The sequence below is a fragment of the Poecilia mexicana genome, unplaced genomic scaffold (genome assembly GCF_051168715.1).
Source record: "Poecilia mexicana isolate PSO_F unplaced genomic scaffold, ASM5116871v1 scaffold_4, whole genome shotgun sequence".
Lineage (NCBI taxonomy): Eukaryota > Metazoa > Chordata > Actinopteri > Cyprinodontiformes > Poeciliidae > Poecilia > Poecilia mexicana.
Genome location: NW_028263373.1, coordinates 1,705,231 through 1,924,954, shown reverse-complemented (window position 1 = coordinate 1,924,954; position 219,724 = coordinate 1,705,231). Strand labels below are relative to the sequence as shown.

Here is a 219,724-nt window from a genome sequence, read left to right as displayed (position 1 = left end):
AGAACAAAAATATGAACTAAAAAAGGTGATTTACCAGCAGAGGGCGCCAAACTCCAGAAAAAAACATGAAGTTAATACAGAAACTGCAAGGAAAAAATTAAGATGGACGTAAAAGTTAGAAACTTTTAAAGCGTACTCATGAGTAAGCTTATTCTGTTTTGGAACATAAACTTGTTTTTGTGCCTTAAATGTTTTTGTTTTCCCATCAAACTGAAATATTTGAATAAAAATAAAATAAGTTTCTCATGTGATACGTGGTTAAAATAACAAAATAATTAGAAAAACGTGAAACTTTGCCAATTAAAACTGACTAAAGTCTTGTTTTATGGTGTTCATCATTGTTCTGGTTTCAACTAAAAAAGAAAACTTGGGGGGAAAAAAAGTTTAAAAGAATCCAGAAGTGACCAGATGATCTGCAGGAAACATAAAATGTTTACAGACATAAAGCTTCCCACTAACCACAGTCGATTCAAACCGGTTTAGTTTCATCAGCGGTTAGTCCTTTAGAAAAACAGATCGTACAGGAACACAGTTTGTTCAAACCAATATAGACAGATTAGTGATAGTTTCAAGTATGTGCAGATGATTAAATAAATTAGATTATTTAAAAAGTCCATCTACTTCATCTACTAAATTTTATATTTTTAAAATTTACATATATTTTTAAGTTTGAAAGCATTTATTTGTTATAATTTTCCTAATTACAGTTAAAACATTTAAAATGAGAATATAGCAGAATGATAAAAGAAACATTTTAATGCAGAAATGTGATCTGAATGAAAAGCTTAAAGGATTTCCATTTTCACAAACTACTTTTATTCTGACAAATGATCTTTATTCCAATTGGACTTAGTTCACAACAAAACAATTTAGTTCATTAATTAAATTAGTTTAAAAAGTTTCCAAAGATTGGATGGAGTTACTGACTTAAAGCATTCACTCCTCCAACTACTTCCTGTCTTCTTCTTTGTCATTTCCTACCGTAGTAACTTCCTGTTGCTGATCATGTGACTTGTGTGATGCAGAAAGAGAATTTCTATCAGAGTTTTGCAAAATACGATATAAATAAAAACCCACCTCGTCCTACCACACAAACCTTTTATCAAAGAACATGAGCTTTTGAAATTGGAGCATTTCCATCATGTAAATTTTTTTTCATAATTCCAAATTGTGAGATTTAAAGGTCAATGGAAATACAGTTTTCATTCCAAATGTGAAATACATGAATCTATACAGCCAAAAAACACACCTCATCCTGGCATAAAAACTTCGAAAAATTAGTTTTTTTTCAAAATTGCTGTTTCCATTAAACAAACTTATTTTTGGAATTCCAATTTGTGCAATTTAAAGGTCAGTGGCAATGCACAGAGTACCTATGTTTCTATTGCAAATGTGTGCAAAACTTTATCAATATTCCACTAATATCATCTTGTTGTCTTCTTTGTGGTTTTCACCAGTAGAAACTTCCTGTTGTTGATCTTGTGACTTGAGCTTTTCCATTGCAGTTTTGCGAAATATGTTAATTTTGATACAACTAAAAAAATAATCTTGTGTAAAAACTTATCAAAAAACCTGTTTTTTCCTAAGTTGGTGTTTCCAGTAAGCAAATTTCTTATCATAATTATAATTTGCACAATTTTTAGGTAAATGGAAATGCAGTGACTGATTTTAACGTGTTCTAATTGTCGTCTGACCTGATTTTCTGTCAGTTTGGAAACCAAAACGGATTTTTTCTAAACGTTCTGTAATGTTCTTCATGCTAAAATTAAAAAACAGAAATTTGTCCGTTTGCAAGCAGTTTTCAGAGCAGCTATCTGCAGATGCTTTGTGAGCTGAAGATGAGATTTATCCAAGAGAACGATCAAAGCTTCTTTTCTTTTCTGAGAAAGAAGGAGTGAGCGGCAGAGATATTAAAACCAAAGAAGAAGAGAAGTGAAGCGTTCACTTTCACAGTCAGTCCTGTGGAAACAACCAGAGGAGATCTGAGGCTTTACAGACTGGAGGAAGTTCATATCCGTGTCTTCTTATTCTCACCAGCGACACGTCGGGCCGCTGACTCGCAGCCGAACAAAGAGCGGTTTGAGAGGAGGAGGAGGGAAACCAAATGCCGGCACGCCAGCTTGCTCTCACACGGCTGTCAAACAGGAATCCCTCCAGTCCGAGCTGAGTTAGCATAATCCCCCAAAATGCTCCTGGACCCGAGGAAGAGGAGGAGCCTGGCGAAGGCTCTGCTGAGGTCAAACCGGCTGGAAAATAAAACCTGCAGCTCCTGCTTACTGGTCTGACTGGGACCATCACAAACAGAAACCCATCGCAGGAAACAACATTCACACATGAAATACTAAAACAAAGTTATACATGCTGACACGGCAAAAAATTTAATATTTGTAAAACTGATGTCAAAGTATAACTTCACAAAATACTCAACAGTCCTAATTCAATTTTTTATCTTTTCATGAAGGTGTTCTTTTGTAAAATTATTTTATTTTTCTAAAATTCCAACTTCATTCTCGTAATAATGGCTTTATTATAACAGCATTACGACAATTCTCATAATAACAGCATTACTCTGTTGTAATTTAAAAAAATATTCTGATTTTACTCTTGTATTATTACAACTTTTTCTAGTAATTTGTGACTTTATTATCGTGTTAATTTATTCTTATTATTATGACTTTATTCTTGTATTATGACTTTTTCTAGAAATATTACAATTTTATTCTAGGAATAGTGTAACTTTATTCTCATACTATTACCATTTTAATCCAGCCATTTTCTTGTCCCTAGAGGGTTTTGGAGGCCTGCTGGTGCCTCCCCAGAGGCGGGGTCGCCCTGGACAGGTCGCCAGTCTGTCGCAGGGCAACACAATTTTACTGTGCAACTTTTTTCTCGCGTTATGTCTTTTCTACTGATATTAGAACTTTATTCTAGAAATATTTTTGATTTGATTCTTGTATTACTACAATTTTATTGCCGTACAATCTTATTCTCATGTTATTATAACTTTTTCTAGTAATTTATGACTTTATATCATGAACATGAAAAGCTATGGAACTGTTAATCTTTCACTTATGAACCATTTTGAATTAAATGGCTGTTGGGAGTCATAGCTTCTGCTGCTGCTCATTTATGCCCTAAATTTGACAAACTTGTTTTTACAGGGTATCTCATGTCAAAACAAAGACAGAAAACGGCCATAAAAATCAGTTCTAGATGGTTTTCGAGAAAGAAAAAGTGTCTTTATCTGCAGTCTAATGAGGGACTTTGACATCTCTGTTGTGATGTTGCTGCTCTTCTCTCTGTGAGCCATTTACATTCCTCTCCTCCTCTGAAGTGAAATGATTTTTAGATATTTTTTCCCCTCCTTGTGGAGTTTTTCGGAGGCCAGCGGGGAACATATTGGCTGAGCCCACCAAGGTGTGCTAATGCCTGGTGGGCAAGTACTTTAAATGCTAATTCTCCCCGCCTATCCGTCCTGCACTCAGAAAAATAAAAAATAAAAAACACCCTCTGTCCCGCTAACTACCTCCGAGGCAATCTCTTCCTCCACATAACGTCCGGTCCGGCTGATTCCCGCCGAGTGACCGCAGCTAACCGGCTGTCAGGACGCCAATGCTAGCCTAGCTTCCCAGAAAGCGCCGTTTGTAGCGCCGTTTGTCTCATGATGAGCAGTCACGCGTGTTTTGACATGTTTGCGTAGAGGACAGAAGGAGAGGAAAACAGTATTTTGGCAAGAAAAAAAAGACTAGAGGCTCAGCGTGCAGCTAATGGCCGGCCGGCTGACAGGTCCATCACGGTTTTAGGCGGCTACTTTGCATCCGTCAAAAAAAAAAGAGGGAAAAAAATGGCCGATTATGCAAACGTCCGGTTCACTGGTCGCCATCACCAGCACCAGCGGCTCCGTCAGGCGTCGCCATCCTGGTGTTTTGGTGATTGGAGCCCGTCTAGCAGGGGGCCGGCAGGTAATTCTGTCCAGGTCTGATGAGACGTAAATAATCGTCCATTTTCAGTCCACATCGTCCTCTGGGTTATAATTAACCCCTTAATTCTGCCGGGTTGCAGGAAACTCCTCCGCCATCATGACTGGAACACATTCTGTCTCTAAAACTTGATCAGAACCGCAAAAAACTCTTATTGTTTCTTTTTTTCTCTACCCAAGTCCTCATGATTCACATTCATGTCCCCACAACACCACAAGATGAGCTCCTTCTCACACACACACACACACACACACACACACACACACACACACACACACACACACACACACACACGTTTGTGTTGCTATCTTTGTGGGGACTTTCCATTGACTTCCATTCATTTCTACAGCCTAAACCTGACCTTTACCCTTTTCCTAACCCTAACCAAAACTCAATTCATACCTTAGCCCTAACTCTGACCCCTGATCCAAAAACAGGGTTTCCCCTTGTGGGGACCAGGCTCCGGTCCCCACAAGGAGCATTTGGTCCCCACAACGTAGTATATGTCAGGAACAAACGCGCACACACACACACACACACACACACACACACACACACACACACACACACACACACACACACACACACACACACAGCCTGCAGGTCAATTAAAGGCTGATGGGCAAATCAGCAGACAGTCCATTAAGTCGTCTGTATGTGTGATTTGGAGGTCGGACCCCCACGGAGACGCCTCCGTCTCCTTCAGCAAGGACAAACCCTCAGCCGGGGTTCAGACACAGCGGGGTTCCGCCGGTTCTGTTTGGTACCGACACAAAGAGCCCGCAAGACAAAACTGACATGCACAGAGTCGGAAAGATTGACAAAATGACCAGAAGACTGGCAAAATATTACTCAAAACCAACAGAAAATGGACCAAAATAGGTACCAAACAACCACTAAAAGAACAAACGGCTACAGACCAGACGGGATAAGCAGAACCAGACCCGAACCAGCACCAGAAACAAAAACAACATTCATACAAAAACCAAAATACAAACCGGATGCAGGTGTTGGTGCACACCTGTACAGCCTGGTGTGTGTGTGTGTGTGTGTGTGCGTGCGTGTGTGTGTGTGTGTGTGTGTGTGTGTGTGTGTGCATGTTCCCACTGTAAACTGTAATTAGCCCCATTAATTAGCCTCGTTATTGAAACCAGCTTTTAAAACTCCCTCAGTTTAATTATTTCCTCTAAAGTCAAATTACTTTTCTACCAGACACGCTTCGCCCACAGGGGGGCGCTGTCAGGCACCGCCTGCAGAGTGGATGTTCGATTCAAGTGAATAATTTGAGCACCTAAATGATTTGTGTTCATGTAGTTAATTTAAACATCCGGTAACAAAAACAAAAAAGAAACTGAGCTTCTTCTGACAAAGAGTCTGGAATGAACAGAACTTAAATATAAACATGGAAGAACAAAACTTTAAATGTTGTTAGAAAAGAGCTTAAAGATGTTGATTTCATAATTCTTGAACTGAACACCAAATGATAAAATCAGGTTTATTTTTACAAACAGAGCCGGTTTGTTCATCTGAACAGTGGCAGCCCTAAACCCACTGTGTGTAAAACCCAAGGCATAGATAAATAAAATGTTATCACAACTATTCTCATATTATTTCAACATTTTTCTAGCAGTATCACATTTTATTTCTGGTAATATTACAACTTTATTCTAGCAATGTTACAACTTAATATGCAAGTAAAGTAAAATTACTTAGAATAAGATCTATTCTTGTTTTAAGATCTTATTCTTGTGTTATTACAACTTTATTCTCATGTTGATAAGATTTTTTAATCATATGAATTTATGTTCATATTAAGTCTTTATTTTCATACTATTGCAACTTTTTTCTAGTAACATTATGACTTTCTTCTACAGTATTGACTTTATTTTTAAGTCTGAGTGTCTGATGCTGATGTTTGCTGTAGCTGGTGACCTGGACGGTCTCACCTGACCCAGACGCTTCCTCTCTGCTCAAACATACGCCGATGATGCGATGCTCTGTTTCTGTTTTGCGATTCTTGTTCCTCTGTCGTTCTCTGCGTCTTGCTGTCCAACGTCTCTGCTTTTATTCACGGAAGCCTCTGAAAGTTTCATAGAGCAGCTCCCATTAATCCGTTGGTTCTATTTTAAAAGCAAGAATTAAAGATTCATCTGTATTCCTCTTTCTCCCTCTATCCTTTGCTTTTCCCTCCAAAGCTGACTCTCTGAAATATTTATGAGTGCTGAATCACTGGATGAGAGGAGGAAACTCCTCACTGCTTCAGAGGGCAAAGCAGCAGCTTCAGCTCCAGGCCGAGCAGCTGAGGGGCGAAGAGGAGCCAACAGGAATCAAGAAACTGAAGACTGACAAAATGTTGGTGTTTCCAATAAATAAGAAGTGAAATTAAAATTGCATGTGGATACCTTGATCAGTCATTAAAGTAAATCATTAAAAACCATGCAGCGCCGTTATCATCCTACCACTTCCTGTTGTCTTCTTCGTCATTTCCAACAGCAGTAGCACATTGATCACATGACTGTGTGATGCAAAAAAAAAAAGTGTTTCCATTGGAGTTTTGCAAAATACACTACTTTTGAAACAGCCAGAAACTAACTCAAAAATTTTATGCAAAAATGTGTTTCTTCAAAGTTGGGATGTTTCCATTAAGCAAATCTATTTTTGTCATTTCAGGTGAATGGAAATGCATCCTGTAGCTACGCTTCCATTACAAATGTGTGCAAAACTTTGTAGACATTCCAAAAACACAACTTCGCAATAGCAGCGTCTCCATTGAATAAGAAACACCATTATTATCGTGCATGAATAAGCTTGTTCACTGGATAATTTTGGACAATTAAAAAATAAGTTTTTTATAAATATAAAAACATAATTATTTGGGGTCCCCGTCAAAAATAAAAATGATTCATGTCATTGCTTTGCTTGTTTTTGACAGTAAAAATTAAATGTTATCATTCACAGACCAAAAGGCAAAACGTCCATTTTTACCGAACCCCCCGCCCTACATACACACACACACACACACAAACACACACACACACACACACACACCTGCTTATAACGGTTTGTTTTTGCTTTAGCCGCACTTGACGGTAACGGTGTTTTGTAGCAGTTTGTAAAAGACATGAACGGCAGTCACAATGAGCAGAAAATAATAAAATTAATTTTTCAGAAAAGAAGAAAGACAAATTTACAACCTCGTTTTTCACCACAGGTGGGTGGACGGTGTTTATCAACCTGTTCGCTTAGCTAGCTTAACTACAAGCTAGCGTTAGCCTCCATTTCGGCCGCATTTAACCAGTGAAAGGAAATGCTTAGCAAGATATTCATATTTTTAACTGGTCCCTGTTTCTTTTACCAGACTTAATAATAGATGAATCCGTGTCAGGAGCAGCCCATGGCCCCACATAGCATCGTAACTCCTCCTCCCTGTGGCAGTGAAAAAGGTGAGCAACATTGTGTTCAATGACATGCTAGTTAGCATCACTCCGGGGAGTGTCTTTTGATTTTCTTTTTCTTTTTTTATACAATTACACAACATATCTGAAACATTTATTACTGACAGAAATGCCAACAATCATTACTAAACCAACAAAAATAAAAATAAAGGGCCGGTTGGAAACAGAGCGTATCCTATCTTAGCTTGCAGGTAAATTATATATTCTGCCATTTTCCACCCTAATTTGTCCCCCTCTTGGTCTCCTAAATGCAATTAACAAAATACAACTACAAACATTTTTTGGGAGAAGTCTTGATTACTTTAAATAAGTGGTGGGACTTGATTACAATCTTGAATTGAGTTATTTGCAGGATCTGTAACAAATTAATTGCAATTACCTGAAATTGAAAACCATATATTGACAAAGAAGGAAGACAGTTGCAATAATTTATAGTTTCCAGATCAATCTCAGGACGGTGGGAGTTTCTATCGTGATGGAGAAAAATCTGAGGAACCCTAAAACTTTGCCTGAGTCACATGTTTCTCGTGTTTGGAGAGCGCTGCACCTCTTCAGGGCCCACTTGGACCTACTTCAAACATGAAACCTGACCTGAACAAGTGTTTAAAGGTTTATTAGACACTAAAGGAAAACAGAGAAGCTCATAAAACCCCAAACTGTGGGAACTTGGACAAGGAGCAGCCAGAAATACTCTTTACTCTTACTTTTAAGAAAATTTTTAGTGTGGATCTAATACACCATCATAATGGCATAAATGTCTTAAAAACTCTTAAATGTGACTTTCTGAATGCTGCAGATATGCTGATAGGAATAAAATTATGAGAATAAAGTCATAATATCACGACTTTATTCTTATAACATTATGACTTTATTCTCGTGTCATTTAAACTTTATTCTCTCGATACTGTGACTTTATTCTCATAATATTACAACTTTATTCTCGTACGACTTTATTCTTGACCTTATTCTCATAATTTTATCTTTTACCATTTATTTAACATAGCCTGAATACACTGTTGTAATAGTATTAAAAGTATTAAATTTGACTTTCTGAATCTAGAAAGAACAAATAAATTTTTAGGTAAAAAATCTTGGAAATTTCTCAGTTTGAAAAGTTTAACATTTTCTAGAAAAAAAGGAATTTTTTAGATTAACCTCAGAAATGTTCTAGGAAAAACATGAAAATTGTTTGAAAACAAGTTGAAAGTTTTTACCTTTTGAAACTAAGAAATTTCCATGTTTTTCTCAAATATTTTTAAGATTAATCTCAAAATCAGTTTTTTTGACAGATCTTAGCTCCTTTTATATTTTTTCAATCAATAATTGCCCCACTACCTTTTTCACACTTTTTAATACTTTTTTTTACACAAGGGGTTCCTCCGCTGGAGGTGGGCGGGGCTTCAGGCATGGCTGAATCGGAAGTCCCGCCCACTCGAAGCCCCGCCCACCGGGACGCACCGGGAGCTGCAGTTTGGAGCTGAGCCGGTAATCAAGCCAAACGCTCCTCCTGCAGCTGCGACTAAACTTTTCTCTTTGTTCCCGTGTGCACGGGTCCGACCCGACCCGGTCCGCTCGGCTCGGTCCGGTTCTGAAAGTTTGTGAGCAGAAGTTTGCGGAGCGGCGGAGCTCCGGGGATCCGCTCGGTTGGACCCGAAGGTTACATAAGAGCAGACATAAATCCTGAATGAGCTCCGTGTCCGGCGCCGCGCCGCTCCGCGCGTAAACGCGCCGCCGAGTTCAGATTGCAGCTGAAAAGCGAGTACGCACGGTTCTGACCCGGTTCTGACTGAGTGAAAATGAAAGTTTGGAGCAGGTTTTCCCCCGTGGATGCACGCTCGGAGTATTTTCCTGACTTTAGATTGTGGAGCGTGAAGCCGCGCGTCCTGACGCTGAATGGGATGGATGATCGTGTGAGCGGCGGAATGAAGCCAGCCTGCTGTAAATAAGACTCCCTGCTCCTCTCTCTGGATATAAAGTGACTGAAGAACGGTGATTTTTTTGTCTTTCATGAGCTTCGGTTCTGGTTCGCGAACAGCTGAACCGAAGAGACGCGGATGCTCGCCGCGCCGCCGCTCATGGCGCGCTCCGGGCGGCCGCCGCTGCTGCCACCGCCGCCGCTGCTCGGGCTGTTGCTGCTGCTGCGACTCTGCTGCGCCGTTACCGACGACCGGCTCATCTCGGACCGGTACGCGGTCTACTGGAACAGCACCAACCCCAGGTAAGACCCAACAAAGACCCGGACTGGCCCGTTAATCCGAACTCTGCACTCCCTGGAGGAACGGATTCGGATCATGATCTGAGGTCAAATTTGATCAGAAAACAGTTTTGGGAATCAACTTTAAATTGGAAAAGTTTCCTTAAATCAACCCAAATATAAATCGTTAAGTTCTGGAGAAATGAAACTGTGTGCTGCAGGGTCTTTGCAGTGCAGATAAAAACTCAAAATGCCTCCCAGATGTTAGAAACTGCAGCTTCAGCTCCAATTTTAAAGCCTCTGGTTCTGGTTGGCACCAGAAACCTGAACGGTTCTGATCCAACAGGTGAAATTTGTCCGTTTTTTACCTTTCAGCTCCATCTTGGACAAAATGTTGATAATTGATGTTGATGCAACTTGGAGAAAAACTTTCTCCCAAACGTTATAAATTCCCACTGAACAATTTAAATGTATTGCATAGAAAATTAATGAAGCATTTCTTTCTTTAAAAAATATTTGAAAAATCCATTTTTTTTCTCTTTCTCAATCTAGAAATTTAACCTTTGTTGCTGTTTTCAGTTCATAGCTTGATACATTTTGGTTCTGATCTGTTGGTTCCATATTTTCTTACTACTCTGGTTATGTTTGACCAAAATTTGCAGGGAAATCTGTAATCATTTGATATTAACTGATGTTGCTTACATTTTAACAGTTAATGTTTTTTTAATCTGTAATAAGGGAAAAATGGCTTCTCGCCGCAATGACCGGCTCAAGGTGACATCTTGTTTGGTCCAAAGATCTAGAATATTTGATTTATGGGAAAATGTGACCCAAAATAATGAACAAGAATCAAATAAATCAAACTTTTATGTATTTTTGTAATTAATAATGGCTCTTTAAAGGAAACCGTAGCCAGAGATTTTTTGGGTCAGTTAATGAACATTTTTTATACCAAAATATCAAATGTTTCCCATTTTCAGTGAAGGTTAGCGGTTTTTGTTTGGTTCTGAGTTGCTGGTTCAGCAGTAAATCTGAGGACGTCTTCGTGGTTTGTGGGAAATCGCAGTTAATTTTTCGGCAAGTCGACGTTGATTCGCTCGCATGTTTTGGCTACGTTCGTCAGTTCAGACTCCAGCTGTTTCTAACTGCTTCAGCACAACAAAATAGTTTCTTTGTTTGCCAAAAAACTCGTTAAATTGTCTGGAACACATCTGATTTTTGTGCGACCTCTGACCTTCACTTGTAAATTTACATTTCCTCTCTTTTTTTTGTGCGCCTAGCAGCAGAGTGTCGTCCGTTCTGATTGGCTCCTCAGCTGGCCAATAGGAGGCGGCGGTGTTTTGCGGATTACTGCAGGATTATAATGTGAAGGTGTTACTAAGGAAAAATTTTTTGATTTGAGATTTTTTTTTAGATTTTCAAAAAAACTTTTTTTTTTTTCAAAATAAAAGCACGATAATGAGCCCAACAGAAAGCAGGAGAGTAAAGTTTTATCTGGAGAGTTTCTGCTGCAGGAAAAGCAGTTACAGGCCGTTCTCGTAAAGAGTTGCAGTGTGTGTTGGAGTGTGTGTGTTGGAGTGTGTGTGGTCCTCCAGATGTGAGGTTCTGGGTTTCCAGCTGCCTGATCGTTTGTGTCCCTGCTGCGTTCCTGTAATAACAAGGCAGAAAAAACCATTTTTCTCACTGGAGAATTAATATATTTGCGTCCAGGGAAGCATCGGTTAATTTATCGCTAATGGAAGTTCATGAAACACCCAGAAAGGATTCCTCCTTTCCGCCGCTAATCTGCAGCAGGAAATCCGTTTTCTATTAAACGCCACACGGAAAATTTCAGGAGGGGAACCTGCTGCTCGTCGCCCCGCCGTGACGGTTCTGTGGTTCAGCCCGATTAGGTCTCGATTAGAGGGTTTAAACTGCCGTTCTGTAACCGGTTCTGCTCAGGGGCGATTGAGAGATCCATTTAGGTTTGCAGGAACTTTGGTGTTGGCGGGTCGTTTGGGCCGAGCGAACAGAAACGGGTTGGGTGTCGTTTCTACACCTCAGACGTCCTTAAATATTCACTTTTTTTTTTTTTTTTTACTTTTTTTCACACATAAAAATTGCTTAAGCTCTAATTTAATGGAAAATAAAATAACATTAAAAAGAAAATTTGACAGATTAATTACTGAAATGTTTTACTTTTTTATCTAACAAAATTGTTAAACCGTCCTTCATATTTTTACAGTTTGCTTTTGGATAGTTTATTAGTGTTACTTTACAAATGAACGTATTTTCAGACATTTTATGTAAAACGTGTTATTTTTCAGCTTTCTAAATGACGAATATTATTTTAAATGAAGAATATTAATTTTGGCACTAGCGGCTTTCATTGGCAGGAAACGGGGAAGACGTGCAGCAAACGTCTCAACGTTGGGAATCGAACCCAAAACGGCCGTGACTGTGATCTGTACGGCTACACCACACCAACTTATTTCCATTAGTTTCTAAATATTTTCATTAGATCATTTGGTGTGTATCAAAAACTTAAACGTCAAAACTGACAAACTCTCCTCCAATAGTTTAAAAATATTCGGTTTGCACAGAAAATTGATTTTAACGTCGGTCAACTGAACGATTCCAAACAAAATTTTAAATTGTTTTAAGTTAAATTCACTGAAATATTAAATCCTGTCCATTCTGATCCTGATTTGTGTTTCTTTAATCCATTTTGTAATTTTAGGATAAAATCTCCCAGATTATAATGGATCATATTTTGAATGTTTTTGAAAAACCTATAATTTAAAAAAAAAAAGATCTGAAATAACATGAGCAGAGAAAAACCAATCAACGAAATAATTTTATGAATTATAAAATGGTTGAAGGGCAAATTAATCCCGAAATAGGTTTGAATTTTGTCTCAATTAAATAAAACTCAATGTACCACGAATCCTACACATCCTGCTGAGCCACGTCTTTGTCTTCAACGGATTTCTGGATTTGAATGAAGGAGACCAACTGTCATGAAGTTAACCACAGAATAAAAACAAAATTTACCAATAAATTCAGGTGTTACAAATATAAACATGCAGAATCAGAAAATGGCAGAAATATAAAAATAATCGCCTTTACGTTAAGGGCAAATACTGTGAAGTTAGTGCCTTTTTAAGTTAAACTGGGTCAAAGGTCATTGTGCTTCACATGCAACAAAAAGACATTTTCTGACTCATACTTGACGTCAAACTTGGAAATTTGCTGTTTTAAGACATTTTTGGAAACTTGCGTATTTTTAATGAGTCCAGTTTGTGTTAGCAAGCACCTTTACGAAGGAAGCTCAACTGCAGGCTAAAAATTTGCCAATAAAAATCCAGGAATCAGGACGGGGTCAGCTGGTAGAGCTTCGCTTTCTTGACTCAAACTGTCAAAATAAGGCGCATGGATGGATGCGTCTATCCATGCGCATAAGAAGAATGGATAGCGTGCATCTTCAGAAAAGTGTCTTCAACCGCTAACTTTGAACTTTGAACTAGTTTGCATAAATAAAATGGCTTTTTCTCTTACCAAAAATTGTAATTTTAAATTTAGCTTAAAAACTAATCAAAAATATTGATTTCTGCAGCTCTAATTACAACAATGGCTACAGAGGTTGCTTGTTTTATTAATGCATTCATCTGTAATTCTTATGAAAACGTGATTTATATGATAAATTTGATGTTTCTACTTAAACATACTTTGACTTTGTTGTCCACTCCACTCATGTTTTAATTCTTCTGATCCTTTCGTCTCATTGTGATTGGCTGATTTTATTTATTTATTTTTTTCCTGACCTCGAAGCTGCTCATAGTTCTTCTTCTTTCTTTTTTGCCGTTGCAGCAGTAATATTTTTGTATTGGCAGATTTAGGTCTAAGTTGCCACTTTTCTCTCTTCATTCATAAAAAATCTGCTTCCATTCATAAAAACACAGACCTTATAACTTCTGCTCCAAACATTTTGGCTTGTAGCTGTGAAATATATCCAAAAACAACTCAAATTTCCCATAATTTTATCATAAAGTTGTTTTGGGAACGTCAAAAGGTGCATCTAAACGACATTGATCGTGTTTTAGCGGTCTGTAATGGCCGCTGCCTGGACTCGCTCTGTAATCTGATGCCTGTTCAGTTTGTGCTAATTGAATCTTTCTGACCTTGTTGTTGGTTTCATGTGAAGTGTAAATTTATTTATCTCGTTCTGAGCTGCCTCCTGACACTTTCAGATCTCGGCAGTCGGATTATATGAGGAATAATTAGAGGTTTATTAGGAAATAAAGACAGACGTCCGATAGTTTTAGCTGATGAGATCGAACGTAGAATGACTAAAAAATTGTAACGTACAAATGCTTCAAAAATTTGCATCCTTTTCTCCTGTTGTTCGTGTTTCACTAAACGTGCAAACCGTCCGCTTCACTTCTGATTTCTCTACTCATCCATATGCCTCCATTTTTCCATCCTCGCAGGTTCAGTCTCTTGCCCCCTTTTTTCTTTTAGGGATTCGATGTTCATCCAGGCATCAAAATGGCCCCCAGCTCTTTGGCTGAAGGGCTTCACCACCACAACTCGCCCCAACAATAAAGAGGTGCACAGTATGGCTGTAAAATGGAGGGAAACAGTCAAAAACTGACAGAATCTGGTTTAAGCGTTTATGATGAAAGACAATAATATATTGATATACTTCAGAATATTGATCCAGAGTTATCACTATGAAGTTAGATAATGGCGTTCTTTCTCGTTTAAGCTGTTGGACATCCAGTTTCCTGTATTTTCACACTGCAGATAATCTACTTCAGCATCTTTCTCTGATTTTAACATGTAAAACTAAATGAAAACTTTTATTCATGATGCACCAAAGCAGATTGGTCTCCTTTCCCGTCATCTCCAAGAGCTAATCACCAAATCAAAAACACAAAAAATTTGGATTTTCAGTTTACAATTTTGTATGAAAACCAGGAATTTCCAGTTACGAAACGTAAAGAAATTCTTAAATAAAGTGAGCATAAAGCTGGGGTCCCCATGTTAGATTTGGGACAGCATAGAGATCCACTGATCCGATATTGATCGCGATATCGAAATAATATAGGATATAGATATAACTTATTAATGTTTTTTTGTATGTCTGAGTGACTCTTTTTGAATGTTACTCCAGTCTCTGCCCTCAAATACTGTCAGGATTACAGATCTAAAAAACTAGAAGAATTATAGATTCTCCCTTTAAACGATGGATACATTTAATGGTGGATAAAACAAACATATAGTAACTTATTTTCAGAGATTTGTTTTATGTTAATTGTATTCAAGAGGAAGCCTGAAAAGCAGAAACTTGCAGACAATTTGGTTGTATTTATTTATTTTTTTAACAGACCTACATTTCCATTTTGTTTTTTGGTTTGGGACGTTATTAGGAGACACACGATCTAAGAAAACCAGAAGTTGGGATAGTTCAACGATTGCTTGATTGGCGGACCGCCATTTGTGACCAATAAACACAAATGGGATTATTTTTTTCTACCGTATTTTGTTCAACAAGTTTGCATTTTGTGTTTTTCTTGTGTAATTTTGACTAAATGTTAAAACAGAAGCCATCAATTGTAGTCAGATTTTTAATGTTTTTCTGTTTCTGTTCACAAGAGACTGTCCAATGTTTTATACCCATTAAAATAACTGAGTCTGAACAGAGAAATTGCGAGGAAAATGTGATGATTGTTTTGCATGGTTTTGAGTCAGAACCAGGCGAAGGAAGAAGCTGGGTTTAAAACTTTGTGTTATAAGCAAATATTTCTTGCAAAGCGTTTCTTGTATCCATTTAAATGTTTGAATCTGCTTCCAAATGTCGGAATCCAGCAAATGTTGGATTCCATGCTGTTCTCAGACACCCTTTCCTTTTTCAGTGACGTCTGTCAAAACAAAATCCTTCTTTTTTAAAACGTTAGAGACACAATAAGAAGTCTTTTCCCTCCTCCCCGATTCCACTCGGCTCAGGTTTAACGCTGTTCTCTGCAGGAGGGCCGGCTGCTTTCCCATCTGATTTTTATTTAAATGTTCCTGTAAGTAGCTGAGTGTCTGTCTGTGGTTTGTGTTTACTGTGTTTTCTATTTTAATCCAGTCTGATCTCATTTATTCTGTCACTGAGTCATTTCACTAATGTCAACATCTTTCTGGGAACAGAAAGAAAGTCAGAAACGCCTTAATTATAAAGAAATCAAAGTGGCACTTGATGAGTTTTAGTATCAAAAACTGTTTTCAGTCATAAAAATCCAGTGATTCAGAACCATATTGTCCACAAAAGGCCAGAAAATAATTAAACAGCATATATGGAAAGCTCTAGTAACAGATTTTCTCTGTTTAAAAGAATCTCTAAATAAAATAAATTATTTGCTTCAGATTACAAAAATCTAAAACGAGACAAAATTCCTAAAAATAAAAAAATTAAATATTTGACAATTTATTGTTAAAAAAAATCTGTCAAGCAATTTTTTAAAAATCAAAAATCTAACACCTAACGTGTTGTTAAAATATGTACAGAAATAGAAATGTGACGGATCTGATTGCCTTGTGTGAGAACTACTGTTTAGTCATACAATTAGCATTTTAAAACATCTGCATGAAATTTATTTTTTCACCAAACTTAAATAACAAACTTCCCCATATTGGCCGGTTTGGACCAGTTAGTCACTGGACAGAATGAAGAGTTGTTAACCCTGTTGTCTCATAAATCAGGAATTTGGGAGGCTTTTGAGGAAAAATGCCAAATTCTCTTTTTTCAGCTTTGAATCTAGCCATATAAAGCTTAAATGTGTTTTTTTCCACAGTGGATGGTTGGAAATAAGCAGCCAGGCTTTTTGCAGCATATTGGTAAGGTCGTGTGATGGAGTGTGAGAGTTCCCTGAAGGCATGCATAGAGCTCCCCCAGCGAGGTTGTGGTGGTTTATTATTTCGGTGGCAGCGTTTCTGGGTCCTGGGCGAAGCGTAGCGTAGTGTGCTGACAGCTGTGGCAGCAGATCCATGATGTGGAGCCTGCATGCGTGGCTGGACCTTCAGGAAACTGAGCCACAGATTCAGGGAATCCCATCAACGCAGCATTTAGCGGTGTGCCAAATAATCAATTTCCATAAAAATGGCGATTCGCGTTTACTGCGATATACAATAGATATAAAATGTCCCAAAATCAATTTTGAAAAAATAAAACAAATTTGTCGACTGCCGTCCTCCATTTCGTAAGTAAAACTTAGTTTTATCACAATACTATTTTGAGAACAATAAGTGACAATAATATTAACTATTTATTATTTCCTCTTTAAGTAATTGTACTGTTGCGACTGTGTGTCAGTAATTATTGTGCCACAAACACTGCTCTTAAAAAATATAAAAAAATATTCCCATTTCTAATACACTTCTTTAGGACACCAGTCATGTAAAGAAGTATGAATCTGAATTTAATTATATCTTTGAATTTATCTTTATTTGTTGATTGTCTTTTTTGAACAAACAGTGGAGAAATTTGTAAAACTATCAATGCCAACAATACGGACAGTTGTGGGGTTTAAACAACAGTAATAAGCTTCACTATGTTCAAGGTCCTGTTCAGAACAACTACAGGACAATTCAAATAAACCACACCAGCTGTTATGCTAGCTACCACATTAACTACTGCACTAGCTACCATGCTAGCTACTATGCTAGCACTATGCTAGCGCTACGCTAGCTATCACTACAAGAAAGTGACATAAAAAAGAAACGAAAGGAAAATTGGAAAAAGGAGAAGAAAGAATGAAAACGGAAGATATAAAAGTAAAAACAAACCATAAATATGACAAAGTTCAGTGGCATTAGCTCCCTATGCATCACATGTACCTATCTGACCTGTTTGTGACATCACTATGTCTTAGTGTTGCCTGTAGGTGTCGCCATTTCGGTGAAAAACCTTTCAGGTTAGATAATAAATCTAAAGGACGCATCGTAACACAAAAGACCTGATTCTTATTCTTAGCGATTCATAACATTTCAATTAACTTCGTGATTATCTCCACCCTCCCAGAGCTAAGAGAGAGCTGCTACCTGTCGTGACCTCGATGGTTTTCCAGCTTAGCGTAAAACCATCTGTTTTTGTCCCGCCTCCAGTCGAAACATGTAATGAGGTTTCAAAGCATTTCCTTTAGTTATTAAACTCCAAGTCGTTAATGAATGTCACGCTAATCAAATCCTCATGTTTGAGAATCATCAGCGTTCGTATAAACTTTATCTTCCACTCCTACGAGTTGCTGCCTGTTGAAATCGTCGCTGTTAAAGTTAAAGAAGAAATTAAATGTTCAGATCAATCAGTGTTTCTCTCCTGCAGATGTTTTTCCTCAGACTGAAGATCTTTGTGTTGGTTTCCTCCACCAGACTGGCTGTTCAGTCTGAGGTTAAATGAAACATTTTTTGGTTATGGCTCGACTCTGTCTCACTAAATAGAATTATGAGGAAGTAAAACGGTCCTCTGTTACCGCTGCGCCGCCTCCCTCAACCCAAAACCCCCAAAAATGTTAACTTCATTAAGGTTCCCTCAAAGCGGAGAGAGACCTCCAGAAAATGTCCTGAGGCCGCCGAAGGGATCCGGGCGAGAAGTTCCTGATGGATTCAATAAAACCAACGTGTGAGGCTGGAAAACACGAGTTCACGCTCAAACGAGTCACTGTTTCTGCACCGAAGGGACCGCAGAGTTTAACAACATACTGTAATAAAGGCAGTTTGATCTTCTTACATCTGAAATAAAATTGGAAAATGTATGCAGGAATTTAAGGTTAAACCTTGTAAGAATGCAAGAAAAATAACTCTTCATTACATTCAGACCTTAGCTGTTGTAGTGCATCGAAGGTCTTCGTCATCGTCTTCTCTCTGATTGGTCAGTTTAAATTTTCCCTCAACCAACCAGGTTAAAATGTAAAGGTGGGAGAGAAACTCTCATTTGGGAACTTAAAGGAATTGTATCGTGTAAAATCAACTTTTTTATAATGTTTTTCACTCATCTAAAACAATCCTGGAGTGTTGCTTTGATTCTTTCCTACATGTTTCAGAAATCCTATAATCTCCATGGCAACCATTCAGCTGTGCAAAACGCTCGGGTAGACCTAGCACCGCCTTCCAGACGCAGGCCCTCCCCCACTCAGCTCCTTCAGACTAGCCAGCAGCAATTAGCAAACACCTGATGGAGCTGCTGAGGTCATTATAGGAGCTGCTGCTCAGAGCAACGCTGGTAAAACGTTGTGAAAGGGTTAATAGAGAAGCCATGTTGTGACGACATCCTGAAGGCAGAGCTTCAGAAAGAGCAGGAGGTTTTAAAGAGACAGAGACCTAATTACAAAGTCAGATTTCTTAAGTCATATTTGATACGTGTAGCATTTTCATAACAACTGAAGGTAACATAAGTGGCTATAAAATGGTTTTATGTGCCTGGAAAACATGATACTGCCTCTTTAAGAGTCATACAGTGCGTGTAGTATTCATACCTGAGGAACTGTTTAATCTACAGGTGAGAGTTAGCATCACTGAAACCCAATGTTTATCATTTTGATATGAACTCACAGTTATGCATTTGCACAAAAATATGCAGGGATCCGTTGATTTTGTGGGAATTTCTGTGATCGCAGAATTGTGAATAACTGGAGGGACTGATTGTGATTTGGCATCTGGAGACTAGAGGGCCACTTGGAAAGCTACGGCGGGCCACATTTGGCCCATGGGCCATGAGTTTGACACATGTGGTTCCGATGATTGTTGATGCGAGGATTCAGGTGTTTTGTTGCAGGTCTCTCTGGTTTAGGCATATCTGTGTATTAGAATGGCGTAGTTAAAGACCAGACCCAAGGCTGAATCTGGAATCAGTGATAAATGATGCTCAGTTATCTTTTTTATTCAATCTGGCTGAGTTTGAGTTGTTTGATAAAGAAGATACGGACAAAAACTCGAGTCTCCAGATGTTCAAATTTAGTTGAGACGAAATCCCGAAGGAGGAAAAACAAAACGTTGTCAAACGTGAAGCGAATAATCCATCGTTCTCCTTCCACTCCACAGCGAAGCTCAATTTATGTCCCCAAATCCCAGTGAAATACAACACAGATGGTCTGAAATGTGGAAAAATAAAAAGGTTGAGCACTTTCACTGAGAGACTGTTTCATTTAATCATTTTTAATTTATGAAATACATTAATTTCAGAGAATAAAAAAGATTTAATTTGAGTTTAAAATCAGTAATAATGTATGAATAGTGATCTAAAGCAGGGGTAGTCCAAAGTGCGGCCCGGGGCCATTTGTGGCCCTCAACTCCAGTTTAAGAAAGATATGTTAGTGTTACTAAACTTTTATTTTTATGTCAGCAGAAAATTATTAGACATTATTTTCTTGCAATAGACAAAGTATTTGTTTTTACAGCCAAACTTTAATAATAAGTAAAACGACGTTTATCCAGAGATTTTTACTCAAAAGACGACTTTGCTGCATCAAAATCAGCTTTTCCATAATTTATTAAACTCAGCTAAATATAGCGATCGTTTTGAAAGAAATTCTGTTATTGTAACTGAATAAATTGTTTTTATACAGAAAATGTGCAAAATCTTTTAAAAATATTTTTTAAGTTTTGGATTTACAGAGAATAGAGAAAATTGGACAACCTTTTTTGTTTTTCTTGGAATATTTTTGACTCTGATTTTTTTTTTTTCCCCAGGTGACAAAAAATTTGGACACCCCTGATCTAAAGTTTTTAAATCTTGATGAGTGTTGATTGAGTTGTTGCCACTGATTTCTCTACTGTTTGTTGGTCGTTAATTGGTTAATTGTTTGTTAATCGTTTGTTAATATTTCGTCATGTCTGACTGGTTAGCAGCATGCTAACGCCCCTCAACCGCCTCTCCATCTGAAAACGACTCCAAGGTGATGTGGCTGTACTGGTTTCTGGAGTTTTTCTCCCAGTTTGGCCCCAGTTTGGTCTGCCTGCAGCTCCGCACCGCTGGAGGAGAAAATGGCGGCCGGTTTGGTTCAGGAAAAGAAAGCGGTAACGCATCACTGCAGCCGCCATTTTGTTAAGCCGGGGTCAGATTCCCCCCTCCTCTGAATGAAACTTCCCTGAAACTTTACTCTTTTTTATTTACTGTTTTAAAATCTTTTTTTTGGATTGCTCTAAAAATGAGCCCAAATTTCGGTTGAAGTTTAAGTCTATTTATTGTTTGTGTCGTTTTTTTCAGTCAAAATTAAAGAAAAAAATACATTTGTACTGAAAAAGGTGAACAATATTTAAACTCCTGTCATTGTGTGGACCGACGGTAGAAGCACAAGCTTCACTTTTTTATACTCAAAGCATCATAAAAATGAAAAACAATCTTTTGGCCCATAAAACATATTAAAGAAAAAAAACACAAAATATTAAAGTTTGATAAAAAATAAAAACGTTTTATGAAATTCAGTCTGTAGAAAAGAAAACGATTAAACCTCATAGCATTTGTTTAGCGAGGACGTTCATAATTTTTTTTATTTTAAAAATGAAAGACAATTTTTTACTCTTGAATTCCTGAATCTCTTTAACTGAAGTACGGTTGTTTTTAATATTCGTCCTAATCTTTAACTATTTTTAGTAAATAATTTTCACTGTTTTCTTTATTTTGAGCTGCTTCTGTTTGAACCTTGGAAGGAGTTTATAGTAACCGGTTAATCATAAAGTTTTAAAGTGTCAGACGCAGATATAATTCACCTTCTGGTGTTTTGTTTGTTTCATACGAGTTTATCCAGATCTCCTCAGTAATTCTTGTATGGAAGTAATTTCAACATTTTCATATTTTTTTGTCTTGAAGGTTGGAGTAACATGTCGGAGATCCTGAATTTGAATCCGAGTTAATAAAAAGAAGTGATAAATCGTGGAAGAGTGGCACAGTTTGTGCGTAAATGAGCGGTTGTTTGGGTTATTGAAGCACGTTTAGCTCTTCATTACAACCTCGTAATTCTCGGCAGGCTTTATCGCCTCTGTCATCTGGATCCAGAAAGGAAACCGAGACGAGTCGGTCCCAGAGAGACGCGGCGGAGTGAAACACATGTGGGCTGTTAATTATGTCGCTGCTGCTGCTCTAATAAGACGTTTTCTTCGTGACGGAGCTGAAAATGGCCGAGCGCTCGCTTAGTCTCCCAGCTCATTCAGTTCCACCAGGAAGTGTTGCAGTATGGAGGACAAAAGCTGACATAATTAGCAATAAAAGCAGAAATATACTTATTTTTTCTTTTTCTTGCATATGTATTTTTGATGATACATGCATATTTTGACAAATGTATAAGGAAAAGGAAAAATAAGGTAGATTTCTTGACAAAAACGCATGTAAGGAAAAACAATATATATATATCTCTGCTTTTATTTTCAATTTTGTCAGTTTTGGTCCTCCATATTTCAGCTCTGATTTATTATTTTAAAAAATCCTGGGTTTTTTTCTAACATTTCTTCATGTAAATTTGCTTTTTCACCTTTTTATTATGACTTTTGGAAATGCTTCAGATTTTTAATAGCAAACCTTAAAGTGAATTTAAAAATGAAAATAAATTTTTCCAAGGTTAGATGCAGTTATTAGTCCTAATGGATGATCACTGTCACTTACATTAAATCCCAGGCTGGCAGGTGTCTGTGTGGTTTTAAGATGGAACCACTTCAAGCTGCTGAATTACTTTCTGTCCTCCTGTTCCTGTGGTTTCAGTCTGTTTTAGGATACAAATAGAGATTTCTGCTAATTTACTGCATAAAATAAACCTTCAACACCTCCTGCTTTCAGGCAGATGCACATTGAGGATTTTATCTGCTTTTATTTCATAGCAGTAATGTTAGAAGTCGAGCCGAGTTTTGCCTTCACTTTGCCCGTTTTTCCAACACGCCGTCCTTCAAAGTGACGACAAAGTGAAGCACCGTTAACCACGCAAACAAAATATTTTCTGTCAATGTCTTAAACCTGATCCTAACCAGAACCATGACCTTTAACCCCAACTGTGAACACGACTTTCTTTTTGTCGACGACGTTGAATTTAAAGCTGGAAGCCGAACACAACATCCATCATCCGTTGTCATCAAACGGTGATCAAGAGAGACCAGTAAACCTGAAAGTCATATTTTTGGTGTTGGTTAGGAAGCCGGAGTCTCCAGAAAACATGCAAGACCCCAGGCCAGGACGCGGCTACCGACTAGAAGTTTATTTCTATCACACATTTCAGCAACCAGGCCGTTCGAAACAGCAGGTATTAAACAGCAATAGATATTACATTGGCTCAAAAACCATCATCAAGCAAATATATATCATATATATTGACCAATTCTCCAGTTTTTATGGTTCAGAATAAACTCTAACCAGCTTTGATTTTCATCTAGAGCTAAAGGAACTCAGTGTTTCGGCTGTTTTGGAGTTTTTTGGAGGTTTCTTCCAGATTTGTGAAGCATAGAAGCTGAATGCTGCTCCTCTGTGTTTGGTTCTGGATGCAGAGCAGAACCAGAACCAGATGTCTATTATCTATAAACTGATGATAAAACTTGAGGGATTGATTAATGTGATTTAGCAGTATAAAGATAAAAACTGCTTTAATTGACAAAATAATATTTAAACATTTATTTCCGTGAAAACGCCTCCATGTTTAAGAAGTTTACTGAAATGTCATTGACTCCAGTAGATTCCTGATTTTCTTCATTTCATCATAACTTGAAGTCATTAATTGTCTCTTATTCCTTGTTTAAACAGAAACTTCTAATAAATCGTAATTTGCTCCAAACCAGGTGATCAGATTTAACTGAAGTGCATTTAAAGGCGTTTCTTTCGACTTGTTTGGAAACAGCAGTGATGTGATGTAACGACGTGTAACAGAAGCAAAGTTTGCTTTCACTGGAGAGTTTTAAGCCTACAGAAAACGCCAGTTAACACGTTTTCATCTCCTGGTTTGCACTGAGTAAACTGTGAGGGAGTCAACATGGTTTCTATGACAAAAGTAGAAGTTCGGGAAGATAAAACCATTCCACTGTCCTGATCGTGGAGGACAGTAAAGATCTGAGTCAGGAAGTCTTTGAACCATTTCCTGTCACACGGCGGCGTCCATGTTGGTTCAGAACACATTGGTGTTTATAGAGTCACTACAAAGAAAGTACACCCCAAAGAAAGTACACCCCAAAGAAAGTACACCCCGTCTAATTGTAGGTAAAAATGATCCAGGTTTTAAAATGGTGTGAATTTAACCCAAAGTGTCTTTAATAGTGCTACAACTAACAGTTATTTTAATAATCTATTGATACACAGTTCATCTATTGATTATTCGTGTATTCTAACGATTAATTTGATTTTCAGAAATGGGCTCATTCTGCAGAATTTCCATTAAGCCTTTTTAATACAATACTAGAAATACTTTGAAAGATGCAGATAAAAAATTTAAATCCTTTTAAAATCCCAAAATAAAAATAACACTGCCTAAAATTCAATAACATCGTTATTCCTTCTGTGAACGTGAAGAGGTTGCTCAGAGGTTTGGGTGGTTTGACTCGGAGCAGAGAGATGGAGCAGATGATCAGCTTTGGTTCCCAATAAAACTCTGGACTCTGGTTCATCAAGTTAAGCTGAGTTAGTCAGAAACCTGATCATGATCCGTTTGTGGAGACGTGAAGAACAGGCAGCGGAGTCGAACCTCTAAAAACCTTCAAATCAACTTTATTTCCTTTCATTTGTCAAGTTTCCTCATGTCTGCTGTCACAAGCCAGAGATCCTCCCTCAGGACCTGCTGACACTAATGCTGATATTTTGCAAAACGCAGATTTTCTGCTGCGCTTGGATAACTTGGCTTTCCATTGTGTGGACTGTTGGAACCTCTGAGCTACCTGGACATCTGGAGAAAATTAAAAACTGATACAGGGACCAATTTCACACTCACTCAGTGTTGCTTCTGCAAAGAAACCACAACTTTAGGACCATATTTATGGCTTTTTCCACGTCCCACACTTTGTCCTGACTTTGTTTCCATTAAACTTCGATTGTAGCAGGAAAAAGTTGATGGATGAGAGCAAAGGATAAATGATGGTAAAGGAAATGGTTATGAATTCTTCAGAAAACACTTTAGCCAAGCCCGCTTTGAGTTTTTCACTTTAATGGTTGTTACAGATGCTGATTTCTTTCAAAAGAGGAGGAAATAATAAATGTTTAAAACGGTAACCTGAACCGTGGAGTTGGATGTTTTCCTGGTTCAACAGTCTGTGGTGTGTTGGTTCGTTACCAGACCTGTAAGGTTTAAATCAGCTGAGCAGAGACGCCTCTGGCCTACAGCATCGCGTTGGTCCAGATGTCCGTCCTGCAGTGACAGGAATCCTTCGTGTTTCTTATCGACACATTGCAGCGTGACGTCACGCCTGATGCATGACAGAAAATGACGCAGTGCTGATCGTCAACTCTGCAGCAACTTCATGACAAGGTCAGGAAAAGGTTTTGGGGAGAGGGAAGTATTCCTTAAATGTGATGAAAAGGTTTGATTATTTCACTTATAACATTATAAAAACCTTCAGTGGGACCAGAGCTGTTTAAGAATCAGCACTGGTTCTTAAACACTGCTATTATTTATTATTAATAAGAAATGATTTAAAACGAGCTGAAAAGTTACTTTTAAGATATTTGTGTGATAAATTAGACCAAATACTTTGTTTTTTCAGTGTATATATTGTAACTTTGCGTTTACCGCCTCCATTTCATGATTGTACTTTTCGTCGTGTTTGATCCTAAATGCTTCCATTTGATCATTTGTTGCTGTTGCACCTGAACATTGATTACGTTTCTGATCTGATTTGTTAATTCTGGTGTTTTTGTGGATCTGCTTGTTGAAACTTTGTCTGAATAATCTCTGCTTTCCCAGCAGTTGGTTTTTGCGTGGATGTGATTTTTTCCTCGCGTTTCCGTCTGACTCTTATTGTTCTGCAGAAACAAACAAAGAAAACCAAATAATTATCACTGTTGTTCCTGGAAATCCTCCACCTCGTCTCAGATAAGCGTGGCGTTCTGTCAGCCGTGATGGGCGCTCTGCAGATCATCCAGGCAGCAGGAAACGCTCCTCTTTCTTCTCTCCCCCCTCCCCCACCTCTTTCCTGTTGGCTGCATGGACCAATGGCGTGGCGGCGCGGCGTCGGGGGGAGAGGTTTCTGTCAGAGCCGCTCCTCCAGTTATTTTTACATTCTCTCCTCCTCGTGTCTCAGCACTTCATCATGCTTTCTGCTCCCTGCTCATACATTTTAATGTCTGACCCACATTTCACTAGATACACACACACACACAGAAACGCCGGGGAAACTTTGAAGTCTTGGCTCAAGCACACAGAGGTGGAGGGAGGAGGGTGAAAAGCTGCAACCTTTCACTGTTTTCTGATGAAATTTGCCCTGAGAAGCATCAGAAGCAGCAAAGCGGGTCACATCAGGAGACGAGATTTTCACTTGTCTTGTTTGTCTGAGCTGCAGAAATGCAGCTACAAATCAGTGTAAAAACAAACAAAAAAACTACAATCCCCAGCAGAGCGTCTCAGTTTCATCTGTGTCCAGAACGACCGGGTCTAGAGATTCCCAAAGCGTCCAGAAACAACGAGCCGAAGACCTGAGATTATTTCCAAATAAGCATTTTAAAGTGTTTTTTATGGGGCGCTTTAGAACAAAAACTGCAGGGATTAAAGCAGGCAGCATGACCGAAATCAGTCTTTCATCAAATGGAGGCGTGATTTTATTTTTTCCTCGTAAGTCAGCAACACCTGAAGCAATCTTTAAAATCCTCAAAAATATATAGTTTTTCTATTGATACATTATTGGTCAGGCACAGAAAAAGCATCCATCAGGTGCAGCTTCTGCAAACAGAAATGTTTCACTTTTACTTGATTTTCTCATATTGTTGCAGAGATACTGACTGACTGGATGAAAGAAAATGTAAATATTTATATAAAAACATTAAATGATGAAATAATTCAGGTCACAGAAAACGTAAGATCAGCAGGTTTTCGCCTGAAAGCTTCATTTCCATCAGGTTCAGGTTCCAGTTTAAAAACATTTTTGGTTTTAATCCAGAGATTAATCGTAATAATTTAATGATTTCATCTTGACCTCCATTATTTTTATTTTTACCTCTAACCTGCCTCTTTCTGTGTTTCTGCATCCATTAGTGTCACTTAATATGCATTTATCGTACATAAAATGCCCCATATGTTAGTATTAATTCTTTTTAAATTGACGTAAAATGAAAAGAAACGTCAAAGCGGAGGATGAAGAATTCAGCGTCTGTTTTAGTTCCTCTGATTCACGAGCAAACGCAGAGCTGTGTTGGAAAGATTTTTAAACATTCATCAGAAAACAAATTAAGAACCTTAAGAGTGATTAATGTAGAAGAAGAATTAAATAAATTCAATATTCAGCTCAAACTGCTCTGAGTTTTCAGTTGGATTTAAAATAAAATCAGAGATTTGATCAATGAGTTTTAGTTCATCTCATTTTGCCTATTGTTTTATTGTGTGTGTGTGTGTGTGTGTGTGTGTGTGTGTGTTGGAGCTTGGAGCTGCATTTCAAAGATAAAAATAAATTTTTATTGATCACTTTGTTAGATGATTTTACGGATGAGCGGCGACATTTAGAAAAACCCCGAAGCCAAAAACCAGAGATTATAAATCCTGTTTGTTTTACAGGTTTTTTTTATTTTTGTGTGTTTTCTAATAATTCACACATAATCACTCGACTTTTTAAATATTCTTGAATTTTAAATATGAATTTAATTTCTCAGAAAAATGATCTAAACGTTGGTCATTCTGGAGATTTTTATTTTAAATTAAAAATATGATTAAAATGTTCTGGAGGGATTCAGTCAGCGATGGTCGCAGCTGCAGGAAGTTGAAGGCGTTGCGTCATAATTTGAGTGACATAAACCTCCTAATGGATGGACTGTTGGCAGATTATGATGATTAAAAGATTAATTAAAATAAAAACAGAAGAAAGGAGAAGGTTCATAACTTTGAACTAAATCTGCTGCGTTTTCACCGAATCTCCTTACTGGACGCAGACATTCGTTCTGAAAGCTTTTAGAGAAAATACAAACGGTCAAATTCTTGATGGGCCTTTTTGCATTGATTATTGATTTCATGGTCTAGCATAAACACCATGTTGGTGCAGCGCTTTAGCGTTAGCGGACTGGTGTTTATGAGTACTTCCAGGTTAGCGCAGCTAATTTTGTAGCTAGCAATGCTAGTTTGTAGAGATCTTAATTCGAGTTTATGGGTTTTTATACGTTTTTCAAATCAGAAGAGAATCATTTTCCGCCATGTTTTCATTCATAGACGTTCTCCGAGTGGTGCATGATGGGATACGGTGAAGGGCTCTGAGTGTCTTTGTTGTTGGACATCCTGGGATGAGATGCGTCCATGTGACGAGTAAACCGACACCGCGCTGCATACGGGCGGCGCTGCCGTCGTCTGTAGGTTTCCCTTCCACGCTGTGGCCTGATTGGTCCGCTGGGTCCCTCAGCCCGGACCCAGCGGCGGTTCCTGGAGCTCGCAGCAGATGGTGACTTCTGACCTTCTGGGCAGCCCTGAGAGCTGAAGAAGGGAAAGAAAAGCAGAGTAACGTTACATGTGAGATCTCGGAGGATCTGGGAGAGCCAGCGCTGTCAGTCACAGGCTCCCTGAAAGGTTGTCTTCAAGGTTTGTTTTCCTTTTTGGGGGAGTTGAAGGTATTTCTGAAGCTGTCTAAGCTTACTGCTGAACTAACAACTGTCAGACTGGGGAGGAAAACCTTTTATTCCTCCTCAAGTCTGTTTCTAATCAATTCAAAATGTTCCCAGCTCTTAAATAGTAGCAGCTGATCAACTCAAATAAGCGATATGGATTTGATATCTCCATCTGGTTTGGACCTCATGCAGAATCGTCTGCTGGGTTTCAATGGCAAAGATCGTTTAGTTTAGAGCATTTAGCTTCAGTTAGGGCTGGACAGTAAATCTATCACAATAGATATGTGATCAATATCAACACAAATAAATCTGATCAATATTCAATATATAGAATATTCACTGAACTAGGTTGGTGGTTTTCAACAACCTCACTCACTCTTTGGTTACCTAGCAACGGCCTGCAGTTCCCAGGTCCCCCAACTTTGGTTACCTAGCAACGGCCTGCAGTTCCCAGGTCCCCCAACTTTGGTTACCTAGCAACGGCCTGTTAAGTAACTGTTCCTCATAACTGCTTAAAAATAAAAAATGGCGTCGAGTAAAAACTGGATAAAACAGGAAATGTCACGCCAGCAGTTTGGCGATATTTCAGAGATTTAAAACCAAAATCTAATCAATAATTATTGATAAATTCATATGAAACGCTTGTATAGTGATGCGTTTTTCAGCTGCAGCTTCAATCAAAGCAAATTATTATTATTATTATTATTCAGGTCCAACATCCTCCACTGAAGAAATGAGAAAAAAATCAAACTTTTAATCTGACAACATTTTTTCAGTACTGATTAGGGCTGACTAAATTAATTTGATCAATTAATCAAAGTTTGATGTTTTAAAGAATCATCTTTTAGAATTGGAGCGATTTAAAGAAGTGGATCTGTGTTACATCATATCTGTTCCCCAGGAAACATGAAGCCATTTATAACTAATTAAAAACTTCTACACAGACACAGAGATTTCAGGAATTAATTACAAAAATGTTGGATTTATTATTCCAGTGATTTTTGTGAAAATCAGTTGCTCCTTAAAGCTGCAGTATGTAACTTTTATCATTTTTATTTTTTTGCATACTTGTTGAAGCTGTCACCACATCGTGACATTAAATGAGACGCAAAAAGATTCGAGCTCTTCCACCTTCTCCCAATGCCAAATAGAAACAACCAATCAGAGCCAGGAGGCGGGTCTTAGTGCTGTCAATCACTTCTCACTACAGCTAGAATAGCCTGTTGTGAAAGGTTATGCTAGCTGCAGCTAGATTGACCTTTTCACAGATTATCTGTCTCATAGCAAAGTGTCAAAACATTGATAGTTTTAACAAATATGTAAAAATCATATTATTTTTTAATAAAAGTTACATACTGCAGCTTCAGTGTTCCTAATTCTTACATCACTGAATACAAAAAACTTAAGTTAAATGTGAGGTTATATTTCCACATATTTGGGACTTTAAGTATTAAAAGGAATTGAATGAAAAGTCCTGAAGTGTCTACATAAAAACTACAGGAAGGAACATTTTCTGATTTATAATCGTGGTGTGAAACGGAGCCTGAGAGACAGCAGGCGACTGACAGCATCTGTGTCCAACGCCGGCGCTGAATGTGTCTCAGCTTCCCCAGCATTCAGCCTGACAACCTGTCGCTGCGTTTAAAGTTTGTCTGGGTCCACAAGCCGCCTCCTGAGAGCCGCACACGTGTGTGCAGCGCATGATGTGACTCACAAACACCCACATCAGCTGTTTTATATGCACGGTTTCGTTCTGATGCTCCTAAATGTGCCGTCAGCTGTCCTGTTTCATCTGCTGCTGCTGGCAGGAGCAGCTCACGTCCTCATGTCAACTCAAATTCCCGTAAAATGATGAATTTCCTCAAAACGTGACCAAATCTGAGCCAGAATTATTAATAAAGCACAAAACAAGAAGCCAAACAAATGTTAGACATGGAGCCAGGACTGGAGATGTAAAATGAAACTAAAACATTAATAAAGGAACTTTTACACGCTGCTTGTTTTTTAAATTAAAGCTCAGGAATGATGAAAATCGTCTCCATAAACAGTGGAAAAAGAAAATGTCTGAGGATTGAGCCATGTGGAGCCCCACAGGAACGGATAAAATGATTTTAATTTGTTTTGGAGCCTCTGACTCTGGTGTAGATGGACACAGAGCTGCAGAACCGATGTGGACCTAAAGCTTCACCACACCTGTCTGATCAGGACCAGAACTTTCTGCTGATTCTCAGTCGAGTTTTAATGAAAACAAAACAAAGTTAATTTTCCTCATAAATCTAATATTTACCCACCAGGCTGTGGTTCCTTTGGACTGATGGAGGCTTAAAGTTTTCCAGTAAAGCAGACGCTCGCTCGCTCTGGCGTGCACAGGTGGGATCTTTTTACCTGCCTTATCCCTCTGTGGGATCCAGAGAAACTTCCGGCATCAGGGATTGGTCCTAATGGATTAGGAACTCCTGCTAATCCAGCCTGATCAGTTTATATCTGCCCAATTAGAGCTGAAAGTGCGTCCAGGTGTTATCGGAGTGCCGGCCGGCCGCGGCAGCTTGTTTATTGTGTGTGTTGGGGTTTAAAGAGGATTAGCCTGCTGCTCAGGTGTTCCTCTAACAGGATTAGCGAGTCCTCTGAGCGCTCGCGGCGCCGCTAATCCGAATTATCGCTTTCTGAAAACAAAAGGTGGCGTTTGTGGACGCAGCCGGGCGCGGCGGGGTTGACTCCGCCCCCTTTAACCCTTTCCTGTCCCGACTGGAGGCGATCCGCAGGTGAATCGGGCTCCTCCCGGACCCGCTGCACTGGTCTCCATGGAAACATCAAGTCCCGACCCGAACGCAGCCGCGTTTAACCTTTCACCTCTGAGGAAGGCCGCTTCCTGCCTGCAGGATGCAAACGTCCTGCGCTCTGGATCCGCCTTTTCTTCAAAGTTTTCTCTAAATTTAATCCTCTTAGTTTTTTTCTTAACCTAAAATTTTCATACACTATTGAAAGGAAATCCTTCAAAATACCTGAATTTCAATTAGATTCACAATATGTTTGATTAAAAGCCTAAATTTTGAAAAACTGTATCTACAGTTGAAACCAGATAAAGATGAAAAAAATAGACTTTTTTTCTCACTTTCTGATTTTAATCAGACTAAACTTTCCTTGTTTTAGCTCAGTTAGAATTACCAAAATGATTTCTGTTTGCTAAATTACAGAAAACTTTGTAAGAGTTTTCAATTTTTTTTATAACTTTCTTATAGTTTTTAAGCATTTAAGGAATGTTATTTACCTTAAGATTTGTTTGGATTGTTTCAGTGTAATAAAATGTATTATTCCTAATATCTTAATGACTTTCTGATCATCGTATATTTTATACATTAAACAAATTAAATATTTGTTTTGTTTTTAGTGTTTTGCTCTCGTTGGGTAAAACATCATTAGTTGATTTTAATGCAGCTGTAGAATGTGGAATACATCACAAAATATTAGTAACAAATAATATAGTGAATTAAAACTGCTGTTTAGTCCATTTGTGTGGTTTTTATCTCCAAAGCAGTGCTTGAATTTCACTGTGGGGAAAATTTTGCATTAAATTAGATCAACAACCTTTAAGTAACATTAATCCTTTCTAAAACCTGGATCGCCTTCATTCAGGTAAACGTTTCCCTGCTAAAATTTCCTGAAATGAAAGTGCTGATGCCGCGTTAAAATGAGCAGAAATCCTCCATAATGAGGAGGAAAAAGAATCGCAGTCGAACTAATCCTCTAAATGCTGCTGAATCAGCGATAATTCCCAGTTTGAATTAAATTGGCCTCATTTCTTTAATTTGAGTTTTAGAGGCTGCGGAGGAAGAGACGGAGCAGGTTTCACTCTGCGCTCTGCTGACGGTCGACATTGATGTGAAGGTGGATTCTTAACGAGGGGCGTTTGATTTCTGCCTGGTGACAGCCCAGCAGGGCGGGTGGAGTGAAGGAGGCTGGAGGGGGACAAGTTTTTTGTTTCAGTTTTTATTTTATTTTCTGAAGCAAAGTTGCTCTTCATCTCTCTTTGAAGCGCCCACCATCCTCTTCCTCCGGCTCCAGCGGCCCCTGAAGGTTAATTAATGTCCTTGAGCCTCCGACCTCTCCTTCTTTTTCTCCTTCTTCTCCTCCTTTTTCTTCTTCTTCTTGTCCTCCATGTTGCATGCCGAGACGTTCTGGTTTTAATTAGAGCGGAGATGATTTCAGACTGGTCCAGGCCTGCTGGTTTGCTGGTTTCAGGGCGTCCATGTTGGGAGCAGATGGGAAATGTCACAAGATAAATTTTCTCTGTGACTAATTTACTTTCGTGATCATAAGTTATCAGAAGGAAGTTCAGACGTATTTAAACGTCTGAGGGGAAAACTTTACCTTCCTGGAAATGCTTTTCTTCTTGTTTGGCATCTAAAGAGAAACTGAGCGTTGACAAATTTATTTGGTACTCCTGCTTTGTTTTAGCTGAAGGCGACCTGCAGGTATTGGCAACATTTTTAATTCAAAAAACTGCTAAATAACTTGAGCTCAACAACAAAGATATTGTTTTTAATCTGTTCAGGCTTTTCAACCAGAGCTGAACTATAAAAAAACAAAAACAATATATATATGTTGATCAACATCAAAGCAGTTTCAGGTTCCTCCAACTTTGGTTGCCTAGCAACAGGAAGTTCAGTAACTTGCACAGCAGCAGTTTCAAGTTTCACGCCTGAGCCTCGTCACTCTCTTCAAAATAAAAAACAATGTTGAGCAGTGAAAACTGTATAAAACAGGAAAAGGTTTTATACACTAGTTTCAGATATGTAGAACAAAACTAATCAATAATTATCAGTATTGACTGATTTAATCATTCATTAAACTCCTTTAGATGTGGCTGCAGACGCCGACATTAGCGTTAGCAACATGTTTAGCATTGAGATGCTGTTAGGCTGGAGCTTCGCTGATGAGACAACCAAGATTATTATAAACTAAAACTAACGAAATAAAACACTTTTGTCTACTGAAATAAAAAAATCAGCAATTCATGGTGAAAAACTATAACTAACTGGAATGACATCTTGCATTTATAAAGCTAATTGGAACATACTGAACTGTAGATATATTTCATTTTCGTGTTTGTGAATATATTTATTTCCCTTTTAAACTGATGAGAAGTTTATTTTATTTTTTACCACACAAGCAGTTTACGTCAAATATGGCACTCCATAAACCCTCCTGATGGCTTCGCTATGCTAATCCACAACAAGCAAATGTTGGAGAAAACTCCACTCAGTTGGTTGTTAAACAATTAAGTACAGTTTTTGAAAATGGTATTTTCTGTTGAGTATTTATGATCAAATCAATGTTTACATGATCACAACACAATACCTTGACCTTTTTGAATTTTGCACCTAAACATTAACCAAAGGATGAAAAAGCTAATGAAGACTAAACTAAACCCGTTTTAGAGGCAGAAATTAAACCCGATGAGAGGCGGCTTCATTTTCTAACTCTGTTTATTGCGACTGTCACGTGTGCGTCAGATTTACAGGAGTACCAGAAACACAACACTAAGGTTCCCCTTCCGATTGTCTCAAAATTTAGCACATTTAAACTTGATGTAATTAATTAATTGTAACACATTAATAATGGTGAATTTTACAAGTATTTACTATAAGAAATGTTTTTTTGAAAGCCAATGAGATGAACTGAAATTAATTTCTACTGTCAGATTTTAGAGCAAAATCAATTATTTTTTTTTATAAAGGAAAATACTACTTTATTGAACTAGGCCAGCTGATGATTAAAAGCCTTTGGTGTCCTTCAGTTCTGGATGTTTTATTCACATATTGCATAAAACCAGCTAAAATTACCTTTCGTATTGCCTTTTTAAACATCTATTTGCTTTTTAATAACCACATGTGGTCTGAAGCTGCATGTTGAATAATATTTAGCTGCATAATAACATATTTTATTTGAAAACATTTCAAAACACTCAGACACTGTAAAAACGAGATGAAATTCAAAATAAGAACAATAAGCCATCAAACCAGCAGCAACTGGGATAAATAAAACATGACTGGAAATATGCAGATTTAAAAAAACGAGTTTTGAGATGTTTTTTTAAACAATAATCACATCATTAATCAATAATCACATCATTACTTCTTCAGAGAACAAAAATAAATCTGATGCTGCACTTTTTAAGAATCAGCCTAAAGCCTCTAGTTGTGAAGATCATGACCGACAGTTTCTATCTAAATTATTCAAACCCCACTGGAAATTTATTTTCTGCTGTTTATTCACCTAAATTCCTCTGTAAATGTTTAAAAAAGCCAACATTGGACAGATTTAACCAAATTTCAACACTGAATGTTCCTCCCAAAATTATTACTGCAGTCCTAAAATGTTTGGATCGGGTTGTAAAGAAGAAGCAGGAAGAAGCAGAGTTCACGTTTAACGTGAAAGGAAAAATTACTGCTCCACCTAGTGGCAGGAAGAGGAAGTGGTCAGTGGAAAGAACCTGGAAGTCCTGGAACTATAATCCCAATGTTCACCAAGCCTGGAAGATTTCAGGGCGGCCATTATCCGACCGTAACCAGATGCAAAATCTCTGCTGGGATTTGACAGTAAATCCCAGAATATTACAGAAATAGTCTTTTACCAATGAGAAGTGGTAAAAGCTGCTGCGTGGCTGTGAATCCCATTTGCAGCCAGTCAGAAACCCTAAAGTCGACTTTATTACCCTACAGATACTTTTCATGCAGGGGATGAGTAATTCTCAGACGGCAGCATTTATTAAAAAGTGGCGAAAGCACTTACAGTGTTAAATATTGATCTGTTTAAATGATTTTTATTTAGTTTTTCATTTTGCAAACAGCTGCTTATTTGTAAATGTTTCCAATTAATCTAATTTTCTGTTGGGATTTAATGATTTTGGTTTCTAAAGGTTTTGGTGGGAAACCTGGGTTGTGCGTCTACCGATAATTAAACCTCTGCTCTCCTCTTGACTTGGTCTGGGGGATAATTGTTTTCTCTGCTAATATTAATAGTCTTGGTTAGGCTTGTTGCAATAAATTAATTAATTGCGTGCTTTATTGGTTTTCTACCAAAAACCAGATGATAAAAGTGTTTTGGTCTCAAATTGCAGACACTTCATGATTTAATTTTATTTATTGTTTTTGTTTATTTTGGATATTTAAATGTCTTTCAGTTCCAGTGTTAAATGTTTGTTAGAATTTAAAGTTTATTGGTTTTTGAGAATGTGTCCTGGTATTATTATGCCATTGTGGTGCTTGGAAATGGTTTCAAAACGACAATATTATCGTTTATTGCTTGGTAAGATTATTAGTTTTTGCAGTGATGAATTTTACTCCCAAGGCAACTACAACATGGATTCTCGGTACTGGATGCTGCTGTTGGTCATTAAATAAAAAATATAAAGAGAAAAAGTAAGGAGTCGGCGCGCCTGTCAGGACTGTTGGTGCGTTGCTGGTCTGACCTCCAGTTTTTCGTGTTTAAAGCGTGAGTTAACCCCTCTGTGCTTGGCCACATAGCAGCGAGTTAACGGTGGAAAACAGCAGAAAAACAGCTGCTGACTCAGCTGCCTGCATCACGAGCTGCTCTGACCGCGCCATAAAACATAATGTGAAATGATTGCGTTTTAAATCTGCCCTGCGAAACCAAGCGATCCACCAGACGCACACATTCTCACTCTGAATTAAAGCTGTTTTTACCCCGTTTAGGTCGGAATGGAGGGTATTAAAACACACACAATGTCTTGTACTCATTGTCGTTTGGGTTTCTCCCAAAATTTCCTCTGTTGTGGTTTTTGATCTTTCTCCAGAATCACGGGTGGTTTTCTTCATGAAACAGCATAATTGAGCCTCACAGCAGACTTCTGTCATCAAACGAGTTATGCTGGTTTTGTCAGATGAGGTCATGATAATATAATTAATATTTTATATCCACTCCTGACAAGCTGCTCTGAGTTGCAGTTTCATCTTCTTGGTGAATGAGAAGAGCCCTGAGGAGAATCCAGCTGGGATCGTCGGCGTAAACAGGAAGATCCCGTTCTCTCAGCAGCTTCACCTCAGAGGATCCTTTCAGAATAATTTTATTACATCTCCACAGATGTTCCAGGTGTTCCAGGCGTCTTTATTCTCAGCTGTATTTCTTTTCATTTGTTCAGCTCTGAGTAACGGGGAGAAGCTGAAAATGGAAAACTGAGAGCTCGGTTCTCTGAACGATCACCGTCTGAAAGTGAACCTGTTCAGGTATTTCTCTGATTTGTCCTTCAGTCCATGTGGTTCTCATTGGTTTGGATGGCTCTGCTCTGTCAATCCAGCTGGTGTTGATTGTTTTAGTTGGTCCCGTCTGTAAATTCATGGTTTTGGTTGGTTTATTTGGTCGTTCCCACGAACCCAGATGGTTCCTATTGGTTTGATTACAAATGTCCTTTTAGCCAAATAGTTCTGATTGGTTTCCGTGGTCATGTTTACAAATCATAATGCCACCATTTGGTTTATTTGATCTTACCTATTAATCTTACTGGTTCTGATACTTCAGTCATATTCCTTATTTCAGCTGGTTCTGATTGGTTTTATTTGGGTCTTTTTGTTACCGTAGGTGGTTCTGATTGGTTTCATGGGTTATGTTTAGAAATCAGAATGCTTGCTTTTGTTTTACTTGGTCCTACCTTTTAATCCAACTGGTTCTGATGGGTTTACTTGGTTATTTCCGTTAACTCAACTGGTTCTGATGGGTTTACTTGGTTATTTCCGTTAACTCAACTGGTTCTGATGGGTTTACTTGGTTATTTCCGTTAACTCAACTGGTTCTGATGGGTTTACTTGGTTATTTCCGTTAACTCAACTGGTTCTGATGGGTTTACTTGGTTATTCTTTAACTCAACTGGTTCTGATTGTTTTTGTTGGTCACATTTATAAGTCGTAATCCTTCCTTTGGGTTTATTGGTCTTATCTATTAATCCAACTGGTTCTGATAGGTTTAGGTCTTGATTCCAGATGGTTCTCATTGTTTACATGTTTCTTTTCATTAACTCGGGTGTTTCTGATTGGCTTCTTTATTTATTTTTGTTAACGTTTCTGATTGCTCCTGTTCACCCTCATCATCAGTGTTTGGTTTGTTTACCTGACTCTTGTCATCTGCTCTGTCGGTGCTGCTCTGTTAGCTAAAAGTAGTTTCAAATTTAGAGAAAATTTGCCCCCCTAGCAGCCGATTAACAGAAGTTCGTCCACTGCTGGACTTATTTATCAATCAAGTTTATAATTTGGAAAATTTGCAACCAGAGGGTTGGTTGTGATTGTTGAACTGGTTATTTCCATCAGTCCAGTTGACGCTAACTGGTTATTCTGGTTGGTCTGAGACTGGGCATCTATTATTTTAGTTTATTTAACTGGTTCTGTCCAACTGCGTTAAACCCAACTGGTCTGTTTTTTTCTAATCGGCTTAATTTGTCAATTATGTTGATTATAGTTATGAATGTAACTGCTTCCATTAATATTACTGGAACCTTTAATCATGAACTCTGTAGCTGCTTTAATGTTTGTCCAAATAAAATCCTGGTTTTCTTTTGTAAGTTTTGGTGGTGGTTTCTTCAGCAGAGCACAGTGGGCTCACGTCAGAGCAGAAACTCTTTAATGTTTGCTGCTGTTCATTATGAATGACCTGGATTTCTGCTTGGAGACGTCTCATGAATCATTGAAAGCGGACCAATCAGAGCAGGAACCACGCGGGGAAGCTTTTGTTCTACATATCGTCCAGGGCTGGGCTTGACCTTGGTGTACAGTGAGGAAAAGAAACTCGTTTTTAAGAAAAACCTTTATGTATTTGTCCATTTTGTCAGTCTTCATTCAGTTTCCTAGGAGTTTTTTTTTGCCGTCAACAATACTGACGTGTGCAGAGAAGGGAGATTTGTCTTTTATTGGAAACAGAAACAACAAAAATGCAATTTTCTTCACTAGGCGGTTTTATCAGTCAGAAATCTTATAAAGACCGTTTTTATGTTAGGATTTAAAGCCTTGAATACATCAGAAGGATGTTTGAGGAGTCAAGTTTGCTTTTGTTCATTTGTTTCTGGATTAATGGTCCTTGAAGCCGTTTTTCAGGAAAAGTTGGTGTCTGTTGTAGTTAAATTTTAGGTTTCAGCTGCTTGAACGGTCAAGCTTGTTGTTCGCGGCTGGACATCAGGCAGATTCTCTCCTCGACCTCCCCGTTGGGTTTGGGCCCAAACGAGGAGCAGAAACTAAACGGTTAACGTTGAGAAATCACTCAACAGAGAAACGTTTGGATCTGACTGGACCCAAACGTTGAGTTTCTCCAGGGCAGAAACTCATCTGACAGTTTATCACATCTAGGCCTTTCCTTCTCTGAAAAATCACATTTCTATCCCCCTGCAATGGTTATCATTGTAGTTTTGCACTGCAGTGTTTGAATACATTTTGAAAATAAATTTGCATCAAAGTATGACAAAAAAAAAATAAACAGGTGAAATTATTGCATATTTCATGAATAAATTAAGATACTTATATTGACATGGCAATAAGTTGAAAGGAAATTATGTTAATTATTTAACATCTTTAAAGAAAAATGAATTAATGCTGCTGTTTGTTCAACAAGTTATTATTTACCTTAAGCACCTGTAAGCAACAGGATTCAGAGAAGTTTAAAATAATATGCATCCACTGTAAATGTTGGGTGTACTTACTTTGTCTTATTGAAATTTTTGACATAATGAAACCAAGCCAATCTTACGTACTTTCTTTCTGCCATGACTGTATGGAGCCAAAACGATTAAACATGCAGATTCTGCATGCTGGACCTTAAGAAATTGAGTAAACAAATGTGCTGAAAAGTGGAGAGGCATAGAAAAAATAACAAAAATAATGGATTAACGCGACACCTGGACAAAGAGACTCACTGCTTTGGGTTTTAGCATGAATCCAGTTTAATCTGTCTTTACTGTCACTCTGTGTGTAAAAACCCTTTTTAAAATAAACAAACGGCGCTAAGCCTGGCGGAGAGGCTTTGCTTGTCCCCCTTCCAGATTGGAAACAGTCATTTTAGAGCTGATAGAAGCTCCAAAATTATTATACTTGCAAAGAGACAAGTGAAGCCTGGCAGGGAGGCAAGTGAAGCCTGGTGCCCCACCAGACTTATAATACACTGGGAGAAGCCCTGATGGTGGTGAGCAAAGTGTTTCTCTGTTGCATTGTTTCTACGCAGCAACAGACGTTTTGAGTGGAGAGGGTCTGTCCTGCATCAGTCTGGGAAAACTGGTCCAGATTTCAGTGTTCCTCTCTACTGGTAGTAATCCAGAGCTGTTTCGGTTCTGGTTGGATCGATCTGCACCAGAACATTGTCTTCAGCCTCTACAGGGATCGTGGAGACATCCGTTTTCCTCATAAATGTGCAGATTGGTAATTTGTGCAAAACCTTCACACGTTTTACTGTAATTACGTTGTGCCGTTAAATCAAACCTCAGCGTTTTTATGGCTGTTGTGGTGGTTGCTGAGCGCGTCGGCTGCTGTGTGTGGGCATCTCCTCTTCATCTGGTTCTGTTTAGACGTTAAAATACTTGGTTCGTGCTCAGCAAACGCCAGGTTATTAAATCCTGAGAACTTTTGAACTTTTTCAGGATTTTACGGAAACCAGCCGACGTCACTGCAGGCAGAAGTCGTGTTTTCTGCTCAACATGTTGGGAATAAATGAGTCATGTTTTTCAGAAAACATGCCGCTGCTGCTGACATGTTTGGATCCTTTTTCACCTCGTCATTCGTCTGCAGAACGAAACGGATCCACTTGCTGCCCCCCTCCCTGTGGTTCATTAGCGTTTCCCCCAGGAGGCATCTGTGGTTAATTAATCACCAAACCACTTTCCTGCTTTTTTATCGACCTCTTGATGTGTGATGGATGTTTCATTTCCGTTGTCGTCTCTGCGCTCCGAGCGCTCTGGATGAATGAAAAAAGCAGTTTGGGTTTTTTTGATTTTTTTATTTTCTTCTCCTGAAAGCGGGCCGGTCCTGGTGTTTTTACGAGCCTGGTGGGGAAAACACCCAGATTTGGTCCGAATTTAAATTTGACCTACTTTCTTCGTCATCAGAAAGCGTGAAACATTTTTCCCTTTCAGTCTGAGGAGGAGGAAGACTGAATGGAGGAGGGAGGCGACAGGAAACTCCGTGAACGGACGTTTCCCCAGACGGAGGGAGAGAACCGGCAGATTTACTCCAGGATGAAGCTTTGGGAGTTTCATTTTGTCTCGGCGGCGCAGCCCTGGCCGGGTCTCCGTCCCCGCCCCAAACTGTCAGCCGCCTCCTTGTCCTTGCTGTCTCCTCATTCAGAAACCTGACACAAACTAAATCTGGCTTTTCTCCTCCGGTTCCCCTTCCACCTGAGCTGCAGCTCCTGGCGGCGGCGGCGGCGGCGGTGGCGGCGCTGCAGCTTCAGAGTTAATGGGATTATGCAGATGGCAGCGCTCTTAAAGCGCCCATTTGAAGTGTTTAATGGAGATTATGGAAATGGTTGAGCAGCTCAGACCTTCTCCCGCTCAAAGAAAAGACGACACAATGACAAGAAAGGAGCGGAGCTGCAGCTGCTCAGAGGGTCATCGGGGTGAAGGGTCGGCCGCTGATTGGCAGCTCCATGCCCGGCTCTACAGTACTTCAGCAGGGCGCTTGCTGCAGACGATACAAAAATAACAACAGACACAAAATACTGTACAAAACTCTAACACAACCTTAAGATTTCATTAAGCAGACAGACTTTCTTCTCATTTATTCAGGACGCGAGTTTAAGCTCGGAAATCAACCACTTTCTAAACATAAAACCGTTTTAAACGTTAATTTCACTGCATATCAGCATGAAAAATAATTACTGTTTTTACTTTTATCATCAATGTTATTGTTGCTACTTAATCAAGTTGTCAATTATAACTTAGGAATATTGATGTGCTTCTAAATCAATGTTGTATATTGATTTACTGATACATTCTCATTATGGCATGGTGGTATGAATGCATTGTACCAGTTATAGATAAGGATATAGAAAATACTAATTAAGTAAGAATGTTATGACCAAGTTGACATGAAAAGTAATTTATTAGATGATGCTACAGATGTAAGAGGGCTTGGTGTAAAAATCCTTCTTCCCTCTTAGAGCATTTTAATATACTTCACTAATATTCTTTTTGTTTTGAATTTGTTTTCACTGTATATTTTTATCAGTAAAGCTAAACTCAAACTCAGGTCTGTTTCATGAACAGAAACGTGAAGAATTAGCAGAAGTCCAAAGAAACGTTTAGTAACCAAATGAGATCAACTCTGAAGTGAAACATGGACAGATCAGTGGATTCATTTTTAAGCCATCATCTTTAAACCCAAAGCAGCTTCAGTTGTTGGAGCGATCGGGCCTGAAATCTGAACCTTCAGAGACACATAAAGACAGTTACAAAACCAGCCTTCTATCACCTGAAGAACGTAATTGGAGGACTAATGTCCCAGAAAGGGCTAGAAATGAATCTGTGTGTTTCTTTGTTACTGCAGCAGCATCTTCACAGTCTGCCTAAAAGCATTCAGCTTCTATAAAACACAAATCTGGAACAAACTCCCAGAAAACAGTCAAAACACTGAGTTCCTTTAAATCGACGTTAAACACCCTCCGGTTTAGAGTTGCTTTTCATAAGTGGAACATTGACCAACATATTTGATGTGTATTGATGATTTTAACGATGGCCTGTGACTAAATGTGATGCCTGTTATCGTTGACTATGTGATGCATTTGATGTTAAACCTGATTGATTTGATCTTACTAATACTAGAAATGCAGCAGTAATTGGTACCTTTTTGTTTTAAGTTCTGCATGTTGGGGTCTAAGTATACAGATTAACACTTTTGTCTGTAAATATCCACACTAGATCTTTAAGAGATGTAAAACTCATTGAACATGTTCACCTAAATGCTACAATTCTTCTGTTAGCCTTAAAGTTGTTTGTGATGTGTGAAACTCATTCTTACTTTAACATTTTTTATGTCTTTAATGTATTTTTTGCCTATGAAAGTTTCCATTTTTTTGAATTCTGCACCTAAAAGTATGAAAAAACTAAAACTACAATTACAACTAATAATAACTAACAAATATTTAAGTAGTAGCTAATAAAAACTAGCAAACACACTGTAAAAACTAATTAAGATTAACTGAATTAGACAAACAAAAAGTCACAATGAAATAAAACTATAGTGATTGTTTTTCTGCCCATGTTTGGTTGTATTTTTGTAAAAATCATTAAAGTAACCAAGGATCTATCTACAAAGCCAATATATCTCTATACATGCAGGATCAATGTGATCCATTACGCCTCAACAGCATCGACCAGGAAAAAATAAAAAATGCTCTAAAGCCAGAACTTTCTGCTGGAAGTATATTATTTTAGCAGAGACATTTGGATTTAGTGTCACTTCATCATTAAAATGTTTATAAATGGTCCAACATTACGTTTGCTATCTGCACAGTCCAGGGTCATAAACTGGGGAATCGTCAGCTGGTCTTTGTTTCGGTTTGTAAAATCCAGGGCCGTGCAGAGACCACTAAAGGGCCAGGTGCTCAAAAAAAAAAGGGCCCATCTAACCGGACAGAATATGAACAAACAGCTTTCAGAGTTTAATAAACAATGATAAATTACAAAATTGTGAGAGATACAATCAAAGCTAAGAAAATCTCTATATAGATCATGCAACTATGCATATGTAAGATATTTTATTAATTTCTTTCTGCAGGTCTATTTTGTTATAGGAAAGTATTGCAATATTCAAACCCGCAATTTAGCAAGAAATGTAAATCAGAGCAGAACCACCAGACATATTTTGTTTTTACAGAATTACACTATTAAAAATATAAACAATGCAGCCTTTTAGTGACTGTAATCTATAAAACAGAGCTGCCTGGTTGCTGCAGTGGAGATGAAGATGGTCCATTCAGGAAAGCAGAGCTGCATCAAACTTTAACGTGGAACTGCGGAAAAAAGAGAAAAAAGTTGAATTGTTAATGCGCCACCAAAAGAAAAGCCTACTGAGTTTAGCTTTGAAAAACTTTTTTTTAAATTAAAATCACACATTTTTGTCTCATGAAGTGAAAAACTATTTGCAAAACAAACTTATTTGTGCATGTCAGAAATCTTTTCTTGCTATTCTAAGTTTTTGTTTGACTCAAAGTTTTGCTTGTGATTCTCACATGACGTCGTGGGCAGAACCCAAAATCACAACAAGATTTCTGATGTGTGAAAATAAAAGTTTATGTTTGGCAAATAACCTTTTAAGTTCACAAGACAAAAATGAGCTATTTAATTTAAAAAAAGTTTTTTAAACAAAACGTTTTGTTTTAAAAAAAGAAAGCATTTCAATTCCAAAAGTTTTGATTACAATTTTATTTTACTTAACTGAGGTTAGTTTATTTATTTATTTTTTTCATTGAATAATTGGAGAAAAACTTTAACCCCATACTCTGTGAACCAGACCCTAAACTTCAAGTCTGGGTTGAGTTTTTCCCCTTCATTAGTGACTTTTATTACATACATTATATCTATCATGGTAGTTCAGGATGAGTTATTTTTAATTCTAAATGAATATCCTTGTTGGACTTTTATTTAAGTGCTATTCTCTTTCAAGACACATTTACCTGACGCCAGAATAAATGTACATTATGCAGCAAAGGAAATTAGACATATATCCATTATGGAGATGATCGGTTTTGGACGGGCGATGTGCCCCTATATCATAAGCGATACTGAAGAATGACTGATATCATTAACGATACAAGGAAGAAGCTTTTCAGTTAGCTTTGCTCGAAACGTCGTTAGCTAGCAGCTAGCTAATAGCACAACAACAACAGCCTAATGTCTGTATGATAAAAATACTGAATCGATAGATAAGAACAGTTTCTCCTCACCTGGCTGTCTCCTCCCCTCAGTAGTTCTTCAGAGAAAGGCAGACAGAGGCCTGTCAGTGTCTGTTGTATTTCATTTCCTCTCTTCTTAAACCACTGAAGCAGAAACGAGACTTCAACGTTTTCCGTCATCTGACAAGCAGCAGGTCTGCTCCACTTTATTCACCAAAAACGTTGAATTCACCAAAAACTGATCTGTAATCTGGAACGTTCGCTAGTTGAGCTCCAGTTAGCCGCCTTATCTCACTGCGGAGAGGCAACTGGGACATACGTCACAGGCAAAAGGTCAAAGGTAACAAGGTGACCGGAGGGCTTATTATGTTGTACAAAAAATACCCAACAAAAAAATGTAATAATTTTAGTACACGTTATGTGTCAGAAGAGGGCTTAGGGAATAATAATACCAAAAGAAAAAAAAATTGGCCAAAAGGGCACTTGGGGGCAAGGAGCAAGAGGGGCAGGTGCTCAAGCCCCCCCCTCTGCACGTGCCTGGTAAAATCTGTGTTTATTTGCATAACCATGTTTATTAATGAACCAAACTCCCTGGTTTCCTAACATCAGACTCTGTTCTTTCAGCTCCTAATCAGTCAGAAACAGGACCGAAGCGTAAAGCTGGAATCCTCTTTAGACCATTTAAGGTTCAAATATTCCTGCTCTTTGGAAGCAAATTACATTTTTTTAAAAATAAATTTGTTTTCCATTGAATTCTAAATGAGCGAAATGATGCCAGAAATTACACACAAAGTGGCAAATTTAATTCAGACGTGTTTGTTTTTAGGAATTCCCAATCAGCCAGTAGCTTAATATTGGGAAAACATTAAAATCGCAAAATTATTAAAACTAAAAGGTTTTTTTTCTCAATGTTCATTATAAATTAAAACTTTTACTAATTTAGATTAGTTAGGAATGTCTATGTGAATATTGTTGTTTGGGTTCGATTCTGTGTTCACACATCCCCAAGCGAACCAGACTTTCTAGACAGACGGACCGGAGTTGGATTAGAGCGGACTGAACAGGGCTGGTGGGAACGGATCCACAAATTGACCTTGATTAAACAGTTTAGGTTTCCTTCCAGCTTCTCCCAAGACTAGTTTCATCAGACAACAGGACAAGACAACAATTAGTTTTTCTTTGTCCCTGTCTAGATTTTCAAACTGGAAGCTGGGATTTTTGTTGCTTTTGGAGTAATGGCTTCTTCCTCTCTGAGCGGCTTTTCAGCCTATGTTGCTACAGGGTCGCTAATGCTACGTGACAGGGTCGCTAATGCTACGTGACAGGGTCGCTAATGCTACGTGACAGGGTCGCTAATGCTACGTGACAGGGTCGCTAATGCTACGTGACAGGGTCACTAATGCTACGTGACAGGGTTGCTAATGCTATGAGACACGCTATTGGCTGGAGTTTATAAAGCAGCCAATCGGTTTTCCTTGGTGCTGATTGGCTGAACCTCCAGCAGCAGAAATAAAGACGACAGTAGATGTTAGCTTCTGCTGTTGAGCTACGATGGTTTCTAATTTGCGTCTTAATGCATAATGAGGTAAATTTGGTGTTTGAATTGTTAAAATAGCCAGAATGATTTTAGAAGTTTTCACAAATTTCAGCTCTTGTGATTTTGGTCTTGAACTCCAGCAAATACTGGATGTCCACTGCACATAAATCTTAATTTATATAAACTTCTGACTTAACTGAAAGTAAGAAATTAATATCTCTCAGGTTTGGCTGCAACTAGCGATTAATTTAGTAATCGATTATTCAGATTTAAGAACTGGCACATTCTGCAGATTTTTGAGCCTTTTTATATAATATTAGAAATAAATAATTCAAATCATTTTTTTAAAATAAGAAAATAGACATTTTTTGCAATAGAAGCATTCCTTTAGTAAATCTGAACCAAGTGAAGCTAAAACGGCCATTTCAAGAGTTTTGGCTAAAACATGTTTACAGACGGATGTTTTTATCTCAAAAGCAAAATATTGATATATTTTTTGTACAGTTTTGACTTAATTCTCTAAATATGCTTTATTTTAGCAAATAATTTCTTTTGAGTCGGTATCCTGCAGTTAACGATTGATTGTTACATTTTTCCAGTAATTGATTAATCATGATTAATCTGATTAATCATTTCAGCACTACACTCAGTATAAGTCCGATTTAATGACGATGTGTCTTTTTTTCTGTTCAGTTGTTTTTATAACTTGGAAATTAAAGATGTTTTCATTTCCTGACCTGTTCTCAGTTTCCTCCTTCGATTATCCTCATTCTCTCTTTCCTTTGTTTTTTTTTCTTATCCTGACTGGAGTCGTTTTTCCGGAGCAGAACCAGCTGAGCAGCTCACATGTGGTGAACTCATGTTATTGGCTCAAACCGTTTTCCCGTCTGTAAGTTTAAACTCGTGAGCGATGTGCTCCCTCCTGGCCTCATTCATAAAAAATGTGGTTTGTTAATAATAAAACGTAATATTTCCTGCTGGTGGAACAGCCGGGGTAAACAACGGGAGCGCCCTCGGTGTGTTTCATGCTCTGATTGCTGCAGCGTCTTAACGAGGTTTACATTGACGGAGGCTGAGCTGGCAGAGCAGCGGCAGGTCGCAGCGGCGCGTACGTTCACTCCCAATCACAACAATCACAAATCTGTGGCTCCAGACAGGAGAAACCTCTGGATCTGCCCTGCAGGCTCTGAGCTGGACTCCGTCTGACTGATGGACTGTCTTCTGAGGCTTTCTGAATGTCGCTAAAGGACTGAAAGTTATACTTTTGAATGATTTATGTCCAGTTTTCACCACCTTGTTTTCTGCTGATCATTTCTCCAAATCTTCCAACAGTTTGGCTGCTTCCAGCTTGGCTTCATCTGTGAAAAATCTTTCTGAGGAAACGAGTTAATGTTCCCTCTAAAAGCCCAAATCAGAGTCGAGTTACAAACTTGCATGAAAACATTTTTGTAAAAGGGTTTTATTTAGTTGCTGAACATTGTGACTTCCTTAAAAAAATAAAAAATAACCCCCCTGCCTGAAGATATTTATGTAAGTGATGGAAGATTATTTTCAGATTAAGTTAAAGGAGATGTATTGCACAAAAGTCACATTTTACTTGTTTTCTCACTTCCATTTGGGTCTCAACTGCTTCTAAGAACAACCTAAGTGTTAAAAAAAACACTCAGCCACCTTTTGGCAATTAGTCCATGTTTTTTGGTGTCTGGAAAATGAGCCATTTCTATTAAGTCACATTCCTGGACCGTTACCTAGCAACCCCAGCAGAGTTCTGCCGTTTCCTAGCAACCCAAGTTGAATTTGGAGCATTTGGTCAGCTGATTTTTGCACTGTATATGCTGTACAACGGCTGCTGGAAAAAAACAACAAAACAAAACACGAGTTTGTTGTTGACTTACCATCCAGAAACCACCTGCTGGACTCCGTCTGACTGATGGACTGTCTCCTGAGGCTTTCTGAATGTCACTAAAGCACTCAAAGTTATACTTCTGAGTGATTTATGTCCAGTTTTCATCACCTTGGTTTCTGCTGATCATTTCTCCAATCTTGGAGAAATGATCATGTTGGTTGTGCAGGAAGCTCCATTTCTGCTTTTCAAAGATGTATGGTTGTATATATCTTTGAATTGGGGGTTGTGGCCAGCAGCAGCTTATTGGGATTATTTGAGCTCATTCTGAAAGGAGAACTGAGTAGACTGAAATCTGACTAAGAGTGATTTTCTACTGAAAATGTAATGAATATGTTTTGTATAGGCCATAGACTGATCCTAACCTGTTCAAAGAAACGTAAAAGCTGAGTGTAATTTTGGAAAACTGAGAGAAGCATCAGTTATGTCTTGCATGCAGATCATGAAAATTTTAAAGAATCATCCACTTTCCAAGTTTCCAAGTTTGAAACTGAAAATAAAGATTTGAAACAAAAAAAATTAAAACTACTTTTCAGAATCAAGGTTTTTTTTCAGTTTCAGATTTTTTCTTTCGAACAAACATTATGGCCCCAATTTAGCTCCATAGATCATCCTTAGAATTTCATGTCTTGTGCTTTTTGTTTTTCCTATAATTTGTATCCTTCATTCATGGAAACATGAAGTGCAAACGTATTTGGGACGTGTCTACTTCCTGGACCGACCGGCGGCTCAGGGCTTCCTGCAGGACGCTGTCAGGTGACATCCTCTCTGGGAGATGAGGACCGGGGAGAGCCCTGAGGCATGCTGGGAGCTGTAGTTCCTGCCTGTGGAGTAATGACCTGTTGTGGATTTTCTTTCCCTCCCACTTTTGGTGGAACTGTCAGGGAAAATGTGACAGACTTTCCCCAAAATCTGTTTTTTTTTACCTGGAAAGTTAAAGTGAAGCTCAGAAGTTTTTGGGTTTATTTTGGATGTCCTGTGATTGGTGCATGTGGCACTCATGACGAATGGCTTCACAGTTGGACTGTTTTTGGAAAAGCAAAGCTGCGAGCCGTCTCTTTGGGAATGCAGCTGACATTTTGACATGTCGTCGCAGGAAATGCAGAGGAAATTCAAAGAAAGCTGTCGCTGTTCATTATCACTAATTTATTACGAAGTTTAACTCAACAGGAAGAACTGACTTTAAATCAGTTTAGTACAAACTATTGGCAGGCCACAAAATTCATTCAATTAAAAATTTAATGAATAAAAATATATTTTTTTTATTTGTGTAAAAATGAATTTTTATAAAAATGAAATCTGTATATTAAATATCTAGGATGTTAAAAGGGTTTCAACTTTAGAAAAAAAGCAATTTCAAAATTAAACTAAAAATGTAAAAATGAGCTTAATGTTTGTTTTTACCTGCTGAACAATAAGCAAACTTTTTATGAAATCTGTATATAATTAAAGATCCAGAACATAAAAAGGGCTTCAGACTTTTGTCTTAGAAGAACAATTTCAGCATTTACAAATGTGAAAATTAACAAATTAGTTTACCTGCTGAACAATAAATGAAATTAAGTCTGCATATTATTATCCAAAGGGTAAGAAAAGACTGTTGCCTTAATAAATTAAAAACAAATTTAAAAAATCATTAATTAAAAAATTTTAAAGTTTTTTTTTTTGTCTTGCTTGCTCAACATTTTTTAATTTTTTAATTAAATCTGTATTTCATTAGATATCTACAACATAAAAAGTGCTTTGGACTGTTGCCCCATTAAAAGAAAAGCATTTTCTACATTTTTCTACATTACTTTGGTGTTTTTTTTTCTTTTACTTGTTCAACAATTGTTTTTATGAAATCTGTTTATCATTAAGATCGAAAACATAAAAATGGTTTTGCACTGTTGCCTTAGTGATAATTTCCAGTTTTTTGAGTCATCAGTTTTATTCTGTTTTGTTGGCCCAATTTTTTTTACCATAGATTTGTGATCCGGGGCCAAACAATATCATCTCAAGGGCCAGAAATGGCCCGCGGGCCACACTTTGAACATCCATCATGCTGAAACATCAAACTCAGTTCAGTTTGACCCGCTGGCAGCCAGGCGACCCAGAATGCATCAGTAGGACGTCTGGTTTTGTGTCGATGTGAAATTCATGGCGACCCCGTTGATCCGCGATGAAGATCCATCTCCACCGGCCGACCTTTGCTCCTCTTCCTCTCGTCAATCACAGCTTATTTTTCTGAGAGGAATCTGTGTGAGACTGCAGGATTCTGATGATCTGCAGTTACTCTCTGCTTGTGTTTTTTTTTATATCTCCATCAATGCATGTTTTATCATTTTCCATGAATAGGAATGGAGCTCCTGTGATCCACATCAATATCAAACAGCTTTCTGTTTGCATCCCAGCCTTCCTCCTGCTCCTCCTCCTCCTCGGTTTTTTCCTCGGAGCTGATCGCTGCAGCAGCAGGCAGCTTTCTGAGAGAACCTTGACCTTCACTGTTGCAGAAAAGCTGCAGATTTCAGAAATCTGACTGGATCTTAAACTCAAGTTTAGCATTGGTTAAAATTAGTGACCACAATAAGCATAGTAATCTTATTTTCATCTGACTTTAAATCAGGCAAACATGTTCTGCTGTTTTTAAATGTCTTAAAAAACGCTTGTTTGGACGCAACTCCGCTAAGATGCTAACGTGATAATAGCGGAGCACTTAGCTTCCACCAAAGTCATTTTTCCAGATGAATTTACTTTGGTGATTTGTAAACTTTCAGTTTGTGTGGAACTTTAGCATTAGCTTCTGTTAAACACTATGTTACCATAGTGGTTTAGCATTAGCTTCTGTTAAACACTATGTTACCATAGCGGTTTAGCATTAGCTTCTGCTACATACTGTTACCATAGCGGTTTAGCATTAGCTTCTACTAAATACTGTGTTACCATAGCGGTTTAGCATTAGCTTCTGCTAAACACTATGTTACCATAGCGGTTTAGCATTAGCTTCTGCTACATACTGTGTTACCATAGCGGTTTAGCATTAGCTTCTGCTAAATACTATGTTACCATAGCGGTTTAGCATTAGCTTCTGCTAAATACTATGTTACCATAGCGGTTTAGCATTAGCTTCTACTAAATATTGTGTTACCATAGCGGTTTAGCATTAGCTTCTACTAAATACTGTGTTACCATAGCGGTTTAGCATTAGCTTCTGCTAAATACTATGTTACCATAGCGGTTTAGCATTAGCTTCTGCTAAATACTATGTTACCATAGCGGTTTAGGATTAGCTTCTGCTAAATACTATGTTACCATAGCGGTTTAGGATTAGCTTCTGCTAAATGCTGTGTTGGTGTTTAAGCTTGCTGCTGTGGGGTTAGCACAGCTACGTTTTAGTTAGTGATGCTCATGAACAACAAATAAATTGAGTTCCACAAAACAAAGAGTTTGTCCTGGGAAATGTTTAGTGAGTTCTGGAACGTTCTGGAAAGCAGGAACATCTTAAAAGTGTTTAACAATTGAACAAACTGAACTAAAATGATCTGAAGTAATCCGTAGCCTGAGTGCTCCTGTTGACCATTTGTTTCGATATGTGTGATGTGAGGACAGGGAGGGAATGTGGCTCCAGGAGGCGAAGATCGCTTTATAACACATTTTCAGGTCTGCAACTTTATTTCTTTTTGATCAGGCTCTTTAAAGACCGTAAAAAATACCAAGAAGTTGATGTGTTGTTGCTGCTGCTGTCCGTCCAGCTCATTGTGATTACAGTGCTGTCTCGTTCAAACACAGAAAACCTTTCAGTCACTGCCATCAGGGAGTAGTGGGGAGTCCGTGTGAATGCCTGACAGAAAACGACATGAAAGCCGGATTATTGAACAGAGTTTTTGACTTTTTAAGGCTGTGATCTGGAGCTCTGATCAGCTGATTGACATTTCTTTTGGTCCAGTTTGCATTTGAAGCTGCCTGGTTATGATCCACCAGCACAAAACGGGAATATTTCTCTAAGATTATTATCAAGAGTTCATCAATCTGATCATCTGTTCACAAAATACCGAAAAGAAAACAGTTTTATTCTTCTTTGTTTAGATTTAATCTTCATTGTAGCAGGTTGATTCTTATTTTAAACAAAATGTTTGAATTAAACTATTTCACAGGATGAAAACGTATCACGATATTAGCATTTCATGTCAGTTGATATTGATAATTATTGGTCAGTTTTTTGTGTTAAATATCTGAAGTATTGGCAAATCGTTGGCATGACGTTTCCTGTTTTATCCACAGTTTTTACTCCTTTTTGTTGTTAAACAGGACGGCGACTAAACCTTAAACTGCTGCTGCGCCGGTTACCCAGCAAGTTGTTGCTAGGCAACCGGAGAGCGAGGGAGTGAGCCGAGACTGGATCAGAGTTCAGTAAATAGTCTATATACTGAATATTTTATTACATGCGTTCGATTGATATTGATCACTCGTCTTAGTTATTGATTTATTGTCCCGCCTGATGTTTCATTATGATAAATATGAGGAAACATTTTGCTTTATCAAACTCATTTTATGATTTTAGTTTAGTATTTTAAAGCAGAAATGCTGTAAGCAACTCTGGTCTCTATTGTTTCTCTTAGTTTTTTCTTTAAAACAACCCAAAATTCAACAATTTATGGTTAATTTCCATAAATCTTTATATTTATCCAGGGTTTATTGCGTTCTTTGCGGTGCTGTAACCCAGTTTTGCGTCTCTGAATGCCTCTGCTGATCAGAACCTGCAGCAGACGGTCTCATCCGCACCTCAGGAGAACGTGGGCGGAGTCATGCTGTCATGTCAAAGAAAATCACTTCAGTCTTCAATGAATACATAAACAGGCTCCCCGTCACTCCGCGCTCCAGTGACGGCGAGCCTTTCTGAAGGAAGCAGCGCCTGCAGAGCCCATTTGTAGCGCCGGCCGCCGCACGCAGCGAGCGTCCGCTCCGCCTCGGACGCTGGTGGCGGTTCACATCCAGGCTAGAGACGCTTGCAGATCAGGATCATGAGAATCTGAAGAGGAAAAACTCAGCTGAGGAAAAAATGCTTCTATAAACCACAAGAATCCACCAACGAAAGAAGAAGTGACCCGAACGTCTTCCTGCAAAAGTGATCAGTGATCATTTGCAGTTACATTTACTCAATTACTTTTACTTGAGTAACTTTTTTTGAAAAAATGTACCTTTAGGAGTATCTTTTGTTGTACCGTACTTTTTACTTGAGTAATTTTACTATGAAGTATTTCTACTCTTGAGTAAAATTCTGGATTTTTTTCCAACTGAATGAAAAACAAACATGTTTTAACCAGAAATTCACCAAAAACAGACACACCTGATGTTTCTGTTAAAGTTTCTTAAGTTTTTTATTGAAAGAAACTGATTTGGAAACATTTTTCCCTAGTTTAGTTTTTTCTCTTTTTTTGTTGCTATTTTTATTAAATGTGAGTTTGGTCCATCCAATGATGTAATTTTTAAATATTAAATGATGGATAATTTGATCAGTACTTGAGTAAACTTTTTACCAAATACTTTTGTCCTCTTATTGAGTAATTTATCGAACGGCTACTTTTTGCTTTTACTTGCGTAAACCTGTGTTGAAGTGATGCTACTCGAGTTTAACTTTTGGGAACGTTGGCCATCTAGCGTGACTTTGGGGTTAAATAAAAATGACCTTCATAAAGGGGCTGGTTGAGACCAATGATGACTTTTGACATCTGGGTTTTGGTAGAAAGAGAGAGGGGAAAAGGAAAACTGTAAATTACTGAGTTTGTTTTAATTTATTATGCGATGATTTGATTTATTGATAAAGCCTGGTGGACTTTTTGCACCAGGTTAAGGTTCTTGTCAGTATTTGGATTAATCATCTTGATCGACATCATCGCCTTAATGGATTTCTTGCATTTGGAGCCTCTTGGCAGCGCAAAACAAAATTAATGAGACATGAAAAATGGAATAAAACAAGAAAATACTTCACATATTTAAATTCATTGATAATTATTGATATTAACTGATATGAAATATGTTTCTCATATTTCGTTCAGCCTGTGAAATCATGCTTTTACTTTCCAGCGTGTGGATTTGTTTTAGATGAATTGGTTTCTGCGTTCAGGGTTTCAGGTGAATCTGCCCAAACAAATCATGGCGGACATGTTGACGGCTGAAAGGTCGTCCCGAGGTGAAACATGGCCGTCGTTCTCTGCCCTCTGGGAGCGCCTGTCCTCCCATCAGGTCATCTTAATTAGCCCCGTATTAATCACCTCCTCTCCTGTGTGGCTGTGTGATCCCAGCAGGCGGTGACCAGCGGGGCACAGCGATCCGTGTTTGCTCAGAAAACACACACAGTTAATTAATTACAGCGACCCGCGTCGGGACAAACCTTTCTGTGTCGGTTAAAGCAGCTGGACTCCTGCTGCAGAGGCTCAATCACAAACAGAAGCAGCTTTTAATGGGAATAAGTCCTGAAAAAAAGGATTTGTTTTTTATTTGGGTTCTGTCCTCGTCCGTTCGTCGTCCTGATTAATTCGCTCCCATGCCGCCCCCTCCCCGCGCTCTGATTGGCTGCTGGGAGGGCCCGCTGCGGTAAGACGGCACATTTATACGGGCCGGTTTCCGACAAACAGGCCGCAGCGGGTCGCTGATGAACTGGCAGACGTCGGCGAGCCGGACGGGAACGCCGAGGCCGAGCCGGACGCGTTACCCAGAATGCAGCTGTGACCCGGCTGGGAAGGTTGGACCTGAAAGTTCAGAAGTGGATGATTCTTTGAGATTTTTACGATCTGCATGTGAGAGATAAATGCCGCTTCGCTCCGTTTTCCAGATTTACACTCAGCTTTTCTTCTTAAAGCTTTAAAGGCGACACATTGGGCTTTCAAGACCTGGGATGGATCTAATTAGGATAATTGGAGACATTTGAGCTCAGAAAAATAAAAAGTTACTCACCTAAAATCTGTCAAATAAATGCAGCCTCTGTATTATTTAATTTATACTTTATTTTGTTGAATTGGTCAGAGTGCAGAAACTCTTCAAAACGGGAAATCCAAGAGAACATTGAAGTGCAGCAGCTGTGTTGATCTTTGAGTCTGTTCTCGTCCCACTAAATGGACCCGCTCTAATGTTTCAGTGTGAATTTAACTTAGCCGTTAGAGGCTCAGTCAGAGCGCAGGGAGGTATTAACTCTTATTTTTTAATTTAATAGCCAACGCTCGCTGCGTCCCGTTGTGCTGATCCGGGTCGGACCAGGAGCTCCTGTAATCCCTGCGGTGCTCTGGTCTCTGTTCCTCCCGTTTCAGGCCTCAGATTTCTTCTTCTTCTGTTCCTGAATTCTCTGTTTGTGCTGGAGTCTGAGCTCCAGAGGTCAGAGGTCATCTCTGCTTTGAATCTTACTGCAGACGATCAGAACCAGAAGATTTGACAGCTCAAGAGTCCCTGACACAGAAAACGTTGAGAATTCAGCAGAAAAACTTCAAACATTTTGATTTATTTGGCGTCACATGACCGGTAATGAACGCATGAGAACCCACGCCGGGCCGAAGCCGGACCACCGCGCAGCTACAGGAAGCAGTGCATTATGGGTTAAACAGGCTCTGGATTTACAGCTGAAGGATGAGTTTTTACCTCGGGAGGAAACCTTTGACCCCCCGCCCCGAACAGGATGCGATCCGTCTCATCTGATGAGTTACGGTCGGGCTGGGAGGCTCGGAGGATCAGCTGCTGTCAAGGTGAACCAACGGCAGAAACGAGGAGAAGCCAACGAAGCAAAACCCAAAGAAGAAGAAAATGGGTTACAATACGGAGTGTTTTACAGGAAAAACCTAATTTTATTTATATAGCACCAATTCACAGCAGATGTCATCCCAGGCCTCTTTACAACATTTACTTCTCCATCCAGTTAAGCAGGTTCAAGCTTTTTCATAATTTGGTTTCAGTCCAGTAGAATCTGTCCGAATGGGATCAAAACTCCATCATCTGCTCCGTCTCCAGCTGCTGTGGTTCTTTCTCTCTGTTCTGAGTCAAACCAACCTGTTCCCCTCCTGGCCTGTGGGGGCGCTGCACCAAGAACCACTGAAGGAAACGACACAAAAACCTCTGAAGACACTGAGAGCAACTTCCTTCTTCACCAGATGGAAACAGAAATGGAGGCATCAGATTTTAGCGGTTGTTTTAGTTAAAAAAAAAAAAAGACAAGTCATTTCTCCTGCTAATGCTAGCCTAGCATGTTTGTTTTGGTTGTATTTACCCAGAATGTTTTGTGCTGTAGTCCACTTACTGCTTTTGGTGTTCACATTGGCATTAAACAGAACCGGAGTTCACTTCAACCGAACCCAGGTCGAGGTTTGGAGGTGGACCAGAGTTCACGCCTCCCCAAACGAACCGGAACTGAAGTGGACTAAATATGGCTGGTGTGAACGCTGGCTTAAAATAATTCATGCCATTCCAATAAAAGTCCAGACATATCGATTGATTAAGATCCAACTACACCGACAGTTAAATGCTGAATGATTTTCTTCTTCTCTGCTTGCTTTTCCGGTGCGTCTGCTGCCTCCTGTCGGCCTGCTGCTCATCTACAGGTATGTGATTAATGTCTCCTCCATGTTTCCTTTCCGTTTCTTCCATGTTTCCACCTTGTTTCCTCCATGTTTCCACCTTGTTTCCTCCATGTTTCCTCCTTGTTTCCTTTCTGTTTCCTCCTTGTTTCCTTTCTGTTTCCTCCATGTTTCTCCTTGTTTCCTCCTTGTTTCCTTTCTGTTTCCTCCATGTTTCCACCTTGTTTCCTCCATGTTTCTCCTTGTTTCCTCCTTGTTTCCTTTCTGTTTCCTCCATGTTTCCACCTTGTTTCCTCCATGTTTCCTTTCCGTTTCTTCCATGTTTCCACCTTGTTTCCTCCATGTTTCCACCTTGTTTCCACCTTGTTTCCTCCATGTTTCCTCCTTGTTTCCTTTCTGTTTCCTCCTTGTTTCCTTTCTGTTTCCTCCATGTTTCTCCTTGTTTCCTCCTTGTTTCCTCCTTGTTTCCTTTCTGTTTCCTCCATGTTTCCACCTTGTTTCCTCCATGTTTCTCCTTGTTTCTTCCTTGTTTCCTTTCTGTTTCCTCCATGTTTCTCCTTGTTTCCTCCTTGTTTCCTCCTTGTTTCCTTTCTGTTTCCTCCATGTTTCCTCCTTGTTTCCTTTCTGTTTCCTCCTTGTTTCCTTTCTGTTTCCTCCTTGTTTCCTTTCTGTTTCCTCCTTGTTTCCTCCTTGTTTCCTTTCTGTTTCCTCCATGTTTCCACCTTGTTTCCTTCATGTTTCTCCTTGTTTCCTCCTTGGTTCCTCCTTGTTTCCTCCTTGTTTCCTTTCTGTTTCCTCCATGTTTCCACCTTGTTTCCTCCATGTTTCTCCTTGTTTCCTCCTTGTTTCCTCCTTGTTTCCTTTCTGTTTCTTCCATGTTTCCACCTTGTTTCCTCCATGTTTCCACCATGTTTCCTTTCTGTTTCCTCCTTGTTTCCTTTCTGTTTCCTCCATGTTTCTCCTTGTTTCCTTTCTGTTTCCTCCATGTTTCTCCTTGTTTCTTCCTTGTTTCCTTTCTGTTTCCTCCATGTTTCTCCTTGTTTCTCCTTGTTTCCTCCTTGTTTCCTCCTTGTTTCCTTTCTGTTTCCTCCATGTTTCCACCTTGTTTCCTCCATGTTTCTCCTTGTTTCCTCCTTGGTTCCTCCTTGTTTCCTTTCTGTTTCCTCCATGTTTCCACCTTGTTTCCTCCATGTTTCTCCTTGTTTCCTCCTTGTTTCCTCCATGTTTCCTCCTTGTTTCCACCTTGTTTCCTCCATGTTTCCTTTCTGTTTCCTCCTTGTTTCCTCCATGTTTCCACCATGTTTCCACCTTGTTTCCTCCATGTTTCCACCTTGTTTCCTCCATGTTTCCACCTTGTTTCCTCCATGTTTCCTCCTTGTTTCCACCTTGTTTCCTCCATGTTTCCACCTTGTTTCCTCCATGTTTCCACCTTGTTTCCACCTTGTTTCCTCCATGTTTCCTCCATGTTTCCACCTTGTTTCCTCCATGTTTCCTCCATGTTTTCACCTTGTTTCCACCTTGTTTCCTCCATGTTTCCTCCATGTTTCCACCTTGTTCTCCTCCATATTTCCTCCTTGCTTCCTCCATGTTTCCACCTTGTTTCCTCCATGTTTCCACCTTGTTTCCTCCATGTTTCCACCTTGTTCTCCTCCATATTTCCTCCTTGCTTCCTCCATGTTTCCTCCATGTTTCCACCTTGTTTCCACCTTGTTTCCTCCATGTTTCCTCCATGTTTCCTCCATGTTTCCACCTTGTTTCCTCCATGTTTCCTCCATGTTTCCTTTCTGTTTCCTCCATGTTTCCACCTTGTTTCCTCCATGTTTCTCCTTGTTTCCTCCTTGGTTCCTCCTTGTTTCCTTTCCGTTTCCTCCATATTTCCTCCTTGTTTCCTTTCTGTTTCCTCCATGTTTCCTCCTTGTTTCCTTTCTGTTTCCTCCATGTTTCCACCTTGTTTCCTCCATGTTTCTCCTTGTTTCCTCGTTTCCTTTCTGTTTCCTCCATGTTTCCTCCTTGTTTCCTTTCTGTTTCCTCCATGTTTCCTCCATGTTTCCTTTCTGTTTCCTCCTTGTTTCCTCCATGTTTCCACCATGTTTCCACCTTGTTTCCTCCATGTTTCCACCTTGTTTCCTCCATGTTTCCACCTTGTTTCCTCCATGTTTACTCCATGTTTCCTCCATGTTTCCTCCATGTTTCCACCATGTTTCCACCTTGTTTCCTCCATGTTTCCTCCATGTTTCCACCTTGTTTCCTCCATGTTTCCACCTTGTTTCCTCCTTGTTTCCACCTTGTTTCCTCCATGTTTCCTCCATGTTTCCTCCATGTTTCCACCATGTTTCCACCTTGTTTCCTCCATGTTTCCTCCTTGCTTCCTCCATGTTTCCACCTTGTTTCCTCCATGTTTCCACCTTGTTTCCTCCATGTTTCCTCCATGTTTCCACCTTGTTCTCCTCCATATTTCCTCCTTGCTTCCTCCATGTTTCCACCTTGTTTCCTCCATGTTTCCACCTTGTTTCCTCCATGTTTCCTCCATGTTTCCACCTTGTTCTCCTCCATATTTCCTCCTTGCTTCCTCCATGTTTCCACCTTGTTTCCTCCATGTTTCCTCCATGTTTCCACCTTGTTTCCTCCATATTTCCTCCTTGTTTCCTCCATGTTTCCACCTTGTTTCCTCCATGTTTCCTCCATGTTTCCACCTTGTTTCCTCCATGTTTCCTCCATGTTTCCACCTTGTTTCCTCCATGTTTCCTCCATGTTTCCACCTTGTTTCCTCCATGTTCTGGTCTGCAGAAATGAGACTGTTCAGCTGCGTCTTCTGTCTCTGGTTTCATATCTGCTGAACTTGAAGTGGAAAAAAGTAACAAAAGCAACCACTAAGCTAAGCGTGAAGTTGTGATATCATGTTTAGCTGCAGAGGATTTTACTGTGAGGTTCGACAGAAGCTTTCATTTAGCCTGTCATCATCTGAGAACCTGAACCTACAAACTGCTTTTACTCCAAAGACTCGATTTCAGACTGAAACTGAAGCATTTCCTGGCTCAAACTCTAAAACTTCACAGTTTTTGCCAGGACTTTCCTTTTTCTTTACAAGGTTTCTCTCTTTACTGATTTACTGAACTTAGTATTTACTTGACTTGACAAAATCTTACCAAGTATTTTGATCTTGTTTCTAGTTAATATGTTTTAGTACTTTTGAAATTTTTAGATTAATTTCAGTATCATGAACTAATATTTAAAATGAAAAATATACACCATTTCTAAGTCCTTTGGTTTTATGCAGGGCTGCAGCTAGCCATTATTTTAGTTAGCAATTATTCTGATGATTAATCGGTTATTTAAGCTGATTAATCAGATAAAAATTTTAGCACAATTTCAGACTTTCATTAACTACTTGTGTCTATTTTATACATTATTAGAAATATATAATGCAAATAAACAAATAATTTAACCAGTATGCATGAGAACATTCAAAATTATCTTGTCTACCTGTTTATATATTTAAATTTGTTAGAAAAACACATATTCCACTCTGCCAAACGGAAACACAACAATAGAAACTCGAATGCATTAAGGAGTGAAAGTAGCCGCCAGCTGCTGCTGATCAGATGCATTAATTAGCTGATCAACGACTTTAGAGAAACATTTTGCTCTGCCTATCAATCTGGGCCAAGCTGAAGCGTCCAAACAGTTTGAAATCATTCTGCAGAGAGAAAAACACTTCAGACAGCTGCTAATCTTCCAGGAGTGGATCCCCCGGCAAACTCAGCCAAAGGTCAGGGCCAGAACACCCACCAGCTCCCGCTCAGCGTCTGCAGGGTTCAGATGGGATGGTAAATGTTAAAGTTCATGACAGGAGGATTAGAAAAAGCTAAACAAGTACGGCTCGTCTGGGAGGGTTCAAGGAGGAGGCCGATTCTCCCCAAAAAGAAAATGTCAGCAGAACTTTTGCTTGTTTGCAGAGTTGGACCTGAATGAACAACGTCCTTTCTGAAAGATGAGACCAGAGAAACTATTTGGCTGCAAAGCTGAACATATGAGCAGAACAAACTCACAGCATCTCCAGAGTACGGTGGTGGAGGTGTAACCTTCTCCATCAGGACCGATTAATCGAACGTTACCCTCCTCTTCCTCAGCCAGGCCCTTCGAAATGTTTGCAGATTGTTGTCTTCTGGAAAAATCTCTGCTGGACGTCTCAGAATCGTTTTCCATCCGGGAAGTTTATAACTAAAAATGTCAGAATCAGGGCTGCAACCAACAATTATTTTAATAATCAGCTATTCTGACGATTAATTGATTAATCGAGTAAAGAAATTTTCACATTCTACAGATTTTTCACTTAACTGCTGAAGTTTTCTTAAATATTAGAAATATTTTAAAAGATGCAAAAAAGACAAAAACAAATAACTGTGCTCCTTTTTAAATAAAATGCAATAGGAAAGTATTCCTTTAGTGAATCTGAAGCTTGAGGTAAAACTTGTTTTTTATCTTAAATGCAAAATGCATTTATTTTTTGTGCAGTTTTGCCTTAATTACAGCTCTGTATTTTCTGGTTGTCTTGAAATCTGATGCTTGTCCTTGAAATCCTTGAAAGTGCTTGAATTTTAATGTGTTTTCAAGGTTTGGAAAGTGCTTGAGTTCTGTAAAAAGTTCATCAAAGTGCTTGGTGTTCAAACTGCGCAGTTTGATTAAAAGTCTAGTTTTGGAAAATGTTATTTACAGTTGAAACCAGATATTTTCAGACACCTAATAAAAAGACAGATGCATTTTTTCTCGCTGTGTGAAGTTAAATCTGACTAAACTTTTCTTGCTTTAGGTCAGTTAGAATTACAAAAAATATTTCTATTTGCTAAATGAAAATTTTTTTTTAGATATCTTTTGTAACTCTCTTTGTATATTTGTGTTGAAGCTGTTAATTTGAGCAGGAAGGTAATTTACCTTAAGATTTTAGACATAGACGGAGTTTATTGTCATTCATTCATTTAAAAATGTAAAAAGAAATTTGTTTGGATTTTTTCAATAACTTATTGATTGTCTTATATTTTACATGTTAAAGTTATTGAAATTGGTGCATTTTTTCTGTGATAAATTAGTGTTTTGTTCTCGGACCAGGCAGGCGTTAAAGGTAGTAAAGACATTTCAAAACATTAAATTTTGTTACATTTATTTTGTCTATGCTGCAGAATATTAATACCTAATAGATTATATCACGTAATAGTTAATTGAAACTGTATTTTTTTAATTAATTTGTGTTGGTTTTATCTCCAAAGTGTTGCTGGAGGCGTTACTGTTTGTGTGAATAGTTTAGGTGTGAAGCAGAACGGTTTGCATGAGCTCGTTGAGCTGAAGGTGCAGATTGAGTCGCTGCGCCGGGTCAGTCGGGTCGGTCTGTGGTCACTTAGCGGGTCGCTCCTTTGTTGATGCGTTCTTCTCCCTGCGCGCTGCCTGACAGGCTTTGAAGAAGCTGATTGGCCAGTTGAGACATAAGCGGTGGCCGTCTGCCAACCAGAAGCCGTCGCCGCTGCGTCCGGGTCCGGATGGGATTAAATATTAATGAGCGGTCCGATTAGCAGAACTCCCAGCAGCCACTGGGGCCGGGTAATCCAGGCCGTGTCAGGGTGCTGATAAGAGCAGAGGAGGTCGTTAGCATGCCATTAAAATATTATTTAGTTATTATTTGTTATCAGAGTTCAGTAGTAACTAGTTACTAGTTTACTCAGTTACATTTACTTGAGGAACTTTGTTGAAAAATGTACTTCTAGGAGTATTTTTATTTTATTATGAAGTATTTCTGCTCTTACTTGAATAAAAATTTCTGAATTTTCTGCCCACTGAATGAAAAACAAACATGTTTTAACCAAAAATCCACCAGACACTGACTCACACCTGCAGATTTTAAGTTTCAGAAGTTTTTGATTGAAAGAAACTGATTTGGAAACATTTTCTTTAGCCTGATTTTTGTTATTTTTTTACTGATATGAATTATTTTCATTTTACTCCTTAAAATACAAAAATTTCCACTTAACTTTATATTTTGGTCTGCCTGATGATGTAATTTTTAAATATTAAATGATTGATGATTTGATCAGTTACTTGAGTTGAATGCTTTACCAAAAACATTTTTACTTTTACTTGAGTATAAATATTTGGATGCTCTGCCTGCCTGTTTGTTGTTGATTATCTTTATTTTGATTCTTGGAGTCGTTTTGTGTGTTGCTGCAGAACCGAACCGGGTTTCTTCCTGTTAAAGGCGACTTATTTCTCCTCACTGTCGCTGCATGCATGCTCACAGATTGCTGCAAAGCCAAGTCGGCCTGCCGTAATAAATAATAAAGCACACTGCAAAAACACAAAATCCTATCGAGTATTTTCGTCTAGTTTTTAGTTCATATATTTTAATACGCTTAAAGTTTTTAGATTAATCTAAAATTTTCTTGGTTTTAAAAAGTCACAACTTAGTTGGAGAAAACAGATTTTATTTTTAAAAAGTGTACAATAAAAAAATTATACATTTCTTAGTTTGAAAAGTCAGAAACTTGCTAATAAAAACTCAGAAATATTGAGATGGATGTCAGAAAACTTCTAGAACAAACAAGAAAATGTCTGCGTACAAAAAGTGAAAAATGTTCCCCTTTTGAAAAATAAATTCTCAGAAATTTTCTAAAACAAAATCTGAGATGAATTTCAAGAATTCAGATTTTTTTTCTACCAAATTTGCAAACATTGGATGTCAGAAATTTACTTTTTAGTTAAAATTTTCAGAGTTTAGTCTCAGAGTTTTTTGGGTTGTATTTTCTGGTCCGTTTTGTTTTCTGACATGCGGCGGTGGATGTAAGAGTTGTCGTCTAAGCCGTCTGGTTTTTGGATCAGAGAGTTGCTGATCTCCTCCAGAAACAGGAAGATGAGGAGGATCAGAGCGGTTTCATGGTAGCAGCTGAACGCGAGGGGCCTCAGGTTTCATTAAACACGCCGAGGCGAAGACATGGAGGGGGGTGCTGAACAAATTAATGTAAATTACACCCTCATCCTTTTGGGCGACCAGCAGGAGGCCCAGACCTGTTTGCTGCTGTTGGGTTGCGCGCCGTGTCGAAGGGGCCGCGGCAACAACGCCAAGGCCGTGACCAATCGCTGGCCCCGCCCACTGCGCATACAGGAGGAGGGTTAGCGAGAGGACACATTGTTCCCACTGAAAGCCACTGGAAACCTGAGAAAACAGTCTGGACTGGACTAACAAACTGTGGCCGGACCAGCTGGGTCCGTCCTCTGATCTGGGTCTTACTGGGAGTTTTACCTTCCCAGATTGCAATTCTGTTGGTGAGTGATTTCTGATGGGATGGCTTAATAATCAGAAAACAAAGAAAGTGCCAGAGTTACCGGACCCGGTAGCTCAGGAACCACCAGGTTCAGCACTGGGTGTGGATCCCATTTCACCTGGACCCACTGAGCGGTGCCGGATTATTTCTGTAGCTTAAGAAGAGGAGGACTTCTGGCCCTAAAAAGATCCAAGTTCAAACAAAAACCAGATCCTGTTTCCTAGTTGTTCTCCTGTTAGCGGCAACTTTAATGCTTCATGAACAGACTAGGATCGGTCTACGGCCTATACAAAACATGTTGGCCAAATCGTTCTTAGATAAGAATTTAGCTGTTCTAGGGCGTCTCGTCACTTTAAATCCAAACAAAGTGCTGCTGGTCACACCCCCCAACTCATTGTTTACACCAGCTGTTAACAGATGCACTATTATACAACTGCACGTGTTTGAAAAGCAGAAGTGGGGCCTCCTGCACATCCAACAAGAATGCAGGGAGTGGTTTCTGGATGTAAGTCAACAAGAAAACATTTTGTCTTTTCCAGCAGCCATTGTACAGCTCAGACAGTGGTAAAAACAGCTGACCAAACATGCTGGAGCTCAGATTGGGTTGCTAGGTTACGGCGCATTGCCCATCTAATGTGACGTAACAATCATGGAGCTTTTGAAATTGGTTGTTTTCCAGACACCAAAAAACATTAACTGATTCTTAAAAAAATCGCTTTTTTTAAAATGCTTCTGCTGTTTTTAGAAGCAGTTCAGACCGAAGTAGAAGTACAGAAGCATTAAAAATCCGATAGGTTCCCTTTAGAGGCTCTTATATGAACCAAACGTACAAAAGACTCGAAGGTCTAAATTATATTTCCATTGTATCAGCAATGAAAACTCACCACAATATGTGATATGAAATTTAAGAAGGCATTTAACCCTTAAAGCTGATCTAATTATTCAACATTCACGTTTTGCACATTTTTAGTCATTCATAGCCTGGCCCTCATATTCTGTTGTAAAATTCCCAGGTACCAAACAGACATGAGCTGATTTAATGGTTGAGTTCATGATTTCAAAATGCTTCTTTTCAGGAAGTGGAAGGGAAATCATCCCATTTTCACCAAAAACAATTCAAACGTCTTTTAGATTAAACCCAGAAATTTCTACAAAAAAACAAGGAAATGTCTGAGTTTAAAATGTTCACCTCTTCAAAATAAGAAATTCCTTAGTTTTTTTTCTAGAAAATTTCTGATATTTATATATATGTGTGTGTGTGTGTGTGTGTGTGTGTGTGTTTGCGAGGGGTTTTGTTTTAGCATTGTTTTGAGTTTTCAGATTCAGAAGTTCTATATAGAGAATTTATTAAATTAATCTTAAAATTAAAAATTTTTCTGGCAAATGTTTGACTTCTGAAGCTCAGAAATGTTCTTGTTTTTTTCTAGCTTTCTAAGATTGATCTAAATATTTGAGGGTTTCTTTCAAGCAAATTTTTGACTTTTTAAGCTCAGAATTTTCCAGTTTACAAAAAAATTTCTGAAATTAATCTAAATATTTCTACGTTTTTTTTGTATAAATTTCCCCATTTTACAGTGGCTCTGATACGCCATTGTAAAAAAAAATCACCAACACTGATCTGAATTAAATTTTTATTTTTAGATCCTTTCTAAGATGGTAAATTGAGGCGTTTGGAGGCAGCATGTCTGTCCAGCTCTGACTGCTTCAGGAGGAAAATGGTTGGGAACTTTCCCTCGTTATCTCCTGTCATCGCTGATGCAACATGGCCGCCTCATTTCCCGCTCATCCCAGCTGCAGCTCTGCTCAGCAACTCGTCCGCCTGTGGCTCTGTTTATGGGACTGGAAACTTCCAGTTAACTGGTCTGCTTCCAGTGTGACCTTGACTTATGGGACAGAACGAAGTGTCTGCAGCATTTCAGGCAGCTGCTGCTCAGCTTCTGAGCGCGCTCAGTTCAGCTGTTGGGTTTAGTCTTCAGCTGGGTCAGGCCAAACGTGAAGTTGAAACGTTGCAGATGTTTTCGTTTTGATCCAGGGAAAATCAGAGTGAATCCACGGTCCTGTTCAGACATTTTCACCAAATGTTTTTTTTTCTCAGTTTCCTATTAAAATAAACAAAATTAAACAATAGTTCAAAATTTGAATGCAACTAGATGCACAAATATTTTCTAAATTAAATTTATTCAGTCAGAAAGCTGAGTTCAGTTTTACTCTGAATACGTTTCTGCATTTCTATGTTATATTAGTTTACATTTTAGTTTTTTAATGAAAATTTACAGTGATATTTATACAAAATACAATAAATGTTTTTTTCCCCGCAGCTTCTTTAAATATACGTATATCCAATAAAACTTTTACGTTTTGCTTTATACAAGAATTTCAATGCATTAATGGGTAAAACATAGCAATAGTATTAACTTGAGCTTTTTTAGGCTAAAGTATAGATTCATGGATGTATGTTGACGCCTTTCCCAGATGGGCAACATTGTTTTTGACAATTTGAAAAATTATATTAAAAATCCCCAAAAAGAACTATAATGTATATAAACAAAAAAAACTATATATATATATATATATATATATATATATATATATATATATATATATATATATATATATATATATATAAACTACATATAAATCAAAATGTGTACATACAGATGTATTGTTTTAATGGTTGGAAAAAAAATGTTTTGCTCCGTAAATTTTTTTTTAGATAAAATAACATTTCAAATCACATAAAAGAACAATCAGATATTTCTGAATTATTTGTGATATTTTCTCAACAGACAAAACATTTTTATGAGTCTTTGGCTGATTTAATTAAACTTTGGTGTCAGTTTTTAAAGCATTTCTTAACGTTTCAGTCATTCTTTTTATTGATCTGGTTTTAATAAACCAATAAAGTCGAAACTGATGTGAAAACGACTCAGGCATCTGTAATCTGAGCGAAGCTCTTCGAGGATATTCATGAACAAATAAACGTCACATTTTGTCAGATTACTGGCGTTATTCCCGCAGAGGAGTGTGAAGTCTCCTCTGTGTGATGCGTGGGGGACGGCGGTAAAGGTCGGAGGTCAGGCTGCGTTTGATTTGCTGCACTCTGGAGCGTGAAACCTGAACCCTCGCCACTCTGCAGAGACCCACTGAGCGTGTGCAGAGTGACGCCTTATTTTTGGAAAATCCGATCAGCCTCTGCAGCAGACTGTGCTTCCTCTGTTTGCACTTTTTACGCTTTTCACGATGGACCTGGATCAACTGTTCAAATGTAAACACAAAGACGCCGCCGCCGTTCTGGTTCCACAGGAAGCGAGTTTTACATTCAGATGGATCTGAAGTTATTGATCCTGTGTCAAATCAATAAAAAGTTTAGCAAAAAGCTTTATTTAAACAGATTAAATCAATCAGACGGAATAAATTGTTAGATTTGTCTTTTAATGAAGCTTATTGATTTAACTTATCATGCAATTAAGCCAATTAATTGCATGATAAGTTAACCCTTGTGTTTAGAAATGGGGTCCAACCGACCCCACACACGTAAAACATGTATCATTTGCCACAGTCCTCTGTTTGCCTCAGTCTTCGCACGCACAAGGGTTAAAACAGACTCAATAATTTCCACATACATGATTTATTATTTTTCATTTTGCTCTTTTTCTGCCAAAAACTGGATGATAAAAGTTTTCAGTCTGGTGTTTTAAACTTTTATTTGAAGAGACTTCATAATTCATTTTATTTGTTTTATTTACTTTATTTACTTTGCTACCTCTTTTCCACGATTAAACAAGTTTTTTGCAACTTTAAAATGTCTTCCTGTTCCAATGTTGGTCTTTAGGATTTAAAGTTTTTGATTTTTGAGAATCTGTTCTTGCATTATTATGCCATTATTACAACTATATTTATTAACAATGGCCTCAAAACAACAATTTTATCATTTGTTGCAGTAACTCCTGGGACAATTTATTGTCCAAGAAAGTGTGATATCATGACATTCCAAATAAAAGCTAAAATATAAAGCTTGTACGCATTTATTAAAGAGGTTTAGTTCTCTAAAAATTTTATAAATTCTGCCTTTTACGTTTTGCCATTTTATTGGAGTAATGGTTCAAATTTAAAGTTCCTTCAAGTTCAACACAAGTCCAATTCAATTCAGACTAATGGTTTCCTGGTAAATATTCCCATTTCTTGACCCTGTAAATGCATTTACTCTCAGGTGTGTCTTGGAACTCAACACTGCAAAAACACAAAATACTACCAAGTGCTTTCTTCTAGTTTATATTGCAAATATCTTCAAATTAGACAAAACCAACTTACAAATAACCTTTCAGCAAGAATAATATACTATAGGTGAAATAATCTGCTGAAGGATCTAACACTCCTTGATATCAATATGAAAGAATATCTGATGTAAAACAAGCTCCTGTTTCTTGCTGAAAACTTGTAAATCATGTTTGTCTTATTTTAAGTGTAGTAAGAAATTGGCTGCATAAACTAAACAAAAATATTTGGTAAGATTTTTGCAGTGAAGGAAAACTGTTCTTGTTCCTGAGCTGATTTTGTTCTCGTCAGTTAATTGTAACATTATCCTTGAAAAATCCTAAATAAAGTATTATTTTAAAAAATTAAAAATTACAATTACAGACATTAAGACTAAGAATTTCAGTTTCCATACCAATTTTCTCAGACGTGTAAATAAAAAGTGGAATTGTGCCTGAAACGTTAAACTGTGTTGATTAATGAAAGTCGGATGTTTTTCGGACTATTTACTGGGAATTTATGAGTTTGAATTGGATTGTAAATGACTTGGATTGAACTTGAGGGAACTTTAAATTTGAACCATTACTCAAATTAAAACTCAAATTAACAGAGGCCGTATTTATTACAATAATTTTAGTTTCCTTAAAAAATGTTATCCGCTGATGTGATCCCACAAAAACTGTTTATCTAAATGTATATGAAAGTTTTATTTTTTCTTTTACCCTTCAGTTAATATGAAAACTCAAGAAATTTAAAGGATTTCTACATTCTCAGTTGGAAAAATAATCACAACACTGTCGTTCGTAGTATTTATTACTTTGTTTTATATTCAACGAATCGGCAGCTGATCACTGCCATATTTTTTCAGCAGATACTTAATTCACTATAAAATCTGTAAGAAAACATAACGTACAAACAAAAAATGAAACATTTAAAATAGAATTGCACAACAAAACACGGATAATTGATAGATGAACATTATATAAACACAATAATAGTTTTACTTTTTTAGATTACATTATGTATGGTGTGTTGTCAGTCTAAAAGCTGCTTTAATGTTCTACTTTAAAATGATTTTACCGACCTAAAATTCTAACTTAAATATATGTATACGTGTGTACCTATAATATAAAATGCAAGAAAAACATACATGTTATTAGCTAAAAGTTATTAGCTAAAATATTTTACCATTTAAAATATTTAACTTTTCCATTACATGTAAACAATTTAACTTTTTTCTTTTTATTAAGAAATGTTGTATGTAAAATGCAATTTAAAAGAAAAATAAAAAATATTTTAAAAATTAAATCCAGAATCAGGTGTATCACAAAGAGTTTAGCAGCTGCAGAGAGTAAAAATCTATTTTCTGAAGCAACTTTTCAGGTTTTCCTGTGGAATCTGGTTCAGGTCTTGTGTGTGACCCCGACGCCCCACTAAGCCCGACCGGGCGGGGACCGGCGGGTTTATGGGGACCGCTGAGTCGGGGTGAGGAAGGGGTGGATTAGTTCCACTTGGTCGGCCATGGCCCCCCCGGCGCATCCCAGCCTTTGTCCCGGCTGTCAGCGGCGGCCATGCTCCACCAATCACACGCCGCCGTCAACAATAGCTGCCATCATTCCCAGAATTCCCTGAGTGGACGCAGAGTTTTCCTCCAAAAGCAGGAATCACTTCGTTTACCCACAGTTGGATTTTGTTTTCTTCAGTAAAGATTTTTACACTAAAGTATATATATTAAAAAAATAATAAAAAAGGAATTTATCAGAAATATATTGATTCAAGGTGAGACATTTTGAAACAAATGCTAATTTTTTGTTTGTATTTAGTTAAATTATTTGGTTTTAGTTTGGTTTTGCCTGAAATTTTTTGGTACCTACTTAAAACATTTAGAAAAAAAATACTACATATTACAAATACATTAATTGTATGTATTTTTTTTTATTATTTTGTATGTTTTTAACTTGACTTGACCAGCAGTGTTGAAGCCCAAAACTTGCATTTATTTTACAAAACTATTTCTCAAATAAGCAACATTTTAGAATGTATCCAGCTAGTAGAACGTAGTTTAGATTTACTATTTTATTTTATTTTTTTATGAAAGAGACCATCATTTAAATAAAAATAATACAATTTTGATAGATTAAAAGTAAGCTCTTATTTAAGTTTATGCAATTGAAGACAACAGAAATACTGATTTTAGTTTTACTCTGCATGAATTTCTTAATCAGTGATATTTTATCTTGCAAGAAAAAATTTAAATAAGTTTATTACGCTGGTTTCTCCATGTTTGTTTTTTATTAAAATCCTATTTTAATCCAAGAATTAGGTGAAAATTTGGTTTGGGTTTTTATTTTAGATAATGATGCTGTTGGCATCAAAAGACAGGAGGCAGAATCCAGGTAATCTGTGATTCATCCTGTTTTCTATTTCCGCTGACAGGGATTAAAATAAAGCACCAAAACAACATCAAAGCTTCAGATTCTGGTCGTTTTCTGGTTTTATTCCTTGAAGATTTCCTCGCCTGATGAAAGAAAACTTAAACTCTTTATTTTTTTACATGTATATGTTTGTTTTCTGGGGAACAGCGCGAGATGAATCAACTAATCTGCTTTTTGAGATCAGTGGTATTCAGGCTTCACACTTCAAAACCAAACACCTGTGAACCGAGTTTAATCTCCGCCCACTCAGCAGGTGAAGCTTTTTTTATTAACAGGGGGATAATTAACACTCTGGCTCCAGAAAGGGCAGCCTTGGCCTTTTAGGATCCCCTCCCACATTAATCACTGAACCCCGCTGCCAAGGTCAAAGGTCTCCACATTTTTCTTCTGACACTCACTGAAGTCTTTGTTTGTCCTGATCTGATCCTGGATCAGAACAGATCTGCTTAAATCCAGCTGGATTTTCCGCAGATCGAGTGTTTATCTGTACAACGTAAAAGGTTAATTTATATTATTACAAACGGGAATGTTTTCTAAAAGTCAGATTAACAGAATGTTGATGTTTATACCAAGTCAGAAAAGGCCATAAAATCTGACTTTACATGGAATTTCCACTTCTTTTGTAATGCTAACACTAGTAACACTAGTTGGCCTCATCATGAGATATTTTTGATTTGGTAATCTAGTGGTGGACACTCTTAAGCTAATTTGCTAATAGCAGAGCTGATCTCATGTTAAGCACTTTAACTTTTTTGCTAAATCTGAAAATGTTTAGTGAACTTAGCTTCCCCTAAATAAATTTTTCCAAATACCTTCTTAACCGCTAATTAGGGCTGGACAATAAATCCATATTTCTTCATCTAAATCTATATTTCTTCATCTAAATAAATATAGAGCCAGCAATATCAATAAATAATCTGAGAATATTCAATATACAGAATATTTACTGAACTCTGATCCAGAACCACACAGCATTTTGGGAGACGTAGGCAGAGAAAAGGCTCACAACTAGCGCAAAAAGGTTGGAGGCATCAACTAATTAATTCATTGTTTGGTTACCTAGCAACAACCTGTTGAGTAACTTGCGCTACAGCAGTTTGATGTTTTGCCTCATAACTGCTTGAAGATAAAAGTGATGGGCTTCTTATACTAATCTACTAGTAGCATAGGTAGTGTTTTGTCTAGCACTTTAGCTTTTTTGCTCAATCTGAAAAATTTAGGGCACATGGGGCTTCCCCTAAATTAAATTTTTCCCATAAATTTTATACTGTTAATATGTTTAAAAAGTTTATGTGGGACAGCAGAGTTTGATGCGATGATGAGCGACTTTTTGGCATAGTATGAATAAACGCTTCTTCTAGATGACATTGATCTCCTCTTCCTGATTTAATAATGAAACTGATCGGGACAAATATGCCTACTGTTTCTCCCCGAGTAGAAAACAAATTCATTTAGAAAGTTTATTTCTCCTTTCTTGCCTTTTTTCCTTTATATTCCTTGTTGACAAGTTTGTTGTTGCAAAGATCTGCTGTACAAAGATCTTCAGAAATCCACTGTCGGAGCGCTTTGTTGGGAGCCGATCTGTTGATGTTGTTTATTTTTGATTTAAATCATACCTGCTGTCAGAAACGAGTAAATTACACCCTGTTCTGCTTCAACACCTTGATATTTTTAAGAATTGTGTGGGGAACAGAGGGGGAGGTGTGCATGAAATGAAAAACTTTAAAACACAAAGCTGGAACCTCTGAAGACGCAGCGAGTGGGAGCGACTTGTTCGGCTTTGATCACTTCTCTGTATCTTCAGCTACAATTCTCCTTGGAAAACCAGTTTTTTTTAAATAATATTTGGCAAAGTTCTAGTAGGTCTAGTTTCTGATTTTTTTATTATTTTTTTGATAAAATACAAGCAGGTGGAAAGAAACACACCTGCTATCTTCAGAGGCAGAAACATGTTCGGCATATAGTTAGCATGTAGCGCACAGATGGCAGCAGGTGAGGTGAGACTCTGATGACAAGAGCTGCGGGACGAGCTCGTACTCGCTCCCATCTGCTGCTGCGTGTGGGTTTCTGCGCGCGTGTCCAAGGCTCAACAGTTGCCGATCACGCACGCAAAAATTTGGGAGCTCTTGTTACAGACAGAAGCCGTTCGACAGATGTTTCGTGCCATAACGACATGCAGAGACTGGACCAGACACACACACACACACACGTTTGTGTTGCTATCTTTGTGGGGACTTTCCATCGACATTCCATTCCATTTCTACAGCCTTAACCTTACCTTTACCCTTTTCCTAACCATCACATACCTAACCTTAACCCTAACCAAAACTCAATTCATACTTTGGCCCTAACTCTGACCCCTGACCCAAAAACAGGGTTTCCCCTTGTGGGGACCAGGCGGTCCCCACAACGTAGTATATGTCAGGAAAATCGTCCCCACAAGGTATTACAAACACACACACACACACACACGCACACGTTGATGAAACTGCCCTGAAAAGGAAATTTCTGTGGAATGAAAACTTTGCTTTGGTTGTGATAAATTAATGATTGAGAAGGTGAAGGAAGACGATCTTTACAGGAGTGGATATAACAGTAAATCCACTCAGAGGTCAGAGCAAGCGATTCTCAGAGAAACGACTAAAAAAATAAAACCCTCTGGACTGGCATCCTTGATTCCACAGGCCTCAGTAATTTGTTAAATGTTGAAGCAGAAAAGAATCCAGATGCATTGCTTATTATCTTATGAACCCTTATAGGGTTTTCTATGGACATAAAGCAAATAGAGTTAGCAATTCAATTTGGTGTTCCACAGGGCTATGTTTTAGGACCATTGCTATTGTGCCATGTTTATAGGTGCTGCCAGCAAAGAAAGCCTCTTCTAAGCACAATTTATGCTTCCACAGTTGCAGCTCAGGTTTTTTGGTTTTTTGGTTACTGAAAATTTTGTTTGGAATATTATTTTTTTGCCAATGCACTGCTTGGGTTTCAGTGATGTCACCGCACCCAGGGTGGCCATCTTATTTATCAAACTTTTTTACAGCTTCTTTTTATTTGGACTTTGAATTTCAACTCTATCACCAAATATCAGGACCAGGGTACAAATGTTTTTTTTTTTTTAATTATGAGAATAAAGTGATATTACACAAATACAGTCATACGACATCAGAGTTTAAATAATAAAAGAATAAAGTCATATTACTAGAATAAAGTAGTAGAATTATTACTCCAACACAAAATATCAAAAGAAATGCTGAGCATCTTGTTAAGTTATACTTTGGTATAAGTTTTAGAGATAATATCTAATAGAAGTACTTAATCTTTTAACAAATCAGCATCAAATGATTATCAGTAGAACTTCAACTCTAAGTTTTTTTCTAATTAATATCCTTTGTCTCACAGTGGAGAAATTCATATGTAGCAGCATCAAAGTGACAGGCAGTCAAGGGATTTATGTTCAAACACAGACAAAAATATGTTAAAAAGCAAACAAAGTTAGAAGACTACAAAATAAAATACTGTGTAGTTATTAAAGACATCAAACTGGTCCAACTAAATGGGATGATATTTAAAAATGTACAAAACGTAGTTTTTAGTTTTTCTGCTGAAATCACTTGTTTCTCACTCTGCTTGATTTTCAATCCATCAATTTGTTCCTAATTCCCTAAACTAGCCAGCTTAGAAAATACTGTTTATTCTTAATTTCATGTGATCCATAACTAAATTTCTTACATATTTAACTGCAGAATCAGCAAAGTGTTCTCCAGTTACGGAGACTTGAGGCTCATACTTTTATTTGTTCAGAGAAACCAACAGTCTAGAGAGAAAAATAACAATAGCTTTTTGTTTGGCCCAAAACGTTTCCCAGGTTCTTAATGTTGGAGCTCATTAGCCTTTAATGACTTGGTAATTACCTCATCCTAGTGTTCTGTCCGTGGTCCCGAACCGTGACAAACAATGACTAATTAGGACGTCATTAAAATGAAGAATTATTCCTGTTCTTGTGCAAAAAATCCATCTGCACCTGTGGTGTTTGTAAATGACCTGATTACCAACAGATCTGCATGTTACTTTGCACTAATTTGATGATTAAAATGAGAAAAAAACTGGAGGTTGTGAGTTTGGGGTTTACACAACTTTGAAAATCTGGTACTTGCTGTACCAATGATGCAAAGTTATTTTGTTGTTCATTAACCCAAAGCACCTTATTTTAATTTACACAACTTTACTGAGGAGCCATCTTTAATTTGCAAAATTTTTAGATTTTTATTCAAAGAAAATATTTAAGATTCTTCTACTTTTAAATTACATTCTGAAATGTTTTTATTTGATTTAGTGACCTACTGTTATTCTGTCCCTGTGTGTGTGTGTGTGTGTGTGGGGGGAGGGGGAGGGGGGGTGTGTGTGTTTGTTTGTCTCTGATGATTTGATCTGTTGCCTCTTAACGAGGTCATGAGTGATGCAGATTGACTTGATTGGTTGATTTGTTTAATGAGCGAAAAACAAGACACTAATTACTGTCATGTTTGTGTGCGGCTGTCATGGGAGGACGCACGTTTCTGTTTCACTTTGAGACTTTGGAGATTTGTAGTTCTTGTGGGTAAGAACATTGTGTCTCTAAATGGTTCATTTGTATCCATCTGAAAACAGAAGCTGTTTTCATTCATTAAAATGTTGGGAAAAGTCAAATTTCTTTAACACAAAATAACTAGTTTTTAATTTACTTAATTGCAGGGTCTGTCATAAATCAATCGTATTTTGATCGAAAACTATACATCGACAAAATAGGCAACCTTTTTAACTGAAAAATCATTTTTGCTGCTAAATTATTGAACAAATACACATAAAAGCTCAACAACAATTATGTTTATTATTATTTAGGTCTTTCAACAATTAGATTATAAGTAGGGTGTTATTCTACCATACAGTTTCTTTCATTTAACTTCGTTGTTTATTGATCATCATGCAGACAATTTTTTGGTGGATCATAAAAAACAGGCATTCGATTATTGTAAATCAAAACATACCAATGGCACCATAAATTAAAACAAGTTCAATAATTTCCATTTGCAAGGTTTATAGTTTTTCTTTTCTCTTTCTCTTCCTACTAAAAGTTGGATTATAAAGTCTTCAGTCGGATCCATTGGTCGCAACTCGCCATTTTTTGAAGCACAATTTTGTTTACAGGGACTTCATAGTTTTTGTTTTTTGTTGTTTTGTTTGTTTTGGATATCTAAAATGTCTTACAGTTCCAGTGTTAAATGTTTTAGAATTTAAAGCTTGTTCTTTTTTTTTTTTAAATATGTTCTTACGTCATTATGCCATTATGATTATATTACTTGAAAATGTTCTAGAATTCTTTATTGCAATAACTTCTGGAATAATTTATTGTCCAGCAACATTTATTATTGCGACAGGCCTATTAGTGACTTCATTTTGTTTACATGACACGCGTGATGCAAAAAAAGTTTTTCAACTGCAGTTTCGCAAAATACAACTTTTGATACTGCCAAAAAACCCACTTCATCCTAGTGCCAAAACTTTTAAATGAAAAACGTCAGATTTTTTTAAATTGGTTTGTTTCCATTAAGCAAACTTATTTTTGCAATTTCAACTTGAGCAATCCTATGAATAATGGAAACACAGCTATTAGTTATATAACAAGACAAACAACTGCTATGTGTGTGTGTGTGTGCGTGTGTGTGTGTGTGTGTGTGTGTGTGTGTGTGCGTGTGTGTGTGTTCGTTCTTGTTCTTATGGCTAAATGGGGACCATGAAACTAGTGGGGACACTCCGGGTAACAAGGACATTTGGGTTGGTCTGTCTCTTAAATGGTCCAGAGTTGGTTTTAGGTTCCAGTTTAGTCAGGTTTTGGTAACAGAGCTGGGATGGGGATTTTATTATGTTAATGAAGGTCCTCACAAGGATAGAATAATGGTGTGCATCAGTTTTGACTGACAGGTGACTGACAGGTGAGAACTGATACTGAGGTGAGAGATGCATCATGGGAGAGGGGGGCCATGCTCCATAAGTCAGTCCTGACAGAATCAACACACACGCGCGCGCACACACACACACACACACACACACACACACACACATACACAGGTTCTCCCCTTGTATCTAATTCTAACATGAGCCCTTTAACTGTCTTTGGAGGATTTGTCCCAGAGTGAGAACCGGACCAAATGTCCTCGATGCGTTTATAAAATTTGTCCACACTCACACTCAGATTGACGTGGACACACTGGTCTTGATGGACAGCTCTGATGGTTCCAGTCTTGGTCGCCCCGGTGACCACGTCCCGCTCTGCTGGTTCGTCTCAATTGGCCGGACCTGCCTGCCAATCAAACGAGCCCGCAGCCAAACACGAGGTGGCCCGTCCTCCCACTCCTCCTCCTTTCTCCTTCCTCAGCTCAACTTCCTGCTGTCATCTTCCTACTGTTCTTCTCTTCTTCATCAGCTCGCTGCACATAGCTGTTCGTTGTTCCCATGGTGTCTACAACCCGCAGCCGATCAACGCTGATGTGGCTGGCTGAACGCAAATAGATGAACAGAAGGAAAAAGAGAGAACTCTGAGAGCTAAGGGAAGAGTTGTGTATCATGTAAAATTGACTTTTTTCAGTTTCCCATCATGTTATAATGTTATTCCCTCATCAAAAACAAACCTGGAGTGATGCTTTGACTCTTTGTTTTTGCAAAATGCCTGATTGGACCAAGCTCCGCCTTCAAGCTGCAACTCCTCCCCTACTCATCTCCTTCAGACTAGCCAGCAACAATTAGCAAACAGTTGGTGGAACTGCTGAGCTCATTATAGGAGCTGCTGCTCAGAGCAATGCTAGTAAAAAGTTTTTAAAGGGTTAATAGAGGAGCCATGTTGGGATGACTTCCAGAAGGCGGAGCTTCAGAAAGAGCAGGAGCTTCTTAAAGAGACAGAGGTCAAATTTAAAGGTGTTAAATCAGGAAGTCAAATTTTTTAAGTCATATTTGATATATAAAGCATTAATGTTACCTTCAGCTGAAGATAACATAGTTTCCTGATTGTGCTATAACATTGAATGATGTTCCTGTAAAATACATAACACTGCTCCTTTAAGGAGAACTTGTGCTAAATTTTGCAGGTCTTTGTACTTACTGCAGTTGTACCTCTAACAGCAGCATTTGATCTTTGAAAACTTACCCCGTTGTTTATTTTGGTAATAAGTTGTTTTTTTAATTGTCTGGAAAAGTAGCTGTTTCAAAAAGTCTCCCAATTATTGAGTCACAATCGCCGGGCAACCCAAGCGGAGCACCAGCAAATTTGGTCAGCTGGGTTCACTACTGTATGTGCTGTACAATGGCTGCTGGAAAAGACCAGTGTTATGTTGTTGACTTACCATCCAGAAACTACTTGTTGCATTCTTGTTGATTGTGCAGGAGGCTCCACTTCTCCAGGATGTACGGTTGTTTAATTGTGCATCTGTTTTCAGCCATTTTCACGTGCAAGTGTAAACGCTGAGTTGGACAGGGAGTCCAGCTCGAGCTTATTTGGATTTAAAGTGACAAAGAGCCTTTTATCAGCTGAGCAGAGGGTTAAAAATGCGATTTGGACAGTGAATATTGCTGAATCGTATCTTATAAGCTTCTAAACTGTCTCAGAACTCATCAGGTTAGCTGGGTATCTCTCCTAGATGAAGCAACTAAAGGAACCCTGAACCTTTTATTTCTGTGTCTTCTCAAACTGCTATGGCAGATGTCTGTTTGTATTGAGCCTGGTTCTGGTTCTGATAGAGGTTTCTTTCTATTAAAGGGGAGATTTTCCTCTCCACTGTCGCCACATGCATGCTCAGTATGAGGGATTGCAGTAATGTCAATGACACAAAGTGACTGTCTACTTTTGAAAACTTTTTTAATCAAGGTAAATAACAAAATGCACTTGACTGCATTGTCTGATAACTAATAATTAGTGCGTTGTGAATTCTCTGCAGTAAAAATAAACTGAACTGAATTATCACCTGAAAACTTATGAAGGAGAAACCAGAGCTTAGTGATGAATTTCTGAAACACCTGAGGTGAGTTTTCCCTCCCCAACCCTCCGGCTTTAAACGCCGCAGCCCTGCGGTAATGAATGCAGCGTGGCGATCTCTGCCTCCTGAAACACAGAAACTCGTTAGCATTTCAAAGCTCGTCAGGTGGCGGGGGTTTAGGTTAAACTGCTGTACGATGGGGGGGCACTGAGGGACGCAGGGTTAGAACAAACAGTGATGCTGGTGACCTTCAACAAGTTTGTTTGTCATCGACTCATCAGAGGAAATGGAGACCTGCTGCAGGGGTTGAAATCATTTTTAACTGTATTCCCCTCAGAGATCACTAATGTCCCTTTTTTATTTCTTTCCCTCTTTGTCATCGTGCCTTTGTATTTCACCGTTTCATGTATTTCTCTCCTCGTTTGGCCTCTTTCTGGCTTCTTCCCTCTTTATTGCAGCCTACTGCACTGCAAAAACACAAATTATTACCAAGTATTTTGGTCTAATTTATTGTTTATATATGTTAGCACAATTTAAATAAGAAAAACTAACTTATAAATAACTTTTAAGCAAGATGTAGGAACTTGTTTTAAGTCATAAATTCCTTTATAGTGATGAAAAAGTTCTAGTTCCACTGGCAAATTATTTAACTTATGAAATGGGAAAAATGTTGGTGTAAGTGAAATAATCTGCCAGTGGAACTAGGAATTATTTACTGAACACGAGATCTTATGTGTTGCTGAAAAGCTTCTTGTAAGTTAGTTTTGTCTTTTATTTCAAGTGTATTAAGATATTTGCACTAGAAACTAGACCGACATTATTAGTATTATTTTTGTATTTTTGCAGTATAAATCCAGCTTTACTTCCATTATTTTATTTTTTATCTTTGAGCTTTTCTGCCTCCTTTGTTAAACCTGCAAACTCTTTCTTTACATGTATCCATCTTTCTCCTGTATATTATTTTTTCCTTGCTTTTATTTAACTTTAAGGAGGAGTTTCTGATCAGTACGTTCTGTTATGTGTTGGTAGCTCAATGCTAAGGAAGTCTGAAATAGCATAGCTTTGTTTGTACCGACTTCCTTCATTAATGGTTGAGAGGCCTGTAAGAGGTCTGAAAATATTTACTTTTTTCTATTTTAGTGAAATTTCCAAAAGTAAAAAAATTCAGACTTTTCAAACTCAAAAATTCCAAGTTTTTTTCTTGAGGATTTCCAAGATTTGTCACAATTTTTTTGTTTCTTTTTCTAGCAAATTTTCAACTTATTAAATAATTTGCCAGCAGAACTAACACTTTTTCATCAATGTTAAGGAAATATTGACTCAAAACAGTGTAATATTTGTTGCTGAAAAGTTCCTTGTAAGTTAGTTTTGTCTTAGTTCAAGTGTACTAAGCTAGACAAAAAATTTGGTAAGATTTAGTGTTTTTGAAGTGTAAAGTTTTCACAGTTTTTATATTTCTGAGCAGTTATGAGGCTCAGTGGCGAAACTTTAAACTGCTGCTGTGGCAGTTGCACAGCAGGCTGTTGCTAGGCAACCAAAAAGTGATAGAGTTAGTTGATTCCACCAACTTAGCTTAGCTTAGCTAGCTGTGAGAGGTTGAGCAGTTAGTCTTTTCCTCTGCCTACTTCTCCCAGAATGCTGTGCGGTTCTGCATCGGCATTCATTGAAATTATACATCACATGTATTATCTTTTATTATTGAATACAAAATATTACAGAATTTAACAAATTTACACGAAAATATCACAATTGGCGCGGAACATTTCTCAGAAAGCTTAAGGACCAATTTATATAGATGAGTTGAAATGAAAAAGTTGATTTGGAGCTTATTTACCTTTAAAAAACATTTCTGGATGGAGAATATTTATTAACAGTGAATGTTTAACTAAGTCTTATCAGTTTTCCTGATAGCCGGCTGCTCCACAACCAAATCAGTTTTCCACTCTGACCCATTTCTTCCCACCTTCCCAACGCCACATAATGAAAATAAACAGGAAAAACTGGAAGTAATCCAATCAGCCGTGGAGCGGTGACATGTTTCAAACTGAGCGGTCGGGGTGAGCGGGTCGCATTTCCTTCGTCTGCTGTAAACTCTATGAAATTAGTCTAAACTGTCTGTAAGCTGATTTCTAAGGAGGCGGCGGGTTGGGGGGGCAGTTCGTAATTCCAGGATTTTCTCCAGCACAAGTGTGAAGTGTGACGTGTAATGGCAGCCGGCCGCGGCAGCACTGAGCTGACATCAGGCCGGAGTTAATAGAGGCGATAAAGAGTCTGCCAGCTGGCAGGAGAAACCTCCTCGTCTTCCTCGCTGAGCATTGATCGCTCTGAAATCCTCCAGAGAGAGAGTCATGTTCACATTCAAAACATTTCCAGGATGTTCAGAGCAGGAGCGACCACTAAATTATCCTTCTCCACTAAAACGCAGAAACCAAATTCCCAGCATTAGAGTCCAGTGGAGTAAAAGTGAGGAGCTGTTGGTTTAAGATTGACTCAGACAGCAGGAGGGAGTCTGTTAGAGGGTCTATTAGTCCCAACTAATTGTCTTTGTTTGAAGGTTTTTCTTTCAGATGAGAGAGTTATCCAACTGGAAGAGGCATGCCAACCCCCGCCGCCACCGCTGCCCCTAAAGGGGAGCGCGGGGTTTCCTTCCTGTTCTTTCTGTTGCAGATTTAATTTTAAACCTGAAAAACTTTGAGCAGGGATGCAGATATCGATCAGCAGGCTGCCGACTGACTGGCTGATTTTCAAACAAACTGGTCAGATTCCTGTTGGGTTTCGGTTTCAGCTGGGTCACCATCACCGGTTTTCTGATGGAAACGAGAGAGATACATTCGTTAAAAGGGGAAAATGAGTTTTGATCGTTTTTTTTAACCTCAAAGATTTTTTTTTAAATATGAAGGTTTTGGGGCTTCAGTTCAGCTGGAAATCGGTGGATTAAAACATCCAGGGCTGTCACAATAAGCAATTAATCTGTTAATTGGTTGATAAATTAAAACAAACTCCATTATTTCCATTTGAATGATTTATCTTTTTTATCTTTTCTCTCTTTTTACCAAGAACTGGATGACAAAAGTTTTCAGTCTGGTGTTTTGGTCTCAACTATCAACTATACTAACTCTAACTATCTCAACTATATTTTGTTTACAGAGACTCCATAATTAATTTTGTTGTTTCTGGTGTTTTGTTTATTTTGGATATTTAAAATGTCTTCCAGTGTCAAATGTTCATTAAAATGTAAAGTTAATTGATCTATGAGAATATGTTCTTATGTTACTTAAAAATCCTCTCAAAACAACATTTTCGTTTATCGCAATAACGTCTTTGACAATTCATCGTCCAGCAGAATCATTGACTGTGACAGGCATGAGGACCCTAACTTTTCTTAGTGGATACTTTCCAGTAAAGCAACTTGTAATTTCCATGAAAATTTCATAAAAGTATGTGTAATTTTCTTGAAAGTATCTGGTAAATCCCTGCGACAGACTGGCGACCTGTCCAGGGTGTACCCCGCCTCTCGCCCAGAACGTGAGCTGGAGATAGGCACCAGCACCTCCCGACCCCACTGAGGGACAAGGGTGAAGGAAAATGGATGGATGGATGGATATCTGGTAAATCCTGAGCATACGTTTGGGAAACACCTAAGAAAGTTTCTAAAAGTACAATCCTGGAAAGTTTCGCTAAAGTTTTAGAGAGTAAGATAAAATTTCTCACTACTGAGAGATTTTAAGTTAACAAGAATCAATAGATTTCGATTCTCTAAACAAACTGGGGGCCAGTTCCAGGAGTAGCATTTTGTAGCTGAACAGGCTGAACGTTTACCGATAAATTAGTTGTGACAGGATGAAACGGCGTAACAACATCCGAATTCCTGGACCGGAACCACAAAACCTGGAACTAATCAAATGCTGCCGCCAGAACCTTTCAGAAGAGAGGAAAAATAATTTATAAAACCTGGAGACGGACAAAAAGGCCAAACTGAAAAGTTGTTAAAGACTCTTAATGGTTATAATTCAGGAATAATCACATTTAGAGGTTTACGAATATCGTAACAAATTGTAACAGAAGATGTAAAATTATAATGTACAGAAGTCTTTAGAAAAGTGCAGAGTATTTACTTAAAGAAAAAGTGTTTTTTTTTTGTTCCTGTGTCACTGATCAGCCGAGTAAATGAGTTTTTGCAGAGTTGCTCCATTTCATGTAAAATTTATTATTTTCTTGGACACATTTCTGTCATTTCTCTGCTGTGACGGTTGATGAAACTCCCTCGTTCTGCCTCTGTCGCTCCTCCAGGACTCAGAAATAATCTGCTGCGACGTTTTTAACATTTAAACATGTTTCCTGTCACAACTTCTCATGTTCTGTGTGAGAATTTTCTCTTGTTTGTTTGAATTTTAGCGGCTCTCGACCCTCCTCCTCCTCATTGTGTGCTTTCCACTTTAAAAAAATCCCTGATTGACAGGAGTAGAGATAATAGAGCGCCAGGCAGGGTGCTGGGGCCAACAGGGGCCACCTGACCCACATGACAGACGGGATGGGGGCTCCTCAGGGCTGTGTGTTCGGATCTGACAGGCTTCACCTCTCAGATCAGGAAACACAAAGCAGCAGCAGCCTCTTATTGTTTTATTGTCTCCCACTGAGGAGGGGAGGCTTTTGGGGGAGGAGCAGGGTCAACAATAGGGGATGGCAGAGGGTGAGGGGGCATTTTTACATGAGCTCACCCTCTATTGCCCCACCACCCCCCGTACTTCTTTGAAGATGCTTTGGAGTTCTGTGCCACTGTCCTTGTGTGAGCAAAATTCACATTTTGCTTGTTTTTGGACTTCCATTTGTGTCTCAGCTACTTCTAAAAGCAGCCAAAGAGCTTAAAAAACCCATCCAGCTGAATTCTGGAAATAAGCTAAAATAAATTCACTGTACAATGGCTGCTGGAAAAGACAAGTGTTTTGTTGATGACTTACCATCCAGAAACCACTTGTAACATTCTCTTGGGTTGTGCAGGAGGCTCTACTAATACTTTTCAACGACGTACGGTTGTATAATTGTGCATGTCTTTACAGCCATTTTCACGTGCAAGTGAAGTCAGTTTCTTCTCTGATTTTAAACATTTAAATCATAAAGACTTCTTTGAGCAGAGCTAGACCAAAAACAGATCAATGTGAGAGCAGCACACACTGCCGTCTATGTTCTAGTCACACTCAAACACGCGCGCACACATACACACACACACACACACACTCACACGCCTGGTGGGGAGTTCATCATGGGTCACTGTGGTAACCACAGCCAAGAGCCCGGGTGTCATTTTACAGTCAACATGTGGCTGCTGCTGTGTAACATGTTCAGTTAACACGATCCGACATTTTTGGAATAATACAGCGGTGAGGAATCCTTCAACTCCGACTCGGCCGGTCAGGACTGCAGCGCTGCTAACACCTCCTGTTGGAGGAATTATGGCTCAACCGCCACCTTACTGATATCATGTTGGACTCCATTTTGCTTTCATGACTGTCTTAAATCTTCGTGGCGCAGATTCAACAACGTGTCGGAAACATTCCTCAGGGATTCTGGTACAGCGAGGAGACGGGACACTTTGGCAGTGCATTTATCCCAGCATGTAATGTCTGTTGTGGAAGCTTTCTGCTCTGTGATGTTCTGTAAAAAAACGGACCGCTCACCACCGAAGGAGCGCTCGGCTCCGCATACGTCAACCAAACAGCCAAAGTCTGCTGTCATTAGCTGCATTCTGTTGATCATATTCCTGCACAGTTTGATATTTAGAAAATGAATCATTTTATGTCATGTAGTGTCATATCACTCCACACCACAAGGTGGAGCTGCCAATAAGAAGTGAAATAAGAAACACTGGGCTGAGTGAGGATGATGCTGTCAAAGAAAACCTTACGGATCTGTGCTGCTTCATTTAGTTTCTTTCTGATTTGCTTAGTAGAAAAACACAGCAGCTTAAAAGAAATTTGAGTTTTTTGATTAAAAGTTTTGCTGCTAGGATGAGGTGGGTTTTTTAATCTTACCAAAATTAATTTATTTTGTAAAAAACTTTTTTTTTGCGTCATACAAGCCAGGTGATCAACAACCAGATGTTACTACTGGTGGAAACAACAAAGAAGAAAATGACAGGAAGCGGCAGAAGGATGATGGCGCCGCAGGTTTTTTAATCTCTTATCGTGTGAACTAATTTATTCATGTGTGATTTTAATTGCTTTTCTTATTTACTGGAAACTCCACAGTTGTGTTTTTCTGACATTAGCGGAATATAAATAAACTTTTGCACACATTTGTAATGGAAGCTTTTGACGTATGCGTGACGAACGTTGGGTCATTTTGTTCACAGAGAGGCTCGTCACCAGGCCTGTAATATATTACACTATAATATTATTACAATATAATAATGAGACTGTAAAATGGCTGATATTAACTCCTGAGTGGAAATTGCAACATTGCTGCATGTTTGGACCACAGGGTTCTGATTTAATGTGTCGTAATCAGAGATAAGTGGAGAATCCAAAAACTGCAGCAGAACTACTTCAGCATATTTTTACTCAAGTAAAAGTAAAAAGTAATCACCTAAGAAATGAACCAAGAGTGAGAAAGTATTTGGTAAAAATTTGACTCAACTGTTAAGTTGAAAAGATCAGTTGTTTAATATTTAAAAATTACATCATCAGACGGACCAAAATATAAATTTATGTTAAATGTTCATATTTTAAATGTCAAACTGAAAATAATTAGGCTAAAGAAATATTTTTTTAAATTAATTTCTTTAAATATAAAATGTAGGAAAGTTTAACAAAGTAAGATTTTAGTAAATTGTTGAATAATAAAATGATGGAATATTTTTTACTTTATCTGTTCTCTACGAACCAAAACAGAAAGACAATAAATGCTATTTATTTAATTCCTCAGTAATATTACATATGTTCCTGTAATTGTTGTGAATCTGCTGTGTTTGTTGTTTTGACTCTCGGTGGGGAACGTCAGCATCTTCCTCTGCTCTGGTGGAAAAACCAGCAGCAGCTGTTTAAATGAAGCAGTGAAGCTGGAACTGTTATTTCATCCCTCCTGGTTCGCTTGGGTTGTGATTGGGCGACGTCGTGTGAGGCAAAGGGTGAAGGTTTCTCCTTCCACAGGCCCGGATCAGACCCGGTGTGTGTTCAGCTGGGAGGATCAGGTGTTCACGCAGCAAATCAGATAGTTTTGTCTCGCAGCTTGTAGCTTCTTGTCTGAACCAGGAGGAAACACTGCGGCTATTGTCGGCCAGCCTTGTCAGTGCAGAGTCACGTTACATTAACACACAATGGAGAGGCGAGTATCTCCAGAGGGCATCGATCATGTGACTGCAGGGCAGAAATAATAAAGCTGCTCTCTCCAGCTGCTGTGGGAAAATCCTTCTCCATCATTAACTCTAATTCAATAACGGCAGAAATGTGGTTGCATGATGTCATGCATCGCCATTCGGACATTCTGGGGAAACTTCAGAGGAGTTCAAGCTGCACTGAGCAACATGTTTTCATTTCACTCTGCTGGCGCAACTTGGTTTTTATACTCTGGAAAAAAGGTTTTCACGTAGATTTAGCAAAGCAAATGATGCAGTGAGGAGCTTCTCTCTTCTTAAAGGGGCGGTATCGTGTAAAATCAGCTTTTCTCTTTCCGTCATGTTATAATGTTGTTAACTCATCAAAACACACCTGGCGTGTTGCTTTGATTCATTCATGCCTGAGAAATCCTTTCATCTCCATGGCAACCACTCAGCTGTGCAGAACGCCTGATTGGACCTCACTCCGCCTTCATCTCCTTCAGACTAGCCAACAGCGATTAGCAAACACCTGGTGGAGCTGCTGAGCTCGTTATAGGAGCTGCTGCTCAGAGCAACGCTGGTAAAAACGTTGCTAAAGGGTTAATAGAGGAAGGTTCAGAAAGAGCAGGAGGTTTTAAAGAAACAGAGGCCCAATTTCAGTGCTTCAAATTTCTTCTAAGTCATATTTGATATGTTCAACCTTTTTATAAAGCCGAAGGTAACATAGTTACTTGAATATGCTGTAAAATGGGACTATGTGCCTGGAAAACACATCGCACTGCCCCTTTAACAGCGATGTTTTAAAGTAGGGCTGATCTGATTAATCATGATTAATCAGTTATTGAAATAATCATCAACTGATGTAGCAATCGATTCACATTTTACTGGAACAACTCAAAAATGCAGAAAGAACTGCTTACTCAGCCAAAACTGTACAAAAACGTTTTTAAGGATTTTTCTGTAAATCTGTTCTACCCAAAGCTCCTTTAATGGCAGATTTAGCTTCACCTGGTTAAAATTATGTGGAAAAAATCTCCTGTTGGCCCCTTTTGCTGTCCAATTATCACTTGGTTAGTCCAAAAACTAATGAACAGATCAGCCAATCAATCAATAAAGACTCAGAAAAGACCATTTGCTGATGCACTAACCGCAGTAATGAAGCCAAAACTGTATGAAAAATAAATCTATTTTCCTGGTTTAAATTCTGTGAAAATTACTCCGATAGCCCATCACCTTTTGCTATCCAATTATTAATCGATAAATAGATCAGGCCTGCACTGTGCTGCTGTTAAGCAGAAACAGATTTGCATGTTGATGTTAGAAGTATTTTTTAGCTGCAGCTAAAGGAATGTTGTAGCATTTTAGGTGATAAAAATTAATTATTTGTTTTTACTGTTAATGTAAAAAAGTTAAAGAAGTTTAATGGAAAATCTGCAGAACTGTTTATTCTGCTGATCAATCTAATCAAATAATCGATTAATCAGTTGACAAAGATTAATTAAACATATTTTTGGATGAATAATCATTGGGGAGAAAATGGCCGACTTTAAGTCTTTAGGTGTTTTTTGGTAAAAATCAGGATTAAACTGAAATCCGTCTTTTATTCCTTCACATTAAAAGCCTCAGTGGAAAGTTTGGCTTCCTGAGCCGTTCAGGTCGGGTAATTTGGCACCATGCGGTCTGGGTCGGTCCTGTGTCGGTCGGTCGGTTCTGTCATGGTTCTGGGTCGGTTCTGTCATGGTTCTGTAAACTTGGCCAGCCGTCTGGCTTTGATATGTGGGTCGGGTCTGCATGTGGAGTCCAGACCACCTGAGCAGAGTGGACCTGCTCAGGTTAGCGGCACGTTGAGGCTCCCTGGACCGGACCGGACCGGACCGCCATCACTCTGTCAGCAGCCGGTCTCTTCCGCTCAGGTTGGAAAGCCTTTGTTATCTCCGCCCTGTCAGCAACGCTGATAAATGACCTTGACCCGACCCGACCCCCATCGGCTCGTGACCTGGGTCTAATCCGCCTGACCTTCAGAACCGGCCCAGATTAAATCATAAATCACAGCGAGCGGCGCTGGGAGCTCTGGCATCGCAGCAGTGAATGGAAGTTAAAGGATTTACGTCCATGTAACAGCAGAGGAAACTTGCTGCTGCTGCAGAGATGCAGCACAAACAAAGAACTAGATCAGGCAGATCTGTTCAGCCTAGTTCTATGATTTGTGCTCTGAGGGTTTTTTTTAATTAATTTTACATTTAGAATTTGTAAATGTACTTTCTGAACCACTTACAGAAGGATTGTTTCAGCTTATTATTCGTTGGCTGCTCTGCTCCTGAAGATCGAATTAAAGTTGTTCTACATGTTTGACCAAAACCTGCTGGTGAATTTCAGTGTGCTGCTGTGTGCTGCTGCTGTGTGCTGCTTTGTGCTGCTGCTGTGTGCTGCTGCTGTGTGCTGCTGCTGTGTGCTGCTGCTGTGTGCTGCTGCATGCTGCTGCGTGCTGCTGTGTGCTGCTGCATGCTGCTGCTGTGTGCTGCTGCATGCTGCTGCTGTGTGCTGCTGCTGTGTGCTGCTGCATGCTGCTGCATGCTGCTGCTGTGTGCTGCTGCTGTGTGCTGCTGCTGCATGCTGCTGTGTGCTGCTGCATGCTGCTGTGTGCTGCTGCTGCATGCTGCTGCTGTGTGCTGCTGTGTGCTGCTGCGTGCTGCTGCTGTGTGCTGCTGCATGCTGCTGTGTGCTGCTGCATGCTGCTGTGTGCTGCTGCTGTGTGCTGCTGCATGCTGCTGCTGTGTGCTGCTGCTGTGTGCTGCTGCATGCTGCTGCATGCTGCTGCTGTGTGCTGCTGCATGCTGCTGCTGTGTGCTGCTGCTGTGTGCTGCTGCATGCTGCTGCATGCTGCTGTGTGCTGCTGCATGCTGCTGTGTGCTGCTGCTGTGTGCTGCTGCATGCTGCTGCTGTGTGCTGCTGCATGCTGCTGTGTGCTGCTGCATGCTGCTGTGTGCTGCTGCTGTGTGCTGCTGCATGCTGCTGCTGTGTGCTGCTGCATGCTGCTGCATGCTGCTGCGTGCTGCTGTGTGCTGCTGTGTGCTGCTGCTGTGTGCTGCTGCTGTGTGCTGCTGTGTGCTGCTGCTGTGTGCTGCTGCTGTGTGCTGCTGCTGTGTGCTGCTGTGTGCTGCTGCTGTGTGCTGCTGCTGTGTGCTGCTGCTGTGTGCTGCTGCTGTGTGCTGCTGTGTGCTGCTGCTGTGTGCTGCTGCTGTGTGCTGCTGCTGATGTGCTGCTGCATGCTGCTGTGTGCTGCTGTGTGCTGCTGCTGTGTGCTGCTGTGTGCTGCTGTGTGCTGCTGTGTGCTGCTGCTGTGTGTTGCTGCTGTGTGCTGCTGTGTGCTGCTGCTGTGTGCTGCTGTGTGCTGCTGCTGTGTGCTGCTGCTGTGTGCTGCTGTGTGCTGCTGCTGTGTGCTGCTGCTGTGTGCTGCTGCTTTGTGCTGCTGCTGATGTGCTGCTGCATGCTGCTGTGTGCTGCTGTGTGCTGCTGCAGCATCAGATAAAAAAGAAAAGTTCTCAGTCAGTTCGGATGTTCTTCTGTATCGGATCGGTATCAGCCGACACTGAACCTCAGATATCGGGACCGGAAGTGGAAACTGGATCGGTTCATCCTAGTTTTAGTTTGGTTCGGTATTCCTTCGATATTCCAGACGTTTCCAGACTCCAGTTTTCATATTTAGTTTATTTAAGACAATATCTTCTGTGTTCAGACGAGGCATTTCTACAGCTGTCGGGTATTTTCTTGGTTTTGTTTTTCCTTCGGTTATTGCTCCACTTCATTTTTCCAACCCTTCAGTCCTAAATTCATCAAATGTTTGATGTTTTAGCCGTTAATGTTCCATGATCTTGTTTCTGCTAATTGCTGCTGTTTAGTGATGTTTTTGGACTTGACACATCAGCGTTTGGTTCCTTGTTCCTTCCAGTATCTCTGGACCGTTTATGTTCCGATCCGACACTTTGTGTTCTGCTGCGTTTTTGCTGATTCTTGTACGCTTTTTCAGTCTCTGGTTTTAAACTTAATTTCCTGACTCCTCCGTCAGTCTTTCAATCAATTAATCAACCAATCTCTGGTCCTCTAAAGATGATGCTAATGCTGATGGAGGTGGTGACCCTGGTCACCCAGCTGAGACGGACAGAGAGCCTCGGTCCATTAGAGTGATGAGTAATGATGTGAGAACCGAGGGGGACAGAGTTCAGTGAACGCATCGCCTCCCCTCCGAGCTGTTAGCGTCACCCGATCCTTCAGCTAACCGAGTTAGCATGCACTTTGCTAATGGTGTTAGAAAAGACAAAGAGGGCGCGGCGGAGGAGAGAAGCATCTCTCTGTCCTCTCTCATCATGGGGATCGTTTTCATTCAGCAGGATGTTTCTTCTTTGATGCTCCAGCTGCTCTCATCCACCAGCCCCAAACTCAATCAGGACGCCACTGATGCTGCATTCAGGTCAGATGGGAATAATCAGCGCTGCGCTTCAGCAGCGAGGAACCTCTGAAGTCAAAGTGTTTTTATGATGATGTGGGTTTAAGGGAACCATTTGGACCATAAAATAACTCCTTTGTGTGTTTGTCAAGGTGGTGAACTTCCAGGAATTTCCTAAAGTTATTGGGCAGAAGTTTTAAATCTTAAGATTCCTGATGTTTTCATGTCAAGGAATCAAACTTTCTTGATCAAAAAGTTTTCAGACTTCCTAAAGGTATTTGGCCATTTTCCTTTCATCAATATTCTGGAGGATTTTTAAGGCCTTTTCCCACCTGATAGTTTGGTAAAATCCAAAATTATCTTTTGTGATTCTCTCTCTGTTCTGAGTCAAACCAACCTGTTCCCCTCCTGGCCTGTGGGGGCGCTGCACCAAGAAACACTGAAGGAAACAAAGCAAAAACCTCTGAAGACACTGAGAGCAACTTCCTTCTTCACCAGACGTAAACTAAAATAGAGGCGTCAGATTTTAGCGGGTGGAGGATTTCTCTTTAGTCTTTGGTGATAAACCATGAGCCATTTCTCCTGCTAGCGTTAGCATTGTGCCTTTGCTTTGGTTGTATTTACCCAGAATGCCCTGCACTGTAGTCCACTTCCTGCTTTTGGAGCAGTTACCATTATAATGTACATATTATGGATTTATTGCTTTGATTAAAAACTAATATTCAGGTAATTATGTGCTTTCTCGTTGAAATAATCGTTGGCAGTAACTTCCTCCTCTGTTTGCCTTTATTCTTATAAGTTTGGATTGTAATTTTCCAGACAGGCTTAATTTTTTTTTTTTTTTTTTATCTTTTGGGAAATGTCGAGAATAACCGAGAGACTTTTTCAATATTTAGTGTAAAAAAACTTTCTTTTTAAAATTTTTCCAAGCATATTTTATGATTTTCTTTCACCTGATGTTAGCTTAAAAACAGTTTTTCAGTTCTCCTTTAATTAATAATTACATGTTTTCTTTCATCTGTTGAGCTTCTGTCAGCCTTAAATAAAAAAATTTAAGTTTTCTGGAGTTTGGATTGATGTAACCAAGCCGCAAACCTTAAAGTTTCTGTAGTGAACAGCACAATCAAAGTGATTTAATAGGTGTTTAATTTCATGCCAATAAACAATGATTAGTTTCATCACAGACATGTCAAAATGTATAAATCTAACGGTTAATTTTTTGGTTCGCTCGAGCTGAATCTGAAACAAGCTGTGATTAACCAGCTCAGATCAGCTAATCAGGACCGACCAAAACAAACCGAATCAGCGCGAGCAAACCTCATTACCAAAATCTAAATTGGCCCTGTTAATTGGACGGCCTCCACTCCCTCCTCTGCTGCTTCGGCAACTTCGTGAATATTCAAAGAGACGTGAAGTTTGATTAGTTTGCTTTGGTGAGATCGATTGTTGCATCTGTCAGAGTAAGAAAATCTGTGTCTCTGTGCTAAATTATGCTAATTATACATCAACAGTGCAGCGGAGCAGCTGTGAGGAGAAATCAGGAAACAAAATCACTTTAAAAGTTTAAACATGTAGTTTGTCATGGATCCTCCAGATTTTACGACTCTGTAAAACTTAAAACCGTTTGGATAAATAAAATAAACCAGAACATCGTAACATGAACACAACAGACAGGTTTTCCTTCCTACTTTTAGTTTTATAAAGCTCAGCTTGAGTATTCTCACCATGTTTCACCAGTTTGCAGGAACCCGGGTCAGAACAAATCAGATATGATCTCAAACATCTCCACCGGGTCAGAACCAGAAACGACAACCTGAAACATTCTCACTGGAGCAGAGTGAAGATATTTTAACACCAACTGATCCGTTAAAACATCAGAGTTGAATTATAATCTCACTCTGCTCATGAACCATCAGCGCCGGCGTTCCCCAGGGTGGCGTTCCCGGCCCGCTCATCTTCTCCCTGCAGGCGATTCATCCGGTTCTGATCCAGACCAGACAGGCAGTTCTTCCCCAGACTGTCTGGGATCAACAGAGTGAAACATGCATCGTTGCTCTAATTCAACCTTATTGTCTTTAAAAAAACCACTTTGTACATATTTACAAAAAGGAAAAAACATTTTTGTGTGAACAAACTTTCATGAATTAAGTAGAGCTGGGACTTTAATGGGTTTATTTAGATTATTTAATTACATAGATTTTAATGCGATAAAAATTACGCCTGGAACCTTAGTATTGTGTTTCTGGTACGCCTGTATATCTGACGCACAACTGACATCCAGTAACAAGATGTCGCTTGTTCGTTGGTGACAAACGTTATTCCGCCTCCTTTGTTCTGATGGGACGCCGGAAAAGACGATAACTGTGTCCAAATTGTGCTAAAAGGAGCTAGCCTGTCAGCAAAGCTAATCAGATATTCTCAATGCTAACCATGTAGCAGCAGCACAGATGCTAATGCTAATGTCAGCAATCACATTTCCAAAGAAGTGAATAAAGCTCTGAATGTCTGGATGACACTTTGCAAACTTACCAACAATTTCTCAGCTAAAGGTGATAAAAGGCTTTATTTCATTTTTGCCACTTCTGGCGAAGACGTTTAAAACCCATAAATGAATTTTTTATTGCAGGATCTCACGTTTCTGAAAAGGTCAGAACTACATTTGTTCAGTGATTTACTCTAATTCCTGTTTAAGTTGGGATTTATTTGTGTGAAAACTTCCCGTTCGCTGTAAAAGTTGACCTCAGTATATTTTAACTGTTTTTGTTCTGTGATTGCATAAAATGGTCAGATTTATGTGTTGGTAAGGAGGAAGCCGTGGTGTTGAATTATTTTATGCGGGTCTGAGCGATCTGGCGTCCAGTTTTCAGACGTTATTACCAGCGGGGGAATGATTTAGGAAATGCAGGCCGTGTAAAACTGCCTCCTCTGGAGCTCAAACAGGAAATCTGGACTTGGAACACGTTTAGTTGGTCTAAGATTTAAGTTCTGCGGACTCGAACCGGGTTTTCCGCAACACAGCGGGGGAACGAAAAGCTCGGCTGCAGCTCAGATCCGCAACACTTCCAGGTGAAAACTTGGTTTAAGGTTGCAGTAATGAAACCGCCTCCCGCCGCCTGCAGGGACCAGCGCAGCGCCAAGGGAGCGCTCGTTTTCCCTCATCTTGAGTCCCACATGGGTGGAGTTCCTGTTTTCCAGCCCCAGCCTCATTAGTTTCTGTCTTTGTGCCTCTGGAGGTTTAAGAGTTCAACCTGCAGTTACAGTCAGAAACGCCGGCGTTACGCCATCATACCTGCTGATGCGTCTGAGCTGAAGCCTGCAGAGGAACCTGCAGAACGGATTCCTGTCAGGTGTTTCATCAGGGACACGTCAGGGTTTCTGTGGAGTTTGACCTTTGACCTGTCCACAATGTGTGTAGGGAATCCTTAAAAATCTGTCTGTCTGTCCTGGCGAAGTTTAATCGTTCCTGATTGATGACGGGTTTTATGTGTCTGCTGCTGTTTGCATCCGTTTCATTTTGTTTTATTTGTTTTATCTCCTGGAGTTTCCCCGCCTCCTCTGAGCGGTTCTGAACGGCCGGCGCCGGCAGGAAGCGGGTCCAGCTGGTAGCCGCGTCTCCCTTCTGTAAACAGCAAATCGCTCTGATAAACGGCGCGCTCTGATTAATCGCTGCCTCTCGGGGAAACGCGCACAGCCAGCCGCTGATCAATTGTTTCCATGTGTGCAGTTTGGAGCTGTGCGCGCTGAACTCTGGGACGGATTAACCTGAACTCAAAAAGTTTTTTTTTTTTTATCGCCGCGCTTTCATGTCGTCTGCAGGCTCATGTTAGAAACATGAAGCTGCTGCAGACCTGAAATGTTTCAGTGTGTGTTTTTATTTTCAGGAAATGGTAAAGCATGAAAGCAGGAAGTCGGCGTTAGGGTTCTCGTTGCGTTACATCACGGGTTGTTTGGAGGGACTGAAAGTGATTGATTAAATAATCAGTTTCAGGTCTGACCGCTAATTATTCAGCTTGACCTTAAAATCAGCAAATTTAACTTGATGAATCCCAGGAAATCATCACAGATCATTCACGCTCTGCTAGTAAACTCAACTTTATCTTTTTCCCTTCTAGTGTACTTTTTTCGTTTTTCTTTAGTTTTCTTGTTACCTTTGTAATAAAAAAATGTAAAAGTGCACAGAAATTGTAATTTTTCTGTTATTTTTTTGTTCTTCTGTCTTGATAGAAGAAATATTTTACAAGAGAAAATTAAAAGGAACAAACTACGTTTCAGCTTTTTCTTTTCCTTATTCTTTCTTCTTGTCCTTTTTAGAAGGAAAAATGTAATATTACAAATGCCATTTTATTTATTTTTCCTCTATTTTCCAGTTGATTTTTTCCTTCACTTTTTCCTTCTCTTTTTTTCTTGAGTCTTGTCAAAAAGACAAAAATGTCAAAATAAATATTTAATACATTTCACTTTATTTTTCTCTATTTTTTTTTTGACATTTTTGAAAATGAGCCATTTCAAAAACCTTCCTGTGTCATTGCCTAGCAACCCCAGCAGAGTTCCGCCTGTTACCTAGCAACCCCAGCAGAGTTCTGCCTGTTACCTAGCAACCCCAGCAGAGTTCCGCCTGTTACCTAGCAACCCCAGCCAAATTCTGCCTGTTACCTAGCAACCCCAGCAGAGTTCCGCCTGTTACCTAGCAACCCCAGCCAAATTCTGCCTGTTACCTACCAACCCCAGCAGAGTTCCGCCTGTTACCTAGCAACCCCAGCAGAGTTCCGCCTGTTACCTAGCAACCCCAGCTGAGCTCCAGGATATTTTGGTCATCTAGTTGTATGTGCTGTGCAATGGCTGCTGGAAAAGACAAAGTGTTTTCTAACCTTCCCATCCAGAAACCATTAGTTGTGTTCTTGCTGGCTGCACATGAGACTCTAAACTGCAAAAGCACAAAATCTTACAAAGTAATTTTGGATCCATGATAATTTACACGTTCCATTACTGTAAAAAACAAAAATCTGACTATTTTGTAAATATTTCATGCTCAATTTATTGTGGAGCTGTGAAAAAATTATCTAGAAAAGTTTTTCATTGTAGTTTTTAAAGGATGTTTGTTTTTTTGGCTGGGGTCGACGATTTGCTACAGAAAGTTTGGAGCCAACCGTAGACGTTTCCAACCGTAGCCCGTTGAAGGAAACGACGTAGATCTGTGGCCGAGATTCGTTCGTCTGATGAACATGAACTGAAGGTCCAACGTCTGTTTTTCCCCTCAGGTTCTTCCGGGGCGACTACACGGTGGAGGTGGCGATCAACGACTACCTGGACATCTACTGCCCGCACTACGAGGTGCCGGAGCCGGCGGAGCGCATGGAGCACTACATCCTGTACATGGTGAACTACGACGGCTACATGAGCTGCAGCCACTACCGCAACGGCTTCAAGCGCTGGGAGTGCAACCGGCCGCAGAGCCCCAACGGGCCGCTCAAGTTCTCCGAGAAGTTCCAGCTCTTCACGCCCTTCAGCCTGGGCTTCGAGTTCAGGCCGGGACACGAGTACTACTACATCTGTGAGTACCTGAAGGTCACCGAAGGTCACAGCGCAGCCGCAGGTCTGGGCTTTGACTGGGCCGCTGAAAACCGTGGTTGGTTTAAGTGAGGAGTTTTTGGACGAGTTTTTAATTTATTCTGGCCAGATTTTTATCTTGAAAATAGTTTTTTTTTTAGCTTTTGTTGAGTTTTACTTTGTAGCAGCAGCGAGTTAATCGATTCATTTGTAGACTCTGATCTGCTGACGAGTTTCCTTCCTTTCTTGTTTCCTTCCCTCCCTCCTTGTTAGTAGGGGTGTACTTACTTTTCCACACAGTTTTCCCATCTTGGCTTCATCTTTAATGTAAGACAGTGTTTAACTTTTTATGAAATGTTTTGGTCCAGCAGGGTGTACTTTTTATTTTACTGGTACATTGGATTGACCAGAACCAGCTTTCAGTCGTTTTATATGATGATTCATTTAGTCAATCATTTAATTATCCAAAACGAAGCCGTCATTTCCGTCTGAGTGCGGCGGGTTCACTGGATCGGGTCAGAACCGTCAGAAACTCGCTGGATTTCTGACGGTTCTGGACGCAATTTATCCTCCAAGCTGGAAAACATTTCCTAAATTTTCCTAAATAATTTTCCTAAATTGTCCCGTTTGGAGTGAAAGGCCTCCAGCAGAGGCAGAAACGCCGCTTGCTTTAAATGACACTTAATGACTCTGAGTGTGTGTGTGTGTGTGTGTGTGTGTGTGTGTGTGTGTGTGTGTGTGTGTGTGTGTGTGTGTGTGTGCAGCAGAAATATGAATAAAACATCCTCTCTCTCTGTCTCTCGGAGTCAAACAGCAGAACAAAGAATCTGAAACTGCAGGTTTAATTCCAAACCTTTTTATAAATTCATTTATTCAGCTGGATTAAATTCGGCTCAGCGACCGGAAAACCAAATTATTCTGAGATCAGAAACCGCTGCTGTGGGGGGAAAGCACAGGGAGATGTGGGCTGAAACACAGTGAGGCTGAAGCACGGCGGTGGAGGGGTGATGGGCCGGGATGCTTCCTTCTTTCCTTCTATATCCTCATTTGTTTTCATTCTTCCTTCCGTCTTTCTTCCTTCCCCCATTTTGTTTTCTCACATTTAAATTCTGTGCACTTTAAAAATCCACCATGAATTCATGATGAACTTTAATGTTTGTTTTGTTTTTGTTTTAAAATAACAAAACTACGTTTTCCTGTTTTAAACTGGTTTCCATTATGATGTGGAGGCTTTAAACTGGTTTCCTTTGTGTTTCCTCTGCAGCGTCTCCACATCCCAACCTGGCTGGGAAGCCGTGCCTGAAGCTGAAGATCTACGTCAAACCGAGCAGTGAGTCTCGTTTTAACCTTTAACTTCATGTTCAAAAGGTCCAGATCTGGTTCTGCAGGAGCTAAAAGGCTAAAACCAGCAACTCGGAAACAAAACCCACTTATTAAAAACGATTCATTTAGCACTTTATGCCCAACATCCTTTTATTATCCACATAATTTATAATAAAACAGTAATTTTATAAGAGATCTTAACCTAAACTTGACAAACTTCATTAATTTTCATGCTTCAGCAAATACTACGGAGCAAAACTGGGGCCAAAAATGTTAAAACTGAAAAAAAGATGTGAAAAAGTTCAAAACTACTTATCAGATTTTTTTTTTCAGTTTCAAACTTTTTCAGTTTCATTTTGTTCTTTTGAACAAAATTTGTGGCCCCAGTTTAGCTCCATAAACAGCTGCTACATTAACACACCAACTGAAATCAGACACAGAGTTAACCTGTCTGCCTTCAACGATGTTTGGTCTCATATTTCTGGGATTAAAGTCAAAATTTTGAGGGAATAAAGTCAGAATTTTTATTTTTTCTTTGTAGTGGCTCTAATCTTCTTCCATAGACACCAAATTTGTTTTATTTTTGTAAATGTAGAGAGGCTGGATGACCTTTAACCAGCCTATCTCTAGAAATATTTACTGATGTCTTTATGTGAATGATTATGTTATGTAATATATTTGTGACACAGTGGCACAAATTAAAATTTTGACACCAATTTTGTTTAATTTGAAGACATTATTTCAACCACACTGGGATGAAACCAGTTTGTACTGGGTCAGGTGTTCCAACTTTGCTCATAAAACTCATGAATAATAAAGAAGTGTCATCTGAAATGAAACCTTCCTCCTCGGCGTAAAGCTGCCGGTTTGAGGCTTCGCAGCTGAAGGCGATGAACTTCACAACGCTGATGGAAAAATACTCGTTCAAATATACAAACATTTTTATCATGATGGAAGTGAAATAATCTGCTGCTGTTTCATAAATATGAAGGAATTATTGACTTAATCTCCTAAGGTTTGCTGGAAAGTTGTTTGTTTTGTCTTATTTTAAGTGTATTAAGATATTTTCATTAGAAACTAGAAAAAAAATACTTGGTAAGAGTATTTTTTCAGTGCTAGCTAACTGAGAGGTTGAGCAGTCAAAGCCTTTCCTACATCTCCCAGAATGCTGTGCGGTTCTGGGTCAGAGTTCAGAGAATATTCTATATATTGAATATTCTATCGGACATCTATCAATATTTATTGCATGTTTATCGCGATATATATTGTTATTGATTTGTTGTCCAGCCTTATTGTTTACTTTAACAGAAGAAAAGAAAAACTTCTGCTGGACTTTCTGGTGTCTGTGATCCTGACTAAACTGTAAAATATCCCAGCTGAGTAAATCTAGAAATATATAAACAGAATCCATCGCAAAGGTTTCCAGAACCTTCAAATGTGGCAAAATGAACATAAAATCAAACCCAACAAAGATTTAAACTGGTTTCTCCACACTGGAGACATCTTGAAGCCGTTTCTACCAACCGAGGCTTTTCAGAGTATTGACTAAAATATCATAACTTACCCCATATCGTTTTCACTTATTTACACATGAAGAGGATTACTTGGGTTGTTACCAACATCTGGTGTGAATTTAGCCCGTTAGAAGCGTGTTTGTGTTAAATACTTGCTTCTCCTGCTGTAAAGAAACGTCCTCTCGCCTCCGCTGGACGATGCTAATCTTATTCATGTGTATTTTTCACATCTCCACTTTGTGGGAGCAGATGACGGCCTTAAGACTCATTACTGTGACTTTCACCGGCTGGGCCTGTCAGTCACTCAGCTACTTAACATACCCAACACCTCTGCAGTTCAGGAAACACACAGCTGCACCGACACACAGAGGAATGAAACGGCTCACATCGGCTACCTGACGGTACCAGGGCTCGGTTCTGCCTGACTCGGATCATTTTTATAAAACGAACCAGAACCAGTGACTAGAAAACATGAATGTTCAGTGAAAACAGGAAGCAGATACTGATAGAAAACACTGAGAAGTTAACGAGATCCAGCAGTCGGCACCGTTAGCTAAAACGCTAGCTGCGCTAACCCAATAGCACCAGTCATAAACATTAGGTCCACTAACGCTAAAGCGCTGCATCAAAATAGCATTTAGCTCCTGCTAAAGCGCTAAATGTTGATACCCACCACGTGTCGAGGACTCGGCACATCGCCTGGCTTCAGTATGATGGTGTTTCACATGCTGTCGCCAAATAACAGAGAAAAGTCGCCACATTTGTTGCTACACAGGTCTGAAAATTATCACTAAGTTTTCAACAGAGGGAATGGAACTGCTGCATGAACAGACTTCAAAATAAGAGCATGAACATAAATGTTACACAACTTGAAGAATTTTTAACAGTTAACCAAAACCTCAACAGACATCAAACTTTATTCAACTGAAAGTTTACAAAATTAGCGCAATAGAAGTTTAGCAGAAAGTTGGATAGACTCTGCAAAGCTAAGCAGGAAAGCAGATCTGGATAAACTTCATTCATAAACATGGACATCCATAATTTGTCAGTAATAATTGCACATTGTGAGCCCAGCTTAATAACAGTACAGCTGCTGCCAGGGGTTATTATCCTTACATATGAACTCAAACTCAATGTTTCACTTCTGCTCACCACCCTGCTGACGCCAGCTCACTTGTTGCTTCTCAAACTTTTCTATCTGTTTTTCTGCACTTGGTTTGATCAAATTAATCGTCTATTTTTTATCGTCCTGATATGAAAACCGTAGAATTGGAAGAAAGAATGACTTGAAATAATAAAATGACTTCAACAGAAACGTCTGGATGTTTCAGGACCTGATTTAAATTAGATTAAATTAATACCTGAATCTGTCACAATATTGAACAAGATTCTATATTAGGTATCAATGACTGTTTCAATCCATCTATTCAGTCTAATTCTATGACTTGTGGTTTATTTCAAATTCCTAATTTCAGTTTATGAACCATTTAAAAAGTTTGTTGTCGTTTATATTTACACGTTTGACCAAGATATTAAATTTATTGTTTTTGTCAGTTTCAATTTCTTTTTTATTTTTACATTGGCTGTTTTACTCCTGACTGAACAGATTAAAGTTGTTTTTACATGTTTCACCAAGCTGGTGAAGCTATTTGTTGTATTTTTCTGTACTGGTGCAGAGTTATGAGTAAATGTAAAACTTTATTTAAAAAAGCGTTTCAAGTCATTTCAGCTCTGATTTTCTGTATCGTATCAGCCGATACTGACCCTCGGATATCGGTATCAGAAGTGCAGATATCGGTATCAGAAGTGCAGATATCGGTATCAGAAGTGCAGATATCGGTATCAGAAGTGCAGATATCGGTATCAGAAGTGCAGATATCGGTATCAGAAGTGCAGATATTGGTATCAGAAGTGCAGACGGTGCGTCATTAATTTAAATGTTTGTGTGGCGTCTCTTTCAGACGACTCCATCTATGAATCTCCAGAGCCCTTCCTGACGGACGACACCACCGGCGGCGGCAGCCTGGCTCTGCCGTCCGCCATGTTGCTCTCCCTCCTCCTCATCCTGCTCCTCGCCTCCTCGTAGCACCTCCTGCTCTCCCTCCTGCTGCTGCCGGGACAGATTTGGGAAGCGAGTGCAGCTCCTGCTCCCTGACCTCCGACCTTTTCCTGGACGTGGATGAGGAGTCGGAGACCGGCAGTTGGAGGAGCTGCGTCTGGAGTTTCTGACAACTTTTCTGTTAAAAAAGTAAAAACTGTTTCAGATCTGAACGCTGAGGCTCCACTGACCTCCATGTTCACAACTGGCTGGATTGATTTTATGCATTTCAGAAAACTCTTTAAAAAATCCATTCATTTTTTTAAAATCTCATTTTGTTCATTTTCATGTTGATGCCAAAGTTTTGTACGTCCGTTCTATAAGCCCTGCTAAGGCCATACAAGTCGTTAATCACCTAAAACAAAATACATTTTGAAACGTCGATGTGTTTGACTCTTTTCCATTAAAACTAACTAAATCTTGCAAAATCCTTAAAGGGGATCTATCATGTAAAATTCACATGTTGCACGTTTCAATGCTTCCATTTGAGTCTCAACAATTTCTAGAAACAGTTTTAAGCGCTTAAAAAAAATCAGCCAGGAGTTTTGTGGTAATAAGTTCATGTTTTTTGTTGTCTAGAAAATGAGCCGTTTCAAAAATCTCTGGAATGTTGAGTTACGTTTGATGGGCATTTCGCCGTTACCTAGCAACCCAAATGGAGCTCCAGCTGGTTTTAGCATTGTGCAATGGCTGCTGGAAAAGACAAAGTGTTTTGTTGTTGACTTCCCATTCAGAAACTACTTTATGCATTCTAGTTGGTTGTGCAGGAGGCTCCAGTTCTGCTTTTCAAAGATGTACGATTGTATAATTTTGCAGTCATTTTCACATGCGAGTGTAAACGTTGAGTTGGGGGCGTGGCCAGCAGCAGCTTATTTGGACTTAAAAAGACAAGATGCCCTAAAACAGCTAAAATTTCATCATCTAAGAATGATTTTGTTCAGAAAATGTAAAGAACATATTTTGTTTTATTCATAGATCTGTCCCAACCTGTTCAAGGAAGCCGACTAGGTCACCTGTAATGAGAAAGTCAAACTTTCTCCAACTGGTCTGTGTTTTTTAAACAGAAACTTCATTTACTGAACCTGAAGGAAAATTTAACCAAATTTATATTTTCTATGCTGAAATCTCTCCCAAAATACTTTTGCTACACAAATAAGACTTAGTGCTGAATTATGTTTAAAAAATAATTTGTTTGGTTTTAATAAATTTATGAAGTAATAAAAAATTGATTTTTTTTTAAACTACACATGTTAATTTCCTGACACATCAAACAGCTAAAAACAGTTTAAAGGTTTCATTAGAGATTAGCAGTGCCACCTGGTGGCCACATTAGACACTACAGCTTTAACAAACGATCCAGGTCTGGAAAACTTTCCCAAAATACTGAAGTTTCTCCTTGATACATGAAATCTTTTTGTTTTAATCTGCAATACTTAAAAATTACAGCAATAAGAGAGATAAATTGAAGCAATGTTTAAATAGGTAATGAGTAGTTATTTAGATAAATGTGCTATTTTTGGATCCCTCATGAATAAACGGGGTTCGGTTCTGCCTGTGCAGCTTGGCGGTCAGTGGAGTCCAGCGTCAGCCTGAGAAACCCATCAGAGACTGAAACCGTCTCCAGCTCTCATCACTGGGAACTTCATCCGGTCTGCGTGAACAGGGAAAGGCTCGACCCACAGACGGCCATGTTCCAATCACTGATGATTGCAGTCGCAGCGAGACATGGTTTCCACCGGCAACAAAATCAATGCAAAAACCACAAAGTTATTCAAATATTAACAAAACCACAAAGTTACTAAAATATTCATGAGTCACATCGGTCAGCCATAACGGGCTGAAAGGTGTGTTGCTCTCAGTAACTGTTTTCTTTACAAATGTCAGCAAAATGTCGATATTCTGCTAACGTTGACAAATTACAATTTCAAAATTTTATTAAATGGACACTTCCTGTCGTCCTCTTTGTCGTTTCAGCCAGTAGTAACATCCTGTTGTTGATCATGTGGCTCCAGTGATTAGAAAGAAAGTGTTTCCATTGGAGTTTTTCGAAACAACCTCACCTTGGTGCAAAAAACTTTTTATCAAAAAACCGGAGTTTTTCAGAAATTGGTGTTTCCAATTAAGCAAATAAATTTTCTTAATTCCAATTTGCACAATTTTAAGGTCAGTAGAAACAATACCTGCGTTTCCACTACAAATGTCAGCAAAACATCGATGTTCTGCTAACGCTGACAAAACCATAGTTTGAAATTGTGGTGGACACTTCCTGTCGTCTTTTGTCATTTCCTCCAGTAGTAAAACCCAGTTGTTGATCATGTGACTCATGATTTCCATTGCAGTTTTGTGATGGTTCTGGTTGAGATGCATCTAAACTTCCTCAGACTTGGTGGACTGTTTGTGGACGTCGTGGCTCGGCTCCGACTGTGATCGTCATCGTTAATAATCGGAGTGTAAACCGTCCAGCCCTGCAGCAGCCAGCGCCCTTCCCAGTCGACGGCCTTTCCTTCCTGAAAACCTGCCAAAGACTTGCTAAACTTTTTTATTGGATGCTTCTTTGGAGTCGGGTTTGGGCTGCGCCGCCAGCAGCTGGCGGATGATTTAAAGAGGCGGAGCTTCCTTCTTATTTTCTAAATTTTGTCATTTTGTTGTAAATAAAAAGTAAAACCGAATGTCCTGCGAAAAATACAAATGTACAAATATATAAATGGCCTTTTTCTCCCCCCCGTTCCCCCCTCCCCCACTGGTGCTGAATTTTTAATGACTGCGAAACAGCGCCACCTTGTGGTGACGCCTTTCATCAGAAAAACCCCAAACTTTGTGTTGTCTTCATCACCTCATGACGTCCTTCCATCCCCGATGGAGGGAGGTGTGTCCTTGTGAGCGGAGGAGCCAGGGGCATGCTGGGAAATGCAGTATCTCAAACGGCGGCACTGTGACGGAGGACGGGCGAAAACGTTTTGAAAACGAACGTTTCCTTTCTGCCATGTAGTTTTGAAACCCAGGAGATTACTCATATATGATGTAAAGTCTGATGTTTGTTGTCGTCTTATTTCCTGTTTGGTTCCTGCCTGAATCACGATGCATTCTGGTCGCTGTCGTCCTGTGAGTTCTGGTTCTGTTGCTGGTTCTGGTTCAGTGGGTTCTTTCGCCATGTTAACGTTGATTTCTGTGTGAATGAATTTAGTTTTTTTGTGGCACTAAACGTAAAAGAAGAGAAATAGTTACAGAAAATAAAGCTAAGTGTATTCAAGAAGGAAATGTTTTTCTACATCAAAATGTCTCCATATTCTATTCTTTCAAAGACAAAAAAAATCTGTTTTTTTATATTTTCTTATTGGATGCTTATAAAGTCCTGTTGTAAAGTTAAAGCATTTATCTGATTGGCTCCAGAGAGGTCAGAGGTCACAGGCCTCCTTGTGTTAGCCTGCGCTGCATGAGCAGGAGAAATAAATTATATTTCAGAGAGAAAATGTTACAATATGAACCTGTGTTTGATAAAAAGTCACTGCTAATAAAAAGATTTAAGTTCCACTCAAAAAGCTTCGTCTGAATTATTTTGTATTTAAGTTGAAATAGAAAAAATAAAGTGGGCAGAAACTGATTTATAATTAATATATTGACATATTGAAATTAGTCACAGCAAAGTATGAAAATATTTTAATTTTTAACACTAAAGGGAGATTTTTTTTAAATGTTAGACTAATGACTTGTGCTAATTTTTAAAAAAAGGGTTGTTGTTGTTTAAAGTCCAAACTTCCTTTAAATGTTCTTGGTTATTACAACAATAAATATTTTCTCATCAAAACACTTGAGAGACAACTTTTAGATTGTAAATAGTTATTTTCCTTTTTTTTTTTTTTACAAAATTTGCAAAGAATAAAATAAATAATAATAAAAAAAAACTTTAAAAATTGCTATGCAAATATTTGAATCTAAAACAGTTTATACATATGTATTAAAATATTTTTAGGAAACAAAATGTTCATAAATGTGAATTAAAGGCTTGGAAGGCTAAAAAATAGAAATATGAATAAAGGAATATTTTTAGGCAAAACAAAGTTTATAAATATTAATTTAAATATTTTAAATTTTAAAAGTTTATGAATGAACAAAATATTTGATGATAAAAAAGGTTTAAAAAATTACTATGTTAATTTTAAAATGAGTTAAAAAGACAAACTGAACACAAATTAACAGAGAGAAGCTCAGTTTGAACATTAAATTTAACATTTAGACCAAAATAACAAGAGCAGCTGCTGTAGAAGTTCAGAGAGAAACTAAATCAATTTGACTCAAAGGAACAGGAAGTTTTTCCTCTGAACTCACCACTGACATGTGGAGTCGTTTCACATCTGCAGATCTTCCTCCAGAGTTTCTCGCGCTGCTGCTGCGAATCAGCCAGACACAGAGAGACCCGAACACTGAGCGAGAGGCGGGAAGGTGGCAGCGGTCCAGCGCGCCGCAGTTCAGCCATATTGTCATCATTATCTCATTATGAGGTCAGCCAGAGCGCCTGGAGGCCAGCTGAGCTTGGCACAGCGCCCAGGAAACGCGCCGCCGTCGGCCAATCAGAGCACAGAACACTCACACTATAAGTAATCGAGTACTTTTACTTGCAGCTCCAACACAAAGTATTCAGATACATTTTTTTAAACCTCTAATTGATTTTATTCTGATTGTGAAGATTTTCAGGCTCAGATTCAGCAAAGAGCTTCAGAAATGACTCAAAAAAAACATAAATAAGGATTTTCTTTTTCATAGACTGCACTGCAAAAACAAAATCTAACTAGAACATTTTTATCTGCTTTTTAGTGCAAATTCTTTATTGAACTTCAAATAAGTTCTAACTTACAAGTACATTTTTACAAAGATATCGGGGCTAATTTTAAGTTAATAATTCCCTAATACTGGTGGAAAAGTTCTACAGATTATTTCACTTACAGCATGGAAAAAATATATTGTTATAAGTGAAATAATCTGTTGTACTTTTTCACCAATATTAAGAAATAATTGATGCAGAAAAGTTACTTATAAGTTAATTTGGTCTTATTTCCAGTGTATAAGTATTTGCACTAAAAAGCTACAGAACTTTGAATACAGAATTTTGTGTTTTTGCAGTGTAGTCTCTGTTTTTATGAAAAAGCAGAAAATATTGATACTATAATGTCCAGAAAACATTATAAAGACCTCCTGAGAAGCAGCAGCACAAATTCACACAGTCTGTGGCTTTAGTTGCTAAATAATTTATAGTTTAAATGAAAATTTATGACCAGAAATGAATTTTTTCTCCAGCTGAATTTCCTCTGGAGGAGCAAAACTGTGTCGACAGGAAGTCTGAAAATCTGTTCATTTTGTGATGTTAAAATATTCAGACTAATATGAATTGATCTGGTTCTAATCTAAAATAAAATAATCACTCTGCTAAAGTGCTGAGACTAAAGATTAGACGTCTCCAGTAGAAAAGTCCAATTATTCTGGTTCCTCAGATTCTTCACTTTAAATGTCTGAAGATTTTCCACTAAAAGATTTATGGTTGCAACTAATGATTATGTTAGTAATCGATTGTTCTGGTGATTAATCGGATAAGAAGTAGGCACATTTTTTATTTAAGCAATATCAAAATACATTAAAAGATGCAAATAAAACAATTCATTTTCTAAAATACAATAACATGCATTTAGTGAGTCTGAACCGGGTTTTTGTGAAAAAACATAATTACAAAGTTTTTTTTAATCTTAAATGCAAAATATCTATATTTTTGTGTTATTCTTTCAGTAAATTGCCTTTTTTGAGTATACACCAGCTAGCGATTATGGATTACTAAATTATTTGACTATTTAATAACTGATTCATAATAATTAATCGTTTCAGTCTTATTATCAGTAGAATATTAGCTAAATATTTTTGTCAATTTACTTGTTTTAAGCTGTTTGTCTTCGTCATGTAAACCAATAAATTTAGCATTTTAGTCTTTTATCCTGATTTTCCATCATTCATTGAATCTTTCAACAACAACAAAAGTTTACTCACACAGTCTTGGAAGCAGCAGGAAGTTGATCTTCTCATCTTCTCGCCTTCCTGTTTGTTTTATGACCCGTCATGGTTAGAGTAATGCTGAGTCAGCCTCTGAAGAAAACAATAAAATTAAACTGATTTGATTCAAACCGACTCTATCAGGGCTGAGAAAAGTTTGAACTCCTTCAATAAACTGAGCAGCGAACAGATTTCCGGTCTGCGGGTCAGACGCTTACAGGCGATTCTTAAAGTTACGCTGCCACCTGCTGGTTGGAATGGATCACTACAACTCAACACTGCTGCGTCACGGAGGGAGAAAATTAGAAAATCGTGAAAAAAACGATATTTTGTGCCACCTCTTTCAAAAGGTTTCTAACCTTTTACTGAAAAAACAAACAAACAAAACAAAACAAAACTTACAGAATATTCTTGTTTAGTTTCTAATGAAAATGTTTTAGTTCTGTTAAATAAGACAAAAATAACTTACAAGCGATTTTCCAGTGAGATTAATAAGTCTGGATAAGTCAATAATTCTTGAATAGAGATACAAAAAGTATTATACAAAATATTTGAATCAAAAGCGATTGAAACTAAAAAGTTTTGAAACTTTAAAAAAAACTTGAAACTGAAAGAAAGATTTGAAAAAAATTATTTTGAAACTGATAAAAAGTTTGAAACTGAATAAAAAAAATTAATTGAAAAACATTGAATCTGAAAAAAAACAGCTTTGAACATTTTTCTTCTTCACATCAATTTTTCAGTTTCAAATCATTTTATTAGTTAAACGTTTCCTTTCCAGCTTCACAACGTTTTAAGTGTCATTGTTTTTCTTTTTTTTTCTTTTCTTTTTTTATGTCTCTAATTTAGCTCCGTAGCTCTCCTCCTCCATGTCGCCATGTGGACGCGCGGCCAGCAGGTGGCGCCACCTGAACAGCGGTTGGTTTGCAGGCTGCAGTTTCTCAAAGATGTTTTCCCCAGTGGATTAGAGCCATTGGGGAAAAAATGGCGAATTCTGGGAAGAAAATCAAGTACAAAAAAAAGTAAATTCTGGGGGGGAAATGGTCAAAATTATGAGATGAAAGTCATAATTCTGAGAAAAACGTCAGACTGTATTGACTTTTTAAAGTGACCCTAATCTTGCTACGTAGATTTCAGATCATTTTTCAGGGTATTGATTATTAATTTCAGGCTAAATCCAAAATTGATTTTAAATACCTGATCAAAGTGCTCATAAATGGCAGAATTTAGCCTGGACTGATCAATAACTGATCAGCAAAGTAGCCTGTGATTTTCAGAGTGGAGGCCGCCAGGGGGCGCTGTGCCGGGCTCAGAGAGCTCTGAAGAAGATTAGAAAATAACATAAAAACGAATCCCATATATTTTTCAATCTTAAAATTTTCATTATGATGTTTGTTTCCTGTTTTTCAATCATTTAAAATATAAAATGTGTTAAAATAATTGAGTTAAATGTTATTTCTGATTAGCGTCCAGTTAAATTCAACTTTGCTTCTGAAACTAGAAATGTAAAAGTTTTGGATAAAAAATAACAAACAAACAAACAAAAAAATAACCAAAAGAACTTTAGGAATAAAATATTTAAGGTGATTAACATAAAATATTACATATGTTTATATAATCAAAAAACAGGGTTCAGTGGAAAAATAAAAATTTTTTTGGTAAAAAAAAAAAAAAAAAGTCATAATGAAATCTGATAACATTTTCCACCATAGAAGTCAGGAGGTTAGCATTGATGCTAAATTAATGTAATAATTACTGAATTGTTTAGTAACTGGTTACATTTACTTGTGTAACATTTTTGAAAAAAATATTTTAGAAGTATTTTTACTACTCTGTACTTACTTTAGTAGAGTAATTTTATTGTGAAGTATTTTTACTACTCTGTACTTACTTTAGTAGAGTAATTTTATTGTGAAGTATTTTTACTACTCTGTACTTACTTTAGTAGAGTAATTTTATTGTGAAGTATTTTTACTACTCTGTACTTACTTTAGTAGAGTAATTTTATTGTGAAGTATTTTTACTTTTACTTGAGTCAAATCTCTGTATTTTCTTCCCACTGAATGAAAAACAAACTTGTTTTAACCAAAACTTCACCAGACTCAGACACACCTGCAGTTTCTGTTAAAGTTTTTTTTAATAAAATTAAACTTGAAAAAAATTCCACTTAACTTTCCATTTTGGTCCATCTGATGATGTAAATTTTACATATTATTTGATAATTTGATCAGTTGTACTTGAGTAAACTTTTTACCAAAAAACATTTTTAAAATATGTAAAAATATGTTGAAGTAGAGCTACTGTTACTTTAACTTACAGGAACTCTGCGCTCATCTGACTATGAGACCATTTCTTCTTGTAAACAATAATTTAATGTAAAATATGAATCCTTGCAGCAATGAGGGCAGTGTATCTGCTCTCATTGAGCAAATAAACACTTGTGACCTTTGACCCCGTGTAGAGAGAGGAGGAGGGAAAGGGGGCACCGGGGGCACGACATGCAGGAGGTCGTGACGGAGTACGGAGGGGTCTGCAGAGGGGTGGGGGGTCTGCAGGTCCCAGGGGTGCTGCTTCCGGCCGGCGGGGGGTGTCAGAGTTTTTACCCCTGATGAAGCCGCCATTACCGGCGTGGAAACGACGCCAGCCCCCCCAGGGGACGCGCAGGGGGTCCGTGGGTCTCCATAAAAACACGCAGAGACGAACCGGGAGCTTCAGATGAGGCCGGACTTTCTGCGGATCCTCCACGAGACAGAAATGCTGCGCGAGACCAGGTGAGAAAAACAAACAAACAAAAACCATGAAAAACAACTTCTCCTCTGGAAATAATATGATTTAATATTTAACGCAACCTCTGACTTTCAGTTTCATTTTTGGTTCTTGTAACATTTCTTTCATGATGATTCGGATTGATAAACGTGTTTTTTATTTTGCAGAGATCCAGGTTCCTGCAAAATGAAGCAGAGAGGAAGTCCGGATGAGACGAGCCCGAGTGATGGTGAGTTCACGGACATCCGTTTATTTTATTCTGTCCTTTGAGATTAAATTTAGCTTGAAAACCAAACTGTTCATCAGAAACAAAGAGCATGTACGACCTCCTTAATATTTTATTATTATTATTACTAACAATTATCGGCTCCTGCTCTCCATATTTTGGCTATTCTATAGTTTTCTTGTTTCTTATATTTTAGTAGAAAAGCATTTTTTTCCATTAAAAACTTAAACATGTAATTTATTGATGTCATGTTGTGAATTCATCATTATTTTCCCGTATGTCCTGAAACGTCTTTTGGATCTTTTCGACCTTCGGGGGGGAGGGGCAAATAGTCAGTTTACTCCAGTTGTTGATTAATTGATTTCTAAATTAATTGACAATTACTTCAATCATCGATTAATCACGCTTAATCATTTCAGCTTGATTAAATGTATATATTTTCTCTATTTTTATGGCCACCTTTTTTACTCCCCTTCTCTGTGAATGAAAGTTTTCTGGGCTCCTCTTGACTCATCCTCTTTTATGCCCCAGGGTCGCGACCCCTGGGCGTCCGCCGGGTCTTCACCAACAGTCGGGAGCGCCGGCGGCAGCAGAACGTCAACGGGGCGTTCGCCGAGCTGCGGCGCCTCATTCCCACTCACCCCCCCGACAGGAAGCTGAGCAAGAACGACATCCTGCGCCTCGCGCTGCGCTACATCCACTTCCTGGACCGGCTGCTGGTGGACCAGGAGGACGGCGGCCTGCAGGGGGCGCCCTCCCCCCGCTGGGCCCAGAGCTCAGAGGACGGAGACTCTGACGGCGTGTTGGAGCAGCAGCTCTACCTGCACCAGGTGCAGCTGAGCAGCCAATCAGAACCCACCGACGGCCGAACCCTTCCCATACTGGAAGCTGAACTGGAAACCAGTTCTGGTGTTTGGTTTTTATGTTAAAGACTTCAGCTCGGTGCAATTATTAATGTCAAAAGCTGCGTTTCCATTTGAAATGTGCACAAAACTTTGTCGATATTCCTCTAATGTAGGAAAAATAACATTTCAACATTAGCAACATTTCGCTAATGTCGAAATAACGAAATTTTACAATTCCAGTGGAAATAAGGAATGCAATTAAAATCACATGTGGATAAGTTAGTTCACGCAGGAAGCTGCACCATTGTACACTTCCTGCCGGCTTTGTTGTTTCCTCCAGTAGTAACTTCCTGTTGTTGGTCATGTGACTCGTCTGATGCAGAAAAAAAGTGTTTCTGTTGTTGTTTTGTGAAATGAAACAATTTTGAGACAGACAAAAAAAAACCCACCTAAGAAACGTGAGTTTTTTCTAAATGTGTTTGATTTAAGTGAATTAATTTAAGAAACGTTGTTGCGTCACAACGTTGTCAATGGAAACGCAGTGATGTTTGCAGATTGTTCCTGAATATTACAGTTATTCTAAAAGAGATGAAGATGACGATCATCATCAGCATCATCGACGTTTTGTTTCAGAGAAACATTCCTTAAGAAGTGACTCCATGTGATATTCACATCTACACTGCAAAAACACAAAATCCAACCAAGTAATTTTAGTCCATTTTCTGGTCCAAATATCTCAGTCACTTAAAATAAGATAGAAAACTGACTTAGAAGCAACTTAAAGACGATATAAGAGCTTTTTTAAAGTAAATAATTACTTATATCGATTAAAAATTTTTCAAGTTCTACTGGCAGATTATTTCACTTACATTGGAAAAATGTTTTAAGTGAAATAATGTCAATGTAACTTGAACTGTTTCGTCAACAATAATGATTTATTTACGTAAAACCATCAATAACATCTGGCTGACAAATGACTTGTAAGTTAGTTTTAAGTTACTGAGATATTTTCATTACAACCCGACCAAAACTACTCTGTGGGACTTTGTGTTTTTACAGTGTCTTTGTTGTTTCAGTAGAAAATTTGTGTTTTCATGTTGAGGATGTGAAGTTCTGCTCAGGTTCAGTTTCCTTCATTTTAAAGGAACTTTTTTCTGCTTTTAAACTTTTAACTTCTGTATAAAACATGTTTCTTCTTTTTATTGTTAGTTAGAAAAATCTGTTAAGATTTGATGCTTTTAATCTGTTTATATGAACACAAATAAAAATAAGTGATGGTTTCCAGTGGACAACATTATAGTAACTGTTTAATCTGCTTTTAATGTAACAAAAATAAATAATTCAGATTTTATTTCACGTATTTTAAAGGAACAACGCCTATGATTACTAGAATAGAATAGAAATATCCGTCATTGTTCAACAGAATTTTCAGGAGTTAAAGCAGCAAGTTAAAGTAAAAAGGAGCAAGAATATTCACAGAAAAACAATTTTTAGAAAAATAAGAATCAAACTGTAGAGGCATATGTACAAAATTAGGGAAATAATATAGTTACTAAAAATATACTCAGATTAAAAGAATGCTGCAACAGAATAGGAAAATTAAAATATAAAATGCAAGATGTCCATTTATGTATAATGCATGAAAAGAAGCTATTGAGAAGCTGATTTTTATATTAATTTTTCCATTTATTTCATTTTAATTTAAGCGTCCATGTTATGCAGTGTGTCCACTTCTGAGAGGCAACAAACAAAACAAAACAGGTTTTGGAACGGTCTAGTCAAAGTTTAGCCGGTAATTCTTGAAAATCCTGTAATTATTGCTGAATTAAAGCAATTCTGCAAAGAAAGGTGGATAAAAACTTTTCCAAAGAGATAAAAAAAAACTCATTACGTTTTATCAGAAACACTTTTTGTTCATCGTTGTCAGTTATTTAGTTCAGGAGGCGATTAGAAAGCCGGATCGGCTTAGGATAATGTCTTCCTCTTAATAAATTAACGTATCATTTGACATCTGAGTTTGATATTTTCACAGATTGAGGATATGAAACACTTAAATGTGACTAAAAACTAATAATCATTTTAATTTTAGTTTTTAATCATTTTAAAACAGTCTGAAAGTAAAAGTTTGATACTTTTCAGTTTCTCTTCCCTTTAATCTGTAATAAAGAAGAAGAGGTCAAGGAGGACGGAGGATCAGAAAGAGGAAGAGTTGGGAATGAATAGACGGACTGGTGCTAACGACTGATAAGCATCTCAGCCAATCAGAGGGCCGGACAGTGGGAGGTCGATAACAGGCCCCAGAGGAGCGGAGGGGCGTGTTCCAATTAGCGGAGGGGCAGAGAGAGACGGTGTGATGCTAGCTGCTCCGCGGTTCCCACCTCCTCAGGAGAAAAGGCTCCAGCTTCAGACAGTCTGACGTAATTATACTTTAATCAAAGTCCTGAATGTCCAGATTTACTGTTTGTGCTGCGTTTAGGGACCGCAGGATTCTGTTTTTAACGCAAAACGTAAGTAGCACTACTTCAAACTTTACTCAAATAAAAGTGAAAAAGTATTTAGTAAAAAGTTCTGAGTAACTGATCAAAACAATAATCATTTAATATTATAGAATTACATCATGGGAGGGACCAAAACACAAAGTTCTGACAATTATTTAGCATTTTTAATTGACATAAATAACAATGACAAAATAATAAAATCAAGTAAAATAAAAATTGTTCTGGTTATTTCTTTCAAGACTTATGAAACTTTAATAAAAACTGCAACTCCTTGTCTCAAAACTGGCAAATTTAAACTGCAAACCACAAATTTCATTAAATTAAAAATGTAAAATGAGTTAATTGTGATTTCTTTTTTTTGCTTTGTTTTTCTGATCTGCTTGATAAACAATTTTTTTATGAATTCTATAAATGTTTAAAAATATAAACATAAAAAGGCTTTGAGGTGTTTCTGTTTCCTCATTAAAAGAAGAACAGACAAATTCAAAGTTTGGGGTTGTTTTCATTGGTTTGAGGTCAGGGGCCGATCCAAATCATTCATGAGCCACAAATGGCCCTCGGGCCACACTTTGAACACCCCTGGGGACGAGTATCCACAAATTTTACTCAAATAACAAATTAGTAATAATAAAGTTGCTTAAGTAAAACATAAAGTATACTAAAAAAATACTCCTGAAGGTATTTTTTTCCCAAAAAGAAAAATAATTAGTTAAATTGTTTTGTAATTTATTGATGCTTTCTTTGAACAAACGGGAGATAATGGTAAAACTACCAGTCCAGATAGTAAGAAGAGTTTTAATCTGAATTTATCATGTCAAATATAAATTAAAATGTATCCCAATAAATTATAAACGATAAGTTCTAACTTCCTCCAGCTGCTGGATCATGGGGTGTACTTACTTCTTCTGTCACAGTGACTGAGACGCCCCTCAGCTCCTCTGGGATCCTTCGTCTCCTTATCGTCTCTCTGCGTCGCCTCAGATGTTTATCAGCCGCCATCGGCACGCCCACTCATCACCAGCTAGTTACCAGGCCCAGGCTGTGTGTGTGTGTGTGTGTGTGTGTGTGTGTTCCTCACTGTGGGAAAACACGTTGCTGCCTCTCACACCGCAGCATCCAGTCATGGTGACAAATGGATGCATTCATGTGGAAATGATCACCTTCCTCAGGTTTATGGATCTGCCAACTAAAACAGTGTCTGACCTCAGCAACATGGCCGCCAACGTCAACAACATGGCGGCTGTTCCTGGACAAGAACATAGAAAAGATGTTAATTATCACAGAGCACTGCAGGTTTATGTACTAAGTTTAATTTGTTGATCATAAAAAAGCAACAAAATTTTTTTTTAACTTTTTACATATCTCATTAGATTTTATCCATTTAAAATATTTTTTCAAACCTCTAATTGAAATTTGAAATACAAAATAAAATGCTTATGGGTTCCTGACAAATTTATATATATATATATATATATATATATATATATATATATATATATATATATATATATATATATATATATATATATATATATATATATATATATATATATAAACTTTTACAATACCACCATATATTTTTACTTAAATGTATCAAACATTAATATGATTCAACTAATTTTTATTTGGAAACTTTTTAAACTGCTTGCACTTTTATAAAAAACTGAAAATATGTTTTTTTTTATTAGATTTGACCAATTTAAAATAATTTTAAAAATCTAATAAATGAAAAGTACAAAAAAAACATTGTAAAACACAATATAAAATATTCTCTGAAAGTGAAATTTGTTGCAGTGAGTAAATGTTTTAAACTTTTATTTACTACAATTCATTTTTATTTGAGTTCTTTAACTAGTTGCAGTTTTATAGAAAAAATATAAAAGTTTACAAAATAAAAAAAAAAACTGAAACTGAGAAAAACACAGAAAGCTGTAACCACATTTATTAATGTATTTTGTACTTTAAGTTTTTAAGTTAAAATCGGCCTTGTTAGTATCAGCCGTTTTATTTTGCTGCAGTTTGTTGAGCGACTGGTGACACCTGCTGGAAATGTGGCGCAATTACATCACCGACCATAAACTCCGTTAATGACGTCAGCATATTTTAGGATCAAAATATCCAGAAATAAAAATAAATAAAATAAACAAAGATAAAACAGACTTTTTGTGTTTTTAATACTCAAAGGCTGAAATATTTTTATTCAAAATGTTTCCAAACAACCAACAGCTGTTTTTACAAACATTAAAGGATACAAAAAATGTATACTTTAAAGATAATTTTTGAATATATTTGTCTAATTTATTTTTTAATAATGACAATATGGACATTCAATAACTATCATTAAAGTTCCTTAAAACTTTTGGCTTATAAAATGAAATGAATTCCTCATTTTAAAAATATTTTAGTGTTTTCACATGTAACTTTAGTTTACATTTTAAGTGCAACAGTTTATATTTTTCATTATAATTACTTACAATTTTAAAAATCATCAGTTTGTGTTTTTCCTCTATTTCTGTAAAGTTTTTTTTATTTTAACATGTTTATTAGTAAAAACGTAAAATTAAAAATGAGCAGAATAAGATGAAAAACAAGAACAAAATCCGATTACAATCACATGGAAGCAAAAGTAAAAGTTGAAATATCTCAAATCAAAGAAGTGATTGTTATTATTTTATTCAAAATTAGATCATTAGAAGCAACATTTTGAAAAAGTCAATAGAAATCAGACATTTATTCAAAGTCAGAAAATCAGCATCAATACAAACAGGTTTCCAAACACTGTCTGATCTGAGCAGGAAGGGGGGTTAAAGTCTACCAGGAGGGCAGGTGACCGCTGCCCCCTGCTGGCCCTCCGCCTCCCTGCAGGCAGCTCCCAGTAGTTAAAGCACAAAATCAAACCCAAACATACAACACAGGGAATCCAGAATAACGTAAATGAAAATCCAGAGGAGAAGAAAAACATTTGGCCTCAGGAGGAAAAGCGTCCGCTCGCTCCAGGAAGCAGCGCTCCGAACATATTGATAAAATATTGATTATCCTGCTTCTCCGAGCAGCTGGGAGTTTTTGGTCTGTTCCCGTCCTCTTCCAGTTCGTCCTGGATCAATACGGTCAGGCGGCGGCTCTGATCCGTCCGACCCGGCGCAGCAGAACTCATCTGGACAACAGATAAGACCTGATCAACCTGAGGGCAAAGGTCAGCAGCTCCACTGATACACTGTGTGTGTATCAGTTTCCTGACCAGTCAGCTGGAAACACACTGACAGCTTTTAATCTTTAGAAAAATATTAGAACAAAAAATGTATTTCTTTTAAGACAAATCAGTGATACGAAAATAGAGAAGAGAAAAAGAATCAACTTTAATCTTCTGAGATTAAAGATCCAAAAACAGTTAAAATTCTGATAAAAAGGTCCAAAACGTTTTTCAGCGGCTCTAATCCTCCGGTGCGCTTCTCGGAAATACTTAAAACATGTCGCATCGTTTTACAAGACCATCAAATAACGTTATGAATTCTGAGTCTGAATTCAAAATCTATAATTTTGCAAATAAACTATTAAACAAACCTAGCAGTAAATATCCAGTAGGAAAACTGAAGACTGAACCAGAATGAAACGGACGGAAAACGACAGAAAAGCTGAAGTTTGAGCTGCTGCTACTTGGAAACGCTAACCGGAAATAAGAGCCAACGCTGCTAAAGGCGCTAACTTCACTGACTTCCAGAATAACAATAATCTGACTAAATTACAGAGACCTCTCTTCATTTGACGTGTAACAGCCTGGTCACTGTTACCAACATTAAATTACAGCTGAACAGCTATGAGCATCATCTCAACAAAATAAAAACATAATAATAATATATGTTTAATCCCCAAAGCAGCAGCTGCTCTCACTGTCAGAATAAAAGCTCTACAGATTTTATTTTCTCGCGGCGTCTGAAGCCTTGTGTTGACCTCTGACCTGCGCAGGCTGCGAGCTTCGTACAGGGTGTCGTCCTCTTCGCTCTCCACCGCCTCCATCTCCACGGAGTCGTCGTAGTTGGACAGCAGGCCGTACTTCTTCCTGTTGGCTGGCTTCTTCAGGCTGGCAGGGTCAAAGGGTAAGGTAAGGTCATTTTATTTATATAGCACATTTTCAGCAACAAGGCAATTCACAGTGCTTTACATGAATTAAAAGGAAATACAAACAAAATAACAGACCAAAGGAAAAAAGAAGAAAATGAAACAAAAAAGAGGAAAGGACACATTAGGGCAAATGACAACTGCATGGATACAGGCGAGGGTGAGGAGCGAAGGAGCGTTATGTTTACATATCTTCAAGGAGACTGGAAATATGTAGCCCTTCCAAGGCCACACGGGGAAAGCCAGTTCAGAAACAGAATGTCTTCGGTCAGGAAGATTATAAATTTCAATCTTCCCTAAAGTCTCTCCGATATATTTCAGTTCCCAATCATCCAAATTAGTTTGGTCGTTCCACTGAGCTGAAACCAGCAACTTCTCCAGGATCGATTCCATCCGGTTAGTGAGTTTTAGAGTCCTCAGCTGGGCTGCGAGTCTCAGCAAGACTCACATCCAACCTGCGTCTCTGTTCACACCAACAGTCTGAGTGTTCATTAGTTCGGCCAAGTCCGTCACAAATTTGTCGATAATCCAGGAATCCACAAGCTCCAAACAGCAGAAATCCTGTTATCATGAATAAATCCAGGGTGAATCCTGGATTATTCAGGATCCAGGATTCTCCTGTGCAGAATCCTGGATCCTGCTCTCCTGTGCAGAGAGAGCACAGGAGAGTGCTCTCCTGTGCTCTCTCTGCACAGGAGAGCACAGGATGTGCTCTCCTGTGCAGGCTCTCCTGTGCCCAGACTTCTCATTGAAAATTTGATCAATTGCATTGAGAGATCGGTAGACCAGATCCATAATTTGTAGATTCGGAGGACGTGCAAAGAAAGTCTCCAAAAATATAGAAAAAGAGAAAAAACAGAGCAAGCAGGGCAGGGAGGGAGCAGAGGGAAAAAGCGTCCGCCTTCATCGAGAGCAAGAGAGAAATGTAGAAACTCAGGATGTGATGAGGCGACTAACCAGATTAATCTGACTATTAAAAGAACCGCCATCTAATTGATTTGAGAGTTGCTATTTTTTTATTTTGTTGTGTTTTCTTGCACAGTAAAGGAATTCTGATTATTTTGATTCTGATGTATAATTACTGTAGAAATGTTGCATGAAGCTCTGATGCCTGATTTCTCCCTTTGCAGAGTTGTTGAATAAAAAATAAAAGAACTGAAGCTAATTTGGGATTAGCAATCTGATTTTGGGAACAGAATTTTTGGGACTTTGTCTTAGTGTAAAAACTATCTGGCTTTTTACACTTATTTTTAATATTGCCTCTCGGCTGAGTTTCTGCTGTAAAACCAGACTCCAAAATGTCATAAATGTGAAAACCGATCTTCATTTTTCCACATTTTTGCAAACTTTTGTTCAGAAACTCAAAAACCCAACCTTTTTCCTGATCAGTGAATGCAGCACAGTAAGTGCTACAGAGTGGTCACTGATCCAGAGAGAGACCCGACAGGACGGACACGCCTCCACGGACGCCGTCCAGAGGACAGGTTAGGGCAGAGGAACCGGGCCGGGTCCAGAACCTTCAGAAACACATCTGAGCCCAGGTCCAGATCAGACGGACCAGAACCGGGACGGAACCAAAACCCGGAGAAAAATAAAGAGATGAAAACCAGATTCCTGCTAACATACCTGACAATGAAGTATTCTAGATTTTAACTTGATTTAAGCTCAGGTTTGATCTCAACTTGTTCAAGTGTTTATGAAAAAACAGAAGAGCAAATTTCAGAAACTTTGAGATTAATTTTCTAGAAAACACTTGGAAATGTCTCAATTTGAAAACTTAGTCGTAAAAACTCAGAAATTTTTAAAATAATTTCTGAGCTTGGAAAGTCAAAACTGTTCGATATCTGAAACTCTGAAATGTCCATGTTTTATTTAGAAAACTTCTGAAATGTGTTTCTCTTTTCTTATTTCTATCTAAATGATACGGCGTCTTAGTTTCCTCACTAATCTGATCTACATGACAAACCTCCTTTATATTTCCTAATTGTTTCATTTACTTGATCTGATCGTTCTGATCAGGTTGTTTTGTGATTAAACGTCCATCTTTCTTTCAGTAAATCACTTTGTATGGAAAGTGCCTCATAAATGACATTTGAAACAGAAACTAAAAGGATGAACTGATTTTCTGATGAAGACAAACTGACAGAAATATCAACAATGGAAGAAAACTCAAATCAAGGCTGGACTAGATTTTGCCAAAAACATGTTGTGGGAAGAAAGTTCTGATGAGACCAAAATGGAAATAAGTTCAGAAATGCGTGTGGGACGTCGGAGGTTTCTGATCCAATCGAGACTGAAAAACCGGAAAAAACAGGCGAAACATTCAGCCTTCCTGTTCTCTGGTGAAAGTTTCACTCTCCCTCACATCCTACAGAATCTACAGAAATGTCTCAACTGAAAAGATTAATCGTGATGAAAACCTTTTGTTTTAAACACGTTCTACTCTGAGCTCCTCGTGAGTTCAGCTTAAACGTTTCATCTGGTTCAGATTCTGTAAACAAAAAAACAACAGAATATTTGCTATCCAATTATTAATCAGTTGATGCAAAAAATTAATTAACAAGCATAACTAAAATATTCAATTTTAGAAAATGTTTTTATTTAAAAAAGGATTTGAATTGTTTATTCGTATTTTTTATGCATTTCTAATATATAAAAAAGTCTTATGTTGCTAAATGAAAAAACTGCAGAGGTTGACAATTTCTTTGAACGATTAATCAATTAATAGTCCAAATAATCAGTTAATCGACTGAATAATCGATTACTAAAATAATCTGTAGTTCAAGTTTCAACAAAAGCTGCACAACTTACTGAATCTAAATCATCGTTAAAATAAAGTTTCCAGCGTTGCGGTCACTAGTGACTTTTCCTGTGCCAGGCAGTAATGCAGCAATGCCTCAGAGAAGTCAACCTGTGAAGTTCTGCTTTCTGGAGCTGAACTAGGTCAACATTGATTCACAGTCAGGAAAATTGAGCTAAATGAGCGTGAATCGACACGGAGCAGGAAGCAACTCGTGACTCGGACGGCGTGACGGCTGTCAGCTGGTTGCCATGAGCAACCAGCGATGAGGACGGACCAGCGGGCTCAGATGGTCATAAACACATTCCTTCATCAGGTCAGCGATCGTTACTCCACACCAGACGGTTAAAATGTTGTTCAGCTGTTTTATGATCAGTTTTTATATTATTTTATATGAATATTCATTTTTTTCTTATTGGGAGGTTTTTACTCTTCCAGCTGTAAAACCAGATTTTACAGCTGGTTTTTATCTCCATATTATTTTCTAAAGAAAGATTAGGTCGACATAGAAACGCTGTGTGAAAAACTAAGTACACCCCACCATTCAGCAGCCTGTAGGAACACTTTTAGCACCAACAGCTCTCCATACATGGTGTCAGTATTTATTAATAAAAAAATCTGGTCTGCTCGTCTGCTTATTAAACGTCTCAAACATCAGCTGTCAGATAAATCCTCTCAAGTTTGACTCGGAAATTCATCGCACAATAAATTGCAAAAATATATCATAATATCAGTGTTATTATTACTGTTTATATAAAAAGACTCTAAATTCAGTGTTAGGAACTTTTAAATGTGTTTAACAGTGATTAATCTGATTTATCGATTGTTAAATTAATTGCAAACTAATTTAGTTATTAATTAATAGTTAACCAGAGTATACAGACTCTAAAAAAGGTCATTTACTGAAAGAATAACAGAGCTGTAATTAAACCAAAATGGTACAGAAATATTTAATATTTTGGATTTAAGCTAAAGAAAAAAACTTCTCTGTCTAGAATATCAGGTCCTGATAACTAAGTTTTTTCCTGATTAAATCCATTTCTTCTAGCAGTTTTAACACATTTTTATGTCTATAATCCCATTAAACAAAAATGATTGTTGTGTACTCTGTTGTGTAACATTTGAAAATATTTTCTGAATTTCAATTCTCTTTTTGAGAAAAAAAGTGAACAAAAAACTCTACTGGAGTCAAACAATGGGACAGACTGAATATGGAGCTAAAACAATGTCAAAACATCAACCAGTGTAACACAAAATTATCTTACTCACATTATACAGGGAAGAAGGGAATTAACACAAATATGTATGATAATGAGTTTCTTCCTTCCTTCTGTTGTTTTATTACTATTATTAGAAGATTATTATTGTTATTTTATTATTATCATAATTAGTTTGTTTAATTTGTTATACATATAAGACAAATTATGAAGTATATTATAGTGGAAAGGAGTTGACAGTTATTCTGTTGCTGTATGTCTGGTTGTTATTTGTAGTTTTTATTACTATTATTGCTGCGGGTCAGTAAATTTTCTGGTCCTGTTATGAGTCAGTTTGTAATGTTTTATGTAATATGTGTTTTAATGACCAATTTCTGATAATTACTGAGTTGGTAAGTGACATATTTTATTACGTTGAGATAAATACATGTTCACTTCTTCCTACTCCATTATAAACAGCTAATTATTTTTTGCTTCTATGTATGCACGTTTTCTCTTGTCCTGCCGGTTATTTGTTTTCTTTGTTTTAAAAACTAATACTTTTAAAGCTTTTTTCACGTTAAGTTCTTGTTATAAACCAAACTTTGTAATAAATCCGGGTTCAGCGGATTTGTGTGGTTCTCACCGCACGGCTCGGATCAGGAAGTAGAGGACTCCGATGATGGTGATGCCGATGAGGACATACAGGGCCCGCTGGATCATGGAGCTGTCAGCCCCGAGGTTGAACCCGACCTTCTTGGTGCTTCCGCCGCCGCTCAGCGTGCTGTTCGCCCGGCTGGAGTTCGTCACGGCGGGCTTGACCGTCGTGGGGCCGGTGGCGGCGGGTGTTGTGGGGGCAGTACCCGCCGCCACCTCATCTTTGGACAGAACCAGCAGCCAGCATGTGGACACGATCACCACCGAGAAAACTCTCCAGAAACTCATCTTCACATCTAAGAGGAGTTCGACACCGGAGGAAAAAAACGGTTCGGATCCTAGAACCGGTACCGGAACAGAGCCGAAGTTTTCCTCATATACACGTCGCTTTAACTGCAGAAACTCCGTCACAGCTTTTGTTGACAAGAAAAGTAAAATCCCAACCAGGAAGTCCACGCCCCCACACGGATGACGTCAGAGACAACGTGGAGGGAGCTGCGTTCACGGCAGCTCGGAAGTTTAATATTTGACCGTTAAACAAATACCGGAAAATACCAAAAAACAAAGTAAAACAATGAATAATTGAACGGATAAATGAATTAACAGAGTTGGACAGTCTAGCTCAAGTATATATATCTACTTTAAATATTTTTACTAAAGTAAGAATTACTCAAGCTAGAGTAAAAAAGTATTTGGTGAAAGGAAAACATCTAAAGTACTGAGTAACTGAGCAAAAAGTCTGACCTAATATTTTAAAATTATGTGTTTAGACAAACAAAAGTATGAAGTTCTGTTCAAATTCTGGCATTCTGAGGAGTAAAATATAGAAATTACTACAAATAAGTACAAATTAACCTATTATGGCACAAGAAACACTTTTCCAAATAATTATTTTTCAACCAGCTAACATAAAAATAATACATATAATAGGTAATGTGTAACTATGTTAGAACATTATAAAGTACTTTCTGTGACAATATACAGTGTTTATTGAATCTTACTGGCACAACAGGCTCAGCAAGTAGAAAATAAAATTAGAACAGAGCTGGTCTAGAAACAAGAAGCCTAATTTTAACATATACAGCAGTTAGCTGTTTGTGTATTTTTGGTTAAAGCATGTTTGTTCTTCATTTAAGTTACTCACAGTATACACAAGTAAGAGTAGCAATACTACGTAATAATAATATTTGTCATGTGAAACCAACATTTTTTTCCCTTAAATGTAAAATGAATATATTTTTTGTACAATTTAATGTAAAATCTGAATATTTTGTTCTTTCAGCAAATTACCCTTTTTTCGAGTCAGCATACTCCAGTTAATAATTGACTATAATTGATTAATCACAATTAATCGTTTCAGTCCTATTGCAACAAATTTCACTTGAGCTGTTGTTGCTTTTATTACCAGAAACAGCAAATTAAAAACGGAAATTAAAACATTTTGTAAGAACAAAACCTCCAAAAATAGAAAATAAAAATAAACTTTTTAACTAATAATAAATAGAGCAATGTAATGTAGAAACAATTGATCTGGGAAACACTTGAATCACAACGAGCAGCAGCTTTACAGCTCTCTATCGGTTGCCATGGAGACGCTTGGGCGTAATGCTGCTGTGATCGACTGAAATAAACTTCAAAGTCCGAATGATTTAAGTGTCTGCTTTAATCCTGCCTGTGTGCAGCAGCTGTTCACCTGACAGGCACCGAGCCCGCTCACATCTGGACGGCACCGGCGGCGAGACGCCCGGACCTCACACTGGACCGTTCACACCTTCTGCTTCACAGGTTCCGGATCTCAGAACATTTTTCAGTTCAGACCTTTGTTTTTTCACAGGACAAACATGTCTGGTTTCTATCCAGTTAAACACAATTTGTTCCAATTGTTTGGTCAGTTTATAAGTATGTTTTCACACCTGGTAGACTCGGTTTGATTGGGAACCAAAATTGCAACATTTTCAGCTGCTTATTTTCACACGGTAAATCTTTCAACAACCTGTTCCCCTCCTCGCCTGTGGGGGCGCTTCAACAAGAACCACTGAAGGAAACGCTGAGCACAACTTCCTTCACAAAATGTAAACAAAAATGAAGATTTTAGCGGTTGGAGGATTTCTCTTATCTTTGGCTGAAGACCACAAGCCATTTCTCCCGCTAGCGCTAACCTAGCATGTTTGTTTTGGTTGTATTTACCCAGAATGCCCTGCGCTGTAGTTCACTTCTTGGTTTTAGAGGGGCTTCCGGTCCGCTTGGCGTTCATAAATCCATTCTAACCGCACCAGAGTTCTCTTCAACCGAACCCAGACCTACGTTTGAAGGCGGATCAGAGTTAGCTTACACATTCACACCTCAAGCAACTATAAGCAAATGGACTGGAGTTGGATTAAAGCAGGCTGAACCGGCCATGTGTTTACAGCCTAATACTCAGATGCATGCATTCATGTAAAGAAAACAAACAAACAACCACAAAAAAACAACAACCGAATTATCAAATTAACGTCAGAATTCTTATAAGAAAAGGACAAAATTCTACAAAAAAAAAAATAAATCAGAATTCTGAGGAAAAAGTAAATTATACAATATTAAATGTTAAATTAGTTTCATCTTATATATGCTACAATTACAAATTACACCTTTAATTCCATAAATGAAGATAAATGTAAACTTTTACCTTAATTTATGAGTCTAAAGAAAGTAAGCCTGTTCAACCTTTTCCATTAATATGTAATTTTTTAATGTGTATCTGATGGGAAGCAGCTGATGAGTGATGGAGTCATGAAGTGAACACGTGACCATGTGAGGGTTGCTGGTTTGATTCCCAGAGGATCAAAGCCTCCAGATGTCACGCTAATGTACATTTATGTATTTGGGTTATTTCCTTATTTAGGCTGTTGACAGAGCGCCTCGTGCCTGACGGAGCCGCGGACCAATGGGAGCGCGGCCCAGCGCTCGTGCAGCGCTCTGATTGGTCGGCTCGGATGCAGACTGCAGCAGCATCCTCTCTTCCCCGCAGATCCAGCGGACATCTGGAGCGGTCCTGCCTGCCTCACAAGCAGACCCTCCAGCATCCGAACACCGACACCCCGCGCCGAGCCAGCCCAGGGTTCGCTGCTCGCCTGCCGGGGTGAACCCAGCCTCTCCCCGGGGCTGACATCGCTCAGTTCGGCTGGATCTCCGCCGGGGAGCCGCTGCGCTCCGGACAGACTGACCAGCCGGCGGAAACGCGGAAATAATCCCGGAGGAGGAGAAGGATGGTGATGGACTGAGCTGATCCGACATCTGACGGGTCGGAGGCCTGATGGAAGCTGCGATACATTTGGACCTGGATCATCCCGGTCCTGGTTGCGGTTCGGCGTAAAGACGCGGGTCCATCACCGGCTGGTTCGGTTCTGTTTTTCCTCTTCAGTTTGTCTCGTCACAGACGGACTAAACGGACCCGGTTCCGAGTTGGAGGGCGCAGGCGGATCCCCCTGCTGGTCTGAATTAGAACCCGTCCGGATCATGAATCACCCCCCCCTCTGAGGCTCTAATCTGGGTTTTACCGAACTGGATTTAAATCACAGATTACGCCGCTCCCGGTTCTGGTGATTATTATTTGGACCTGGTCCTGCTGGCGCTGGATTCGGGGAGCCCTGCTGGCATCATGCCGACCTCTCGGCCTGGTTCGGAGCCGGTGGAGTTCTGGGTGGACGGGTCGAGGCGGGACGGGACGGTGGAGGACTTCTACGGCCTGGGCTCCGAGCTGGGCAGGTCTGGGCTCTGTTTGTCAGGGCGGTTCCGGAGGGGAAGTGGCGGGTTGTTCTGCTCCTTTGAGTGGGCCAAAGTTGGCCACATGTGGGTCCATGTGACGCTCCTCATTCAGGATTAACTTCATAATCCAGCCTGAGATGTTACTGGTAGCCGCGTCCAGCCGGGAACCAATAACATCAGAGCCGCTTCCTGCTCGCAGCAGAGACGGAAAACAGGCTGTTAATGAATTAATGAGGGTTTAACGGTGTAAACATGCAGGAGAGGCTCAACCAGCCGGCAGGGGCCTGGAGGCGGAACCGGCTGGGTAATAATCAGCTTAGCTTCAACGGGAAACTATCATTAGCATTTTTAATGCTACTTCATACAATAGTTTTGCTTTTTCATATTTTAGTGATAATATTTTTCCCTCCCACAGATTGGTTAAGTGGTCGCAGAAAGTGGGTATGCACCCGAGGGGCGCCGCAGGAGAGGGGGCGCCAGAGCAGGCAAAATATTTCAAGTCAGAATTTTCTGTATTTCAGAGATATTTGTACATATGTAAAAAAAACAACAACAAAAGATTAATCAGACACACTGATGCATCCGCAGAGCTCTAAGAAAGCTGGCCAAGCGATGGATGTTTTTCATACTTTTATATTCTGTATATATTTAAAGAAAACATTTTATGATATATTGTTTTTGTTTCTCTATTTTTATTTTTTTGCTTATGTTCAGCAATTTTTGGGGACATTTTAAAACATTTTATATTTTCATTTTGATCATTTTAATTTTAATGCTAAAAATCAAATTTAAATTACTTTTTCAAACCTTTTTTTAATATTTAGGAAATATTTGGTTAATGTACTGCTATTTTTTCAACTTTATTTATAAGTCAGTTTTGCTGACATCACACACACAAGATAATAAATAAATTAATCTGCTACTCAACAATATTTCACATACATGATGTTTATTCATATTTCACTGGTGATGTTTTAAAAACAGTTTGCTGATTTCAGTGCCGCTCATGTTCTCTTATAAACCACTGGAGATGTTTTCACATACGGGAGGAAATAGCTGAGAATCAGCAGAAATTAAACAATAAAAATTACAAAATAAGCAAGAAATCTTGAGTTCTGAGGAAATTAAACTTTTCTTCTCATGTGTTGGAAAAGAACAGATCATTAAAACTTGAGGTGAATCTTGGATTCCAGTAAAACATGTCAGGTTGTGTTTTATTTCAGAAATATTCCAGTCAGAAGTCTCTATCCACTCGTCATCTGCATGAATCTAATATTAATCCTGGTTCTTTAATAATTTATCTGACCCGTTGTTTTCAGGGTCGGATGATTGTGGCTGCAGCTATAATTAGTTTTTATCGGCGGCTTGGAAACCAAGAAGGAGAATCATAGATTTCTGAAAGGCGACTGAAAGCGTTTTAGATTGAATCGGTTCAATCCATTTTCTGAAAGCAGGAGTTACTGAATGAGAACAATTCAGATTTTTACCCCGATGGCGAGGTGCAGCTTCCCAGCACGGTGGAGGCAGCATCATTCTGTGGGCTGCTTTAGTCCACTTTTCGAAGTTGAAATGTAAAGACAGCAGAACAACAACCTCAAACACATCAGAACTGGGAATATGCAGAGAAGAAACATCCGTCTCTACAAACAGATTACATTTGACTCTTCCTTAACCCTTGTGCGTCCGAGGACTAAGGCAAACGTAGAGGACTAAGGCAAACGTAGATGACTAAGGACTAAGACCAACGTAGAGGACTAAGGCCAACGTAGAGGACTAAGGCAAACGTAGATGACTAAGGACTAAGACCAACATAGAGGACTAAGGCAAACGTAGAGGACTAAGACCAACGTAGAGGACTAAGGACTAAGACCAACATAGAGGACTAAGGCAAACGTAGAGGACTAAGGCCAACGTAGATGACTAAGGACTAAGACCAACGTAGAGGACTAAGGCCAACGTAGATGACTAAGGACTAAGACCAACGTAGAGGACTAAGGCCAACGTAGATGACTAAGGACTAAGACCAACGTAGAGGACTAAGGCCAACGTAGATGACTAAGGACTAAGACCAACATAGAGGACTAAGGCAAACGTAGAGGACTAAGGCAAACGTAGATGACTAAGGACTAAGACCAACGTAGAGGACTAAGGCCAACGTAGAGGACTAAGGCAAACGTAGATGACTAAGGACTAAGACCAACGTAGAGGACTAAGGCCAACGTAGAGGACTAAGACCAACATAGAGGACTAAGGCAAACGTAGAGGACTAAGACCAACGTAGAGGACTAAGGCCAATGTAGAGGACTAAGGCCAACGTAGAGGACTAAGGCAAACGTAGAGGACTAAGGCAAACGTAGATGACTAAGGACTAAGACCAACGTAGAGGACTAAGGCCAACGTAGAGGACTAAGACCAACATAGAGGACTAAGGCCAACGTAGAGGACTAAGACCAACATAGAGGACTAAGGCAAACGTAGAGGACTAAGACCAACGTAGAGGACTAAGGCCAACGTAGAGGACTAAGGCAAACGTAGAAGACTAAGCCAACATAGAGGACTAAGGCAAACGTAGAGGACTAAGGCCAACGTAGAGGACTAAGGCAAACGTAGAGGACTAAGGCCAACGTAGAGGACTAAGGCAAACGTAGAGGACTAAGGCCAACGTAGAGGACTAAGGCAAACGTAGAGGACTAAGGCCAACGTAGAGGACTAAGGCAAACGTAGAGGACTAAGGCCAACGTAGAGGACTAAGGCAAACGTAGAGGACTAAGGCAAACGTAGAGGACTAAGGCCAACGTAGAGGACTAAGGCCAACGTAGAGGACTAAGGCCAACGTAGAGGACTAAGGCCAACGTAGAGGACTAAGGCAAACGTAGAGGACTAAGGCAAACGTAGAGGACTAAGGCCAACGTAGAGGACTAAGGCCAACGTAGAGGACTAAGCCAGCGTAGAGGACTAAGGCAAATGATACAAGATTTACGTGTGTGGGGTCGGTTGGACGCCATTTCTACATACAAGGGTTAAACAACAGACTAATATATTGCTGCTAGAAAAATATAAGGTATTAAACTTGTTAACTTATTTACTGAATGTTTATCAGCTGATGTCACTTTTAAGTAGTTAAAATAAAATGGCACTTAAATAACTCTGTGCTTCAAAATCCAGATATTTTTTTCAGTTTGCCAATAACGTGAAGCTAAATATCAGCAGCCATAATAAGACTGACATGATGTAAGCTAAGTAGAGATGATGCTAATGTTAGCAGGAGTAGCTTAGGAATGATGAAGCATCTGGTTTGCTGATATGGGGTCCAGGTGAAAATCTGCTTAGGGCCCCAGAAAGGTTTGGACCGGCCCTGATTATCGTTTAATGCAATCATTACTGGGACAATTTATCCAGAGAAATGTGTCATCGTGACAGATCGAATGAGAAACATTCAAATGAAGAATTAAAACTAAACACAATGTTGTGGCTGAAGGCAGCGCCCCGTGTGTGTGTGTGTGTCTCCGGAGCGCAGACCTGCTCCGTTTTAACGTTTCCTGGCTCTGATTGGCCGCTGTGTGACACATTATAACTGTGTTTGCCATTTGTTGGCGTCTCTGTGAACATGAAGCGCCAACGCTGATGCCGCGGCGTCCAACACGCTCTGCTTCATGGTGTCCCGTTGCCATGGAGATCAAGCAGGTCCCTGCATGGCGGTGTGATTGCTTCTCAGATGGATCTGTTTTCCCCACAGAAAACCAGAACCAACCTCCCCAAACACACACACACACGTGCGCGCCTCTATATGAGCAGAAGACCAATTTTCTAATTGTTCTTTTGTTTTTAACTATAGAATTTATATTTTTTATTGAACCTTTTTTCTCTCTGAAATGCAAATAAATAAATAAACCGGCGTCTTGCTTCTCCATCAAGTCTTTCCAGCTCTAAAAAATATTTAGTCTTTGTTCCTGTAATACAGAGTAAAACCACAGAGCTTCCCTAACACACACACAGTTTATCTGACTTTAAAGGAAACCTTTTTTGCACCTTTTTGGTTTTCTACTCCTTCTAAAAACAGCCAAACACTAAAAAGATGTTTTGGCATCATGTTAATGTTTTCTTGGTGCTGGAAAACGAGCCGTTTCAGAAACAAATAAAATAAACTTAAGACAAAAGGAAACAAAAGAATAACTGTAGCAAAACTGTTTTACTTCAGATTAACTTCTCTGTCACTTATCAGGCTCAGACAAAAATTACATTATTTTTTTTTCTTTTTGCATAAAATTACTGTTACTTTTGTTTTAAGTTTATTTTCTTTGTGTATAACTTTGTTTATTCTTTTATTACGCTGCAATCAATAAAGTCAAACTCAAGTGAAGAAGTTATTTTATGATGTTTTTCCCTCATCAAAACAAACCTGGTTTGTTGCTTTGATTATTCAGGCTTCAGAAATCCTTTGATCTCCATGGCAACCAGTCAGCGAAACGTCTGGCTGGACCAAACTCAGAGCTACTTCACTGAGCTATAAGTTCTGAAGGAATGTTATCTGAAAGCAACTCATTCAAGTGGAATAAAAACTGATGTGATGTCATGTCGTCGGTTTGGGTGAAGTTCGGTCCCTCTGCTTCCGTCAGATGAATTCTGTAATTCTTGTGTTTTCAGAGGAGCGACATCCATCGTGTACCGCTGTGAGGAGAAGCAGACGCAGAAACCCTTCGCAGTCAAAGTCCTGAAGAAAACGGTGAGCTACCAAAGCTAACGGCATGCAGCACAAACGAGGCGAAGCATTATGACCAGGGTCAGGTTATGGAAAAATCACTCCAAAGAGATGTTGTAGCGATCAAATGTCTCAGCGATGACCTCACATGATCGGACGCTTTACTCACCTTGAACTGTGAAATATTTGAAAATAAAAGTGTCGCCCGGCCTTCCTCTGCTGCCTGATAAATGCATCTTGAACAGCTGCTGGTTGTAATTATTACACTTTAATTCCCAGGTGTAATTGTGTCCTTTAATATGAAAAAACTCCAATAAAAAGCACATTTACATCAGATAAAAGCAAAGGACCAGGTGGAGACGCAGCTGAACTCTGAATTACATTCCTAAAGATTAAAGGAGAAACGAGGCGACAAACTCACTTCAGAGACAGGAGAGGACTCGATGTTCCACAGGATCTTTAGCTCTTGATGTTTAGACCCAGAGTAACAGTTTTTAAAAATACCACCATAAAAGGTAAGAACAGAGGCATCTCAAAGATGGCACCTTCCTGTTAGAGGAGAACTGCAACCTTAGCAGGATATTTGGTTTCTTGGGGTAAATTATTTGACCTCTTCTGCCTGCTGCATGCAGTGTAATCTGCACTGAGAATGTAAAAACATCAAACTGCTTCAGGAGACTCCACCTCTTTTTCTACCGTTACTGTTATTATCACCTAACTGCTGACGTTTGTTTCAGATTGATAAGAAAATCGTTCGCACCGAGATCGGAGTCCTGCTGCGTCTTTCCCACCCAAACATCGTAAGTATCCACGTTAATAAAAGCTTCATTTTGATGTTTTTGTAGAGTGAAAATATTTCAGCCCGTTTCCGTTTCCATGACCATCAGAAGGTTTTACAAGCTAATATTTGACTTGCTATCTAAATATTTAGTTTAATAATTAGTTACTTTGAAACTGTCAAATTTATAAATGAATAACTGACTTTGAAAAATGAGCCCCATGTTTTATCACTGACTAAATCAACCAAATTACTGCAGTTAATTTTTACAGTGTAACTCCATGTTTGATCAGTGTAAAAATCGACATCAACATTCCTTGTGTTTGTCTGCAGATCTGCTGAAACACGTAAACATTTCGGTAAAGAAACGGATTGAAGGACAGATTTTATGTTTGGATTAAACTGATGATTTGATCTAAATGCAGATATAAAAATAGCAGCATATGGTTCTGCTAAAGAGTCGCTGAGGTGTTTTGTGGTTGCTGCCGAGACGTGAAGTGTGAGCAGTTATTTCTGGTTACCGCGGTAACAGTTTGTTTCTATCAGAGCCAACGTTTCTGAGTTGGAGAAAGACTGAAACGGTGTTAAAATGTTTCCACAGGCAGAACGGCTTTTATCTGAGGACACGATGGAGTTCCTCTGATGACAAAAATCTATTCTGGTGATAAAAATAATCATTAATAAGAGTTTGAAGTCAACACATTGTTCCCTCCATCTCTGGCTGTGAAGGTTCTTCACTGGGAGACGTTCTCAATAATCTGGAGTTCTGGATAAAGGAACAGTTCTCCCAGCGTGACCTCAGTTCTTTTTATTCCGATTTATAAGTAAATTAAAGGTTGAACTAATGTTTTAGGTCAGAAAGTCAAAAATTTCAGACTGAAATTTCTACAGTTCCAAGTATTACAAAAATAAAAATATGTATGTATGGATGGATGATGGATGGATGATGGATGGATGGATGGATGGATGGATGAAGTATGGATGGATGGATGGATGGATGATGGATGTATGGATGGATGGATAATGTATGGATGGATGGATGGATGATGTATGTATGTATGGATGGATGGATGGATGATGGATGGATGGATGGATGATGTATGTATGTATGGATGGATGGATGGATGGATGATGTATGGATGGATGTATGGATGGATGGATGGATGATGGATGTATGGATGGATGGATGGATGGATGGATGGATGATGTATATGGATGGATGGATGGATGGATGTATGGATGGATGGATGGATGGATGGATGATGGATGTATGGATGGATGGATGATGGATGTATGGATGGATGGATGGATGGATGGATGGATGGATGATGTATGGATGGATGGATGTATGGATGGATGATGGATGTATGGATGGATGGATGGATGGATGGATGGATGGATGGATGATGTATGGATGGATGGATGATGGATGTATGGATGGATGGATGGATGGATGATGTATGTATGTATGGATGGATGGATGGATGATGGATGGATGGATGATGTATGTATGGATGGATGGATGGATGGATGATGTATGGATGGATGGATGGATGATGTATGGATGGATGGATGGATGGATGGATGGATGATGTATGGATGGATGGATGATGTATGGATGGATCCATCCATACATCCATCCATGTATGGATGGATGGATGGATGGATGGATAATGTATGTATGGATGGATGGATGGATAATGTATGTATGGATGGATGGATGGATTATGTATATGGATGATGGATGGATGGATGGATGGATGGATGGATGGATGGATGGATGATGTATGGATGGATGGATGGATGGATGGATGGATGGATGGATAGATGGATGGATGGATGGATGGATGGATGATGTATGGATGGATGGATGGATGGATGGATGGATGGATGGATGGATGGATAGATTTCTATATTTGTTTACCAAATTCATCCAGATTTGGAAAGACTATTTGGATTTGATTGGTTGAATCAAATCCTGGTTGTGTATTAATCCAGTTTACCTGGAAGATTTTCAACAGTTTTAAAGGAACCTGCGCTTTAACTGGTTTTAACTGGTTTAACTGGAGCGGCGCCTTTGTTTCTGTGTTTCAGATCCAGCTGAAGGAGATCTTTGAGACGGACACCGACATCGCCCTGGTTCTGGAGCTGGTGACTGGCGGAGAGCTGTTCGACCGGTAAGAACCAAACCGGGCCGACACCCTGACGTTCAACTGGTTTGTTGCTTAAAGGCGACATATTGTGCAAAATTCACATTTTGTACGTTTTCTTTGTTCCATTTGAGTCTCAGCTGCTTCTAAAAACAACAAGCACTTAAAAAAACACTCAGTTGTTTTTGGAAATAATTTAATGTTCTTTGGTGTCTGAGCCGTTTCAAAAACCTCCAGAACATCAAGTCACATTTGATTGGCACTGCGCCGTTACCTAGCAACCATGGCAGAGTTCTGTCCATTACCTAGCAACCCAAGCTGTGCTCCAGCTGGTTTTAGCATTGTATATGCTGCACAATGGCTGCTGGAAAAGACGAATGTTTTGTTGTTGACTTACCATCCAGAAACCACATACTGCATTGTTGTTGGTTGCGCAGGAGGCTCTGCTAATGCTTTTCAAAGTTCTATAATTGTACATCTGTTTGCATCCATTCTCACATGCGAGGGCAAACGTTGAGTTGGGGGCGTGGCCAGCAGCAGCTTATTAGGATTTAAAGTGACAAAGGGCCTGAAACAGACTAAGGCCTAATTATGTCAGAATAATTTTATGCAAAAAAAATGTAAGAAGATGTTTTGTATAGGCCATATCCTAGCCTGTTGAAGGAAGCATCACAGGTCTCCTTGAAGCTGCAGATGGAGCCATGCAGGTTCCCTGGTCAGCTCAAACTGTTGATGGATGATAATGTTGCAGATATTTTACTAAAAAAAGATCCAGATTCTGAAGTTATTAGAAATGACTTGGACATTTCTGAAACTCAGAAAATGTCAAGATTTTTTTCTGAGATTAAGTTCAATTGTTTTTTTTTTTTTTTAGTTTTTTCTAGCAAATTTTTGACTTCTCATAATGAGAAAATTTCTTGTTTAGTTCTAAAAATGTGAGATATTTTGTTGGAGATTTACTCCTTTTTTTTCTACCTAGAATTTCCCGTTGAAGAAACACGATGGTAAAATGAATAGTTTGAACCTGAACCTGGAAGGGGTATGAATACTTTTGGGTTTGGATCTGAGTTATGAGTTAAATTTGGCTTGAAGAGCTGAAGCTGTTTTATGTTGGCGGTTTTATTTGTTTTCATTTCCACCTGCAGCTGCAGGCGCTGCTTCTGTTGCCATGGTTAGTTTACTGCAGAAGTTGCGTCTTTAGTCTTAGTAACTGGGTTAGATGAAAAATTATTTCTTTTACTGGGTTTATTCATTTGCAAGATTCTCTGCAGTTATGAGGCCAATTTAGGTACCAAAGCTGCCATGTTGAGTTTGGTTCTTCAGAATCTGGTGACGTGATTTTAAGGTTGTTGCTCAGGATTAGCACGTCTCTGCGTCCTGCAGCTGAATTTATTTTTCTTGTTGGTTTGCAGGATTGTGGAGCGAGGATACTACAGCGAGAGAGACGCAGCGCATGTCATCAAGCAGATCCTGGAAGCTGTGGCCGTAAGATATTTCATCAAATGAATCATTCAGAAAAACATCGCAGAGAAACACAAAACATTTCACTATTCCACATTATTATAGCAGAATTATGACATTATAACCAGAAGCTTCAGAGATTTCATATGACAGATCAACATAATATAAAATGGGGAAAAATGATGCAATGTTGTTGCATCTTTTTAAAGAAAAAATCTGAAAATGTGGCATGCACGTAGAGTTACAGTTAAAAATGAACATAAATAATTTGGATCATTTAACCTGCAGCAGAAAAAATAGGAAGTTCATTTTTCAAAGTCGTGTTATCATCGGGTTATTCATTCATTCATAGATGTCAAAACTTCAAAAAAATATTTAGTTTAGAATTTAAATATTTGGTTTGGAGCTATGTATTAAGTTTACAAAGTCAGTATTTAACTCTAAGTCAATTATTTAGCTCCATACTAAATACGTAGTAAAGAAACTAAATATTTAGTTAGAAATCTAACATTTAGCTTCACACTAAATATTTAGTTTAGAAATTCAATACTTGGCTTGCTAACTAAATATTTAGCTCATTAAACATTTAGTTGAGAAGCCACATATTTAGCTTTGAAGCCAGCTAAATATTTAGCTTGCTAACTAAATGTTTAACTTGCTAAATACATATGTAGCTTGCTAAAAATATTTAGTTTAGAAACAAAATATAAATATTTGGCTTGCTAAATATGAAACAGATTTCTAAATGAATAAATATCACAGTGAAGCTCAATTTTTTACTGATAAAACTGGATAAATAACCCAAATTAATCATGTTGCTTTTTTACTGTGTAACTTTTTAAATGGCATCCCATAGTAATTATCCCCATTTACTCTGATCCCCCTAAATAAGATCGATAGGAACTTATTTCCTCTGATCAGCTCCTGTCTCTGTGATTTCATGATTGTTTCAGAGTTTAGTTTTCATGACTGCAGCTGCTTTGCAGCTTCATTTCCTCTCATCCTGATTGGCTCACTGTATTCTCACACCCACCAGCAGGGCGGCGCCTCCACAGTTTCACACCAAGCTCCACCTTTAAACGGGCTGTTTTTAGACGCGAGGCGCCGATGTTCCATCAGGTCGTCAACACGGCGGCGCCGGTGTGAAAGAAACACGTTGTCAACACCTTGAGAGGCGTTAGAGGGAGGCTGTGATTCCCGCCATGGAAACAGATCGGTGGTGTTGCTGTTTTTTCTACTGGAAGCCGAGAGAAGCAGCAGAAACAGAAACATGGCTGAAATCTGATTCAGGAAGTCAGAGACAGGAAGTCTGCTCTGATTGGCTGGTTAGTCACTGAATGTTTCTAAACAGAATTAACTAAACGCTAGCTAAAGGTTAGCATGCAGCGGCTATTGAAGGACGATCAGGAAACAGAGAGAGAATCCATCCATCCATCCATCCATACATCCATCCATCCATCCATAATCAGATCTTGAACGTAAACGAATCAAAAGCTGAGTGCTCCAGTGACTTCTTGTTTCCACCAATCAGAGCTCTTGTTCTTCAGACCAAATTAAATTGGTTTGAGTCGTTCTGAAGACGACAGCCTGAATACGTTTATCTTTTTTCAGTGTTTGCAGTTGGATGGTTAATGCTTGTGACCACAAACAGCACTGATGACTTAAATGTCCTATATGCTAATCGTTTAGCATGAAAGCTAAATGCTTGCTAGCTCTGACTGATCAAAACCAACTGATCAGAGCCAGGAGGAGGGTCTCAGTGCTGTCAAACATGCTTGTGTATTTGCTGAAAACAACTCATCGTTACAGGAAACCCATTTTTCTGCAGTCATCAGTGGCCATGCTAACTAGCCTTAGCATTCATGACAGGCCTGCTTAGGTGAAGTAACTGTAGCGTAGCAGGGAGAAAGAGAAAGACGGAGGATGTGAGCAGCGCGTACAGAAGAATGATCGATTGCACTAAAACCCTGGTCTGGACGGGAGTGATGGATTTGTTCAAACGACAACAGTATTTTTTTCACAGGTTATCCGTCTCCCCCCCATCTCCTTCAGACTAGCCAGCAGCAATTAGCAAACACCTGGTGCTGATCTCGTTATAGGAGCTGCTTCTCAGAGCAACGCTGGTAAAAACGTAGTGTAAGGGTTAACAGAGAAGCCATGTTGGGATGACTTCCTGAAGGCGGAGCTTCAGAAAGAGCAGGAGGTTTTAAAGAGACAGCGACCCAATTTGAAGACGTTAAATTACGAAGTCTAATTTCTTGTATGTCATAATTGACATATGGCTTCTTCATAGCAGCTGAAAGTTTCTCAATTGTATTATGTGTCTGGAAACCACGTCGTACCGGCCCTTTAAGCAGCCACTTTGTTTGCTTGTGCTTTGGGCCGGCTCTGTGCAGGAAGCTTCTTCATGAGCTGAAATCCTCGTCCAGTTTTTCTAACCGTGTTATTCTCTGATGTGTTACGTTTTTATTGAAGCCAGTTTCCTGCGGTTGTGTTTTCAAACTGAAAGTCATGATTTTTCTAAAGATGTTTTTGCGGCTGAATTAGGTTTATTATAATTTAATGTTTGTTAACGTCCTCAGCATGGAAGCTGCCGTTAGAGGTTGAATTTTCTTCTCTCCAGACTGTAGAAACGGTTGATGAAGGTTTTGATTCTGCTCTAAAAGCCTCTGGGACGTCTCAGCGTCTGATCTGGGCTCCTCGAGCGTCTGCTGCAGACAGCCTGGTGCCAAATATCAACCGGCCGAGGGTCGGAGGAGTTCACGCCCCAAATCGGCCGGTTGTTTCTGCGGTAAAAAGGGAAGAGGTGGATCTTATGAGGAAAACGTTCAGTGAATAATGAATCCAACACTTTCAGGTTAAAATCCTTCTTCATCTAGTTAATCTAGAGCTGCTTCTGACGACTAATCAATTATTCTGATAATTAATCGGACAAAAAAAATTGGCAAATTTTGCATATCTTTCATTTAAAGTTTTTACAAAAGATGCAAATAAACAAATAATTAAATTCTTTTTATATGCAAAAGTTAATATTTTACTTAGTGAACATTTGATTGCAACAAAGATTTGAGTTGAAGCTAAAAAATACAAATAAAATCAGCATGAGAAAAGCTCAGCTCTATCAGTTATTGATTAACTCAGTAATAACTGCGTAGAGAAAAGAGTGATTTATTTTTACAGAATTTGAACCAAGTGAAGCTAAAATGTTTTTTATCTTAAATCCAAAATGTTTATTTTTTTGTACTGTTTTGTTTCATTTGCTGCTCCGAGTGCGCTGTTCTTTCAGTAAATAGCATTTCTGTGAGTTTGTATATTCTAATTAACGATTACTTGGTTACAAAATTGGTTGACAATTATTTCAATAAATGATCAATCATGATTAATCGTTTCAGTCCTATTGTTATCTCCAATTAAATCTAGCTAAGCAGTCATGTTGCAACAGGTTACTAATTTATTTCTCAATGAGATTTATCCTGTATAGATAAAGGTCAAACAAAGCCAAATAAACAGCTTGTAAATGTGGGCGGAGCCTAAACCAGCCGCCGCCGCAGCAGAAGTCTGGTAGCTGCAGCAGCGGCGCGATTATGTAACAGCAGCTTCCATCCTGCTGCTCAACAGATTAAAACCAGAGTGGATTAACACACACACACACACACACACACACACACACACACACACACACACACACACATCCCACAGTTGACCTACATTTACCAAACATACGCCTCTTTATTTCTGCGTGTGCAAGCTTGTCGTGTTGATGTGTGTGTGTGTGTGTGTTGGGATTACTCCGCCGTTGTGTTTGTTGTGAGTGTGGCGCTAATCTGCAGCGAAAGAAACACAACAGCATCTTTTTATAGCCGCTTCCCAACATGGAGGCGATGACTTTTATCCATCTGGGACGAGAAAAATTAATTAGATTCATGGAAATATTCTTTTGATGTCGCCTCGCACTTGATGCCTGCAGCATATTTAAAAAAATGAGGACAGAATCAAGCGAATATTAACAAAATAAACCTCCCACGTATAATTAGGTTAATTGTTAGCTGGTCGGAAACATAATTAGACATGAAAAAGGAGAATTCGGTGAGGTTTAGTCTTTAGGAGTTTTAACACATCTTGAACTGCATTTACAGAAAAATAAAACATTTTCTGTTTTAAAGCTTAGAAAAACCCAGAAATGTCTGAAGAAAAGCTGAAATGATTCTCAGGATCACAATAAAAACAAACTTTAAAGTGAAAATATCTGCAAATCCTGAGAAACAAAAGAGAGGATAAAACATGGTGAAGAATAATCTAAAGTAAAAACTGAAACGTTTGGAATCAGTCGGGATGAAAGAGACCCAAAACCACCGAGGCTCAGTCCATAATCCTGGTTCTGTCTCCAGAGTCAGAGCCTTCACAGCGGCCGGCAGCCAAACTTCACAGACAGACGAGAAAGAATCCAGAAAAGGTTCAGCAGCTTCTGTGTGGAAAAATAATCACTAGAAAAAATCATGTAAAATAAATGATGAGCAGCTGAGCTCAGCATAAAACAAACACGTCCAAGAACAAAATTTAAACGTAATTATAAAACCGCACATCTTTGAAAAGCAAAAGTGGAGCCTCCTGCACAACCAACAAGAACACAGAAAGTGGTTTCTGGATGACAAGTCAGCAACAAAACTCTTGTCTTTTCCTGCAGCCATTGTACAGTGAATACAGCTGACCAAACGGGCTGGGCTTGGCTAGGGTTGCTAGGTAACAGTGATTTGATTGGGAAGTTTTGAAATGGTTAGTTTTCCAGACACAGAAAAACCTGAACTTATTGCCTGAAAAGCTGCTGGGTGTTTTTATGCTTTAGCTGCTTTTAGAAGCAGCAGAAACCCAAATGGAAGAATGAAAACATGGAAAATGTGAATTTAGCAAAATAAATAAATCCTCTTTAAAATAAAACATAAAATGGCCACCAGAAACCTAAAACAGCTGAAAGCCCACAAATATGACCCAGGTTAGAAATAATTACTGAAATAATGATTTGTAGACGTCACTTAGAGTAAAAAATATCATCCGGATACCTGAGCAGGTAAAATCTCAGAGACTGTTTGTGTTTTGATGTCAGCAGCTGCTGTCTTTAGTTCTCAGGCCCAGGTGAGCCCCAGGTGAGGCAGCCGTTTACCTGAACGAAGCTTTCAGGTTGGATTCAAACCGTCTCCACGTCGGTTCCTTCCTCTCCATCGGCCAAATCCTCCCACAAACCTCCAGCAGCCCAGACTTCTCCGCCCTTCGCTCCCGTCGTGTCGCCGCTGCAGGCCGATCTGAAGATGTTTCTCTGTGTGTTTCAGTATTTGCACGGAAACGGGGTCGTCCATCGTGACCTGAAGCCGGAGAACCTGCTGTACGCCGACCTGTCGCTGGACGCGCCGCTCAAGATCGGTAACCACACACACCGAGCATCTGCTGGGAAACACTCCTGCATGTCCAGAAATAAAAGAAAACCAGCAGCTAAAAGGTTCAAGAAGATCAATAAATCAAAATGAAGAGACGAAGCAGCCTGACCTCAGAATGAACGACCTTCACTAATTTATTGGTTTAATTACGGAGATGTTTCTTGTTTTCTGTTTTAAGGAAAATACTCTGTAAATGTCAAAAAAATCTTAAAACAGCAATATTATCATTTATCCCAATAACTACAATTTATTGTCCAGTAAATTTACTGGCTGGCCCAGTCAGCATGTACGTGTCATCGGCGTAAAGATGGATGTTAAAATAGTGAAATGATGCGATAGAAAGACTCCTACAGTCTTGGCTTTCAGTTTTTATCAACTCTGACAGATGGAAACCGTAGTAAAATGGAGGGTTGGTCAGTAATGTTGTGTTTTTTAGATAAGAGAATCTAATATTTTAACGCTCTGCGGTGGCTGCAGAAATCCTGCTGCTACGCAGATAAAATGAAATCATAATATAAATTCACAAACTAGCAGGTTATTATGTAGCGACAGGGCTTACCTTCGCTCTCTAAAAATAAACACAGCTCTCAGTAAAACTGTTAAATAATTAGCATCTCGCCGTGCTTCAGCCTGAGGAGCGGAGGCTGGCTGGTGGAGAAGCCGGTCTGCGTCCAGATGGCCGCCGAGCCGCTGGCCAACAGGCGCCGCTCTGCCTCCTGCAGAGAAACACATTCTCCTCACAGCCGAGGCCCGAAATAGAAACTAGATTCAACTTTTAAAGAACATGTTCATGTGACTCGGCTCGGTCCAAATGTTTTCCTTTCTCACAGCCGACTTCGGCCTTTCCAAAATCATCGACGACCAGGTGACCATGAAGACAGTCTGCGGGACTCCGGGTTACTGCGGTGAGTAAAAGCCGAGACGCTGATGGGGATAAATGAAACCTGGGGAGGTTCGCAGGCAGCCATGTTTGATCCGGGATAAGAGGAGTCCGAGTCCCAACTCTGAATCACTTCACACAAAACCAAAACCTTCATTTTTGTTCAGGCTTTCCTCCCTGGCTCTTAAAGGGACAGTATCGTAAAATCCACTTTTTCCAGCTTTATAATGTTATTTTCTCAACCAGCGTTGGGCAGTAACTGGTTACATTTACTTTAGTAACTTTTTGAAAAAAACAAAACAAAACAAAAAACTGTACTTTGAGGAGTATTTTTACTATGCTGCACTTTTTACTTTTAGTTGAGTAATTTTATTTTAAAGTATTTCTTCTCTTACTTGAGTAAAATTTCTGGATTTTTTTACCCCTTGAATGAAAAACAAACATGTTTTAACCAGAAATTCACCAGACTCAAACACCTGCAGTTAAAGCTTCATAAGTTTTCTATTGAAATTTTTTTTTCTGATTTTGTTATTTTTGTTACTTATATGAATTATTGTAATTTTAGTCCTTGAAATACCAAAATTTCCAAGTAACTTTTTTTTTAATGTTTTGTTTTTTGGCTGTGGATTTGACGATTTGTTAGAAAAAGTTTGCACACCTCTGGTGTAGATCATAATATTCTGCATTAAAATCCCACTGTTATTGATCCTTAATCAGAAATGAAACACTTTCTGAGTTGAATTAGTGTTTCCATCAGTCTGTGTGTTGCTGCGTTCACCTGTGTGGCTGACATGCGGAGGTGGGCAGCGATGCGTCGCTGCAGCCGCTGCTCTGTGGGATTTCTCAGACCTCTAGGCCGGAGCGTCTGTCGGCCACCTGGACGCTAACCGCTAGTCGCTAACCGCTAACCGCCCCCTCTGCCTGCAGCTCCAGAGATCCTGCGGGGAAATGCCTACGGCCCCGAGGTGGACATGTGGTCAGTGGGCGTCATCCTGTACATCCTGTGAGTCCGCGCGCAAACACACACACACACACACACACACACACACACACACACACACACACACACACACACACACACACACACACACACACAGATTCATCATCAGCTGACACAGGGTGAACCGGAGCATCGCCTCCATATTTGTCCAGAGACATTAAGCAGGTTCTAATGGAGTCTGACGATGCATTCAGGGGCCGTCGGTCAAAATTCACTTCTAGACTTTTCTGACTCGTTGGAACGGGAGTCAGATTAAATAAAATCTGAATCGAAAATCATTTTTAAGGTTCAGATCTATGATGAGTAACTTCCTACAAGATTTTTTTTTCTGTACTTTTGACTGAATGATTTTGACCAACGTGACAAAAAGCTTGGACACCCCGTGAAAAACCATGGAATAAATTAATAGCTTAGTCCATAAGAGCTCAATAAAAATATATGAGTGGTTGAATTTTCCATGAATAAATTGTGGTTATAATCCACAATAATCCGTTTGTAAGCTACACTGTCAAAAATCAGGCAGAAATCTGGGTTATTATAGCCAGTCATAAAAGGAAAACAATTAAAGGATTATATTTAAAATATCACCATTTGAAACTAACTAATTAACAAGATTAGGTTATAAAACTAATATTTATATATTGAGCTAAATCTGTAGTTTGACACTACATATTTAACTCTAAGCTAAATATTTAGCTAATATGCTATAGCCAAAGGTGGACTATCAAAATAAAAGCTGGCTTTTGCAAACCCCTTTAAAAACTCGTTTTAGAGCCAAATGCTTAGCTTGCTAACTAAATATTTAATGTACAGTTAAATATTTAGCTCCAAGTTAAATAGTTAAAGCAAACTTCATCAAGTTTGGTAATGAAACATTAAGCCTAAAACACGAATATTTATAAATGAATGGTGAAAATGTTACTTTAAAAAGTGAATCCTCAGGGTGCTGTGGTGGTGCAGGGGAAAAGCACAACCCATGTATTGAAGCCTTAGTCGTCATACTGGTGGTCACAGGTTTGATTCCTGGCCTGGTGACATTTGCCTCTTTCCTGTCAAACTACTTTCAGATAAAGGCCACTAGAGCCAACAAAACCTTAAAAAAAAGGTGAATCCCCTAATAACCCAAATTATTGCTGCTAACTTTTGACGGCGTAAACAAACAGCTCCATAATTCAGGGAGTTTTCTCTCTGTGTGACAGCCGGTGGAGGTGTCCGGTCAGCTTTAAAGTTCTGCTTCCTGTCTGCCAGACTCTGCGGCTTTGAGCCGTTCTTTGACCCACGGGGCGACCAGTACATGTACAGCCGCATCCTGAACTGCGACTACGAGTTTGTGTCTCCGTGGTGGGACGAAGTCTCCCTCAATGCCAAGGACCTGGTAAGTTCCTCACATTTTGCAACAAAGCTGAATTTTAAACTCTTTAGTACTTTTTATGGAGCCCCCAAGTTGCCACATGTCGGAAAATCTTTATTCTTTTGCATTCGCTCGCAATAAATTAGCAATTTGGTCTGTTTTGTACGGTGGCCGACAGGTGCAAATGCGCAGCAACAGAGAAAACATGCAAACAAAAAAGAGACGCAAACAAACAGCTTCTCTCTTCTAGTCGTCCATATTCGTGGCCTTCGAAGGACCCGTCTCCGTAGACCGGGCCGTTTCTCACATAGACATAATAAAAGGACAGATGCCTAATGGACCGCTCTCGTCTTATCAATACATATTTATATAAATATAAATAAACAATGATTAATACTGAATAATATTAGGCTATACATGTTTAGCGCACGCGCACACACACACACACACACACACAGGTTTTTTCATGTTTTCCAGCCGACGAGTTCTAGCTTAAGAGTGATTGGGTCCTAAATCCGATGCGAGATTCATCCGTGCTGTGCAGTGAATCTATTTCTCCCTCCTTCCTCACTTCGTGTCTTTAGGAAACCTTCAAAACAAAAGCGGGAGATTTGGGATGTATCTTACTTTGACAGAGTGAAATAAATAATAGCCATTGCCACCTGTGTAAACTTTGCTGGTGAATCTTATAACATGTAATGTTTTGATTTTTATAATATATATTATATTGTTTCATTTTTATAGTATAGGCTCTTGTATCAGATAATCTAAATCAATGTTAGAGAATAAACATTTTAAGATAATCTCGGTTAGCTTTCAGATTGGGGGCTGAACACCAAGCACTATAGCGCTATACCAGCTAGCATTAGCTGGTATTTCGCCGGTGGACATAAATACAGTAAAATAATATTCTAACCACAAAATATACACAATATTGTGTCCATCTTACTTGCGAATCCTTGTCTGTCGAGCCCTCACGTCAATAGTCCATCGATCTGATCAACAACATCCCGCAGTGCTGAGGCATCTTCTGCTGTTTTGGTCGAGCAAAGCAGGAGGGACTTTTGTTTGCGTCTCTTTTTTGTTTGCTGCATTTTACTTGCTTTTTGTTTGTTTTGTAGTGTACATATATGTTTATATATAATGTATACATATATATAATATATATATATATATATATATATATATATATATATATATATATATATATGTATATATATATATATATATATGTATATATATATATATATATATATATATATATATACATATATATATATATATATATATATATATATATATATATATATACAGGTGCTGGTCATAAAATTAGAATATTGTGATAAAGTTCATTATTTTCCATAATGTCATGATAAAAATTAAACTGTCATATATTTTAGATTCATTGCACACCAACTGAAATATTTCAGGTTTTTTATTGTTTTAATTTTGATGATTTTGGCAAACAGCTCATGAAAACCCAAAATCCCTGTCTCAAAAAAATAGAATATTATGAAAAGGTTCTCTGAACGAGCAATAAAAATAATCATCTGAATCAACAAAGTAACTCTAAACACCTGAAAAAGATTCCTGAGGCCTTTAAAAACTCCCAGCCTGGTTCATTACTCAAAACCGCAATCATGGGTCAGATTGCTGACCTGACTGCTGTCCAGAAGGCCATCACTGACATCCTCAAGCAAGAGGGTGAGAACCCCAGAGAACCTTTTCATAATATTCTAATTTTTTGAGACAGGGATTTTGGGTTTTCATGAGCTGTTTGCCAAAATCATCAAAATTAAAACAATAAAAGACCTGAAATATTTCAGTTGGTGTGCAATGAATCTAAAATATATGACAATTTAATTTTTATCATGACATTATGGAAAATAATGAACTTTATCACAATATTCTAATTTTATGACCAGCACCTGTATATATATATATATATATATATATATATATATATATATATATATATATATATATATATATATATATATGTAATATATATTCAGAACTATCAGATGACTTCATTATTTATCTAAGATATTACCAAATGTGGAAAAATCTTACATTGGAGCAGAAAAACTTTGAGTACTAAAGTTGCTGCATGAACTGTACATAACTGCGAGGGAACAAAAGAAAACAATTCTCCCATGTCCACTAGGGGGCACCATAGTTTAACAACAACTCTAGGAAAATGTTCCTCCTCCCTGGTGTGTGAAGGCCTTGGATATCCAGATGAAGGGATGATGAAACGTGTTGCTGGGTTTTGCTGCCTTTCTCCTGTTCTTTACTAAATGGATGGAAAAGTTTGAGCCTTTCCTTTGAAAATCTGTTGTTGTTTTTCCTGCAGGTCAGTAAGCTGATTGTTCTGGACCCTCACAAGCGCCTCAGCGTCCGGGAGGCCCTGCAGCACCCCTGGGTTCTGGGCAAAGCCGCCCGCTTCTCCCACATGGACACGACTCAGAGGAAACTGCAGGAGTTCAACGCTAGGCGCAAACTTAAGGTAAACAAGCTACTTCTGAGGTATAACGGCTTCAAAAACCTTTGGGTGTTTTAAAATACTTTATATATTTACAAAGTTAAATCTCACTGAGACCTAGGAACTTATTTTTAAAGAGAGATAAACACACAATATATTTTCTAAAGAACAGGCAATAAATGAACTGAAAATGTGAAATGAAAGCAGGGAAAACTAATAGTGATGCTATTGGTGAGCCACCAGGCTTTTCTTATTTTAAATAGAGTTTTTATGCAGGTTTTATACTGACCTCACGCTAATTATGATGTCTGCTTGTGCTCCTCTGAATGAATCTAACTTAATATTTTTTAACTCAAAACCTGGTGGGCTGCTGCCTTAGCGCTCCTATCTCCAGGTCTAGCAGGTTTTGTGGGGAAATCGTGCTGCATGTTTAATAATCCGTCACGCTGCGTTTCAGGCTGCCATGAAGGCTGTTGTAGCCACCAGCAGGATGCACGAAGGATCCCGACGTCGCACCGACAGCTGCGAGATGCCTGGCTCAGGGACGTCCAGGCAGAGCAGCTTGCAACAAGACCCGCCTCCCGAGTCAGCAAGCTCCGCCCCCGATGAAAAAGAGGCCCCGCCCCCCGACCAGCAGGTTCCCCAGACCGACGAGTCCACGCTGGCCAATCAGAGCGCAGCCAGCCCCTCCCCTCCCTGTAGCCCCAACCCCCCCAGCTCTGAAGCTTCACCCACAGGCCCCGCCCTCGTCAGACCGCCGCTGCGTGCCGACGGCCTCCGACAAGCGTCGGTCATCCCCAAGTCGATGCTGGTCCAACCCCGGCTGCCGCAGAAGAGCTGCTCCGTCATCGAGTCGGTCCACAGAGGCGAGGCCACGCCGCCGCTGGGCTCGCCTTCCAGTCCCAACAACCTTAGCAACGGCTTCACGCCGGGGGCGGAGCCTGGCACCAAGGCCGCCCCCTGCCAGTGAATGCTTCACAACAACAAACCCAACAGTTGCGCCTTCCAGTCGTTTTTACTGATATCCCAGTTGGTGATCTGGGAACAAACTGACTAACGTTTGTGTAAATTTAAAAACGCCTCTGCCGGAGTTTCACTGGACTGTTTGGCTCGTTAGCTAACAGCGGCGCTAAAGCCAATGGTTGTTTGGAGGACTGAAAGAAGCCAAAAGAGCTAATATCAGACATGACTGGATGCATATTTAAGCATAAATAAGGATTTTTGTGGATGATTCCTGGAATGAATGTAAACCTGGAGATAAGGAGAAAATGGAGGTTGAGCTATTTTTCACAGTTTCGGCTCAGATTGAAGATCTGGGTGACAAAAAAAGGGTTTCAGAGTATATTTTCCTGTAAAAACATTAATGTAAACAGGCAGCAGGCCTCTGGATTTCAGTTTTCTGGCTCTTCCTGTTAATGTCCAGAGTTTGGATCTCATTTAAGAAAAACTTCCACTTTGCTTCTCTGATTGTACCGTTCTCCGGCTGCAGGACCGCGTGTTTGGAAACGTTAACAAACTCAGCGGTCATGACTACTTTACAGGAGACGTTCAGCATTTCTAGGCAAACACAGCCTGGTTTAGATCAACTTAGATATTTATTATTGTCAATGTGTTCAGTTGAGAGCTGGAGGCAAAAATACACAATTTTATCTGGTTTAACTCGACGTAACGCATTAAACCATCGGTCAGTTCAGGTTTGAGCTACGAAACAAAATTATGAATAAAGTCCTAAAAATCTGAATTCAAACAAGTTACTGAGGTTATGGTGAAAACTAATTTTCCTTTTAATTAAAACATTTGAATACACTCATGTTAGAAAGTATATTAATAAATGCTTTATTTACAATGTAATAAATTAAATTGTTAAAATTAAAAATTCATAAATACTATATCAAATAGATAAATGTCCCCATGAAATGAAAAAAAAGAAAAAAAATATTTTGTTAATAATAAGTAACAAAATAAATATAAACCTATATTTATTTAGCTGTATTTCATGGAGAAATGTACATATTTGATGGTGTGCTAATAATAACAGTATATTTTATTTAATTTTTAATGAAACAACTTCACAGTAGATTTCATAAAGCGCACTCATTAATAATATAGAAGTTACTGAACTTCACCTTGTTTCAGCAAAAAGGCTGAAACAGACACAGAAACGCATTTAAGTTAATAATCCCAAAAACACGTCAGAAATGGTACAAGCTTCCATTAAATACTTAAAAAGTCGTATCTTTCCCAAGAAACCCATCAGTTATAACTAACTCTACTGATTTTGCCAGAAAAAGCAGTAGATCATCAAAGCTAAGTCATAATAGATGTATATTTGTACCTCTAGGCCTTTGTTCATTTGAAAAAACAAAGAAATAAAAATTTCTTCTTCAAATTTTTAAATCATTAAAAGGCCAAGTTTGACAACTTCCCTGCCTATGACGAGTGGATGCGAATTGTAAACATAGACAGGAATGGTTGCCAAGGAAACAAAAATATCTCAGTTGGAAGCTAAATGGCTTTTTAAAGCCGAGCTGTTTTTACTAAAGAGAATTTAGTTGAATTATTAAGCTGATTTTACAGCATTAGTTGTTTTTCTGTTGACCTGTCCACACTCCAGCTCAGTAGGTGGCGGTAAAGCACCGTCTCCACCACCATTAAAGAAGAAGCCGGGCTGTCGCCATGGTGACGGTTTGATGGTTGAAACTTTACCGAAACGGTTTTCATTTAGGTGTTTAGCTTAGAAAAAGCAACCAAATTATTATATCGGAGTAAAGAAAACTAAACTAAAAACCAGGAATAACTTCCTCCTGCGCTCTTAACTGAACACAAACATCTCAGATAAACGGCTAATCTCAAAAATGTTTCCTTAAAATGTTTAACTGGGACAAACCGAGCGATTTTCCCTCCTCTTCTCCTGCCTGAACACGGCGGACTGATTGTATCTCATTAAAATGGAGGAACAACGAGAGCTGCTGGATTTCTGGAGTTTTCCAGCTTCTTCATCTTCGGAGCATGCGCATTCAGACTTTTATGTTGAGAAGAAGCGGGACTTTTTTTTCTAATCGTTTCTACTCTTTACTGAAGACGCCTGCAGACTCGACACTGCAGCTGCATGACTTGATCACGTAGCTCCAGTTTGTAGCGTTCAGGTAGGTAAATCGTGTTTGTGAGCTTCGTAAAACGTGTTTACACTTTATCAGCGGTATCGATGCTCCTGTTTGCACTGTACATACTGTAGTTTGGTTTTAGACGAGTTATTACTGACATCTTTATGCTCAACGTGACCACAGACATGTTCAGTGTTCAAAACTTTCCCCAGAAACGACAAAAATGTTACGTTTGCTGAAAATCAAACCCTTTCATCGGATCTGAAACCACACGCTCTACCTCGTTTTTGTACAGGGGCTTCCAGAGTAAAACAAATCGATGCAGAACGAACCAGAAAGAAAATGATTACACAAGGCAAACAGACTAACCTGAAACTGCACTTTTTTATGTACGGTGGCCAAGACAGTCCAAATATCGCCATATCATTTGAGCATCCTTCAGCGGGTTTACAGCAGATTCGTTTTATCAAGCAGATTTATCCAAAGTTAACATTTTAGCTAAAACTATTTTAGCACCTATGTTTAACTAACATCGGCGTCAACATGGGCTCTGTGAAGGCTGCGTTAAACGCAACTTGTCTATAAGTTGAAGCTAACCAGTTTTACGAAAAAGTTATATGTTGAACGCAACATTACAAAGCTGTAGTATTCACTGACTGGAGGAAGGCTAAAATTAGCATTTTAGCTAAAATTGTTTTTTGCTGACATATCATGGACAAACTAAAGTTACATGTTGAAGGCTATGTTGAACGTGACAAAATATCCTATCCAATCATATTTGTTTCTTAGGTCACCTACACATCAGATTAAACTACATCAAGAGGCAACAATAAATGGTTTCCTGGAGAATAGTGTTGCTGCACATAGTTGAAAGTGGGAGTTTCCTGATTGTTTTGAGCCTTGATAAAACTCCTATAGTTCCTGGAGGTTTATTATTGTGGTGGCAGCAAATCAAAGTCCTGGTTGAAGAATTAGGGTAGCAGGCCAGGCTGAGAGGGAACGCATGCCTCTGTTCATGTGGGGTACATGCGGGTTTTTACTTTGGTGACAACCATAACTGAGGTCTCAAAAATTATGGTACAGCATTAGGGCCAAAATGAAGAATATTGCACACCCAGCAGTGACTACATGATGTCGAAGGAGGCTATATTCATTGTGAAGCTAGCTACTGTAACTGAGTGGCCAGCGCTGGCCAATGAGAGAGAGTCTTTATTTGGTTTAGCTTTGGAGGTGCTGGTGACTAAAGGTATGCTAGAGGATGGTTGGGATATAATATCTGTAAGTGTCAGAGGTTAGATTCATCGACATGTCCTTTTGAATGGATTTACTGTAATCCAATGCAACACCAAGCATTAAAATACTGTATAAACATAAAATTTTACTGAAATTGGCTTTTAATTGCAGCTTCCGATTGGGTGATTCCACCAGAGTTTGCACTACCTTGACCATCTTAAATTTGCTCTAGTATGTAAACATCAACACATTGACTCTTCAAACTTGGACTTGATTATTCTTCACCAAAAGCAGAATATTTAAAAAACAGCTTTAATTTTAATAAAGTGTTGACTCACACAGGTGCAAACAGTCAAGCGGTCATGATTTGTGCTTCCTCCTCTTTCTGCAACGCAGCCTCACCTGAAAAGACAAAACAATGAGTCTATGCAGCAATGTTCAGAACCGGCAGGCCTTTTCAATGATTTCACCACCTCAACCTGAGCTTCAGCTCACTCAGAATAACTTCACCCAATAATCCAATAATCTCTGATTTTGATTATGTATTACTGACGGTATTTATCGGTGCTGCTTGTGTGAATGTGAGGAATGTTTATAAGCTCTAGATGCTTCGTTTTGTTCTGCATCCGGCAGACATGTTTGTTTGGCACCTCATGATCCATGAAACCAGTACAGCTGCTGCAATCTGATTGGTCAAGAGGACGAGCTGTCTTCCAATTGGATGATCTGTTAACAGATATCTGTAATTTCATGCAGTTTTTCGCTCATAGAAGCAGTTCCCTCTCTCCGCAGCTGTTAACCTACTGAAAGACGACTCTGAATGGAAAATATCTCCGGTTTCTTTTTTATTCAGATTATTCCTTTTGATTCTGTCTCAGCTACCGTATATAAACCTGCCATCAAAGGACAAACTTATTTAAAGAGGAACCAAACCTCCACAGTCACATTTCCCCAAAGGCGATAAAAATGTTTTCTTTCAGCTTCGGTTTGAAGAATAAAAATGACCGAACAGTCGTCACCATATGAGAAAAAAAACAGGAAGTTTCTGTGAAAGGCAACAGCTACAGAATCAAGACTCTGTTAGCTGCAGAATGTTATGTCCAGGAAGCAAACTAAAAGCTAAAAATGTCTGAACTAAATCATCTGAACGGGATCAGGGTTCTCTGGTTGCTCTTCGCTCTGGTGAAGATGTTTTTATTTCATGTTTCAGTCACACTTTGACCTCCCGAGCAGCTTTGGGTCATAAAGTTGGATGCTTTCGGTTCGGTTCCTCTTTAAACCTCCCAGTGAGAACAGAACCTGTTTGTGTCACTGCTGCATGAACCTGAACACCTGAACAGGTACGTCTGTGTGTGTAAACCAAACCCAGTCAAAGCATGCTACTGTACATTAGACCAACATCTATACTCTTCTGTAAAAACATGAATATTTTTGCTTCTATCTATCGACCAAACGGGGCTAAACTGTAAACACTGTTTGTTTTGTGTTTGATGAGTAAAATGTACATTTCTTTTAAAATCTGAAGAATGACACGCATATAAGTGGCAGTGTAACAGTGTGAGCTGTTACATGTGTATCTCTGCATGTATTATTTACCTTCTGTTGCTCATATCAGATGAAATAAAAGGAGCAGAAGGTTTGAATCCTGCAGGACGTTTCAGGGGTAAAAGTAAAGATTAGCTGATAGAAATCACCTGTTTGCTTCTCGGGTTCTTTCTCCAGCCAAACACCATCAGTTCAGTTTATTCACATTCAAAACAAATTATTATTGCTGTTCTTTTCCATGAAATCATATACAGTCAGAGCCAAACAACGTCAATTTAACCAACAGAAGCTGCATTAATGTTACAAAAGTAGCAAAATAAGTAATAATAATAATAGTAATTATAATAATTCAGTGGTGTGAAAAAGTGTTTGCACCGTTCCTGAGTCAATTTTTATTTTTATTTTTTTCGTGTTTGTTACACTGAAGTGTTTCAGGTCATCAAACCAATTTAAATACAAGTCAAATTCAACCCCAGTAAACACAAAATGCACAAAAAAAATATTTCTGATTTAACATTTTGGAATTGGGTCTCTGTTTCTTTAAGAAACTCCTGCTCTGTCTGAAGCTCCGCCTCCAAGAAGTCGTCCTAATGGCTTAATGGCTCCTCTATTAACCCTTTAACGTTTTTACAGCGTTGCTATGAGCAGCAGCTCCTATAATGAGCTCAGCAGATGTTTGCTAATTGCTGCTGGCTAGTCTGAAGGAGCTGAGTGGGGAGGAGCTGCATCTCGAAGGCGGGGCTAGGACCACCAGCTGTTTTGCGGAGCTGAATGGTTGCCATGGAGATTAAAGGATTTCTCAAACATGTGAAAAAATCATGGTGACACTCTGGGTTTGTTTTTGATCAGTGAATAACATGATGGAAAAATAAAAAATGTCCCTTTTTCCATAATTCTGTCAAAGATTAACAGCAATAAGTTGAGTTATATGAGGAAAAACAAAGCTTCATTTTCCATTCATTTATAAATGAGTTTCAATCTAAATATTTAGTTAGAAACCTAAATACTTATACAAATATTTCACCTGTCAACAAAATGTTCAGATATTTAGACCTAATTATTTAGTTTACCAATTAAGATTTTGGTAACACTTTATTTGAAGGGGGTGAATAAGACTGTCATGACACTGTCATTAACATGACATAACACCTGTCATGAACATGAATAAGCCTTCATGAATATTTATGACTGTTGTCATAAAGCGTCATTCGGTAAATTATGTCACTTTTAATACAAAGTTGACATTATTCAAAATGTCTTTGCTATGACAACTTGACATTAACCAGGAAATCATTACTGATTAAACTTTACCTTTAATAACATAAAGTTACCTAATTTTTAAAGTGCAATCAGTAAAACTTTTATAACAAATTTATATCCAATGATTTCTTGGTTAATGTCAAGTTGTCATAACAAAGACATTTTGAATAATGTCAACTTTGTATTAAAAGTGTCATAATTTACCGAATGACGCTTTATGACAACAGTCAAATATTCATGAAGGCTTATTCATGTTCATGACAGGTGTTATGTCATGTTTATGACAATGTCATGTCAGTCTTATTCACCCCCTTCAAATAAAGTGTTACCAAGATTTCACCAACATATAGCTTCAAGCTAAAAATTTAGTTAGCAAGCTAAATGTTTAGCTTTGGACTTATTTAGTTTGAGGCTAAACAATTAGCTTGCTAGTTAAATATTTAGTTAGAAACTTTGACATTAATAAATTAAATAATTATGTGGTTATATAAAGGTTTGCAAGACACAGCTGTTGTTTTGATCGTCCACTTCTGGTAATCAGAAAGAGAATTAGCATGTCAGCTAAATGTTTAGCTCTGAGCTAAATGTTTAGCTTCAACTAAATATTTAGACTTCCAAACAAGTGATCTATGTTTTTCTACTAAGAGAAAAATTATCCATAGCTGCCAACGTTCAAATAAAGTCAACAAACGCAACATTTCAGCAATGCCAGCAGTTGGGCACGGTGGTGGAAGTATGGTGTTTGGGGATTGTTTTTCAGCCCCTGGATTTGGGGTTTCTCTGTGACCTTTTGTGTTTTTGCTGCTGAAATTAGTTCAGAACTTGGTGAAAACCAGATCATTTTTATTTCCTGATGAGTAAAAACTTAAAACTCCACTTTGTTTACTCTATCATCTAATCCACACAGTTAATAATTTCAGATTTTAGGAGATGGCAGCCAGCAGTGAAATCCAGTAGCTGTCAGTCCTCTGAGCAGACTCTCCGTCTATAAACTCCGCCATTTTGGATCGTTCCACACCAGTAGGAAGACCAGGGCTTCCAGGCTGACACCTCCCAGACTGAGGTGGCGCTGTAGCCCCAGTCTGACTTCATCCACGGCCCCTTAGCACCTGCTGATGTCACCGGCGTGTCATCGATCCACCAGAGGACCTGCTGCCGGGGCGAGGTCAGCCCCTCCAGGAGGCAGACCAGCAGGCGAGGCGACTCTGGATCCTCTGAGGAACGTTTGGACGTTAAAATCTGAATGGACGGACCTGAAGACGTGGGGGGATCAGAAAATGGAGAAAAATCAACCAAACGAACTAAAATCTGCTCTATGCGTTCCTCAAGGTTTCATATTTGGCCCACTGCTTTTTAAATTAACAATCATTACTGTGAGGATTTTATTGGACTATATTTTCACCATATACTCAAAGAAATCATTAATTTGTCACTGTGGTTATAAACTGCTGTTAAGTAAAGGTAAACCGACGTGAAACATTAAAAGAAGTTGCTCTGTAAAAAAATCTTACCATGTATTTTTGTCTAGTTTCTAGTGAAAATAACTTGGTACACTTGAAATAAGACAAAATGAAAGTTTTCATCAAGAAACAGAATCTTGTTTTAAGTCAATGATTCTAGATCCACTGGCAGATTATTTCACTTATAAAGTGGGTAAAATATTTTTTAATAAGTGAAATAATCTGTCAGTGGAACTAAAATATCAAGGAATTATTGACTTAAACTGTTATATCTTTTATGAAAAGTTACTTTTGAGTTAGTTCAGGTGAGATTTAGTTTTTACAGTGCAGCTTTGTTTATGGTTCATTTCACATTTATTTAACAACAGTTTATAACCATATTAACAAATTTATGATCTTTTATGCATATAGTTCAACTATAGCCAATAAAATCCTCACAGTAAGGATGAATGTTGATTAAAGTAACACTGGGCCACGTGCTGAGGAACGTCTAGAGCAGATTCTAGGTTATGTACTTAAAGATAATATTTTCCTAATTAGCATTAAGTTCAGTTCTAGTTCAATTGACAGATTATTTCACTTATAAAGTGGATAAAATATGTTGTAAAATGTAAATGTCTGCCAGTCCATCTACTGCTTTTTCATCAATATTAAGGAATTATTGACTTAAAACATTCTCCTGTATTTTGTTGAAAAGTTACTTGTGAGTTTTGTCTTATTTCCACTGAACTGAGATACATGAATTAGAAACTATATTAAAGTACTAGTTAATATGTTGGTGTGTTTGAGTTGTTTGGTTTCCGTACCTGCTGTCGTGTTTGTCAGGGGAAGGAAATCCGTCGTTTCTCTCCTGACGTCGACCAGCAGGTGGGTTCCATCGCTGAACACCATGGAGAAACGGACCGACCGCCGGGAAGGTTCTGACTGAACCGTCCAGCACCTTCAGAACCAGGAGGCACAGGATTAACCAAGAACACGAACACAGCAGAACCTCATCAACCTGGAGCCTCACCCGAGAAGACAGACGAGGAGAACGTTCATCCTGAAACCTTCCTCCTGTCGGACAAGACAAATGAGGATTTCACATCCAGATATGATCATAAAATGGTGAAATGGTCCAGATCAGGACTGATCCATGTTCAAACCTCATTCACTGCAAAAACACAACATCAAGTCATTCTGGTCTACTGGAAATATTTCAGTTCACTTGAAGACAAAACTGACCAAAAGTGACTTTTTAGTTAAATTTATGAGCTTGTTTTAAGTAATTTCCCTTGTTACATTTTTCCCATTTTAAAAGTGAACTTATCTGCAAATGGAACTAGATATTTTTCATCAGTATTAAGGAATTATTTACTTAAAACATTCTCCTATTTCTTGCTGAAAAGTCACTTGTTAGTTTTGTCTTATTTCAACTGTTCTAAGATATTTTCATTAGAAACTTGACCAACATTACTTGGTAAGATTTTGTGTTTTTTCAGTGTTCCTAATCCATAAATACTTCAAAAGCTAATTTTGGTCGTTTGGAAAACATTTATCAGTTAAAACTCTACAGAAAAGAAACATTTTGCTGTAGATTAAAAGCCAGGTGTTTCATGTATTTGATATATTTCATCTGTAAAGATGAGAAGCAGCCCAGTGTTTTCTGAAAACATTAACAAATATGTTAAAAGAAAATAAACAAATTTCCAGTCAGATTTTTAAAACTCCCATTTAGGTTACTGGGACTGGATTCCGATAGGTAAAGGTGTAAATAATATCTAATCATTTAAAATATATTAATATAAAATAGCCAATAGTAATTTGGGACATACATGAATATTTTTACCAAAGAAAACAAAAATACAGGCTCCATATAGACTAAATAAAATGTTTCCTTTCAATAACTGCATTAAACCAAGTCGTCATCTTAATTTATAGTGACTAAACAGTTTAATAATAAAACTCATTAATTAAAGGTAAATTTAAAAAAAGAGTCTCCTGTTAAGCATTAATTTAAAATAATGTCGTTTAATAAGCATATTAAAGGACTTAAAGAGAATGTTTCTATCTAACAATATAAACTATTCTGGCTTTCTGTGCATTTTGCTGACTGTTGTTAAATATTGACATTTTTACCTGAGAAGCCGGTTGCCGTGGATACGCTGCGTGCTGCTCCTCAGTGAGGTCAGGAAGCGGTTTGGTTCTGGGAAACAGAACCGTCAGGGAGCGTCGGAGCAGAACCTGGGCGGTCTCCAGAGGAGGCGGGCGCTCTGGGATCAGACGGACCGTTGGTTCTGTTGGTTCTGTCGGTTCTGTCGGTTGGTTCAGGAAGGAAAACAGGAAATTTTCTCACCCATGTTGTCGATTCGACTGAAAGAAACAAAAATAAAATAGGATTTCTGTTAAACTGTCAGAAACTTTAGAAAATTCAAACCTTTTTCTACTTAAATATAAAAATACATTTAAAACCCTTTTTGTTTTAGTTTTGCTTCCATGTTTATCTGATGTTCGTGTTTTTGTGACAGAAATGAGATTTATGATGAACAAAAGAAAACAGTTTCATTTTTTCCACTTTTATTTTCTTCTACACCAAATTCCATCCTTCATTCCATTTTTTAAACACATTGTCTTCAAACTTTCAAGATTAATGAGCTGTAACAGTTTTTAACCTTCATAATGTTATACTTTATTTTGTGACATTTCTATACATATTTACGTTTCTCACATCACTGGAAAGCTAAGAGTCTTGACATTCCACCTATGTGGGAAAAACAAGAATACAATCATAAATAGAGACATCTCCTTTTGTCAGATCACTCAGAAAGGTAAATTAAAATCCAACTTTTCACATCCAGATTAATGAAGTCAAATAGTTTTATGTCCACAATCCAACATAATCTGCTGCTGAAAACCTTCACATTTTCCTCCAGATGCGTTTTTTTTCATCGTAAAGATTTTATCGTAAAGATTTCATCGTAAAGATTTTATCGTAAAGATTTCATCGTAAAGATTTCAACGTAAAGATTTTATCGTAAAGATTTCATCGTAACTCCTTCATGAGCATTTTGGTAAAATAAACAACAGCTTTTCAGGATTTAACTGCAGCTCATGTCTTTCCATCTGTTTGCTTCAAGTTAGCAAACTGAGCATAAGCTGCTTTCATAGAGGTGATCAGATTAACGATTAGTAATAATTTAATCAATGAACTGGAATAACAGCATCATTTTCTTCTTGGGATAAAAAAGAAGGATGTATGTAGTTTTTCACACAGTTTTTGCGTTTTACAGTGTGTTTTGATTAATTATTATTATTATTAGCGATGAAATGATTTCCATTATGGCCTAAATAAAACCTACAGGGTGTACTTTCTTTCTGTTCTTTGATTTATCCACTGTAAAAAATAGTTAGAATTTTGACTTGACCTGATTTAAAATTTTGTTGCTTTAGTTTATTATTTATATCATTTTTCATTCGTTGTTCACTCTGAGTTGGTAATTAAAGATTAATTAGTAAAAAGTGATAAAGAAGTTTAAATAATATATCAAAACATTAATTTAATCTGTTTATTTAGTGGAAAAACTAAGAATTTTATTTTATTAGGACAATTTGTTTACCACTGACGTTAAGGAGAAAATATGAAAACAAAAAATGCGTTTAATACATTTATTAACTTGTGTGACATCAAACATGAGAGTCAGAGTCATAAACAGTGAAGAGATTTTTATTTCAGGATTAAGGAATAACTTAACTGATCAACCAGACAGCATACTTCACCAAATACATCCCATAATTTTCTTAAATAAAACAAGCAGTGAGAAGAAAAAAATCATCCTTCACTTATAAAAAGCATTTAGAAAACATTTATGATCTGTGGAAGATTCCTGTGGTGAAAGATATTTTGACTGACCGTAGCATGTTAGCATGTCTGGTTAATGTTAGCATGTCTGGTTAATGTTAGCATGACTGATTAATGTCTGGTTAATGTTAGCATGTCTGGTTAATGTTAGCATGACTGATTAATGTCTGGTTAATGTTAGCATGTCTGGTTAATGTTAACATGACTGGTTAATGTTAGCATGTCTGGTTAATGTTAGCATGTCTGGTTAATGTTAGCATGACTGATTAATGTCTGGTTAATGTTAGCATGTCTGGTTAATGTTAACATGACTGGTTAATGTTAGCATGTATGGTTAATGTTAGCATGACTGATTAATGTCTGGTTAATGTTAGCATGTCTGGTTAATGTCTGGTTAATGTTAGCATGTCTGGTTAATGTTAACATGACTGGTTAATGTTAGCATGTCTGGTTAATGTTAGCATGTATGGTTAATGTTAGCATGTCTGGTTAATGTTAGCGTTCCTCATTGCTTGGTGTGCCTGACTGCAGTTAGCCCACCAGGCGTATCTGGTAATAAATACTGCATATTTGCAGTATTTACTTTTTGCAAATCAGTCAGATTTCATGTGAACTGCCTGATTTTCATAAATTTCTGTATTTATAAAATTCTTGATCGATTCTGTGAACAGAACAAACCTTTCCCAGTACGTGGAAGGAAATAATTCCAGCTTTGTCCCAAATATAAAAAGACAAGTGAAAACAAAATACAAACTTTGTTACTTTAACATCAGTTACTAAAACTTCTCATTTTATATTTACTGATTTTATTTTTCTTCACTTGAGGTCGTCATATTGGTCCAGCTCGGGAGGTCGAAGGTCGTCTGCCCACCATGGAAACATTTGTTGCTGCTGAACTCAAATCATCGGGTTCAGAACCGATGATCCCAGAACTTCGGTTCTCTCTGAGGTTTACGGCGTCGGGTTCTTGTTCTGCTCGAAGCCGTGACTGACGCCGCAGTAATAAACAGCCGAGTCGCTCTGTTCGGACCCGCGCAGCACAAGCGACCCGTTAGCCGCGGCGGACACTTTCTGCGGGCCGACACCGTCGCCGTACCTGACGACGGAGCCGTTACCGGGGCTGAGGCTCAGCAGCAGCGTCGGGCCGTGGCCCGCCGCCTTCCGGTACCAGCTGAGGGTGGCCGGGTCCGCCGAGTCGCTGGTTCCGTTGGAGCCGTCCAGCAGGGGGCAGTGCAGCGTGGCGTCCTCCCCGACTCCCACCAGGACGGTCGGCAGGGTGGCGGCCCGGAAACCTGAGGAACAGAAACGATGAGGCTGATTTACTGTTGCTGGGCGTCTGAGGAAACAACTGACCAGAAATATAATATGAGAAACAACCAAGATAAAAAAAATTTAAAACGTACATCAGAGAAAAAATAGAAAAGATCGAGTTATAAAAGTGAATGAATTAAAGTTTCGAACAAAATGCCAAACTACAAATATTAAAAAAATATATAAATTATATAAAATGAATTGAAAAACGTAAACGTTAAACATATGAGAAAGAATTAAGGTAAAATATGAAGAATAAAAAAAATGTTAGAGAAGTTTTTTCTTTATGAGAGGCTAAATAAATAAAAATATTGTGTTAATTTCTACTGTGTAATTTCACCAATGGCAGCAAATACAGTTTGAACAAAATTTCTAACAAAATAAGATAAAATAAAGAGAATATCTGTTAGTCTGAAATAACAGATGTTCTATATTATTCCTTGTTATTTTTGATTAACTCATGTTTACATTTCACCCTTGCTAAATTGACTTAGTAATTATTAAAGCTGAAAATATTTTTTCTTAGTAACTTGTGCTACAAACTGTCAGATATAAAAAAAAAAAAACATTTTATTTTTGTTTTGCAGATTCTGTGAGAAACTTTAATATTTTTCAATGAAAATCTGCTTAAATAGTTTCCTTTTGAGACCTTTCTTACTGAAATAACAATAAATAGTCTTTGTGAGTTAAGTGGGACTCACCGCTGAGAGCGAGGAGGAAGACGATGACCTGCAGACGCCTCATCTTCATCAGAATGAGTGAGGAAGCTGATGCGTTTCGTTATAAACAGCAGATGTTTACTTCCCAACTGCTGACGATTTTTATCCAGCTGCTGTTTTTCAGACACAAACTTTGCTCAGGATTTCCTGATGTTTACCCGTTTTACTAAAACACCTGTTTTAACTGAAGGTAATTTAATTATCCATCGAGGAAAAGGGATCAACAAAACCCAAAGACAATAACAAAGACAAAACCCAAGTGGAAATAACTGAAATATTTATTAAAATCCAAGAAACAAATCCACATGTAGTGTGTGTGACTGCTCAGCAGGGGGCAGTGTAACCCTCCATCAGATCAAGTTCTGCTTTACCATTATGCTTTACTTTTATACTGGTCTGTCATATTACATGAATTTAACATTATGGATGTAACTCAAGAAAATGCAGGAAAACATTTTCTTGGGACATTTTGTTTATTCGATCAATATTACAACTTTGTTACAACATGAGTAATATTTATATCAGTATGTATTGGTAGCATTTTGACTTCCATCTTATGACTTTATTGTATTATCACAAGAATAAAGATTCGTTAGTACAACTTTATTCTCACCTTATTATTATTATTCTATTATTGCAAATTTATTTCTGGATTAGTGCGACTTTATTTTCTTATTTAGAACTTTTGTTTTCCTGCTCTGGCCCTAATATCCCATCGTATGATTATACTTACACATAATTTGTAGTTTTCCCACAGTGACACTGGTATGGTGTTTCCCGTGTGTGTGTTCTCAGGTGACAGGTCAGGTGACTAACCTATCTGAAGCACATACCTTGTAGGAGTACGGTTTCTCTCCTGTGTGTCTGACACCGTGAAAGACCTGTTACACTCTACAGGAATACACCCCTTCTGCCTGTGTGTGTGTGTGTGTGTGTGCATTTGTTTGTAATACCTTGTGGGGACTGGAGTCTGGTCCCTACAAGGGGAAACTCTATATTTGGGTCAGAGGTCAGATTTAGGGCTAAGGTATGAATTGAGTTTTGGTTAGGGTTAGGAAAAGGGTAAAGGTAAGGTTTAGGCTGTAGAAATGAATGGAAGTCAATGGAAAGTCCTCACAAAGATAGCCACGCAAACTGTGTGTGTGTGTGTGCGTGTGTGTGTTGTTGTGACGGGTCAAACTGTTGCTGCGTCTGAAGTATTTCTCATACCGGTTACAACCATAGGGTTTCTCGTGTGATTTAAGTACGTAGACTTTCTGAAACTCTTCCCACACCTCACAGGAGAGCAGTTTGCTTTGATGAGTTTTAGGTTTTCAGTCTCTCACCTCATCAGAGCCTTCTGGTTTTCTGACGCCTCTTCATCGCTGCTCCATCCAGAGTCTTTGTTAACGCTGCCATGTTGGCCCCCAGCTTCAAGAGTCACTGGAAACCTTCCAGCTTCCTGTTTCATTACAAGCTGCTCTTCTTTGGTTGGTCAACGTTTCGTCCTTCATCTCTGCCATCTGCAGTGGTTCCGGTTCCTGTTGTTCCTCTTTGACATCCACAGGTTCTGGTTTCTGCCGTGGTTCTGATGGAGTGTGGAGTATTTCCTGGTTAGTCTTCAGTTTTAAACCAGTAGATCTGTTGAAGAAGCAGACTGTCCCAGCAGAGAGAAATCATCCAACTGTAGATGTAGCAGATTATTGGTTTTCTTCTGGAAAACCAATAATCTGAGCTGTAGGAGCAACAGAGAAACTGTTCACACCTGAAAGGATGGATGTTAATTAATCTCTCCCTGAAAAACAAAAACAAGAAAAATCAGATAAAAGAAAAAAATGCCTTCTATGTTTTCCTGCTTCTCTGATCTGGAAATGATCTATATTAAAAATGAAAATTAAATCATGTTGTCCTGTTAGACAGCAGCATTATTTGGGCTGTGAAGAAAGATTGTTGAATCTTCTGAGCCTTGAGATTCTCATTTCCTTTCCCAAACAGTAAAACTCTACAGTTCACCTTTGACCTCACCTGAACACACAGAACTTCCTGTTTGGACAGAGGAAATGGCTCTGAAAACATCAGGCATCATCATCGTTATTAGTTTTAAATTCCCTGTTTGGGACTGAAAACAATGTTTCCTGCTGATTGCTGCAGCCGTTATTATGAACTGAAACAAGGCGGTTCAAAGAGCTTTACGTCATAAAACACAAAATAAAAAGTCATAAAAAACATCAAACAGCCGAGAAACCAGAAACAAACTTTACATTTTGAATCACATCAACAGAATCATTGATACTCATCAGAAATGTTCCAGTAGCTCCAAAGCAAATCTAACCCGGTGGATTATCAGTCCAGATTTAAAGGAACTCAGGGTTTCGGCTGTTTTGCAGTTTTCTGGAAGTTTGTTCCAGATTTGTGTGAAGAAGCTGGATGGCGACTGCATGATGTTTTTAACTCAGAGAGGAAACTGAGTTTTGGTTTATCCGTGTGTGCGGTAGATTTATGCAATGAATTAAATGATGAGCTCAAAGTTCAGATATAAACCAGATTAAAAATGTCCAAAATACCGATGGAAACGTTCAATTAGCAGATTATTTCACCGATAGCATGACATTCTCCCAGGTTATAAATGACTTCATCTGCTAATGGGACAAGAACTTTTTCATCAATATTAGGGAGTTGTTTACTTAAACCAAGCTCCTATATCTTGCTGAAAAGTTGTTTATAAGTTAGTTTTGTGTTATTTCAAGATACTGAGATATTTGCATTGAATCTAGAGCAAAATGATTTGGTAAGATTTTGTGTTTTTAAGGTGAATAACAGAGGAAATCATAACATCTTGTATCTTCTACGTGCTCTTTTATGTAAAAATGCACATCAGTGGGCATGATTATTTGATTAATGATTCATTTTTTCTGTTTTTGCTTGTCTGTCTGAAATGAATAAATAAATAAAACCTTTGGAGAGTCTGGGTTTGTCCTGCTGGGTGTGGCAGTCAGAGGGGGTTAGCCTGGAACAAATGAGGCATGTTTTCAGGGATGCAGAAACAAGCTCCGCCTCCAGCACAGGAGCTCCACTTGGTGGCAGAGTGTGTGTGTGTGTGTGTGTGTGTGTGTGTGCCAGCTGCTGGCTGCAGTTCAGGAAAGACTGAGCGTTGCAGCATCTCGTCTCTGAGTTTCATTTCTGCTTCTGGAATGTGTTTTCAGTTGCAGAGTTCAGGCGGGTTCACGGCCAGAAAGCTGGGAAACAGAAACAGAAAGCTTCAGTCTCTCACACTCAGTGTGTGTGTGTGTGTGTGTGTGTGTGTGTGTGTGTGTGTGTGTGCGTGTGTGTGTAAAGGTTTCTGCGTCCTCTCTGGGCTTGATAACATGCAGGGGGAGGAAGAGGGTGAGGTTTGGGGTGTGGAAGGGAGGCGTTTCCTCCGGTCCGGCTCGCTCTGAAGGGAAACTCCAGCTCACTTCAACCTGACGAGTCTCAGAGATCAGCAGCTTCTCTCTATCCTCTCCCCTGAGCATCATGGCCTCCAAAAACTCCAACAAGGTGCAGAAAGTGGTGATGGGTCTGCTGGCGCTCTGGTCCATCATCTCCATCATCATCATCGTGGTGTGGGCCACGTCTCCGGACCTGAAGGGCTCGGCCCAGTGCCGCGCCGAGCTGCGGGAAGCAACGGAGAAACTGGAGGGCGCCAAGGTGGTTTTCAACAAGGACAGGCAGGCGCTGGAGGAGAAGACGCTGAAGGCAGTGGAGGAGCAGGAGCGGCTGAAGGCCGACATCCTGCTGCTGCTGGGACGCCTCAACGCCACCAACGTCACGCTAGAGGAGTGCCGGCTGAAAAACGTGAGTCTGATGCCGGCAGGGACTCATCTGAAACCGCAGCTCAGCTTTACTTTAAAAATCAGGCGACATTTTCCAGTTTCATCCTTCATCTGTAGTTCAGCATCCAGGGCAGGACGTAGGAGGACCAGGGTTACGGTGCCCAACCCTTTATTTTATTTACTGATGCAGAGAGAAAGACTGAGAAGACTGGGTAATGCAGCTTAAAATTAAAATCAAAGTTTTCTCACTTAAAAAAAAAGTAAGAGTATGAGGGCCATGCTAAGCAAAATAGAAAAATAAACTTTACTGGAATAAAGTAATAATGTCACTAGAATAAGGTTGAAAAATATGAACATAAAGTCATAATATTACGAGAATGTAGTCGTAAGATTACGACTAATCTTTAATCTTTTATTATTATTATTATTATTATTAATATTTTCATTCTATCACAACTTTAGTCCTGCATCATTTTGACTTTATCTCAATATTATTTTTTATATTATTTCTTTTTATTTTCTTGTATGGACCTAATATTTCATCGCAAAACAGAAATTATAAATTACAAAAATATTTTCACAGTGTGTTTTTTTAATCATTAGGGCCAGGCTACCAGCTGTAGTTTGTTTGATTACCAGAATAAAGTCACAATATTAGAAGAATAAAGACAATTTTATTGTTCCACAACATTTACTTCATATGTTCACATATAAACCAGTCAAGTTTTGACTTTTAGGTTGTGAAATTAAAGGAATGACACAAACTTTAGCATTTTCAGCGCTAACAGATTCTTCCATTTGTTTTTTCTTCCACAAGATCTGGCAAACAAACAGTTAAAAGTGATTCATTAAATTCATGAAATTAAAGTGTTTGACTCCTCAAATATTTCCATAAGCAGGATGTTTTCCTTCTCGTCCAAAATAAACAATCAGCTTGTACATTCTGTTGATTTTTAATAACAGTGTTTGAGTTTCTCCTGATATAAAGCTTTGAGTCATTTAACCTAACAGAAAAGCTCATATTGACAATTTCCTTCACGCCCTGAAAAGGTGGGACCAAACACACGACCCTGAGGCGCTCCCGTCAGGATTTAACTCCTGAAACAGTAAAAACATCCCTATAATGTCACTGAAACAAGCAAAGCTGAGAGCATTTGGGCTACACAGTTTCTCAGACATTTAAAATAACAACAGAGAGAAATCTGACGTGTCCCTTGACGACATAAAGACGACTTCCTGTCTACTCAGCACTATCTTTAACCGATACAAACCATGTTGCAACTGGCTTCACTGTTGGGTTTTTGAGATAAATAATACGTGTTTTGAAAAATTTGATAAAATGCAAACATGTTTTAGGCTTTTATGTATCTGGACTTGATAAAAATGATCTGGTTTCTACCAGGTTGTAAAGTTACTTAAATCCTTCCTGAAGTGAACAAAAAAGCCTCACAGCTGCTGATCAAACGAATCGATTAACTGATGGTCGTCAGTGTGAGTCCTCTATAAAAGGAAAGACATCATAGAAGCAATTGTTGCTGCCCATAAATCTGGGAAGGGTCATAAAATTGTCTGCAAACTATTTGACGCTGATCATCCTGCAGAGAGAAACATGGAAACATTTCAAACAGCAACGAGACTCTTCTAACAACATGGCAGCACGACTTGCATTCGTTAAGCTAAACAAAGTAACGGCATTTGGCCAGAGAACCAAACAATCGCAGCCATCTGACCTGGAAACTTTGCAGTCCGGAGCTAACCAGGAAATCCTCTGTACACCAGAGTATAAATATGAGCCAGAAATGAGGCCAACATGAGCCAATGCCAAACTGGGTCTTCAACTGCAGAACCACTGCGTTTCTATCCAACCGTCAAACCGGAAAATTTTGAGAGATTGTCTTAAATGTCACAAAAAAGTGAAACAGAATGCTGTGTTTGTTTCCATCGCCTGGTTTGGAGAAAACCGATTTGGCCATACAAAGCCAGATGGTGACGCTGAAGATTTGGGTTTGAAATCAGAGTTTTATTCTGTCAACGTGTTTCCATTTCCCCTTCAGTTCATTAACTTCTTTTTTGGGGGGAAAAACCACCACAAGTGGATCAAAAAACTTATTTTCCAAAATTTAGAAACTTATTTTGAATTTTGCCGTTTCCATCAACCTTTTCTAAAGCAACACGACAACATGGGCATAAAAAATACATTGATGGAAACGCAGCTAATAACACAAATACAGCAGCAAATACCAATGGTCTAGACAAAGTCCAGACCTCCACTTTCAGAGGTGGGACCTTGAGAGACTTGTTCATACAGAAATGTCAGCAAACCTCATCAACCCAAAGCATTGAAGAGACCAGAGGGCCTAACCTTTGACCTTTGGAGCAAAATGCATTTCTGCACAGCATTTCACAGGGTTTGTATTTTGGCTTCGCTCCTGAAGTAGGGTGTACTTTCTTTTCAGCGTAGCTGTTTACCGTGATCTGTTGTTGAGCTGCGATGTTTCAATCTGCTGCAGTGGAGTCCCACAGGGCACACTGTCCGAAACATTTCATTTGGAGGCAGAAATTTCTTCTTAGCTTAAAATCAGAACTAATAATTGACAAAGGAGAAACGATTCAGCTTTGGTTTGGATGGGAAGAGATTTCTCTCAAAGCTTGTGCCTGGAGGGTTATGAAATGTCTCAGTGCTGATTTGTGACGCCGCAAGAGACAAACTAATGTTGAAATGAAGCCATCAGCTGAATACGCGACCGGTGGTTTGAATTAAACAATGATTTGCTGCCAGTTCATCTCTTTTCTGAGCCTAACTTCTGAAATGAAACCATTATCGTCTTGAAGCAGATGAGCATAAATCAGGTTCTTCAGAAACAGAAAGTGAGTTCAGCAGATCTCTACACGTTTCAGAAACATCCTCCCTCCATCTTCCCTCGCGTTCTGGGACTTGGAGAAGGTTTCCCCTCCCAGCAGTCCCACTGTTTCGCTACTTCCAGCTTCATTTTCTCTGAAGAGCCGGCTGGAAAAAGTGACTGTTGCCTCCTGCTTTTGTGGTTCGTCGTGACTCACTCCTCCTCTTCCTCCTTTTCTTCACCTTGGCTCCACTGCTTCCTTACTTTTTCCCCTCTCAAACTTCTCCCGACTTACTGATCGAGTCAAATATTTCAGGATTTAGCAACCTCAGGCTCCGCTGCCAGCATTGCTGTGGATTCTGGCTGAACATGAATGTTTTTGAAGCAGAATACATCAGATTAATGAAAACACGTTTAGAAAAACGCGATTGAGTAATGTTTAGTTTTTCTGCACTTCAGTTCAAAATATTCTGGATGTTTGTGCGGTTCAGAGGTCGCTAACGTTCCTGGCATCTGAAGAACCTAAAAATGCTTTACTAGCGTTTTCAAAACATCCTTTTTTGGATCGGACTGTCGAAAAGTATTTGCCTCTTGCAGATTTGTCTCTTCTTGCCAAATTGTCACTCATTTTAAACACAAAGATAAGCTGAATAAGTAGAAAAATCAGGATTCAAATGATGATTTCATTCATTAACAGGATAAGATTCATCCAAACCAACAAAAATAAATGACCAAAACAAACATAAATGTCCGTTCCACATACCTGACACTGGGAAAATATTTTGTGGACTGATGAGACAAAACAGAAATGTTTTGGAGGCTGTGCATCCCGTAACATCTGGGGTAAAACTAACAAAAACATTTCAGAAAAAGAACAGTATAGTAGTGGGAGTATGATGGTCTGGAGATGCTTTGCTGCTGAATGACAGATGAGAATCAGTGTTTAGTCATCAGGTCGTGGCTTTTAAGTGCAACTAAAACCCCAAATTAACTTGTTTTGTGGTAGATAAACTATATAAATTGGTCCTTAAGGATGCTGTGACATTTTTATATACATTTCTGTAAATGTTCGTCATGTTTAACTGGTGCAGGTGCAAAAACGCAGCAATGAATGATGCAAACTCCAAAATATACACACAAAAAAATGCAACAGAAGAACCTAGCAAACAAAGTACAGAAGTAGATCGACAAAACAAATGAAAGCAAAAAAAGCTGCAACCATAGGAAACAGAAGCAAAAGGAAAAACTGCGCAAATAAAAACAGCAAGTCTAAAACGATGCAACGATGAGAACAGAACTCCTCCAGACCAGTAGGGGGAGTCGATCAGCAAATCTTATTGGATCAAACCCTCAGTAAAGACAGGATGTCCAGAACAAAGTTGGAGGAAGAGAGAAAAGGCGCGTTATGCCGACCGTCTCTTTTAAACATGACGTTTTTTACAATATTACAGAACTGTAGCACATTTATGTAGCAAATAGGCGCCCTCTGGTGGCCTGGAGGACTTCAAATTTGGTGCATTTTCATATTTGCAGCATTTCCCCTTTTGCTTCTCTGGTTGCAGATTTGTGTCAGTGGTTGCATCATTTTTCACTTGCGTTTCTTTTGTTTATTGTAATTTTTTGCTGCTCTTTTCTCTGACTGCAGTGATTTCCTGTTGCATTTGTTTTTGCCGTTTGCTGTGTGTTTTTACCAGTCGGCCATCGTACTTTAAACCACATCCTCCACAAAACCAAGAAGTTCTGCAACATGCAAAAAGAAAATATCTGTAGATGCTCTGTGGATTCTTCCTGTCTATGTTTGCTGACTATTATGAAGGATGTTGCAGCAAAAAGCACAGAGATACATCAGTCACTGTTTGTCGCATTTAAAAATCCCATTATTCTGTTTCCATCACAAGTTTTGACTCACTGCTCGCTGTTCCCCCACCGGAGAGGAAAAACTCAACAATACACACACCAACATGTTCAGCTCCACCAGGAACGGCGTCCTGAAGTTGTGATTTATTTTTATTAATCACATTATTTAACGATAATAAAAACACTGTCATCATGGTTATTATTGGAAAATCACTCATCATTAAAACATGCAGGCCTGATTTACAGCGGAAAAGTTTAGAGTGGCTTTCATTCATTCCCGCACGAGTTTTCAGTCTTCCATGTAAAACACTGACTTTAAATCTTATATTTGTTTTTTGTTGAGTTTTCTCATGCAGATAGATCCATCATGGCTGCCAAATGGAGAAATAACTGATAGACTTCGATTAATATTTTAAATTTCTTGTCCCAGAGAAGAAACAAACAGGAAGAGATTTAAAACTGGATATTTGAAATAAAGCTCATGCATGTTCTTAAAAACAAGAAGCTCCTGTCGAATTATAAAATTAAAATAAAATAAATAATCCCCAAATGGGACTGAAAGAAAAAAGTTAGTGTTAAATTTTCATTCAGAAGCTTGAAACCCATTTCAGCCATGAAAGGGAAAATAAAAGCCCAACAGGAATTCATAATTATGAGTTTTATGACATAAAAAAATCATAATTATGAATTTAAGTTGCGTAACTATGACCTCCTGTTGAGCTTTAATTTTTCTTTCATGGCAGAAATGGCCTTCCATAGAGGCTTCGCTGGCTGCTCAGAACTTGTTTTCTGGAGGTTTCACAGCTTTTATGAAGCATCAGAGCTGCATGCTGAGTTTTCTCTGTGATTCCTGCAGCGGCCGGTGGACAGGCGTTACGGTGTCTCGTCTGAAGTTTTTCTACGCGACTTTCTGTGGCTGAAACCGAGACCCTCAGCTTATAACCAGACAGTAAAGACGTTGGTTTGGTGTTTGCACTGTCGTCTGCGACTCCTCAGATTCAGAAGCATGAATTAGCATTAACATGCAGCAGGAAATGTAGAAACTTCATTAATGTGAATCTGCTTTGATTTATTTTCTGTTTTTTCTCTATCGTTCGCTCACATCCTAAAAACAGCAGTCAGTTTTCTACTTCCTGTCATCACCTTCAAGCCGCTTCAGCTCGTCGTTTTATCGGCTTTATTAAACGCTTTGCTGCCTTCTCAGCCCTGAGGAAACACGTGACCCGCTGCTATCAGTTCTTCCTCTTCCTCTTTGTGCTCTCGGCTGTGAAATATTTAGACTGAGTGAGATACTTGCAGCCGCGGTGCGATCTGCAGAGGAAGAGGAATCAGTCTTTATAATAACCAGCAGCTGCTGTCAGGTCACTGCGCTCCGTGAGGTCATCTCTGCCCCAACGTCTCTAAAAATACATCTTAATTATTGAATATTAGGCGTTTTGATTTGGGTCAGTGTGTTTATACCACGCTGTGTGCGAGTCGGCAGAAAGAACCACATCTGCGGTTTGTTAACAGCCACTGAGAACGAAGTGGAGCTTCCTCTGCTTCACTTCCTGCTCAGCTTCTCCTAGAACCGGATGCATGAGGGATTGAAGTGTTTTTTTCTCTGCATGCAATCAGGTTGTTTTTCAGGTCAAACTGCAAACCGGAAGCTTTTACAGCAAATTAAGAAACTTTTAAATAGCAATTCAGCCAGTTTTTGTTCCGTATGCAATCTGTTCATTCGTAGACGGCTCTGCATTTGATTAACGTTCGTTAGACTTTAGAGACAGATCAGAATGTTTTAAAATGGGGTTATGTGGATCAGTTCTAAGCAGCCAGTATCTTACCTGCAGTAAGAAACAGTAACTGCCTTTTGCTTGACCATATAATTGTGCAATTTGACGTTTTGACAATAAGCATGCTTAATGGAAACGCCTTTTTAAAAAAACTTGTCTTTTGATCAATTTTGGCGCTAGGATGAGCTGTTTTTTTTTGGCTACATCAGAATTGGTTTATTTTGCAAAACTGCAATGGAAACACTTCGCATCACGAGTCACATGATCAACAACCGGATGTTACTACTGGCGGAAACCACAAGAAGACAGGAAGTAGTTGGAGCTTCATGGCGTGACATGACTTTTAATGACTCATGGCATGAACAAACGTATTTACATTGTGTTTCACATTTAAGAAAAAAACACAATCGCAAAATTGTGTTGTTTTTTTTTAGACATACTGACAAAATCTTGTACACATTTGTAAGCTAGTCAGAGTGATGTAATTGGGAGAAACTGGTCTCAGTGTGTAACTGGTGTTGCTTTCAGGAAACACCAAACCAAAAAACTGGTTTTAATTTTGCTGCTTCACCAGTTCAGGTCAGGGACCAAATCTGTGAATGCTTTACTTCCTCTTTAAAAACGCCTATAACTGCCTATTTTTAAAAGTTCAAACACCAAATGTAAGTTAATATGCATCGATACCCACACTGGAAACCGTCTGAGCACTAACACAGGAGTTAACATCCAAAGGACAATGAATGGCGCTCCTAGATTGTCAAGTAGCACTGAGTCTGTGTGTCAGCTTCCCAATCTGCTTTTTCTGTCAAATGTTTCACATTTTCTAAAAATGTTTGTGGAATAGTTTGGAGTTGTGTTTCACTGAAAACTTGGAACCGAAAACAGGCAGAGGCCCAAGTTGCTGTTGACCTCTAGGCTACCTTGACCTGGTGGAAAAAAAGTTGATGTTTTATTAATATTTCTGTTGTTTTCTCCTGTTTTAATTCTGCACTGAGCTTCCCAAATGTTTGGCAGTTTTTTGTCCTCGCCCATTAAACCCATTTAAGTTCCCTCTTTTCACTCCCAAACCACATCAATGCTAATTCTTCTGCTGTAAAAATGTAGAACGGAGGGCAACAGAGACGGCTTTTTCCCCTCCACGCTCCCTGTAACGTTTTTTCCCCTCTCTGGGTGTTTGTTTCATCCTGCAGGTCGTCCTGACCGTGAACGTCACGGCTCTGCAGGACGACGTCAGGCTGCTGCAGCAGAGGGAGGCCAACCTCACGGAGCAGCTCAGCCTGCAGGAAGGTAAAACCTCGTCGGAAAAACTCCATCGCTGCCATGAAAGGAGACTTTCTCCACTGGTATTCTTAGCTGCGTTTCCCGCCCCCTGTTACCATAACGACCGGTGAGTCAGAGTAAATAAATACGACCCGATGGAAAGGCTTAAAGAGGAGCGTGTTTAGCAGCGAGACTCTTCTTGAGTCATGTAATCAAAGCATAAAATGAATCGGTCTGCTAAAATTATAAACCAGAGGCTCCGATGGTTCATGTTTTCTGAGTTTTACACAAAAGGAAACAAAATTAGTTTAAAACAAGAGGAAAAAGCCACTCATCCTTTATCTGTCAATACTTGTCCAACTCCAGCAATTAAATCCAAAGTGACTGTGTTAAATACTTTAATCAGCCTTATTATCCAGAGAAATATGACATATTCTTCTGCATGTTTGGAGTTGCCCAAGTGAGGAAACCAAAGCAGAGAAGTTTGTTTTGGGAACCTCAGGGTTAAACGTTTATTTTCAGAAGATGTTGTGGTTCTGTTGGTGTCTTCACACCATGACCTTCGGCAAACACTGGAGCGCTTCACTGCCAGGACGATACTCAGCTTCTCTAAGCTGTGGTTCTGGTTTGGAAGAGGGTCACACAGATCACCACGGTTCGGGTCAGTACCGGTAGAGGAAATCAGTCGGGTCAGTACCGGTAGAGGAAATCAGTCGGGTCAGTACCGGTAGAGGAAATCAGTCGGGTCAGTACCGGTAGAGGAAATCAGTCGGGTCAGTACCGGTAGTTTAAATCTCAGAGTAGATTTCCAACATCTGTTGTCTGGGTTCTTCATCAGTCAAACTTTATGTGAGAGCAGCAATGATTGTTGAAGGAAACTTGGTCCAATGCTCGACCAGAGTTGGTCAAGAAGGACTCGAAGAAACTCCATGATCAAGAGAAAGGAAGTTCTTTGGTCTGATGAGACCAAAACTGAGCTTTTTATTCATCAGAAAAGACGCTATGCTCGGCCAAACCAGAGGTGGGAACCACTAACTAAAAAGTTATTTACCCAAACTGTAATGCAAGACTCAAACACTGTAAAACAAACGCTGCAAAATCTAAAGAAATCCTAGAGGACCATTTGTTTCCATGTGCAAGAGAATCAGAGCTTCAGAGAGCATTTACTCTCTGGAAGCATCTGGAAATGCTTTGAAGGCAACATGGTGGAGGTTCTGAAGTGGCCCAGTCAAAATCTACCACCATGGGAATGCAGTGTCTGGATGTCGCTGCAGGTGTTTGGGTTAAACCAGCAGCAGCTATGGGAGCGGTTCCCGGCGCGGCCAGCTGAACCCGGCCAGCACCGTGGAATGTGGGTTTCCCTGGGATGAAGTCAGCATCACAGAAACCTGCTAAGGCCTCGGAGGGAGCGGCCCAACACTGCGGTGCCACATGTCACAGAATCCAAAGTGGGCTTTCATGTAGCCGACCCGCCCATCTTTCCATGCTCCCTTCATCTTCTCCTCTGCTTTCAGAGGAAACTTCCAAAGAAAACGATCCGGCTGAACCAACCCTCACTGTCTGTTGTCTTACCTACATTTAGTGGTGGCTGTGAAAATGCGTTCATGGCCTCTTGATGGTCAGCTACCCTGATAATGTGAGTGAAAATGAGCTTCAGAATGCAGATCGTGCATTTTTAAGTCCAGATGATTGGTTTATTCCACATCCTGCATTCTGAATCAGGCTTTCATACCTGTGGGTTGGTTCAGGGAAGCAACAGGTTCTGACAGACTCCCAAGGTCAATGGGAATCTAACAGCAAAATATTCAATAGAAAATGTCGTTTGGGAAGCTGAAATACCTGAAATAGCTGAAATTTAGCACGCTATTGGCTGGCGATGGAAAGCAAGTCAAGCCAGGAGGACATTTCCTTTTCCTTGTTGCTGATTGGCTGTACCTCCAAGATAAGGAAGACTGTGGATGTTAGCCTCTGCGGTATTGCTAAAGCCTGATTCATGCTTGGCAGACCAAACTTTGGGCAGCGCACATAGACAGTTTCATGTGGAAAAGCAAGGTGGATGAGCCAGAGCTCCTCCTGGTGGAGGTTTGCAAAGACAGACAGACTTTGTGATTTTGCCCTTTAAGACCATAGCGCTCATGGCTGGGACAATGTTAGTCCTAAATGTGTTCACACCCTGTTCTCTGTGCAGAATGCACATGCATCAAGCATAAACCAAGTTTAAGACAGTTTCCACTGTGTGTGTTAATGCATATTTAATGTCTGAATTATTAAAATATTCAGTTAGAAGTGGTTTTAATGGAGGCCTCAAGTATTTGTGGAATACTGGGAGCCACTGTCTTGGAGATGCTGATTTACACCAACAGGTGGCAGGGTCCCCTTTTTATTTACAATCTGAATTACAAATAAATAAGTAAAGTTTCTCTCTTATTGGACTTCTGTCTCATTAGTGGAGCTACGGTTTAGAAATCAGGCTTCTTTAGGCTGTCTGACTGGTTTTAGTTCAGGCCTTGGTGGTCACTGGCACCACACAGGTACTGAGCAGTAATTACACTAATAGGTAGAAAAGGGCAACTTATTTTCTTTGTTGCATCATTGATGAAATATGTCACATTTTCAGTTTTGCAGCTGGTTCCTTCCATGAATTTATGATGGATGCAGAACATTTATCAATTCGTTTTCAGCCTAAATGGAGAAAATAAATGTTAGATGATTTTTTTCCTTGTCTGACCAAAGTCCTGCAGCAGCAGCAAAGGATTTTTTGGGAAGTGTAAACAATTGTTAATAAAGGGGGCCTCCGGCCTGCAGTGTTAGGAGGAAGCGATAAATTCCTGCATAGTGGAGATAAGAAAGGAACATTCATATCTCCTTTCATGCTGTGTGGATCACAGCAGGTGAATGTTTCAATGCATATGACTCGTTTCTTCCACATAAAGCAGAGATTCATTTCTGTTAAAGTACCAAACACACAAAAAAAACATCCTGAAAAATCAGATTAACTTCACATCCAGAATAAAAACATAAAGTATGATCTGGTTTAGCTGGTTCTGAACCAGATCAGCCGGTCAGAACTCAGGAACTTTATGACCTCATTAAAACAATCCCAAAGAGTGAAAACATGAACACTGGCAGGATGCATCATTCCTGCCATGCCTGGTGACTACACCAGATCGAACTTTATAAGTAAAGCTGAACCAGAGCGGAGCTGCAGCAGAGAGCATGAAAACAGATCCAGGATCAGTTAGTCCCACTTGCTGTGTTGAATAACTCGTGTTTAATTCTCTATACTAACATGTCTGACATATTCTAACAAAAACAAGTAAAACCAAGTTTCTACCCAACATCTGCACCAAGAACCACTGAAGAAAACGACACGTCTGAAGACACTGAGGGCAACTTCCTTCTTCATTACATGTAAACAAATGGAGTGTTGGCAGATTTTAGTGTTGTTGGGTCTCTTTAGCCATTTCTCCTGCTAGCAATAAACTTGCACGTTTATTTTGGTTGCATTTACCCAGAATGCAATAGTCCGCTTGGCTTTCGCATATGCATTCAAAGAGTTCACTGCAACCGAACCAAGATTTAGGTCTGCAGGTGGAACGCAGCGAAACTTTACAACAATCCGTTTTACTGACAAACATGCGGCAAAAATGGGAAGGAAAACTCTGAACCTGGCTCAGTGTGAATGGCCATCTGCCGCTACCGACTGGGGGTTTGACAAGAGCGAGCAAACACACAAAAACAAAGAAACTCTGATCCAGGAGTATTTAAGTACTACACCGACAATACTCTTAAGAGTTAATGGTAACAGCAGCTCCTTTAGTGCTGCTACCTTGGGATGCCTTAGTCTCCCCAGGTTGGGTAAATCCATCATCTTCCACTTCTCAGAGATTGGGTTGCAACATCCTCCAGCTGGTTCTGTGGGATCCTAAGTTGTTTCCGGGCCAGACAGGACATAGCCTTTCTGGGTCTTCCAAGGACTCTCCTCCCAGTGGGACAAACCCAGAAAACCTCCAAAGGGAGGAGCCCAGGAGCCATCCGGCTATCCCTCAATGCAGACGCAGCATCTCTGCTTCGAGCTCCTCCTGGTTGACGGAGTTCCTTGCCCCATCACTAAGGTGGAGTCCAGCCCCCTATGGAGGAAGTTCAGATCGGCTGCTTATATCTGGGAAGATGGGAGACAGGCGAGAGCAGGAGCTTTGGGGGGGCTTTAGTATGATAATGAGTCATTTCTTGAATTTTCTTTGCCACTTCTTGCTGGCATCCAAAACCAACATGACAGTGTCTCTAAAGAACTGGAGTTTAGTCATTTATTAACTTGTTTTATGATCCTGCTGGTCTTCTTTAATGCAGTCTGTTTGTTTGTATGTTCCTGGTATTAACTGGTCCTTTTCTGTGCGTCCTCAGAGCGCATCGAGGCCTTGCAGCAAAACCTGACACAGGCTTTCCATGAGACAGAGTCCTGCTTCAGCCTGAAGATGGCAGCTGAGAACCAGAAGTCAGCAGCTGAGAGTCTGACTAAAGTCTGTGAATCCAAGCGGCAGCACCTGGAGAAGCAGCTGTGAGTCCATCCTTCTGCTGGTCTCAGTGTTGTTAGAGGTCGAGGTTTTCGTTCTGACTCAGTTTCTGTTTGTTTCAACAGTCAGAAGTGTAAAGCTGCAGAATCAGAAACTCCTCAGGTGAACCAAGCAGGCTCCTCTGTCTCATCGTCTCCCAACTCTGCTGCCGCGCCCCTCGCTGGTATTCCCGCGCTGACGCTACTCATTTGTGCTGCTCTCCATCTCATAACCTGTGAGTACCAACAGCTCCTCTGATAATCACTCAAACACGATGCCAAGTCATCTCTGGGGGCCCGAACTGCTGTAACAGAACATGCGACGCCTTTATCTCTTCTCAGCATGTCAGATAAACTAAAGGAAAGTGGAATTGACAGAAAGTAGGGAAGTAAAACCTGAATTTAATGTTTGAAATTGGCAGTTTGTGTGTCAGATTACAGTTTCAATTTACATGAGATTGAAGCAGAAGAGTCATAGCACCATCTGCTGGCTGCATGTTGTTACTGTACTCATAAAGGAAACCTCCCTGTGAATAGTAAGGTCAACAATTTGTTTTTCTGTTTTCTATTAGCACTATGCAACTGCTTTCATTGGTATATTCATCAAATCTGGGCCAGTATTCCCTCCTGGTCTTCTGTCTTCAGAGCTGATTCTACTTCGTTAGCTCCTGTTTCCACTGTCGTTTTGAAAACTGAACACAAATTCTGAGAAGATCTTTTGAAGAAAGTTTGACCACATGTCCAAAACGTGAATTTGTAAGCGACTTTGTTCTTTCAGGTTTTAACTTTCCATTATGTTGAAAAAACCCACAGATTGTCAGCAAATCCCCAGATTGTTGGAAGAAGTTTCAGTTGGAGACGTTTCTATGTGACACTGGTTGTTGGATGCGTCATCGATGGCAGCAACCACATTGTCTTCTCCAGAAATCCCAAACAATCAAATAGTTGATTTATAAAGTAACGTTCGACCATTCTCGGTTTTTCTTGGACAGAAAGTCACAAAACTATATAAAATATTAAGTTTCTACTCTGCTGGATTCAAGTTTAAATCTATTATTCTGGTGACATGCAGATTTCCAGGATCTATTCTTCAAGTTTAATTTCTTCCATAAATAGGAAATTACTGAGAGCCATTGAATTGTGGTTCACTGAAACTGTTTGGGTTTTGTCCAGGAGTCCAGAGCGGCGGTGGGTCAAACCGGCAGCCAGCACAGCGGTCCAGGAGGGGCGGAGACAACACGACTGCTGTACAAACTTCCTGCCTGCACAACAACGGGGTCGCCATGGAGACCCTGTCATACGATGGACACTTGGATAGACTTTTTTGCTTTTCATTTGCTTTCATCTCCGGATCTGAACTGCTTCATGTTGGACTCGCCAAGCTTTGCTCCTCTTCGCCCAGCAGCGCCTGGGTCCAGAACGTCAGAACTCATTCACGCCAGCGTTTGGTTTATTTTCTGCTATGGCTTCAATCAGGCTGAGAGGGAGAAAAGGGATTTACTGCTGTCAGTTATGTCTCCACTAAATGTCTGTGTGCTTCGTTTTAATGCCTCAGTTACTGCTTGAAACCTTTTGTCTCAACTTTTAGATGTTATCAAATTCTGGTTTAAATTACGGCTCAGGGTGGGATGTACTCATTTCAAGAATAAACCTGAGCACTTTCTACATGCGTCTGTTTCCTTTCTGTCAACTTAAAACCGAACAGATCGATGTCACAAACGGCAGCGTGCAGCGATTCAGGTGTCGAAGTAGAAAAGGATCTAAAAGGTGATGCTTATCCAAAAGCTTGCAGAACCACTTTTATCAATATCTAAATTAAGTTGTTATAAATGAATTTCTGGATCAGTTTCTTTCTCAGCATTTTAATCATGTTGAATATGACCAAATATGTTGGTTTTATCAAAGATTAATTTAAATCTAAATCAGCCACACATGAATAATCCAAGTCAGAAGTTTGGATTTGTGGTTTAAAAGTACTTTATGATTTAAAGTTAAAACTTTAAAACTGTGTTAGCTTAAAAACAAACAAGCATGAAAAGTTTTTAAAACTTTATTGTTTGGTTTGTACAGCGTCTCTGAGCTCTATGCACACTGCAGGATGCTGAAGTTGCACAACGTTCCTCTGGGACATCCACACAGCTTCCCGATCCTCGCTCCTTTACGCACCGCACACTGCTCACCGGCGACGCACTGGCAGCCAAAAAATCAGAAAACGCACACATGACAACACGACCCAGCAGATTACAGGACATCATAATAAATGAAACAATAATAAATGTAATTATTAACATCTGACAAGTTCTAATTGAGGAGGAAACATGAACCCTGCAGCTGGTGTGAAAGATGCATCAAATGTTGCATGTTTTTTTGTCTCTTCTGGCATTCCATACCCGAGGAGGAGAGCCAAGGTTTATCAGAGTTTAATGAGTGAGAAAACTGAGCGAATGTTTGAAATTTAAACTCTCACACCACAAGTTATTGTTTGTTTGCATAGATAGTCTCACTGCGCGCTCAGATTGAGGTTTTGAGTAACCTGGAGGAAACGTGAGGGACTTTAGTCTCACTGGGAAACACCCAGAGCCCCCCGTGTCTGCAGGCGAGGCGCAGCTTACAGGTGGAAGCCAGCCGAGCTTCTTCTCCGACGACGGCAGCTGTTTGTTCTTGAGCTTCTCCAGGACTTCCTGCAGAGCCTCGATCTGAGGATGAACAGAGGCTCTCTGATGACATTCCACAGCAGGGATGAGGTAAACTAAAATACATTTTTTCTTTTGAAATGTCTCTTACAAACCCTGGAGACCTGACTGATCCAAAAACAAAACACTAATTCAACCAAAAACAATTTTAATAACTGTAATATATAAAATAATAGATGATCAATAAGTTATTGATCCATTAGGAATAATAAAGATTCATAACATTGAAAGGATCCAAACAAATTGTGCTAAGGAAAATGACATTCCTGTTCAAATTAATAAAGTTACAAAATGGTTCTCTAAAACATTTCCCCATTAAGTTTTCAGATGGAAACAAGTTTGGTAATTCTAGCTAATCTAAAATAATAAAAATTTAGTCTCACTCCACTTCAGGCAGAGAGAAAAAAATGCATCCGTCTATGAAAATATCTGGTTTCAACTGTAAATAATGTTTTTTTTAAATCTAGGCTCTTAAACATTAAACTGAACTTTATTAAAAACTGAAGCATTCTGATGTTGCCGTATGAACCCTGTGTGGACTCACCAGCTCCTTCTCCTCTTCGGTCTTGATGACGTCGTACTCGGGCGATCGCTCCTCTAGTCGCTCGTCGCAGCTGCCCACCGCCACCAGCAGCCAGCAGGAGGCGCTGAGCAGCAGCATGGTGGCGTTGACCATGGTGCTGACCGACTCTGATGCGGTGGAGGCTGAAGGCTGTGAGGTCGGCGGAGCTGCGGCGGCCTGCTGGACGCTGAGGCTCCGTCCGCAGCGTTTATACCCAGCAGGAGCGGCTCTGCCGTCACTGCGGCAATATTTACCCCATAACGAGGCAATCAGACGGCTCACCTCAGGGCTCAGCGGAGGTCAGGAGCTCTGCTCCGTCAAACAGGAAGTGACGCAACCATTTTCACCTTTTGACCAACATGAGAGGTTTTCTGTGACGCCTGCGATTCGTTTGAAACCTGGAGTCTGTCGGTCCAAACTGGTTTCCTGTCCAACAAAAAGCTCCTGGTTTAACTGGAGGCGACTGGACTTTTCTTGTTGGAGAATCCAGCTGCCATCTTTTAAACATTTTAATGTCCTGGAAGACCAAGAATCTACGGAGGACCGATCCTGCCAAACGTAGTGATACATGTACAAATAAATAACTGGTTTCAGAAAGTACTCAATGTGCAAATATTGAATTAAATTTTTAAAAATTAACAACTTTCCCAACTTATTTTATGATACTGTGTAAAATTAATATTTATTGCATTCAGTAGTATTAATTTAACATTATAAGAAATGTTTTATTTTTAAACCTTATTTTGAGACTAAATAAAATATATGAAAGTAAATAAGAAGATATTAAATACAAAATGTGTAAAAACAGAAATAAAAAGTAAGTTAATAAAAACAAAAAGTTTAACTGATGATAAAATAATACTGCTGAAAATTATAATTAATTTAAAGTGTAATGTGTAGTTCGCAATGATGTAGAAGGGTCGGTCTAAATAGAAAATAAGAAGAGTAAATTTGGGCAAAAAAATGAAATTTTGAGATTATTAAATTCTTAAATTTTTAAGCAAAAACTTGGAAGTTTGAGTCTGAAAAGTCAAAATTTTACCATAAAAAGTCAGAAATTAATCAGAATATTTCTGAACAAACAAGGACATTTGAGTTTGAAAAGTTCAAAAATTCCTAGAAATAAACTAAATAAAAAGAACATTTTGAAAAATAATCTCAAAAAATCTTCTTAATGAAAAACCCTCCATGTTGTTTTTTAATGATTTTCTGGTGGAATTTTATATTTTTCTCTCCACAATGCCCCTAATATGTTGATTTAGTAATTTGGTTTGTGAATCTGTTTGTTGAAGCACTATTATATTATCTTACTGTTCTACTTTCTTTTTGTCTAATCAAATAAGTTGAGAAAGTCATTACTTGTTATATTTGGATAAAACATTTGGCACATTACTGTCTTTATCGAGGCATTTCGCTCTACATTTGTCACTTTTGGCAGGATCAGCCCTCCATAGATACAGTAAAATCTCAGAGGTTTAATAAAAACTCAAGACAGAAACCTTTTCTCCTCAGTGGATCTGAGATATCAAAGCTCAAAGCCTTTTAATGCCTACGTTATTTTAATTTAAGACTTTCAGGTAACATTTGGATAATTTTTGGAGATTATATCATAAAACTGAGATGATAACATTTCAGACTGTGAGACGCGGATAAAACTAGCAGATCTGATCGGAGTCGTAAATCCTTTACCAAGTGAAAGACGGAGATGAAGCTCATGGAAACACGTAGACGTATTTGAAGCGTCTCTTTAACCGGAGCAGCTGACAGGAAGAGCCGCGGCTCTGCAGGGTCTGCCTGTGTCACCGATTACGTCAAAGCAGCCAAAGTCAGTCAACACGCCTCAGACACCGGCAGCTCAACCGAGACAAACAACGTCTTTATCGTCTCTTTTTAATAACAACATACTTCAGATTTATCAGACATCTCATTTTCTGCTACAATATCCAGTTTTTACAACACGCACTCAGAAAATAACCACATATTATTTTAATAACTGAACAAAATTACCTTTTTCAAACCAAAAACAAACAAAATAATATATTTTTAATAGAAAAAAAATAAAGAGGTAATTGACAAAAAAAAACAAAAGCAAACTGTAGCTTTTTGTCTTCTACTATATAAAAAGGAAAAAACTCTGAAATTCCTGAAAGTCAGTAACTGCCATCTCCTGTTTCACCACCAGATGTCAGTATTTGTTAAAACAGCAGGGTTAGCGTGTGTTTACCGGGTCTTCCTGCGTGTTCAGAGGGACGTTTAGTCTTTGGAGGGCGGTGTGGATCTCTGCTGAGCCTGAAACACAAACACACGAGTCCAATCACCTTCCTCCAAAACTCAGCTCAACGAATCGTCTCTGAACTGGAGTCAGAACCGTCTGGGCCCGGCCTGTTACTGACCAGGAAGCTGCCGGTGTGGAAGCCACACATGTACCACAGCATGAACATGTTGGTGACGGCGCTGACGTCCGGGCAGTCGCCCACTTCCTTCCCCTGGAGCGTCCAGGCAGGAGGAAGAGGAGGAGGGATGAAGGACAGAGGGCTCTGCAGAGCAAAAACATTAATAATAAAAACATCTACAGCTCATAAAAACGCTGATGTGAAACCAACAGAGGCTTCTTCAGGTTCACTGCAACACAGACTGCTACAGAGATCTTTCCTGCCAACAGCTTCACTACCTATAATAACTCTGAAGAATTTTAATTCATTTGAGTTAAAACATTTAATTTCCCTTTGAGATCAATAACTTTTTTTTTCATTTGAAATGAATTGAATTTAAGAATGTATGGAGGACTGATCCTGTCAAAAGTGGCTAAAAATGTAGAAAATAAATAAATGGCTTCCTAGAGTAATTAACACACATTCCACAAGCGCTGCTGACTTGAACCACTTCACAGATGCATTTTTGTCTGCACTTGCTAATCCATAGCAATGTCTAAAAATTCCACCAGATGTAAAGCAAGTGGCTTCCCTTTAGCACAGGGATCAGTCCCATGAATCCCTGCTGCGGAATAATTGCATGATGGACTTAAATTGAAGTATACAAAATAAACATTTTCCCAACTTACTTGATCATACAGTGTAACAGATTAAAGGGGCAGTGTTATGCGTTTTTCAGGCATATTGTGCCATTTTATTCCACAATGAAGTAACTATGTTGACTTCAATTATCATAAAAATCAAACATGACTCAAAAAACTGACTTTGTAATTTAACGCCTTGAAATTGGGAAACTTTAACCCAGGTGTGTCCAAACTGCATAAACAGAACTTTAACATAGCAGTTATGTGCTTAAATATTATTTTATCAGTCAAATCACATCAGTTTGTATTTCCAGAACATTTACATCAGTGAGATAAGATGTATGATATCTGATGTTAAGAGTTGCTAATTGAATGCAGAGAAAGCTGTAACATTTGAACATTCATGATCTCGACGTGGCCTGAAACTCGCTTCCCTGCTAAATTTTAGCAAAACGTTAGCAAAATGTTAAAGTGTATTTAAATTCCCCAAACGTAACAAAATTAGGAAAATACTAACTTTAGTGATGACAGGTTTAAAAACCCAAAAGAGTGAGTCAGATTTACCACTGATCCGATCTGAGGAGGAAACGGAGGGAAGAAGATGTTAGTCGGGTCTCCTTTCCTTTTCTCTGCGGTTTCTTTCTCCACTGTGTTCTCATTCTTAGATCCCGCTTTCATCTGAAAACAAAAAACAAGAGATTCATATAAAAAAAGCCCGGATTGTCAGAAAGAGGCTGCTAGTGTCTTTATTATTTATTTTAGATTGGAGTTTTACTCTTAACTGCTCTGACTGGACAAATTAAAGTTGATTTATTTGTTTGACTGAACTGGTGAAGCTGTTGGAGTATTAAAGGTAAATGTGTCATTCAGGACATTTATGTCCGTGTTTAAAAATAGAAACTTTTTTCTGGATCGGAATCAGCCGATACTAAACCTCAGATATCAGAAGTGAAAAAGTGGATCGGTGCGTCCCTAACAATCCGTCCCAAACAGAACACCGACCATGTTTGGACTGTCTCTCGGTGTGGACGTCCTCTCTCGTCCTCTGTCTCCTTTGCTCGAGTCTCTCCTCTGTCTCCTCCAGTCCAGGTTGCTGCTGGGAGGACTGGGAATCCAGCTGCTGCCCTGCAGCACCAACAAACGAAGCTTCATGACACCAAACCCAGTTTCCCCGTCCTTCTGCAGGTCTCACCTCAGAATGCCCAACATTTAGTTGGAGGAATTGTTTTCAGACCATTTTCATGTACACTGCAAAAACACAAAATCCTACCAAGTATTTTAGTTTAGCTTTTAGCTCAAATATCTTAGTCCACTTCAGTTATTGACTTAATACAAGCTCCTACAAGTTTACCGAGATATTTGCACTAGAACCTAGACAAAAATACTTGGTAAACTTTTGTGTTTTTGCAGTGTAACATAATGAAAACGACATAATAATAATAATGCAGGAAACCAAAGATCAATAAACTTTAAATTTTAACAAACATTTAACAGTGGAACTGGAAGACATTTTAAATATCCAAAATAAATAAACAAAACAAAACAACAGAAACAATAATTAAAATAAATTATGAAGTCTCTGTAAACAAAATTATCCTTCACAAAAAGAGCTAATGGAGACCAAAACACCAGACTGAAAACTTTCATTATCCAGTTTTTGGTAGAAAGAGAGAAAAACAATAAATTATGCCAACAGAAATAACTGAGTTTGTTGTCATTTTTCATGAAAATAATTGATTTATTGCTTATTATGCCAGGCCTATTTTACCAAAGCTATATCAGTAAACTATCGATGGATGTGTCGCAGCGTTACCTTGGTTACGGCTACGGCTCTGCTCGGGCCGCGCAGCTCGTCAGGATGCAGCAGGCTGCCGACGTCCAGCTCCTCCTCGTTGTTGTACTCGTCGTAGCGAACGCAGCAGCGCTGATCTTTGACCCACAGCACCACAGCGGGGTAAACCAGGCCGTCGGCCGAGTAAACGGCCCGGCAACGCGACCCGGGCTTCCAGTCCTGAAACACACACATTAAAACACCACCACTTACAATGTTAATGTTATCAACAGTCTGCAGAAAACTGAAGCATCTGGTTTGTTTTTCTAGTGAAGGCCATCCTGAACAACACAGTGTCTGCTGAGAGCCAATCAGAACGCTGGAATTCACCCGAGCCAGACCAGCAGAGATCGCATTTCCTGCTGCAACTCAAGAACTACAACGTTCCCCAGCAACTGCTGGTCGTCTTCTGGACAGCCGTCATTCACCAGGACAGGTCAAAGGTCATAAAAGGTGCAGCTACAGTCTCTGCAGACCAAACTCATCCCAGTAGGGCTGAAGCTCATAATTCCTTTAATAACTGATTATTCTGACGTTTAATAGGATTAAAAAAAATTGGCACATTCTGCAGATTTTCCATTTAACAACTTAAGATTTTATGCAATATTAAAAACACATTAAAAATAAACATAAAAAAATTAAATTACTTTTTAAAATAAGAAAATAAATATTTTATTATCGAAACTGCAATAACAGCATTCCTTATCAATGCAGTTAACATAAATCCTTCCAACATCAACATGTGAAAAACTCTTTACTTTCTGATCGGCAGTAACGTCTGACTGATCTGGTGATTAATTATTGGATTAACTGATTAATAACAGGATTGCGCGACCTTTCCTACCTGCAGGTTGAATGTGTTGACTTGAAGCTAACGGCTAACCTGAGGCTGCGAGTTCTGCGTTTGCTCTGTAGCGCTGGGACTCTTCAACGCGCTCCCGGCCACGTCCTCCTCGTTGCCGTAGACACTGAAGCGAATCCTGGAGCGCTCGCCATCAGCCGCCACCGGGTCGATGGTCCTGTCCTCTGACCACGCGCCCCAACACTGAGCGCCCACCTGATGGAGACATTAACCTGATGAGACTCAACCAACTAATAAGACAAAAAATATTCTTCTTTTTGATTATTTACTCATTTTTTTTGTATTTGACTTTTTAGACTTTCAGAAATCCTGTAAGAATCTCAATGAAATCGGAGATTCATGATTAATCATTTCTCATATAAATGCTGTTTATTATTATTATTACCTTTACAGCCTCAGTGTCTGTCTTTCCGTCCAGCTTTTCTTCCTCCTGCTTTTCTCTCCTGCCCATCTCCACCAAAGCTTCAGGTTCTCTGAGCTGCACAATTTGAATGAAGTAAAACACCACACACACACATATAATATATATATATATGTATATAGAGAGAGAGAGAGAGAGAGAGAGAGAGAGAGAGAGAGAGTCATGAACCTGAGATATTTCAGGAGTTTCGCTCGGGGTCGCCTCGGTGTCGTTTACCATAACCAGGGCAGGAAGCTCCTCCTGTGGACAGAAAACACCGTTACAGCCTCCAACAACTTCTATAAACCCGGGAAAATGTCAACAGTTCACCATCTCGACAAGTCTGCGAAGTTGAAAGTGGAAAACGGATTATCTGAGGAACGGCCGCCATGTTTGTTTTTGCTAACCGTTTGGCAGCTTGTTAGCTCCTTGGCTAATCCGCGAGGCACTTGGGTTACATTTTTCCGTTGCCTTTCAACTTCCGTTTTTATTGTATTTTATTTCGTTTATGTTTTCGTTTTTAAATATGAAATTGGGTTAAAAACACAAACCGGCTCCACGGCTTCGCGAGGAACGCAGTTTTCTGTCATGGCTGCCAATAAATCAGACACTACCCACCATCACGCAGCTTCACAGCCACTAGCCAAGGAATGAAGAAGGACTTCCGGTCAGGCAGTTCAAAATAAAAGCAGACTCTTCATTCCCTTTGCTGTGAATAGAACGGAGTTTATGGAAATCCGTTTATGTCTAAGTTTAAGCCTCCCTGTGTTTTAATTAATAAAAAATTTAATTTAAAACGAAATTTTTCCATTACTATGAACCAAATAACAAGATAGAGTAAAAAGATTTGTTTATATATATATATATATATATATATATATATATATATATATATATATATATATATATATATATATATATATATATATATATATTAAAAAAAAAAATCCCTTCTCACCCTCCGCGGGTGGTCTCTCTTTCATCCTCTGAGCTCGGGTCCTCTACCAGAGGCCTGGGAGCTTCAGGTTCTCCTCCAGTATCTTGGCTGTGCCTAGAACTGCACATTTCTGGACTGAGATGTCTGATGTTGTTCCTGGGATCTGTTTGAGCCACTGCTCCAGTTTGGGGGTGACTGCCCCGAGGGCCCCGATGACCACAGGCACCACTGTGGTCTTCACCTTCCAGGCCTTCTCCAGTTCCTCTCTGAGGCCCTGGTATTTCTCCAGTTTCTCGTGTAATAGAATATATATATATATATATATATATATATATATATATATATATATATATATATATATATATATATATATATATATATATATATATATATATATATATATATATCTTCTTCTAAAGAATACTTTAATATTTAGAAATAATATAATAGTTTTGTTTATCAAATAATATTTGATAAACAAAAATATTAAGTTGTGTGCAAATTCTGTTTTTGAAAGAGTAAAATAAAAAAACATCAGAAATAAATGACAAATTAAGGTTAAAGAAACTTTTTTAATTGTTTTATTATTATTATTATTATTATTATTATTATTATTATTATTATATAAAATGTTAGTACATTTGCTAACAAACACTGTAAATAGCATCATTTATACTTTGACCAACACTGAATAAAGCTTGGTTAGGTTATTTTCTAGTCTGTGGAATCACTAAAGTCCTATGTCTGGACTTTGATTAGGCCATAGCAGCAATTTGCTGGAATTATCATTTTTACCACTAAAAACTTGCTAAATATTTGCTTTTGGTACTTTGTTTCCTCCTTTTGGTTGAATAAGGAACCAACAACAATCAACTGAATCTGAAATTGCAAATTAATTTGTTAGTTGTGGATTCAAACAAATGAGGAAGGAAAAGAAAGATCAAATATTTGTAAAGAGAGTAATGCAGCCTGTGTATTCCAGCAGGCAGTTGAGCAGACAGCTAACCCCAGACTGTGGAGGATAAACAGAAAGGAAGTCCAGGATGTTAACGAGATGTTTGGAGAGCTGAGAGCTGCAGGAAAACCAGCAGAGCGAAAACCAGCAGGAGGCTTCACACTTTTCACACTTTCAATTAAAGGGGCCGTCAGCAGGTTGGTGGATTCTAGAGAAGCAGCACAGCTCACTGAGAGGCAGTGTTGTGTTCAAGACCACCTAACCCGAGACCAAGACAAGACCAAGACCAGAGTGTATCGAGACCGAGACAAGACCAAGACTTTTAGGGTCCGAGACCAAGTCAAGACCAAGACCGAGGGAAGTCGAGACCGAGTCAAAACCAAGACCAGCGGCCCGCGCTACATGACACAATAAAATGTAAAATATGATCGAAATTGCTTCTCAAAATAATCTGAAAGATCCATATTACCATAAAACACCTAGATATTAAATACTTAATACATTTTACCAATATTAAATATTCCATTTATGTGCTAAAAAGTGTGATGGTCTCGTGCCATCCCTAAAAACATAACGCCCTGGGCATTTGCCCATATTGCTCATATAAGAAACCACCACTGTCTGCACCATTAAACATAGCAATTGAGGCAATGCCCTGACGGTAAATAACGCTCAACTATGAACACTGACCAAGGAGCAACAAGCAAGAAGTAACCAAACAGAAGGAGCTCATCGTGACTGTTTTCACTCTCTATCCCAGTACATGAAGCCAGGTAGTCTGACACCATGACAGACATTACAGCTGCCACTTTGAACAAAACCAATCAAAGAGCAATGTGCATGCTCTGCGTGCTCTTTCGTTCTTGTGTTTTAGTTATTTGTTAATTTAAATATTAACGTACATAATAAAATAAAATAATAATGCAGTGTACACAGAGCATTACAAGAACAAAGAACGGGTGTTCTGTCAGGTCAGTCAGTGTGTTGTAGCTGACTCCAGCTGCAGCCAGACCCTGCTTTAAATACACTTTGAAATCATGACAACACATGTCTATATAGTTATCATTGAAAACAATTTAATGACTCATGTTCATCATAACTTGCTGCGTATGGTGGACTGACAACTCCTCTGACGGTCGGATTTCTTAATGCTTAATGCATGTATGCTATCCTGACAGCGTATGGCTATCTGATAGAACAACGGCTCTCAGTGACACTCCAGTCCTATCTAATAAGTAAAGAGCCGTGGAGAAGAATCGACTGTTTCTGAATGTCACATCACTATATTGCAGACTTTTGGACATAGCGTTGTCTCATATATGCAACAAGTCAGTCAACACCTCCGCACAATAATTCAGCACAGTGAGTGATAACATTTTTCATCACAATGCTTATGTGTCTCTGTACAGCTAGCTTTGCTAACATCAGGTTAACGGAGCTTACCTTCTTTGAGCTACTTTTCTAAGTGATGAAAAAAGTTAGACGTCTGTGAAAGCGAAGCGCTGCTGAGTTAGCTGTGGCCATCGGATTTCTTACTGTTTATGCAGCGCTATTATATTACTGACGATTAGACAAACATTTTCTGCCGCTGAGAGGAAACCACTGCGCATGTCCTGGAGCACCGCGCGCGTGGAAAGTGGGGAGGGGAGGTGGAGGGAGAGTAAAAGGTGGGGAGGGGAGGGAGAGTAAAAGGTGGGGAGGGGTGGGGGGAGTAACAGAAACAGTAGTTGCTTGGATTTTAATCGGTGGGTTTTGCATCCACTGAAAACAAAGATGTTAACAAATGAAGTGGACAGTATGCTGCACGTTTAGTGATATTTTCACAGTTGCGGTCTTGACTGGTCTTGAAATAAAATGCCGAGTCCTCAGCGCCCGAGACCGAGACAAGACCGAGACCAAATGCGGTCGAGTCCGAGACGAGACCGAGACCATCAAAAAATGGTCTTAAGACCGGTCTTAAGACCAAGACCAACTTCGAGTACCACAACACTGCTGAGAGGGAATAAACTTTATAACAGAAACAAAAGGTTAGAACAAACTTTAATTCCACTCACCCTACACATTTATCTGTTTAGTTTCATTTAGCTTGATAAAATATACTTTCTATTAAGTTATTTATACAATACAGTAAAACAGGAGTGTCCAAAGTATGGTTCAGGGGCCATTTCTTGCCCTTGGAATGATTATGTGCTTTCTTTAAGAATGATACAAATTTACCCTGATCTCTTTTATTTGTAATCAGGGTAACATAATTTTATTACAATGGAAAATATTATTTACAACACAAAGTATTCAACTTTTTATAACCAAGCTTTTATGAGCCACGTTTATTCAGAGACTTTTACTGGAAAGTCACCTTTGCTGCATGCACTTCATTAACTCGACTAAATATAGGAAGACTTTCAAAAGCCAGTGACCAAATCCTGGTATTATGCCGTAAATAAATTCAGCTGAGCCCAAATGAGTTGTCTTTCTTTCAGTACAACATAATCATACAAAATCCTTTTTTTGGTTTTGGGTCTATAATGAATAACATCACTTTCCTACAAAAAAATGTAAAAACAACAACAACAAAAAAATTGTAATACTGCAATTACTTGATTTTATTTTGTTATATTTTCTTGACCTATATAGAAGAGGATTAGGGCCACTGGAAAAAAACAGACAAAAAATAATCCTGACTTTTTTTTTATCTGAATTCTTAGAAAAACTCTGAGATTAAAGTCAGATTTCTGAGGGAAAAAATATCTGAATTATTATTATTATTTTTTAGTGGCCCTAATCGTCTTCCGTACTTCTGACTCAATGGTTTTGGCCCACATGATAAAAAGTTAGTACACCCCTCCAGTAAAATGTTCAAAATCATCAACAACAGAAAGTTCAGAGGAGAAAATTCAGAACTGAGTAAAAGTGGAGAAAGGCAAACAAAACAATAATAATATAAGACAGAATATAGAGTCCTTACTGTACAGTAAGGACAAAATAACATAAATACTATGTTCTTATTAAAAAAAAAACACATTTGATTTAAAGGAACAAAATATTACCAAGTATTTTGAGTCTAGTTTCTAGTGAAAATATCTTATTAAACTTGAAATGAGACAAAACTAACTTAAAAGTAACTTTTCAGTAAGATATATGAGCTTGTTCTAAGTCAATAACTCATAAATGTTTATGAAAGTGCTCAATTATTTCCCTTATGGGAAAATATCTTGCTATAAACTCACCAAGCTAAAGACATTCAGCAGCAATATGCTTAAAATGAGCGTTTTGTTCTCAGGGTCGCGGCTTATTCTCTCTTTGGAAGCCTTTTAAGTGTTTATTTTTAGTAGAAAGTATTTTCAGTTGCTGAATTTTAAAGTCCTGAATATTTTAATAAGCTGCCAAAAAGATAAACATCATCTCTGCCAGATGAAGCTTTACAGTTAAAATTATTTAAAGCTTCTCAAAAGCTTGAGTGAAACTACCGAAGCGAAGCGTTCACTGACTGATCAAAGCCGTCATGTGATCAGCTCTGATTGGCTGATAACGAGCCTCGTCACGCTGATCACATTAGATTAAATCATGCCATCTAATGTGATGACAAGATTAAACAGTCATCACATTAGATGACAACAGTTTTGTATAAAACTGGATCATTAATCACCTGTGAGCAACAAAACAAAAAGAAATCACTTTAAAAAATAAAAGGTTTTTTTTACTTGAATTAAAAATGTGTAGATAAAAAAAGTTGCCATCAAAGTTGGGGGGAACTCTGAGAAAGTTTGACTTGTTGCACATATTATTTATTATTTAATATGAATTTCTTTCCCTTTCACCAAATAAATTTGATGAATTGTTTTAATATTAATAATTCTAAAGTCAATAAAATGATTTTATCTGTTCTTCTGTTTTATGCAATATCTGCACACAATATCTACAGTAGAAATGGTACAATGCTTTTAATATAAAAATAAAAGCATTGTATGTGCTTTATAATATTAAGTTAGCTACTTATATTTGTTTATTTTCATTATAAGGAAAGGATCATTCTTTTCACAAAAATTCAAACAGCATTGAGTTTTATTTTCATTCTGTTTTATAATAAGAATAATTCCTTTAGGATCTCATTTAATTTCTTTGTTGGTTTTTATTGCAAATAATGTAAAAATATTCTTCATAATAGAAAAGTCTAATATATATATAGCTATATGGTCAAATAAGTAAATGTCAAGAATTTTAGAACACAATGAATAAATAAATTAATAAAAACTACAAATAATGAAAAAATACAAAATATTTGTAGGTTTCTAACTGAACCAGCAGGTGGTGCTATAACATAATCTCTGTTCCCAGCAGACAGTTATTCTCTCTGCAGGCTTATGAAACCTTCACATCACAAATATAAAGATTCACCTCAAAACAAAGAGTTTAGCTAAAACCAAATATATTTCTAAATTTTAAAAACATGTTTGGAACGTGCAGATGTTTAATTTCGTGATGAATAAAGATGATGAGCAGGTCGTAAAAGGACTTTTTGCATCATGAATGAGTCATAATGACTCATCAGCCACAATATTAGATAATCCTCAGAAATATTCACTTTATTATTGTTTTTTGTCTTTTTAGTTCTAAACACCCAAACACGTGATTGTTCTTTATTTCAATAATTGAATCATTTAATAATCATAAGCTTCTTATTTTATTCGTTATTTTTGTAAGCTTAGTCATTTGTTTTTTATTTTAAAATATAGCCTAGGAAAATACATAATTTTATTCAAACTTCTTGCAGAAATTCTCTTTTACTCCAGCCAACTGAAATATTGATTATATTTGTTTTTGATGCTCTGCAGGAAAAAAATCCTAAAATCTGTTTCCCTCCTGACATTTCATGTGATTTTCATGCAGCTTGTGCTCAGTTTCATTTTCATTTCTCAAAAAAAACTTAGAAAATATGAAAGAGCACCAAACGGCTCCTGATGACCCATGAAACTCCCCACAAATCCCCCTAAACAGAACCTTTCTGCCGGGACTCCCCCTGTCCGCTGCTGGTTCTGCCCAGACACGTCCTGCAGCGCTGCAGTGCCGCAGCCTGGCCGCTAGGGGCAGCATGCGACCCGGTTCAGCCTGCAGGAACCCGCGTGTTGCGTGAAAACATGCAGCCTGCATGCGGGACAGAAGCAATGCAGCTTAAACACACTAATTTATTTTATTCACTGCAACACATTCAGAAAACGTTTCTTTAAGGCCTTTGATCACTTGACCTTTGACCTCATGGTAGTTTCTAATCCGAAACATGCAGCTGACTGGCTCGTGTTTATCACCGGACTTTTTCCATTCTGTATTTTTAACTATTGCACAACCTGCATCATCATCATCCTCATCAGCAGCAGTCCGTTATCCAACCCGGCGGGCGCGTGCCCCCCCCCCCCCCCTCCTTGTTTCTGGACCCAGCAGGCTCCATGTAATATGAATTAGCTCAGGTGTGTGCTTTGATCTCGCTTTTTGGGGGATTTTTAAAAATTGTTTTTTGTGCTAGAAAAGTTTCTGGGAGCAGAAAGGAGGAAGATATGGAAATTCCTCCAGTCAGTGAGAAAGCAGCCGGTAAACAGGCAGAGAGAGAGAGAAAGAAAGAGAAAGAGAGAGAGAGAGCAGGAAAAGGAGGGGGGGAATGCGGGGGATTCTCCGAAACCACCCACGTGGGATCGCCGGTATCAGCGCCGGGCTCAGCCAATCAGCAGCGCGCTAAGAATTCTCTTTTGATCAGCACGGACCAATCAGAAGGCGCTCTGCTGCGCGCTGCTCCCCCCGCTAAACTGCCGATATAAATACAGGAGTTTCGGCTGTCAGAGGCAGAAAGCGACTCTACTCTCTACCGAACCGGACTTTCATCAGAACCAGAAGCACTTCTATTCCGATCTGGATTATTCTACCCCTCTGTTTGGACTTTGTTTTTCCTCTTTCTGGAGTTTAACCGGACAGCGAGCGCTGTGGATTTAATTTATCCTTCTAACCTGGAGCTGGTGGAATATTATTCTGAGTTCAACATGACTCTGGAGGAGGTCGTCGGAACCAACAGCACCGAGCAAAAGTAAGCGCTTTGGCTGTGCGTAATCACGCACCAGGTTGCACAGATGTTTAGTCGTTACTTTTAGACATGTTGGTACGTTACTGTGAACTGTGCGTGGTTCTAACCGACCCGGTGTCTCTGCAGGATGGAGACGGTGAGTCAGGCTGTGGAGGAGCTGCTGGTCGCGGCGCAGCGGCAGGACTGCCTCACGGTGGGGGTGTACGAGTCCGCCAAGCTCATGAATGTGTAAGTAGGAGTTAAAGTTCAACATTTAGGTGTTTTCTGTGGTTTAAACTCAACATTTTGGTGCTTTCTGGGTCTGTTTTTCTAACTTTCCTCTTCTCCTGGTTCCGCTGCAGAGATCCGGACAGCGTGGTTCTGTGTCTCCTCGCCACGGATGAGGAAGATGAGGATGACATCGCGCTGCAGATCCACTTCACGCTGCTCCAGGCTTTCTGCTGTGACAACGACATCAACATCGTGCGGGTCTCCGGCGTGCGGCGGCTGTCGCAGCTGCTGGGGGAAGACACCGAGGACAGCAACGGCAACGAGCCGCGGGACCTGCACTGCATCCTGGTCACGGTAAGTCCGCCTTCCCGGTCCTCCCGGTGCCTTTTCCTTCCTTCCGGTGCAGTTTGACTCGTACTTCCGGTTGTTTGTGGGTCCTAACGGCCGGTTCCGTGTTGTTTGTGCAGAACCCTCCGGTGCAGCCACTGCAGTGCCAGGCCCTGCAGCACGTCAGCAGCTTCTGCGAGCAGAGCCGCTGCAGCAACCAGTGGGTCCCCTACCTGGAGCTGCGGGACGGCTGACTGAACTGAACTGAACTGAACCGAACCGAACCGCCGTGCAGCGGTGAGAAGGAGTTGGATTTAAGCGACCCGACCTCCTGCAAGAAGCGGAGGAGCGGCGGCGATTGAGGAGAGTGAGTGAGAGAGTGAGAGAGAGAGGGGGGAAAGGGCGCCAGACCCTCCCGCGAGCCAGGACCGAGCTCTCCAGCCGCGTGATATGGGTCGACCGGTTCTGAAAGCCGGACCGAGACGTGTTGGAGCTGCTGGAGGAGCAGCTGAGGACAAGGAGAAAGAGGAAGAGGAAGCTGTTTTAAAGAGACAGCACGTGACTGGACTGATGAATGAGTGAAGAAGAGGCGCACGTGGAGATGTGAACGGAGCTGCAGGTGTTTCGGCTCACCTGTGCGCATGCTCTTGGACTTAAACATGAACTTTCAGACACAATGATGTCATATGTTCAGATTCATCAATGTGTTGACTCGATCTGATGAATAAACTGTTGAATACATTTACGATTCCTGAGTCATTCATCAGCATGTGTGTGTGTGTGTGTGTGTGTGCGTGTGTGTGTGTGTGTGGTGCAAACCTTCTACCTTAAAAGGACACATCATTAATCCAATTAGGGATGCTCAAGATGTGGCGCGGGGGCCATTTGTGGTCCAAAATGTACCCATGTGGTCCTTATCCACAGATTATTTCACCAAACTGCTGATGGTGATCTGCTGAAAATAAATAAAAATGAAGTGATGCAAATCAGAATTATCTTCAAATGGAAACAAAAACTTTGATAGCACTAAAAACTTGCAGTAACTTTATTCAAAACTGGAGTTTTAAAAAGAAAAATAAACTTATTTCTTATCTTATAGCATACATCTAAAATGATTTGCAGAGTATTTCTGTAAATATTGTGTATTTTACTTTTGCATTTTTCATAATAGATAAAACTTACATATACTTTTAGATCTAAATTTTGGATCCATTGCAAAAAGTTAGCAAAGTTGCTAAAACTATTAAAGTTAGCTTGATAAAATCCCCAAACACAGCGTTAGCTCCTGGTTCCACCAGTTTGAGATCCACGGTTCCAGGGTCATGGTTCAGTTGTTCACTAAACCCCAAAGCTCTTTTTAGTCATTCTGGATTTCTGTTTTTCAAAGATAATTTTCCTTTTGAGAAATTTACTTACTTCATCTTACAGAAATAATCTGGATTTCTCTTCCATCAGAATCAGCATCGAAGCCTGTAGTAATCTGAATGGTAGCACTGGGAGCTGACACCAACTCTACAAAAAATACCCTTCTAAAAACAAGTTAAAAATATAGAAAACAGGATGTTTTCAAATGTTATAAGTAAAAAAAAAAACTGCTAATATCGGTACTTTTTATCAATATTCAAGACTTATTGACTTAAAACTGGCTCCTGTGTCTTTCTAAAAAGTTAAAAAGCAAGTTAAATTTGTCCTAATTCAAGTGCACTGACATATTTTAACTAGAAACTAGACACAAATAAGTGTTTTAGGGTATCTGAATTGCATCAGTTCAAATCTAATTTATCTATACTCTTGGTTATTTAGTTCGGAGCATAATATACAACAAACATTAGTGCCGGTGCAATGACGTTAGCTAAAAGCTCAGAGTAGCTATATTTAACTACATTCCAACAGAAACATGACATCAGAAAAAGACATGTTGCCTTTATTCAAATACAGAAATTCTTTAAAGTCAGAGTGTGAAAAATGTAGCTTAAAAATGTTCTGAAATGTGAATTTCACAGTTTAAACCCAGAGCAGTTCTGCTCACTGTGAGTCTTATTCACATAAATGCCATCAGATTCCAGCCATCTGTTATTAAACTATTACATGTTGATGCTTCAGGCTGTTTACAAACCACTAACAATATCAGCCATATTCTGAGAACATCAAGCCAATCACACAACCACATGACTAATTAACAGATTTTCCCACCTGAGCTCCTCCAGAGTAAGGGTTCTTCGGCAGCATCCCCTTTCTTGACCCGGGTGGCGGCCATATTGGTAGCTTCACATCTTCAAATGTTTTACTGAAAACCTCACAGTTCACTAATGTTCTCCAACGTTCACACAGAAAGACGAATGCGACCCAAATCTGGTTTCTTGACGGCGGTCTGGATGGCCTAATTTCGATCCTTTCATCCCCCAAATATGGAACTAAGTATGAATCTGATTGTTTTTAAAGCGTCTTCAGACTGGACGGACATGTCACATGTTAGCCGACTTATACCACGGACATGAGACATACGTCATAATTCCGCACCAGAAAAAGACAGACTTGTAACGATATAACCGGCCTTCATTACTGAATAAATGTTGAAATCGATCCACAGATGGCGAGGTCCATTGTTACTTCCGTAAACAAAGCACTGCTGCCATGGGCGTAGGTTTGGGTAGGGACGGTAGGGACGTGTCCCGACCAATATTCACGGGATATGAAAAAGTCCCGACCAATTTTTGCCATATTGGCTCAAAGAACGTGGATCTACGATCTTTGATTAGCAGCAACAGGCGGTGCGCGGAACGGAAGCTTCTTAGTTTGACATTTATTATGAGCCCCCAAAACTTAGACCGAACCTACGCCCTTGACTGCTGCGTGATGTCAGCGATCTTCTGCGCATGTGGGGCGCTTCGGGACTTAAATAGTTGACAGAGAAAAGCAGAAAAAACGACCTGCTGTGTGAACGTATTTTATTTAATTTTTCTTTAACCAGGTGAGTTACTAACAACAAATTATTTACAATAGTAAAAAACAAAGAGCAGTGGCATTTTTACTGAGATTAAATGTTACATAACTGAGCAAAAGTGGCTATTAGGTGATAATTGGTTTTCTTTATCAAAAGGTATGGAGTTCAAGGGCTTTAAACATTTTCATGCCAAACCTTTCTAGGTCAGATTTCACAAATGGGAAGCTTTCTTCATTGTCCCACTCCTGCTTATTACATCAAGCTACACATACTATCGCTACATTGCTAAAATGATTAGCATAAATGTAGCATTAAAGGATCTTTATGAACTGAAACAGTGAAGAGACAAATCCAGTCCTCTGCCTCCTCAGCATGAACCAGAAAAACTGAATGCATATTTCTGCTTCAGGATTAAAATGGACATTCACACGGAGGCGTGTGTTGGTGGACATCTGCCCACTGTCTCAGTTTCCATGGCAACGGGCTGCAGCTTCTCAGCAGCGTGGAACCAGCAGCACAAGTCCATCCATCCATCCATCCATCCATCCATCCATCCATCCATCCATCCATCCATCCATCCATCCATCCATCCATCCATCCATCTTTATATTTCACTATGGTCCATTTGGAGCCTCTTTAAATTTAGCATGAAGGTTCCTAATGTTAATTAATGTGGCAGCTAAAGTCTCAATGAGCTTATTTTTAATTTTTCCTCTTGAATTTCCCCACTTTGTGATAAAAGTAGGAGCGAAGAACTGAACGTCGTCACATGTCTGCATCTCGTCACCGTCAGTCGTTCTGCGGGGGAAAATATTTCAGTAAAGAAGAAGAACACAGCCCCCCCATCCTGCTCGTCCTCCTGTGTTTTTGTGAAAGCTGCTGGGCTGTAAGCTGAAGCTCAGTGAGAACAAACAGCATCGGCCCTGCCCATGATGTCATAGTGTGATGTCACATCCTGTTTGGAGCTAACGGGAATTCTGCAGGACTGTTGGTTTTGGCAGCCGGCCCGCCTGACCCGGCTGAGGCCAAACGGGTCTACGACCCTGGTGAGACACAACAAACTCCTAAAAGTGACGTGGAGCTTGGCTCAGCCAATCAGCTGCAGCGACTCACTGAGGTTTCTGCAAACACAACTGGAGCAAACACTCCTCTCCTGTCCTTTAGTGTAAACCAAATAACAAATGTGCCTTTTGTCATTCAGGCACGTCTTCTGAGAGAACGCTGATGAAGATGAGTTTCTGGGGGCGGCTGTCGCACGGCAGACCCCTCAGCTCTGTCCTCGGCACCCAAATCATTTATAGTTTTCTGTTTAATAGCAAGTTTGACTGAACACAAACCAACATGTTCACTGCAAGAATACTACATCTAGTTTCTACTTCAAATATCGTAATACACTTTAAATAAAACAAAACTAACTTACAAGTAACTTTTCAGCAACATGTAAGAACTTGATTTAAGACGACAACAATAATAATGATGAAAAAGTAAAAGTTCAACTAGCAGATTAAATCATTTACAATAAGAACATTTTCCCATGTTACAAGTGAAATAATCTACCAGTGGAACCAGTTCTTCAATCAGTATTAAGGAATTACTGACTAAAAACATGTTCTTATATCTTGCTGAAAAGTTACGAGCGAGTTGGTTTTTCTTATTTTAAGTGTACTAAGACATTTGAAGTAGAAACTAGACTTAATTACTTGATAAACTTTTGTGATTTTGCAGTAAACAAAACTAGAAATTACATTCACCTTGTTTATTTTAATAGATTTTTGTGTCCTTTTATGCTGATGACGGTGTTATACATTTTTTGTGTATCATTTAAGAAATACGACATTTTTCCCATACTTTAAGTGAAATGGTCTGCAGTGGAACTAGTACTTTTTCACCAGTATTCAGGAATTATTGACATAAAACAAGCTGCTATAGAAGTTACTTGTAAGTTAGTTTTTCTTATATCAGATGCACTGATATATTTAAAATAGAAATTAGACAAGTAATGTTAGGTAAGATTTTTTTGTTTATTCAGATTCTGGTTGTTCTCTTCACTCATTCGGCTGCAAATCACATCAGAATTCGTCGTTAACTCCTGAGTTCACGTCTCAGGCTTTCCTGTGAGGATGAACACGAACCTGTTTTAGCGTCTCTACGTTGGTCGGTGCGTTTCGCTGCACCGGTTGACGCTCCCGCCTTGTGACGCAGCCGCCTGGCCCGCGTACAGACGTGTTTTTCTCCGTCTCCGTGACGAAGCCGCTCTGACACTCTTACCCTGACAGGTTTACGCCAGAGCTCAGCTTACAGATGCTTCTCATTTTCACACTTCTCATCTATGAAGTTTCACTTTTGAAAGTGTAATTGGCAGATGAAAAACCTTGAGAAGTCTCTCAGTCTTGGTGTTTGGCTTCACTTTCTGTAAGGAACATATTTCTGTTAAGAACGTCTCTTCTTATAAACCACTCGTCTCTTTATGACTTCTCTTTATAATCAAGACAGTAAACAAAGAGAAAAGTTTCAAACTAGATAAGGAATTGTTTTCCTGACAGAAATATCTTCAGCATGCAAAGCTTTTTCTGATAGTATTGACTTTTTCTGCTTTCAGCCATGTGGAAGCTGTAAAGATTTGCTGTGCAGGTACTAACGTTTGCAGAGGGATGTTTTGCATGGTAACAGAGTAAATAGAGCAGCCAGCGCCGGCCGAGCCGGGCCGGGCCGGGACAAGCCGGCCGCTCACACCCTGAACGCAGCGTGCAGCGGGCGGAGCCGGTCCGCTGCACGACGGTGAGTGACGGCAGAGCAGAGGTCAACATGCCGTCTGTGATGCCATGGGAGGAACCACCGGCTAATCACGTTACACACCCACACCGTGTCAGGGTGTGTGTGTGTGTGTGTGTGTGTGTGTGTGTGTGTGTGTGTGTGTCAGGGAGTGAGAAAGGGAGCATTTTAATTCTTTAAATCACTAATACTGTAGAAATGGTTGGAATGCAGATAAAAACTCACATGGGAAGATTTTTTCTTGCAGCAAAACACAAACAGAGATACTTGGATAGTAATTAGCAACTAATTACTATGAAGTAATCCAGTTACTTTACTGAGTACTTCAAATAAACTTTCATTACGTAGTTACTTTCAGAGGTGGATAAAGTAGCCAAAAGTTTCACTCAAGTAAAAGTAAAAAGTATTTGGTAAAAATCAACTCAGGTGCTGAGTAACTGATTAAATTATCAATCATTTAATATTTAAAAATTACATCATCAGAAGGACCGAAATATGAAGCTTAGTGGAAATTTTGGTATTTTAAGAAGCAAAATGACAATAATTCAAATAAGTAACAAAACAACCATTCAACCGACCCAAAGTTGTGGGTCAATGGGACAAGGTGTGGTTCAGGTAGGGAGGAGCCACCGCTGTCACAACGCAATCCGTTGGTTGGTGGTCATAAGAATATCACAGCATGACGCCATGTTGGGTGTTTTCCCACCTGATGGTCCAGGAGAATCAGTTCGATTTGGGACCAAAACTGAAACATCTGCTCCACCTCCAGCTGCTCTGCTTCTCTTTCCCTCTGCTGAGTCAAACCCTGGTGAGAACAACACCTTACTGTTTAACTCGCCTGCCTTTGCTCAATACTGCCGACCGTAACGTGGCGCTCCAAGCTGGACGCATTAGAAACTAGTTTCTATCACATCGCATTGGATTTAAATCCCCACAGTACCAGAACCGATCCAGTAGAGTGAGGTAAACAAAAATAAACACCTAATGAATGAAAACCCAGGAAATGGAAACCAGCAGAGCGGTGGCTGGGCGTCCCGAGTTTCCATCCTCATCCGTATTATTTATCTGGTAGTTTGCATCGTGGAACCGTATTTCCAGTGCAGGCTGGGAATGAACTAACTCTGCAGGAGCATGAATGGAAAATGCAAATTGTTGAACAGTTCAATTTGCATTGGTGAAAAATATGACAGGTGGACTCCGTTCGTCACAAACTGGACTCCAAACGTCCGTCTGAAGAACATCTGGACCACCGCAATGAGCCGAAGGAGGGTCTGAATTTAAGATCTGGATCTGAGTGACCATGTTCCTGGGTTTCTTCCCACATGAGTCAGCTCAGAGAAATGGGTCATTCTGGGAGCTGATGATCAGAACCGACCCGGTACCGGCTCCATGACGGAGAACGTTTTCATCGCTCCAGAATAGCAGCTTTATTTTGGGGAGATAAGGGAACAAAATGAGCTCAGTGTGTCACTTCTGTAGCTATTTCTGTTCAGCTGAATCCTCCAGCAGCGAGGAGGCTGTCGCTGCGTCACGTCGCCGTGGAAACGGCTGGATCCTGCCCATTGGGCCGGTGGGAGCCGGTACGTAGGGAGATCCTGCTGCTGCGTCACTGACCATGTAAGGCTGAACCTGGAGCGGCGACAGGATGAGTCAGACGGAGGAAGAGACCCGGAGGAAGAGGAGGAGAAGTGATGAGCAGCCAGCCGGTGAAGAGGCGCGCATTTCTGCACAATCACAACATTTTTACACCATCGGAGTCTGAGAATATCCAACTCTGGTTATATAACAACTATGAGGCTGAAACGGTTAGCAAGCCAAGTCATCAGCTATTAAAGCACAGAAACGGTGAACATAAAATGATTCATAAGCAGAAATGTGTTATTTGCTGGAATTTAATGATTTTCACAGCAAATTATTCTGTGCAACATTTAGTGTTCATCAGTCCAGCCCTGTTCAGTCCGATTTAATCCGACTCCAGTCCGTTTGTTTAGAAAGTCCGGTCCGCTTGGGGAGGCGCCAGAGGTCTGGGTTCGGTTGACGTGAACTCTGGTCCAGTCTGGGTTCGGTTGACGTGAACTCTGGTCCAGTCTGGGTTCGGTTGACGTGAACTCTGGTCCAGCCTGGGTTCGGTTGACGTGAACTCTGGTCCAGCCTGGGTTCGGTTGACGTGAACTCTGGTCCAGCCTGGGTTCGGTTGACGTGAACTCTGGTCCAGTCTGGGTTCGGTTGACGTGAACTCTGGTCCAGTCTGGGATCGGTTGACGTGAACTCTGGTCCAGTCTGGGTTCGGTTGACGTGAACTCTGGTCCAGTCTGGGTTCGGTTGACGTGAACTCTGGTCCAGTCTGGGATCGGTTGACGTGAACTCTGGTCCAGTCTGGGTTCGGTTGACGTGAACTCTGGTCCAGTCTGGGTTCGGTTGACGTGAACTCTGGTCCAGTCTGGGATCGGTTGACGTGAACTCTGGTCCAGTCTGGGTTCGGTTGACGTGAACTCTGGTCCAGTCTGGGATCGGTTGACGTGAACTCTGGTCCAGTCTGGGTTCGGTTGACGTGAACTCTGGTGCGGTTCTATGCATAATGCGAAAGCCAACAGCAACAGCTGCGCAGGGCATTATGGGTAAATTAAACTAAAGCAAACATATTAGCCTAGCGCTAGCAGGAGGAATGACTTAGAAGAATCCAACCACCGCTAAAACCTGACCCACTCCTGTGCTACCAGGTGAGGAATGTAGGATTATCATAGCAGAGACAAAATCATCTATTCTGTGGGGAAATATCGTACACCCGTCATAGCCAAAATAAAACGTGTGTTGCTGCGCTGTAGTGACTCCAGTGTTGAAAGGCGTCTAACTCACAGCTTTGAGGCGTCAGTAGGAATAGATTCACCAGCAGCCCTAAGGTTGTGTTAATTTCTTTTTTTTTTCCTTTTCCTCGCAGCGGACTGTTCAGACAATCATGGCCGTTGTTCTGAAGCTAACGCTACACGTAGCTCACATTTAGGAAAGCACGATTGGCTGTTTCCGGAAAGAGATGCATTCTGGGTTCTTAGAAAAGCTCCGACAGGCTGATGGTCAAATTATCGTATATTTGGCCTTTTTTGGGATTATTCATCATACAGAGGCAGAATTAACGTAAACATATGATAATTGTTGCACACCTGGCAACCCTGACCGGCTCCATTGTTGCTTACATTTTGTGAGGAAGGAAGTTGCGCTCAGAGGTTTTCATGTTGTTTCATTCTGTGGTTGCTGGTGCAGCGCCCCCACAGGCGAGGAGGGAGAATCATAGATGTAATAATTGTGTCTTGCTTAGACATATTTTAGTCATCCTCCTTTTGTTTCTGGACATGATTTTACTAACTTTGGTGATGTTGTGCTCCCAACAACATTACTCTTATTTCCCTTTTTTCTCTTTTTTTGGTTAATTGTCACATTGCTTCTTCTTTTTTTGACCATTTTTGAATTAACTTTGTCTTCCTGTTTATTTTTTCCTCTGTTTGTTGCCCTGCTCTTTTGTCCATTTGGATGCATCTTGTGGATCTCTGTCTTTTTAATCTGTTCATTTTCTCGTTTAGCTCTGTGTGTCAGTTCTTCTCTGGGCGTAGGAAGCATCTGTTGCTGATTGCCTCCTGATCTGAGCTTTCAGCAGCTGCTGCTCGGCTGATGAACCTGTTAAATTGCAGCAGGGAGACCCACTTATAACTGCTGAACCTTGTTTTCTTCTTCCACATGAAAAAGACCTCAAGATGAGGGCACAAAGCGCAGGCTGCGGTTTGTGGGTGGAAGGTGTGTTTGTTGTGTTTTGGATTGAGAACACACCCTTTTGTTCCCTCTCCCAGTCGGCGTAAATCCTGCCCCTTTGGGAGTTTTGTGAAGAATTAAAACTCGTCTGATGTGTTCATCATGAAAACCTTCATTTGACTCATGAATCTGGGGCTGCTGCTCCCTGTCAGGAATGCCAGGAATGTCGCTTCTCATTCATCCACTTTGCTTCCTGTTTCTAACCTCTTGGTTGCATTTTGGCAATCTGGAGACACAAACATGGTTTTCTTTAATAGAAGCTGTTTTTTGCTTCTTAAGTAAGCAGAAAACGGGTCTTCTGAATGTTTCACAAGCTTCGTTTCCATTATAAATGTCAAACCTTTGTTGATATTCTACCAGCGTAAAAAAACACAATTTTGAAATAAAAATACAAGAAATTCAATTAAAATCACACGTGAATCGGTTTGTTCACATGATAAGTAATTAAAAACACTCTCCATCATTGTGGTTTGTGCCAGTAGTAACATCCTGTTGTTGATCACATGACTTGTCCAGTGCAAAAAAAGGTTTCTATTAAACGAATTTATTTTCGCAATTCCAATTTGCACTTTTAAGTTGAATGGAAATTAAGCTAGTAGCTGTTCTTCTATTACAAATGTGCAGAAAACTTTGTCATTAGTTAGCTAATGTTGAAAAAACAGAAATGTGCAATTTCGGTGTTTCCATTAAACACGTGATTAAGTTTGTTAACGCGATAATTCATTAAAAAACGACCAGCTATTTCCTGTCGTCTTCTTCTTCGCAGTTTCCACCAGTAGTAACATCCGGTTGTTGATCATGTGATATGACAAAATGTGTTTCCATTTTAATTTTACAAACTAAGCCAATTTTCAATATATTGTTTTTTTATTACTGCTTTTCCTTTAATCAATTTTCAAATTCAAAATGTCACATTTGTATGATGGATGGAAACGCAGCTCCTGCATTAGAAACCCTCTTCTGCTCTGTGATTGGCTGTGATGTCAGCGCGTTGTCAGGACGACGCTGCAGATTAGACTTCGGCCTCAGCAGCGCGGCGTTCTGACTCCAGCTTTCTGTCAGCCGCTCAAACACAACCAGACAACAACGCCGTGACCCCTGGGAGTTCAGGAACACACTGTGACCCACCGTGTTTACACACAGGAACCGGCCAATCACAGAGCAGCAGGGTGGAAGTACATCCTGACTGCTGCGAGCAGAAATGCATTCAGGAACACATGGTCATCAGAAAACATCCAGTAAATATGTTTGGGAATTGGACGTCAAAGACCAATTGCCTCCATGCATGAGACACACACTTCCTCTGCAACACGCCCCAAACTCGTCATCATCTGCCAACAAGCAGAGGTTGAGGTTGTTTGTTGCTCTGTGTTCATGCAGTGAGAAGACAGAAAGGCAACAGGACAGGTTACAGCGTAGGAAGACTGAGCAAAAACGGCTTCCTAGGCTGAAGGAGAAAGTCGGTTTTTCATATAAAACTGAGTGAGTCTGAATAACACACAACTCTGACAGCTGAAACCAAAGTAGAGACCAAACTCTTCATGTCAGCACCAAAACATCTTAGAATCAAACGCAGTGGAGCAGGACTCATGATTTGGGCCTGTTTCCAACAATAAGGCTGGAAATGGCCTAATCAAAGTCTAGACCTCAAGCTGACTGGAACACAGTGGTAAACAGTGGCTCGAGAATTAGTATAACTGCTAAAATTGGACCTCACTGTAGTTTTGTTTACTACCGTGAAGAAGGAAGTTGCTCTCAGTGTCTTCAGAGGTTTTCCTGTTGTTTCCTTCAGTGGTTCTTGGTGCAGCGCCCCCACAGGCCAGGAGGGGAACAGCTTTTCAAAAGCTTTGGTTGGTTTGACTCAGTGCAGTGAGAAAGAGAACAACTGGAAATGTAAAAAATGTTGCTATATGGTCCCAAATTGAACTGAATCTACTGGGCCTTCAGGCGTGAAAACACCCTGAAGTGTCAAATGAATCCGTCTATTTGTTGTCTATAGCTGCTTGACCTTCAGGGTCACAGGGAGGTTGGTTTCTAGAGGTCAATGGGTGAAACACAGACACACAACCATAGCAAAGTGGGAGGGTTCAGTTGACCCAACAGTCAAAAACCATCCACACAGTCAATGCAGAACCTTCTTCCTGCAGGGGAACAGAGGAACCGACTGCACCGACGTCCAGTTCTCTGATTCCTGAACGCAGTCTGGCTTTGTAAAATCTTTAATCCATTTGTTTCATCTGGATTTAATTTTTAATGTGACTTGGCTCCAGCTCTGCAACAATCCAATTACTAAACCGGGTCCGTTTATAATCACCAGGGTTTCTGCAGGTTTCACCAATACAAACTTTTTAAGACTTTTTTAAGGTTAACAATGAAATTTAAGATCTGGAAAGAAAATCCAGTATTTTATATGTCGCATGGTTTGCAACAGAAATTAACCAATAGTGAAGACAAACGTCTTCAAGCTAACAGATGATAAATTTACACCTTACTCACTATAGCTAGCTAGGGCCAGTTAGCTAGTTAGCAGTATTCACAGAACATAATGATTATGTAGATGAGGTAAAATAGTCCCTCCACGACAAAATGTAAGACTTGTGATTGATGTATTTAAGGCCAACTTTCATTTTTGATGAACTTAAGACCTTTTAAGGCTTGAATTTTCGATACATTTATTTAAGACCTTTAAAGGCTGAAGGTGTTGTTGAGTTTAAGCTAATTTTAGTTTCTTCTTTCTGCTGTTAGAATGGCATCAATATTAGTTCAAAACAGGAACTGCAGGTTCCCCCGCAGGTCAGTTAAAGGTCAACATGTCCAAGGTTTATGCAAACATCATGATGATGATCAGTAAATCAGAGAAGCTGCAGATCAGAGGGACCTGATTGATTTCCTGAGTGATTATTGGATAAAGTTTGCAGAAAATAACTTTTCCAGGTTTCTGCTCAGCTTCTTATTCATGGTTAAATTATATTTTCTGACTGAGATCTGTTGAGTTCACGTCTTTCTGACCGGCAGCGATATGAACACAAACCAGAAATGAAACCACTTCCTGTGTGTGCATTCACACATCTGATCAGTTTCAGACCGTATGAGGACCCTGTGCCGAATCCTCGGCGCTTCACTTTCTCTTCAGCAGGTCCGAAGTGTTTTCCTGGAGCTCAGGGCCATGCAGTGTGTGTGTGTGTGTGTGTGTGTGTGTGTGTGTGTGTGTGTGTGTGTGTGTGTGTGTGTGTGTGTGTGTGTGTGTGTGTGCGTGTGCGTGTGCGTGTGTGAGACACTGGGGGGTATTAGTGGGGAATTACTGGCAGTAAAAGCAAAAACTCACTTTCACTCAAAGTTTTCCTGTCGTGGGCTCCATCAGGCTGATAAGTTTCCGTTTTAGTGTTTATGCTGCTAATTTCCACAGAACTGTGACTTCACAGCACAACCAGGCAGCCAGTCAACTCTTGGTCAAAATGCCTGAATTACAACTGAATGAACAGGAATAAACAACCAACACACAGTTTTCCATCCACCACATAACCGAGAAGAGAAAATAAAATATCTATCCCCTTTTAGTCTGACCCTCCTAAATAAAACCCAGTATAAACATTTCCCATTGGTCATCAGCTAAAATAATTTCCAGGTGAGTGTGATGTGGTCTGAACTCAGTAGGAGATCAGAGCGGATTAAGCAGGTCAGATTAGAAAATAATGTCGCAAACTTTGAACACATCGAAACGCTGTGAAAAGATTCAGATTGGGACGGAAGTTCACAAAAACAACTAGACTAGAATGGTCTAGTCAAAGCCCAGGCTGTCTAGATGTGCAAAGCTGGAACAGAAATGAAATGTCATTGGGGCTGGATACTATGAAAACTTAGCCCCTCATTTGCCATGTTTGCTGTTGCCATGGTAACAGGGCAGCAGACAGATTGTTTACATGGTTGTTTAGCCACAATGATAAGAGTTCTGGTCCAGTTTACCCTGAAGCCAGAAACCGAACCGCTTTGGACCGTTTAACTCCAAGCAGCTTCAGGGACTCGTCAGGTTTGTGGACCTGTTAGCATCACAGACTAGTTAGCATCACAGACTAGTTTGAATCATAGACTAGTTTGAATCATAGACTAGTTAGCATCACAGACTAGTTTGAATCATAGACTAGTTAGCATCACAGACTAGTTTGAATCATAGACTAGTTTGAATCATAGACTAGTTAGCATCACAGACTAGTTTGAATCATAGACTAGTTAGCATCACAGACTAGTTAGCATCATATACTAGTTAGCATCACAGACTAGTTAGCATCACAGACTAGTTTGCATCATATACTAGTTTGAATCATAGACTAGTTAGCATCAAAGACTAGTTAGAATCACAGACTAGTTTGAATCACAGACTAGTTAGCATCACAAACTAGTTTGAATCATAGAGTAGTTTGCATCAAAGACTAGTTAGCATCAAAGACTAGTTAGCGTCATGGACTTGTTAGCATCACAGGCTAGTTAGCATCACAGACTAGTTTGAATCATAGAGTAGTTAGCATCAAAGACTAGTTAGCATCATGGACTTGTTAGCATCACAGGCTAGTTAGCATCACAGACTAGTTTGAATCATAGAGTAGTTTGCATCAAAAACTAGTTAGCATCAAAGACTAGTTAGCGTCATGGACTTGTTAGCATCAGCAATCAGAGGATTGTTTCTGCAGGTGTGTCCGTCCTCAGGCTCATGGCCCCTCATCTGCCATGTTTGTTGTTGCCACGGTGACAGGACATTGTTTACATGGCTGCTCTGATATGAGCTGTTCTGGTGCTGTTTACCCCGTTCTGACCCAGCTCAGAGGTTTTTTTGTCCCGTGTCTCAGCCACACACTTGGCTCCGACTCCGGATCAGTTTTTCCGAGCGGCGGGAACATGATGGAAGGAAAAAGTTCCTATTTGCTCTTCCACCGCAGCTCTCCGCCTGTTGTTTTTCTCCCACTCTCCCTCCTCCGTCGGTGTTTTCTTTCAGACCTTTCTCCACCGCCTGAGGAGTTATATTTAGCTGGAGTATTTCAGGATTTTCCCACTTTGTTCTGTTTCCATTCTTCCTCACGACACCTCAATTACAGCGTGGCATTGAGGATAACACAGACGAAGAGCTCCAACTGTTACTATGTTTCTCTGTTTGGGATTCCTCTTCCCCATTAAGTAGATTTTATTTATTTTGCGACTTTCACATATTAAAAGCAGAAAGCGCCTCACAAACAGAGAACAAAAATAAAAACAAACTTCATGAAAGCAAATTAAATAATAGGCTAATAAGTAAAACAAATAAAATATTGTTTTAGTCAGAGAAGTGACTAAAACAAACATGGCGACACCCAGGTAGACGCTCTTTGTGCCACTCAAACATTATTTTAAAGGTGACCTGTTATATTTCCTTAAAGAGGTTAGGACAGATTTATGGCCTATACAAAACATATTCATCACATTTTTTTGCACAAAATTGTTCTTAGATACTGAGATTTTAGTCTGTTTTATGTTTTTGTCACTTTAAATCCAAATAATTTCCTGCTGGCCACGCCCCCATCTCAACTTTTACACTTGTATGTGAAAATAGCTGCAAAAAGGTGCACAATTATACAAACATTCATCTTTGAAAAGCAGAAGTGGCGCCTCCTGTACAGCTAGCAAGTGGCCAAACATGCTGGAGCTCAGCTTGAGTTGCTAGGTAACGGGACTGGGGTTGCTAGGTAACGGGGGAGTGCCTGTTGAATGTCACATAACAATAGGGAAGTTTTTGAAACAGCTCATTTTTAGACACCAAAAAACATTAAATTATTGCCATAAAGTCGGTTAGCTGGGTTTTTAAGCATTTAAGCTGTTTTTTTAGAAGCAGTTGAAACCCAAATGAAAATATAAAAATGTGCAAAATGTGAATTTTGAATAAAAGGTCCCCTTTAAGTTTACTTTCCTCAAGCAAACAGCACTTTTATTTGTTTAGCTTAGAGTTTCAGACGCGACGTGTAACTTGTACCATCGTGTCTTAGAAAATGAACAACAGCTTACTGTTGATGCAAGGAGCGGCCATCTTGAAATGCTAACTGCAGGTTTCAGGGTGGGAAGTTTGACCTGATTTTTCTGTCTTCGAACAGAAAAATCAGTTTTAATTTCCGAGTTCTATGGACAAATAGAACGCATCTTTCCTGGTCTCTGTTCTTCATGGAACACCCAATCAGCATCAAGGAAACTGAACGGAGCTCCTGGATTGGCTGCTTAGCCGAGCAGCATGCAGCTAGTATGCAGCTAGCATGCAGCTAGTATGCAGCTAGCATGCAGCTAGTATGCAGCTAGCATGCAGCTAGCATGCAGCTAGTATGCAGCTAGCATGCAGCTAGTATGCAGCTAACATGCAGCTAGTATGCAGCTAACATGCAGCTAGCATGCAGCTAACATGCAGCTAGCATGCAGCTAGGTATTTCAGGTTCCCAACCTGAAATTTTTTGTGTGTTTTTGAGATGATCTATGAAAAATATCAGCTAATAAAAGATTTTCCGAAATTAATTTGGAGTCACTTTCCAGAAAATTTTGAGATATTAACGTTTGAATTAAAACCTATAATCATCAATGCTGTTAGAATTAATGCATTTTGTAAATTTAGCATTTTCCAAGTTTAAAGTTTGTAAATTTCAACAGTGACTGTTTTTGATCTGCTCGGTGTTTGCTACGTGCAGACTGAAGCAGGCTTTTCCTTAGACCGAGCTATAAATATCTGCTCTGGTTGCCGACAGTTATTTTTATCCCAGCTGAGGCTAAATTTACTGAGCCGGGCGTCTCCCCGCCATTCTGCCGCAGGTCGCCCCTCCCCCACCCGTTTCCAAACCACAGAGCTGAGGTCAGTGAGTCTGAAAAATAAAATCGCAGCTTTGAATTTGAAACGGGTCAAAGGGAAACAGATTGTATAAGGAAACACATTGTGTTGGGTGGGTGATAAATGTGTTCTGCATGTCCAATCACAGATAATTACAGCCTGAAAACAAAAAAGCTTTAAATCTTGAGGGATTTTCTGTGTTTGAGTTGATCTGAGTGGCCAAACAAACAGAAGCTGCTTCTGATTCAACATTAAAGGAGAAAAACGGGTCAGAGCTCCTCAGTAGCTTCATCTAAACACCATCACAGAGCCTCCTTTCTCTGCGTCCAACAGCCCACAATTACAGGCCATGTGCTGAGGTAACCCCCACCCACCCATCTACCCCACCCACCCATCCAAAACCACCGTTTGATGTCAAACCCAGCACCCCTCCCTCCTGCTGCTGGTCCAGAAACCAGAGCAAATCCCAGTCCAGCGCTGGAAACACCAGCTGAGTGCAGACTGCAGTACCTGGAAGCCCATTTCCTTCCCCCGAAGCTCAAACGTCCATTTAGTCAGCCATGTTTACAGGTAACATTTATAGCAATAAGCATATTTCTCAACATGATGGAAGGTGGCACAAGAACAACATTTTTAACCAAACAAAATAAAAAAATAAAATAAATTACAAATTATTTTTAGATGCTGGTGAATCAAGTGATGAGGATTAGCTGTTAGCTAGTTCAACACTCTTCTGGAGGTGAGTTTCCATTGTGCTTTGAAAGTTAGCAGGCGGTTAGCGGGTGATTAGCAGAATTATTGGGCTGTTAGCAAAATTAGCAAATGGTTAATGGAGTTATTATTGGGAAGTTAGGGGAGTAAGCAGGTGGTTAGCAATGTTAGCAGGCAGTTAGAGTGATTAGTAGAGTTAGCAGGTAGTAAGCTAAACTAGCAGGCAGTAAGCAGAATTTCCAGGTAGTAAGCATAGTTGGCAGCCAGTTAGCTAAAGCTAAAGTTAGCTAACTCTGTTAGCAGAGTTAGTATGTTAGCAATGTTAGCAGGCACTTAGCTGGGTGATTAGTTGAGTTAGTAGACAGTTATTAGCAGAGATTAAATAGATATTTATTGTCCATAAAAATGGAAATCTGGTTTACATAATCTGTCAGATGACTCCCATAAAACAACACAAATAACACAACACCATAAACATTCATCATAATAATTTAAACAGAAAACTAAAATGTGATCTAAAATGCTGAGTACATTTATTCTTCCCCTGGTTTAAGAGTTTGAGAGAAAGTAGCAGGCAGTTAGCAGAGTTAGCATTCCCTGCACCCTGATGTCTGCGCTGCAGCAGAGGGCATAAAGTCTTTATCCGTCTATTTTTAGCAGAAATCGTGTGAATTTTTTTCTCTTTTTTAATTCAGAATTTTTTCTCAGTTATAATAAGTAAGATTATTGCTTCTCATCATGCTTCCTTATTAGGTGACATATAGTAGAGCTTAGCATGTAGACTCTGATCTCATCTCCCATGATTATGTTGCATAACATGCCAGGAAGTGATCATCTTACCTCACAGGCCACAGGTGATACCAGGCTGGTGAAAACGAGCAGGCAGCACCGATAACCTCCTGCTCTGATAAGGCTGCAGCTTCTGCAACTTTATTTTATTTGGAGGACATCTTACATGTTCCTGGAGTCATGTCTGGAGCAGCGGTGCAGTCTGCATGGAGTTACAGATGTCTTGAGTTTTTTAAAGATAGTGCATGAGCTGTAAATTGCTGAGAAAAAATAATGAAGATTTTCACAGTTTAGTGTTGAGGATATCAATATTGTAACTCATAAAGTATTTATTTGAAAGGCCCTCCATTTTCTGTTTCGATGTCTGAATCAGGAGCATGAAATGTTAAAGACTCAACAGTAATAAGTAAAGGTGAGAAATGAGACATTTGAAGCAGCTTTAATCATTTCTGAGGAGCTGCTGTGAGTTTTCTCAGAGGAAAGTTAAAAGCTGCTTCAGTTTTTAGCTTTTAGTCTCAGCTTGAACTGAGAAGATGAGTCAGTGGGCTAGGAATGATACACACTGTTTTATTTATTAGTCTACGGCCTTTAGTCGGTGGATTTCTCGCTCAGGCTGCTGTTGGTATCAGTTTCTGTCATTATTCAAATGTGAAGAGCAGCAGCTGAAGCCCCACAGCGGATCTGGACCTTCCAGTAATCCTCCAGGTTTGATGCAAACGAGGCCGGGTCCGGCCGGGTCCGGCCGGGTCCGCATCAGCTGGCCGAGGCGTCACGCCGCAAACCGTGATCCAGTCAGGTGCAATACACACTGCAGAATAAACACTCAGAAATCAAGCCTGCAAAACACTGAGTGAAAACATGGGTCAGAACTTCAAACCATCCTGGACGGGTTCTGCAGGAACATTCTAGTATTTTCAAGGTAAGTTTTTAAACTTTTCCAGATATTTTGAAGATAAAAAGAAACAGTTTCAATTCATGATCATATGACATCATTTATTATTTACTATTACATCTTATGAAACATAAATATAACATTTTGCACTATAAACCTGAAAACAAAAACACTTTTCCAGCAGTTAATTTTAAATAAATACTTCCTTAAAGTTGATGAAAAAGTTTTAGTCTTGGACTGTTTCACTTATAGAAAGACATTTTTTCCATGTTAGAAGTGAAATAATAACTAAGGTATTTGCACAAAAGTACTTGGTAAGATTTAAAGTTTTTGCAGTGTATAATTTTCTTAACTAAATAAAACTGCAAAACAAAGACTAGCCAGGTAGTTATTATCATTATAAGCTGCAAATGCAAATCAAATTTATTAAATCTTTGAGTGTTTTCTGCTATTTTAAATAAAAAAGTAACAGAAAACTCAGTACAGCCAGTTGAACTGTCACTAGTCATTTGTTTGACTTTGTCAGTCACATGTTGTGGAGTTATTTTCTTTACACTGAATGTTCTTGATAAAATCTAAATAAACCATTTAACTTTAACGCTTTGAGGTGCAAATCCGTTTCTGATGCGTCGCTTTGAGGCAGGACAGCTGACCGCAGCAAACATGGCCGATCAACGGGGAGCTCTGATCAAAGAGCCCAGGATGTGAATGAAGCAGCAGCTCAGGTGTAAATGTGCTGCAGTCAGGTGACGATGTGGGCTGACGCTGCCTGAGGCCCCCTGGGGTGACGCCCTGCAGCCGACCAGCACCAGGAAACTACGCTGAAGTTCCACGACTTCAACATGTTTGTTCTAGCTAAAGTGAAAAATATCCGTCCAGGAAATTACTCAATAAGAGTAAAAAAGTGTTTGGTAAAAAGTCGACTCAAGTACTGAGTAACTGATCGAATCATCAATCATTTAATATTTAAAAATTACATCATCAAGATATGAAGTAAAATGGAAACTTTGGTATTTTAAGGACCAAAATGACAATAATTCATACAAACAGCAACAAAATAAATAAATACTTTTTTTTTTTTCCAAATTAGTAAAAAACTAATTAAACTTGAACAGAAACATCAGGTGAGTGTCTGTGTCTGGTGAGTTTCTGGTTAAAACATGTTTGTTTTTCATCCAGTGGGAAGAAAATCCAGAAATTTCACTCAAGTAAGAGAAGAAATACTTTATAATAAAATTACTCAAATAAAAGTAAAAAGTACAGCGTAGTAAAAATACTCCTAAAAATACATTTTTCCAAAAAGTTACTCAGTTACTCCTGATCTTCCCTCTGCAGCAGGAAAAGGTCAGGAATCAAAAGGAAACCTGGATGAAAACTCTTCAGAGTTTAATCAGAAAACAGACGTTAGCATGAACCCGGTCAGCGCTTCCTCTTCCCTCCACCGTTTCTCTGGGTGTGAGGAAGCGTCTGCGGGTTTCTGAGGGGAAAAGTGAAGCCAGACGCAGCGGCTGCAGCGCGTCTTCTTCCTCTTTCCTGGAAGTCGGGTCGCGTTCTGACAGAGCGGGTCACCGGCTGCAGAGGAAAACGCTGCAGTGAGAATCCTCCAACTGACCAGCAAGTTTCCTCCACAGAAAGGCGGGTCTGCTTCAAGGTTTAAACCAGGGGTGTACAAACTTTTTGTCAAGTCAAAAATAAATAAACAAAGGACAGTAATTCTAATTAGATAAGTAAAGAAGTCAGTGTTTTTGAAAGGAAAGCTTAAATGTAGATCTGAAACGTAAAATGTTGATGTGATTAAATGGGCAGTATCAAAATCAACTTTTAAAAATCTTTTCCTCATGTCATAATGTTATTACCTGGAGTTTTACCTTGATTCTTTCATCCTGTAATCTCCATGGCAACCATAAAGCTGACTTCCTGAAATTGGGCCTCTGTCTCTTTAAGAAGCTCCTGCTCTTTCTGAAGCTCCGCCTCCAGGAAGTCATCCCATCATGGCTCCTCTATTAACCCTTTAACGTTTTTACCAGAGCTGCTGTGAGCAGCAGCTCCTATAATGAGCTCAGCAGCTGTTTGCTAATTGCTGCTGGCTAGTCTGAAGGAGCTAAGTGTGGGAGGAGCTTCGCATGGAAGGCGGAGCTAGGTACATCCAGGCGTTTTGCACAGCTGAATGGTTGCCATGGACATTAAAGCAAAGCAACACTCCAGGGAACAATTTTATAGCATCATGGAAAGACTTTTAAAGAGTTGATTTTTATGTGACACTGCCCCTTTAAGAGCTACTATACCTTTAGTTTTGAGCTAAATTTGAAGTACTGAGTGAGGGAAAGAAATGTTCACAAAGTTAAAGTCAACAATTGTTCTGTAAATGACAACAGATCACAGTCATTGTGTTTGTTGAGGACAGACAGAAGGACGGACACAGAGCCAGGGGAACTTTCTACGGGAAAGAACCAAAAAACGTGCGAAAGGTTGACTGATGTAACTGTAATTACACACAGAAAGAGGAGGACAAATTATGTTTTTCTTTAATGTTGTTGTTTTTCGAGCAGAGCTTTTAAAGTCCAACTGAGCATGAGAATCCTGCAGCGTCACTGGGCGAGTTAAAGAGGAGAACAGCGCGTTTCCTCAGCGGCGAGGCGCTGCAGATGGTTGAGTTCGGATGTGATGGATGTGGTTTCGGTCGGAGCCACATCAGTCAGCGGCGATCTCTGTGACTACTGGACCCGCCGTGCGTGTGTGTGTGTGTGTGTGTGTGTGTGTGTGTGTGTGTGTGTGTGTGTGTGCGTGTGTGTGTGTGTGTGTGTGTGTGTGTGTGTGTGTGAGGAGTCCATCAGCGCTTAGCGGTGATGCGCGTGGCAGGAATTACTTACTGATGTTAACCCGCCACAATAAAAGCCCTCGCCTTGGCGCTCAGTCTGATGAGCCGCTGGCGCTTTGAGGAGCCTGAACGCGCCTTTCATCAGCTGACTCACCGGCAGCAGCTGCAGGCTGAGGCCCGGCCGCGGGGGAACCAGAGGCCCGATAAGGAGCGGGCTTCCTGGGACGTTTGAGACTCTCATCAAAGCCGCGGTTCGGATGGAAGTGAGAACAAAGTGGAGCCTGATGAGTAAAATCCACATCAAGCTTTTATTCCGGGCCACATTTCACTCCTGAGACGCAGCTCGGGTTGTGATTTCTTCATGCTGTCTGCACCTACACTGCAAAAACTCAAAATCCTACCAAGTATTTTTAACTTAATTTCTACAAATATCTTAGTACACTTCAAATAAGACAAAACTAACTTCATAGCATTTCAACAAGATATAAAAGCTTGATTTTCGTTAATAATTATGATTTTTATGCTTCCATTTGGGTCTCAACTGCTTCTAAAAACAAAGTGCTTAAACAAACATCCAGCCCTTTTTTGGACAATAAGTTCATGTTTTAATGTTTTCTGGTCTCTGGAAAATGAACTGTTAAAAACAAATACAACTTCAGGCATGGCCCTGTTACCTAGCAACCCAAGTGGATCCCCTGCCCATTCGGTCAGTTTATCCTACTGCTGTATGCGCTGCACAATGGCTGCTGGAAAAGAAAAGGTATTTTGTTGTTGACTTACCATCCAGAAACCACATTCCGCATTCTGGTTGGTTGTGCAGGAGGCTCCACTTCTGCTTTTCAAAGACATACGATTGTATAATTGTGCATCTGTTTGTAGTCATTTTCACGAGTATAAATGTGCAAAAAAAAAACACAGAGATTTATCCTCACCTGTTCAAGGAAGCATAAGGTCACCGTTAAAAAAGACGGCAAATGAACTAATGACATAACATAACATAACGAACTTCTGACAAACAAACAGTTCAAAGGTCGTGATGCTCGGTAAACTACCGGAGACATTTGGTGAGGCAAACATCAGCCTGCAGCTGGGAGCGTCTAACCGCAATGAAACGTTCTGATCTGAAGATGGAGCAAATCTGGATTTCAAAATAAGACAAACATTTTCATGCCAAAAAACCTCTTGATTATTCTCAGAGAGAGGAATGGCCGAGTCAGTCACCTGGTTGAAATATTTGAAAACTGATGAACAGAAACGACGTCAAAACTCCAGAATTGAATAAAAATGTGTTAAATTCTCACCTGAGCAGAGAAAGGTAGCATGGAAACGTTTTCTACGCTGATGTTTGTGGTAATTAAAGGTCAGATTTGGTTGCGTCTCATTGAAAGTTGTCTGTTTTGCTTGGATGTCCTGAAAACACGTTTTCTTTTTCTCGGCTCTTCACCTTTTCCAACGTGACATTTTGAATCTTTGATTGAAGCGACGCCTCAGACAGTGAAACCTGTCAGAAACCTGACTCACTTTCTGCCTCTGACAACGAAAACAAAGGAAAGTTTCTGTAAAAATGACTCCATTTCTGCTGCTTGTCTGCATTTCTGCCTTTGTTTCTTCAAAGCAGAGATCACAGAGCCGCTTCCCGCCACCTGAGCAGCTCAGTCACTTCTCACCCTGCAAACATGAAGCCAACATGAAGCAAACCTTCCCGAGGCCTTCAGGCGCAGCGCTGAGTCAGGGCCGACGCGGCTCATCACTTTCTCAGCCGGAGGCTGACTCAGAGCGCCGACGGACGGATTTACATCTCTCTGCTGTGAATCAGACCGAGCTTCACCTTTCAGTCACTGCGCAGACAAACGAGCGAGGCGGCAACCAAATGTCGAACCCTGCCGTGGGATTTTAATCACTCTGGTTGTGAAACGCTGCGACTGTCACCGCTGATGTGTTTTTGTTTTCATGCTCAGCTCCAGGAGGATTCTGGGAAGTTAACGCGCATCAACAGTTTAGTCTTGGCTGGTGATTATAAACTGCTGCTGTCAAATCATTTCCAGATGATAAAATATTCAGTTTAGAAAAGGAAACATCGTTTTCTGTGCTAATTCATAAAGTTTTTGTAATTTAACAACGTGTCTGCATCACTATAATGCGGTTAAGTTTGGAGTTTAACAGTTTGTGCCGTTATGTTAAGGAACTGATCTCCTAACTATACCTGGTTTATCAGTTTGTGGTTATTTATTGATCATGCAGCTTCGAGCCGAGAAGCTGCTGCTGCAACGCAACGTTTTGGAAAAGCAGGACGAAGTTACAAGTTTTCTCTAGAAAATGTCTAAGATTAATCTCAAATTTATGATTTTTTTCTCAAAGATCTTCAACTTTTGGAGCCTAAAAGTTTCAGTTTTTCCTAAAAATAATTAGAAATCTTAAAATTAAGGTTAAACTTAATTTTAAGTTTAACCTTAATTCTTGTTTAAGTTTTTTTCTTGCAAATTTTCAACTTTGAAGCTCAGAAAATCCTGAAAAATAGAAGTTTTTTGCTGGAAATCTGCGCCTCTTTTCCAACTGCAATGGTCCTAATACTCTTGTGAAAGCTGCAGAGGTCAGGAAGTGGACTACAGCGCAGGGCATTCTGGGTAAATGCAACCAACCCAAACATGCTAGCCTAGCGCTAGCAGGAGAAATGACTCATGGTCTGGCGCTGTGGTCCACTTCCTGCTGTTGGAGGGTCTCCTGTCTGCTCGGCATTCAGACCAAACCAGAGTTCACTTCAGCCGAACCCAGACCGAGGGAGGCGGATCAGAACCGAAACCAAAGTCCGGTTCGTTCCTCCATAAACGAACCAGACTTTCTACAAACGGACTGGAGTTTGATTAAATCGGGCTGAACAGAGGTGGTGTGAACAAACCCTAACTGAGTCGGATCAGCTTTCATTTTACAAACAGATAATATTTATAGGTATTGCTTGTCATCAGGACATTCAGATGATAATATCTGGAAGCTAAATGGCGGCCAGTAGCTGCTGAACTCATCCGTATTGACTGGAAGCAGTCATGCATTTGCTGCATTGTTGCTGCACGAAGCTGCAGAGTTTCATCACCTTGCATGAAAACGTGATCATGTTCAGAAGCGTTTTGTTTTGCTTCCTGCTCATAATGTCTTCGCTCGGTTGTTTGAGGACACGCTTTTATTTTTGCTGTTGTCAAACCTTCAGCTGGAAATCTCAGCAGAACTTCTTCTTCTTCTGGGATCATTAAATAACTTTTTTCTCCTGAAGAAAAGTTGGAGTTGTGTAACCGTCTGGCGGAGAACATCTGCCGTCTGCCCAGATGTTGGAGTTGTTTACGTGAGCGGCCCAGAGTCAAGTCGTCCTGCTGTTCAGACGGTGTGTGTGATTAAAGATCCTGTCTGGTTCTGTTGTGTCTGTCCGGCCCGGTTCTGCCGGCTCTGACTCATCGGGTCTTTGCTGAACTCTCACTATACGCCTGAGTCACAGAAAAACTTTCTGCCTGAGTTGTTTTCAGGAAGTCCTGATGTGTTACGACCCACCGGGACGGGAAGAGGGAAGTCCTGTGTGGTGCTCATGTCTGCAGCTTCAGCTGATCTGAATACTTTGAGTTTCTGTGTCTCAGTTTGAAAAAAGAAGCTGCTGACAAACTGTCTGCATACAGTTTTCATGTCTCAGTGTCAGAACAAGAATCTAGACAGTGACTCAGTTTTTCCTCATTTTCTGCAGTTTTGTGCATCAAATCTTCTCTGCTCCTCGAGATGTTTCTGTTTTCTTCCTGGGTTGTTTTATCCAGCTGTTAGTTTCTTCTCTTTAGGACGCTCAGTCTGCAGCGCTAGCCAGAAGGTTAGCACAATGCTAAAGCTCTGTACGCTATTGATAATTTTACTCATTTGACCAGAAATCATGCAGGACATCAGTAAATTATAAACAGTTTTATGTTTCATACACTCTGTACTTCTGCAGTGATGCATTAAAAAATTAAGAATTTCATAGTAATAAGGGAAAAATTACAACATAAAACACAGTGCAGTTACCGAAAGCAGCATAAAATGATCCAAATGATCTGAGCACAGAGGAAAACAAACAGAGGTCAGAGGTCACCCCGGGCAGGAAGTTTCCACCGGAGGCGCAGTGAAACCGTCCTGGTCCTGCTGCAGCAACCGAGACGTTTCAACTCAGTCTTTATGCAAATTAGATGCAAAACTCAAAGA

At 39.2% G+C, this 219,724-nt stretch overlaps 10 protein-coding genes and 1 long non-coding RNA gene across 13 annotated transcripts; 5 read left to right on the top strand and 6 right to left on the bottom strand.

Annotated features, from left to right (window-relative positions):
* Window positions 1-8,752: 8,752 nt before the first annotated feature.
* On the top strand, window positions 8,753-100,428 carry efna2b (ephrin-A2b). The gene is made up of 4 exons (XM_088004714.1): window positions 8,753-9,653; window positions 95,217-95,509; window positions 96,770-96,835; window positions 100,304-100,428. The coding sequence occupies exons 1-4, from the start codon at window positions 9,490-9,492 to the stop codon at window positions 100,426-100,428; spliced, it is 648 nt and encodes a 215-aa protein (XP_087860840.1). The 5' UTR covers window positions 8,753-9,489.
* LOC148159866 (uncharacterized) lies at window positions 99,242-107,058 on the bottom strand. Of its 2 annotated transcripts, none has more exons than XR_015762620.1 (4): window positions 106,471-107,058; window positions 104,767-104,827; window positions 103,274-103,637; window positions 99,242-100,579 (listed from the first exon to the last, which is right to left on the bottom strand). It is a non-coding gene; the product is annotated as an uncharacterized LOC148159866 (long non-coding RNA). The 2 variants fall into 2 exon arrangements; XR_015762621.1 differs by having other exon boundaries at window positions 104,767-104,824.
* Window positions 107,059-108,600: 1,542 nt separating this feature from the next.
* On the top strand, window positions 108,601-110,543 carry LOC106927093 (T-cell acute lymphocytic leukemia protein 1 homolog). Its single transcript, XM_015002413.2, has 3 exons — window positions 108,601-109,244; window positions 109,407-109,468; window positions 109,997-110,543. Exons 1-3 carry the CDS (start codon window positions 109,189-109,191, stop codon window positions 110,392-110,394), a joined length of 516 nt encoding a protein of 171 aa, XP_014857899.2. The 5' UTR covers window positions 108,601-109,188; the 3' UTR covers window positions 110,395-110,543.
* Window positions 110,544-114,968: 4,425 nt separating this feature from the next.
* Window positions 114,969-122,009, bottom strand: fam174c (family with sequence similarity 174 member C). The gene is made up of 3 exons (XM_015002419.2): window positions 121,567-122,009; window positions 116,764-116,886; window positions 114,969-115,962 (listed from the first exon to the last, which is right to left on the bottom strand). The coding sequence occupies exons 1-3, from the start codon at window positions 121,863-121,865 to the stop codon at window positions 115,959-115,961; spliced, it is 426 nt and encodes a 141-aa protein (XP_014857905.2). The 5' UTR covers window positions 121,866-122,009; the 3' UTR covers window positions 114,969-115,958.
* A 3-nt stretch (window positions 122,010-122,012) lies between these two features.
* LOC106927092 (calcium/calmodulin-dependent protein kinase type IV) lies at window positions 122,013-151,584 on the top strand. The gene is made up of 11 exons (XM_015002412.2): window positions 122,013-125,321; window positions 129,966-130,044; window positions 130,758-130,820; window positions 132,893-132,975; window positions 134,361-134,433; window positions 139,734-139,824; window positions 140,669-140,743; window positions 141,646-141,721; window positions 142,967-143,093; window positions 145,426-145,578; window positions 146,012-151,584. The coding sequence occupies exons 1-11, from the start codon at window positions 125,215-125,217 to the stop codon at window positions 146,522-146,524; spliced, it is 1,440 nt and encodes a 479-aa protein (XP_014857898.2). The 5' UTR covers window positions 122,013-125,214; the 3' UTR covers window positions 146,525-151,584.
* Window positions 151,585-153,518: 1,934 nt separating this feature from the next.
* On the bottom strand, window positions 153,519-156,495 carry LOC148159865 (uncharacterized). Its single transcript, XM_088005235.1, has 5 exons — window positions 156,492-156,495; window positions 156,275-156,450; window positions 155,169-155,212; window positions 154,963-155,096; window positions 153,519-153,949 (listed from the first exon to the last, which is right to left on the bottom strand). Exons 1-5 carry the CDS (start codon window positions 156,493-156,495, stop codon window positions 153,657-153,659), a joined length of 651 nt encoding a protein of 216 aa, XP_087861361.1. The 3' UTR covers window positions 153,519-153,656.
* Window positions 156,496-157,843: 1,348 nt separating this feature from the next.
* LOC148159864 (uncharacterized) lies at window positions 157,844-160,055 on the bottom strand. Its single transcript, XM_088005237.1, has 2 exons — window positions 160,007-160,055; window positions 157,844-159,286 (listed from the first exon to the last, which is right to left on the bottom strand). Exons 1-2 carry the CDS (start codon window positions 160,053-160,055, stop codon window positions 158,946-158,948), a joined length of 390 nt encoding a protein of 129 aa, XP_087861363.1. The 3' UTR covers window positions 157,844-158,945.
* A 3,302-nt stretch (window positions 160,056-163,357) lies between these two features.
* On the top strand, window positions 163,358-177,762 carry LOC106927095 (uncharacterized). The gene is made up of 5 exons (XM_015002415.2): window positions 163,358-163,837; window positions 171,478-171,574; window positions 175,952-176,105; window positions 176,187-176,335; window positions 177,273-177,762. Coding segments are annotated over exons 1-5 (723 nt in total). The 5' UTR covers window positions 163,358-163,516; the 3' UTR covers window positions 177,275-177,762.
* Window positions 177,763-178,154: 392 nt separating this feature from the next.
* LOC106927096 (cocaine- and amphetamine-regulated transcript protein-like) lies at window positions 178,155-179,691 on the bottom strand. The gene is made up of 3 exons (XM_015002417.2): window positions 179,337-179,691; window positions 178,712-178,795; window positions 178,155-178,289 (listed from the first exon to the last, which is right to left on the bottom strand). The coding sequence occupies exons 1-3, from the start codon at window positions 179,466-179,468 to the stop codon at window positions 178,182-178,184; spliced, it is 324 nt and encodes a 107-aa protein (XP_014857903.1). The 5' UTR covers window positions 179,469-179,691; the 3' UTR covers window positions 178,155-178,181.
* A 1,539-nt stretch (window positions 179,692-181,230) lies between these two features.
* Window positions 181,231-186,151, bottom strand: LOC106927090 (uncharacterized). 2 transcript variants are annotated; one of them, XM_015002411.2, is made up of 9 exons: window positions 186,082-186,151; window positions 185,653-185,724; window positions 185,449-185,541; window positions 185,085-185,258; window positions 184,184-184,381; window positions 183,373-183,495; window positions 182,935-183,048; window positions 181,748-181,891; window positions 181,231-181,643 (listed from the first exon to the last, which is right to left on the bottom strand). In XM_015002411.2, the coding sequence occupies exons 1-9, from the start codon at window positions 186,082-186,084 to the stop codon at window positions 181,608-181,610; spliced, it is 957 nt and encodes a 318-aa protein (XP_014857897.1). In that variant the 5' UTR covers window positions 186,085-186,151; the 3' UTR covers window positions 181,231-181,607. The 2 variants fall into 2 exon arrangements, with proteins under 2 accessions (XP_014857897.1, XP_014857896.1); XM_015002410.2 differs by having other exon boundaries at window positions 186,015-186,104.
* A 7,033-nt stretch (window positions 186,152-193,184) lies between these two features.
* On the top strand, window positions 193,185-194,700 carry gadd45ba (growth arrest and DNA-damage-inducible, beta a). The gene is made up of 4 exons (XM_015002418.2): window positions 193,185-193,425; window positions 193,549-193,650; window positions 193,764-193,986; window positions 194,100-194,700. The coding sequence occupies exons 1-4, from the start codon at window positions 193,382-193,384 to the stop codon at window positions 194,211-194,213; spliced, it is 483 nt and encodes a 160-aa protein (XP_014857904.1). The 5' UTR covers window positions 193,185-193,381; the 3' UTR covers window positions 194,214-194,700.
* The last annotated feature ends 25,024 nt before the right edge of the window (window positions 194,701-219,724 follow it).

Excerpts from the sequence above, each read along its gene's own strand:
- LOC106927096 (XM_015002417.2), bottom strand. The coding sequence starts at position 179,468 with ATGGTCAACGCCACCATGCTGCTGCTCAGCGCCTCCTGCTGGCTGCTG. Across the intron at positions 178,796-179,336 it reads CCGAAGAGGAGAAGGAGCTG|ATCGAGGCTCTGCAGGAAGT; the intron begins GTGAGTCCACAC and ends GTTCATCCTCAG. Across the intron at positions 178,290-178,711 it reads AGCTCGGCTGGCTTCCACCT|TGCGTCGCCGGTGAGCAGTG; the intron begins GTAAGCTGCGCC and ends TTTGGCTGCCAG.
- LOC148159864 (XM_088005237.1), bottom strand. The coding sequence starts at position 160,055 with ATGAAGATGAGGCGTCTGCAGGTCATCGTCTTCCTCCTCGCTCTCAGC. Across the intron at positions 159,287-160,006 it reads CTTCCTCCTCGCTCTCAGCG|GTTTCCGGGCCGCCACCCTG; the intron begins GTGAGTCCCACT and ends TCTGTTCCTCAG.
- LOC106927093 (XM_015002413.2), top strand. The coding sequence starts at position 109,189 with ATGAGGCCGGACTTTCTGCGGATCCTCCACGAGACAGAAATGCTGCGC. Across the intron at positions 109,245-109,406 it reads GAAATGCTGCGCGAGACCAG|AGATCCAGGTTCCTGCAAAA; the intron begins GTGAGAAAAACA and ends TTTATTTTGCAG. Across the intron at positions 109,469-109,996 it reads TGAGACGAGCCCGAGTGATG|GGTCGCGACCCCTGGGCGTC; the intron begins GTGAGTTCACGG and ends TTTATGCCCCAG.
- fam174c (XM_015002419.2), bottom strand. The coding sequence starts at position 121,865 with ATGAGTTTCTGGAGAGTTTTCTCGGTGGTGATCGTGTCCACATGCTGG. Across the intron at positions 116,887-121,566 it reads TTCCTGATCCGAGCCGTGCG|CCTGAAGAAGCCAGCCAACA; the intron begins GTGAGAACCACA and ends TGACCCTGCCAG.
- LOC148159865 (XM_088005235.1), bottom strand. Across the intron at positions 155,213-156,274 it reads CACGGCAACCGGCTTCTCAG|GAGGAAGGTTTCAGGATGAA; the intron begins GTAAAAATGTCA and ends CTTGTCCGACAG. Across the intron at positions 155,097-155,168 it reads CTCCTCGTCTGTCTTCTCGG|GTGCTGGACGGTTCAGTCAG; the intron begins GTGAGGCTCCAG and ends CTGGTTCTGAAG.
- gadd45ba (XM_015002418.2), top strand. The coding sequence starts at position 193,382 with ATGACTCTGGAGGAGGTCGTCGGAACCAACAGCACCGAGCAAAA. Across the intron at positions 193,426-193,548 it reads ACCAACAGCACCGAGCAAAA|GATGGAGACGGTGAGTCAGG; the intron begins GTAAGCGCTTTG and ends GTGTCTCTGCAG. Across the intron at positions 193,651-193,763 it reads TCCGCCAAGCTCATGAATGT|AGATCCGGACAGCGTGGTTC; the intron begins GTAAGTAGGAGT and ends GTTCCGCTGCAG.
- LOC106927092 (XM_015002412.2), top strand. The coding sequence starts at position 125,215 with ATGCCGACCTCTCGGCCTGGTTCGGAGCCGGTGGAGTTCTGGGTGGAC. Across the intron at positions 130,821-132,892 it reads GTCTTTCCCACCCAAACATC|ATCCAGCTGAAGGAGATCTT; the intron begins GTAAGTATCCAC and ends TCTGTGTTTCAG. Across the intron at positions 132,976-134,360 it reads GGCGGAGAGCTGTTCGACCG|GATTGTGGAGCGAGGATACT; the intron begins GTAAGAACCAAA and ends GTTGGTTTGCAG.
- LOC106927090 (XM_015002410.2), bottom strand. The coding sequence starts at position 186,053 with ATGACAGAAAACTGCGTTCCTCGCGAAGCCGTGGAGCCG. Across the intron at positions 185,725-186,014 it reads CTCGCGAAGCCGTGGAGCCG|GAGGAGCTTCCTGCCCTGGT; the intron begins GTTTGTGTTTTT and ends TTCTGTCCACAG. Across the intron at positions 185,542-185,652 it reads AAACTCCTGAAATATCTCAG|CTCAGAGAACCTGAAGCTTT; the intron begins GTTCATGACTCT and ends CAAATTGTGCAG.
- efna2b (XM_088004714.1), top strand. The coding sequence starts at position 9,490 with ATGCTCGCCGCGCCGCCGCTCATGGCGCGCTCCGGGCGGCCGCCGCTG. Across the intron at positions 9,654-95,216 it reads TGGAACAGCACCAACCCCAG|GTTCTTCCGGGGCGACTACA; the intron begins GTAAGACCCAAC and ends TTTTCCCCTCAG. Across the intron at positions 96,836-100,303 it reads GATCTACGTCAAACCGAGCA|ACGACTCCATCTATGAATCT; the intron begins GTGAGTCTCGTT and ends CGTCTCTTTCAG.
- LOC106927095 (XM_015002415.2), top strand. The coding sequence starts at position 163,517 with ATGGCCTCCAAAAACTCCAACAAGGTGCAGAAAGTGGTGATGGGTCTG. Across the intron at positions 171,575-175,951 it reads GCAGCTCAGCCTGCAGGAAG|AGCGCATCGAGGCCTTGCAG; the intron begins GTAAAACCTCGT and ends GTGCGTCCTCAG. Across the intron at positions 176,106-176,186 it reads CAGCACCTGGAGAAGCAGCT|TCAGAAGTGTAAAGCTGCAG; the intron begins GTGAGTCCATCC and ends TTGTTTCAACAG.